The 288,358-nt window shown below is 29.2% G+C and overlaps 26 protein-coding genes, 1 long non-coding RNA gene, 1 other non-coding gene and 4 pseudogenes across 46 annotated transcripts; 18 read left to right on the forward strand and 14 right to left on the reverse strand.

Annotated features, from left to right (window-relative positions):
• Positions 1-2,479: 2,479 nt before the first annotated feature.
• Positions 2,480-5,262, forward strand: LOC145193585 (uncharacterized). The gene is made up of 2 exons (XM_090076921.1): positions 2,480-2,806; positions 3,129-5,262. The coding sequence occupies exons 1-2, from the start codon at positions 2,788-2,790 to the stop codon at positions 5,150-5,152; spliced, it is 2,043 nt and encodes a 680-aa protein (XP_089933047.1). The 5' UTR covers positions 2,480-2,787; the 3' UTR covers positions 5,153-5,262.
• A 2,377-nt stretch (positions 5,263-7,639) lies between these two features.
• Positions 7,640-11,292, reverse strand: LOC145187179 (uncharacterized). Its single transcript, XM_090076798.1, has 2 exons — positions 10,482-11,292; positions 7,640-10,399 (listed from the first exon to the last, which is right to left on the reverse strand). The coding sequence occupies exon 2, from the start codon at positions 9,033-9,035 to the stop codon at positions 8,436-8,438; it is 600 nt and encodes a 199-aa protein (XP_089932924.1). The 5' UTR covers positions 9,036-10,399; positions 10,482-11,292; the 3' UTR covers positions 7,640-8,435.
• A 2,294-nt stretch (positions 11,293-13,586) lies between these two features.
• Positions 13,587-16,703, forward strand: LOC149893337 (uncharacterized). The gene is made up of 2 exons (XM_090071359.1): positions 13,587-15,433; positions 15,533-16,703. The coding sequence occupies exons 1-2, from the start codon at positions 15,363-15,365 to the stop codon at positions 15,975-15,977; spliced, it is 516 nt and encodes a 171-aa protein (XP_089927485.1). The 5' UTR covers positions 13,587-15,362; the 3' UTR covers positions 15,978-16,703.
• A 3,233-nt stretch (positions 16,704-19,936) lies between these two features.
• LOC149893338 (uncharacterized) lies at positions 19,937-20,347 on the reverse strand. The gene has a single exon (XM_090097414.1). The coding sequence runs from the start codon at positions 20,345-20,347 to the stop codon at positions 19,937-19,939; it is 411 nt and encodes a 136-aa protein (XP_089953540.1).
• Positions 20,348-25,204: 4,857 nt separating this feature from the next.
• Positions 25,205-28,216, forward strand: LOC149893339 (uncharacterized). The gene is made up of 6 exons (XM_090098219.1): positions 25,205-25,944; positions 26,628-26,721; positions 27,092-27,194; positions 27,321-27,394; positions 27,680-27,758; positions 27,893-28,216. The coding sequence occupies exons 1-5, from the start codon at positions 25,735-25,737 to the stop codon at positions 27,727-27,729; spliced, it is 531 nt and encodes a 176-aa protein (XP_089954345.1). The 5' UTR covers positions 25,205-25,734; the 3' UTR covers positions 27,730-27,758; positions 27,893-28,216.
• A 1,579-nt stretch (positions 28,217-29,795) lies between these two features.
• Positions 29,796-54,999, reverse strand: LOC149893340 (uncharacterized). Of its 4 annotated transcripts, XR_016455761.1 has the most exons (7): positions 54,902-54,999; positions 54,690-54,796; positions 51,251-51,341; positions 50,986-51,088; positions 47,415-47,488; positions 30,399-30,599; positions 29,796-30,126 (listed from the first exon to the last, which is right to left on the reverse strand). XR_016455761.1 is itself a non-coding variant. In XM_090098202.1 (5 exons), the coding sequence occupies exons 1-5, from the start codon at positions 54,897-54,899 to the stop codon at positions 30,113-30,115; spliced, it is 492 nt and encodes a 163-aa protein (XP_089954328.1). In that variant the 5' UTR covers positions 54,900-54,995; the 3' UTR covers positions 29,796-30,112. The 4 variants fall into 4 exon arrangements, 2 of the variants coding, with proteins under 2 accessions (XP_089954328.1, XP_089954321.1); XR_016455759.1 differs by having other exon boundaries at positions 54,690-54,996; XM_090098202.1 differs by lacking the exon at positions 30,399-30,599 and having other exon boundaries at positions 54,690-54,995.
• On the reverse strand, positions 32,280-34,147 carry LOC149893341 (uncharacterized; annotated as a pseudogene).
• Positions 36,509-38,920, forward strand: LOC149893342 (uncharacterized). Its single transcript, XM_090077168.1, has 2 exons — positions 36,509-37,216; positions 37,289-38,920. Exons 1-2 carry the CDS (start codon positions 36,548-36,550, stop codon positions 37,361-37,363), a joined length of 744 nt encoding a protein of 247 aa, XP_089933294.1. The 5' UTR covers positions 36,509-36,547; the 3' UTR covers positions 37,364-38,920.
• A 2,607-nt stretch (positions 55,000-57,606) lies between the features above and the next one.
• Positions 57,607-70,775, reverse strand: LOC145187798 (BOS complex subunit ncln-like). The gene is made up of 18 exons (XM_090092428.1): positions 70,475-70,775; positions 69,450-69,640; positions 65,649-65,793; positions 65,067-65,161; positions 64,367-64,450; positions 64,194-64,267; positions 64,049-64,078; positions 62,180-62,268; positions 61,956-62,080; positions 61,809-61,820; positions 61,375-61,547; positions 60,915-60,996; positions 60,699-60,737; positions 60,171-60,278; positions 58,382-58,437; positions 58,237-58,290; positions 57,966-58,044; positions 57,607-57,737 (listed from the first exon to the last, which is right to left on the reverse strand). Exons 1-18 carry the CDS (start codon positions 70,647-70,649, stop codon positions 57,681-57,683), a joined length of 1,668 nt encoding a protein of 555 aa, XP_089948554.1. The 5' UTR covers positions 70,650-70,775; the 3' UTR covers positions 57,607-57,680.
• A 1,577-nt stretch (positions 70,776-72,352) lies between these two features.
• LOC149893343 (uncharacterized) lies at positions 72,353-73,182 on the reverse strand. The gene is made up of 2 exons (XM_090096678.1): positions 72,869-73,182; positions 72,353-72,710 (listed from the first exon to the last, which is right to left on the reverse strand). The coding sequence occupies exons 1-2, from the start codon at positions 73,049-73,051 to the stop codon at positions 72,378-72,380; spliced, it is 516 nt and encodes a 171-aa protein (XP_089952804.1). The 5' UTR covers positions 73,052-73,182; the 3' UTR covers positions 72,353-72,377.
• Positions 73,183-74,247: 1,065 nt separating this feature from the next.
• On the forward strand, positions 74,248-78,186 carry LOC145187806 (fibroblast growth factor receptor 1-A-like). Of its 2 annotated transcripts, XM_090092436.1 has the most exons (6): positions 74,248-74,989; positions 75,131-75,230; positions 75,741-75,954; positions 76,182-76,291; positions 76,390-76,707; positions 77,094-78,186. In XM_090092436.1, exons 1-6 carry the CDS (start codon positions 74,987-74,989, stop codon positions 77,531-77,533), a joined length of 1,185 nt encoding a protein of 394 aa, XP_089948562.1. In that variant the 5' UTR covers positions 74,248-74,986; the 3' UTR covers positions 77,534-78,186. The 2 variants fall into 2 exon arrangements, with proteins under 2 accessions (XP_089948562.1, XP_089948572.1); XM_090092446.1 differs by lacking the exons at positions 74,248-74,989; positions 75,131-75,230 and adding an exon at positions 75,507-75,646.
• A 559-nt stretch (positions 78,187-78,745) lies between these two features.
• On the forward strand, positions 78,746-83,170 carry LOC149893344 (retinal homeobox protein Rx2-like). Its single transcript, XM_090071132.1, has 4 exons — positions 78,746-79,043; positions 79,821-79,943; positions 80,165-80,412; positions 82,605-83,170. The coding sequence occupies exons 2-4, from the start codon at positions 79,916-79,918 to the stop codon at positions 82,950-82,952; spliced, it is 624 nt and encodes a 207-aa protein (XP_089927258.1). The 5' UTR covers positions 78,746-79,043; positions 79,821-79,915; the 3' UTR covers positions 82,953-83,170.
• Positions 83,171-85,099: 1,929 nt separating this feature from the next.
• On the forward strand, positions 85,100-88,800 carry LOC145188110 (uncharacterized). 2 transcript variants are annotated; one of them, XM_090071120.1, is made up of 3 exons: positions 85,100-85,299; positions 87,190-87,851; positions 88,266-88,800. In XM_090071120.1, exons 2-3 carry the CDS (start codon positions 87,621-87,623, stop codon positions 88,728-88,730), a joined length of 696 nt encoding a protein of 231 aa, XP_089927246.1. In that variant the 5' UTR covers positions 85,100-85,299; positions 87,190-87,620; the 3' UTR covers positions 88,731-88,800. The 2 variants fall into 2 exon arrangements, with proteins under 2 accessions (XP_089927246.1, XP_079920800.2); XM_080064674.2 differs by lacking the exon at positions 85,100-85,299 and adding an exon at positions 86,549-86,825.
• A 6,520-nt stretch (positions 88,801-95,320) lies between these two features.
• On the reverse strand, positions 95,321-101,515 carry LOC145187483 (ankyrin repeat and LEM domain-containing protein 1 homolog). Of its 2 annotated transcripts, none has more exons than XM_080063887.2 (8): positions 100,908-101,515; positions 99,787-100,736; positions 99,255-99,418; positions 98,151-99,065; positions 97,831-97,979; positions 97,547-97,748; positions 97,270-97,402; positions 95,321-96,041 (listed from the first exon to the last, which is right to left on the reverse strand). In XM_080063887.2, the coding sequence occupies exons 1-8, from the start codon at positions 100,970-100,972 to the stop codon at positions 95,875-95,877; spliced, it is 2,745 nt and encodes a 914-aa protein (XP_079920013.2). In that variant the 5' UTR covers positions 100,973-101,515; the 3' UTR covers positions 95,321-95,874. The 2 variants fall into 2 exon arrangements, with proteins under 2 accessions (XP_079920013.2, XP_089945553.1); XM_090089427.1 differs by having other exon boundaries at positions 99,736-100,736; positions 100,908-101,222.
• Positions 101,516-108,636: 7,121 nt separating this feature from the next.
• Positions 108,637-112,752, forward strand: LOC149893345 (uncharacterized). The gene is made up of 5 exons (XM_090067885.1): positions 108,637-108,883; positions 110,482-110,955; positions 111,122-111,366; positions 111,541-111,700; positions 112,398-112,752. The coding sequence occupies exons 1-5, from the start codon at positions 108,658-108,660 to the stop codon at positions 112,580-112,582; spliced, it is 1,290 nt and encodes a 429-aa protein (XP_089924011.1). The 5' UTR covers positions 108,637-108,657; the 3' UTR covers positions 112,583-112,752.
• A 5,758-nt stretch (positions 112,753-118,510) lies between these two features.
• Positions 118,511-134,905, forward strand: LOC145187332 (ubiquilin-1-like). Of its 2 annotated transcripts, none has more exons than XM_090085199.1 (14): positions 118,511-118,654; positions 118,757-118,881; positions 119,721-119,823; positions 122,134-122,183; positions 122,298-122,357; positions 122,492-122,552; positions 125,671-125,954; positions 128,611-128,852; positions 129,982-130,153; positions 130,677-130,727; positions 131,005-131,037; positions 132,418-132,533; positions 133,574-133,806; positions 134,237-134,905. In XM_090085199.1, the coding sequence occupies exons 2-14, from the start codon at positions 118,771-118,773 to the stop codon at positions 134,296-134,298; spliced, it is 1,578 nt and encodes a 525-aa protein (XP_089941325.1). In that variant the 5' UTR covers positions 118,511-118,654; positions 118,757-118,770; the 3' UTR covers positions 134,299-134,905. The 2 variants fall into 2 exon arrangements, with proteins under 2 accessions (XP_089941325.1, XP_089941330.1); XM_090085204.1 differs by having other exon boundaries at positions 118,544-118,653; positions 118,751-118,881.
• Positions 134,906-135,882: 977 nt separating this feature from the next.
• Positions 135,883-141,600, forward strand: LOC145187336 (voltage-gated hydrogen channel 1-like). Of its 3 annotated transcripts, none has more exons than XM_090085215.1 (9): positions 135,883-135,944; positions 136,817-137,014; positions 137,748-137,881; positions 138,087-138,163; positions 138,854-138,907; positions 138,980-139,032; positions 139,151-139,224; positions 141,194-141,309; positions 141,397-141,600. In XM_090085215.1, the coding sequence occupies exons 2-9, from the start codon at positions 136,908-136,910 to the stop codon at positions 141,481-141,483; spliced, it is 702 nt and encodes a 233-aa protein (XP_089941341.1). In that variant the 5' UTR covers positions 135,883-135,944; positions 136,817-136,907; the 3' UTR covers positions 141,484-141,600. The 3 variants fall into 3 exon arrangements, 2 of the variants coding, with proteins under 2 accessions (XP_089941341.1, XP_089941343.1); XM_090085217.1 differs by lacking the exon at positions 135,883-135,944 and adding an exon at positions 136,607-136,677; XR_016451808.1 differs by lacking the exon at positions 135,883-135,944 and adding an exon at positions 139,650-140,245 and having other exon boundaries at positions 136,788-137,014.
• A 6,385-nt stretch (positions 141,601-147,985) lies between these two features.
• Positions 147,986-163,139, forward strand: LOC145187329 (peptidyl-glycine alpha-amidating monooxygenase-like). 3 transcript variants are annotated; one of them, XM_090084019.1, is made up of 21 exons: positions 147,986-148,046; positions 150,488-150,539; positions 150,901-150,994; positions 151,288-151,378; positions 151,876-151,967; positions 154,760-154,837; positions 154,925-155,041; positions 155,130-155,216; positions 155,333-155,406; positions 155,626-155,682; positions 155,922-155,974; positions 156,576-156,691; positions 157,041-157,434; positions 157,846-157,956; positions 158,934-159,006; positions 159,089-159,231; positions 160,016-160,089; positions 160,204-160,371; positions 160,687-160,793; positions 162,327-162,435; positions 162,679-163,139. In XM_090084019.1, exons 8-21 carry the CDS (start codon positions 155,135-155,137, stop codon positions 163,035-163,037), a joined length of 1,920 nt encoding a protein of 639 aa, XP_089940145.1. In that variant the 5' UTR covers positions 147,986-148,046; positions 150,488-150,539; positions 150,901-150,994; positions 151,288-151,378; positions 151,876-151,967; positions 154,760-154,837; positions 154,925-155,041; positions 155,130-155,134; the 3' UTR covers positions 163,038-163,139. The 3 variants fall into 3 exon arrangements, with proteins under 3 accessions (XP_089940145.1, XP_089940139.1, XP_089940141.1); XM_090084015.1 differs by lacking the exon at positions 147,986-148,046 and adding an exon at positions 148,418-148,573; XM_090084013.1 differs by lacking the exons at positions 147,986-148,046; positions 150,901-150,994 and adding an exon at positions 148,288-148,573.
• Positions 163,140-169,712: 6,573 nt separating this feature from the next.
• LOC145188063 (small ribosomal subunit protein eS17-like) lies at positions 169,713-172,317 on the reverse strand. The gene is made up of 5 exons (XM_090074743.1): positions 172,209-172,317; positions 171,857-172,008; positions 170,879-170,984; positions 169,920-169,985; positions 169,713-169,810 (listed from the first exon to the last, which is right to left on the reverse strand). The coding sequence occupies exons 1-5, from the start codon at positions 172,209-172,211 to the stop codon at positions 169,739-169,741; spliced, it is 399 nt and encodes a 132-aa protein (XP_089930869.1). The 5' UTR covers positions 172,212-172,317; the 3' UTR covers positions 169,713-169,738.
• On the reverse strand, positions 170,068-170,148 carry LOC145188434 (small nucleolar RNA SNORD79). Its single transcript, XR_013847070.2, has one exon. It is a non-coding gene; the product is annotated as a small nucleolar RNA SNORD79 (small nucleolar RNA).
• Positions 172,318-176,746: 4,429 nt separating the features above from the next.
• Positions 176,747-179,264, reverse strand: LOC149893346 (uncharacterized; annotated as a pseudogene). Its single transcript, XR_016446116.1, has 3 exons — positions 178,202-179,264; positions 177,785-178,038; positions 176,747-177,696 (listed from the first exon to the last, which is right to left on the reverse strand). The product of XR_016446116.1 is annotated as an uncharacterized LOC149893346 (transcript).
• An 11,539-nt stretch (positions 179,265-190,803) lies between these two features.
• LOC149893347 (zinc finger MYM-type protein 1-like) lies at positions 190,804-191,656 on the forward strand. Its single transcript, XM_090097482.1, has 2 exons — positions 190,804-191,265; positions 191,333-191,656. Exons 1-2 carry the CDS (start codon positions 190,804-190,806, stop codon positions 191,654-191,656), a joined length of 786 nt encoding a protein of 261 aa, XP_089953608.1.
• Positions 191,657-191,778: 122 nt separating this feature from the next.
• LOC145187904 (zinc finger MYM-type protein 1-like) lies at positions 191,779-193,186 on the forward strand (annotated as a pseudogene).
• A 5,532-nt stretch (positions 193,187-198,718) lies between these two features.
• Positions 198,719-208,145, forward strand: LOC145187337 (repulsive guidance molecule A-like). Of its 2 annotated transcripts, none has more exons than XM_090092478.1 (3): positions 198,719-198,816; positions 206,150-206,922; positions 207,078-208,145. In XM_090092478.1, the coding sequence occupies exons 2-3, from the start codon at positions 206,272-206,274 to the stop codon at positions 207,774-207,776; spliced, it is 1,350 nt and encodes a 449-aa protein (XP_089948604.1). In that variant the 5' UTR covers positions 198,719-198,816; positions 206,150-206,271; the 3' UTR covers positions 207,777-208,145. The 2 variants fall into 2 exon arrangements, with proteins under 2 accessions (XP_089948604.1, XP_089948594.1); XM_090092468.1 differs by lacking the exon at positions 198,719-198,816 and adding an exon at positions 201,824-201,999.
• On the reverse strand, positions 200,025-205,289 carry LOC149893348 (uncharacterized). Of its 3 annotated transcripts, none has more exons than XR_016453972.1 (4): positions 205,032-205,289; positions 203,041-203,192; positions 201,423-201,992; positions 201,161-201,289 (listed from the first exon to the last, which is right to left on the reverse strand). It is a non-coding gene; the product is annotated as an uncharacterized LOC149893348 (long non-coding RNA). The 3 variants fall into 3 exon arrangements; XR_016453971.1 differs by having other exon boundaries at positions 201,174-201,289; positions 201,407-201,992; XR_016453970.1 differs by having other exon boundaries at positions 200,025-201,992.
• A 5,312-nt stretch (positions 208,146-213,457) lies between the features above and the next one.
• LOC145188183 (uncharacterized) lies at positions 213,458-217,690 on the forward strand. 2 transcript variants are annotated; one of them, XM_090088486.1, is made up of 5 exons: positions 213,458-213,623; positions 214,002-214,200; positions 214,625-214,708; positions 216,057-217,130; positions 217,318-217,690. In XM_090088486.1, the coding sequence occupies exons 4-5, from the start codon at positions 216,147-216,149 to the stop codon at positions 217,519-217,521; spliced, it is 1,188 nt and encodes a 395-aa protein (XP_089944612.1). In that variant the 5' UTR covers positions 213,458-213,623; positions 214,002-214,200; positions 214,625-214,708; positions 216,057-216,146; the 3' UTR covers positions 217,522-217,690. The 2 variants fall into 2 exon arrangements, with proteins under 2 accessions (XP_089944612.1, XP_089944620.1); XM_090088494.1 differs by lacking the exon at positions 214,625-214,708.
• A 1,009-nt stretch (positions 217,691-218,699) lies between these two features.
• LOC145187782 (uncharacterized) lies at positions 218,700-236,418 on the reverse strand. 2 transcript variants are annotated; one of them, XM_090088470.1, is made up of 7 exons: positions 235,897-236,418; positions 235,459-235,546; positions 233,681-233,795; positions 226,949-227,028; positions 225,965-226,825; positions 219,668-219,708; positions 218,700-219,389 (listed from the first exon to the last, which is right to left on the reverse strand). In XM_090088470.1, exons 1-5 carry the CDS (start codon positions 236,245-236,247, stop codon positions 225,966-225,968), a joined length of 1,494 nt encoding a protein of 497 aa, XP_089944596.1. In that variant the 5' UTR covers positions 236,248-236,418; the 3' UTR covers positions 218,700-219,389; positions 219,668-219,708; position 225,965. The 2 variants fall into 2 exon arrangements, with proteins under 2 accessions (XP_089944596.1, XP_089944604.1); XM_090088478.1 differs by having other exon boundaries at positions 218,700-219,570.
• Positions 228,760-229,836, forward strand: LOC149893349 (uncharacterized; annotated as a pseudogene).
• A 16,076-nt stretch (positions 236,419-252,494) lies between the features above and the next one.
• On the reverse strand, positions 252,495-264,409 carry LOC145187588 (uncharacterized). Of its 2 annotated transcripts, XM_090068590.1 has the most exons (5): positions 264,159-264,409; positions 261,919-262,209; positions 257,630-257,835; positions 253,886-253,989; positions 252,495-253,806 (listed from the first exon to the last, which is right to left on the reverse strand). In XM_090068590.1, exons 2-5 carry the CDS (start codon positions 262,196-262,198, stop codon positions 252,858-252,860), a joined length of 1,539 nt encoding a protein of 512 aa, XP_089924716.1. In that variant the 5' UTR covers positions 262,199-262,209; positions 264,159-264,409; the 3' UTR covers positions 252,495-252,857. The 2 variants fall into 2 exon arrangements, with proteins under 2 accessions (XP_089924716.1, XP_089924706.1); XM_090068580.1 differs by lacking the exon at positions 264,159-264,409 and having other exon boundaries at positions 261,919-262,304.
• A 9,671-nt stretch (positions 264,410-274,080) lies between these two features.
• On the reverse strand, positions 274,081-277,545 carry LOC145187774 (NADH dehydrogenase [ubiquinone] 1 alpha subcomplex subunit 13-like). The gene is made up of 3 exons (XM_090074967.1): positions 277,313-277,545; positions 276,137-276,208; positions 274,081-274,356 (listed from the first exon to the last, which is right to left on the reverse strand). The coding sequence occupies exons 1-3, from the start codon at positions 277,495-277,497 to the stop codon at positions 274,218-274,220; spliced, it is 396 nt and encodes a 131-aa protein (XP_089931093.1). The 5' UTR covers positions 277,498-277,545; the 3' UTR covers positions 274,081-274,217.
• Positions 277,546-280,265: 2,720 nt separating this feature from the next.
• On the forward strand, positions 280,266-286,006 carry LOC145187333 (homer protein homolog 2-like). Its single transcript, XM_090091390.1, has 9 exons — positions 280,266-280,468; positions 282,400-282,559; positions 282,758-282,889; positions 283,018-283,173; positions 283,747-283,847; positions 284,299-284,455; positions 284,675-284,812; positions 284,944-285,027; positions 285,287-286,006. The coding sequence occupies exons 1-9, from the start codon at positions 280,464-280,466 to the stop codon at positions 285,446-285,448; spliced, it is 1,095 nt and encodes a 364-aa protein (XP_089947516.1). The 5' UTR covers positions 280,266-280,463; the 3' UTR covers positions 285,449-286,006.
• Positions 286,007-286,062: 56 nt separating this feature from the next.
• On the forward strand, positions 286,063-288,002 carry LOC145187674 (uncharacterized). The gene has a single exon (XM_080064128.2). The coding sequence runs from the start codon at positions 286,292-286,294 to the stop codon at positions 287,888-287,890; it is 1,599 nt and encodes a 532-aa protein (XP_079920254.2). The 5' UTR covers positions 286,063-286,291; the 3' UTR covers positions 287,891-288,002.
• The last annotated feature ends 356 nt before the right edge of the window (positions 288,003-288,358 follow it).

A 288,358-nucleotide genomic window follows, 5' to 3' on the forward strand; every position in this document is an offset into this window, starting at 1 on the left:
TCGGGAGTTTGGGGACCATGAAGTTATATAGTTTAAGGGAAGGTAGAGGAGAGCGCAAAGGAGGTGATGTATGATTGTCAGTGATAAGCAGCAAAATATCCTATTGCTTATCACTGTTTTAAAGGCCTAAAAATAACATGTCAAACTCCTTGTCCTCCAGTTGTTGCAAACTACAATTCCCATTGTGTCTGGATATCCTACAGCTTTCAGAGCATCCTGGGACTTGTAGTTTTGTAACATCTATAAAATCCTTATGAAAATTATGAAACTGAAAGATTTTTTTTAAACCGGAGTCGGAGTCGGTACAATTTTTCCGACTCCGACTCCGACTCCAGCCAAAATGAGCTCCGACTCCGACTCCGACTCCACGACTCCGACTCCGACTCCACAGCCCTGATTTTCATAGCACAAAAAATTATGCAAGATAAACATAGTTTAACGACCTTTTTAGCGTAAAAACCATGCTACGAATGTATTGCTTTTGTAAGCTAAAAGATCATTAACTTATTATTCTCAAAATGGCGAATATTAGGGTTTTTAGTGTGATTTTTTAAAACTTTGACTTCGAATTGTGCACTTTCCGTTGATTTTCAGGTCCATGTTTTTATATTTTTCTGAATCAGCATAAAATTCTCTATCATAATCAATCATAAAAATAAAAAAAAAAGGTGTGTGTGTGTGTGTGTGTGTGTGTGGGGGGGGGAGAAAGTCGAGTAGCGCCCCTTATTTTATCATATTTATTATAAAAAACGAAAAAAAGAAAAGGTAACATGCAACAAATTATTGTAAGAATATGTTTTGTTAACCAAAAGATATATATTTATATTTGAAATTTACGTAAATATTTTTGCGAAAGAAATGTTATGATAAACAAAAAAAAAAAAACTGTTTCTTTATTTGAAACTTATATATTTATCAATATTTGAACTCAAGATGTAAAACTTCATTATAATCAGTTTTATAATTTTCACATAAGCGTTCGTTGATTCCGTCGACATCTTGAGAGTCCAAAACTTGCTTCAGAAAAATTGCCGTAAACGCTATTCAGCTATGTTTTAAAGCAGTGGTCCAGTTGTGGCTAGCCAGCTCTGGTGTGCCATCTGTGTAAGTATATTGGCCCGTTATTAGCTAACCAAGACTGGCATGCCGCAAGCGGACCACATGGCAGTTGCTATCTGGCAAACCAGCTCTGGTGAATCTTTCACGGTACAACAATGGCTCATATCGGCTCCGGCATGCCATTCATAGAACTTTAATGGCCCGTAAATGGATCGCCAGAACTGGCGTAGCCGGCACTGGCCCATAGGAGCGCTGCTACTTGGGATATATATATATATCCCAAGTAGTATATATACGTGTATATGTGTGTGTGTATATATATATATATATATATATATATATATATATATATATATATATATTAGGGCCCTGCGAATCGCTTCGATTCGATTCGATTCGCGAATCAAATGTCGCTTCGATTCGAGATTCGATTCGAAAAAAATGATTCGAGTTTTTCGAATCATTTTTTTATTTAAGTTACTTTATGTTTTCATACAAACGGCGTTAAAAAGTTTTCAAAATACAATATTTATGTTATCAGAAAATTCAGCGGTAGAGTAATTTTGGAACGTAAACATACTTTTCATTAAAATTAATTGTCAATTAGGGACTTAAACAGAGCGGAACGCAACTTAGTAACGCAAAAGTTAGGTTTTATTTTTTGCGTCGTTAATGTTTGACTTCGCTTTCACTAAAGTAATTTTAAATTCGATATTTTTTGTTTGTGCTACATCAAGCTATTTTCGCATCAAGCTATAAAATGACTTCTAAAAAATCGGCAGTTAAAGAATTCTTTGAAAAAAAAGGAGTATTCTGGCAATGCAAACAAGAAAATTGCAACAAAAAGTATTCTGTTCAGAAAACTGGAACTTTATCTCATCTATGGAACCATTTAAAACGTGACCATAAAAAACTACACGTAGAAGCAACAAAAAAGCGCACATCTGCTACTAAAAGAAAAAAGAATTCCGATAACACAATCGAGCAATCATCAAGTTCCTCGTTAAATTCGTATTTTATTCGACCTCCAATAGATACAGTTATTAAAAAAAACTACGACCGTGCAGTGCTTAGATTTGTAATTAAAGATGGAAAATCATTTGAGACAACTTCTGGATCTGGCTTTATTAATCTGTGCTCGGTGCTTACTCAAGGGTAATATCATCCACCACATCCGATCACTTTATCTCGAAATTTAGGTGACATGGTCGATGATTTATATATTAACCTCCAACAAAGTATAAAAAGCCAGTTAATCTCCAAACCTAGTGTGAGGAGGGAAAACTAAAATAAAAAACGACGATCGATAGAAAAACATACACAAGATGATTCACTAACTCTTCACATAAATAAGTGATAAAGCGTTAGAAGAAAAGTTAAATACAACTGTGGAAAAACGTAAATACGAAGACGCGTAAATGATAAAGCGATAATAAGAAAAGCTAAAAACAACGCACAGTGGAGTATTTATACGAAAAAGTTGATCAAAAGTCAATTTTCAAAATTTTGTCAAAATCTGTTTTTATTGGTGCATTGTTAAAGCTTAATAAAGGTTACATCCCTAAATGGTCATTTCGGTTACCCATCTCCCTCCCACCTTATTGGGGCAGCTTTAAAAATCGAGTAATTGTGGTAATGAATTCAATTGTTTTTCAACGTTCCTGTTGACGAGCATTATTACAAATCGTTTTTTGAGTTTGTGGTTAGTGACAAATTTTAAAAACCATAATGGATATTGAAAAAGAAGGTAAGCTCAATTTTTTGGTATATTTATTTTCTCTATTTTATATGTTACTGTCACATTTCTCATCAATTATATTTGATGTAAAAAATTTAACGTTTTTTTTATATACACGATATTAAAAAGTGTTTTTGAATATCAATTAAGCCTTATTAAGCTACGAGCTTGTGCTTCACGTAAACCTTAGATATTCTATTTACCATTTTAAAAAAAAAAAGTTGCGCATGTACGCGCCCTAAGATTTTTTTAACTTTTTTAGTCAATAAGGCAAATACATTTTTTTTGTGATTAAAACTTTTACTTAATTTAATTAATATTTTTATTGTAGAATCTCAAGCTATCACAATAAAGATGACTAGACAATCACTTTATGAAGTCTTGGAGCAAAGTTCCGAGGAAAAAATTGACGACAAATTCGTGTTTTTATTAGAACACCTTAAAAACATAACTAAATGCCCTGCAAATGAAGAAAGTGCACTAAAAACCATTTTTTCACCTTTTAAGTTCCAATTTAAACAAAAATGGGAAAACGCTAGCCGTATAAGAGAGCGTTTTTTAAAAAATAACAAACAATGGCTCAATACCACCATAGCTCTACCAACTTGGACGGTAGCAAAACCCGGCCGACCGTCAAAAAAATTTTATGAATCGAGTTTACCAACGAGAAGGCGAAAAACAAGGGTTTTAAGGGAACATATACCTTGTGAGCAGTTGATGTATGCTGCTCAAATGAGTCAACGTGCTGCAGGGAACAGTGACGCGTCTAACGTTATAAAGGAAATTTTATTTACACCAACAAAAGCCAAACAATATAGAAAAAGTGACACATCTACTGAAGATATCATTAAAAAGCACACACCATCAGAAGCGTTGTCAATTTTTGTGGAAGCTGATATGACTAAAAAACAATATGAAATTATTCATGCAGCCAACAAGAATATCTATCCATGTTATTCACTTATAAAAAAAGCCAAAGAGGAATGTTATCCACCAGAAGAATCGATAACAGTTACAGAAACTTGTTCAGAAATTAAATTACAAGATCTTCTGGATCACACGTCTAGGCGATTATGTTGTTATATGAATGAAATTATTGAAAATTTAAATGAAAAAGAAAGAAATAATTTAGAATTGATTTCGAAATGGGGTTCTGATGGCTCGCAACAACAAACGTTTAAACAAAAATTTCAAAACAGCGATGATAGCGACGCTAACATATTTCAAAGTTCTTTTGTGCCCCTACGGCTCATATGCCATATTGGTAACCAAAAGAAGGTGCTTTGGCAAAACCCAGCACCATCATCTACAAGGTATTGCCGACCAATAAGAATCCGTTTTATTCGGGAGAGCAAAGACGTAACGAATGATGAAATCGAATACATAGAGAACCAAATAAAAGGCTTGAGAAAAAGTGAAATAATAAACGCTTTTGGTGGTAATTTGCAAATAAAGCATGTATTTCTTTTTACTATGATTGATGGAAAAGTTTGCAATGCTGCTACAAATACGACATCAACAATGAGATGCTATATATGTGGGCAAACTTCAAAAGATTTTAATGACTTGAATAAAAAAACGACAGAAAGCCGTGAAACACTGAACTTTGGGCTATCAATACTGCACGCAAGAATCAGATTTTTTGAATCCTTGCTGCATATGTCGTATAAAATACCAATAAAAAAATGGCAAGCAAGAACAGAAGAAGATAAAAAAATAGTAGCGGAAACAAAACAAAAAATTCAAAATGCCTTTAAAGATGAATTAGGGCTGTTGGTTGATATTCCTAAGGCTGGATTTGGGAACAGTAATGATGGGAATACATCAAGAAGATTTTTCGCCGATCCCTTAACCACTTCCCGCATCACAGGGGTTGATATAAATCTTATAAAAAAATGTAATCTCATTTTGGAAGCAATTTCGAGTGGGCATCAAATTAATGTAAAAAAATTTGAAAATTTTGCAAATGAGACGGCTAAACTTTATGTTGATTTATATGAATGGCACCCAATGATGCCGACTATGCATAAAGTTTTAAGACATGGCACCACAATAATTGAACAGGCTATACTGCTTATTGGCCAGCTATCAGAAAAAGCAGCCGAAGCCAGAAACAAACATTTCCATCTTTATCGACAGAATTATGCGAGGAAGTCTTCGCGAGAAAACTGTAATAGAGATATTTTAAACAGACTTCTGCTAACTTCGGATCCTTTGCTAAGCAGTATGAGAAAAAGGCCCCAGACAAAAAGAAAACCGTTCTCCAGTGAGACAATAGGACTCTTGATGCCGGAAACATTAGAAGACTCACAAGCGATGACGATTGACGACATATCAGATATTGATTCTGATTGAAAATGATTGCATTGACATGTACAAAAATATTCTATTTTATTTTGGATTAAATATAGGGCTATAATAATAAATTTAGATTGTTAATTTCAAACTGTTTGGTTGTCAAATCATTAGCCCCTTGTAGCGGATTAACCATAGGATTTAATCCTTTAACGAAAAATAATTCATAACAACAGGTATAACCTAAGGATAAAGTTCAATGATTGAGAAACCCAGTATAGGTTTAGATGCATCTTTCAAGTGTGATTATCCTTTTTAGTATTATAAATTTAGTTATTTATCATTATGTTAAATAGTTGTAAAGTTATAGATATTTGTAAAGTATGTAAGATGTATAAAAATATGTATTTTTTGTTTTAATATATAAATTTTTTACATTTCATGTGTGACCAATTGTTTTAATACAATATAATGACCCTAAACTTCTTTTTACTACATATCACATCGATAATAAACATAAAATAATTTTGTTCAACTTTTCAAGTGAAATACTCCACTGTGCAACGATCGGAAAAGACACATACAAGATGACTCGTCCACTATTCACATAAATAAATGATAAAGCAAAAAGAATTAAGTTAAAAACAACAACTGAGAAATGACGTAAACGTGGAGATTCGTAAACGATAAAGCGACAATTAGAAAAGTTAAAAACAACGATCAGAAAAGACTAATACACGATGATTCACCGATCTATCACGTAAGTAGACGATAAAACGGAAAGAAGAAAAGTTAAAAACAACGGAGAAAAGACGTAAACACGAAGACTCATCAACCTGCCATATAAATAAATGAAAAGATATCGCAACAGGAAAACAAGCAAAAACTATAAAAGCTCAAAAAAGAAAGAATCTGACAGTTAAGTGGAGAGAGAGTTTTTGTTAGGAGAAGAATTGGAGAAGAATTAGAGTTTTTTGGAGAAGAGAAAAGAGTTTTTGAAGAAGAGATTCAAAAGAGAATTTTAAGAGAAAAGAGTTTTAAAGAGATTTAAAAGAAGATTTTTAAGAGAATTAAAGAGGATTTTAAAGAAGAGAAAGAATTTTGTGATAAGAAGAGTATTTTGAGGAATAAGCAGTTTAATAAGCAGTTGAATAAAAGAAGAAAAGAAGATTTTAATATTGATTGTTGGAGAATAACCAGAAGATTTAATTAAAGAAGAGATATTTGTAATAAAAGAAAATATAAAAGAAAGAGGAGTAATTGAAATAAACAGTATTGAACACTGCAAGAAGCGTAAGAGAATATTATTTGTATTATATAAAAGTTATAAGAGTAAGAGTGCTACCATTACACATTAATAGAACATTTGTTGAGTTTTATTACATTATAGAATATACTGAGGACGGCGATTATAAGTTTAGCCCTTTTAGATTAAACCTTGCCCATTCCTAACCAAACTATCCCTAAACCTCGCCCTTACCTAACCAAGTACTTCCCAGACCACTAACCTCGTTCCCAACCTCCATCTACCTAATCCAAGCATAACACTAAACCCAAACCTTCCCCTTCCCCTTTACTGCAAAAGAAAATAGAATAATAATAACATATAAGAAAAACGCCACCCTCACACTAGCTTCACTTTTGATCACTTTAAAGCCGACAATGGTGATAACTTTCTTGTTTCTACTTGCCACTTTATTTCATCCTCTTGGGTTTTAGAATTATGCTGTTTATCAGTTGTAAATCTGGAAGTAATAAATGCTTGACACAAAGCTACTTCCACTGAAGAAATTTTAAGAAACGTGCTGTCAAAATTTGACTTGACTTCAGATAATATTTTCCGAGCTACAACCGATACTACTCCCAGTATGCCATGCACACTTAAACTTCTTGGGCTTGATTGGCTAGGCTGTTGTGCTCATAAACTCCAACTTTGTGTGAAATCAGCTATACACAACCAACCAATTCTTGTTATATTAATTAGCAAGGCTCATAAAATAGTAGGATTTTTTCACTCATCATCAGTTGGACAGACAACTCTCAAAAAGTTTTCTCAGATTTCTCAAGGAAAACCTGAGTCAAAGCCTCCAATGGATGTGGAAACGCGCTTTAACAGCACTTCTAACTTATTGGAATGGGTTTAAAAAAATAATGATTCTATAGAGATTGCTCTAGTTGAGTGTTCACAAAAAAAAAACTGTATGAAAGTGCCACCGACTTGTCCAACTGAAACATAAGTGCAATTATTAACAACAGTCGCTCCTATAAAAAATGCAGTATCTGAAGCCACTACTATACTAAGTGCGGAAAAAAGCGTAAGCATTAGTTTAGTTTATCCGTGCATTACAACTTTGAAAAATTATCTTCGCTTGATGGATAAAAGAGGGATGGGTAAATTTGTTGACGATCTTATTACGCAGTTGGAAATGAGGTTTGATTTAAGTGAAGACGTTTTTCTTACCACTACTTTCTTAGACCCTCGATTTAAATCAGAAATGTTTACTTTGGCAGAGAACGATTAATTTGGGCTAGAAGTAACAAAAAGAGTTTGTTCAAATAACATTCAAATTTTGTAATATTTTGTATAGTATACATAAAAATAAATATAAAAAACTTAAATTTCTTTCAACTAGTGATTCGATTCGTGATTCGATTCGATTCGCGAATCAAGACCTGCTCCGATTCGAGATTCGATTCGAAACTAAAAACGCCGATTCGCAGGGCCCTAGAATACACCTTCTTTCACTTTCGCATAACTCAACTCTGGAAACTTGTTGCATAGGTACCGAAAAGCATCTGAGTTTTTGTCTAGTGCCTTTACGAGGTTTTTCATGAGCCCCAGCTTTATATGAAGTGGAGGCATAAGAACTTTTTAACGCTCAACCAATGGCACACGCAGGACGTTTTTACTACCTGGCTCCATTTTATCTCTAATGGGCCAATTCTTATTTATATAGTGGTGTTTCCTATCTCTGCTGTCCCACTCGCAGATAAAGCAGCAGTACTTGGTGTACCCTGTCTCCATTCCCATGAGAATAGTGATCACTTTTAAATCACCACACATATTCCAATTGTAATTGCGATAGCAAATTTTTTCAAGAAGTAGCGACATGGTTTCGTACGTCTCTTTTAGATGAGTAGAATAACCAACCGGTACTGATGCATACATGTTTCCATTGTGTAATAATAAAGCCTTCAAACTTGCCTTGGAGGAATTAATAAATAGACGCCATGCTTCAGTCTTATGTTCTACACCGAGGCTTGACATAAGACCTTGGATGTCAGTGCAGTAGCACATATTGTCACTCATTGCAAAGAACTGCACGAGTTCTTTGTGTCTATGTCAAAATTGTGAAGTTCTTGTACCTGGTGATAGCAAATTAAACTCTTTCAGACGTGAACCTAGCAGTTCAGCTTGACCTTTTGTTAGTGCCAGGTCCCATACAAGGTCGCAAAGATCATCATTATTAATCAAATGAATTTCATTATCATCAGGATTGTAGTCAGAGTCTGCCATGTTGCTGGAAGACGAGCTTTCTTCTTGTGTTGCATCATCGACTCTGTATTCTGTAGGTGATGTTGGTATTGGACAACTGACTGGATCATGTGAAATTGGTTTTGAAACCGAGGGAATATCTGGATACTTCACAGATGAACGAGTCTTGTATGAGAAACCTGTGACATTTGTCAAACAGAAATAACAGTCAGTGATGTGGTTGCTTGACTCACGCCATATCATAGGAACTCCAAATGCCAGATGGTTGTTATTTTTAGCCTTCCTTATCCAACCCCGTAAGTTGCATTCACATGTCAAACAAATGAACTGTGGTGCCCATGACTTGCCGCTGTCAACCTTTGAATCAAAGTATAGTTCATAAGCTTTTCTCAGAAATGGTGTAAATGTCTTTCGGTGGCTTTTGTCTGTGAGATAAAACACACACATAATAAAACAAGTCTGGTGAATTGATGCAGCCTCTAGACGCGATTGTTTTCACTGAAAAAAAATAGCAAATATTTAGGAATAGTATAACTCATAATAAACACACAACTCATTAATAAACATACAGTTACAAATTAAGTACACTAAATTAAACAAGCAATTCGTTCATTTACATCAGTTTATAAACATCTAATACACAGTAAATCAGTCACTATCACTAGACACTTGTCATTCATATACTTATTACATTTCCTCATAAGGGAGAATTCAATTCACATAAAAAGGAAAATATCAAAAATCATTAAATTAGCATTCGATAAAAAATAAATGAACTCAACAGGGTTCATTTCTGTAAAATGATATTAGTCTTCTTAAAAGACAGGTGAAACATTACCTTACTCGGTAGAAAACAAAACAAACTCGAAATAACAAATTTCGGTCTCGATTAAACCACTCAGGAGTTTTCACTTTTAATTACTATGTTTAAATCAAATACTTTATTCATTACTCCTTATCTATAAACTAAAATAGCACACACGGGATCTTTTTTAAGAAGCACAATATTCGAACATAACTTCACTCGATCACAACAAACAACGATGCCCTGCACATCATTTAGCGGACCTATTTTCAGAACAGAATATATCATTTTAAAATATCAAAAGAATATGTTTAGTGTTGCCATCTGTTATTAACTTAGTAAACTAAACTCTATTTTCTTATTCATTCGTAACAATAAGGGATTAAAAAAAGGTATGTTTATGTTAATATCTTAAAAACCTGACGTGATAGAGAAAAACGGTTTTCAGAAGAAAAATGAGAAAATGTAATCATCAAACAAGATATTTTTGGGTTGTTATTCAGTGTTATTATATTTATATTTACAATGTCTATTTTTGAATTTTTTTAATAAGGTGGTAAGTTAACAATAAAAAATAGTCAAAAATGGTTAATAATTAACTCAACAATGTGTATGAATTTTTCCCTAATTATATACTTTCTAGGAATATCAATTTAAAAGTTGAGAAGTTGCAATAAAAAAAATAAAAAAATTAGGTGCTCATTTATCATTTATAATAGAAAACTTTGTAAAGCTTAAAATAATGTCAAATATACAATTAACATACAAAACATATAAAACAGATCATGTAAGACACCCAAAGCATATTAATCTTTGTCAGATTCGTTAGAATTAGAGCGTTCAAATTGTGGAAATGATAATCGCGGTAAGGTTTCGATGTTAATGATTGGACGGTATGGTTCAAATTACCACAACTTTCTGTTGAACTGGCTTTCTAAATGGGCTAGATCTTTTGCTGTGATTGAAGGAGGATCCCCAAAGAGCTTTTATGCACTTTTTGCATCACCTGAGAAAAAGTTGATTAAGGCTAAAGTATAATGTTTGTTTGCATCAAATAAATAAAACAACTTCCAATAAAGTCCACTTACATCTAACAAGTGGGACTTGTCGGCCTCCATTTGTTTTAGCAAGCCTGACTGCTCCGTGTGGTGAGGCATCTTTTGATGAAACAACTGATGATGCAATCTGTTCTAAATCAACTGAATCCTCGGCTGCTAAATGTTTCAAATTTTGCGTAAAGCTGAACTGGTTGCAGCTATGAGGAAGACCTTTGCTAATTGATGTCAGACATTCTGAACATAACTTTTCTTTTTTTAAACTCTGAGAAAGATTGTGTTGCTCATGGATGGGATGTTTTTCTTTCAGTTTGATAAATATAAAACATCAAGGATTTCATCAATTCTAAAGGAAGGCCACTGGGGCTTTTCAGTGAACAGGCCACTGAAGCTCTTCATCATTCCTTCAATGCCCACTGGCAAAGGAAGCGGCCAAAAAACCATCCAGACTATGGAAACCGATTGGAAACCTACCTCATTGATTAGAACAGCAAGCACATTTGAATGATTCATTTCATGAAAATTTACCATTTTTCTGTGTCAGAATGTTAACCATTTAATGTATAAAAAATTTGCATTTTTGAATTGAAAATGAGCTTTTTGTGCTGTAAAAATGCAAAAACTTTTTATGCTGTCATTTCAGAATTTTGTGCTATAGAATAAAATTTCAAAGTCAATTTTTTTTCTCGGACGAAATTAGACCATTTCAGCTTTTACATTTTTTTGATCTGGATACTTGGTACTATCGAATTAAAATATAACCATTTAATACAAAAGTAATAAAATGGTTATATTTTAACTTTTTTTTCCCAGACAAATCATTATAATGCTCTATTTATACCAGCCTAAAATTAATCAAAGTCAGAGAGAATAAACAGACAGAGTTATTAATGCAATAAAATAAATAATTAGAAATAACAAAAAATATTTTACTTAATACTCTTCTACTATTATTGCTAAAATAAAAATAATATATGTATATATTGTGAGGGCGGTGGATTTTATTTATTTATTTTATATTTATTTATTTATTTTTATGTTAAAGATGAATAATGTGACGATGGTAATGCGCGGTTTGTCTTAACTTTAGTTTGGTTTGTCCAAAAAATGGTTGCAATCAGTTCCTAGACCCCGATACCTAAAACTGAGTCCGAACGCTATCTTATGAGGTTTAATAAGAAGTTTTTATTTGAGTTTTTATTTTATTTAATAAGAAGTTTTGGTTTGAGGAAGGTCTATTTCTAAGTTGATTTTAATTTTTTTTTTTTTTCCTAAGAGTGAAGCAAAATAATTTAGACGCGTGGTAGGAGCATCAGACTTTTTAATAACAATTTTTTTTTAACGCATATAAAGCAATAATAAAAGTATTTATAATGATAATATTGCCTTACTTAAAATGAAAACAAAAATAAAAATACTTAGGACTGGTTTTTCTTCTCTTACTTATTTTTCTTAATAATTATTCTCAATTATTTCTCATCAATATATATATTCTCTTGATATTAACTCATACAAATAACAATTCATTATAATTATAATAACGCAAATTGAAAGTTACTCAAATACATTTCCTTACCAAATCCTTCTCATAAGTTCCTCTTTAACTTGTTCATAAATTCTTTTCATTAAATTCTCTTTAAATCTTCAAAAATCCTTTTCTAATAAAATCCTCTTTTAAAATCTCTTAAAATTCTTTTCTCATAAAATCCTCTTTCAAAATCTCTTAAAATTCTCTTAAATTCGTTTTTCATATAATCTCTTAAAATCTCTTAAAACTTTTTATTTCTCTTTTAAAATCCTTTTTTTTTTTTAAATCTCTTATAACTCTTTCTTAATACATCTTAAAAAACTCTCTTTAAAACACTTCATCAAAATTTTCCCGAAAACATCTCTCTAAAGAGAGGCCTCAAGAAAATCTACTAAAATCTCTCTCAAAAAAAATATCCCCAAAAAAAAATTCTCCCAAAAAAATCTAAAAGATTTTCTCAACCGTTCCATTTCTTTCTGTCCGCAGGTGTTATTTTGAATTCTCGTCCAGACAATAGATTTCTTTTTCTTCAAGTTCGTTCAGTACTTTAGTTTCAACTGCTGAGTCATGGTATTCCTTAAAACAAGTTTTACTAGTTTTCTTTTTATTAGTCTTTATATCAGAATGGCTACAAAACTTTCTAGAACTTTACTAATTAAAATCATATCATTGTGTTTCAAGTCGTGTTTGCAAAAACAGTTTTAATCATAAATGGTGGGACTCATTCATTTTTCATGTCGCTCTTTTCTTCGTTTGAATGTTGCGTGTTTGAGTCGGGAAAAACTTAAAGATAATCTTTAAATTTTCCTCATCTTCCCTCCTCACAATATGTATGTATGTATGTATGTATGTATGTATGTATGTATGTATGTATGTATGTATGTATGTATGTATGTATGTATGTATGTATGTATGTATGTATGTATGTATGTATGTATGTATGTATGTATGTATGTATGTATGTATGTATGTATGTATGTATGTATGTATGTATGTATGTATGTATGTATGTATGTATGTATGTATGTATGTATGTATGTATGTATGTATGTATGTATGTATGTATGTATGTATGTATGTATGTATGTATGTATGTATGTATGTATGTATGTATGTATGTATGTATGTATGTATGTATGTATGTATGTATGTATGTATGTATGTATGTATGTATGTATGTATGTATGTATGTATGTATGTATGTATGTATGTATGTATGTATGTATGTATGTATGTATGTATGTATGTATGTATGTATGTATGTATGTATGTATGTATGTATGTATGTATGTATGTATGTATGTATGTATGTATGTATGTATGTATGTATGTATGTATGTATGTATGTGTGTGTGTATATATTAGGGCGTCCCAGCTGCTCCACAAAACTCAAAATTTGGTCGTGGATAGCTGTTCAAGTTTTTGGTAAGGCGTTTGGGCCTAAAAACAACGGCTATTAATTTTTTTCTGCAATCTGATCATATATGAGTTAGCACAAGCGACATAAAGTTTGATACTGTGTAAAATATACATTTTTCGTAATAATATCTTATGAATATTTATTTTATCTTTGTTTAGTATTATTACTTAACTAACTTTGATTATTTTTCAGATTACTAATGATTAGTATATAATATAAATGTGTCATAATGGAAACTATAAAAATGATATTAGGGACCACTCCTGGTATCAACGACAAGAAAATTAAGGGATATAAACTACCAACAAAGAAGCAAGTAATTCTTTGCCTGCTTGCAACCCTTAAAGATTTAGACTTTAATGATGCATTATCTCTTACAATTGATAATGTCCTGAAGCATTATTTGAAGTCAAATATCTCTCCAATAAGTGGAAGAAACAACATTGGCAAAATAATGAATGAAGAATACAATGAATTTATGAAGTTAATGAAATACAATTAAAATCGAAGACATTTGGATAACCAAGGAATCAAGATATTTATGTCAACATTAGATACTACCATGAAATTTTATAAGAAATCTGTTCTCCAAGATATGGAAGTTCAAAAACAACATAAAACAATAAAGGAAAAAGAATCCATCGATGCAGACATTGCTTTCATGCAAAGCATGATAACTGATAGGAAAGCATCTTATTCAGGAATTGTCAAAGCCCATTCAAAAGTTGTTGAGAAAATGCAGAAAAGAACCTATGATAAAGCTTTTCCCAAAAGAGACCATTCGATAATGTTCAAAGAAACTGATGAGTTTGAGTTAACCAGTAGTTCTTGTGATGAATCGGTTGGGGGGGGGGGGGACTGCTGGACCCAGCTCGGCCTTCTCTGAAGTTGAACGGCGACACAAAAGGTAAATTAAATCTGGTGAACACATATTTGTCCCACATGATATTGGACAAATATGTGTTCACCAGATGACAAAGACAATCAACAGAGAGGCTGGCAAGTACCGGAATTGGCGACAAAACCCCGTTTTTGGGTGGACTTCCACACAAAAGTCAAAATTTGGGCCAAATGTGGCCAAATTCGAAGCTTTCACCAACATCCCTTGCTCATTTTTTGTTGTATCTTATCAGGCTGAGCAAAAAATGCCCAAGGGCATTAAGGAATTCACTGATAAGTACCGAAATTTGCGACAAATGCACAGAAATGCTTAGAATTTGCTTGTAATGTCAATTCTGTGATTATTTCGTATGTATGAGGAATAATATTAGTTATACTAAGATGAATTCATTCGTACATTCGATGATATCTGTCTGCAGAGGAGATGTTTTAAAAATAAATCTAAGTTCCAGTTCAGTCCAACGATATCGAATATCAGTACTGCCCCATATTAGCCAACAAATAAAAGACAAATGGAATCCATCTCCAAAAATGGTGGTACATTGGGACGGAAAACTAATGGCTTCTCTAGACTACAAAGACTCCGATGATCGTCTACCTGTTTTAGTATCGGGAGTAAATGGAACTAAGCTTCTTGGTGTGCCAACCCTTCCAAGCTCAACCACAAAAACTGATCTGAAACATGGTAACGTTGTCTCTGTTGCAACAAAAAATCTGCTTGTAGATTAGAAATGCGACAAAAACATCATAGGTATGGTCTTCAACACAACCTCCTCGAATACAGTCTAGGCTTTAACACAGCAATTATTTATTAATTTTTGTGAAATGTTAATAATTTATCAAATTTCAAATCAACAAATCATTTTTGCACAAACTCTAGGATTACAAATACTGTGGAGGTTTTAGTAATGGACAATTGTAAGGCTATTAGGTTTAGTTTTATCAAAGAATTAGTTAATTCACTCTTTACATCACAAGACAGCATACTGCAGCACGTGTCTGCCTGCAGAAAGTACTAGACCGCCCCTTGTTGTGGTTTGCATGCCGCAGGCATGTAGGAGAAGTCATGCTTAGCGGCTGTTGTGATTCATTAAATATAGAGGCTTCATCTGGTCCAAACATTCAACTTTTTAAAAGGTAAGCCAAATGCTTTAACAACATCATTGAAAAAAAAGATTTTTAAATTGATTAAATTGACTTGCTTTAACTAGTGGTAATGATTATAAATTGTTGCAGATTCAAGAGCCACTACTTACAACTTCCACCAGTTAATAAAGCAAACTTTTACTATCCTGAACTTCCTAGAGCAACTGAAAAGGAACAAGAAAGCTTAACAAATTCCTTCCGTGAATTCCTAGCGTTAGATTTCACTCGAGGGGATTACCAAGAACTTATTGAACTCAGCCTGTTATTAGTTACAAAAGGATCCGAATCTCAGAAGTTTAGCATGAAGCACCTTGGAGCTTTGCACAAAGCAAGATGGATGGCAAAACTTCTGTACACTATGAAAATAGTATTATTGTCCGGAAAGATAATTGAGCAGTTTCCCAATTCAGAAGTTGCAACCAAAAATCAAATCAAGAAATTACAACGTTTCTGTATGTTTTCTGTAAGTGTCCACCTGCAATGGTGGATTAAATGCTCACTTGCAGCTGATGCCCCAGTCAACGATTTGATTTAAGTCAAGAAACTGAAACGGTTTGCATACCATGACTCTATAATTGCTGGCAAGGGAATAAAAGCTCTTAGCAGACATAGTTGGTATATGAATGAAGAGCTTGTTCCATTGGCTCTTTTCTCACAAATGGTATCTGACAAAGACAAAGAGAGTATGAGGCTCCGGCTCCTCCAATTTGAAAGTGCTGGAAGTACTACAGATCGAGTTGGAGCATCCTTCGGAAAGCCTAACCTTAAACCAATTTCAGAAGAGATTAAGTCACTGAGTGATTTGATTGTCCCTGGATTAATGAGGTTTTTCCATATTGTGAATGGTCCCTATGAGTTTTTTCAAACATCAGCCAATGAATAGACAAAACTGGACAACTTTCTTGAACTGAAGACAATTGTTCAAAGTCTTCAAGTAGTCAACGAAGCTGCTGAACGAGGAGTAAAGCTATGTCATGATTTCTTGGGTGTAACAATGGACGAAGAAAGGTTTCAAGATGTACTCCAAGTAGTTGAAAGTTCGCGAAAAAAAGTTCCAGTACAGCGGAAACTATCATCTTGTTCTCAAGAGAAGTCACAGTTCCTAGCACTGGATGATGATTGATGATTAAATACATAAATGGCATTTCGATTTTTATAATAAACAATGAACATTGTACACGATATTACATCATTCAATGGAAAATATAAAAAAAACGATATTAAAAATATAAAAAAAACGATAACATCATTCAATGGAAAATATTGCGTTTTTCATCCTTTAATTTTTATTTTAGTCTAAAATTTTTGAAAATCATAAAACGCCCTAACATATATATATATATATATATATATATATATATATATATATATATATATATATATATATATATATATATATATATATATATATATATATATATATATATATATATATATATATATATATATATATATATGTATGTACGTGTGTGTGTGTGCAGTGTTGGAAATTATTTAAAATACTAATATTTTAAATACGTAATTTAAATACTTTTAAAGTATTTTATTTTGTATTTTAAATACTTTTTCCACCAAGTATTTTTTGTTTGAATTTTAAACTTTTCAAGTGTTTTTTACAACACTGATAATAAAAATTTTGTGTGAAACAATCTCAAATTATACATGTTAACAGTCTGGTCAATAACCGGGTACCCGGGTATCCATTCCAGTTTCCAAACTAGAATTTGTTAACGTCCTTTTAAAATATTTTTATGACTGCTCGGATCCCCAAAGTTAAAGTAGTTTGACACCACTTTTTTGTCAAAATTTTTTGGAATCAATCATTCAATAGCAGTTATTAACTATCAAACTCGATACCTCCTTCCTTTCGATAACCGGGTACCCCGGTACTCACTTAAGTTATTATATATGAAAGCCGAGTTTATACACAATAATAAGACTGCTTGTTAAAGTATCTTTTTTTATTTAAACACATTGCCATAAAAAATAACAAAGAAGTTAATTATTTCACACACTCCTCACATGGCGTGGTTGAAACACAATGCTCATCACAAATAGAGAGCTCACATATCAAATATGATTTTCGAGTTTTTCGACGTTTTTTAAATTCGCAGGTGAGACAAACATGGCATACCCCAGTAATTTTTTTTCCTTCTGGTTGAATCGAGTTGTGTCTGGGGTTTAGAAGATTTAGATGCTGTTGGTTGCACATATGGATTTATTGCTCGACCAAAAAAACTTTCAATTGCCACTTTCGTAGCAAACTGCCTCATGATTTCTGGATTATGCGAACGTTTTTCAACAAACGGAATACACAGCTCTCTGCCCAGTTGCCGATAAAACAATCGTCGCTCATATGATTTTTTTGGAAGCACTTTGTTATTCTCATAATTAAGGATATATGCTGCAAGGCAGGTAACATCGAGAATATTGTAGAAAAATGCTAGAGGCCATCTTTGAGTTAATTTTTTAGTAGTGTATCCACCAAGCATTTCATCCATTGTATCAACACCAGCTTTTGACCAGTTGTAAATCTCAATCATTTCTGGTTTTTTCTTTGCATCATCACCAATCTTTGCTACCTGATGCATTGATAATTGCATAATCACTGCTTTGTTTTTTTTGGGCACATAGCTACACATGGTTACTTTTTCATGAAAGCCAAACACGGTGGATAGTTCTTCTCGTGTTTTCAATGCTGTCATTGCTGGTGGAATGCATGTCTTATTTTTCTTTAAAGCACCAACAATTGTTAGATCCCAGGATAGTAAAGATTTTGCCAATGGCAGAGTAGTGAAGTAATTATCCATTATAATGTTTCTACCGGATCCTTTGTATTGTACTACCAAGTCTTTTACAACTCTCTCACCAACATTTTTTTCACGACCGGCACTTGATTTTCCAGTGTAAATCTGACCTGTGAGGGGATACGAGTTTTCTGCATCACATATCCACCATACTTTAATTCCATACTTGGCTGGTTTTGATGGAATATATTGAGTGAACTTAGTTCGACCCCGATATGGGTAAAGTTGCTCGTCGATGGTCAGGTGCTCTGTTGGGTTACAATGTTTTGCTAATATACTATTAAGCATTGTCCAAATATCTCGTATTGGAGCAGCTTTATCAATCTCCATGCGTTGAGTACGAGTATTGGCATCATCAAACCGAATAAAACGAATGATGTTCCAAAAGAGATTGATGCCAATTGCTGCACGATACAATGGATATGAGTACGACTGCCACATATCCTTTGTATTGTCAGTATTTGAGTTGTTGGCACCAGAGATTATCAAAATAGCCAGGAATGCATAAAATTCCTGAAGTTCAAGATTTTGCCACACTAGTTGTTTTTTCAGTGGATTTTTTTCATTATATGTTGTATATGTTGAGTTTGCTTTTTTATTCGTATGACGTGTAATGATATCATTCGTATGACGTGTAATGATATATTATGCCATGCAACTTGATGTTCACTCAAAAAAAACTTCTCTTTTTTTCACAATAAAATTTTGAACATTATAGTTTTGTTCTTTTCATTACACAGTAGGTGGGTACCCGGATATCCGGTTATTGAACGAATGGTGAAAGTTTGGTTATTGACCGTACGGTTAATCATATCTAAAATTAAATATACTATATATATACAGCGGTGGCCAAAAATTAAAGACCACTCTTTTTTTTTTTCAAAATTTATTTTTAACCTTAGTATAATTTTATTTTGGAAAAAGGCATCAAAAAAAGAAAAACATTTTTAGAAAGAATTTTTATTGTATTTTATATTTATTATAAAAGAATTTATAATTTTTTTACAAAATAATGTTAAAAAATTAAAAAACTGACTAGTAAAAAATATATATGGGAAAAAAAATTGGAGAAAAATTTAAGACCAGTTTCAAAAATATTTCAAAAAGCAATAAAAAAATAATTTAGAAACGTGTTGTTCCTCCATTTGTTTTCGAGCACTCTTGTACTCGTTCTGGCATTGAATTCATTAAAGTTTTGATTACTTCATCATGCACATTTTTCAAATGATGAGAGATAGAAGATTTCAAATCTTCCAAATTGTAAAGTTGTTCTTTACCAAGCTTTTGATCAAGCCACGACCATAAATTCTCTATTGGATTCAAGTGTGGACTATTGGCAGGCCATGGAAGCACTTGAATTTTATTAGAATTGAACCAATCGCTAACAACATGCGCTTTATGACACGACGCATTATCTTGCTGGAAAATAAATCCATCTTGCAACTGCCATAAATCAATGCTAGGAATAAGCGAGTTTTCCAAAATTTCGATGTACCTTTCTTTGTTGAGTCTACCTTTGTTAATGCCTATTGAACCACTGCCTTGTTTTGTTCGTTTCAAAATGCATGATTCATCGAACCGTTCGCTTGGAAGTCTACGCAACATTACGCGACCTTTTCTGTTGTCTACCTCAACGTTCGTTTCATCACTAAAGACCACACGGCTCCACTGATCTGTTGACCGATTTTTATGTAGTTTGCACCACTCTTTCCTGGGAAATTTTTGTTTTTTTATTTAAGCGTGGTTTTTTTGCAGCAGCGCGCCATAAATAATTTAAATTGTGGAGGACCCTTCGCACAGTTCTAGGGCTTGCTTTCAGACCATTTGACAGTGTCCATATCGTAGACAAGTCTGTAGATGATGCTTGTCTGTTTTCTTTCATTAATCTCACTAACAAGCGAACATCACGGTCATTTGAAATTTTTGTGCGTCCAGTCCTAAGACGATCATTAATTGACCGGGTCTCTTTGTATAGTTGAATTATGTTAATAATGCAAGAGTGAGACCTTCCGAGCTTTTCTGCTATTTGTCTGATGCTATAGATTTCTTTTAATACAAGAGCCGCGTATCTGTCTTTTTCTTCGATCTTTACACGCATTTTTGCAATATTTTTATATCCTTATTGCAATTCAAAAAATAAATGTTTATTTGATATCGAAACTCAGGTTTCGACACTTTATTTTATAGCCAACGTAATAAGCAATTAAGACAGTTAAAAAAAATAATGGATTATTATTTTTAATAAGTGCAAATTAAAGATTTGAAAGTGGTCGTTAAATTTTGTCCAATTTATTTAAAGAAGATTTATAAGTACTCATCAGTTTTTTAATAAGTTAAACGCTATTTAATTAGAATTAGATTTAAAAAATTATACCACTTTAATCCGTATGTTTTAATTAACAAGATAATTAAAAAAAAAAAATTTAATATGTCAATTAGAATCTTCTTAATTTTAGTTTAAAGATTAAGAAACCAACTAAAAAATGAGTGGTCTTTAATTTTTGGCCACAGCTGTATTGCCAGGCAGGCAATATTTTGCTTTTGAGAACAAAATCAACCGTAACATTAGTTTATTCAAGATGGCGAATATTAGGGATTTGTCGTATAACTTTGTACTTTCAACTTCAGTTTAGATCACTTTCCATTGATTTTGAGACCCATGTTTTTATATGATTCTTAATCAGTATAAAGTTCTCTATCAGAATAAATCAAAAATTTAGGGGTAGGGGGCGGGGCGGTGGGATAAAGTCGAGTAGCGTCTGTATAATAATGACTTTTATCATGAGCGTTAGGGTCATATCAATTATGAAACTTTGTGTTCCTGATTATTTTTATGTGACTTATTAAATTTTTTAGATTCTAAGTTGTAGAAATTATTGTTTGCGTAATAAAAGCAGCAGCTGTTTCAGTAAAAAAAATTTTTTTTCAACATTTAAGATATAGGTGCTATTAAAGTAAAATATCCTTAAAAACTAAATGTCTATCAATTAAAAAACAACAAATAAAAGTTTAGTATAACTAGCCATCAAGAAATGTAGACTTTTGGATGACGAGAAAAAACGGGTACAAACTTTGATCTCGCGTACTTTCGTTGAGATGACTGATGGAGTGTTGATATCATTTTTTTTTATGTATTATGTATCTACAAATATAGTTCTAAAAATCAGTTCATAACATTGAAACTAAATTAATCTTTATAATTATTGATTATGATTTTTTTGAATTATTCTTTTATGAAAGTTTGTGATGTTTTTTATTCTTAATGTTCCTTTTTTTTTCTCCCTATTATGTATAACTGCTCTTATTAGATTGATCCTGTATTGTTATTGTAGAATTGTATATTTACTTTAACAGAAAAGAAAACTCCCAATTCAAGTAATTTCAGCGTGTTAGCAAATTAATACACGATAATTAAAGATCTTTGTAAGTTTGATTAATTTCATGGTACATCATTTTAACTGCTTTGTTTCAGTTTCATTTTCAACAGAAATGAGTTAATTTATCAATAACTTATGTTAATTTATGTTAATTTAATGAATAGTTTAATTTTTTTCAGGGCGTCTTTACAACGAAAGATTTAATGCTTGGTTATTAAATACATGACAACGTTTCATTCAAAGTTTGAAACTGTAAACCAGTTTTAAGAATAATTGTCTTTTCTCTCTTTTTTTTCTTTTTAAAAAAAAAAGTTTTTATTCACAGAAGTTCAAAATTAAAAAGTAAAAGCCAAAGATTATCTAACTATCAAAGATAAATCTGTATCAAACTTGGGATATGTTTTCGCGCGTAAAAACCTCCTAAAGCGCATCCAAAATAAAACCAAAAAGATTTTTTTCTTTGAACTTTTTGCCCTAAAAAAAAAAAAAAAAGGCCATAAACTGGAAAAAGATGTTATTTTATGTTTAAAATATTATTTTAAAGTTCTCAACCTGGACCAGTATGCATGTTGTCTGAGTTAAAAAAGCGAAGTTGCAATCTGTGGTTTTTAACTTAAACAACCCCAATCTGTGATTAGTCTTCGTGGTCCAGGCTGAGAGATCATCTTTATTCAAATTTGTTTTCCAACCGAGATGAAATCATCGAGATTCAGTTATCTACTTTAAAAAAAAAAAGTTTTTCTCTTTTGAAATAAAATTTTCCCGTAAATCTATACTCATTATATCTAATTTTATACTCATTATATTTAATTTTATAATTGATAAGAGTACCTGGAAGTGATCCTAATTAATTACATTTGAACTTTCTCAGTTTTTCTTCTGAAGTTTTGTTCAATCAGCGAAAAAATAAGAGAAAATTTACTATTAGGGTTAAAGGAGACTATTAAGTTATAATTTACCTCAGGCTCACTAAAAACCAAGAAATATTGCTCAAAAGTGGATCGGGTAAGCAAGACAAAAATTTTATATTGTGGCCTTTTTTTAAAATTAAAAATTTTTTAAAATAAAAACGGAAAATTTTCAAGAAAACGTTAAATGAGCCTTTTTTTATTAGAAAATTTTCTATTAAATGATAATTACACGTTTAAAATGTCTGAAGAATTAAAAATTATTTTTCTTTAGAACAAGAATTTGAACAATAATATTTAAACCCTTCTGGTATAGTTGATACTTTAACCCTTCTGGTATAGTTTAGAAAGGTAAAACAATCAATTCCGAATATTATTAAAGCTAACTATCGGATCTTATTAAAGCTAACTATCGGATCTTATTAAAGCTAACTATCGGATCTTATTAAAGCTATCTATCGGATCTTATTAAAGCTAACTATCGGATCTTATTAAAGCTAACTATCGAATATTATTAAAGCCAACTATCGGATCAATTGGTTAAAAAAAGGTTTGAGCTCAGACCAGGGCAAGAGAAGAAATCTTTCATCAAGACAATAGTCCTGCTTGCAAAAGCGTTTTAATAGTTGTTAAAATTAATCAATTAAAATATGAATTGCATGACCATCCACCGCATTCACCAGATTACATCGAGTAAAGACACCATTGCAGCTGTGGATGGGCTCAAGCGATTGCAAACAAACTGTCTTATAGCGATGGAATAGAATTATTGAAAAAACGCAGAACAAAGTGCATTTCATTTGAGGGAATTTTCATTATATTGGCAATTCTAAAAAATTATCGGGGACTGCTATAAGTGTGTGTCTTATTAAAAACTTCAATTGCACATTCCTAAATGATCCGGATCTAAAGATGACAAAACGATTTTCAGATTTAAAAAACACAAGAATGGTAAAGAATCAAAAATAACAGCTTTTTGATTTTAGTCACTTTAATTTTTTTTACCAGCTGTTTTTTGTGTTTGTCCGTTTGCTATTCATTTGTCCATTTCTTATGCGAAAGAATTTATCTATGCTAAAAATCTAATAAAAACTTCCTTACAAATCGCATTTTTATAAAAAGGCTTGTGTTTAAAGCGATTCTTAAATATACCAAAGTTGGTACAAACCTCCTCTTAAAGTTTTTTTTTTTCACATTGAACGGTACCTCCATAATACTATTACTAATAAAAATCTCGTTTAACTTTTTAAAAAAATACTGAAATAATATCTTAGCTTATTATACTCTAACTTTATAATGTTTTTTATGTTTTAAGACTTTGATAGTTTATTGTATGTATATATATATATATATATATATATATATATATATATATATATATATATATATATATATATATATATATATATATATATATATATATATATATATACAAAATATGTTGAAATTATGTTGATATTTCCAGTAAGAGTGCTCAATACAGAGTGGTATAAGTAGAGCGAATATACTATTATCTTTATTATTGTTGTTGTTATTATTATTATTATTATTATTATTACTATTATTATTATTATTATCATTATTATTATTATCATCATTATTATTATTATTATTATTATTATTATTATTATTATTATTATTATTATTATTATTATTATTATTATTATTATTATTATTACTATTATTACTATTATTACTATTACTATTATTATTATTATTATTGTTATTATGCATATATTATTATCATTATTATTATAATAACAATAACAACAATATTAATAATAATAATAACAATAACAACAATATTAATAATAATAATAATAACAATAACAACAATATTAATAATAATAATAATAATAATAATAACAATAATAATAATAATAATAATAATATTAATAATAATAATAATAATAATAATAATAATAATAATAATAATAATAATAATAGTAATAACAATAATAATAATAATGATAATAATAATAATAATAATAATAATAATAATAATAATAATAATAATAATAATAATAATAATAATAATAATAATAACAATAACAATAACAATAATAATAATAGTAATATGGTTTATATAACGATCATTAAATGTATAAACCGTAAAACAAAACATTAAAAAAATGCTCTGATGGCATTAAAGTTTTTTATTAAAAATCTATTTTCATGGCGGCACTTTGATGTTAGCTCGCTTCGTTTATTGACCAAGCTCAGTTTCGACGTGATGATATGAACTTTGCTGAGCATTTGGGGCCTTATTTTCTAGTAACTGAGTTTAAGTTTGTTCCTTACTTTCTTTTTAACATTTTGACTTAAAACTTTGTATTTGCATTGTTTATAATAAAGCCAGCGATTACCGACATGTTTAAGTTGTGCATAACCTATACAACAACTCGTTTTGCATAGGAAAATATAAAAAATACTTAATGCGCTTTGTTGTATAATTTCGTCACAAAATTTTATTCGACTTTAGTGCGTTTTAGACTTTATTCAACGGCTGAACAAAGGTTCTTATTATTTTCAAGTAAATAACCTAGCGTTTCAAGAATCTTGTAAAATGAATCGTTTACACCACTTGTATTCACTTTGTATGGTGGATTGGGGAGAGAATGCCAAGCTGTTTGAAAGTAGCTTACCACGATGTTTGCATATAAACAATGCTGACTGCTACTTAGTTTTTTATAAAAGCATCTTTAATTTCGCTTTGACCTTTTGTTTATTATTTTTCATGAAATGGCTATTTTACATATTTATAACTATGACAGCAAAAAAAAAAAAAATTAAAAAAAACTTGATTTTAAATCATGGTTTTAGTAAAAAAAAAAAAAAAGTGAAGAAACGCCTAATCTTTTAATTTGTGTATAAAATTACAGACCACAAAATCGCATGGTTTTCACTGACTTGCATAGAATTAGTTATCAGTCGAAAAAAATATAAAAACTTAAAGTTATATGAAATAGCTTAATAAATATATTTTTTCTTTTTTTTTCTTAACTTTAAAAGAATTTATTCACTCCTGTAAATAGAAAAAAGTTTGCTCGAAATATGTTTGTAGAGTAATACTATTTTATCCAACATAGATATAAAGAGAAACCAGCTTTCTTGATGCTGGTTTCATTCAAATTACGGTACTGGTTAATTTAAATACTTGTTAAAACAGTGCGTTATTTACCTTAAAGTTTACTTTCACTATGGGTTACGTATTTTACATTGTGCCTTCTCTTGTTCTGGGTGCCACAGTTTATTATGCTTGGTCGTTAACTCTGCAAAATGCTGATTTGACATTTAAATTGAGCGAATCTAACTTGGAAAAAGAGTATGTAACATCACAATTGAAACAACAAATTGATAAGTTCGCAGAAGAGATAAAAAATAAAGATCAATTTTTTAAAGAATTTGAGGTAATATTAATACAGTCCATTGATATAGGTATCTTCTCAGATTAATTCGTTTTTTACTAAACTTTACTGGTTATGATTACATCCTTGGCAAATACAAATTTCCATAAACAAATATTTATGTTTTTTAAGCTCTTGTATTGAATAACGTTGGTTTAATCGATTGAAAATATGTAATCCCTTTGATTTTTATGTATTATTTTTGTCTAAAATAAAAATAAACTAAAAACCTCTGATCCCAATAAGTTAGGTAAAAAGGAAAATTTAAAAAAAAATTATTTCAAGAATGTAATGATATAGATTGACAAAATGATAGATATATGAGTGTATGTTGTTAGATATAAGCTTCTTTAAAATTTATTTTAGGTGTTAATTAACTCAAGACATTCAATAACATAAAAGCTAAAGTTGCCTTCAATTTTACATTTTTCAATAATTTGTATAATGAAAAAATTCTCATGTATAATGAAAACTTTCTTAACTTAAGTTTGAAATAAATTCTAATAGACAATAATTTCCTTAATAAAAATCTAATTTTTGAAAAAAAAAAAAAATTAGCCATTTTTGCAACATTAATTAATCATAGTTGCAATCTTAGTAAATTGTAACTTAATTTTCTCCATATATTTTAAAAATTTCATTGCATTTTCGCAACTTCTTATTTTTTTTCTTCTTCTTAATTTTAGTCGCAGTTCAATAGATTATTAAGCAAGCAGATAGATGATCAGACAACACACAATACATATCAATATGTTTATAAAAGTCTTGAAATTCTTGCAAGTAATTTATTTATTTTTGTTCAAATTTTAAGAGCAAGATTGTTATCACTAAGAAAGTTTTTAAAGTTTTCAAAAACATATCAAGTTAAATCAGATCTTATATTTAAAGTCATACTTATAAAGCATTCATTTCTTCATTAATTTGCCAAAACTAAAAGTACTTTTTAAAAGCAAGCGAAATAGCAAAAAATGTTTGCAATAAGTGTTTTATAACATCAAAACAATCAGAAAGGAATAACCAATTTGAAAACAATCTAATTAGTCAATGCAGTACTGCTCCTAACATGTAGCATTCAGTATAGTAGTATTATTACACAACTTGGTTGATATCTTTTTGCCATCTTGAATTGTGGGTACTAACTTCATTATAGACCAATATAAAGCTGATCTTGAAAATTGTAACAAAGAAAAGGGAGACCTGAAGACAAAAAATGATAAAACAGAGGTTGACTTAAAAGCAGCGCAAACAGAAAAGTAAATCTGTTTTAGTTTCCTTTTCTCCGATCATTAAACATTTGCTGTCATCATTATTTTTGTATTTAATTTTTTATGTAAACATAAAATAGTAATTTCTTTTTGGATTTTTTGTTAAACTTTTAGTGTAGACCTTCGCAAAAAGTCTGAAGAAAGCACTGCTGCTTTAACATCGTTGAAAGCAAAGTTTGATGAACTTGGTATGTTTATTAAAAATATTTGCTAAGATTGAAATGTTTACAAGGGAGTAATGATTTAATTGAGCTGGAGTAAACTAGGGAACTTTTATCAAGAAAACACTTCCAAAGAAACCTTGACATCTCACTACAGCTGAAAAAATTTTGCTCAAAAAACTTCAATTAGGCAGTTTTTTGAGTGTTGTTTTATTACATTGTTTGAATATTTTTATGTAAAGTTATTACTATTGTTATTGTAACTATTGTTGTAATTATTGTTATTATGAAATTTTACATTTACGCTAACAGAACAGAAAATCATGGCTCAAAGTACACCAGCTCCAGTAGCAACTAAATAAATGGAATATGGAGACTACTAAAATTAGCTGTAAGTTCACTTGTTAGGGATCAGAAGTAGGAGGGAGAAGGCGTTTTGAATGTTTTTTAACTTTATATTTTTAATTTGATATATATTTTTAAATATGATATGTTGAAATTATAAAGTTATAATATTTTTTTTAGTCCTTAACAATGGAAAAAAGTTTGATGACACATATTTAACTCACTTTATGACGAGTAAAAGTTTTGAATTTCCAAAGTGTCTCATTAAAATGTCATGTTTTTTTTTATGTTATTTTTTTTCTACTGTTATCCTTTTGGTTATTATCCTTTTTTTTTATATCTGTTTTCCTTTTGATTACTATCTTCTTGTTAACTTACGTAAGAACTTACATAAATATATGTAAGATTTTGATATTTTTGGAATAGTAAATTTATGTATAACGGAGATATAATGCATAATAATAAAGGCTGTTTTACACATAAGAAGAATTCTCACAAAGAAAAGTCTTGTTTAACCAAGTGATTTTCTCACCTATTAAAACAACCTTTAATAGAAATAAAGTTGATAAAGATTGTATTATATCGACAACTTTTATTTGCTATTAAATGAAGCTTTACAAAATTTTCATCAACTTTTGTTAAAAGACTTGTTCACTATGTATTTTTTTTGTAAATAAATTTTTATAGTTTTTTTTAAATTTGGAAAAAAAAAACACTTTTTCTTCGCCAAAAACTAAAAAAATAAAATAAAACAACTCCAAAAATAAAATTCTGCAGTAAGGATTGTAACCGGAAAGCAGCAATCTCCGGGCTAAAGAGACCCATCAGAAAAAGTTAATCCTCTCGACGGGCTAGTGTATGTAAAAATACATGCATGCATGTATGCATGTATGCATGCATGCATGCATGCATGCATACATTCATACATACATACATACATACATACATACATACATACATACATACATACATACATACATACATACATACATAGATGCGTTCATGCGTGCACGCATTAAGATTTTCTGTTTAAAGTGCCTTAAATTAAAAACGAAAGAAGCTATTTATATTTTATAATATATTAATTTTCAAGAAATATTTTTCTTAAATCTTGTACCAGACATCTTTAAACATACAATAATGTATTGAAGTATCACACAACAGTAAAACGAATTAATAAATAATCTAAAATATAATTACTGCAAAAATCTGAAATATCGTTTTGAACACTTTTCAGAATGATTTCTTATGGAAACTTTTAAGGCAATTCTTTGTTCATCGCAGCCAAAATAAATTCTAATGACGAAAATCTTGTGATCGAACAACCCAGGGCATTAAATGTATTTAAATTTCAGACTTCGATCGTATTGGGTACAATTTGACTTACTGATTATGTCATCCTGCATTTACTGCTCCAGTTACTGCAACATCAAACTAACGCACCTCTTTCTTCCGCATTCATACATTATGATCACGTATTTTTCATATAGGCATAGCTGGGAACTTTTTGCGGCCCGGGTAGTAGGATTTGCAGTGCTTAACAATTCTCCAGTGTAGTGCGGATTTGCAGTGCACAATATTTCTACCAACAGGTGTAAAGTTTTCCTTTTTTATTTTCCATACCTCTTGATAAGTTCGTAACGTTCTTATGCTTTTCTGTTAAAAATTATTATTATTGTTGTTGTTGTTGTTGTTATCACTATGTCACATTACTATGTCCTGTAGCTATATTGCTGGCAGATAAGATGCATTTTATAAATGGCAACAATAACATTGCCAAAAAAAATTGCTAAAACTAATAAGCGGTTAACTATATGCAAGAGTCTATTTAAAAAAAAAAGCAATTACAAGTCGTTAACTAACAAGTTTTCAAAAAATGCACCAATACTATTATATAGCATACGAATGATGCAAGTTTCAATACTGCATCACTGCCAGTCAAAACTGATTGAAAATATACCAAGAAATACACATGAATGCTTACAGGTTATAACAATTAGTTAAGTAAATTTTCAACGTGCATAACTGAATTAAACAAATAAGAGTATTTGAAAACAGATACTGTGTGCTATAAGGCAAAATATATTTACAGGCTGGACAAACCACTATAATGTATACATTGCTTGAAAAACAGATCACATTCAGTAGTATTTTCAATAAATCATAACTTAGACCATGGCAAACAGTTTGTAAACTCTTAACTGATGCTAGATCAAAAAACATTGTTCACTGTTTAACATTTGTAACTGCATCATCAGGAACTTGTATTACATTATTGACTTCTGTTGCATTCTTCCCTATCGGTTTTCGGCACCCTTCCCCACGATCCCGTGAACTTCCAAACCACGTAGAAAGTTACTTCTCAAGCATCTCCTTGCTTGTGTCCTTAGTGGCAAAGTTTTATTTAGCAGCACCTAAATACATATAAAACAATTATGTTGATGCCGCAGTATACATGTTAAATTGTTATTATTATTATTATTATTATTATTATTATTATTATTATTATTATTATTATTATTATTATTATTATTATTATTATTATTATTATTATTATTATTATTATTATTATTACACCATTTAGCAAGTATTACTTTTCTGGGCTAAATTTGTGATCTAAATAAATAACTTAAGATTAATATGTTGCTGTTAAACGTGGGCATACAAATTTGAAGTGAATACTTACTAAACAAAATCTGAAATTTTGTTGGCCAATCAAGTTACACTGTCGCGCTTGCTTAGATGTCATTAAATAGGCCATGTTTTGCTTAATAAATTGTTTCAAGCTGCCTCCACCATTACTGACAAGAACTAGGAAAGACATTGTTACCTTCAAGTTCTACAATCGAACCAAGAATTGGCCAGAGAGAAATGTTTGAGCTGTTAGCTAAAGGAATTCCATCAAAATTTATGTGAATTGTAAGCTGTGTAATATCAGATGAAATTGAAGATTTATTTAGGAGCAAATATAACCAGTTTTTTAATCCTATATAAAATATTGACCACCAGCTACAGAAGCAATAATAATGTTTCGATCAGTTCTAAGAAGTGTTCTAACATCTTTAGGCAAACCTAAATTTGATTTTCGCAAATTCTAAAGCAAATTATTTATTGCACTATGAGATATGTTAAATGCAATCGTCAATTGCTTTAATTCATCTGATACACTTTCATTCACTTTTGTTACGCAATTGTTCATCACTGTCTAAATCATCATGCAAGCAAGCTTTCCATTCGATGTTATCATTAGATTCTTCAAAACTAATGATAGAGTTAGTAAAAGGTAAATTTATATTGTCATCCGATCAGCATTAATTTTCGGAAATTTTAGAAGACTCGGGTAACAAAGTTTTTTTGACAATTGGACATGATTTAGAAGAATTAAATACTAAAACATTATTCAACAACTAGGATTCATTGCATGATACTTCTTTCACAATTCTTGCTATTTCAGCAGCAATTTTTCTACGTTTTGTTCAGTCTGAACTCATAGTAAGGTTACTTATATCTTCGTAATTTTACAAAATATTTTTCTTTTATTTAACAAAATTAATTAATTAACAAACGATAAATAGATAATGATATAATAACAAATAATATAAAAAAAGTATATGGGTAATAAAATCTTATTAGGTAATAAATATTCCCCAATTACCAAAATAGTTTTATTATAAATTAAATGAAGATAGACTTTATAAATTATATGCGGTAAAAGTTATTAACAACGTATATGTTGCTTTCTCGCCGCGAACGCAATGTTTCAACCCCACATTTTCTCTTCTAATAAAAATCTCCCATCCATAAAAAAGTCGCCTTCAATTTACACTTTACAAATCAACTCAAATATGTCCATAAAAATACCGCTCAAAGTATGTTTATAGGATTTTAAGGAAACTGCGCAATGTCCACTCTTTGTAATTGCTTTCGCGCGTATTGTAATTACAGTATCTCAGACAACTCAAAACCTGTGTTTTCAACTTAATGTTTCAATCAATTTGCAAAAATCAACTTAAAATTATCTATAAATAGTTATTGCAAACATAACGAAAAGATAATGAAACTGCAATACCTAAAATACTGTTAGTAAAAAATTATCCTCAAAGAGATTTTACTATAATTAAACAGTAAAAAAAGTTGTTCTTGTCCGACAATCGTAATTTAAAAACGGATAACTTTAACGAAATATTTGAAAAATATATGCAAAAAAATATCTACCACTATTTGAAAAAGAAACAACTTTAAAGCGTAAAAGAAATGTAATATTAACAAAATATCGCAAAAAATTTCACACAATAAAATGGGAATTTCAAAATTCACGCACGAGGTAAATTTTATTACAGTCGATAGGTGGCGTTTACGCCCGGGAAAACCGTACGGTTCCCGTCTGACTCCCGGTGCCATAACCCGGATGATAACCATACCAGATCCCCGGTGCAATACCGTACGGGACCTTTCTGTATAGGCTAGCTGGGAATATTGAGCAAAACGAATTGATGAAGAGTGGAATGTTGTCACGTGGACAATATTTTTGTCAACGAAAGTGTGTGTAATGTTTACTCTCTAAATTATATTTTGAAAATTATCTCGAGATAATCGAGATATTTTAATCGAAATATTTAATACAGGTAACATATTACCAGTATTAAATATTTCGTTCATTTCGACTGTAAACAGATTGAAGATATTATTATCCCTCAAAAGTTAACCTAAAGAGCAGTGTTTTCAGCTTTTTAGGTTATTCGGTAGGTTATTTTTCCTTCACCAATTTAAATAAGAGCAGTTGATGTTCTTATTTAAATTGGTAAAAGTGCTGTTCTTATTCTAAAAGCCTCCAGAGTTTCTCTGTTCATAGATACTTAGCTTCTTTTTCCTCTGGATAATCATCCTTTTTTTTTTTTTTTTTTTTTTTTTTTTTTTTTTTTTGACGCTTATGAATAAACCATCAAAATAATTTTAAAAAGTTAGTTTTTTTTAAAAATAATCTACCTTACATTATAACTTATAAGGTGTATATAAATTATCAGAAATTAAAAAATTATGTTCAGTGTACAATAAGGTAATATAATACGGTCCTAGTGTAAGTGCACGAAAAATACGAGCTCCTACTAAAATAGTTTCTATTTATTTGTTTAATATTAATTACGATTTGTGACTTAGAAAAAATTTACTAAACCTAAATTTGGTGATGAGAAAACTGACGTTTTAATTGGAAAGTTAAAGATAGCGAATTTTTATAAAAATTGCTTTGTTGTTATTGAGGTTGTCTTGCAACGTTTCTTTAATTTCACGCTGCTTTTCATCGCATTGCTTCTTAGTAGGTATTTCTGTGCTTTTATGACGCAATAGCTCGTTATAAAACTTACGACGGACTAGAATAATAATGGTTACGATATGAAACCCATTCTGTTCTTGTAAAATTCCTGTTGACGTGTTGCTCCAACCTTGCGAAAACTGTTCATCAATAGTTTGTGTGAGATTTTTTCATATGAATTTTTTAAAACAAAATTTAACATTCCAGTGAGATACGTTGCTAAAAAGTAACTCAATGGTAATACATTGAAATAATGAAGAAGTTAAAACGACACAAACAACATTGAGTTCAGATTCTTTCATGTTTTTTATAAGAAATCTTTAAAATATTTATATAAACATACATATACATATACATATATTCATTCTAAATGTTCAGTGAATGTGGCAAGTCCATTTTTCCCATTTCTGTTAAACCGTTTACGTTTCTAATCGGAATACAGTGTCTGTGATAAACTATCAAGGTGCGGCATGGATTTAAGACTTTGTATCCCATAGCGTTTTGGAAATACCAAATCAAAACATTCTCAATTCCTGCTGAGTTAGGGCCAAACGTATCTAATTCTTCTAGTAGAAAACAAAAACGTCATGGGACCCGATATACTCAGAGCCGTTATGACAATTTGCAGAAAATGCAGCATCGCAGTTTTGTTCGTTCAGGATAGAATGGCGCGTTAAAGCATACAGCAGTCTTTTGGTTTTAACAAGTTGATAGTTAAACTTGTCCCATCCACCGCCAAGAGAAATATCCATGTGCATTAGTATTACTGTTTTCCTCTTCAAATACCTATGTATATATTCAAAGTTGGCTCTTTCTGTAGGATCTTGATGCGTGAAGTGTAAAACCAGTTTACTTGAATTCTTTAATGGAAGACTTAGTAGGTATTGTGCAACATCCGGATGATAAAACAAAACATGTACAGTAATTACTCTCTTGTTATTGAGCTTATTCTGCAACGTCTCTTCAACTTCACGCTGCCTTTCATCGTATTGCTTTTTAGTAGGCATTTTTGTGTATTTGTAACGCAAAAGCTTGTTATAAAACTTATGATTGATTAGAAAAATATTAGTTACGATATGAAACCCATTCTGCTCTTGTAAAAATCTCGATGATTTGTATCTCCAATCTTGTGAACACTGTGCATTATTAGCTTGTGAGAGATTTTTTCTTATGCAATATTTAAAACGAAATTCAACTTTCCAGTCGGATATTTTGTTAAAAAGTATCTCAGTAGTAATCCATATAAATAATGAAGAAGTAAAAATAACACAAACAACTTTGAGTTAAGTTTTTATGTTTTTCATGATAAATCTTTAAAATATTAATGTGTATATATATATATATATATATATATATATATATATATATATATATATATATATATATATATATATATATATATATATATATATATATATATATACATACAGTGCTTCCAGAAAGTATTAGCGCACTCATACTTTTTTTACCTAAATGAACTTCAAATGAGGGTAATTCAAAAACAATAAAAGGCTGATTGATAATTTTTTTTTTTAACTTATTCATAAAATAAAGCAGAATTACTAATTGTCAAATATATAAAAGATATTTCTTTATTATTATCTTGAATTTAATTAGAATACAATAAGAGTGAAAAAAACAATGTTAAAAAAGTGTGCAAAAGTATTAGCGCACTTACAATTTTTCAAAGATTCTGAGAAAGTTTAATATTTTATGTTACCACCTTTTTTTTTTAAGGCATGCCAAGACTCTACTCGGCATAGAATCTATAAGTTTTCTGATTAATTCTTGTGGCACGGTGTTCCACAATTCTTGGATTTGCGTTTTGAGCTGCACCAAGTTAGTGGGCTTGCTTTTTTGTAATTTGCAGTCCATCCAACTCCAAAGATTCTCAATAGGATTTAAATCAGGTGAGCGAGCGGGCCAAGGCATTAGATTCAACTGTTTTTTTTCCGTGTATTGCTTTATTGAGCGTGCTGTGTGGCAAGGAGCGTTATCTTGTTGAAATTGCCAGGTGGAGTCAACATGAAAACGTCCATTGATGGCTTTAAATAATCTTCTAATATCTCTTTATATCGATGTTGATTAAGGCGATCAGTTTAAAGATGCGCCAGTCCATTGCTAGATCCAGCAATACAGCCCCAAATGCCAAGTGAACCTCCTCCTCCTTGAACTCTTGACATGATAAAACAAGGATTATATTTTTCATTTTTGTATCTCCTAACGACAACCCTTTTCTTGCGATTAATAAGTTCAAAATTTGACTCGTCCGAGAAAATTACTTTTCTCCATTGCTCTACAGTACATGCAGCTCTCTCTTTGCACCATATTCTTCGCTTGAGACGGTTTTTGATACTTAATTGTATCTTCTTTGTTGCAAGGTATGAATTGAGATGTTTTTTCTTCATAAGCTTGCTAATTGTTGATTGGCTAACTTAATGTGCACCCAACGCTGTATTCAGGTCTGAGGCGATTTCGGCTATGCTCATGTTTGGGCTGCGTCTAGCGAGCATAATTGCTTTATTTTCGTCCTTTTCTGACATTTTTTTGGGACGACCAGAGCGACTTTTGTCTTTGACTGTTCTTCAACTTTTGTTCAGGCCAACAACTTGCCACTTTGTTTCAACTGATATGCTCCTTAAACCCATATTTTTGTTCTTGCAATTTTAAAGTTTTAACTAACTGTATTTCAAATGATATTTCCGCCACTTCAATTTATTCCTCTTATATTTTTTATTGACTATTATTAATCAGCAGGGAGCTTTTTACAAAAATTAACCAAAAAAGTTTTTCTCAAAGGAATTAAACGAGTGTGCTAATACATTTTAAATGAGTGCGCTAATACTTTTGCACGCTTAATTTCAGACATTTTTCCGAGTAGTCATTAAACTTCTAATTAACTCATAAAAAAAACAAGCAGGTTGACAATATTTAACATATAATTAAATTTAATTGCTTTTACCATTCATTTAAAAAAAAATTAATTCAAAATTAAAATTACTTTACAATTTATATTAATTTGAAGTTGTCCATAATAAAAAAATTACGAGTGCGCTAATACTTTCTGGAAGCACTGTATATATATATATATATATATATATATATATATATATATATATATATATATATATATATATATATATATATATATATATATATATATATATATATATTAGGGTAGGTCGATTTTACATTTTTTTCGAATATCAAATTGAGTAATGTTGCAGTTACTATAACTAGGTTATAACAACAACTCCACCAAATTTCAGGAATACTGCATTAAAAATGGCTTGCGGATTTGTATTTAAAGTTTTCAGTTATGCCTTAAATTTGTAAGTTTCTAAAATATTTCGTTTCAAAATATCTCGTTTTGAATATATAATGCAGCCAATAAAAATGTTTGTTAAGTTACAGCAGCCAATCAAATTTATTGCATCTGGCGGTTGTTTAATGTATAAACAGATAAATATAAAATACTAAACAAAAACTTCAACAAGAATTACAAATATTATCAACAATAAAAAATGCCGAAAATTATAGTTACACCTATAACACGAAAAACAAGTAGAAAAAGGTATGGTGGTGGTCCATGTAAATTATTAATGACGGAGCTAAGTACTTACAGACAGGTTATTCAATACTACTACTATCTTATTCATGTAAAGCCAACTGCAGATATCATAGGAGTTACTGAGCAAATTAAAGATAATTTAAAATCAATTTGGACTGCAGTGAATCCTTTTCTACCTCTAATAACTGACAAATCTATTGCTAGAAAGGTAAAGGATCTTCTCATTCTAGTGAAAAACATTAATCGCAAGCATGGTAGAGCAAGTACCAAACGAAATCTTGATGCAAATTTGGATAAGCTTTTTGATATTTCTGCTTGTTCTTGCTCATTGGATGTGCTACCCTGTAGTGATAGAAAAGTATCATGCAATGAAGCAAATTGCTCAGAAGAACATATTATATGTATTTGCCCTCAAAAGGCGAAAGTACCTCTTGAAGATAGAGTTTATCTTCGAGATCAGAGGCAGAAAACTAGTCCAAAAGGAGATTATCAACTTTCTTCAGTTGATAAAGTAGCTTTCAAAAGAATCAAGAGGATTGATAATGAGCCACAAAAACTCAAAGTTGATAAAGCAGAATCTCTCATACAACAATGTCATCTGAAGTATTCAACTGAAACTGAGGTAAACTTATTGCAACTTTATTGATATATATTTTAAGTACACGCAAACTTTGTATGCTGAAATTTTTTTCAGGAAAAAGCTGAATGGGAACCAATAAAGAAATTTCCTGGAGACTACAACTTAATTAAACTTCCCAGATTTACTTAGGTGCAGATCTTGCAAATGCTTTAATAAATGGCATTAAACATATTTTGAGAAAAGATGTTGATATCATTCACATCTTGATTAACAAGTGAAAATTAGATAGGGCTAAAGCACAAGTAAAGATAGTTAGCGAAGGTAAAGATTTAGAAAAAAAAAATTAGTTGATTTGCCTTGGTGTGGATAGAAAACTTGATTAGACCACTCGAACTTCTTGCATAATAAGCTAACCTGAATTGGAATTCCTTAAAAAATATATTGAACCTGAACATCACCCCACATTTGCTTATGAAGATGGAAAATCTGCTGGAACCTATTTGACTCATAGAACAATTCCTATAATTGGCGCAACTGGTTTAGTACTTGCAAAAGAGACGTTCAGTGTTCCACAAGAATTTAACAGTGTTGAAAATATTCAGGCAGTTCTTCTTGATAATACTGTCGCAAAGTGGTTTAGTAGTAAAACTTGAAGTGTTGTTAAAACGAAAACTGCACCTCATTTGGTGCGCGCTACATTAAAACTCCTTTAAGAGCTCTTTTTAAAAAACTAGATGGTGTAACAACTGGACCAGGAAGCTTTAGTGGCCTTCTTGACAAAAGATGTGCTGAAAATATTTAGGATTCACATCAAGTTTTGTTTGAACCTGTCACAAATCCTATAGTTAATGGGTATATTCCAAAAGAAGTACTAACAGACCTTAGTAGTGACAAAGACTTTTGTTTGAGTATTGCAAAGGAGTAGGGTCTGGTAATATTGCTGATAAATGGACTGCTTATAAGATTGGTCCAATTAACCATGCAAGGTGGTTAGCTATTCGCATTCTCTGTTTATATACTAGAGACAATCAACCAAACCAGTCTTTAAAAAAACTAAGCTGCACGACTCTCCTCGTCTTCTTTTTTCTGCTATTGTTCGACTAAATATTCTCCCATTTAATGATGTGATACATATTGTGAAGCAGAACATTAAAAATAATGCATTTTGCCTAAGACCTGAAAGCATTCTCTATGCCATGATTAAAGATGATGAAATCATGGTTTTCAATCAATACTGACTCTTAGACAAAGGTATCTTTTTAAATTATTTGATTGACTTAGTAACTAAATGAACTTGACCAGTTTTCAAAATAAATTGAAAAAAATTCCTGTAATAAATTTTAATGCCAATAACTGGTATGAGTTGATAGACCTCACTGCTCCAGACGTTACGGAACCTCCTACTACGCAACATTTTACAATTCAAGAAATTCAATACTTCATAGACAACTCTGTTAAGCCCAGATATTCCGGACTTCCCATCTCACTTTCTGAGTGTAGAGCGAACTGGTAAACTAGTATCGGAAGCATCTCATTACGTTTACGGGTTTGAGAACCGGCACAGCTGCAAAATTGCTTAGCAGAAAGATGCGCCAAGCATTTATTTCAAAAGGATATTATTCCAATTCATTTGATGATATTTTTGAATAAATTCAAAAAGTTACTGAATTAGATAAACAACTTTTTATAAATTTAGAATCATAAATTATAAAAAAGGTGTTTAGAAAACTTTTTAACATATTCTCACAATTGAAAATTTTAATTTCCGCTTATTGCGCTTTTTATGGCGTTTTTCGTAAAATCGCAATAATCTCTAAAATCAAATCCGCAAACCATTTTTCATCGAAAATCGCTGAAATTTTTTGAGGTACCTCATTTCAACTTCCTCCAACTACTGCAACATTACGCAAAAGGCCGGGGTAAAATTAAACTACCTTATATATATATATATATATATATATATATATATATAAGGTAGTTTAATATATATATATATATATATATATATATATATATATATATATATATATATATATATATAAGGTAGTTTAATATATATATATATATATATATATATATATATATATATATATATATATATATATATAAGGTAGTTTAATTTTACCCCGGCCTTATATATATATATATATATATATATATATATATATATATATATATATATATATATATATATATATATATAGTATATTTAATTTCAGATATGATTAACCGTACGGTCAATAACCAAACTTTCACCATTCGTTCAATAACCGGATACCCGGGTACCCACCTACTGTTTAGTGAAAAGAACAAAACTATAATGTTCAAAATTTATTGTGAAAAAGAGAAGTTTTTTTTTTTCTTAATTAGAAATTAATAATACTATAAGTAAATAATCGTATTGAGTAATGGATAATACAATGGATGATGGATGGATTTATGGAAATACGATGGATAAATTAGGTTTTCAACGGTAATGAGTAATTTCCTTGTTTTATTTTTGTATAAATTGTTTTGTACTTTTAATCAAAAGATAAAATAATAAACTAAAATATTTGATGGTGAAGAATCTGGCAATGGCCACGTGTTGGATAGTGACGATGATGATTTTTTATCAGAGAGTGAAGTAGCAGCTTCGGATTTTGATGATACTGGTAATTTACAATTCTATTTTCTATTATGCAACAATGATTTTGAAATATAATGTTTTATATATTGTGTATATTTTTGTAAGAAGTCGATGAGAATGCACTCGGCGAAGATGAAGAAAGTGAAATAGAAGATAATGATGACGAAGATGAAGAAAGTGAATTAGAAACGCCAGTTAGTGGGCCAACTATGATAACAAAAGATGGTACTAAGTGGACTGAGATATCAAAAAGTGAACATCAAGTTGCAAGGCATAATAATGTTCGACAGAGGTGTGGGCCTAAAAGAAATGCGAACATGTTGTCAATTCTAAACACATTCAAACTATTTTTTACTCCAGAAATGGCTGATATCATTACACGTCATACGAATAAAAAAGCAAACTAAACATATACAACATATAATGAAAAAAATCCAATGAGAAAACAACTTGTGTGGCAAAATCTTGAACTTCAGGAATTTTATGCATTCCTGGCTATTTTGATAAACTCTGGCGCCAACAACTCAAATACTGACAATACAAAGGATATGTGGCAGTCGTACTCATACCCATCGTATTGTGCAGCAATGGGCATCAATCTCTTTTGGAACATCATTCTTTTTATTTGGTTTGATGATGCCAATACTGGTACTCAACGCATGGAGATTGATAAAGCTGCTCCAATACGAGATATTTGGACAATGCTTAATAGTATATTAGCAAAACAATGTAACCCAACAGAGCACCTGACCATCGACGAGCAACTTTACCCATATCGGGGTCGAACTAAGTTCACTCAATATATTCCATCAAAGCCAGCCAAGTATGGAATTAAAGTATGGTGGATATGTGATGCAGAAAACTCGTATCCCCTCACAGGTCAGATTTACACTGGAAAATCAAGTGCCGGTCGTGAAAAAAATGTTGGTGAGAGAGTTGTAAAAGACTTGGTAGTACAATACAAAGGATCCGGTAGAAACATTATAATGGATAATTACTTCACTACTCTGCCATTGGCAAAATCTTTACTATCCTGAGATCTAACAATTGTTGGTGCTTTAAAGAAAAATAAGACATGCATTCCACCAGCAATGACAGCATTGAAAACACGAGAAGAACTATCCACCGTGTTTGGCTTTCATGAAAAAGTAACCATGTGTAGTTATGTGCCCAAAAAAAACAAAGCAGTGATTACGCTATCATCAATGCATCAGGTAGCAAATGTTGGTGATGATGCAAAAAAAAACCCAGAAGTTATTGAGATTTACAACTGGTCAAAAGCTGGTGCTGACACAATGGATAAAATGCTTGGTAGATATACTACTAAAAGATTAACTCAAAGATGGCCTCTAGCTTTTTTCTACAATATTCTCGATGTTACCTGCCTTGCAGCACATATCCTTTATTATGAGAATAACAAAGGGCTTCCAAAAAAATCATATGAGCAACGATTGTTTTCCTTCGGAGATCCGAGCAGTAATAAAAATATTATAATATATATAAAAGAATAAAGGGACGTTAACAAATTCTAGTTTGGAAACTGGAATGGATACCTGGGTACCCGGTCATTGACCAGACGGTTAACATATATAATTTCAGATTTTTTCACACAAATTTCTTATTATCAGTGTTGTAAAAAACACTTGAAAAGTTTAAAATTCAAACAAAAAATAAAAAAAGTATTTAAATTACGTATTTAAAATATTAGTATTTTAAATACTTTCCAACACTGCACACACACACGTACATACATATACAGTATTGGACAAAACATTTGCAACCAAGTAATGCTAATTTAGTTTCTTTATATAAAAGTGCTGCATTTTTTCAATTTAGAGAAATAACTATGTAACTGTTTAGAGACAAAGTTCTTCAAGTTTTATTCATCACAAAGTTCATTATTTGTACACGAAAATTAATAAATTAATCAAAAGTATTAAAAAAAGTTGATTTTCTTCTGGACAAAACAAGTGCAACTCGACAAAATGTTGACCAAGCTGTATTTCGCTATCAATGTAGCAAACAGGAGTCTTTTCTTCTGGTTTTTTAGTGAAATTAGCGGTTTCTTTGCAGGGCGTCGAGAAAATAATCCGGCTTCAACAGCACGTCGTCTGATTGTTTGGTCCGATACAGGCAGCTCTAATTGCTTTTGTATCTCGACTGATGATATCCAGGGATCCTTCTTGACGGATCTGATGATCATAGAATCCTCTCTGGAATTGGTGGAACGCGGTCTTCCACCTTTGTTATGTGCTGCCAACTTCCCCGTAGAACGATATTTGGAACATAGTCTTGATGCGGTCCATTTTTTCACGCGATGTTTATCACAAATACTTTTTTGTGACATTCCACTTACGTAATCGCCAATAATTTTCTTTCTTACTTCCAATCCAAGACTGTCGGGAGCCGTTTTTGCACTTGAAGTCATAAAAATATTTCTGGATGCAACTGGATGCTTCCAGATGCTTCTTCTGGAAACTTCTGGAAGCTTCTGCATGCTTCTGGAAACTTCTGGAAACTTCTGGAAACTTCTGGATACTTCCTTTAATTGTTAAAAAACTTCCAGGACGTTGACACGGACCAGACTTAAGAAAATGAAACAAACCAAAAAATTTGCACTTGTTTTATCCGCTGCAAAATGGCACTTGTCAACGAAATTCTGCCTGTGTGCTGTCACCTGTCAGCTGATTGCTCATGTCACGGCATGCTATGACTCCACACCCCTGAACTGTTTGCTGTGGTAGTATAGTTCGTTTCATTTTTAAGACATTTGAAATTAGGAACACTTTGTAGTATGTTGGTTGCAAATGTTTTGTCCGATACTGTATATATATATACATATATATACATATATATATACATATATATATATATATATATATATATATATATATATATATATATATATATATATATATATATATATATATATATATATATATATATATATATATATATATATATATATATATATATATATATATATAATTAGGGCGTCCCAGCCGCCCCAACTATTTGCAAAATTGCTGTTCAAAATTTTGCAACTGTGTTTCATCATATATACACCGGAAATATATGTGTTTTTATGATTTTCAAAAATTTTAGACTAAAATAAAAATTAAAGGATGAAAAACGCAATATTTTCCATTGAATGATGTTATCGTTTTTTTTATATTTTTAATATCGTTTTTTTTATATTTTCCATTGAATGATGTAATATCGTGTACAATGTTCATTGTTTATTATAAAAATCGAAATGCCATTTATGTATTTAATCATCAATCATCATCCAGTGCTAGGAACTGTGACTTCTCTTGAGAACAAGATGATAGTTTCCGCTGTACTGGAACTTTTTTTCGCGAACTTTCAACTACTTGGAGTACATCTTGAAACCTTTCTTCGTCCATTGTTACACCCAAGAAATCATGACATAGCTTTACTCCTCGTTCAGCAGCTTCGTTGACTACTTGAAGACTTTGAACAATTGTCTTCAGTTCAAGAAAGTTGTCCAGTTTTGTCCATTCATTGGCTGATGTTTGAAAAAACTCATAGGGACCATTCACAATATGGAAAAACCTCATTAATCCAGGGACAATCAAATCACTCAGTGACTTAATCTCTTCTGAAATTGGTTTAAGGTTAGGCTTTCCGAAGGATGCTCCAACTCGATCTGTAGAACTTCCAGCACTTTCAAATCGGAGGAGCCGGAGCCTCATACTCTCTTTGTCTTTGTCAGATACCATTTGTGAGAAAAGAGCCAATGGAACAAGCTCTTCATTCATATACCAACTATGTCTGCTAAGAGCTTTTATTTCCTTGCCAGCAATTATAGAGTCATGGTATGCAAGCTGTTTCAGTTTCTTGACTAAAATCAAATCGTTGAATGGGGCATCAGCTGCAAGTGAGCATTTAATCCACCATTGCAGGTGGACACTTACAGAAAACATACAGAAACGTTGTAATTTCTTGATTTGATTTTTGGTTGCAACTCCTGAATTGGGAAACTGCTCAATTATCTTTCCGGACAATAATACTATTTTCATAGTGTACTGAAGTTTTGCCATCCATCTTGCTTTGTGCAAAGCTCCAGTATTTCAAGGAAACAGTATTTCAAGGAAACGACGCACAGTGACTCAAAACAGCAAAAAAATGTTAATAAACCCCTCACAACTTTTCTATAAATTATGTGCCCTTTTTTAAATAATATTAAATTGCAATAATTTTTTATTTCAAAAGTATAAATAATTGTTTCATAAAATTTTTATTTTGTATTTTATAGTTAAAAGAAAAAAAAAAATTTGATATTATTTTCAAAGAAACTTGAAAAATATGAGATTTTTATTTAACTAAAAAAGAGGATTTTTAATTTAAATAAAAGTGTATATTTTTTTTAAAGATAATCTTTTGGCTCTATATATTTCAAATTTACTAAAAAGAAAAAAAAATGTCTGATTTTTTTGTTTAAATTTCAAGACTTTTCTAAAAAAAAGGTAGCAAGTAATTGTATTTTTTTGGCTTATATATCAACTAAAAAAATGTTCCTCCGAGTTCCAAAAATATATACATTTTTTCTAGTTAACTAACATTTCTACTTTTAAATTATAAAGGGATTACTGCGGTCTCCTGCGGTATTGGAAGTTATTAAAGAATTACAAATGTTGATAAACACTTAAAAACCTTGTTTTACCCCATATTTGAAAGTATTTATTATTTGATAAGTACAACATGTTTGAAAAAGTTTAACTGAACAACTTTAGTAGTTCCTGTAATATAAAGTTAACTTAGTAATATAGTGCTATTACAGGATGTAACAATGTGACAACTGTTAAAGCCAATTGTTTATGATCATTATATTTATCCTACCTTACACAATATTTTCGTGGAAAAATTGAAATGCTATCCTGAGAATATACATTTTTCTAAAATTTCTGCAAAGCGTACTCTTCAAAGCATGTTAGATCATACTGTGAGTAGAATAACTGAAATGATTGATATGCCTAATTGTGATCAAGGTAACGAAATATTTGGAGTTTTATATGGAAAGATTGGTTTTGATGGAGCATCAAGCCAAAGTATTTATTAACAGAAATATGAGACAAGCAACACAAGTATAGAACTTAAGAGTGAAGAAAATCTTTTACAGTTTTTGTGCTTTTATTGCTCAAAGTAGAAGATGGCGAGATTTGGAAAAATGGAAGTCCTTCAAGTTGTCACTTTTGTAGACCTCTTCATCTACAATATAAAAAAGAGATTCCAATTTTATCCAGAGAAGAAGAATCAGATCTAAAAAATCAAATAAATACCTTAAAGATGTTTTTCAAAGTTTTTGATTTTGCAAGAAAAAAGGTGACCTTTAATATCAGCTATAGAGTTGATCTTACAATGTTTGATAATAAAGTAGTTAATGCACTTACAGAGACAAAATCTACTCAATCCTGCAATGTTTGCAATGCTAAACCCAACGAAATGAACAATATGGGTTTTTTAAAAGAAAAACTGAGAATGAGTCAGCCTTGGGGCTTGGAATTTCAGCTTTGCATTGCTGGATAAAATACTTGGAACTTATTCTTTATTTGAGTTATAAAATTGAAATTTAAAAGTATAAGCCAAAAAAAATTAAGGAAAAATTATCTGTAGACTTAAAAAAAAAAGAGATTCAGGTACTCTTCAAAGAACGGTTAAGCTTACATGTTGACATGCCTAAACTGGTTCTGGAAATACCAATGGCGGCAATACTGCCAGAAGAGCATTTAAAAATAGTAAAGTTTTTTCTGAAATTACTAAAGTTGATTGTGATATAATTGAAAGATTGCATAATATTCTCATAACCATATCTTGTGGATATCCTATTAATATCAATGAATTAGATTTATACTGCACTGAAACAGCTAAATGTATGGTGATTTTGTGCGACTGGTATGTTATGCCTTCTACTGTACATAAACTGCTGCTGCATAGTTCTTCTATATCACATAAATTACCTTTGCCAATCGGGGTATATTCGGAAGATGCACTGGAGAGTTTAAATAAACAGATAAGAAATTCTAGACTTAAGCACACGGCAAAAATATCAAGGTTAAACACAATGATGAATCAGATGCACTACCTTCTAGTTAGATCAGATCCAAAAGTATCAAGCATATCTTTTAGAAAACATAAGAGCTATCAAGGAAAACCGTTACCAGATGTAATTATTAAATTAATTGTAATGTAAATAATAAAATAAATCTAATAAAATGCAGTTTTTTTTCTCTATGTATCAACATCCTTTAAACCATTTTTATAAAAATATCGAGTAGAGTTATATATCAAGACAATGTGTTTCTCTTGAAGATTTTAAAACTTGAAAAAAATGTTTTTTGTACGCGTATAGTCACCTTAAAAGCGCTTAAGCGCGCATTATACGCGTCGAAGCTGCGCGTAAAAAAAAGTTAATTAACAAATTTGAAATCTTTAACCCAAAAATTATTTTTTTGATATATAACATTATTTATTTACAATTTATGTCAAATTTTATTTAATTTTTACCGTTTTTTGATCGTTCTGAGTCACTGTGCAGCGGTTTTTAATTAGCAAGATCCTACGCAATAGGGCTATTACGTTTGTTTGTTGGTTTTTGAAGAGCTATGACATGTTGATAAATGAAGAAATAGAAAAATTATTTTGAAACATTCCTTTTTTTATGACAGACATAATGAAAATAAATTTTTACGGGGGGTTTAGCTTGAAGTAATAAAAAAAGTCTACAGTTTTAAATATATATACTTTGCTAATAAACAATTTTAATTGTCATTATTCATGATGGCGAATATTAGGAATTTGTCGTAAATTTTGTACTTTCGACTTCAATTTAGAGCACTTTCCATTGATTTTGAGACCCATGTTTTTATACGATTCTTAATCAGCATAAAGTTCTCTATCAGAATCAATCATAAAGTTAGGAGGGGGAGGCGGAAAAAGTCTAGTAGCGCCTATTATACTTATGATGCATAAGAATGCATCTTAAAAATGACAAATATCAGTTTACTTAATTATCAGAATGTTTTAAAATTTTATTCTATTGTTCAAAAAAACTTGACTAAACAGAGCACTTTTTGGAATGCAGAGAGAAACAAGAGCTGGGGTTTTAATAATGTTTACTTCACAAACATATTTTTAGGAGTGAGCCATGCAAACATATACACAACAGGTTTTTACTTAATTGTGTCACCCATTATTTTATTTGATTAATTTTTCTGATGAGGAGCAATCCTTTACCTAAAAGTAGGCAACATATTTTTAATTTGCCAAAAACTTGATGATCCCAATGATGATCAAAAATGATACCGATTATGTATTATTTCTATATTTTGAAGTTTCACAGTTTACCCTCACACTTTATATTGTATATTACATCCAGTGTAATCATATTCTTTTTCATAGTCTGTAATTTCAAATACTCATTTTGTATCAAAATTATTGTACTGTCAAGGTTTTCTAACACCACACAACAAAAAAATAGTGAAAAGAAAAATTTTGATTTGGGCTAACTTAAACAATAATCAATGTAAAATTTAAAAAAGCTAAATCAGTATGTCATTATTTAAAAGATGAATTAAATTATGTAATTACCAAGTTGAACAAATTTTTCTTTTAGTGATGCTAAAGCAGAGGAGCTTTCTGTTAAGTTTTTACGAAGTTCCTCACTAAAATAAAAAAACTTCAGTAAATCAACAATACTTTTAGAAACCTTCCCAAGTTACAAAAATAATTTTAACTTACTTTCTTCCATTTCATATTGTGAGACAACCTTCTCACAAAGTAGTATAAAAGAATCTTATTTTGTGTGTTTGTTGTAAGCATTTACTTTAAGGAGCAAAATGCATGGTTGCCTCCAGCCCAAGTTTTTAAGCAAAATTTTTTAGTATGCAAAATTTTATTTTAGCATAAATCCAAACTAAAAACTGGAGTTAAGTTATATCCTCTTTATGTTATGCCCAGTCTAATTCGTGCCTCGTGGTCCAGATTATGGCTTGAGAGGTACGAATTAAACCTCTTAATTTCAGTAGAACTCACCCTCTCGATATCAATAGTATTAAGTTATACAAGAGTTTACTTTTCAATATTTCATAGGAAACTTAAATTTTAAAACTCTAAAACGAGGAATTTTTTATTACTTTAACCATATAAACAGTTTAATTTTCACAAAATTATTATTATTATTATTATTATTATTATTATTATTATTATTATTATTATTATTATTATTATTATTATTATTATTATTATTATTATTATTATTATTATTATTATTATTATTATTATTATTATTATTATTATTATTATTATTATTATTATTATTATTATTATTATTATTATTATTATTATTATTATTAATGGTACTACTTGTTACAACATTAAAGATGCTGATTTTACTTTAAACCTTTACATTTTTACAATAAAGTTGCACAAAATAGTAAGGAAGTGAGAGGCAATGCGGAACATTTTGTAATTTTCTTTGCAGCAATAAAATTCACATATATGATAAAGGATGAATGAACAAAGCAGGTACTAAGCTATGAACAAGAAAAATTTTCGGATAAATCATGGTGGAGTATCTGGCCAAAAAAGGTCTGCTGGTCTTAGATTTGTAAACTTATTACTAAAAGATTATTACAAAACTGATAATGCAGTATTAGTAGTAGTGGCGGACTGAGAAATCTGGGGCCCCTAGGCTAGTAACATATTATGCAAAAGTTACCAATCTGACAGAAAAAAATAGTAGTATGTTGATGAGGCTTCACGCAGACAGGAGTCAGGGAGATCAACTAAATTGTGTAAGAAGGAGAACTTATCTTGAACACCTGAACACGCAATAAGACGCTTCTGCATAGCAGCCAAGATGCTGTCTATGATTTGTAGGAAAACGCTTATTCTAAAATTCTCCCTTGGTAACAAGCTAACTTCCTCTTTGTTGCCTTCATGAAAAGTGGTTTGAGTACTTCTAACACGCTTATGTGCACTTAGCTCATTGTATGCATTATTGCCAGTAAGTTCCTGACCTTTACGCTCAAATAACTCAAACTCTTTTCTTAAACTGCTCATGTAGTCAGTTAAGGTCCAAATCTGTGGCTTGTAGACGTATCCTTGAAGCGATCCATAATGGTTGACCAGAGTTCAGCCAAAATTATAAAATCAAGCTGGTTCAGCTTCTTAACTAAACCGTCTGCTTCGCGTCTTGTGTCTGTTATTTCACAGACATCGTCTCTAATATTCTCCAAAGCATTTTTTATTTCATGGTAAACCAATTACAAACCCTTCGCTGCCTCTGCTCTAACTGACCATCTGGCTTCACTAAGACTCTTCAAAACGGGTGTTGAGTCCAGGTTATTCTTAAGCACAGACCAGCGATGCGTTGAAGCATTTGCAGTTTGCTGCTTCATTTCCTGCTAAGTTCAATAAGTGTGCAAAGCACGGGTTATATTTAGCATATGAATTCCGTGCTTTTATTATTGCTTGAACACCATGGTAAGTTCCAGACATGTTACTAGTATTATCATATGATTGGCCCCGACCGTATGTAATATCGTTACCCACTTTTCCTAAAAATGCCAAAAGGCTTGTTGAGATCTCACTCGCAGTATGTCCACTCATGTCAAGAAACTTGAGGAAACGCTCAACGAGTACGCAGCTGTCTTCAGATAGATATCTAACAATTCAAGTTAATTGATCAACCTTGCATGCGTCTGGTGTGCTACCATAGATACTGAGTAGTACTTAGCACGCTTAATTCGGTGAACATAAGTGTCCATTAGTTGCTAGCCGAAAAACTTGATTACTTCAACAACACGTCCGAGCACCGATCTGAAGTATTGGCATTTCGCATTGAATTGTTTGACAATATTTTCATCAATACGAGCTGCAGCCAATTAAAGGTTTCTGGTGCTTAGAACGGCAGCTATGTGGGCTAAAGACTTTTCATGCGCACAGATAACGGCTAAGCCATTCTTCCAGTCATTGAACTCACCACAAAAAGCATTTTTCTGCGTTGAAAATAACTGCGTTGAAATTAACAAGCTTTGGCCCATTATCGTCATTGCCAAACTTACTTCCTGTTTCTTTGTCATCATCATTTTCTACATTTTGAACATTTTGAGAATGAGATGTTGCCTCGAGCACAGCACTTTGAGCAGAAGGATCATCAAGAGGCATTTGTTCTGTAACTGTTACTGAGCTTTTGCTTCCCAAACATCTCCGTGAGCATAACAAACATCTCCGTGAGCTTAACAAACATCTCCGTGAGCTTAACAAACATCTCCGTGAGCATAACAAACATCTCCGTGAGCTTAACAAACATCTCCGTGAGCTTAACAAACATCTCCGTGAGCTTAACAAACATCTCTGTGAGCTTAACAAACATCTCCGTGAGCTTAACAAACATCTCCGTGAGCTTAACAAACATCTCCGTGAGCATAACAAACATCTCCGTGAGCTTAACAAACATCTCCGTGAGCTTAACAAACATCTCCGTGAGCTTAACAAACATCTCTGTGAGCTTAACAAACATCTCCGTGAGCTTAACAAACATCTCCGTGAGCTTAACAAACATCTCCGTGAGCTTAACAGTTTTTGACATTACTTCTGTGTGCTTCTATTGCACGTTTTCTTTCACGACGTCTTAGAGCTATTGACTAATGATGATATGACATTTTAGCGACCTCACAAAAGATCGGTACAATACTGTATATCAAACTTTATTTACTTAGGAACAAGATAATGTTTCCATGATTATCGCATATGATCAAAGCCTGAATCTGACTAACAGATTATAGATGATAGACGCAGGGATTTGTCATGCGGCCGTGCACGGGCCCCCTAAAATCACGGGGCTATAGGCTGCAGCCTAGTTAGCCTAATGGACAGTCCGCCACTGATTAGCAGGAGGTCTTACCGGCATTGTTTAAACACCTGATGCTATTTAAACAAACCATTCAAAGACAAGCTGCAATAATTATTTCAGGAGAAGTTTTTACAAATTCGGTTGAATTACATAACAGTATACAGTAACTTCAAAATTTCTTAGCAATAATTAAAAAAAAAAAGAAATCTTATTTAAACATAAAATATGATATATGAATGTGAATTAAATATAACTGTAAAAATGAATTATATATAAACTTCATTTACAGACAAAACAACTTACTTATGTACTCGTACTGCTTTTAAGTCACTCTCTGTTTTTCTTTTCTTTTCATTTAGGTTATCTATCTGTTTGTAACAACTCTCTAATACAGATTTTTGCTGCTCTTAAAAAGCACATAAAAGAAATGTCATTTACATCACAATAACCAAGAGTAAGATCTATTCCATACGTGAAAAACATTTGAGTGCTAACATTAACAAGAGAGTCTGTTAGTGTTATTTTCACACATATTTAATTTAAAACAGAAAATGTAACAAAAATTTACTTAGAACATCCAAGTTTTTAAAGAAAAACTCAAAGGAGTCTTGCGGAGTTAGATCTGTTAGGACCTCAGTGAGTATTGCGTTAAACTGCAACTTTAAAAAAAAAAAAAAAAAACTTTAAGAAATTTATTTAAAAGTATTTTCACTTTCTATATTAATTTTAAATTAAAATGTTAACTTTGTTTATTTGGTTTTTCCGTTAACAACAAAATAATAGCAAGTAAAATTATAAGTTTATGTTTTCTAAAATAAATCGAGTTTTCTGAAGTTTATCAAATAGAATTCTTTTTGCGTTAAAATTCGCTAAGGTTTTTTTAAATTCGCTATGTTTTGACTAGACGATAATTCGTCCGACTTTTTTTTCCCGTGAACTTTGGGAAGTCAGACGAGAAAACTTTGGTTTTTGCGCTAATGCAATTTATCATCTACCGGAACAAATATGTTCCTGAGGATTTTCTTTGATCTTAATGAAATATCGTACAGTTTCGGGGGGTTAATTAAAGGTTGCACCAAAATTTAGTTAATTAAATTATCAGTGCTATTCTAAAGCAATATGACAAACGAAAAGTCAAAAAGCAAAGCAAAATGTTTGAACTCAATAAATTAAACTTGAATTTAATCTGACTGAACTTGGCCACTACTTACGAGTAAGAAAAGAAAGAGACGAAATAATAATTATTTTTATAAATCTGCAATCAGAAAAAACATTAATTTGAAATTACAAAAAACAGGTTTACAAAATATATTCGACGTATATTTAAATTTGGCAAAAAGGTTGATAATTGGTTGAAAATAGTTGATTTTTAATAATTGATTTTTAAAAAGTTTATTACCCCCGTCCTTAAACCTGCGAAACGTAATTACATTTCGCCATTATTAATTTTTTTAAATAACCAAAGTTTTCTCGTCTGACTTCCCAAAGTTCACGGGAAAAAAAAGTCAGACGAATTATCGTCTATGTTTTGACATATTTATAGTCATAAAATTTTTTTTTTTTTTGAAAAATGTATTAAACGGATTTAATCCAGCAGCAATTCTGCGCAATGTCTTCTAAAGGTTAAAACAAAATAATATAATGCATGTGAGATGTCGCAATTTTTACTCTAAAATTTTGTAACTTTGAAGGTCTAAAAGTGACTTTAAATAAGATTTAATTCAAATGACTGGTATAGAAGTTTGTACTTTGTTATTAGTGGAAAATAAAAACGCCTAAGCTTAAGGTGGTCCTATACCATTAAAAATGGAAAATTTCAAATTTTTTTTTTTTACATAATTTTGTGCAAAATTTATACTAGTTTAATTTTTTTTAATAATTTTAAATAAATTTAGAACACAAGTTGGTATATTTTTAATTTTAAACAAAGTGCTGAAATTGTTTTGCGTAGTTACGCCCCTAGCAACGTAATTTTTAAAATTAAAAAAGTTTCCTCTGATCTTTTTTACCTACTGCTAAATTGAATGTTTGAAAATGTTAACGCTGCATTTTTAAAGTATAGTTTGCCAACTTTCAAACTCATTTTTTGGCTATACTTTGCAAGAACAAAACTATATTAACCTTGTGCTTCATTTAATTTGTTTGAATTTAGTAAATTGGTACTGCAGTTAAAATTTTGTTATGGGTCGAAGAAAGTCAGGTTACAAACCTTTAAAAAGAGTATTTCATGGAAATCGATTTGTAGTTGCTCCACCAAAAACAATAAATAATTCAATTCCTACTTCAGAAATCATTATAAATGAAGCTCCATGTTCAGCAAGTGGTTTAAAATTGAAAAATAATAACGTGAAGGAAGCAGATTTGAATACATCTTATTTGCTAATAGACTTTAATATTTTGGCAGAAACAATATGTTTGTATTCAGTTTGCCCAGAATGTAATCAAATGGGATTATGTACTCAAAATTTAACAACAGAAAAGAAAGGATGGGCAAATAAACTGAGACTTTCTTGTACTTATTGTCAATGGAGTAAAAATATTTTTACCTCTAAAGAAATTATTTTACCAAATAAAAGTGGTCAAAAATGTTTTGACATTAACACTAGATGTGTTATGGCACTTCGAGAAATTGGCAAAGGTCTTGCATCAATTCAGACCTTTTCGCGTATACTAAGTTTAACAGATCCTATAAATCTCAAAGCTTATAACGAAATTAACAACAAAATGTTAGATTCATACATGACTGCTGCTAATGAAAGTATAACCAGTATATGAAAGTATAAACTTTTATGGACCTAAGTACCGATAGTTTATTGATTAAATGTTTGCATGGAATGACCCAGAATGTCAATGAATCACTTAATGCAATGATTTGGTCTCGATGCCCTAAAAATCAATATTGCAGTCAAAAAATAATTAAAATTGGTGTTTGTTCAGCAGTTATTCATTTTAATGATGGATTTAATGGGCTTCATAATGTATTTAAATTTTTAAACATTACTCCTGGAGCTTCATTTTGCATAAATGGTCCAAAACGAGATTTATGTAGAATAAAAAAAGCTAACAAGAAGTCAAGTAGTTCCTATAAAAAGCAAAGAAAAGTTTTAAGAGCTAAAAGAAAGGGTTTTATTGATGAACAGACAAACACAAATGACTATGAGTCTTATATAACTGGAGCATATTGAATTTTTTATGTGTGATGTTATTTTGATACTTGTTATTTTCTATTTATTTTCTTATTTTTGTTTTTCTCAGTTTTTGATTTTTGCCTATTTTTAGTCACCGTTTCCAGAATAAAATCTCCTAGGTTTTACAATTTGACCTAAAAATTTCCCAAGTTATTCATTTAAGTTTGATCTACAACCTGAACTAAAATGAAAGTTTTTTACTTTGTATTTTTTGAAATTTTGATATAAGAACTAACATAACTATAGTCACTTTTTGATATAAATGGTCTTTTATCTATAAAATATAAACTACTCAATAAATTTTATTGATTTTAGTTCAAATTGTTCTTCATAGTAATAAAAAACTTTTTGTAAAATTTTATTTAATAAGTAAATATGGTTTAAAAGTTATTAAGGAAACAGTAATTGGGGTATTTCGGGTCCCAACATGGTTTATTAACCCCGTAAAAAAACTTTTTCAAATTTTTTTGGTTTTTTTTTTTTTTTATACCTGGGCATCCTATTATATGCAGTAAAAAGTGTTTTAAGGTCAAACGTCAGCGACACAAGTTTGATGGTATAGGACCCCCTTAAATTGAACTGTAAAATTTAAAAATTAAAGAGAATTTGATATAATATATATTTAATATAAAATATATAGACATAGTATTGATAATCCTTAAAAAAAAGTTAACTAAAAAACATAGAAGTGTAAAATAAAAATTAAATGTGCATTAAGTGTGGTGGACACTTTGATTGATAGCTTGTTTCAAAGAACTTTAGTTATCATAAACTTAAATTATTTCTTTCTTTTTCTTGTATTACACGCTAGTAATATACCTTAACATTTTTTAAAAATTGTTGTTTTTCATTCAGCAGTTGAGATTGATTCTCCATTAGTTGTTTTAATTGATTTGATACATGGTTTGTTGCCAAAAGAGATTGATCTAATTTAACAACCAAAAAAGTGTTTTGCAAAAACTGTGGCCAAATGTATATTGCTGAGCTTCCAAAAATAAGAAGAGTAGGTATAACAAATAAAAAACCCATACTTTTTCATGTACTAAAATTTTCTTAAGAAAAAATTAAGCAACTGCTTTAATCGTCTATGGTGATTTTTTAAATACAAATCATATGATTTTTGCATTTGTTTTCCGTTGGTATTAATTTTTCATTGATGTTTAGAGCAGATTATCTTTGAATACTAATTAAAAGAATTAATAATCGTGTGTCATTTTTAAAAGTATCATGAAAATATTTGTAAGAATTCCTTACTAATACTAACAGTGGTGATAAAGGATATCAATATGTAAAGGCTGGAACAATATCTCAGTTATAATATCAATATCAGAGACTGAGAAATGAATTGCATAGTTATTTACGCTAAATTTTTAAAAGGGTAATTTTGATGGGACATTTACACTATCTTTTTCCCTTCCTAGCGACGGCCTGGTTGTAATACACATTATCGACTAAAGTTTATAGACGATAAAAAATTACACAAGTTCATTTTTTTTTTCGTAAAACAATTTTCTTAAAATTTTCAAACAATATTGCAAGTGTAAAAACAGATAATTTAAGTGAGGGAAAGTTCTTGTAAATATTTTGAATTTTAATAAAAGTAAAAAGATGATATAAAAAGTGGCCGAACGTACATAAACAAGTAGAAAATTTTAACTTTAGCTAGCGGTTACAAAAACTTTTTTTTAAAAAAAATCTTAACAAAACGTTTCTCAAAAATAATTTAATACTTCGTTGGATAATATTTCGAACTAATCATATGATGTCACCCACTTGGTTTAGAATCGACTAGGTTGATAAGTGCATTTTATGTCGATTTGTTCTAGAACGTAATCTCGGCTGAAACATCCCCACATCATTATTTTCTGATCTATGCTTCACAGTTGGCAATTGATTTTTTGCATTTAATTGTTGAACTGACGGCTATCGAACGTAGGTAACAACTTTAAGCTTCGATTATTTTGATTCGAATTCTAAATTCTAAATTGTCGAACAATTCGTTTAAGGTGGTGGTTCACTATTTTCACGAATTAAACTTAAGGAAATTAAGTTTACCGATTTAAGCCTTTTTTTTTTGATTCTTAAGAAAATTTAACTTCTAGTTTTTGATTATTTATAATCGAAACATTACCAGCTCTTACAACTAGGGTTAGGACTATTATCATTGTAATTGTAAAAATTAAATACAATTACACATTACAATACAATAATATTGTATTGTAATATTACAGAAACAATAAAAAAATTTTATTTTGGTATTGTATTGCTGTGATGAAAAACAATTATAATAAGTATTGTATTGTTTTTCTTTTTTTTTCTAACAATACAATAAAATTCGAGAATTATTGTATTGTTTTAATGAAAAAAAATTACAATAACTATTATATTGTTTTGATGAAAACAATTACAATAATTATTGTAGTGTATTACTTTACATTAAAGTAGAAAGGCTAACGTATTTTAACGTATTTATATTAATCTCTGACGAACTTACTGTTATTTTTGATATTTTTTATTTCTCAGGACGTATTTTATCATGAACCGCTGTCTTAGGTCTACCGAACCCCTTTCATTTGCAGAAAAAAGGTGATTTCCTTTTTTTTGATCCCTTTAACTTTGATTTTCCATATTTAAAATTGCCCAATTTACCATTCTGGCACCCCTTCCCCCTCCCATTATGTTTCAGTAAAATAGAATCAATCATTAAATATTAGTTGTACCCTATTTCAAGGGGAAAAGGGTATATAGTCGGCAACTGGACTATTAAAACATTTATTAAATTTTGACAATAAAATAATTTCTTTTATTACAATAACAATATATTGTTATTGTATTACAAAGACGAATTACAATACAATATTTATTATTATTGCAGTGGGTCATTACAATACACTTTTTTTTCAGATATTGTTATTGTTTTATAAAGATGAATTGCAATACAATATTTATTGTTATTGTATTACAGAACTACAATAGTTGTAAATCAAAAGTATCGTTATTGTTTCTAAGTTAAGTTAATACAATAACAATAATTATTGTTACTGTTATTGTTTTCATTACAATTACAATAGTCCTAACTCTACTTACAACTATCGCTAAAGGAATTATAATACAAATGCTACAAGCAATATGAATTCTGCAATTTAAAATTCGAAAGGCTGTAATCCCAACAGTCTGTTTGCTGATCACTGATTAAAACAGTTATTCAAAACCTTATCATTGAAGTGGTGAGTGAATTAATCTAAAAAGTTACTAAGCTGTCAGGAATGCAAGAAATTTTTTGGTGCAAAAATTTTTTTTTTAATTCCACAAAAAAACGTGTAGTTTCGATCCGAATAGAGGTTGCTAATTTTTGCCAATTCAACAAAAATAAAATTGAATAATGTTCGTCGAAACAAATAAAAGGAAAAAAACAGAAAAAAATAAAATACGAATTTTGTTACTTTTTATTCCAATTTAAAAAATTTTTGAGAAAAAAAAAAAAAATCAATTTGATTTTTTTTTTTTAATATTATTTTGAAGTCTCTTTTTTCTGCGAACGGCCGTTGAATTAAGACTACTGTTGAATCTTCTCATAAAGCATAAGTAACACTATGTTACTATATTACATGAAAATCAAGGTAATCCGGCCGTTAATTTTCCTCATAAAATGTAAAATTGGGATAAATTTATAATATGATTGGAACAAATTTTACGATTGGGTTTTTTAAAACAATTTTAAAAAAAACAACGGTAATAAAGTAAATTTCATAAAAAAATAAAAATGGCAGCAGCATACAAATAGCTGTATGTAAAATGTTGTTACACATACTAATTGTTCTTTTGTTTTTTCGTAGTAGGAAGAAGAGCTGTAAAAATTGTGAAGTTCTATAACGAAAATAAGCACTTGAAGTTTACTTCCCCCTACAAAGAACTTGATGATGGACATAAAAAAAAATAGGAAACTCATGCAATGCAATATGCTATAACTATGCAATAAGTTGTTAAAAGCAATTACGTCAATATGGAACGGTTTTTAAAATTTTTTATTTTAAACTTTATTAAAAAGTAAATATTGTAAGCTATGAAATCAATGATCGAAACTGAACCACTCACCTCTACGAAAATGTAGACAACGCATAGATAAAAAGTAATACCAATGGCGAGTATTAAGTCAAATAAAGCAGGTTTCACACTGTAATTGAATTTTATATATATATATTGCAAATAAAAAAAACAAAAAAGTAATTTAAATAACACTTTTTCATAAACTAAAGGTTTCAAACTGATTATATATTAATTAAAAAATGACGCAGAATAAAATTTATATCAATTCATTAAAACAATAAAAACAATAAACAGAACAAAAAAAAAAAAAATGAATTACTTGTAGACACTCATATTGGATTCAAAAACATCGTAAAAAACAAACTCAGGGTCTCTAAAAAAAACAAAAACAATGAATAACAACAATAGTGCACAACAAAGAAGCAAGAGGTTAATAAAAAAATTATATTTATTAAATGCATTACTTTTTATCTGCCTTGGTAACTATTTGCTTTACTTCACGTAAATACTGTGATAAAATCTAATGCAAAATAAAAAGTTATTAAAACTAGTTTGAGTATTAATATAATACTTAGCCAACATTAAAACTCAAGGATTTTCTTTTTAAGGCCAACTGTTGAAGATATTAACACAGAATGTTGTTTTAGTATTCATCTCAGTAAAAAATACTCTCAAAAACATAAATGTGAGCTACTTAGGTCGTTAGGAAAGTTCGTAGAACTTCATCTATAAAGATACAATGAGACAGGAAATAATTAAATATTTATATATCATTTTAAACTGTGTTTAATTATGAACATTTTAAGTACTTGTTAAAATATTTTGAATGTTTATTAAAAAAGTTATTTTAATTTTATTATATACGTTTAAAAGAAAAAATTTAAAAATGGAAAAATTTGAATATCGAGCATATATTAAAACCCATGCTCTACTTGGAGTTTCAGCACAAGACATAACCGATGAGTTGGTTTTAGTTTATGGTGACCAAGCTCCAAAATATAGTACAGTTGCCAAGTGGGCTACTTTATTTAAAGATGGTAGAGAGAGTCTCGAAGATGATCCTCGCTCAGGGCACCCTCAAACCACGTATACAGCTGAGAATATTGAATGTGTGCGAGCCATTATTGAAGAAAATCCGCATGCAACACATGATATAATTGAAGTCCTGACAATGATTAATCGTTTTACAATCAACGAAATCATTCACAACGCACTTAAAAAAAGAGAACTAATATTGTGTTGAATACCCCACAAGATCAGAATTGCAAGAATAGAGTTGAGGCATGTAAGGAAAATTTAGCTCTTTTCAGAAACGGCCCATGGAGACTATGTGATAATATTACAGGGGATGAGTCGTGGTTTTATTTGAGACAAGTTGGACACAAGTCAGCTAGTTGGGTCGGTGAAGGTGAAAGTCCAAGAACTATAGTAAGATGCAACAGGTTTCAGCCGAAAAACATGCTTTACATCTTCTTCAAAACAACAGGTGTTGTTCATTTGGGTTATGTTGAAAAGGGAGAAAACATTACTAGCGAATATTATATAAAGAATTTTTTGAATTCTCTTATATGCAAAATAAATAAGCAAAGACCTAAAACAGACACTCAAAATTTCAAATTTCTCCATGATAATGCTTGACCCCATGTGACTGAAACTGTCACAAATTGTCTAAACCAAACTGGAATTACAATAACTTGCCACCCACCATTCTCACCAGACTTTTGATTCTGATTATTGGCTATTCGACTTGATAAAAAAAAATCTTGATGACGATACTGACGTCGAAAGTAAAAATACTTGCATAACGAAGCTACTTCAAAGTATACCCAAAGAAGAGTATAAAAAAACGTTTGACCAATGGCTTGAAAGGATGCAACTTTGTATAAATAACGATGGACATTATTTTGAACATTTGATAAAATAAAATTAAGAAAAACTCTTCTTTTTTTTTTTTTTTAGGGGAGTTCTGTGAACTTTCCTAACCTAAGTATTATTTTATTAGGACTTAAAACATATCCAGGTGTAATGTCTTCTTTTAACAATTGTATTCTAAATAACTAATATCTTTAACTAAAAGCAACATTTTTATCTATCAGATTCTAGGGATAGTGTATGAATTGCACAAAACTATAAAACAAATATAAATATATATATATAAAAAAAAAAAAACAGATGTAAAACAAATATGCCAAGTAGCACGAAATGGACCAAAAAGAAACATTCTTTTAAAAAAAAAATCAGTTATTTCAATACCTCTTCCATGGCAGAAAGTAAACGGCTATCCTTATTTATTAATTGTTGAGAGCGAGATTGTGATGAGAGATGATTCATCCATGAATTAATGTGATCATTATCTAGAGCCTAAACAATAAAAAAACTCATTCATACAACTTGATTAGTTTTAAGTAATGACTTTCTTTTCATCCAGTTATGTATTATAGTAACTTATTTCTATTTTTCATTTTTATTTCATATTTACAACTATATATATTTACGCATAACTATTTATATACCAGATAATTAAATGTTAAATAATTATATTATAAAAATTCTAATAAGAGAAAGTTATAGTTATATATATAATTATATATTTAAAAAAATTATAAAACTTTTTTAGACTCAAAAAAGTAGAGGAGGAGAGGGTGAAACAGAGGAAGCCATCAACCTTCTTTTTAGTATAACAAAGAGAAATAATACTACTTTTATAAAAATTTAGCTGCTTGGAATTAGTATTAGAATATTTAAAATTTTCTCTGCAATAAGTAAAAAATGAATTCTTACCATATTTCCTGAAAAGATTTCCAACTTGTTAGAAAAAGACTAAAAAAAACCCATTAAAGTAAGAATCAGAAAATGCATTAAATGCTGATTACATATTTCCCTTAAAGAACAAAACTTATATTCCTTTAATTTTCAACAACATGCTTACTAAAAAACTACAGGCAAGCAAATTCCAAGTGAATTTTTAAAATAAATGTAATAGGATGATCAAAGTACCTTTCCTGATAAATTATAGATATGTCTTGCCAATCCTTCTGCAATAACTTTGATATTTCTTTCTAATGCCACACTGCTTATTCTGAAACCATAAAGAAGTAGTTAAAATATTGAGAAAATGATTTATGGAGACAATATCTCCTAAGCTTCAGTATTTTTGTTTATTTACAAAAGAAAATTCAACAATAAGCCAACTTAAGGCTTTAAAAACCATTTAGAAATGACTTTAATAGTAAGACATTAGCTTTGTGAAATAAAACTCATTGCTTCTTTAGATATTAAAAAAAATTAAAAATTTGAACAAAAAAAAAAAAAGAGATAAAATAAAAGTAAAATAAGAAGAAAAACTGTTTTCAGCTTATTAAGAAGTTGCTACGTCTTTTTTGAAGTATGGATTTATAAATAGTACAAAAATACAAATGCTTAAAAAAGTATTGCAAAGATTAAAAGTTGTGCTCACTTAGTATCTAAAATTGATCCTCTTTTATTTGGCTTATCAGAATGTGAAAATGTTCCAGCAGGCAAACGTCTCATTGAGAATCTTTCATGTTCCCAATCTAACATATCTTCAGCAAGATTAACTTTTTTGTGTACTATGTTGAAAGCAGAGTCAGAGTACAGCTCACTCATCACCTTAAATAAAAGGAAAGTAATTACATCTGGAACTATATTAATACACCAATTTAACAATACAAAAGAGAACTTTTGGCTGTTTTAAATAGCTTAAAACTATTAACCAAGTAAATAAATGAATACAATAATTTAACAAAAAATAAGATAACTTAAAAAAAAATTATTTAACATAAATTAACTTAAGTAATTACAATAATTCAACATAAATTAACTTAAATGAATACAACAATTAACATAAATTAACTTAAAAAGTAAATGTACCTTTTTAAATTCCTAAAAGAAAAAAAAGAAGAGGATTTAAACAAAGAAAATTAATTTTAAAATATTTAAACAAAAAAAATAGATCATCATATTTGTGGTAAAATTATATCTGTATTTTTGCATACGCAATGATTATCTCAACTTTACCTGAACTAAAAAATATGAAGGTGATCCTTCTTTTGGTGGTTTTGATACATGAAGATTCAAGTTAGTTCCTTGACCAATAGCATCAATGCACAACACATAATCTGCTTCAGCTAACAAACTAATTTCTATGAAAATAATTCCAATACACTATGAAATTACTGATAAAAATATCAATAAATCGTTACCATTCATACATTAGAAAGTGTAACACCCAACAAAATTACCAGATGATTCCACATTCTGTTCTATCCATTTCTTTGTTCCTTGGTAGTTAAATTTTCCACCACCAGCAAGGAGAAATAAAAGATTATATCTTGTAATAGTTAAGTCAAAACTTTAAAAGTATGAATCATAACAAAATCAGATAACTGATGAAAAAAAAATTTTAATGTATTACCTAAGTGCCTTGCAGTATTCTGCAGCATTAAAACCAAAAATGTTAACTTTTAATGGATGCATTTATAGCTGTAATTTTAACATACTTCCCAAGCTTTATAAGAATTTAAAATTTATACATTTCTTTAGATTAAATGTCAATTTACTCTAAGATGTCAATACAAACTTAGTTTTAACATTAGGATTTAAATTTTTCAGAGGAAATATTTGGAATTTGTTACAATAAGTATTTGAAAATTTTCTGCTTTATCTCAAAGAAGGGGCAAGACGCATTTCAATAAAATTAAAATATTCTAAAATTTTATTCAAAAAACAAAAGGTTCTCTTGTTGTTAAATGTTGTTCTGAATGTTTTGCAACCATTCCTTGGTATTAGTTCCCATTTTTAATGATATCAATGACAAATTAAATAGCTTTGGAAAATATCAGTCAACTATTAGCTACTCATTACTTGTTAAGAAAATATCTTGAATTATTGTTTAAAAATCTTTTTTTAATTATCACTCTGAAAACTTTGTTTATGTTCAGTTTATCTTTTGTCAAGATTATAATCATTAAATTTTGAACAAAGAGAGTTAATATAATTTTTTTTTTTTTTTTTTTTTTTTTTGTTATCTAAAATCTTGAATAAATTTGCTTTCAGAGTAATCATAAAAGTCATTTTTTTAAATTAGTTTGCCAAATTTTATTACTGATCTCTCTGTAAGTGTAAGTTAACATAAAAAAACCCATCAATTATAAGGACCAAAATAAAAGGACAAAAACAGATGGTTCAAAATTAGAACATTTTCAGAAAACTTGAGAGAAAAGCAAAATAAAAATTAATTAATAAAATTTTTTATGCTTTCTCTTTAATGCTCAACCAAAATAGAAGTAAACTTGCTGAGCTAGTTGGTCAACACCATACATCCTCGGAATTAAAAATTAGAAAAACAGGCACTAATTTGAAAATAACTTAATAACAAGTTTTATTTAATTTAGCATAATAAATTTTTTAACAACCAACCAGAATAAGCTGTTGGTATGAGAGCCATTTTATTTACAAAAATGACAGCCATTTTATTTATTCAATGAAGAGCAAAAAACATGAAAAATAATATTCTGATACTTATAAATTTAATATTTTTTTTTTTAATTTTTTTTTTTTTTTAATATTTCATGAATATACATTCTAACTATGTTCTTATATAACATTCTATTGAAAAGTTACTAAAAACAATTTTTTTTTTGCATTTTGGTTTGTGAATAAATTTACAAATTTGGTAATTTTCAAATTCAAAAAGTTTTTGATCATTATTTGATTTTGAAATAATTACGATGATATAATTTTAAAACATTCATCATATTACACCTTTTTTTTTATAATAAAAAAAAACACTCTTCCACTAAATAACCTTTTTTTTAGTTTTTGTGTATGTAAAGGGTAGAGTTGACTGATAAGGTCATTTTTTAATCTTGAATTTTTTATTTTTTGCCTCATGTATAGAGAGGGTTATTTGCTCCTTTTCTGAAAATTTCCTCAAACTGATTATATCTGAAGGTCATAGATTTTTGATAAAGTAAAAGTTCATAGAGATGATCACTTAGGGATCCTCAAAAAATTAAAAAAGTAATGAAAAAAAAGAAAAAAAAAAACAACCTATATAAGATTTACAATTACAAAAATAATAACAAAGAACCCTTCCGGTGAAAAGATACTTTGGTCTAGTGGATGCTTCACTATATAACCTACAAACAAAAAAAATTATTCTATCATACCACAACACTAGTAAACCCTCAAATTTGTTTAATTAATAAAAAATACTTAACTAGAAAGTTTATAAAAGAGTATTTAAAAACTCACAAATTAAAAACTCGTGCAAGTTCTAATAATGCAACAACACCAGAGGCTGTAGCATCTGCACCAAAGGAAAGTTTCTACAGAAAATTATTAGGATGCATTTTATACAATGTATACAAAAATTCTATTTTTTATTCAAGTAAATAAAAAAACACAAACAAAACAAAGATATTTACAGGTACAATACTGAAGGAGTCATAATGTGTTACTATTGCAACAGTGGGAAGCTGATCTTCTAAACCTTGGCCAGTTAATTTTCCCTAAAACATTTTGATGTACAATTTAAAATTGTTTGCTTATTTTTTCTTTTTTAATGAAATAAGATTTGATTTAAAAATACTTAGAACAACTAATAAAAAACATTTACAACATCTTCCTGCAGTCATCTTACCATAGAATAACAATTATTGTCAACAATGATTTGTAGCGTGGTGACTTGTCTGGTAAATCAAAAATTATTGTATACTATTTTTTAAGATGGGAGATTGTATTTTTACTATGGTTTACATGAAGGAAAAAAATTTATAACTCGAATATCTTAAGTTTTTGGTAAGCTGATTATACAAACTTTTATAAATAGGTTGAGTGTAAATCATTTTTTGTTGTTTCTAGGTTATATTTAGCAAAACATAACTTTGCATGAAAAAACAATAACATATGCCTTTTTGCTATTTTGATTTTTTTCAATGATGGTTTCTTAACGAAATGAGGGGATTAAATCTGCTGAAACTCTGGTTGCTTTTTTAAAATTCAACTCCAAAAATTAAAATGATACCCCTTAACATACTTTTAAAAAAAGACAGTTTTGTTCTTTCACTATTGATGGTGAAAAAATAATTCTAAATAAAACTCAAAAATCCATTTTGTAAAACTAACCTGCAAACTAATAATAGGAAAATCTGCCATGACCTGTGATTCACCAGCATCTGTCACAAAATGAAAACTGTTTGCTGATGCCACTGCTGTCATGGCTAATAACAGATAAAAGATTTTGTAATATAAAAAAAAATGCACAAATTTTACAGAAAAATTGATTTTGAATTTTATGGTAACTTTTAAATGTTGCAAAATCTGATTTCACAATGCTCTTGCATCTGTTTAAATTTTAGGTTTTCAATTTATTTGAAAACCAATGTGAAGACCCTGATTTATTTTCATTATACATAATTTTGCTTTACAGAAATTTTAGTTGTTCAGCAAATATGAAAATAAAAAACTCACTGCTGGTGAAAGTAATTAAAATATTTTAAACTTATGTTAGTTAAAACATCCTTCATATTAAATTAGTTTTCACAATATGAGCTATGATGCAAAATATTCCATGATTAAACATGTCTACTGATTACTCTTTTGATAATAGTCATGACTATTCTCGAAATGCTGAAAAAAAATTTATAAGAGATCATCAAAAAATGTGAAAGAAACTTTTTTTACAAAGTTGAGAAGAAATGAGGTAACCTTTTAGAGCAGAAGATGCAGCATCACCATTGACACTAGAAGTGATATCTTCAAATAAGTTTTTTAAAGCATCTGTTTCATGACTAAAGTATACTGGTATAGGAAGATCAATTTGCAAAAGATGAGTTTCCAAATTCTCTATATGCTAAACAGAGATAACAACAAATATTGAGTTTTTTTCTTCACATTTTTTAAAGTTATCTTGTAATATACAAACTATTTTATATGTAAATATATAAACTACTTTTTAAATTTTCAAAGTGAAATAAAAAAACAAAACAATGTTAGAAAAAAAGAAAGAGTTGAAGCAACATCGGTTTTATAACTTAAGGAAACCCAAAATTGACATTTGAAGAGTATTTTAAAAAATACCTCCAGTTTAAAGAATGATCCTTACCAAAGAAATGTTCTAATAGAAACTGATAAATACTAGACTTTTATTATGAGCCTTTTTTTTTTTTTTTTTTTTGTAAATTTTTTGTAAATTGTAATGAAAGTGTTTTTTAACATTACAAAAAGAATTTATGAATTTATTGACTTTAATGAGAAATTATGAATCTAGCAGAGATCAACTATAAGAGAAAAATGAAGAAAATGATAGAGCTTACTTAATTGAAGTAGGGGTATTTCAGGTTTTATCAATAAAATGATGAGATACATTAACAGTCCAATTTTAAATTCTTTTTTCTTTGTTTTAAACACTAGCGTTTCTACAGCTCAAGAAACTTTAGAGTAATTTGGTTGCTTGTTTATTTCTAGCACTTCCAACATAACATGAATAAAGAAAGTCAATAAATAGGCCAAAACTACAACTAATGATGCAACATCAATTTTAGCTCTTTATTTGAAAGGAATAGTTTGAATATGAATGCTGATCTAAAAATTGTTAAATAAGCTGATTTGTCAACTTTATATACTGTAGCCAACTTCAAAATCTAAGTAAGTACAAGAATTAGTACTGAATTATTTAGAATTTATGAAGACCCTGGTTTAATTTGATAACTTTTTTTCTTAATAAAAAATGAAAAATCAACTCAAGAAGTTTTGATATACACATAAGCCTTTGATATGCAAATGAAATTCTGTTATATATATTAGCTTTATGCAGATAACTGGGACACCAGTAAAGAATTGTTTGAATTACTAAAGTATCATTAGCTGTAGGTGGTCCTAAAATCAAATGAAGCTTCCATAATTATTCAAGAAAGCCTAAATTTGGAAAGTTGATTAGTTTACTGTGAAAAAAGAAAAATTATCAATTTTAAAATGGAGTTTCAATTTTTAAAAAAACCCGAAATGTTAACATTACTTAGGAGGAATCAAAAGTATCTGAAAAAATGTGAGATTTAAGTCATGTCTTTTTAAAGAAGAATCTTAGTAGGGAACATAAATATTAAAGTATTTAAAATAATTATTTTTTTCTTTCTTTTAATCTTTTTTGTATGACTGAAGTCACTTTGAAATCAGTTATGAGATTGTAAAGAATTCATGCTTTTAAAGATATTTTTTATATGCCAATGGACATTGAGTAACTATTAAAAGATATAAAAGATCATTTATCAGAAATATTTGGGAAACTTAGAAGTGAAGTAGCAGATACAAGACATTCTAAACCTACTCAAAAGGAAAAACCAAAATTAAGTGTCAGAGCTCAAAGCAATATCCTTATTCAATCAACCAAAAGATTGTCAAAATCAAATACAGAAATTACAGGGTAGTTCAAAAGTTTCTGACCATCATGCTGAAGATAACAGCATCTACATTGAATTAAAGAAGGCTGAAAACAGTATACTTAATAATATTTAGATGTAGGTAGAATATGGTCTGGTTGCTATATAAAAGTAATTCACTTTTCTTCATATTGGCAACATTTTCATAGCAACCAGTTCCTTATTATATGCAATTATTTTATCAGGCTCAACACTAGAGTTATAATAAGTATGTAATCAGTAATAATTTTTTGGTTAAGTATGATAGCCATAAAGGGAGTTAGGGATGTATCATGGTACTTAGTGGTACCTGCCTATTAATCCTATATGTGGTGTTATTGTAAAGATAAAAATGCGCTGAATGTTTTTAACTGAGTCAAAAACTTTGCTTACACCTAAAAGATGTGTTTATTTTTACTGTATTTTTTTATATCTTTAACAAACTAAAAGGATTTGTAATATTTTTTGTTCAAAATAGTTTGTTTTGAGCATTAAGATGTAAAATAATTGCTATCTGTTAAAAATATCAATCAATAAGTTACATTTTAAGAGCAAATGAGACATGATAGTTACTGCTGTATCCCACTTGCAAAGCCATTTTATATGAGCACATGTCATTTTCACTATTGAAAACCTGGTCTACCTTCATCCTGTATATCTGATTATAATACTGTGCCACCAATTTGTTGGCCTGCAAAAACCCTTTACACCATGTTGGTTGGAGGTGTAACTTGATATGGAAAGACTCCATTTCACATTATTGCAAGTGCAAAAACAAATAACGGGCAATATTATTGTGATGAAATCTTGCCAGTCCTAAAAGGTTGGCTTGCCTTTCCTTGGCAGCAGTTCATATGTCCCTAATAAGACACTGCACATCTTACAATGAGATGGCTAGAGGAGCATGATATTCTATTTCACAAGGATTGACTGAGATACTCTCCTAATCTTAATTTGAGATTGTATTTAATCAGACATGATCTCAAAACTGTCAGCAGTTGATTGATTTTCAGAATTGATTGAGTTTTATAACCATTGTCAACAGTTATCCTGCAAGGATATTATAACCATTGTCAACAGTTATCCTGCAAGGATTATAGATTGTCTCTCTGCAAATGACATACTGACTATGAAATCAACTGTTGTATCATTATGTTGCTATGTATGCCTTCTCACTTTAACTCATAGCGATGCTTCATGTGCGTAGTAATTGAGTAAATTGAATAAAATAGGGGGTAAGAAACTTTCAGACCACCTTGTGTTAAACAAAAACCAACAGATCAGATAAGAAATTTACATTTTTGTGACAGAGTTGTAACATCGTTGTCATGATGTCACAACTATGATGACAAAATACTTATCATTTTTAATTGAAAATAAAGCAAAAAATTAGGCTAACAGTTTAGGCTAAAGGGATAATAGAAGATAGAATGGGTCCAACTTTGCTTTTTGTTTTCATAAACAAAAGACAACTAACAAAAATATTTATTTTCATAGCACTAGATAAACTGAAGCCACATTTAAAAAGATCTAAAGATTAATGCATATATGTATAAAAAATACCTTTAATAATTTTGTTTCAAAAAAATTACTAATGCAAATTTTGCATTAATTATAAAAGTAGCCATTTTAATCAGTTAAAAAAATGGTCATGGATTTGTAGTTTAAACTGTGACATTGAAAATCTGAATTTGCACTTGTGCAAATGAACACTTTGAACTTGTGTTAGATGAGCACAACTAGTTTTTGATAAAGTCAAAACATATTTACAAAGTGTTAAGCGTGAGAGTTCACCATATACTGTAGTAATTCTTCAGTGACATACAGATGTTTGGTGGTGTTTAACTAAATAGTAACTTAAAATTGTATTTAAACTTTTAAAAACTCTTTATACACCACTCCAAAGACTATTAGACATACAGAGTAACATATAGAGTTTTCATAGCAATTTTTTATCATTTTGTAAAATATGAGGAGTATTCTGGAATTTGCTGTGTTTTCCAGAACCTGGGGTAATCTTGTATGCTTAGTAAGTATATACTTTATGTAAGTGTATAGCAAATTAATATACATCAAAATAAAGCTAAAAAACCTCCAATGTTACATCTGAAACTTTTTCTAAGCTAGATGGCAGTAAAATAAGCAGTGCACTGAGTCCATCAGTAATTGCTTTTTGCAACTGATCAATTTGAAGCTGAACTGCACGAACAACAGCACAACGCCGAATCAAATTTTCTGACATCAAAGATCGTGCTTCTAGATTGATGGATGCACTTCGAGAGCCTATAGGAGCAATATACAGTTAAGTAAAACTGAAATTGTATAAGTGCTACATTAAGATATTAATAGCAAAGTAAACAATAGTAAAATAAAATAAAAGTTATAAAACTTGATGCTTTCTTATATCAATATATAGACAGTGTGTAAAAAATGTGTCAGTGTGAAAATTTCTTTAAAGTAATTATCTTTCATTGCCACATTACCACATCAGGAATCACAAATTTTTTTCATGACAAAAAGCTTCATTTAAAACCTTAGGTTTAAAGTTCAACTATATATATATATATTTTATATATATATATATATATATATATATATATATATATATATATATATATATATACATATATATATATATATATATATATATATATATATATATATATATATATATATATATATATATATATATATAGTTGAACTTTATTTAAAACCTGTTTTATTTTAAAACCTTCATAATTAACTTTTATTTATTATCTTTACCTTTCTGCATAAATAAAACTGCAGCAATTTGTATAACTTTAATAAAATCATTTAAAATAATGTAAATTTCCTAAGCAACTTTTTAGCACAACTAACAAAGACAATTACATACAAAATTGTATATAGAATCACATATCACATAGCTATATTTCTCACAGTCCTCACAGACTAGGACAGTAATTTTTTTCACCTCTTTGTCCCAAATGTGCTTTTTTTGTCCATTTGGAAGTTGCATATCCACTAACTTATTCAAGATTATTTGGAAATGTAAATGGGCACAAAGCAACAGTTTATGTATTATTTATCAAAAATATATTTTCTTGAATGAAACTTTTAAATAAAGATATTCTCTACCGTATTTAGTCCCATATAAATCATACTGCTGCATTCTGTAGACAGGAAAATCGTTAGAGGCCCCTACTCCAGAAGTGGAAGCTGAAATTAATATGATTGGCACAATCATAAGAATGCAAACTGCAGTAGGCATATCTCGAAACAAAGCCATGATATTATCTGTATCTCCAACCATCTTAAATTACAAATTTTAATTTTGTAAGCCTATGTATTTTTACAAAATGAATAATAAGAAATCTTAATTATGATTTGTCCTTTTCGTATGGTACAGTTTGGCTTTTCGAGTCCGAAATAGCAGAGACAAAGAAAGCGCTATTTAAAAAAATTTGGGCGCAAAAAAAATGAATAGATGAAAGTTAAGGCACGTAAAATAGATTCAGTCTGTTCCTTTTAGAAATCCACATTGCTTTAAGAAAATATGCTTTTTTGAAGATCTCTATGCTTTTAGAAAATCAGATCCAATACATTTCAGATGGTCTTTAACCTTCGGATATTTGATCCTACTTTTTTACATCCGAGAAAGCTTTCCCAGGTGGTTGTCGAACAATCACTAACCTTAATAATTTTTTTTTTTAAAACATAAGGTAATAATTTCATTTAATTTTATCAATTTTGTAAAGAATTATTTGAAAATGAGGATATTGATATGATTTATCAGAAGAGAATTGAACGAAGAAATGAGTAAGATAAAAAACTTGAAATGTTCATAAAGGATAAAAATTTATTTGAAAATGATTTTGTCTCTGGTACTGATAAATATCATATGTATTAAATTAGATATGGATTTTCTCGTTTAGTTTAATTTAATTTTTGATCAAGGCAAATCATCTGACACATTAAATTTAATTAAAAACTATGCAGAAAAAAAAGATTTCCTTTTTAACCAAGTTTTTCTGATCCATATAACAATAAAAAGGTTTCTTAAAAGATATTAAAGTCTTTTGTAAATGAAACAGTTTACCATTTGAAACAGAAAAAGGTTATGTCAGTAATGGCTCAAACTTTTAGATTACTATTAACAAATATATAAGCAATTTTAGTTTTAGATTTATTTACATATTCTTTCAAGTTTTTTTGAAACGAAATATATGTTATAAACAGATAATTTAAAAATGAAATAGAATGAAAATATTGCATAAATAAAATATGCATAATGCCTAATAGTTGATAGCAACAAAGGAAATCAGTGCTATGAAACGTGAGTATCTTTCTAATGCAAATTTTTTTCACGGAGTGTGATGAAACATCAGATTTTTTATTGGTGTTTTATCAGGTTCCTTTTGGCGCCCTTGCTGATTTATATAGTTGAAGCATGTTGTCAAAATAATTAGTTAAAAAGGAATGGTTTCATATCAAATTGAAAATTTTGAAGGAAGAAAATTAGAAGAGTTTTAACCAAAACATTTCTTACGATTTAACGATGCAAAATTTACTTATAAAAATTTATATAAAAAATTTATACTTTATATAAAATATCTTTTGAATTTTGAAAGATTTTGTCAAAAATGATTTAAATCTATTTTCATGTAAATTTTATTGTTGATATTTTGTATTTTTATATTCATCTTCAAAAACGATTTATTTTTGGGTGATTCATTTTACATCAAACATGTAGTAGACCATCCCAATTTAACGAACCTGTTTCTTAATATTTTTATCGAACATATGATTTTCTGGTTATCTTACTGTTTTCTTCCGGACATCTTATTGTTTATTTTACCACTACCCTTTCATCACGTCTACTTTGTATCCGCTTAGCAGTCAAAACTTAAACAAAAGACCCTTTTACATATCATGAGTACGCTGACTATTTCTTGGCCTATTCCTCAGATAAGCGCGAATAGCGTTATTTAAAATGTAAAAGTAATAACACGCCTGTAGTCATATGAGTTTTTTAATCTTTTCATATTAAGTTTTGAGGATTTCCCAACAGATGGGTGCAATCTAAAAGACAATGGGCTTGATCTCCTGAACCAAAGTTGCTATGAGCAAATTTATCAACAGACGAATAATACACTTGTGCACCATGGTTACAATGTGCGAGGGTGCCTGATTTGATACCAATCCAGTTAACCAACTGAGAAGCAATATGAAATGCGCTCTTTAATCTTTCCCACACCGTTGCACTGTAAGTTTTCTTTGGATTTGTCAAATCCTCTTTCAGCTTACACAAGTTCATCATGTTTTTTTGGAAAGAGAGATCACATTGTTGCCTTGTCCAATTGTAAACTTTACCCTAAAAAAAAAGATGTTTTCCTAAAAATAAAAAACGTTTTCTTGAATGTGTAAAGTTTCTTTAGACGCATGTGCTAAAAATAGCGAATTATCCTGGTTATGTAAATAACTAATTAAGGAAATGCAATATTTAGAGAGCAAAATATTTCTAAAACTTACGCATTGGTAACATACGTCGTGGCGTTCGCAAGCTGGTAAAAAAATATCTTTGTAAGGAAAAGGTAAATTCAGTGGTATGCTACACCCGTTCGTCATTTTGGATAAGCACGGCTTAAAGTCCACTGCTTGAACATAAAAAATGAAAAATAGTGCGTTAAAGAAAGCACATAGAATGAGCATCATTCTTGCAGTGTTTAACTCTTTACTTGATCTCTTTTTTTTGTGTGTGAAATAAATTTTGAAGTATCTTCCGTTATCTTTCGTGCACCTGCATAATAAGCATTCAAAACAGCAATAGAGAAAGTGCACAATAACAAGTTTATAACAGTAAGCAATTACAAAAAATCAAAGAGTTTTTTGTTTTGCGCTCAAATATTGATAGCTGCAGCCAACTTTAATGATAGAAAGAACAAACGCTAATAGTTATGGGAGGAGCTTTTGATGGGTTTTATTTGCACACTTGTAGCATTTGAAAGAAGTTACTAAGTCTGCTTCCAAACATTTGTGTTTTTCCTAGTAAACACGAGTTCATGGAGGCGTATTCCAGAATTAAAACGGGCTTTCAGTTTTGTTATCCGAAAAATATAAGTGCAAAAAACAATGTAAAAAGTTAGTGGTAATATATTTAAAATAACGTTTTCTTTGTTAAAGACAAAGTTGGCATTATTGCTATCGCAATAAACAGGTGTAAGGATATAAGTCAGCTCCCCACTTTGTTTTTATTATGAAAACCAGGCCGCTTAACAGCGTTCGGGTGTTTTTTTAAAGTGTAATTACTTCAGGTAACTTTATTAACTCACAGTAAATCTCATGAATGTGATTCAATTATAGTAAGTTTAAAAATATCTTCCGTTTTTATAGGATCTTTAACTTAAATGGAAATTGATTGGTTAGTTGTCGCCTCTGGTTTTTTTTGTTTTTTTTTTAATTTGGCTAAATCTTATTAGAGAACCAGTCCCCAACATATGATTCTCTACTTTTTAAGTCTGCTTAGAAAGTAAACCTCGTTTATGAAATATTTTTTGAAATGGATTTTTTCAAAACTAAATGCTGCAAGTTTCTTCGTAAAATCTCAGTTTTAAAAAAACGACGCAAAACTTGAAAATTACGAAGCCATCTTTCATAACATAAATATAGTAATGAGTATCATCATCAAAAAGCCACTTTGCTACTGCCAACAAAAATAACCGCTAACGACAGCAGCAAACGATAAGTATGAAGAGAAACAGTAACGTTTGCGCAACTGCAACCCGTTTACAGCTTTTTAAAACAAAACGTTTGATTATCTGTCAATCAAAGTCATTTTCATTAAGATTTTTATTATTTAGGATTTATTTTTAAGCTTTCTACAGAAAATTAACAAAATTTATATCAGGTCTATTATAAAAAATCAAAGGAACAAAATCTATTTATCAAAATCTACATTTAATTTGTATTCCAAGTGGTTTTTTTTTCTATATAAGTAGAAATGCCAAAAGAAAAGAAGCCAAAAGAAGAATTTCGATTCCTGTTTTTTCCCCTGGTCTCTCACGCTTTATTAATATTCTTTCTTTTTTTTTTTTACCTTTTCGTTAATGTAAATAAAATCGATCATGGAAACCTTTTTTTTAGTTTATTTATAATTAGTTTTAAATTTTCGGTGAAGTTTAGCGCTTTTGATTATTAGAATGCAGTGGTCTGCGTTATGACTTACACTAAAGGTATTTCATACTTTTACCTGAAGAAAATGACAAACAACCGAAAAGCTACGCAAATCTTAATTAAAAGATGTCACATACAATTGATACACGAGCAGAGTTCTTGAAATGTTTGAAAAGAGATTTATTTCTGGTGTTGTTTGCATTCATCATCATGTCGCGCACGAACAAATTACGGACCAAAATTGAAGAGTTAAAAAGAGATGTTAGAATACATATTTGGCATGTTTCCACAACGCAGCTTGCTATAAGAATGAGCGTTTGTTTACAGCTGTCAGGGGTGTACTTTAAGTCGCCACTTTCCAGTAGCGTAATGTTTGCATAAATGTTTGCGTAAAGATTAGCGATTTTAACTTTTTTTTTTTCTAGAATCTCTAATACGAAATGAAATTATACGACGTAATACCGATCACTAAAAAAGATGGTAAGTCAGTTTTTTTTTTGACATATTCTTGAAGTAAGTCTCGTTTCTAAAGTTTTGTTAAAAGCAACTCACTGGTGATCCTCTCTCATCTTAGGCTTGGCAATCTTCTCATTCTCGATGATTTGTCTTTTTTTATTTCAGGAAAATACGCACTTACAACAACTCACTTATTTGACATTCTTATGTCTGGCATTATCAAGCGATAGTTTATCAACAAAAAAGAAAAGTTTGGGAAAATATGGTATGAGGGGGTATTTTAGCAACTTAGAAAAATTTCTATTTTGATATGCAATAGCTGTTTATTTAGTTTTTCAAATATTTCTTCATACCGAACGCGTAGAGAGGTCTAAAACGCGTAGAGAGGACTTAAACGCGTGAAGAGCTCTAAGGCGTTTCTTTGCTCACGCTTTATGTATCATAGTTTAATTGGACGTTGAAGATTGGTATTTAAAGCAAATAAAAAATATTTTTACAATTCACTGCAAAGTTATTTTTTGCAATTTAACTGTGGAGAATGCAGAAACAAAAATAAACTAAAAATGAAGACAATTTAACGCAGAAAAAATATAGACAGTATTTTTGAAGACTCTTAAAAAAAAGACGAGCAAAAAAAATTTGTGGCAAAAAAGTCGTTATGTGACTAAAAAAAAGTTGATCGTGAGGAACAATTTTTATTTAAACCACTTTCTGCTAAACTTTCTAACATTTCAAAACAATTACTATTATTGCTAAAGTTTTTCATATTATTTAGAAGATGAAAGCGGATTGGCTAATGAAATCAAAATTTTAAACCCATCGTTTCGCAAACCAATGTTCATGCAGTATTCAAACAACAAAGTCTACACCGTGGGTAAAGATCTCATTCTTCCGTGCATGGCCACAGGTGAAAAACCAATAGAATATACATGGAGGTTTAATGGAGATTCTGTTGAGAAAAAAAAAAGGACGAAGTTTGCTGAAGATAAGTGAGTTGATTTTTTAGTATTTATTGTAGTAACTCCTTGAACTAATTGGCTAGCTGAATACTATTGGCTAGTTATTTTTTTGAAATTGCGTCGGATTTTATTATAAATAACCAAATCTTGCCAAATTGAAAAAAGCGCTTTTTGACTTTATGTATTTGGTGACAACCACATTAAAAGTGTTGTGTCTGTAACCCGTTTATGGTTATAAATTTATCTGTTTGCTCTAGTTCCATGTTGAAGATTAAAAGGCTGCGTGACACCGATGCTGGCTTCTACACTTGCACTGCTAGCAATAGTTACGGGAACCTATCGTTCACTTATCATGTTAAACTGAAGAGTAAGTAAAAATTATGTTGAGAAAACTTGGAGAAAATTGTTTTTGCAAAATCTCATTATTACTTTGTTCAAAATTATGTAATAAGGTTGAATTTTTAGGCCTGAAATCAAAAGTGCCTTCATTTCCAGACTACGATATTATGGTTCGTAAGCAAAAAAATATCAGAGCAACAAAACAGTCAATAAAACTCCCATGCCAAGCTCATGCCGACGGCGGCGTTCATTATATATGGCTTAAAAACGGCGAACCTTTTAAACACGTGCCTATAAAACACCAAAACAGCATAATTCATGAAAATCTTGAAGTTGGTGATTTGATGATTGAGAGTTTAAAAGTAAGCGATGCTGGTTTGTACACATGCGTGGCAATTAATGAGCATGGGAATGTTTCGTTCACCTACGAATTGAGGATACTGTGTGAGTATAAGCAGTGATTGTTTCTATTTTATATGATTATAATTTTTTGCAACTATTGCTATTTCCAAATTACTCTTCAATATTTATTTCAACTTATCAAAACATTTTAATCTGAAAAATCTATTAACATAATGTAATATTTAGGTTTTTTTATGGTTTTTTTTTTAAATGTGAGCCTACTTAGAAATTCTAACCAAAAAATAAACTTGACCAAAAGGAATATGTTTTTATATCTCAATTTAAAAGATTGTTTTTAATGAATTTATTTATTTCTATAAATCTGAATAATATTTAATTAGTCATAGCAAATAATATTTCTTTAGTAAATTATTAATTTCTTTACTTGGAAAGAGAAATTTAAAATGAACGTATTTACTGTATCATAGGGAAACTGAGTGCTGGGCCACCAAAAGTTATCCCTTTCACAAGACCTCAATTTCAAACAGCTCAAACTGGCGAAAACGTAACATTTGATTGTTTAGAAATATTATCTGGAACAATACCAGATGTCCGGTGGTTTCATTTATTCAATCGGGACGATAGAACAAAGCTCCCTGTCATTCCAGAAGATTTTCGTTGGAATGACGTAAACCAAAAAGAGATGCCTTTTGATTCTAATTATGTTCCTGCTGATCATTATTCGGTTTTCAAGTTAAAGACCCCATACCACAAGCCCTTAAACATGTATGTTCATGATGACACGGATCCTTATGGTTTACGGCTGACTATTTCCAACGTAACAATCGCAGACACCGGGGTTTACACTTGCTTTGTTTCAAACTTCGAAGGAAGTGATTACTCTTTTTTTTTCTTGAAAGTCCAATGAGAACCAAAAATTTTGAACAGAAGTAAAGGGAACTTTTAAGAAACACGATACGATCCGAGAAATATGATACATATACATAAACGTTTAGTTTGATAAATTATAAAAGGTTTGATATAAATAGTTTAATAAACTATAAACACCGAATGTTAACTTTAATATATAGCCTTGTTGCTAATGTAAATAAAAATGTGAAGAAATGTAATTTAAGGTTTAATATATACTAAAGTAAAAATAGTAAAAATAACTGAAATGATAGAAAATAATTGATCTAAAAGAGCTGAAATCATAATAAACAAACATGTACATTATATTTATGCATAAAAATCAACATTACTTTTTAAAAAGGAGTGGTGATGGTATCGATTAGTTTACTGTTGCAAATCAGTTATTTTAATTGTTAAGTTTTTACTTTTTTTAAACTTGAAATTATCGACTTTTCCTATGGAACTGGGCGAGGATTTTTTACTTTGTGTATGTATTAACTAGACGTTTTAATAAATGAAAGCCCGCACTTAATGTAATAAAAATCGGCGCTGTTTTCAAATGATTGAAACTTCTTTCATATTGCTTTGAATATTGTCCTCACTATTTGTAACTCCTATATCAGCTTGTTCGTTCAATACATATGCAAATGACGACTGAGTTTTTTGCAATTAAGTATTTTTTTATTATCTTATAAACTCATAATAAAATAATCCAAAGGAAATCATAACGTTGTTTGATTTACGTTTGCTTCCGGTGTATTTGGTTCATTATCATTAGAAGCTATGCGAACTATTAGAATGCGTCACACTTTAAAGCAAGTGTGATTAAAGAAAAGAAGAAAGATAAAAGGTTTAAAATGGAGAAACAAGGGCGGGGAGAAGTGAAAGTAGAATCGTTGGAAAAAAAAAAAAAAAAAAAAATGTATTTAAATTAAGATGTTAGCTCCTCAAAAAGCAAATAAACAGTAGTTTAATTGAAACAGAGTATATATATATATATATATATATATATATATATATATATATATATATATATATATATATATATATATATATATATATATATATATATATATAGTTGTTAAAAGTGTTAGCTGTTGACTAATGTTTTTTTGAGATCTTTATTGCTGAATCATCCATTAAAACATCAAAATAGCAATAACTTCTTCAATTTTCTTTTTTTCTAAAATGTATATTTAAACAAACTTTTACACAAAAGATATAAAAGGGCAAACAAAGAAAAAGCGCGGTTTCGCAACCAACTGTTGAACTCATAGTAAATAGTCGGGCTAAAGCTGACTTAAAAGTGATAGATTCTTCAGAGCTTTTGTTCATCAGAAGCGATTTTTCGTAGCAAGACTGTGAAACGTTTTGGAAAACGCTATGCGAACCGAATAGACGATTATGCTTAGTTCAAAAACGAATAAAATGTTGCATCCGTTTCTGAAGTCGTTAAAGATCAAACTTGCAATCGATCAAGCTTGTTTAGGAACAAATCATTTTTTGACTTACTGCACTGTTTACAAGTAAGTGAACTTCAATATAATTTCTGACCCACTATTTATAGAAATTTATAGATAGAATAAGGATAGGTCGTTTTCGTAGAAAAAACTTTTATTTTCCTTACTTTTTGTTTTAATGTAATTAAATCATCATATTTTATAGATAATAAATTTATAAATTGTAATGATTTAATTAGATAACATTTATCTGGAAATAACAATAATCTTCTATATTACCTTTTATAATTGGATAACGATTGCACGGCTCATTAAATGTTTAACGAATTTAACATCGAGATATCATTTTTTTAAAATAAGTTTATTTTTAGTCACATAAATAAAAAGATGGTAAAATAAAAAAAAAAAAAAGAAATTTATCACGATTGATAGGTTTTGTCGTTCACAAAATCTCAATTGTATTTAAGAATTAGCCTGGAGTTATACTGACCATAAAAGCATCAAATAATTTTTAAAAAAATCTCACTTAATTATTACGGTATAAAGACCAAAAATTTAATAATTTATTAAAAAACATAAATTTTCCACGAGCCCCTTTTTTCTCTTGTCTTCATCCCCTCCTCCAGCCAAGCGCTTGAAGGCTATGAGTATGGCGCTGGATGAATAATGAAAGTATTGTAGCCTGGTAAAATAGTATCGTGTAATTTTTATTAATGCGTGTTCGTGTATTTCTATACAGAGACAACTTTAACTATATATCTGATGTGTAAGAGCACCTGTAGATGTATAAGAATACCAGTATTTTTAATTTGATATTTCATTCTTTCAACCATTCTGTTTAAGAATTATGTTAAAACTGCACTGATATTTCCATGCGAAGCTGATGTTAAAAAGTAGATTATCTAAAAAAGCAGTGTCGTTCTACATCAGGCATACAAATGAAGATGATCACCACATTTCCACCAGGTGTGTTACTTTGCTAAAAAACTGTTACGCTTTTTTTTTGTTTTCAATACTGTTTGTTTTTTTTTTGCGTTTTTTAGTCTTAAAAAGCTAAAAACTTAAAAAATTCTTTTAAAATTAAATGTGATAAAAACATTTGTTTTAAATCTAAGTGTAAAACGTAATAGCATTACATAAATTTGTTTTTTACATGAATAATTTTTTTTTCCCTCTTTGTTCTAAAGAAAACAAAGAAGGATCAGACTCAGCAAATGAAGAAGATGCCTACAACTCCAGCCGCTTTGAAAATCAAAATATTCAAGAAAGTGAAGACGAATCTGATGGAAGTTCGAAACAAAAGCGCCACAGAACAAGGTTTAATCCATCGCAATTAAATGAACTCGAAAGATATTTTAACAAAACCCATTACCCAGACATATTTGTGAGAGAAGAACTGGCATTGCGAATTGGCCTAACCGAGTCGCGTGTTCAGGTAATATTTTTACTTAATAAACAATAGGTCTTAATTTAACCCACTTTGATAACAAAAATATCTGTAAGCGTTTAAAAATTTTTGAAAAGCTAAAAATTTGTTAGTACTTCAGTACTTCACCAAATGTTTTTGATCTATCCATTTGAGTAAAACAATTAATTTACTGATGTTTGTCTTGATAAGACTTACTACGATGATGTTGTTATTCTAAAATTAGTGGGTATGATGGTTTTCGTATGTTTTTTTTAAATACAAATTAACACCAATTAATTCAAAAATCATATATTTAAAAAGTATATAATTTGTATGATTAATATTATTTTAATCAATGAACACAAATCCTTTTTATTTTTTTAACTAAAACTAAAAGCAGTTCTAAAAAAATGTTGAAGAAGATTTTTTTTTTTTCTGTTTTGCTGATTTTTTTTTGTTTTCAGCTAACCACCTAAATTTTAAAAACAAAATTTCTAATTAATATGATCCATTTTATTAACGTATCATAACAATAATAATAATAATAATAATAATAATAATAACAATAATAATAATAATAATAATAATAATAATAATAATAATAATAATAATAATAATAATAATAATAATAATAATAATAATAATAATAATAATAATAATAATAATAATAATAATAATAATAGTAATAATAATAATAATAATAATAATAATAATAATAATAACAATAATAATAATAATAACAATAATAATAATAATAATAACAATAATAATAATAATAACAAATATAATAATAATAATAAAAATAATAATAATAATAATAATAATAATAATAATAATAATAATAATAGTAATAATAACAATAATAATAATAATAATAATAACAATAATAATAATAGTAATAATAACAATAATAATAATAATAATAATAACAATAATAATAATAATAATAATAATAATAATAATAATAATAATAATTATAACAATAATAATAATAATAATAATAACAAATATAATAATAATAATAAAAATAATAATAATAATAATAATAATAATAGTAATAATAATAATAATATTAATAACAATAATAATAATAATAACAATAATAATAATAATAATAACAATAATAATAATAATAACAAATATAATAATAATAATAAAAATAATAATAATAATAATAATAATAATAATAATAATAATAATAATAATAATAATAATAATAATAATGATAATAATAATAATAATATCTGATCTCTTTGAAATATATATTTTTAAAGATAAAAAAAGAGCCCTGCTGATAGCAATTTTAAAAAGTAATAAGATCAGACATAATTTTATTTGATTTTTTTACACTATTAATAGATTGTGGTCAAGTAAAAAAAGTTACATAAAAAATACAATGAACTATTAATACTAACGGCAACAACACTGACAACGACGACATCAATAACACGACGACGACAGCAATAATAGTGAATAATTCCTTTTACATAAATTATTATCATCAAAATTTTTTTTAAACAATCGGAAAGTTCAAATAAAATCGGTATTCTTAAGTTTAAAGAGATAAGCTGAGATATTTTTTCTTTCTTCTTATCGTGAAGGTGATAGTGACGTCATTTTTTGATGGTCAACGGTTTTATTTTTAGCAATAGTAATAAAATATTTGATTCATTGATTGATCAGATTTTAAATGTTTTTATAAAATGTTTTGTTCATTTATAAAAATGAACAAAACTTTGAAGCAAGTTTTTCAAGTTAATTTCTGTTCTATAGGATTTTAAAAAGTTCAAAGCAACCTACACATGATTTTTGACCTTCCTAAAAAAAAAAATTAAATCAGAGTTTTTTAAACGAATAAACTTCTGATCAGCTTTTCTACCATTTAGAAAAATTGTCATTGCATACAATATGTTATTGATCCACAGGACACAAGTTTGAAACCCGCTTGGAATATTTCTTTAAAAAACTCAATTTTTTAAAAAAGCTTACTCTTATGACAATAAACACGCGTAACTCATAAGCATATATATATATATATATATATATATATATATATATATATATATGTATGTATGTATGTATGTATGTATGTATGTATGTATGTATGTATATACATATATATACATATATATACATATATATGGTCTGAACAAAAATGAATAAAATGATACAAATTGAAATTTTTTTTTTTTTTAAATAAAAAGTTAACTTTTATTTAGGTTTGGTTTCAAAATCGAAGAGCAAAATGGAAAAAACGCAAGAAGTCTTTCGGCTCTTTTCAGAACCACGATACGTTTCCGCCATACTATAGCCGCCCATCAACCCCGTACAATATTACATCTTTAGAGCAATCATGGTCTCCGGATCCTCACGAACCACAATTAAATCAACCGACATTTCAAGTTCCATATAGTCAATCTTATGCGACGAGTAAAAATACTTTCCCTTCAAATGTGTTAGCAAATGAGCTTAGCCACGAGAGTAGGTATGCAACGAGACAAGATCTTGATGACTGGTCAAACTTGCATCATGAACTCAACGAAACAGTAAAACAATTTTATATGTAGATAAGAAACGCTTTTAGTGATTCTTCAAATTGCACTGTGTTTTTCAACTCTAAGATTAAGTTGATAAGAAATTTGTTAACAAATTAATAAAAATAAAGTTCGACAAGAACATCTATTGATATATTATTAATATATTATTTAATATATGTAACATTTTTTTATATTTAAAAGTCTACTATTATTTAAGTAGAAAAAGTACCTTTAATAAAACACCTGTATATAAAGATAAATTTTGTTATGTAATAGTTAATTTTGCAAAGAAATATTTATTTGAATTCTTAAAACATTTTTTTGTCATAGTATTATATTTATAACACAAATTATTCATAAGTATTATTTTATACCATTAATTAAAACCTGACAAGAAAAAGTGAGTTTCTGGACCAATTGAGACACTTACAACCTAAGTGTTTAATTCATGAAACTCCCGTCAAGTTCCCTAGCCCTCACACTCCTCCCCCCCCCCCCTCCTCATTTAGTATTGCGATGAGAGGGTAAAAAGGTAAATGCTTAGCACATTAAAACAGGTTTGGGCATTTTTTATTTATTTTTTTCAATCTGCAGTAATTGTATTAATTTCAATTTACAATTGAAATTTATTTGCAGTAACTTTTTTCAATTATTGAAATTCCACAAGTATCAGCTAAATTATTACAAAATCACGTTTATACTTTTTGTCTTTCTGCGTACGATATTAAAACCATCTATTTTAAAATATACTCAATCTAATAATTAAGATCTTTGTAATAATTAAGATCTTTGTAATAATTAAGATAATTTATTCTTCAAAACTCTTGCTGATATTAAACCAGATAAAAGATGGAGTTTGAAGAAGGCGGTTATTTTGATTGAGTATTAAATTGTTGTAAGCGGTTAAAATAAAAAAGAAAAATTAATAAGCGTTGAGGTTGAGATGACAAGGAGATTTCGAAATCAACTATAAGTGTTTCTTCTTTCAAAAAAAATAATACAAAAGCTTTGTCTTTTTTTTTTATTGCTTTATTAATAGTAAAGAAGGATCAAAATTTTCGTTAAACACTGAACATAAACACTGACTTATGGTTCTTTTAGAAAGAAATAAACAGCTTTTGGACAGTCAAATAGAAGGTTTAAATCCTCCTTTTACAGCTAAGCTCCATCACTGTAGACTATCGCATTTTTTAGATTACTAAGGCAAAAAGGATTCCTTTTCTAGAACTTTTTTTTTACCGAGAGAACTTCACAATTTATAATTCTCGTCTCTGGAGTTAATTAGATGTTTAAAATTATTATTATTATTATTATTATTATTATTATTATTATTATTATTATTATTATTATTATTATTATTATTATTATTATTATTATTATTATTATTATTATTATTATTATTATTATTATTATTATTATTATTATTATTATTATTATTATTATTATTATTATTATTATTATTATTATTTTTACTTTTATTGTGAATCTCATCACTACTACCAACTATCATTATTTAACTATTGTTAAATAATGTTATCATTATTTTTGTCTTTACTTTTATAAATATTATTGCTATTTATTCGTTTGTTAATGAATTGATCAAATTCTTTGTTATTTCTTATGTTGCTATTACATATAAAAGTTGGCTGTTAATTTTTTTTTTGGCCCACAGGGTTGTTCGTAGGTGCAACATATTTTCAAGTTGAGAAAATTACAAAAATTAAAAAAAAAAAGTTAGAAGAGATTCAAACCAGCTCAAATTAAAAATCTTAAAAACTTTATCTGCTTGATTTCTTTTCAAACAAAAAAAACAAACAAAAAACAAACAAAAAACGAGCTTTTAGAAGCATATTTTTTTTATTCTCTTACAAATTATATTTTCAACAGTATAAAAAAATTTATATATTATTAATAAATAATTCCTTGTTATGGTTTAGGAAAAATTTTGAAGTAAAAATCCAATTTTGAAACAAATTTTTCAAAAACTGTATACTGGAGTCAAAACAGTTTTTAAAAAAGTTTGGTAAGCGCGTCGTTTAACTAAAAATGCATAACTATGTCATTGATGAGGCATGTGTCAGACCTGCTTATAATTTTTTCCTTCTGTGTCGCTTCCTAATTCTCTTAGCTCATTTGAAAATTTGTATCTTTAAATAGCGATTATCCATACCGTCTTGAGTAATCTATTCTTTGATGGCTTTTTTTCCATTTATCGGGCAAGAATAGAGAAGGGTTTTTTCTACTAGTTTAGCTGCTACTTTTTAAATGTAACGTTGAAGCATTTTCACCTTTAAGATTATAAATTTTTTGAAGATGACTTTTAAATAGCAGCTGCTAAAAAGGCTTGAGACACAAATTACGATTTTCTCTTTTTAAGGTACATTTGTTAATTATTTCATTCTGCATTTATGTATACTAACTCTTATGCAATTCTTTCTTTAAATAACGTTTTGGAAACTAGAGTTCTGTTTTAAGAGTTTAAAATTATTGTAAAAATTAAAAGATGCGGAAAAAAATCACACTAAGCTTAATAAAGTTCTCTCAAATCTTTTTTATAAAAAAGTAAATTCGAAGTAAAAGAGAAATTTTTTTATTAGTTTCTCAGGAATCAAGATTTGAAAATGAGATTCGATTTTAAAAACAAGTTTATTGAAGAAGATATCGAAATTTAAATTTAGGAGATAAAGTAACTCGTGCGAGATGCAGAGCTGAGCAGATGATTTTACTATTTACAACCTCCTCAAAATATTTGCACATTTCATTTGCTTCGGTATGAAATTACTCAAATCAAACGCTATTCAATATCATATTTTTTGAATGCAAATACACATTGTATATTCATGTTCGTCTTGTTTGCTCAGCACCAATTGATTAAGCAAGCAAACAGTTATTAATAGTTAACGAGACTAGTCCAAAATCTTCCTGTTTCATATAGTTACATACACGCTGCTATATGCTTGCAATAGAAAAACAGACAATGTATTCTCATAAATTAATTCTTTAAAAGTTCTAAAAATTAAGTTCAAATATTAATAAATAGTTAACTAGGCGCGTTTAGAACATTCTGTTGCTTGTAGCTACAAACGAAATGCAATAATGGCAGCATTCTTTGCAACTAATTTTTGAACTAAAAAGCACAACTCAGTATTTTTTTGGTGAAAACTTTTCATTTTTAAAGTACTGAAGTGGTAAAATAATTTTTTTCTAAATAAAAACTCTCTCCATTCTTTTACAGAGCTTATCAAATACTTATAAAGTTGTAATTGGCGTTCTCAAAGATAATCTCGGGTGTGGATTTTAAAACAACGTTCTCAATAAGAATAACGGCTAGATCTTCTTTAGATTTAACACACGAGCACGTTTTTTTTAGGATTAAATCAAATCGAAAAAAATTCGAAAAACTTGAGACTATTATTGTACAGTTTCAAAGAATTAAATATCATAAATAAAAAAAAGCATGAGAGATATTTATTTAAACAAAATCATAGTGTACTCACTTTTTTTTCGCTCTCTTTAAAAGACTTATAACATCGTGCTTAATTAAATAAATTATTCATAGTCCGGAAAAAAACGCGACTGTTATTTCTCATTGGCCTTACCTCACACTGTACATACGCGCATGCTATCTTTTGATTGGTTAATATAGAAAGCCATTTCATCTCTTCTGCCAAAGGTAACCTTTCCACCTCACAAATAAAAACAAACAGAAATCGTTTGTGGAATATTGTATTCATTGCTAATTCGTCTCTTGTAATCTAAATCACTGAACGATTTGATTTCGGGCAATGTCTGAACTTTTTTTGGCTTCGAATCATAACGATTTTTCCGGCAGCTATGTACCGAATTATTTTGAAGAAATGGTTTCGCCTTCATCGCTTCTGTCAGATTTTTTCAGAGAAATAGGTGCGTAGAGGGTTTCGAACATTTTGATCTCTTGGAGCACATTAAACTTTATTTAACTCAATGTGAATTTAATTATCTTAGAAAGAAAGGCGTTTTTTTTTTTTGGGGGGGGGGTGAGGGGGAATGGATTAAATTGATCACATTGTGCTGACTGCATACGGATTGTTCCAGCCAATCTTACTTAATATTTTAACTTCATCTAATTGCTTTTTACTTTAAAGTAGTTTAAGAAAGAAAAATTTTAGGAAAAAAACTTTTAAAAAACATTTTTGAAGTATTTTTATGAAAATAAAATTAAGACATGAAACATATACAAGAAAATTGTTAAATTTATGACGCTTTTTTTTCTTGTTTTCAAATTCAGATTCGAGTACAAACCAAATTAATATCCGAGGGCCACATCATACGGACATTTCTACCGTTGGTAAAGTAAATACAAAATTGAATAAGAGAAATTTTCAAAAAGACACCGAAGTTGGGAGTAAAATCAGTAATTGTAACCGCACGAACAGCAACGTTATCATCACCAACAACATTAACAACAGCAACAACAATAACAACAACAACAACAACAATACAAACACCATAAACAACAACAACAACTATAACGCCAGTAATTGTCACAATAACGTAAATAACAATAAAAACAGAAGCAAAAGTTACAACAAATCAAAAAATTGCATCTCAAATAGCGGGCATTCATCAAATGCAGATCAAATATTCGGACCTACTGTAGATAACATTGAAAACAAATTTATTTCTGAAGAGTCGAAAAATCTGGAAGGCGAAAATAGAATGAAAGCTAAAGAAGGCGATTGTAGCTACAACCAAACCTCATTTGCAGATATCGATGATGAAGAAAAAGAAGAAAACGATAACCATTCAAAACAAAAACGTCATCGAACCCGATTTACCCAAGCACAGCTGAATGAGTTAGAAAGATATTTTAATAAAACCCATTACCCTGATATATTTGTTCGAGAAGAGTTAGCAATGAGGATTGATCTTACTGAATCGCGTGTCCAGGTACATTAAAGATCATTTATTAGAAGAAATCGAGAAAAAAAATAAAATTACATATTTATTTATAAATATAATTTCAAAAAATACAGCTCAAAATGAAATTATTTTTTTACAACATTTAACTATAGATGCTTATCGGCTTCCAAAATATTGTTTTTTGCACCTTTTGCATATAGGCATCCAAAATATTTTTTTCACCTTTAGCATATTGGCAATAGCAATCCTCTTGGTAATTTTAAAATGAGTCTATAATCTTACTTAATCTTAGGATATCTGTTTATTTGGTTAAAAATACTTTTTTTAAAAAAATTTTTTTTTTTTTTTTTTTTTTTTTTTTTTTTTTTTTTCATTTTGGTTTTTGTTTCCAAACAAGATTTTAAAAGAGAAAAATTGAATTGTTAAAATTATTTTAAACAGGTCTGGTTTCAGAATCGTCGAGCGAAATGGAAAAAACGTAAGAAATCTGTAACTATGTTTGACAATTCTTCGACCGTTTTTTCTTCTTATTTGAGTCACTCCTTAGCTGAAAATAATCCTCACGAACAAGCGTATTATGATAGTGAACGACCCTGGTCATCTCAGAGTCCGCATTTTCAAATTGACTCCCCAGATGACCGCCAACACGTTCTTCACCAACAAGATATCAACGGATTCCCTTATAATCAGCTATCTCCAAATTACGGAACTGAAAGAAACATTTCAACTTATATGGTGCCACAATATTATGTGGGTCATAATTCGAGAAGCATGGACTTTAATCACCCAGAGCAATCAATTATTAATCTTGATTCTAACTTTACCAATTGCTTAGGCGTTGACGGATTGTGTCGAAAAGATGATGACCAAAAATACGTATATCTAGAGAGACAAAATATGTATTAAAGATTTTACTGTTCCTTTTTCATATTTATTTTTTGTAAATATTTATTTAAAAAACAAATTGTCTTAAAAATTTGTTATGAAATTTTTAAATATTTTAAAAGTTTCCTTTAAATCTTTTTAATTGTTATCATTATTTTAACTATTTTTTAATCAATTTTTATTATTTTTGATACAACTACTAAAATAAAAGTATCAAATTTCAATTTATTAGAACTTACAAGCGTCTTTTTTAAGAACCAATGAGTTGAATTATAGACTATCTATCGCGAATAGTAATAAGCTATCGCAAATAAAATCACATTTATTACAAAATATCTAAATAAATATGCATATATAAGCAAGTTAATTGCTTATATTTTACTAGTATTATAGATACAATACTTGTAAAAATCATAAACAGCATAAGCATGTTACTTAAGATGAAAGGCTCAACATAAGTGGAGAGTTGTTCATTGACTTATTAACAAACGTTACCGTCCCTAACTCAACTGCACATACTTTACAAGCGGGTGAAAATCGTATATAGTTTAGAGGTCAGAAAAGACGGAATTTGCACTATTTTCAGTTGGAGGACTCTTTTTATGGGAAAATGTAGCACGGCAGGAAATGGTGAATTTGAATTTAATAGCTAAAGAAAAACGAAATAAAAGAAATATGTGAATTTAAACACATGTTTTTTTTACGTAATAAAATTCCAGAACGATTTATATATATATATATATATATAGTGTGTGTGTGTGTGTGTGTGTGTGTGTGTGTGTGTGTGTGTGTGTGTGTGTGTGTGTGTGTGTGTGTGTGTGTGTGTGTGTGTCTACACACACACACACACACACACACACACACACACACAAATGGCTTTTTTTTTCTGGTTCTTTTTGTTTTCTTTTTGAATCAGAAATTGATCTCATGTTAAATTGGAAACTGGCGTTTTATTTTTAATTATGGGCATTCCATTTTACATTGTTCCTTTATATTTTATGAGATAGTCTTTTTTCAATGAGAAACTAAATTTGAATGAGATTGCTCTATTGCTTCCATTTTCTTATTAATTAACAAAATAAATATCGATTTTTTTGTTTTCAATCGAACTTTTAAATGCTTTTCTGCAAAAGCAAATTCTTTTTTTTTTCTTTAGTTTCAAAAATTATCTTAAATAAACAAACGTTCATAAAAGTTGTAATAGTTTTAGAATTACTTTTAGGTCAAAGCAGGAAAAAAAAACTTTTAACCTGGTTTACTTATTTATTCAAAACTAGTTTTATTTTAGCAAAGTTAGAAAATTCTCAAATTAATATCTAAAATTAAACTATATTTTTTAAAAACTTACTTAGGTACGATTAAAAGAACCGGTTTCCGAAGTCATAATACCTATTCATAAGTCGTACCTACGAATTCAATTAAGCAGCAATAATAATTATAATGTATTTTTTTAATCTGTTTACACGAATCATAAAGATTTAATTATTACAAACACAATTTCTTTTAATCTTTAGAAACGAAGTTATAAATTATATTTTTCTGTCAATTGATATGCAAGGTCTTCTTTTCTCAGTTGCAATAAACCCAAAAAAAACTTGATTCTTAATTTAGAACTTGTTCAACCAATTCCTCCATATTTTTCAGTAATTAGGCTTAGAACTTCTAGGCTCGACATTTTTATTTAATCCTTTAAAACGAAGTTGTAATGCAAGCTTAGGGATGTTTTTTTTTTCTTAAAATTCTCTGTGAGCTTTCGTTGAATCCAATGACACAATTGAGTGACATAATTACAGCCTGAAATAAGAATGAAAACAACGTCAGCTGAGAGTAGATAAAAACAAGAAAAATTTCCTTAAGTCGTATTGGTGCGATTACTGGTACAATTCTAGAAATCTCGTATGAGTACAACTCAGGACACGGCACAAGTTTTTAAGTAGAATTTTCAAAAAAGAATTAAAAATTTTCAAGTAAAAATAGCCCAACAATAAATAAGATTAATACAATTTCTTTCCGACCAACGGATGTGTAAATTATAAAATGGATGAATAAGTTGTAAAACGGATGTATAAATTGTAAAACGGATGTATAAATTATACTGAACTTATATTTAACAAGGAATATTGTTTTATAAATATTTAACTTGCATGACCAAAATATATGCAGAAATTATTTTAAAAAAAAATAATAATAAACTTATTTGCAGTGAAGATTTATAAAATGGTTGCTTAAAGACAGGCAACAATACTATAAAGAACTTTCTGATACTTGACGTTTATTGAGTTGCGATTGTTTGCGCAGATGCATCCGTAATTCCTTCAAAATTCAAGTTTTATAACCTTAGCACTGGGGCAACTTAAACAGCCTTACTTTATTTACATTTGTATTACTTTTTTTGTGGTTTCTACTCTATGGTTATAATTGTTTATGTCACTGATGCTGTTTTTCACATAACTTTTATATTTAATTACGTCATTCTGTTTTGAGAACGTTAATAGTACTTCTGGTTATTGATGCTTCTGAAGCTGCCATTTTATTCTCTCTTTTTAGTAGTTTGGCTTTTTTTTGTTGGCTTTAAATAAAATTTATGAAGAAAATAAAATTAATAAAGGAAATAATAGTAATGAAGAAAATAATGAAAAAAATGGATTTTTTTTTTATTAAGTGTTGGAATAAGTGGAAGATTTGTATATTTTGGTACACACTGTGCATTTCCTTGTAAGTCATGGTTTAAAAAATCAATTCTTTGCGTCCTAACAAATGAGGTCCTTTTGAAATTAATCTTTGTGCTACTCTCTAAAATAAAACTTATCAAAAACTGTTGTAAATGTTTTTTTATCACTACAAAGATTACTACTTGTGCATTCAAAAGCTATTTCTGGCCCATCATTGTGTTGAAATAATCAAGACTGAATTTAGTCTTGATATATCTTAAAACAAACAAGACAAAGTCGGAGAAGTCTTGAGATTACTCTTAAATTAAGTTTAAGTCGATTTGCCGTGTCTCGTTTTGCCTTTTTTGATCTCGGCACATTCTGTTTGGGCCGTTTCCTATTTTGCCGTCTAAAATTAATTGTTTTATTTAACTTCTCGTTTTGCCGTTGAATGTTTTACTGTAAAAATTTTACAAGTTTTAAAGTTAACTTTTTGCGTTTAACTTACGATCCATATAAACACAGAACATGTGTTATAATATATCAAGACATGCTGGTGAATAAAATACACCAAGACATGCTAGTGAAGATATTGCAGTTTTATATATATATATATATATATATATATATATATATATATATATATATATATATATATATACATATATATATATCAAATGTTAACTAGAAATCTGTAAAATATCAAACCTTAACTAGAACTAACTGCAAATCAAATGTTAACTAGAAAGTGAAAATTAAATTTTTTTTGATGCAATAATGAATGTTGCAACAAACACCAGTCCTAATTGTCAACCACTAACTGTCAAACATTAGTCTACCTATACTAAATATCAAATTTTAGTCCTAACTCTATACTACCAACTGATTTTTGCAGCCACTATTTTTAGCAGCAGCATGAAAGAAAGTGCTTGTCCTGAATGACGTCATTGAATAATCCTCAGTAGCCCTGGAAATTGAGATAAAATCCAAACGCTTGTACCTCGTCGCGTTGGTTTGACAAGGTTCTAACTGACATTTTTGCCAAAATTGACTTAATCATTTTATTAGACTATTTAAAATATGATTAACAAAATAAACCGAAATTTACAGCGATATAGCGCAAAACAAGCAAACTGCTAAAGTGCCAAAGTTCTATCTGTAATTTTATTTAACTAATATTTAGCTTGACAAGGTTCTAACTAACAATAACTTCATAATCTCTTGCTGGTTTTTATTAACTAACTATAATAATAGAGAATTTAATACCCAACAAAAATCATATAAAAAATAGGTCTGAAAATCAACAAAAAGTGTTCTAATTTGACACCGCTGTAGAATAAAATGCCATTAAAGCTATTATTTGAAAATTAAACAAAATCTTTTTTATAACGTTACTCAAATTGACACCTGTCACATTGCGAAAAAAAATACTGCTTTCGATTAGCATAGAAATAACTATTATAATTCAAAATAAAAGGGGATTTATGAGCTAAAACTATCTTTTTATTTTAAACTAATGATGTTTTTGCATTAAGAAATTTACAAACTTACCGCAGTCAATGTAAGTACAATTTGCCGCGCCATTCCCTTACGGTAAGTCGATCTAACTATATTTTCCAGTGCCTACCCCAAAAAGTAAGTCAATACTTCTTCATTTTTCTTTACTTATCTACAACGGTTAGTCGATATATGTGCACTTTGGAACGTTGATCTTACAAAGTAGCTTATTTAAACTTGTTAAATCAAAAATATCGGTAATATTAAAATTTAAACAACTTGTAATAAAACGTTTTTGTAGCAGTAATAAAAACCAGGCTGCGTAATTAAAAGAGAAACCACGAGGAAAACAATTGTAGCGAAGATGCAAACAAAAACTGATGACGCACTGAAAAACAAATTTTTTCAAAAAGGAATTACGCCAATAGATATTTTTTTCATGTAAAAAAGAAAAAGTCAGTGTTCGAAGAGCATTTTATCTAACTACACAGTCAATTTCACAAACTCAGCTAGGGATCACAAAAAATCTTTTCCAACAGTCGAGTCACATTGTCATGTAAGTACCAATAGAGAATACCTTGAGTAACACCTTAACATTTCAAAAATGTATAATCTTTACAAAGAGAAATGTATAAACGAAAATGTTGAGCCAGTAAAAAAATCTATGCACTTCCATATTTTCTCCACCGACTTCAATCTTGGTTTTCACATTCTCAAAAAGGATAGATGTGACCTTTGTGAGAAGTTTAAAGTTGCTGAAAACACTGATACTATGTCTGAAAAATTGAGAGAAGACTTTGAAAGACATCAAGTTTTTTTTTTTTAAAAAAAAAGGTATACGTGCTAAAGAAAAAAAAGATAAAAACGTTCCGGTTTTACTTTTTGACCTTCAAAATGTTATATTGACTCCGCATGCAAAAATGAGTTCCCTTTTTTATCTGAGAAAGCAAAGCGTGTATAGTTTGACAGCTTATTTTTAAACAACCGAAAAAGTATAATGTGTATTATGGACTGAATCAATGGTGGGAAGAAGCGGCAATGATCTTGCCAGTGCCTTTTGCAAAATATTTAGTCATGTGGCCGAGGAAAACGACTTAAGTGACTTAATTACTTGGTGTAACTCCTGCGTTCCTTAAAATCGGAATAGTATATTATCAAATGCTGTGTTACATTTTTAAAGAGACAATCCTAACATTAACTCAATCACTATCAAATATTCCCTTCAGGTCATTCATGCGTCCAGGAGGTGGATCATGCCCATAGCGAAATTGAAAAGCTCATGAGGAAAACTGATTTTTTTAGTCCAATTGGATTGATAAGGATGTTGAAACAAGTTAACAGAAAAAATCCTTGTCATATCATTCAAATGAAACCACATGACTTCAAGGATTATTCAGTAACAGCAAAGCTATTTAATTACAATTCAGTTCCTTTTTCTAACGTTGCTGTTCTAATATTTACTTAAATATCTCACATTATACATTTTAAATCTAGCTTTGATCGCAATGGACCTATGAACTGTGCGTATGTCAAGTTCAATGAAAAACCTAACAGAAAGAATGCAGCAACAAGTCCATCAACTTCCACTGTTTTGAATGTAAAACCAAAGATTCAAAATTGTACAAAGAAACTTGCAGACTTAAAAAAAAAAGATATTAAAGCTGCATTTCCGTTTATGCCTCTCGAGAACAGAGATTACTATTGAGTTGTTCTTCACCTATAAAAAAAAGATGAAAAACCTTTAAGGATTGTACTTATTGTAATGGCTTTAAAAAGTACCAAAAAATGTAGTACAAAAAAAAAAAAATAAATAAATAGAGTAAACAAAATGTTGTAACCTTGCTTTGTGACTGAAACAATAATCCAATTTATAAAAATTAGCTTTTTATTATATTATTGTTTCAGTTACAAAATTTAAAGTAACTGCTTCAGTCACAAAATTTCAAAATAACTAACATGTTTCTAACTACCGTTAAACAGCAGATAGAACCTTGTCATAATGAGAATATGATTATTTCACTATGACAAGGTTCTAACTGCATTTTGGAGGCATTTATTTTTCTATGAAGAGTGAAACAATTTTTAATAAAAAATAGTAATACTTATAGCAAATGCTTATGTTATCATGAGTAAAAAATATCATTGATGGATTTTAATAACTTTTGATGGTAGGAACAATTTTTAACATTGATTTACTCTAAACTACTCGCCGATCAGTTAGAACCTTGTCAAACCAACGCGACGACCTCGGTTTTTTATGCAAGGGTTATGGTGCGGCAAGTACTCCTAATCGATGAAACTATCTTAGTCGTTATTTAAAGAGCAACACTTATACTCAAACTATTCAAAATGCATAATTGACAAATTTCGAAAGATTTTGTGGGACTGGTATCACCATTAAAATAACCTTTGATAATAATAAGTTTAGAGTGTGAGGTGTTAAGTAAGAAAATACAAATGAAGTAATGAATCGATACGATTTTTTTTTTTTTTTTTAGTTGAATTACAATATTGAACAATGATAATTTTCCATAATTTTTCTTGTAAAATTCCTAATACCTTAACACAATATAAACATTGACATAAAAAGTTTTAATAAATAACGCTGTACATCTTTTACTTTCGAGAGGAAAAAGTCTCTATTTACAATTAAATAATGCATAAAATATTTCTTATTTAGTATTTACTATATTTATTAGTATACTACTTCTCATGAAATAAACAAATGGATTTCCAGATTTAAAGCTACACTATCCATCCCTACACTATCCATTCACCATCATTAAAAGGAAAAATATCAAAACCTTTTTATAAATAACTCAAAGCGCATCAGATGTAAATGAAAGCGTACAGATTAGATGGCAGATTTAAAAATCACAATTGAACGCAATCTGCTATTCGAAAAAAGTTTTATGATAATTAAAAAAAAAGATTTCAATATCATCCACCATCCAGTAATTATTGGTGCAAAAGCGCAGAAGAACTTTATGATTTGTAAAAAACATTTTAAAGGCTTATCAACTGGTCAAATCGCATTCTCGTATCTGCTTTTCACCTTCAATGAAATAAATTCTCATTGCTTTAACAATCAAATGGATACCAAGCAAGCGTCTTTTCTTAGCATTCCATGAGCTAGCTGGTCCATAGAACTCTCCTCGCTTTAGATTGGTTAGCCTTGATAATCCTAATTAAGTAATACAAAAAATAATTATGTATATAAATATATAAAAACATAGCATTCAATGCAAAACGAAGAAAGGAAAAATTACATGTTGTTAGGATGGGGTTTCCTTTGATGACAAGATTGTTTATAAGAAACTAACCAGTTCTTATGCCTATAGAACAGTAGAATGATGACAAGAGAATGGCTTAATCGAGATCAAAGAAGATTAGAGTGCCTAATAAAAGCTCAAAACAAAGACCAAATTTGAAGGATTCAATCGAAAATTCAAGAATCCAGTAAAATTTTCGTTGTTTTTTCAGCACACTTCATTATTACGTACTAATTAACAGATTTTTTCTTCAACCAAAGATTTTTTTTTGAATATATCAGAAGAAATCTCGTTAAAAAAATGATCAGTAAACTAAATTCATTCTCAGGCTTCATAATTAAGTTCACAAAAATGTTCATGGTGCTCTGAAAGCAATGCTAATCGCAGCAATAAAAAACTGCTTAAAATTTCTATATGACACTTACTGAAATTCAGCTAATGAATAAATTCAGCTTTAATTCCATGGAATTAAAAGTTCTATCTAAATGAATTACCCCGCTCATTGTGCCATTGTTTTCATATTTAGTTTTACTAATCACCATAATTTTGTATCATTTGTTTAACAAAAATATATGAAGCATTTGGAGACAGGAATTATGTAGCATGTTTTAGCTCTTAGGTGTGCTGATACCTAATATAGTTATATAGTATGAAGAATATGTATATGTATTTTATATTACATTGATCTCTGGCTCACAATTATAAGGTTCTATGTTAAATAAAAATTGCTTTGAGAAACTTGACATGTAAAATGATTTATAAATTATTTCTCTGTGCCTTCTAACAAATATTTAACATTAACAAAATTGTTCCTACATGAAGGACTTTGTTTTTTTCTATTTTTATTAATTTTTTTAAATATTGAGAAATAAAAATTAACATAGGACTTTTTTTTAAAATATTTCTTTAAAACGGAAGCAATTTAAGATAAAACTCCTTATATTTTTTAAAACATAAGCTGAAACAAACTGTATCTTAGGGATGCTTTTAGCGCCTAGTTGTTAAAAACAAACAGTTGTTAAATACAAACTGTCCTAAAAATGACACTGCTTGTTTTTAACAACTAGACACTAAAAGCATCCCTAAGAGGTTGCAACTTATCTAAGTTTTGTTAACTAAAAATCTATTATCAAAGTTTACCCATTGCATCTACCATACAGCCCTCCCTTGTGTAAGCTTCTACAGGAATGATACTATGGAAAACATGCACTGAAACAACTCCCATACCAGAGTTCCATATGTCACAGATCATACCTAGCTTGCTGTTAGTACACTGTGAAAAAAAAGAAAAAAAAGTTAAGTATAAATCAAAATCCCTGATTTGAAAATTTTATAAAGTTCATAAACCTTTTTATCAGAATTAAACTAAGAAAATGTAGGCCACAATAAATTGTTAAAAAGCAGACCTTTTACAAACCTTATTTTTATCAGTTTTAAAGTGTTTGGAAGCATCATACAAGTGTTCATACGGTCTAGATTTTTTAGCTTTGCCAATGTAGAAAATTGAAGCAACAAAAGTCCGAAGTTGTTCCAAAAAAGTCATGTTTTTGGCACGTTCAGGTAAATTTTTTGTTACTCGTGGGTCAAGCAACAAATAGTTAAATGAAGCTTTTTGAGTTCTAGAAAGGAATAAAAACTTTAAAATAAAGTTTTCTTTTGACAAGATAAAAAAAAAAAAAACTTATTTCAAATATTGTCTACCCTTCCCTCCAGGTATGTTTTTCTGGATTTGAAAATATATAGGCCATTTCTACTTCCAAATCACTGCTATCTTTTTCAGAGTATGAGCAGACACCAACCAGGATCTGTCGAAGTTCAGAAGTGTAATCAGCGAATCTTGTCTCTTTTAACTATATACAAAAAATCCCAGTTATACATACATACATACATACATACATACATACATACATACATACATACATACATACATGCATATATATATATATATATATATATATATATATATATATATATATATATATATATATATAAACTCCCAGCAGTAGATACTGTATACTTACTTTAGCATGTTGTAAATCAGGTTGCTTTTCCAACTTGGCAAGATATCTTTGGTATACTTTTTGTGTGTTAGGTGATATTGGGCCTGGATTTTCTCCAAGTCTAATGAGTCTTTGTCTTAGCTCATTACAGTTTAATGAGAGTATACTAGGAGGAACTACTACTGGATGTTCTTCTTCAGTAGCACTCAACAGACTAACATCTTTCCAATCGTAATCAATTGTAATTTCATCATAAACCTTACTAACCATACTAAGATCAACAGTTGGGGTTCCTCGAGCTGAAAGAACTTCATCATCTGTTTTTGATTCATAAAAATGTATAAGCTGAGAAACATTGGGAAACTGATTTAGACTATCATTACTATAGTCAACAGTTACATTTCTAAGTATATCTTCATCAAAATTAGAGCCTAGTGATGTGTCTGAGAGATTTTCAGATAACATATTAGAACCATTTTCCACTAAAACAGGGTTCTCCTCATCATAAGATGATGCATGATTTTTTTCATCATAAGATGATGTGTGATTTTTTTCATCCATACTACCTTGTTCACAATAAACAGCATCAGGTTTTTTAACTGAATTCTGAAGATGAAGATTATTTGTTAGAAATTTTAGTGAGTTCAAAGCTGCATCATTTTTATCACATACATCAGAAAGGTTTTCTTTCACATTATTCTCTAATTGTGATTTTTCATCAAAAAACTTCACACAGGACTCTTTTCGAATTTTTAACACTTCATTACGAATATCTATAAACTCTGCCTGACTTGCAGCATCTCGAAAACTAGTCAAATTATTGCCAACAAACTTTGTTTCCATTGAAAAATTGGTTTGCTGCTCTTTTTCTTCAAACATTTTTTCTGAAACATCTTTTGTTTTCTTTTGCAAAATCTCTGAAGGAGTACTTAAGGTCTAAAATAGATTCAATACTCAGCTTAAATATCTTAAGTTATTTAAAGCTACAATATTAAAGTATTTAAAAACATTTAGCATATAATTTAATTAGCATTTAACTTACAACTCTCCAAATATTAGGTAATACTTATAGTTGGTTTAAAAAAAAAAAAGCAATCAACAAGCTAAAAAGTAATACCATCTTACCTTTATTTTCTTTCTAAAAGTAATGGAAGAGTAGTTGGGTAATGGAGATAATGGTGAGCTTCTTAAACTCCAGAATGTTTCATCTGTTGAACTTTCTGAGGGAGCCTCTGTGGTGGGATGCTCAGAAATATCACCAACATAACCACTAGAATCCTGCTCATTACCTAAAACCACTCACCTTAATTTAAAAGCAATATATAACTTAAAAACTTATCCTTATTGAATTTTTAACTTTTAGGGTCTACAGCATTTTTAAGAAACATTTAAATGTCATAAGAACTTTTAACTAAACTTTTAAATAAGTTTTGATGCAAAAACAATTTATGACAGAATATGGGAATGGAATTAGCTAAATGTTAATGTTAATTTTAAAAGCACAAAACTATGATTTAAATATAAGTGCATCTGTGTGTCAACATGTACTTAAAGCAATAAGCTAATTATTATAAGCTGAACTGGTAAAGAGAATAATGTAACTAACTTTTTTTTATTTGACTAATTTAGTTTATTTGATTATTTGTACATGTCTTACTGGGGTTAAATTTTCCATCAAAAAAACATTGTGACTTCTTTTTGTTAGCTGATTCTTCAAGCAGAGTTGAGCTTATCTTCTGATTCCAAAATGTTTCATTACAAGATCGAAACATAGTCTCATTGGAAAGTGATTCTTCAAAAAAACTATTTTCAATAACAGCTCCAGGAGATGTTGAAAGATTCTGCTCAAATTCCTGTGCTGTTTCAATGCCAGAATAGGCTTTCAACTGTGGTGGGGTATCAATCTTATTATTTGTACACATTGATGTGCTTGCATTTGCTTTAAAAATATTTTTATTAACTGAGACACGAGGTGATGAAAAAGGTTTATCTATCTCTTTCTTATGCAAAGGAGTCTCTATCCTGGTATTTGTAATCTTTTTGTTATCAGCTGTAATTGAATTTTTTATTTTAGAGCTGTTTATTGAAGATCTTTTACAATTACAGGTATCAAATGATGACAGCATACTTGGATTATCATATAGTTTATCGATATTTTCTGAACCAGTAAAATTGCTGTTGTCCATTGATTTCTTTTTACCTTTGATACGATTTATACAAACCCGACTTTTTGTCTTAAAACATGCACTTTTTCTTTTCACATCTCCTCGAAACTCAGTTAATGCATCAATACATGCATACTTATTTTCATCTGCAACTTCTGCATAATCTAGAGCACTCATATCGCTATCATCTTTATCAGCAACATCTGCTCCATTGTCAAGTAAAACATTAATTGTGTCTACACGTCCCCACATTGCTGCAATATGAAGTGGAGATAACCCAGTTGAAGTTTTGGTGTTTGGGTCAGCACCATATTTTAACATTCGTGCAACTATTTCAGGACCAGAAGGTGATTCAAGAACAACTGCAGTATGGATAGGACATATTCCTTCTCTTGTTGGAGAACATGGATCAATTCCAATTTGCATAAGCTCCTCAACTTTACTAAATATTTGAAAAAAATACATCTTTTTGTTATTAACATAAAGTAAATCTGGGAAATTTCTTTTTTATATATTCTTTTAAACTACCTTTGTATTTGGAACATATATTTCAGATAAAAAAAAAAAATCATAGATATTACATTGAGATCTTTAACCTGTAAAGAGAACTCACCTTATATTTCTTGAAGCAGTTGCTAATATAAGTTCTTCAAGAAGTTCAACATCACTATCTTGCATTCTAGAATTACTGTAAGCTTTATCTTTCCATAAGGACTGTCAAGTTATTCCAGGAATTTTGCCATCATTTTTATAAGCACCACTTTCTTTTATATTAAAGTTAAATTACTCTCTCTTGGGTGTTATATTTCCAATATATAAGGAGCTGACTATATTGAATACGCTTCACCAACTAACAGTTTCTTTTGGTTACTTGTTGAGTTGAAATCATTTACAGCTGGTACTAACACTTTTCTTATTAATATCTTAAAAAAATTCAAATTTTCAATTTTTAAACCCAAAGCTTAATAGCAATAAAATTAAATCAATCTATAGATTTTTATTACATTTACAATTATAGTCAAATAGAACCCTTCTTGCTACATGCGTAAACATAAACAAACTTTATTCGAATTTCGCGGTATCATAATTTTTACCGGTGGTCCTATTTGACTTTTTGAATTATAATTTCTTTTAACCACTGCTTATTATATTTAGTTCTTTTCAAAATAGCTTCTAATTTATTGAAATAGCCGCAAATTTGGAAACTAATATTTCTCAACCAAGTCTTAAAGTAAAAGTCAAATGATCATATGTTTGTTCAATATTTTCAGAGTCAAACGATCAAGTCAAAACGTTGTTTGTTTAGCGATGCAAATAGTTCTAAATTTTTACGTAAGAATTTTTTTTTTTTTTTAACTTTTTGATATGTAAGGAAAAAAAAAGTTGATCACCCATGTTGAGGAAGTGAAAATTTAATTTTCTTAAAGGTTGAAGAGAAATGTACGAAATATTACAAGATAAATTTCTCGAAACTCAGCTTAGTTAACAATAGCGCAGGTTCCTAAGCGTTTGAGTATAGTATAAGCGTTTGAGTATAGTATAAGCGTTTGAGTATGCTTAACGTTAGATAAAAGATTAAAATTTAAAAAATAATCCCCAGCGAAGATTTTTACTCATATTAAGCTTTATTGTATTTAATTTTTGTCTTACTGAGCATTTACAAAGAGAAACTTTCGTCGACAAAATAATTTGCTAGACAGATATAACCTAAACAATGCGCGTAAGCCATGGGGGATAGGTGATCTATACCCCTCTTATTTCTAAATGTACATGTTAGGAGAAGGGAGGGGAAAAGGAAAGGAAAACAGGCGGTGAAAGAAGTTGTATATTGTTATATACCATAAAATATTCGATATTGTGTATAAGTCCAATAACTTTTCAATTTAATTATGATGAAATAACCGTAACTTATTTGACTAACGTATCAAAATAAATATTCTTGTTTATATCTTAAGACCTGCAAAAACGGTAGGGCACACTATTTTCTTTACACACATTCACAGTGGACTAAACGGTATACTACATCTATCAGGTAACGGTATATTATATCACCATATCATATTTATGTCAATAAAAAGCTTAATTACAGAATTGTTTGTAAGTATTTTTTAGCACTGTTTAAAAAATCTCTACAACCCAGTGGTGAATCTTGAAAACATTTTTGGGGGGAGGAGAATAAAATTTATCACCTAATATTTTGATATTTTAATGAACTTATGCTCTTCAAAAATTTTTCTTGGATTTAATACGTTAATACCTTTGTTTATATATAACATAATGTAAATTTTATAATAATATATTTAGATGTAAACTAATTTAAGTAAAATGATATGATTTTTGTTATTTTAGGAGCTCGATTGGCTATCCCACTCCTGTTCCAAAAGGAACAGAGTGTGGGGAGGACCCAATTTTCATTGAGAAGTTTTATTAGAATTCGAAGCTCTAATCGAATTTTCTGAAGTTAATAAACTTCAGAAAAATCGATTGATCTTACAAGACTAATGATAGAAGCTAATACAATATTCGTTATTATTCGTCATTAACTGAAAAAACGAACGCCTACGCTTGCCAGAATATACAAATAAAAGAAAAACAAAAAAACAAAAAAACAAAAAAAACAAAAAAACAAAAAAACAAAAAAAAGAAACTTATAATGAGTTTTAACATTAACCACAAGTAAGAAGATAAGGAAATGTTTATCTAATCGCACAAAGTAAGACAGCTTATTGGATTCGTTAAAAACTCAATTCTTTATTACGCGCAAACAAGAACATATACCACTATGGTGCATTCTTACCAGCTTAATCCTTAAACCTCTGTACATTAAACGATACCTGCTTAATAAGTACGAAAGATGTAATAAAATGAGACAAACATAAAATACGAAACTTACTTTCTGACAAGTTTTATTTTACCAAAATCTTTTATCGTTATTAGAAAATCTTTTTATCGTTCGTTATGAAATAACAAACGACGATACAAACAGCTAATCAAAACACAAACCGTATAAAGTTCTAAATATGATACAAACGTTTAATCAGAACACAAAATGTGTAAAGTTCTAAAGAATAAATGCCAACCAACTTTAAAATATACCCTAGTAGCAAGCAATATTGGCGCTATATTGCTCCGATATAGTTTAGATTGGCTAATAATGGCCAAGATTTGCAATATTGTGCCAATATTGGTAATATATTAGTTACATTGGCCAACTTAGGCAATATAAAGCCAATATTGGCTCGTTATTAAAAAACCGATATTGCAAAATGCGAATTCGCACATTTCAATACTTTAAAGTATTGAAATGTGCGAATTCGCATTACCCGACCTAATTAGGTCGGGTAAATAAAAAAAAGCAATTTAACTCAGTAATTGCTCAATGCTTTTACTCAGTAATTGGTCAGTTTTACGTGAACAAAAACTTTAGCAGTTAAGCACAAATTTTCATTCACGTAAAGTTAAGCAATTGACTCAGAAATTGCTCAGCTTAACGTGAATAAAAACTTAACCAAAATTGCTAAAATTATTATTTACGTAAAGCTGACCAATTACTGAGTAAAAGCAATAATTTTTTTTATTCACTTCGCCTTTTGAAGACATCACAATATTTCACATTTTTCTCAATTAGATTTATTTAAAAGAGTTTATTATTTTAATTTAGTGTTACAATTTTCTTAATGGCATGGGTTTATTAGCGACATGTATAAATAAACCTATGACATTGTAAAATTAAAATAATTCCTGCTAACGTTAGACCAACGTTTAGCGACAAGGCCTTGTCTCTAATTAACACTTGTTATTAGTAAAAAAGATTCGTATTTATTTTTTTAATAAATTGTATTTTAAGAGAAAAGCTATACAGATGTTTTTTAAAAACACCTATTTAGCTTTTCTTTTAAAGTTTTAACTAATATATATAGAATTAATTAGTAATTAGATAAATATTATAATATAATTTGTATTCATTTTACTAATTTATTACTGCTCTGTTCTTTGAGCACTCTAATTTTAGAACACACTAACATAATTTACACATAATATACAAATTATTTATATATGTTCATATATATATATATATATATATATATATATATATATATATATATATATATATATACACAGTAGCGTGCAAAAGTTTAGAAACACCTACTTTTTTTCAGTTTATAACGCATAACTTTTCACAAACTTTCTCAAATAACCTGAAATTTTTACCGAATGTGCTCTATATTATAACAATTCAAAACCCATTTCACAAAATTTTTAAAACTCACCGGTCAAATAATTTTTATTGTTTTTTTTTAAAAGGCTTCCGTGCAAAAGTTTAGAAACAGTATAATAACCCGCAATTATATCAGTTTTTTGTAACCAAAAGCATTACAAAAGGTCAAATTTTTCTGAAATTTATTGTTTGAATTAACTTCAGATATTTCAAAAGCAATTAAGTATAACTAACTGAGAAATTATTTGTGAAGTTTTATAATTCAATTAAGTAGTGATATTTTAAAAGCATGGGAAAGGCTAAGGAAGTTTCAGATGAAATAAAGAAACTAATTATAAAAGCTGTGGGGAAAAAAATGACTTACAAAAGGATTTCTGAACTTTACAATGTTTCTAAACCAGGAATATGTCACATTATGAAAAGGTTTCGTCAGCGCAAAACTATTGAAAGCAAGCCTCGCCCTGGAAGATCTAAAGTTACAACTGAAAAGGCTTATGGATTATTAGTAAGGTTTTGCAAGAATAATCCTCACATGACTGCTATCGAACTTAATTCAATTATGCATCAGTTTCATGTCACAAACTGAGGCGTTGATACAACTAAACATCGATTACGACAAAATAATCTGTATGATCTCCGTCCAGTTAAGAAACCTCTTATATCTGCGAGAAATTTAAGAACCAGAATAAAATTTGCGAGAGATCATCTCAGCTGGACAGTTAATGATTGGTCAAAAGTCCTTTTCTCCGATGAATCAAAGTTTATGCTATTCAGTAGTGACGGAATTAGATATGTCAGACGTTCAATAGGAGACAGATTCAATCCAAAATATCAGTTACCTACTGTTAAACATGGAGGAGGAAATGTTAAGGTTTGGGGGTGTTTTAGTCGTGACAACCTGGGTCCCATTCATCGCATAGAAGGTATTATGGACCAAAGAGCTTATTTAGACATAATGAAGAACATTATGCTGCCCCATGCAAAGGACAAAATGAATCGCAATTGGATCTTTTAACAAGATAATGACCCAAAGCATTGTGCCAGATCTGTTAAGGAATATTTTCAATCAAAAAATGTCAGTGTTCTTGAATGGCCTTCACAGAGCCCCAGATCTCAATCCCATTGAGCATCTTTGGGAGTACATTGACAGGCAATTAGTTAGTAGAAAACCAACCAACAAAGACAGTTTATTTGGTTTGATTAAAGAATGTTGGTATAATATTCCTCAGGATGTTCTTATTAATTTAGTTGATTCGATGCCTCGTCGCTGTTATGCTGTTTTAAAGGCAAATGGATATGCCACCAAATACTTACTTTTTTATTGAAACTATTTTATTAAAAAATTGTAAATTTTGAAAGTTTTAGTAAATATTTCAGCTTTATAGAAATAAGTAATAATCCAAATTAAACTGTTTCTAAACTTTTGCACGGAAGTCTTTTCAAAAAAACAATAAAAATTAATTGACTGGTGAGTTTTAAAAATTTTGTGAAATGGATTTTGAATAATTATAATATAGAGCACATTCGGTAAAAATTTCAGGTTATTTGAAAAAGTATATATATATATATATATATATATATATATATATATATATGTTTCTATTATTTTTGTTATTAGTTTATTTTTTATTTTTCCGGTTTGTAACTAGCTATGAATGCAAGTAACTCAAATCGCTGGTCAAAATATAAATCTGTTACAAGAGCTGTTAAACGACATTTTCAGGATATTGAAAATGCTATTAGTCTAGATAACCTGGCTACACGGGTTAATGTAACAAGTGAAACTACAACCAATAAAGTGATAGATGGTACTTTTAATGTGATTAACAATGAGAAATATAATACATGGGATAGTAAATATGATGAGATAAGTGTAAATGACATTACTAATAAAGAATTTGATTATTTTTCATCATTTTCTGATGATCAGCTACACATTGATAAAAATATAATATATTTTTCATCAGAATCTAGTGATGAAAATGAAGAAACAAAAAGAACACCATGCATTAAAGAATCACTTGTTCAATGGGCATTAAAGCACAATATTTGTCAAAACAGCTTAACCGATCTATTAAAAATTTTGTCTCCATATCATGCGTTACCTAAAGATGCTAGAACATTATTACAAACAAAACCATGTTCTGGCATTGGAGATATGAACGATATTTTTGGTAACAATGGCAATTACTTACATATAGGTATTAAAAACCAGCTTGAAATATTATTGGCAAGTTATCATCCAGCATCTTATACTTCTAAAATAGTTGAAATGCTTATAAACATTGATGGGTTGCCTTTATATAAAAGTTCTGCAAAGCAGTTCTGGCCAATTTTGTTCATTGCTAAAGTAGGACAAATGTTTTCCAAGCCGTTAGTAGTTTCTATCTTTGCTGGTACTAGCAAGCCAGCTTCTGCTGCTGAATTCTTTAAAAGATTTGTTGTTGAATTGTTAACAGTTAAAGAGAATGGCATTAATGTAAATGGATGTCAATTTTCTATAAATATTCATAGTTTTATTTGCGATGCACCAGCTCGTGCTTTTATAAAATGTACTAAAGGACATACAGCATATTACGGTTGTGAAAGATGTGTGCAAAAAGGAAAGTATGTGGAACATAAAATTGTCTTTCCAGAGTTAAATGCCAAGAAGCGCACAGATCAATCATTTGCTTCTCAGTTACAAAAGCAGCATCATAAACAAGACACAGAGTCACCCTTATTGCCACTTAATGTTGGATTAGTTTCTAATGTGCCCCTAGAATACATGCACTTGATATGTCTTGGTGCTATGCGAAGGTTGCTTATGCACTGGCTACGAGGTAATAGAAATATTAAAATAAGTGCTCAAATTGCAGAAAATATTTCCATTGATTTACAAACTTTAGCAAAACATGTTTGCCTTGAATTTGCACGTAAGCCAAGAAGTCTGAAACATATTGATCGATGGAAGGCAGTAGAGTTTAGACTTTTTCTTTGCTATTTAGGGCCATTAGTGTTGAGAGGACGTCTACAATCACGACTATATCACCACTTCATGTTACTACATGTGGCAGTGTCTATTTTGATAAGTTCTGAGTATTGTAGCACTTATATAGATTATGCTGAGAAACTTTTAAATAAATTTGTCCAAAAGTTACCTGAACTGTATGGTGAAAGTTCCGTAAATTATACATTGCATAGTCTTACACACATATGTGATGATGTAAGAAAATATGGACCATTAGATAACTTTAGTGCGTTTCCTTTTGAAAATGCCTTAGGAGGACTAAAAAAATTACTCAGGAATGGAAATTTGCCACTGCAACAAGTTTGCAGAAGATTATCTGAAGTAGGTACAACATCTTATACCTTTAATAAACCATGTAGTTATGAGCCTATAGTGTCTAAAGTGCACTTTAAAGGTCCTACTTTAGGAATGGATTGCGTTCAATATGAAAAACTTGTGTACTGTGGTTTTACACTAACTCTAGATGCCTGTAACAACTGTGTGCTCTTAGATTCTGGAAAATTATTTGTGGTTAAAAATGTTGTTAAATGTAGGAACAACAGAATTATTTTAATTGGTCATTATTTTAATACACACATGAACTTTTATTTATATCCTTGTCCGTCCAATACTTTTAATGTATTTAAGGTTTCACAGCTATCCTCAAAATTAGTTTTCATACAGTTAAATGCAATAAAAACAAAATGTATGGTTCTTCAGAAACAAGATTATTTTGTAGTTTATCCTCTACTTCATGGATCAGCCATTGATCACTAAGATTACTGTTAATTATCATTGCATAAAACAGCACACTGTACTGTTATTACTTATTGATGATTATAAATAGTATGAAAATTGTCTTAAGTTATAGTTATAAAATTGTCATCAGTTATTTTTGTAAATAATTACCCACTAGGGGATTCTTGTTTATGTGTATATATTGTAAAAAAATATGTACTAAAGAGGGTTCATAAAGTAAATATAGGCATTCTATTTTTATTTTTAATTTGTTTTTATTGGATTCACCTCCCCAAAACTGATGGAGCCACTACACATAAAGAGGCTATTCTTATTTATTATTTACTAATTTATAACTTAGTCAATTGTTTCCTTTACCACTTTTAAAATTTGTATGTTTTTATGTAATAGTTGAACATGCTGAAACTCAACTCTCAAAAGAAATATTCTATTGTGTCCTTTGAAGAAAATGAAAAAGGTTGCATGGAAGTTGTGCCAACTTGTTGGTTACTTAGTTCATACGAAGTTTGGTGGCCAAGTCACCTCAAGTCTATGTCACATGTTGGAAAACTCATATCTGACTGTGTGATGCCTAATGAAAGTCTATGGGAGAAACTGCCTGTTAGATTGCTGGGAAATTCTAGTAAGCATATGTAATGGTAATCAATAACATAACAACAATAACAAGATATTTATTTTTCTATAATCATTTTTTACAATAATATAAATTATTATTATTATTACAAAATCATAATAATTTATAGTAATAATAACAACAAAAAAAAAAATTTATATATAAAAATAGTTAATATTATATCATAATTATTATGATATAATATTAACTATTTTTATATATATAAAATATTTTTTATATATAAAAAAAAACAAAAAAAATGTATATATAAAAATAGTTAATATTGTATCATAATTATTATGATATAATATTAACTATTTTTATACATACGTTTTTCTTTTGTTTTTGTTTTTTTATTACTATAAATTATTTTTATTTTTCATATTACTAAATAATATGACCCACCATAGTTTAATGACCTCTAAAATTAAAGGGCGTTCAAACTTTATATAGTCATAATTTTCAAACACTTAAAGATTAGTGCATGAAATTTTAAATTTGTACATGAATTTTAATTTAGTTAATAATAGTTAAAAAGTATTTTGTAAACTTATTTCCCTCTCATGATTAGAGCAAGGGGCCAAAATATTATGGTTTATGCAGTGCAGCATCATGCCGAGGTAAAACTGGCTCAAATATATATAACAACATAGTTTTTTGAATTAGTACCTTCTAAAGGCTAGGTAAAGCACCTTAAAATGCTAGGTAGTTTAAAAGGCAATTTCGAGAAATATAGATTTATTCTGCGCATGCATCTTTTCAGTATTGTTTTTAGAGACGTGGAACAATGTTTCTGATAAAGCTCTGCAAACTTATTTTCAGAAGGGCTTGTATGACTATATTTAATATAGTATTGAATACAATATTATATTGTATTGAATATAATATTATATTGAAGGGAATAATATGACTAATAATAAGCATATAGACATATAACATACAAAACACACATAAACCAGTAAACATGAAAATAAAATTTATAATAAAAAAAAGGAAAAATAAACAAAAAAGGTAAAGATAATTATCATATCATTAGAAAGAAAATATAAAGTGTTTTCCAAATATTTTTATTACTTTTAAAAAACCTATTATATTGTATATAAAAAACCTATTATATGTTTTAGTTTATTTTAAGTTTTACATCCTTTTGTGGTTTGGATGGTTTTCCATAATGTCATTTAAATGACATTATGGAGAAGTTAAGTCCTGATGTTAATTTGGTATGCAGATCAGGTCTGCAAACTTTCATTGCAATACTACCACTAGGATGAATATCATCTAGGAGATTACTGTGAAATGCAGAGAAACAAATTTGCTCCATTTGTTTGTTTCCATTTTGTTTGTCAAGGTTTGTGCTTGTAGCTATAGAATTTATAGAGGTGTATAAAAACAATAAGGGCTCATAAGAACCCTACTGACTATACTCATGAGGTGAATATATTAAAAATAAATAAAAGCATGACAATGCTTTTAGCATGACATTAGCATGACAATGAAAAATATAAAATATAAGTGGTAGTACTGTATTAGATTAGTAATTTATTTAAGCAATTATTATCTATTTAAGCAGGTATTATTTACATATTTTTATATAACTTTTTTTGTAGATACATTATTAGGAGCAAATGAAAAAGCAGAACAGCTTCTTTATACTTCAAATATAGAAAGTGACGAAAGCAATGAATTTGATATTGCTCCTCTAAAAAAGCGACAAAGAAAATCTTCAAAAAATTTTAATGAGTTTCATGACTGTGAAAACATCAATATGTCGCCTTCATTTAAAGAAGCGATTCCCATGAGTAAAATCTTTCGAAAACCAAAGAATCTAAAATCAGGTAGTTCGAAAAGTTTTCAGACAAGCCAGGAAGAACGCAGCATTTCTTCGATTGCGGCAAGTGAAAACTACGAACCAACATTTATTGCAAACAGCTCTACTAATGCATGCATTAAGAAGTCAGATTCAATAATTAAAAATACATCTCCTCAATTGAACAATTTCGAAGAGCCTGAAAGTAGTGAAGACTACATCCCTCTCCCATTACCCATAAATACAATAGATGACCTTTGCAAGTCAGTTTTTGGTAATAATTTGTGTATTTTTTTTACTATTTTATTATAGTTTTATTGTATATTGTTTATATATATTTTTATGGCATAATGTTAAAAAAGCAATTAAGAAATCAATCAATATGAAATTAGAATTATAGTTACCATATTATATTCATGATATCAATTTTACATTTGCAGCTTTTCAAGGAAAGTGTCTGCGCTTGATTTCCAGCATGCAATATGAAATCAAGCAGGTTAACCAAAGATTGAACTCTATGGAGCAACGAATGATAACTATTGCGTTATCATCTTCAAGTACTACTAGATCATCAGCAGCTGGTCAAACAATGCCAATTATAAGATGGGAAATTCCTATTGAAACAAATGATGATTTGCTGGCCACAGAGCAGCTATTGTCTGATAAAGACAAAATGAATTCTCTTGTAAGTTATATATTCTCATATATTCACATATAATATACATTAACGTGAACACAGTTTGTAATCATACAACTAGTATTTGCTTTGAGGTCAGCTAAATTTATTGTGGAATATAATTTAGTAAAATTTAGTAAAATGTTTTATATAATAAATCTATTCGTGCATATTGGCTATTAGATTCTCAGATTGGTATTAGTCGGTGGGGAAGATTATAAAAAGATGACTTCGAATGTGATGGCTTCTTTATTGTCAAAAGAGGTTAGCCTGCAATACTCTATGCAAGGCCGAAAGAACAAAAAGTCTTTTATAAGCTTAGTGCTATATAAGTGTGTGATAGGTAAAATGTTGTGTTTATTAAATTAACCACCTATTTTTTTATTATTTTTATGGTACTTAAATTTAAAAAGTTATGATTGCATTTAAAGTTTTAATATCTACTATTTATTGTATAATAATTATTTATTGTATTATTGCATATTGTTTATTTTATATTATTTGTATGGGAAGGGAGGCAATTTTTACACTTTTCCAAAACTTCAGATTTTTGAGATTAATCACAAATCTCTGATTTATTTTGAAAATTTATCTTTACTGATCTAAAACTTGTTTCTAGAAATATAAATTGCAACTTTTAAACCTCTTTTTTAGTTGAAGAGAGAAAAAAAAAAGAGTAGCCTCTTCGACTGAAGCGGCCCCCTCGGCCTTGGGCAAGTGAAGAATAGAAAAATAATCTAATTAGCTAAAATCTAAATTTTGAAAAAGATTTGTAAAAACAATAGTTTGATCTAATTTATAATTTATTGTACTGTAGAATTTTTATCGAATTTTGTAATATTTAATAAATAGATTATAGATATAGTCATTAATCTCAGAGAATATTAAAGCTGAAGATTTGAGACATTATGTTTCTTTAGCTGTAAAGAGTAACTAAAGTTATTGTTTATATTTTAGTTAATTGAGATATTGAATAGCTAAAGAAAAATACTATATATAGTATGTTAAATAATAACCAATAAAATATTTTTGCCTTACAGCTGCTGTACAACAGAAATTTAATAAATGTACAGATAAAGAAATCAGAGATCGGATGAGCTGTTTTCTTGCACAAGCTGGAGATAGGAATGGAGGTCGAAAAAATCGTTTCTCAAAGGTGCCAACGATTAATCCAGATAGACAATGTATCGACAATGAACATATAGACATTGATTTTAATAATTGATTAATTGTGCTTGTGATTCTTGTTTTGTCTAATAATTGATATATATTTAAATGTTTATTTTTCTCGCTTGTCAATAATTAAAAGAACATTGTGAAATTGTAATAATAAAAAAAAGTGTTAATAAAGTGTCAACGTAATAATGCACCAATTGATGCATTATTATTCATGAATGTTTGCGCGAATGTTTTTACTACAAGCAACAACATTAGACCCATATATGGGTCTAATGTGCCAATATTGATCTAAATATACTTAGATCAATATTGGCGCATGTTTGAGAACACTAATAAATTAAGCTATTTAGGCAATATTGTACCAATATTTAGCCAATATTGGTACAATATTATAAATCAATATTGGCGCAATATCGCACAATGTAGCCCTTTTCAATATTGTGCCAATATTGTACTCAATAATGCGCCAATGTTGATGCCAATAATGGGCCAATATAGCTCCAATATTGCTTGCTACTAGGGTATCCTCAGAAAGATGTTTTTGATAAAATGTTTTTAGAAGGCTGGAATATTAAAGATAAAAAGGAAGCTTCTTCGCACTTTTCAATGTCCGTCGCATAACTTCACTATAGATTGCTTCTATATCTTTTATGTATCATTGAACTTCGCATTAAGCTTTATCTATGTCCATTGGATATAGATAAATTTTATATATAAATACCTTGTTTGACAAATACTTTACGTTAAAAAGAGAAAAATGTTTCATAAGGACAAATTTCCTTCATGTGTAACCACATTAATTTCCAATGTTAAAAATTCTTCTCACTAGTATGATTTAGAGATTCCTCGTAAACCTCGTAAGGTCTCCGGGAGTGGGTGGGTGGGTTGGGTAAAATATTCCCCGCATCGCAGTTTTTCGTGCATAACGTTTTATGCTTACGCATTGGATCAAATCCTTTTTATGAATTTTCCTTCATAAGTTTAATGTACAGAAAAAACATTGTTTAATTATTTAGTCGTATGTAAGCAAATTACTTAGTCATGTATGTAAGCGAATTAAGCATGAAAATTTAACATATCCAAGTTTCGGAATTGTTTGTCCTCTTAATGACAATATTCACATATGTAGTAAAAATTACATTATGTATGTTAAAAAGTTTCACTCTGCATCTTCAAAAAGAGTCATGGGACAAGCGATGCAAGATCACTCCATATTCTTGTTCGCGTTTTCGTCTGATTGGATGCAGGTGGGCTCAGTCCTGGTTGCACTCCGATTGCCAGCATAGCCTTAAAAACAGAAGATCGGTTTGGAATTGACGGGTTCGAGCAATCAGTGGTCAAATCCATTAATTAGCAACTTCTACCAGGAAAAGGCGGCGCTTATCAAGAGTCATAAACATTTGTGATCTTTCCATTGAGGGTTCTTGAGAGTCCAGACTACGAATACGCTGAGGCAAGCGACATATTAGTTAAGTTATATATCCATAGAAAACTGAAGAAAAGGAAAAAACAATTAACCTTCAGCAAACTGCGTTTTCTATTTTTTAAAGACAATTAATCAGTATTGATATAACCTTAGTAGGGCCCTGCGAATCGCTTCGATTCGATTCGCGAATCAAATGTCGCCTCGATTCGAGATTCGATTCGAAAAAAATGATTCGAGTTTTTCGAATCATTTTTTTATTTAAATTACTTTATGTTTTCATACAAACGGCGTTAAAAAGTTTTCAAAATATCAATATTTATGCTATCAGAAAATTCAGCGGTAGAGTAATTTTGGAACGTAAACATACTTTTCATTAAAATTAATTGTCGATTAGGGATTTAAACAGAGCGGAACGCAAATTAGTAACGCCAAAGTTAGGTTTTATTTTTTGCGTCGTTAATGTTTGACTTCGCTTTCACTAAAGTAATTTTAAATTCGATACTTTTTGTTTCTGCTACATCAAGCTATTTTCGCATCAAGCTATAAAATGACTTCTAAAAAATCGGCAGTTAAAGAATTCTTTGAAAAAAAATGAGTATTCTGGCAATGCAAACAAGAAAATTGCAACAAAAAGTATTCTGTTCAGAAAACTGGAACTTTATCTCATCTATGGAACCATTTAAAACGTGACCATAAAAAACTACACGTAGAAGCAACAAAAAAGCGCACATCTGCTACTAAAAGAAAAAAGAATTCCGATAACACAATCGAGCAATCATCAAGTTCCTTGTTAAATTCGTATTTTATTCGACCTCCAATAGATACAGTTATTAAAAAAAACTACGACCGTGCAGTGCTTAGATTTGTAATTGAAGATGGAAGATCATTTGAGACAACTTCTGGATCTGGCTTTATTAATCTGTGCTCGGTGCTTACTCAAGGGCAATATCATCCACCACACCCGACCACTTCATCTCGAAATTTAGGTGACATGGTCGATGATTTATACATTAGCTTCCAACAAAGTATAAAAAGGCAGTTTATCTCCAAACCTAGCATCACTTTTGATCACTTTAAAGCCGACAATGGCAATAACTTTCTTGTTTCTACTTGCCACTTTATTTCATCCTCTTGGGTTTTACAATCATGTTGTTTATCAGTTGTAAATCTGGAAGTAATAAATGCTTGTCACAAAGCTACTTCCACTGAAGAAATTTTAAGAAACGTGCTGTCAAAATTTGATTTGACTTCAGATAATATTTTCCAAGCTACAACCGATAATACTCCTAGTATGCCATGCACACTTAAACTCCTAGTATGCCATGCACACTTCTTGGGATTGATTGGTTAGGCTGTTGTGCTCATAAACTCCAACTTTGTGTGAAATCAGCTATACACAACCAACCAATTCTTGTTACATTAATTAGCAAGGCTCATAAAAGTAGTAGGATTTTTTCACTCGCCATCAGTTGGACAGGCAGCTCTCAAAAAGTATCAGATTTCTCAAGGAAAACCTGAGTCAAAGCCTCCAATGGATGTGGAAACGCGCTTTAACAGCACTTCTAACTTATTGGAATGGATTTAAAAAAATAATGATTCTATAGAGATTGCTCTAGTTGAGTGTTCACAAAAAAAAAACTGTATGAAAGTGCCACCGACTTGTCTAATTGAAACACAAGTGCAATTATTAAAAACAGTCACTCCTATTTTTAATGCAGTATCTTAAGCCAATACTATACTAAGTGCGGAAAAAAGCGTAAGTATTAGTTTAGTTTATTCGTGCATTACAACTTTGAAAAATTATCTTCGCTTGATATATAAAAGAGGGATGGGTAAATTTGTTGACGATCTTATTACCCAGTTGGAAATGTGGTTTGATTTAAGTGAAGACGTTTTTCTTACCGCTACTTTCTTAGACCCTCGATTTAAATCAGAAATGTTTACTTTGGCAGAGAAACAAATCGTAAAATCTTATCTAATGACATGAAAAAAAACACGATTTAAATATTACTATGATTACCGCTGAAATTCAACTCGAAGTAGCAAATTTGTCATCTGAAGCAAATGGAATTTTTGATAAAATATTTGAACATATCACTGAAAATCGTACTCTACCAGAGAAAAGAACTTTAGATCAGCAATTACATTTTGAAACTACTGCATACATCGAAGAGAAAACGTTGGGACGTTCAGATTGTTCTATTCTGTACTGGAAAAACAAACGTAATATTTTCCCTTTATTATCAAAAGTTGCAACTGATTTTCTTGCTGTTCAAGCCACAAATTCTTCGTCTGAAAGAGTTAACTCTGTGGGAGGAGGAGTGATCGACTGTAAACGCAATAGTCTTTCCGAGCAAAATGCGGAACGGTTAATTTGGGCTAGAAGTAACAAAAAGAGTTTGTTCAAATAACATTCATATTTTGTATAGTATACATAAAAATAAAGATAAAAAACTTGAATTTCTTTCAACTAGTGATTCGATTCGTGATTCGATTCGATTCGCGAATCAAGACCTGCTTCGATTCGAGATTCGATTCGAAACTAAAAATGCCGATTCGCAGGGCCCTAAACCATAGTTAATAAGTTGTATTCCATCGATAAATCAAAAAATTAACGTAATTTTAATTGCTTTAGTTAAATATGTGCTTCCATCAAATGATATGCAAGAGCCATTGCCGGGGTAATTTTTATAATCAAAAATGGTTATAAAAAATCGCGACCCGATAAAGATTGATTAAGGTTTCATCAAACAAATCTTCAAGAAAACGTTAAAAGCAAGTATTGATAATGGAAGATGAGAGAACGTCAAAACAGAAGATCTAGTGGATGAAGTTCCGTATGAAAATAAGATGAACAATCAGCATATTCTTTGTATAAAATAAGATTGAATAATAAATGAGTTTTTATTTTTTTGTAATTGAGGAAATAAGATACTTTGACTTTTTATATCATGTAAGATAACTAATCATTATTCTATATTATGTTATTTATTTGTTATTTATTTACTTGTTTACTATTAAGATGCTTTTAATGAAATCATTTGCTAAATATTCTAGAACAGAACCTCATTTTAAAACAAACACGTTTTATCACGTTATTGAAACGTTCATCTTTAAAATAAAAAAAGAATAAGATCTTACTATCTAATATACTTTTATTTAGATTTTTAATGTTTTTTAATTTAGATCTATTTATAAGAACATCCCGTTTAAGTTTCGACTCGTTCTTTTTCTTTTTGTATAACTTATATCTACTACAATAAGCAACTGTAATTGTGCCCCTCCGCTTTCGACATCCCTGTAAAAGGAACTAATCGACATCCCCGTAAAAGGAACTAATCGATAAGACATTATGCATTATTTTATTCCCAATGCTTTTTAACAAGCCAGCATTTGTGTATCCCTGTTTTAAACTACTAAGTCTTTAATGGTAGCAGATATTGTTTAAGGCTTCTAAATTAAAACGTTTAAAATTCCGTGCTGGATGTCTCTTAAGACATAAACTTTAAGATATAAATATTTAAAATGTTGTCATTTTGTCTGCATCTTCAGAATTAAAGTTTTCTAAATTCAAGGGTCATGATTTTAAAATGTAACTGGAAAAATTGAAACAAAACATTAATTGGTGCACACTCCTCTATAAGCTTTAAAAACTTATTCCACCACACGGTGGAGAGTATGTACCAAAAATTAACAAAACTAAGTTATGACTAAATTTTAAAATAAAATTATGCATCAAAATAGGGGTTTTTTAAATCAAGAAATTCAAATTCATTTTTAATTTCGAATTTCTTAACTTCAAAAAGCCCTATTTTATTGTATCAATATATGTAATACGTAATTATATATTTGACAAACATATAATTTTCTGGGAAAAGGGTTTGATAACTTTGTTATGTGCTAATCTCAAGGTCTATTTCCTCTCTCTTTCCCCTCTCCCTTTTCCAGATAGGTAGTATGATAATAATATTAATCGCTCGTTTCAGCTCAAATTATGAAAACGCATTTAAAAAAATTTTTGAAAAACTTTTATTCAAAGTACAAAATGCATAACTTAAAACAGAAAAATAATTCATTTGTTTTCTTACCAGAAAGTATTGTAGTTCGGAAAAAAAAAAAAAAAATAGAACTGAAAAATACTTCCGGAAAAAGATTTTTTTTTTTACTTACCATGCTTTGCTACAAATTTAATTCAAACAAGCTCCGCATTGGACAAGAATGTACGAAAATTGAGAAAAATGAAAGGATTTGATGACACATAAATTTAGGGGTATTTTTTTGGATCAAGGATTTAAAATTTAAAGTTAAAGATTAAGTATGTGCGTGTTAAAAAAATCAATAACGCGTGTGTATGCCCCACCTTAATTAGCTTGGGATCGGTTTAAAATTTTAATTCCTAAACCTCTAACAACCCTCTTTTGGTATATCACATCATGGTGTATGAGATGATATTCTGTATGATATATTTAGAATTCTTTTAAAACAATCTTGGTTTAAAATTAAATGTAACTTGGTTTTTTTCAACAGAATATTAGTTTTTAGAATATTGATTAAAGCACATCAAACAGTTAAAATCTTACTTTCGCTTATGCCCCTTTTTACTAAGTCCTGTTCCACTGTGCGCCGTCCTGTTGCTCAAATTCCATTAGAACTTGTATCGAGAAGGCTCTTCAGTGCAACGTGAAGCCGGAGGTAGACTATTACTAAATTGTGTTACTGATAGCATTCTCTAGGTGATTTTTGTGGCAATATTTTCCAAAAAAAAAATATTTTCATTATAACTGAACTGTATAGCTCAGTCTTTCAAGATGGCGGATAAAAGCGAACAAACGCCTGAGCAAACCTACTTAAAGATAAATATTAAAACAGCTACAGCTAAAGAAACTGTGGAAATTCCGGCTACTGCAACAATAAAGGAAGTTAGTAAAGTTTAAGCATTTATGTGTATTTATAGTTAAATATAAAGTATCATCAATAAATATGTATTGCATGCCTGTTATGTATAGTAAATCTCTTTTTATATATCTATATACATATGTAATATGCATATATACATATATGTCTCTCTCTCTCTCTCTCTCTCTCTCTCTCTCTCTCTCTCTCTATATATATATATATATATATATATATATATATATATATATATATATATATATATATATATATATATATATATATATATATATATATATATATATATATATATATATATATATATAAATCAATTGTATAATTTTGTTCTGTACTCAATACAGCACACACAAAATCATGCAGATGTACAATTGTTAAAAGATTTCTTTAAAATGAATTTATATCAGAAATGGAAAATACAAAACTAAATTTGCATTATTCAATTTCGTAAAATAAAAACAAACATTAATTTTTGGCATTATTATCATATTTTGGCATTAGACTTTGCAAAATTATATGTATGGTGTTAAAAATACTTGTAGTTTAGTTTATTAGAACACCTTAATTAGATTGAATGAAATTATCCATCCTTAAGAATTAGTTTGTCGTTATATTTAGCCATATTTGCAAATGGAATTGTTGCAATTGAAAAGTTTTACAACTATTTTGGTGTAATTATTTTTTTTAACTTTTATCTTTATAAACAAAGCATTTCATATCTTTTTGAAATTTGGTATCACTTTGGGGATAAAATCATAATGCATACAAGTGTTAAAAAAAAAAAAGCATTTTGCAATTAAAATTTTAGTTATGAAAACATGTTTTAAGTAAAGTTATATTTATTTAGTTGCGTGAAGCTGTCCATGTTAAGTTTAATTCGCCTGTTGAGCAGTTATGCCTAATATTTGCTGGGAGAATACTTAAAGATCAGGATACAGTTAAGTCCGAAGGTATATATTTAAAAATTTTAAAGTAAAGAAAAGTTTTTCCCTATAAGTACTAAACTGTCAGTTCACTATATATATATATATATATATATATATATATATATATATATATATATATATATATATATATATATATATATATATATATATATATATATATATATATATATATATATATATATATTCATATTTATCTTAAATTAATGTTTCTACATTGGTACTGCTTTTCATGAAAATTTTTTTTTATTTTATATTTGCTTTTTAATTTATGTTTAAAGCTTAAATTTTGAAAGGATCAAATGTTTATTGTGGTCAAATCTGAAAACCTCATAAAAAGTTGCCTGGCAGGCTAAAAAAAGAAAGTATTTTCTTTAAAATATTTTAAAGAAAATCTTTTGATTGGTTGAGATACAGAAAAGTTTCTTGATTCTTTTTCTTGGACTCTTTAACTGAATCTTTGATGAATTTAAACTATAAAATGAAACAAATGAGTGATCATCTTTGAAATTTTGAAATGGTTAATGAATGGATATGACAATATTTGTAATGAGCTTTTTCTGGTATTGAGAAAAAAATATTTTAGATAAATTTTAAATTACCATACACTTTGGGATACACATTTTATAGGCAATTCAAATACAAATATTTAAAAATTATACTGATTGAAAGATATATATTAAGAACATTATGTTGGAGAAAAAAAAGTAAAAAGAAATAAAAAAACAAAAAGAAAAAAAATATACAATCACTTTTGATAAAGGTCTAGACAAATTGCTCTTTCTATGTTCTACAACCTTACACAGAACCTGGCATTTTGTGTCACTCTTGGTAAGAATGTCATTAGGTATTATAACTGCTCTCTTAGCACTTTTGTTTATTACCTTGGTTGCTCAGTTTTCTTTTTCTTTTTTTTTTTTTGCAAGATTCTAATAGGAATGTTCATCTCATTTATTAATTGCAGCTATCAGGAGTTCTGCAGAAAACAAAAAAAATCAGTAATAAATGTTCTGAAGCAACGTTTTTTTGTGTACTTTTTTAAAGTCTTCAATCTGTTGGCAGCATCAACACTTATTAGAAAGGGTGAAAACTTTGTGTTATCATAGTGATTTTAACAAATGAGTAAATTCATGGTAATGCATCAATCTTATACTTGGTCAACTCAATTTAATGACAAAATATATTTTTAGGTAATAAATTCCCTTTTTCACCCATCTAGCTCTTAGGCAAGCACCAAGAACACAAAAATTCTGTACAATCATTAAAACTATGCTGTTTATCATTTAATGATTTGTTCTCTTTATGAGATATTGTAGCTATTATTACTTGCTGAATTTTTTTTCTTCCCAAAGTTAACAAATATCTGATGAGATCCACAATAAATAGCAAAAAAAAAAAAAAAAATGAGAATCCAAAAAAAGAATAACTTTTCCTTGCATATGTGAGTGCAATCATTATCCAGCTAGATAATAAGATTTTCAAAGGCATGAGTAGCTGGACCAATATTTTCCTCTGAAAATAGTTTTCTTGAACATGCTTTTCAGAAACATGAGAAGACCATAAATGTTCTCCATTTCTAACTACATATTTGTTAATATTTAAATCCTCTGAATCATCTGAATTAATTGCTCGTTGTTGAATCCTTCCTCTGATTTTTGCATCTGAGTTGGTATCACTAGAATAACTTAGTTCCTGTGGAAAAATTGAATTCATGTGACCTTTCGATTGCGTTTTCTATCTCTAAAATAAGTAATTACAAATGTTTCTATTTTATACCATTCAATAGTTTCTACATATGCATATGCATTATGATTTATATTTTAGTTATAAAAATGCATTAGAAAAGTTATCAAAAACGAAATTTTTCTATTTTAAACAGTTGCAGGGTTAATCATATAAGTTTTAGATTAAAATTAAGTACAAGTCAAAGTTTATGGTGTTTTGATTTGATGAATTAAACAATATTCAATATCCTGTGAGTCAAAGTTTTAAATTCTAACTGTTAAGCATGGTGAAAAAAATGTAATGGTTTTTAAAGAAAGGATCAATTTCTCTCTGTTTATTAGATAACTATACTAGAATAAACTGTTGAAGTCAACCTCCTAGTTTGGTATAGGTTGAGACTTACCTGTGTATAGAGTACCTATATACTGCAATTATAGGCTAAAGTTTGCACTGGAGACTGAAGCTCACTTGGAAATCATGCAGTTGTTCTGTAATGTGTGTAGAGACACAAACTACAGAGTAACTAATTATTTTCAAAGTTTTCAAAAAAATTTGTACTTAAGAAATTGTTTAAAAAAGGTTTATTCTTAGGTATTCAAGATGGTGTAACTATTCATCTGGTAATAAAATCTCAAAACAAGGTTGGTCAATAAATTGTTTACTATCTGATAAGATACATTCTGTTGTGATTTAGTATAGATATTTTTTCTTTTTTTTTAATTTACTTTAACTATAGTAAATTGGTTTCATATCAGGCACAAGACCAAGCTGCTAGTCACTCACCTCCTGTTGTACCAGCATCACCCAGACCTTCGGTACTTTTCTATTCATAATTGTTCAAAAAAATATATTTTTGTAATGGATTTACAGAGAAGTTTAAAATAAATATTAGATTTTTGAAATTTTGCATGTTCATATCTTTATTTAACAGTTTTTACTTTACTTTAAGCCTGCACTTCCAAGCATGATGAACTCATGGATGCCAGGTCTTGAAAGTGGGCTTGGTGGAAGTATATTTTTTTGATATTTCTTTTTATTAACATTAATGAGTTAGTGAAAGAATAAAGGGAAGTGAGGTTTGATGACTGGCAATTACCCAATATTACCCTTAAATGGATAGTCTGTAAAAAGTGATGCTATTTACTCATCCCCTCCCCTAGTATCTGTATTAAACACAATAATTTTATTTAATTCTTTCATATAAAACTGTAATGTGAAAAAAAAAAAAAAAAAAGAAAGTAAACAAGAGACACTAAAAAAATGACAGGTTGACAAGGATAGGTTACAGTTTAACAAATCTGATCAAAAACAGCAGTAACCATTAATGTAGAGTTTCATTTTAGGTGCATATGAAATACAAATATTTTGCTTAATGAAAGTGAATAGAAAAGTAGTCCTCTTTATCAATCCTATGTGTCATAACTCAAATGTAGCTGGTAGCCTTTTTCTCCCAAAAATAACAGATTTTCTATTGTATATTTTTGCAATAATTATAAATCAGTTTGATAAATTTATAATAAGTAATTTCAATTTAAAAAACCCATGCAGTTGTTTGCCCTTTATAAAAACACCAGTTGTAACCCTTCTTATTTCAAATCAATTAACAAATTATTATTTTTAATTGCAAATAACAATTGAAATTTCTTTCACAATTTTTTTATTTTCATTGGAATTATGTTTATTACAAAATGTATGTATGTATGTATGTATGTATGTATGTATGTATGTATGTATGTATGTATGTATGTATGTATGTATGTATGTATGCATAAGGGTGTCCCAAAACTAAAACCAAAAAAGTTCTCTATTGATACCCATTCTATGAGCCCTAAATGAGTCCTTCAGAAATGTCGTAGGGTTCTATAATACTGGATGTGATAGATGTAAAGTCTAAGTCTTACAGTTTCAATATGAATTTGACTCCTTCTCAATAGAAAGCACCAGTCTTACATTGTGGATTTTCATTCCATTTAAAAATAAGAAAACAATAAAATGTGTATATATTATCTACAATTGTTATTGCCACAATTTAAGCTTGTTAACTAACATTTATAAATCTGAGCATACAAATAAAAACTAATATTTGTATTATTATATCTCCTTCATGTTCTACATTAGCCCCCATCATTTTTGCAAAAGTTTTGATTTTTGAAGGTTGTTATTTGATTTCTGGTGCATTGTGATAAGTAGATAATAAGAATGTTTTGCTTCAACAGTTCATTTAAAGATGTTTGAGTAGTCATGAATAAGTCTTACAGTTCTTTTTGCAGGATTATTTAGTACACATAGTTTATAAACCTTGTCTTCATTCTTTTTTACAAACTAAATTTTTCCCAGTTCATAACTAACTTGACATCACTCAAGAAAGCTCTTTGTAAATCCAAGGCTCTCAATAACTGATTAACTAATTTCTCTCATGAATGATGCCAGATTAGAAGTATTTAAATCTTTCAATTGCTCTGGGACTTTTGACTTACCAATATCTCCTTGAGATTCAGAATTAAACAGCTTTTTAGCAACACTTTTTATCTTCAGGCAATAGTTTCTTGTTAGCTAAGAAGAAAATAACTATTCTCGGGTGATGGTACCAAAGATGTCATTTCATAATTTTAATTCAACATTAGGTCTTTTAATTTTTTAATGCTCCATTTCCCTGATTGTTTGTAAATGTCTGGAGCTACATATGCAAAAAGAGTTTTTAAAAGCGAAAATCTATAAAAAACACCAATAAATCCAGTCTTAAATGTTCTGTACAAACTAACTTTATCCCAGTTCTTACAACTAAATTGACTTGGTATCAAATTAGTTGTAAAAACTGGAAAAAATTTAGCTGGGTTTCTGACCTTTACCCTAAAAATCTTCTTCCTTTTTGATTTCGGAATCCTCATTTGACATTTCTTCCTCAATGCTGAATTCAACTTCTTCTGTCATGGAGTCATGTGACACTAAAATGTTATTAATTTTCTTTCATTTTCTCTGTCTCTCCAATTCTTTATCTCTCAATTTATCTAGCTTGTTCTTTCTTATATTTTCATCTAATACTCTCCTACTGTAGTCTCAATTAGCCCTTCTCTACTGTAGTCTCCATTAGCACTTCTGATCTTCATAGAACCTGCAAAAGATTTAAAACTGTTAAGACATGTATAAATTAAGTTATATTTGTCCTCTAAGATGATGACCAAACCAGGGAGAGCATTTAGTATAAACCTGTTAACATTTAACATAAACCTAACAACTTTATAACCCTGTAAACATTTAAAAGAAAATTAGATACCAAGCAAGTGTTTTCTGAACCTGTACAAACACCATTTTCACAAACAAGATCTTTGGATTTTGATTTCAACTTGCAACTAGCATTATTAAAACTGGGTTTGTACTTAACTTGTGAAAGATAAATTGATACTATCTTAAAGTATCAATACTAGATTGAAGCTGTCTTTGAGGTAAATTCCTTAGTGAGTACTTCAACAGGTAAATATACAGCAACTTTTCAGTAACTTTTAATGGTTTTTTCTTCTGTCCCATTATTTCCATTTTCTATTTGAAATTTAAAATAATCAGTTGGAAATTATATAGCAGTCTAGGGTGAATGACAGATTTAAAACAGCAGCAGTAACAGTGGGGCACTTGTCATCTTACTCCTCATTGCAACCAGCTTTTCACAAGATATATTAAACATATAAAAAGTAAGTCTTCAGGAAAAATCAATTTATAAAAAAGACAGATAGATAATAATGTAATATTTATCTCATATTAAAATATATTGTGCTGGTGCAGAGCAAATAGTGTTGTTTATAAGTGTAACTGTGTATACTGGAGATTAAGAAAGCTTTCTAACAGCTGTTATTATACACTGCTTTCTTTATGTAAATTACAAGTAAAAATCTGATGTTTTTTCGTTGTTGATGAGTCAGCTCCAAAAAAAAAGTCAGAAATTTCATCAATTACTTCTAGCCATGATAGAACCCTAAAAAAATTGGAGTTCATTTAGGTCCTGTAGAATGGTAATCAGTAGAGAGCACTTTGAAATTTAAAAAAAATGTGTGCATGTCAACTTTTTAGAATTACATTTTATAAAAAGAACGTTAATTTTTTATGTTATCCAGCTTAATCCTTTCATTCTTTAAGTTGACTTACAACAACAGATGACCCAGCAAATGTTAAACAACCCTGAAATGCTGCGACAAGTGCTTGACAACCCACTGGTTCAGAGCATAACTTCAAACCCTGATCTTTTGCGGTCTGTTATAATGACTAACCCAGAAATGCAAAACTTAATAGAACGTAATCCTGAAATATCTCATCTTTTAAATAATCCTGACATAATGAGACAGACAATGGAGATGATGCGGAATCCTTCAATGATGCAAGAGATGATGAGAAATCAAGATCGTGCTATGAGTAATTTAGAGGTAAGAAGAAAAAAGTGACAGCATATATTTTTTAAGTAAATTTAAAAAAAAAAAAAATTTAATATGCTAATTAGCTTATTAAGAGATTTCAATGTAAAACTGTTTTACTAATAGTATTTAGCTTAATTAACCACTATCAAAAAAAAGTTTTAAAAAAGTACCAATGAATTTTTAAAGATTTTAATGGGTTGTTTGATCTAAAGCGGGCCAAACTCTGCAAATCAATTATTCATTCAAATCTTAACTCAAAATTATTTTTTTTCATCTGTACTTTTTACACTTAGGGTATTAAGACTTTCTTAATAACAAATCAGTATACTTATGTCCGAACCAGTCTACCATATCCAAAAATAATTTTAAAAAAAAAAAACATTTTATCTGAGATATGAAGTAAAGAGTGGGAGTTCAGAACTCTGCAGCAAGTCAACTTACAAAAGATTTAAAAAAGTTATCTGCTGAAAGTGAGATATTTTAAGTTCTTGTTTTAGATTAACACTTTTTACCTGTTTCTGTTAGGTAAAAATTGGTAGTCTCATCACAGATGTATTAAAAAAATAGTTTTAACTTAAATTGTGTAATACTATTAATAGTAGATAAGGTGTTCAATTATAGTAATAGTTAAATTTATTATATAGTAATATTGTTTTTTATTGTAATATTAAAAATAGTTGAACTCCTTCCTGAGAAAACTACCCTAACAGGTTTAACATTAGCAAACTGTTTTGTGACATTTACAGCTGAGATTATATGCTGCACTGATGTGAAAAATATCCTGCTAATAAAATTCTACCTTACTTTATTTTAAACTGTATGAAAAATTTGTTTTATTGGATATTAAATATTTTTGTATTTTGTTTACAATTTGGTTGTGATTTCAAAAAAATCTTTTAGTTTTCCCATTAAATTAAAATCAGTTCTAAAAATTGTAAAAGACAGAAAAAATTATGCACAAATTTTTAATTATGCACAAAACTTTGATTATGAAAAAATTGTTAGATAATTGTAAAATTTATAGCTTTATCAAAGATACAATGATGCAATTATCAGTTAATCTTGCTTACACCCCTAATGTTGTTTATCAAAGAAATTTCTTAAAAAAAGATGCAACTTACAAAATTTTGTTTCCAAATTGTTAGTGAGTTTTAAAATTTACTGGGTTCCAAAAAATACATTTAGTATATGCATTGTGCAGCACCAAAACCGAGATTCCCCAATTGTTGTTATTTTTCACAAAAATGAATTTAAATTTCCTACATTTTCTTTTTGGTGGTGACTTTTTCAAGCAGTCTTGAATCAAAACAAAAAAAAAAAAAAAAATGTTAGGCTTAAACGTTAAGCTTCACGATGCAATTAGAAAAAAAAAAAAGAGTCCTGGATATGCTCAATGCCCAAGTGCCAATCCCAAATATTTGTGAGCCTGTAGTTGTATTCAGAGCCACTGTTTTCTGGGTCCAGAAGTCAGGGAGATTCACCAATAATCCAGGAAGTGGTGCACACATTTTAAAGTGCAACAGAAATTTCAAAAACAAAATCAAGAACCATATCAAGAACAATCCATTAAGAGCATCGGAAAGACAGCAAAGAAGTTCAAGGTTCATGAGAAAACAGTAAGAAGAACTCGAAAGTAGCTTGGGGCAGACAGCTATGTTCACAGGAAGGTCCAGCTCCTTTCAGAAGCCTCCAAACAGTTAAGACTAGCTTGTGAAAGAAGATACTCTTCTAGATGAAGAAGCAAAAATCCACAGTTCGAATTTTCTCAGATGAAAAACTTCGGATAAATGACAAGTCTAGAAATGGCCAAAATGACAGGTTTTTCCACATTAAATCATGAAAAAATATTTGTAATGCAGTACAGTTTAATAGAAGATTAAGTACATGGTAACTGAAATTGCAATTACATAAAGCTAATAATATAGTTTGTACAACTGTAAAATTACATCTAAATATTTTTATTATAAATTATATGTAAGTCAATATATTTAGATTTAAGTAAAAATCAAGCAGTGGAAATGCTGCTCAGTGGTGGTGAAGAGGATTTTCATTCAGTTATTTGGGTTGGGTGGGGGTCAAACCATCATCAAATGATCTAAAATTTTGTACACATTCATATTTTGCCAAAAGAAACAAGACAGGGGTTCATCCTGCAAAAAAAAAAAAAAATTTTTTTATGGAAATATTCTACTGGGGAATCAATATCACTATATTGCATGGTAGTAAGAATGTTACATAAACAAAGCTCATTGCAAATAGTGGTTCACTAATAAAAAACAATAACCTTAACAAGATAAAGTACGGGGGAAAAAAAAAAAAACCTTTAGAAATAAAATCACATAATAAAAATAGGATTTCACAAAAGGGACCACCAAAGCAAAAGTTTGAAAATTTATTAGGTTAATTTGAAAATTGTGACTGAACTTTCCAGTTTACTGATTAATTAGTTCCTAAAATTTGCAGTATTATAATATTATACATATTAGCAATATATTTATTAGTGTAATAATATGCTATGATTTGATATATTATATCAATATTGAGTTTTAGAATTTAATGTTATTATTTAATAGCTATTATTCATTAGAAATAAATTTCTTTTGTTTTATTGTTTTTTTTATTTTTTTTATTTTTTAAAAATTTTGTTAATGTTTATTCACTTTAGAGCATACCTGGTGGATTTAATGCCTTGCGTCGATTATATACTGATGTTCAAGAGCCAATGATGAATGCAGCAGATGAACAAATAAGAGGCCAATTTAGTCAAAATCCAGCATCAACTAGCACAAGTGATGTATCTAATCCTCAGCTTGGAACTGAAAATGTAGATCCGTTACCTGATCCTTGGAATCCAAATACTCGCTCTTCAAATCCTTTAAGAAATACAGCAGCTGCTAATCCTTTTAAGTAAGAATTTATCTTTTTATTTTGATTTATTAGTTTATTAGATATGCTCTAAATATGGTTTCAGCATAAAAAAAACATCAGGCTGATTCTCTACAAAACTACACTGGGTTTAGTAGAATGTGAAAAATATTTGCTTGAAATGAAATTTTAATTTCATTTTCTTCATTTTTGTACACCTTAAGAAGTTAATTTTTTTGGTTTTACGATTATAATTATGACTAAGATCTTCTATGATGTATTTAAGTAAACCTTATTTAAAAAAAACTATGATATTTTGAAATTGTAATTCTTATGGGTGTCTGGATAAGTGTATTTCTGGGTGCTACGGTGGATATGATGGAACTTTTCTTTTCTTTTGTTTGTTTTTTTTTTAAGTCAATAATTTTGAAGTATACAATGTAAATTTGTAATTTGTTATTCAGGTTTCCTTAAGTTTAAATATTCTAAATTTTTGTAACTTCAAGAATGCAACTCTGAAATGCTTTGGAAAGGAGTATCTGAATATATATATATAATTTATTTATAAAAGGTTTTTACACAGACGCCCTAAAACATGTTTGATACTTTGATCCTTTGTTACAGCACAGTTAGTAAATGATATAAAAGTTTTATAAAGTCACATTTTATAAAGTGTGATTTGATAAAAGTTAACGAAACTGTAAAGTGTGACTTGATAAAAGTTTAATATTTCCAACATTTAAGTAAAAAGATAAAATTTCAACAAAGTTATTACAAAAAAAAAATTATTTAATTCACAAATGCATGTCAATAATTTTCTTTTCCCATATTGAACAACTCTCAAAGTATTGAACAACTAAATATTTGATAAATATTGAACAACTCTCAAAGTATGTTTGGTGTACAAGTAGTAGGGTTTAAGTTTTGATGGCAATAATGCTTAAAACTACTAGTCTGTGAGATCACTTGCACTAACAACCAGTATAAATATAAGAATTGATAAAAGAAAATGCTGTGAATATTTTGCACAAAATATTACAAGTTTTTCTATTTTGCTAGCAAATGCTGGGTAACTGAGATTGTTTCATTATGTTTTGGATTGAGATAATTTTTGACTGATTGAGATAATTTTCAACACTTTTTTTTTTTTTTATTTGATGTTATCTTTTAGTTTATTCAGTGCTAATGCAGCTAATTCATCGTCAACTCCTGGATCTAATGCGAATATGTCAAGTCTCTTTTCACAAGCAGCGTCTAACCCTGATTCAACATCAAACACGTTTCAGTCTTTTACGCAACAATATGTAAACCAAATGATGAATAATCCTAATATTAGGTCAACAGTGAGTAATTTTTTTGATTTCTAAATCTCTTTACATTTTAAAAATCAATGCAAATATTTAACAGCTATACAGAATAGCTGTTAAATATTTGCATTGATTTTTATAAATACATACATTTACATAATTACACATAAATGCATACATACATGCATACATACATACATACATACATACATACATACATACATACATACATACATACATACATACATACATACATACATACATACATACATACATACATACATACATACATACATACATACATACATAAATACATACATACATACATACATACATACATACATACATACATACATACATACATACATACATACATACATACATACATACATACATACATACATACATACATACATACGTATGTATATGTGTGTGTGTCTGTGTGTGCATGTGTGTCTGTGTGTGTAAATTAGAAAATTATAATTAAAAAAGTTCTAGAATCCTTTAATCATAATAATTTTATAGCAGTTTTTAAAGTTTGCAATAAAATATTTTGCAGGTACAACAAATGTTCCCAATGTATGCAAATAACCCTGAGTTAGCTAGTCAAGTAAGTTATTATAAAAATGATGTGGTAAGTTTCTTATATTTAAGCAGAAATAAATACATATGTAAAACTTTCCACTTAAAAAATAATATTAGTTTGTGTATAATTCTCTTTTATAATCTATCTTATTTTTAAATATAAAGGTTTAACTTTTTGGTTCTTTATAGAAAGATTCATTTGCAAAACATTTTTTTGCTGTTTTAAAGTTTTTAGACTAAGCCCAGACAAATTTATTATTTATTGATAACAAATTTCTTAAACTTTTTTTATTTTAAACTAGATTTCACAGCAGCTTCCACAAATAATGGAAAGGGTAATATATTATTTAAATATATTATTATATTGTACTTATTGTACTGTAAAAAAAAAATTCATATATTAATGTTGATATTCATTATAACATATTTAATGCATACAGTTATTTTTTATGCTCTTTCTTCTATTCATTAATTTATTGTATTTTAATTATATTTAGAAAGTTTTTTATTGTTGGGAATAATAATTAACTATTATTGTATTATGAATATAATTGTTGGGAATAATAATTAACTATTATTGTATTATGAATATAATGAATACATTAGAATGAATTCCTCAATTATATTAAATTAAAAACTTGTTACATTAATCTAGTTATGTTAATATTTAATAAGAGCAATATAAAATTTTATTGTTATTGCATATAACACATACCTTCTCAGAATTAATCACTTTATGTAAAATATTAAATTGGCTGCATCACTAAACATAAAATTAATCACTTTATGTAAAATGTTAAATTGGCTGCATCACTAAACATAAAATTTTTTGTTTGATTCTGCATCTTTTTTGATTTTGCATCTTTTAACCTTTTAACTACTGCTAAATAAATTGTGCCGACTATTTCTGGCGCTTGAAAATAAAAATAATACCATGCCGGAATATTCCGGCAGCGTTACATAGACTTTCTTATGATATTGGATTTATAATGCGGCTTTATTTTAATACGTTTTCAAAAATGTCGTTCAATAAAAAAGTTTACTCTTTGCAAGAGGTAATAAATATCTATTAACTGTAAAAATTGTGTTCTGTTTTTAAATTGTAAAAAATTTAAGAAATAAAATATTTTAAGTTAGTTGTTATTATTTAGTTGAACTAGTTAAGTCCATATAACTATGTAACTTTATGATATTATTTTAATAAAAAAATACTAATTGTTTTTTCTTATTTTATTATATTTGCGACATCAACCTTTTTTTACATAAAAATAATAATCATGTAATTTTGCTAAAAAAAGAAAATTTTAAATACAGTATCTTTTTTAACTACGTAAACTGAACTGCCTATTTTAAAAAAGTTTTTGCATTAAAATTTCAGTTATTAATAATCGTTATTAAAATATTAAAACTTATAAATAAGAATTAGGGTTTACAACAATGCACCTTTCGTAAATAAAACATTTTACAGAATTTCTACAAAACTACACTAATTTTACGGAAGATTTAACCGGTAAACTTAATGGTATAAATAATTTTTTATTTTCGGCCGCTTTTGGTAGTTAAAGGGTTAATAATTATAATTTAATTATTAGAATTGTTAAAAAGAATTCTCAAACAGTTAATTCCTTTTGTGTATTCATTCTTCCAGAAGTAAATTACTAAGATTTCTGTAAGTATTGTGCAAAATATAAACTTAATGTTAAATTTTGCATCAGATGCAAGATCCTCAAGTGAGAACAGCATTTAGTAACCCCAGAGTTATTCAAGCTATTCAGCAAATACAAGCAGGAATTCAAGTTCTGCAAACAGAAGCTCCTCAACTTATATCTAAGTATGTCATTAATTATTTTTTATTGGTGTGTACTAATAGCGTAGATAAATGATGAGTTGATAGAGCTCTAGTGGATTATGGGATTTTCTTAAATTGTTAACTTTCCTTTTGGTAACAAAATTAAAAAATAAAGTACACAATAAATCTTTTTAGGTTGGTAACCTTTTTATTTATTGCAATTAACTGAAATTTAAAACAATTTTTTTCTACTATTCATATTTTTTTAAATATAGCTGTTATTTAAAACAACTATTTAGTTCATGGTTTTTTTTTTAAAAAAATGTGTATTTAGTATGTTATAATTTAAATTTTATTTGCTAACAAATAAAATGACTTTAATATTTAGTTTTTTATATGCTGTTGCTTTACTTAAAATGAATTGGGAGTATCTTAATTTTCAAGTGATTAAAATAACTTAAAAGAACTCAACTGTTTCAATTAGATAACCGATGTACATTAAAAAAAAGGCATACTCAGTACAATGACACAGTGACAACAAATATTCAGCAAGTGCTGAATATTTTGTACTTAGTATAGTCATAAGTATAGTCTAAGTGTAATCATTTTAAAACCCAAATTAGAAGTTGCTTTAGTGGTGTTTACTAGGTGATTCAAAGATTGCCTTTAGAGTCAAACTGTTTTCATTGAAAAACCCATTATAAAATACCAAACTATTGTAGCAGTTATAATGGCATCAATGTTACTTTGGAATCTTAGTAATTTGAGGAAGTCCTATTTCCACCTTAAAGAAGAATTTCTTTTTTTTTTTTTTTCTATCAACAAGTTCTTATTTGTCTGTATCAAATTTTTAAGTTAAGTATGACTTACTTCTAAAAAAAAAAGGTGGTTTTATTTTCTAAAACTAATGTCAGTAGAGTTTCATTGTTTTAAAAAGCAATCAATTAGATTATCTAGTCTTAGGTATTGTTTTAAAAAGAAAATTTTATTGCTTGAACCTCTCTCTGTTTCTGTTTTTAATACTGTATATCAAAAGTAATATTAAACAAAAATATTAAATTTTTTTTTTTATTTTTCTATAGTTTTAACTTTCCGTCAAATCTGAACATGCCTGGTGGTTCTTCAGCACCATCCAATCTAATGCAGTCATCTTCAGCTGCTAGCAACAATCCTTTAAATCAGTCATTTTATGATTTAATGACAAGTTTGGGTGGTGCATCAGGAGGTCCACAATTAACTCCAGAGCAACGTTACCAAACTCAATTAGACCAACTAGCCTCAATGGGATTTCTTGATAGAGCTGCGAACATTCAAGGTTTAACTTGTTACTATTTAATTTATTACTACTTATTTTGCTTATTTTTACTTATTTATGAAAATGATTAATTTTTATGAAATTTTTTTTCTCTAATATTTTTCTAAAAGCTTTTATAAATATTTTCTCTTCATATTATCAAAAAATGCCTAAACAAAAAAATGGTTTGCCTAACTAAAATTTATATTCTTTGTTTGTATTCACTAATCATTTTGTTGTTGTTTTTTTAATGCATTTTAAACAAAAAATGTTTCTGTGTGAAATGTGTTACAGTTTTTAATTTAGCATATAAGTTTCAAGAACAAAGAAATGTCATTTTGGCAATTTCCTATTAAAATAAAAATTTTTTTCTTTATAATAAAGATTTTTAGTTTGTTAAAAGCACAATTTTTTCATAACTGAAATTCTAAGGTCAATTTTTAATTTTTAGCTCTTACTAACACTGGAGGTGATGTGAATGCAGCAATTGAGAGATTAATTGGTGGTTCTTAATTTTGTGTTTAATAATTATAACATTCTTGTTTATTTGTTCTCGTAATTTTTTAGCTATCTGTTGAATTGAAAGAAGACTTATATATTGTTCAAGTCTTTAAGAATTGTAATGGTTTTTTCAAAAAAAAATTTATGATAAAAAATAAATATGAATAAAGTTATGTTCAATTTTTATTTTGGATTTTTTTGTTTTACCGCTAAAAAATGTTTGTTTTATGACTGAATAAAAAAAAGATTCAAATGCAGATGGGTTTTTTTTTTTCTTTCTTACTACATAAATACTCTTGCAAATCTTTCATCGTATCTCATTTTAAATTATCTTAAAAGATTTGCAGCCTTTTTTTTTCTTTTAAACTATTTTAAGTCCTTCTTTCAATGTTTTGCATTAATGTTATTATTATAGGGTTGATGTTCATTTTTAAATGTAAATTCATGCAATTATTATTTCAATGTTTTTTTTGTTTTTTTTTAATTTTGTTTTTTTTTTACCCATCCTTTTTGCTTTTGTTCAAGATCACTTGTAATATTTATATTTTCGGAACTGAATACTGAAGCCTTATTGTTAATTGTTATAACTGAAGAATATATAAAAATTGAACACTTCTGACACAATTGTTATTATTAAATTTCACAAAAAAAAAAAGAAGAAAAAAAAAAACAGTATGAGAATTGAGAATAAAATTTTTTTTGGTTCAAATCCATTTTTATATTGCATCATACTGTGCGTTAAAAGTTTGATAAAGATTTTTGAATGGCTCTAACAGCTCTTTCATAATACATTCAGTAAAAAATATAGTAGAAATCAATGGGGACTTTTAATTAAGCTTTTATAGAAAAATGTACCCACAAAAAAAAAAAAGTCATTTTATGCATTTCATAATTTATTTTTATATAGTGTTTAGTTATGCATTGTGTAATTGTGTTTTAGTGTTTTGTATAATAGTTTTTTTTAGTAACACATAAAATTTCAAAAGCTATAGTTTTAATAGAAATTTCTATTTATGTTTTGCAAAAAAGAATTACATTAGAATGAATTCCTCAATTATATTAAATTAAAAACTTGTTACATTAATCTAGTTATGTTAATATTTAATAAGAGCAATATAAAATTTTTTTTAAAATAGAACAAAATATATAATTTAATTATTAAGTTAAACTAAATTTATATCATGCTATGCAATATTATACCAAATATTGTATTGTAGTAAATTATTAAATAAATATTTTTAAAATATGAAGAAATAAAATATTTTATATAAAAGGTAATTTCAGATTAAATGATTAAACACAACAGCTGACGATGATGATGATCATCATCATCATCATGATTGTGATGATCACAAAATGATCAACATGTGATAAATCATGGGAAAAAAAAAGGTCCATATAAACTAAATTTTTTTTTTTTAAAAAAAGAAAAACACAAATGAGATTTTTGTTAAACATGTTTGTTTTTGCTGGTTTCTTTTACCATCTGTGATGTTCTTATTTTTTAGTGTTTTTATTCAAAATATTAAAAAAAATTTTTTTTTTGAGCATTGTTAAGAAAAAATGTCTTTGAAATAAATTTTATGAGGTCTTCAATTGTTTTAAGAAAGTGTCACACCTAGGAGTTTTTGTTATCAACTTCATGACAAATAAATGTGGTAAGATGTTTCCATATGTTCTGATTTTGAAAATTTTTCTTTACACCTATTTTACTATTATATTGTTTTTTGTTTTTTTTTTGCAATTTTATTTTTAAATAAAATGAAGTTTTATTTTTCTGATATCTTTTAATCTGGATTGTGATAAAGCAACCCAAATCCTTTTCCTAAACCTCACACTGAAACAATATTTAACAAGCATGTGTTTTTGGGTTATGTCACTCTTTTTACTGTTATTTTTTAAAAGTTTAAAAGAAAGCTAAATTTGTTATGGTTACAGATCTTCCTACTGGCCTTTTTTTTTACTTAATTTTTGCTTGTCTGTTTACTTGTTAAATATTTGATATAACAGTTTTTCTACTTTTTCTGTTTCTCATTTTTATTTCTTTTTGAATTTTTAAGGTTGATATTGAAATTATAAAATAATGGGAATTCAAAAGTATAACATGTAGCAAAGTGTATATATATATATATATATATATATATATATATATATATATATATATATATATATATATATATATATATATATATATATTTATATATATATATATATATATATATTTATATATATATATGTAAATATGTATATATATATATGTATGCATATGTATATATATTTATATGTGCATACATATAAAATAGTATATAAATACAGGAATTCATGTTACTATACCCTATTTTAGAGGAGAGTGTTTGTAGAATCATTTTTATTATCTACTTTTGAAACATAGTAAGTTTTACTTTAAAGAGTTTCTTAAAGTAATGCTTTCAAAAAAGGTAAAATTACTTTAAATGCTAATCTATTGTAATAATCTTAAGTTCTAAAACTTTTTATTTTTTTTTTTTAAACTTTTTATTTATATTTTTAGGTGGAGGATAAATTATTTAAGAAGAAACAGATTTTTTTAAAAAAACTGTTCATTGCTGAAAATAAAAAATTTGCTTTAATGAGGATTAAAGATGATGGATGATTCCAAAGTAAATCTCTCTGATGCAGAGGTGCTAGAGTACTCTGATGTTAATGCTGAAAGAAAAGAACTTCATAAGCAAGTTTGCAGTGATAGCAAGTAAGAAGTATTTTCAAGAAGTAAAATAATAATAATTTGAATAAGTATAAATAGTAATTTTTTTTAACTAAGCAATTATAAATAAATATATAAAGACATAATAGTTTTTTAAAATGGTATATAGGTCTTATCATTTCTCATCTTATTATTTTTTCTAAGTTGCACATGTATTTAACTAAAATGGATGGCCAATATTTAAATGTTCTATATCCCTAAAAATGCTCATCAATTTATTCTTCAATGAGGTTGTTATAAATTATGATTTTTTTAGGTTACTTTAGCAGTGTTCTTTTTAAAATTGGAATTTAGATTGGCAAATTTGAGATAACCTACTTATATGATTTTGAATTCTAGTGTCAAGAGATTTTTTGTGTTGAGAGTTATTATTTTGTTCTTAAGTTAAAAATTTAAAAAACTGCAACAATCAGTTTTTTTTTTTTACATTTGTTTTATCTATTAGTTAAAATAAAACTTTACTATATTCAAACTATGCACTAAATTCAAATTAAACTATATTTACATAGAAGTATCAGACAGTTAAACATGTTTTTCTTGACCTATACATGCTTTATAGTTTCTATTAGATTTTTTTACATGATCTCTAAACACTAAACAAGCTATGATAGAGTAAACTGATCAATTTTTAAAATGCTGATGTTAGAGTTTCAATAGGCCTTGTTTAATGTAAACCTTTTTATCAATTTTAGTTTTTGTGAGTATATTCTTTTTCTAGGGTAGTATGCTTTCGTCAGAGTTTAAAGCATGTAATCCATCATCATAATTTCCAGATCATTGTTTGTTTGTTGGTACTGTTGGATATTGCAATTGTTGTCACTGAAATAATGTTAGAATCAGTCAACAATAATGGTTTGCTGTTTATTTGTAAAAAGATTTGTAAAAAGCATTTTAAATTAACATTTCAACTTTTAGATTTTTTTATGAATTCCCTCCTGCAAAAAAAAGTTTTTTCCATTTGCTCAGCAGAAAATTAATTGCTCATAAAATAAATTTCATGAAGTGCTTTACATATATGAAATAGGTTTGCAGTAATGCCAAAATACTTTTTTTTTAGAAAATCACAAAGTTGAAAAAGCGGAAAAAATTTTAAAAAATATTAGTCTTTCAATATTGGCTCTGTTTATGGTTGAGGTAATCTACTTCCTGTTCTCTGCATGGAGTTTTATTTTTATCATTTAATTCAAACTATCTAGTATAGAGTAATCAAGTATAGAAGAATAGAGTAGTGTTAATCCATTTCATCATTTTCCTAGTTGTAGCTCAAGTTTGTAAATGAAAATTTTTGTAATTAGGCCAACATTTAATGCTAGTGCATAAATTTTGTGGACATCTGACTTAATTTTTTTTTTTTTTTTCGCTATGTTTGACAATTCTTTGGGTGTATTTGGGATTGAATCGGTCAGAATCACAAGGGCAGGCACTCACACTCGGCTCTTACTTATCAGTGAAAAAATGCTTTTGTCCAACCGCATGACGGTGTTATTGTTCTGGTGTTACCTCAAGTGATTATTTAGGCTTTTTCCACGTCTGTTAACTATTTACTTCGCGTTGTAAATTTTCTATTTTCGAAATTCTCATTAGGCACTGAACTAATTAATATTATGTATGTCTTTAAAATACCAGTTTACAGCTGCCAGATGCATAATAACCTTAAAATCCATGCAAATATTGACAGGAAATAGAATTATTGTTGCGTTACAAATACATGAAATTACTTCATATGTTTTCTGGAAAAAGATAGTACCAGTTTTTTGTAAACAACAATTCTGATGATGATGGTGATGATCATAATAATGCCAACTAGTTCTGCTTATTTTATAGTTGTTGGTTAAAATCTTTGCAATGGGGAAAGAGTTTTTCAAACATAAGTTTGAAGTAAGTATAAATGTTAGGGTGATATTAAATATAAAGTAAGCTATCCGCTAATTTCTATTTTATTATATTTAGATATTTGATGGATTGGTGATCACAATTTCTTTCTTTTTAGATATTTTTCTCAGGTAATAGTTTATAAAGTGTTAAAATACAGAATTTTTTGTTTTCGAATGTTATTTTATTTAATTTTTTAAAATTTTTTTATTTAACAAGGAAAAAATTTTTTCTTTGCTATTCATTCAGCTCCGGTGGGCTAAAGCATGGTGTTGAATTCTTAATTATACTTCGTCTTTGGAGAATCACACGAATTATAAGTGGTATTTCTTTTGTTACTTGACTTACGTGAGTGCATTGACATGTAGTATTTTTGCTTGTATGTGGAGTTAGTGTATGTAAAGCACATAGTTGCACTTAAAGAGCTTTTTTATATTAAAAATGTAGTTACACTTACAGTTTATCATCTAAATGATGGATGGATGGGTATACGTTAAGTTTGTGCAATTGTACTTGGAGAATGTTTTAACTTCTGCCTTGATGATTGTAGAATTTTAAAACAAGTGTGATGGGCTACTCACCATGTTAAAAATTACTTGTATTTAGAGATTGGGAGAAACATTACATTCGCTACTTTTATAATTTATGTGGTAGAAAACAGATTTATGTTTAATGGTTAATGTTTATACCCACATTTTTAAAAACTTGTTAACTTTATTAAAAACCCTTTTTCTTTCTTACAAACAAGCTAATGCGATGATGAAATGTGAAATTGCGTTTGGCAGATCTGGTTTGAAATACAAATGCACCAGAGAATTTACAGACGGGTGAAAGATTGTGAGTATGGCGAAAATGTTAAAGGTGAAAAACCTAGATTTTCGGCGTTTATCTGGGATTTAAGGACAATATCAAAGAAGATAATGTTGAGGTGGTGCCCAGTTAAGCCAGTTAAGCATAAACAAAATGCATCCAATTCATACTCTCCATCAGGAAATATTGGGACATAAGAAAATTATTTCAACGATTATCATGTCTTATTTTAATATATCCTCGTATTAATATTTATTTCAAAAACCATCATTTTGCAGTGATCTATGTGCGAGTGTTTGTTCCTCTGTGTTAGTGTGCGTGTTTCTATGTTAAGTCTCTATGCGTTTGTGTAAATAAAAAAAAATAATTGTGGAATTTGGTTTAATCACTTTGAATTGTTCCAGAACATAAAAACTCCTACTTAAAATAATAGCTTTCGAACTTAAGGTAAATAATTTGCTGCTATGGGCTGCTGACATGCAAGTGAACTTCTCACCTTTAGAATCTATACAGTTAAGAAATCTAAGTCTTAAGGTGAGCCCGACTTACTTTCTCCCTGTGCCCACATATTACAATTAGGATGGTCTTTTTTTATTGACGGTTTATGATGATATAACGTTTTTTGAATTTCAAATGTTTATACAAAATTTGTTTAACATTTTTTTTTTGCTAGCCTCTAGGTTTATGAAGACGTAATTTGTCTAAATATTTTCTCCAAATGTAAAACCTCTTTATGTTATATTTTTGAGTGTACTAACGAAAAGTCAATGGTAAATATTTCATCAACAACTTTACAAAATGTTCGCTCTATGGAATTTTTAAGAAGTTTTTACCTCTTCAAAATGCTTAAAAAAAAAAAAAATTATCCGTAATTATTTGTAAATACTTTCAGAAATGGTAATAGTTAAAATCGTTAAAATACTGTTAGGGTATTTATTGCAAATTATGTTCTATTTTATCTACTTTTTACATGAAACTAATGCTGTTTTTAATATTTTGATGAAATTAATTATTTGTTAATATTTTGATGAATTTAATGCTAACATTAATATTTACATGAATTTAATGCTAACATTAATATTTACATGAATTATATTCTATTAATTTTTAGATGAATTTAATGCTATTAACATTTAGTTTTATTTTATAATAAGTTACTGTCGTTTGTTAATACACTCCTCTCATTCTTCTATAAATACTAATAAGATAAAATTTTCGATATACTTTTTCCTTTTGGATTCTTCAAAAACTATTTTTATTTTATACTTTTTATAAGGATTTTTAACCACCTGATTACTTACTTTAAGAGTCCGTATTGAAATATCTATTGTCTATTCACTTTTCTGTTATACATTACATCACATCTATATTGAGGTCACTTCATATATCATTTATATAACTTAATGAGAAATGATGTACATTCAATGTAGAGTAACTTGTACTTTTTCTGAAATGATCCATTTGTACATTGCATTTTTATAGGAATAATATCATCGATAAAAAAAACCGCTGCGGAAAAAGAAAAAAAGTTATTTGCTGAAAAAGAAGATTTAGAAATCGAGAACCAGAAGCTTTTGTTGCAAGTAACCGCCCAAAAAGTAAAGATCTTTTTTTTTTCTTTAAAGGTTTTTTTTTTCCGTGCTGATGTTCCGTGCTGTTTAATAAAGTTGATTTATTTTGTGAAGGAAGAGATCGAACGCTTGCATGAACTTTTGAAACCAGCTGACATTCATGGCTGTAAAATAAAGAACGACGAAGCAGTCGCAGAATGAGATGATGATAATGATGAATTAGTTTTCTTATGAGTTTAAACTTTTTCTTTAAAAATCATGCGTAAGAATAGAACATACCATGTATATACAGGTAGAGCGTTAAGACAGATTTGTGTATTTCTTTTTTTTATTTGAGACATTAGTGAAAAAGTAAAATTTATATAAATAATATATTCTATATACAACTTTCTAACTTTCTATATGTAAACAGGCCTTTAGAAGCGATTACACAACTGGGATTGGGAGTAAATTATTGATTACCAAAGTTGTCAAATTTAAATATCTTTACGCCTTAAGGCGGAAAACACATTGCAACATTTTATTCAACTATTGCTTCCTATAAGCATATCCTCGAAACGGATTTTTAGTAAAAGTACCTAACAATAAGTAAATTATATATTTGGCACATAAGTTTAAGGCGACTCCCATGGGAAATTTCTCTGGATCATCAGAAATGTGACCAGATTTCTGCTGACACTCAGGTGATAAAAATTTTTTTAAAAGACAGCGATATCTCAGTTAAGATTTTTTCATCTTAAGATTTGAATATTACATCTTTTCTGTTTAAACTTTCTTTTCAATTAAAGTTTTTTTACTTGAAGTAAACTTTTTAGTCTTCTGCGATTTTTTTTTTACCAGTTTTTTTTTTCTACCACAGATTGTCATGTTTAAGATAAAAGGTGCATTGAAAACTCAATCTTTTTGATCTTTGTGTGGATGCTATAAAACCATCAAGTATTTCAATTGGTTTTTTTCTACCACAGATTGTCATGTTTAAGATAAAAGGTGCATTGAAAACTTAATCTGTTTGATCTTTGTGTGGATGCTATAAAGTCATCAAGTATTTCAAGTGATCGTCATGAACAGTTTATTTGGCCTTTAGCTGATAGCATTCGTTGCGAGCAAAACAAAAAAATTAGCGAGATTGACTAACTTATGTTGAGGTTTACTTGCATGGTCCCCATATTAAAAGATACGAGTTTTTTGTTTTTTTTTTGCGAAAAAGTAAAATGTGACGATTCGAACAATTACTACTTTCGTTCGAAAATAGTAAAACTAAAAAGTAAAACTAAGTATTTGGAATACATTCTTTTTGGAAGCAAATATCAAACGGTTAAGAAACGATTTAAACACGCTTTTAAAGAAACAACTTGTTGATAAAAGATTGCAGAAAAAAAGCATACAAGTTTTGATTCATATAAATTTCTTATTTAAAACTCGTTACAAAATAAACTTAACGGTTTTAATCAAGCAGCAATTCTGTGTAATGTCTTGAAAAGGTTGAAACAAAATAACAAGGTATAGGAGGTATTGCAATTTTTTTACTCAAAATTTTTGACAAGAAGAGTTTACAGAAAACCCATGTTTCCTATGTTTATGGCTGAGCTAAGGACAAACATTTGGAATAGAAAAACTGACAGGTCCGAATAAGGTTGACTGTAGGAGAAAGACTATCATAAAACATTTGTATGCAGAGTAGGAAAAAAATAAACTTTCATTTCTTTATCAAAATAGAAACAGTTGTCAAAAGTAGTGAAAAACTTCGAGAAAACCACCTGTACGGGGTAAAGGTACACACTCCCCACTCCTAATGTATAAATTTCATAATCTAAATACAATGCAGAAAAAAATTTGCACAAGAGCCTAAATGACAAAGTTTTGTAATTTACGGAAAATAAAAATTTTTTTACATGCATAGAATGAAGGTATATAAGCCCTAATGTCAGGAAAAACAAAGAAAATATTTCGTCTTTGCTAACCATACAAAAAAAATAAAGAAAAAAAAAAAGGAAAAATAGCCTAATGTACAGATTACAGCTGAAGGTTTATAAAAATGTACCTTGGTATTTTAGAGTGTAAGTACAACCCTCGTTTTTGCCCAAAGAAATTCATCCAAAAAAGCGAATCCATAAAATTAAAGAATTTCAATGAAAATGAATCTTTTTTTTCAACATTTAGCAAATAAATATATCTGAATTTGTTTTACTATTTTTTTCGGGAAAAGCTTGTTTTACTTCATTTGTTGTTTCAAAAATGTTAAAGTTTCAAAATTGACAACTTATGTTTTCCTGCAAGAAATAAAAGAAAGTTACAGTGATTTTGAAATTAAAAATTGGAAAATTTTTTCACTTATTAAACTATTGAACTTGGTAAAAAGTAACCTTAATAAGTGTTACAGTCTTTGAAGATGCCCGACCATGCAAGACAACATGATCAGAACCGGAAAGTTGTTCGTATGCTTTGTCTTAAAAGTCCATCCGTCAACTGATTGCCTTTCAAACTAATTGGATTTATCAAATCTATCAAACAAATTTGTATGTTTTCGATTTCAGAGACCCACAAACTTTTTGTTAGTCATGTCGACATCTTTAAGAAGAAAAGATGAAGAAAAAGACGCCGCACTTCCTAAATTATTTGATTTTAAGACTATTCGTGTAAAACCAGACACTTGTAACAAGACTGGAGCTGTTTGATCTGCCAGATTGGGCGCCTAAAGTACAATTAGAAAAACCCTCTATCAAACTCAAAAAAGAAAGATAAAACCCCAGATGTTCAACTTGTTTGATTCGTTTAAGAGGGGAGAGGTTTGCACACCCCAAACATTCCAAAACGGTTTAGAAAAATCTGGTAGCAACAGGTCCCAAACCACCTAAGCAGGTTGCATCAGATGTGATTGTCTTAAAAGAGATTTCTCCCACGAAACTATTCGTCTTTTAAAAGACCCATTAAAACCATCTTTTCCTCTTACTCTTGTTAACATTTTTATCTTTTCTTTTTTTAATAGCTCCATAGCCTAGTCAAGATATAGCATTCATAAGTCGTTTACTACGTTATGAATTTTAGGTCCCTGCTATGCAAACATGAAACGGTCGATTTTCATTTTTCAACGGTTGATGGTTGATTTCTTACAGATTTTTTAACTTAAATAAAAAGAAAACTTGTCAGTGCAAAAACAGTTGCCTCAAGTGATCAACTAGTTGTTGATTGTAAAAGCTTGGCTGATCTTCTCAATCAAATTTTTTATCGACAAACTATCTCACAATTTTTTCTCCAGTTAGGTATTAGTGAGGGTAAATGTTTTTTGAGGTTTTGTTGTGCTATTGTTGAGAGAGGCCCTCTAAGAGTTAAGTTTTTGACAACCGCTCCTCAAAAGAGATTCCTAACTCAGAGCCAATGACAAAAGTGTAACGTGCCAGCATCTTGTGGCAGTTTTAGAAGATCTTCCAAAGAACCATGAAAATGTTTTTGACATATTGGTCATTAAAATTTATTTAGTTCAAGCTATGATTGCATGTGTCATTCAAGCTATGATCGCATGTTACATGGAAATGGACCTTTTTTTTGGAAATGTTGCCCACGAATCAATTATCTCTGGCAATGAAAGCACTTTTGTTCTTGACATCATATCACCAATGGAGCTTCATCTTTTGCTTAGTGTTGTAAACCAGTTGTTTGAAACACTTCAAGTAATTTTCCCATTAGCAGGTAGATGGCCTGTTAAGACTTAACATTTAGCAAAGCCCATATCATTGAGGCCAATTTGAAAGAAATGGCTGCACAAAACTTTTAAACAATACTGACATATTTCAGCTATTTGTTTAAATGGTTAAACTTCTCAAGTCTTTGAAATCAATTACAATGAGGATATTTTAACTCAGTTGTTAAAGTTTGTTTTAGCACAGAGCTGGATAATAATTTTGCTGAAAAAATTTATCAATTCAGAAAGTCATTTTTGACAATGTCAAGTGGAAGTGTTACTCCATAAGTGCATACAGTGGTCCGCAAGAAATCTCCACGAAGTGTTTACAGTAAACAAAATGTTGATAACAAATGGTCTCCTAGCCATTTAGAATATGGCAAGAGTAGGCATCTTTATGAACATAATTGTGTATTTTGCGTAGAATTTATTCTTAAAAGTTTTTTATACAAATGCGCCATACTTTAAAAAAATGCGCGCCATACTTTAAAAAATTTAATTTGTTTTCTTTGTGCCATACTTTAAAATAGTAACTGTGTAAAACAACACAGTACTTGTATAAATTATATTTCTTATACCCACAAATTGAAATACTTGTCAGAAATATTTTTATAAATTGAAAATTCATAGCAAATCTAATATTAGTATTGGTTTTGGCCTATCATAAATATATTCAAAAATAAGAATTTAGAATCTTGAAATTATTCCTTTTTTTTGCAAATTTATTAATGTTTTTTAAATTTCTCATAATTATGTTGAGAATTAGTATTTATTGGTTTATATACTTGCATACTTTCGGCTGAAGGAAAACTTTAACAATAAAATATCATTTAGAGTCTTTCTTACACAATGTTTTGGTCTTTTTTTTTACAAAACACGTCTTTCTCTGGTATGCATATTTGAGAAAAAATTTTTTTATTTGTTTCTCTTGACATTTTGCCTTGTGTACCTTCATTTTATGCATTGAGAATTTTTTTTTTCTTCTGTAAAATGCACAACTTTGATATCCTGTCATTTAGGCCATTTGTGCAGCAAAAACATGAAAATGAATTGAAGGTTCCCACGTAATAACAATCAATTTTTTCCTGCGTAACTAGATTTTGAAGCTTATACCTTTGGACTTAGAGGAATGTGTACTTTCACCCACCACCACCCCATATAGGTGTTTTTCTCGGGTCTCTCCGATGAAATTTTCCTCTAAATTTTGACAACAGTGTGGGCTTAAGGAAGTGATTTTCCAAAATTCATAACGTGGAAAGTGACTGTTTCAAGTTCATACGCATCACATTTCCTTGTGTTTTATTATATATATATATTTTTTGTCTTATGACAAAATAAACGTTGATATTTTTGATCATCAGAAACTAAATGAAAAGTTTTACAAATTCAGTGGCACAGAGAAAAAAGGAAGATGAAAAATTACTGGAGATGTTGTGAAAAACATTTTGCGGGAAACAAAAGCAAAAAAAACTACTCTAAGCATCATAACTAAAAAGTTACTATCTTTCGGACGAAAGCTTTTCCAGCTAAAATTTTAATCACCAATGTAACAATTTACAACTGTAACTGCGACAATTTACAACTGTAACTATGACAATTTTTTTGTTTTGTTTTTGTTTTTTTATCAAGAAAAAACTTTTTAATTCATTTAACATCAGAAAAAGGTACAAAAAAAATACACCAATTAAAAAAACAATCAGAAATTCAAATCATATAAGGGGAGACCGGGGGGCTGTTGATACGTTTTTAAAACTTGATAAAAAAAGGTGAATAATCTCGAGGTTATTTTTCAATAGAGACATTTTTACAGATTATACGTGAGGTTGTCAAATTGTATACATTTTCTTATTCAGTATTCATTGGGATTTCATCATGGATTGATATACTCCGCAACAACACTTACAAATTTTACAATTGCATTACTAAAATCAGCGTTCTATGAAGATTGTTTTTCGTGCGCTTAGACTAATTCATGGTCAACATAATCTTCTGTTGGTTTGTGCGTACGTATAGGCGCATGTTGGAAAAACTGTGCAAATTAGATATCATGTTATATAATTAAGCAGAATACTCATAGAAGTTGAAGCTTTAGTGAAAGCATGGGTGTCAACATCTTTAGAAATGCCCTCCCCTCCATCTCTCTCTTTCCGAGGGAGTTTTTTTTCGATTTAAGATTAAATATTTCATTAATTGTAACATTTAAAATGATATAGTATCAACAGATAACGTTGCGTGCAATATTTTTAACAAAAAAAGAAAAAAAAAAGTTTTGGATAAAGATAATTCTTATTTTCATGAGTGAAATTAAATACAAAGAGTTTCTGCTAATCCAGAGAAGGATGCGAAACTCCCCTTGGGGAGCCTCTGCGTGTGAAAATATTGACACACTTCTCTCTTACCAACTTCCCCCTTCCTCTAAAAAGAGTTCTAGCTAAGGACTTATTTTTTATTTCAGATAATTTACACCTAAGAGAATTTTTTACTTTAAAATTATGAAAATTTTACCTTAAAATATTGGATATGTTGAAACAGAATAACAGAGCTCATAAAATAAAAACCGGAAAAATTGCCTAGAAAATTTGTTGGATTATCTCATATGCCGCATCAAGATTATCACTTTGTTAGTCTGTATTGTCGTTGGTCAATGGAGATTTTTTTTGCAGTCTTCGCTAAAGTGTCATAGCATAAAGTACACGTTGTAAATCGTTTTTTCTGCAAATGCAAGCGTAGCTTGCACATGGATTTGTGACGTAATTTTTTTACAGCTCAAGTCTAATTATTAGTTGGTAACTTGAACCAAAAATATATCAGCTGACATGTTATCAAGTTTAATCAACAACACATGTAAAAATCTATTTATATTTATTTTTATTTCCTACTCTTGAAGAATTTCTCGGCTATTTTATTCAAAATTTCGGTAGTTTTTATCTGGCAATATTTTCAAAACAAAAATATTAGAACTGGTCCCACTTCTTAAGTGAAAAATGTTGTAATAGAATAACTCGTCTCATATATCGTCATAGACATAAAGAAGTTAAGCAATTTGCATTTGGAGCCATACTTTCGTTTTGCACTTTGTCTTAAGGTTACATATTTGGTTACATATTTGTCTTTCGTTTCGCGCTTAGTCTTACATAATTTGAGTTAAAGCACTTTTCTTGACGCTAATTAGTTATCATAATTGTTCTGCCAATCGTAATTTACTTTCAAAAAAATTCAAATTATCTCCAATTAGGCAATTATACAATAGGCTTCAATCAACTTACGAAAAATATCGGCAATACTTTACGTGTTTTATAAGAATTTTCGTTTTATTTATTTTTTATATATTTTTAATTTTTATTTCGATTAAAAACATCGTTTCCGGAGCTATGAATTACTTAAACAATACTTTTTAAAGGAACGCTATATGTATTACTGTTATTTGTTTTGGTTATATTATTGAGCAGTATATGTAGTTATGATATAGGATATAATAAAAAATATATATGTAAATATACAAAAATGATTACACACATTAAGTTATTGGTGATTCTACTATTAAATCCATCCCCAATAATCTGCTACAATACAGTTTTAGAAGTAAAAATGCCTTCTGTTTCTCCAAAAAAGGTACATATTTGAGTGATATTAAAATATATTTATCACTAATAAATTTAAATTGTTTGGATAAATGTAAAAATAGAGTTAAAATAAAATGCAAAATGTCATTTTACATTTTATTTTAACTTTATTTTGCATATCAATAATGGTTAAGTATTGGTTCATTTGGAATGCATGAAAGTTGTATTAAAATTAAAGTGACTAGGTAAGTTAGAACGTAAAGTTTGATAAGTTACTTATCAGGTATAAGTGCAATTCATTATGCTACTCCTTGAGTTTTCATATCCCTACTTTAAATATTAAAAGCAAAAAAAAAAAAAAAGAGAAGTTAAAAAGGGAAAAAAAAAGGTTTTTATAATGTTTTATACAATTGGCCACAATGCAGGGTAAGTTTAATGTTTGGCCCAGATAAATTTTCAGAGCTAATGAAAATATTTTCATTGAGTTTTTTGAGACAAAGTCAGACAATGCCATGCCCTGGAATAAGTTTACTTGGGAATATATTCAAAACATATTTAAACTTTCATTTTCATGGTGGTAATCTGTGCTATTTACCTATCAATACATTCAAATGACTGCAAATTCCAAGGTAGGCTGAGATCATCTGTTGGTGCATTACATAATTCAGTGTAGTAAACCAAGATATGATAGATGATAATAGATAGATGGTAGTAGTTGAAAAGCAGGTCAGTCTGAAAGCTTTATTATTCCATAGAATCTTTGTGTTTCACCAATTAAATAACAAGTAGTAAATTCTTTTATCCAATAAGAAAATGTTGATAAAGAAGCTGCCACCATCACACTACCTGTTGTAACAAGATACTTTGTTGTAACAAGATACTTTAACTTCACTTCTCATCAATAATTTAATATGTTTGCCTGAATATTTGTTTGTACAATGTTCCACTTTTGCAAAAGTTGAATGTGATAAAGAATCAGAAATATAACTGTTGTTTGTTTTGATATGGTGAGTTTCTTCTTCTTACCTTGTGCTAACATTTTAAACTTTTTATAACTTTAATGGCACATTACAATTTGAAGAAATTTTTTTTTTCTGTTGGAAAAAAAATTCCTCAAATTGTAATTCCTCTGTACCTTAAATCAGGAATCAAATCATGACCACAGCACTTAAATTTTTTTCACAATATGAAGATTTTCCTCATAAGATCTTCAAGCCAGGTCATTTAAATATACAAGAACTGTTCATAGCAAAATTAAAAGGCTTATGTGCTTAAGGCATGGCTATCTAAAATTCAGGCCTATTATATGTGCCAACCATAAGAAAAACTGGAGACTGATCAGCTAAGAAAAGTTAATGGAAGGAACATATACTGAAATTAAAAAAAAACAATTACATTTCCTAAGACTGATCTGGTTATGGCTTTGAGATGTTGTGTTACTAACTGTTCTACTAATTATTTAATGGACAAAAAGAAAATTTGGTATTTAGATTACTAAATGATCAAGAAGTGCATAGAAAGTGCTCTTCCATAATCTGCAATTCCAAGAATTAACATTCCTGGTATTAAATGAGTTGTATAATGTGTTGTATGTTTGAAGAAGTGACCTTTAAATATTTTTCAATCCAAGTTTGAGAAAAGAAAACCTAAGCTCAAATGTAATATCTTAAAACTTTAGTTTTCCTCTGTATTTTTTTGTGTGGACTTTTTACAAACCAATATTAAGGTAGTGGTATGTTTGTGAAAATGTCAGTATTATTTATTTAAAGAACTACATCACCAAAATCAAACCCAAAATTGTTAGCAAGAAACCAAAACATATTATTTACATTTTTGTACTTTTAAAGGAAAAATTGCTTTTTTTTTTTTTTTTTGTTTTTTTTTTTTCCTAGAAAAACATATTTTAAACAAAATAGTTACTTGTACATGATGCATAAACACTTCGTTTTTTAACTGTTTTTAGGGAGAGTATCTTTGTACATCTGAACCTATTGATTTAGATAAAATATATGCTTGTAAGTTGGTTTACTTTTTTTAGTTCAACAAGTTTGTAAAAGAATTTTAATTTTTGGAAAATATTTAAACAAGTTTTGTTCAAAAATTGCTTTGTAGTTTTTCCAAAATGTCAAGAATTTTTAGTATTGAAAAAGAACAAAGTTCTGTTAAAATAGCAAACAGCAATAAGTATTTATGATGATAAAGTAAAAATTTAATATAATCAACCCCTGATACAAACAGGTATCTCAATACAGCAAATGTAGCAAACCAAATTTTTTGTTTCCCCTCAATTTTAGATAAAACAACTTTCTATATAAAAAAAAAAAGTTCAATAAAATAAACTCTCAATATAACAAGTCACTTTTCATTTTCTTTTAGGGTTTGTTATATCGAGATTCTATTGTAATATTTTGAGCGAACAAAAGATATTTACATTGTTAGTGCTAATTATCCAATGTCACTTGTCCTTTTTGTAAGTGTTAGATAATTACTGCAGCAAATATGAAAATAAACAGTATTTTGGTTGATTTACTTTTTATGAAATTATAATATGTTAGGAAGAAAAAAAAGTTATTCTACTTTTTATGATGAATTTTCATTTTTTGTAAGGTATGAGAAAAAAAGTTATAATTTTTTTGGCTGTAGCAATAATTAGAAGAATTAGAATTAGCACTTTTGCTTAGATCTTTTTTATTCCAGATACCTAAACACCTGAGTGTCAACTAGTTGATGCCACAATTACATAATGTGCTGTTTCATTTTTAGTAAATTTTGAAGCTATTGTGCAGAACAAAAGCATTGTTAACCACATTTTAGTTTATGGGTGTGAAGAGCCAAGGAAAAAGGAATATTATTGGTGAGAATTTAATGTGAACTAAAGTATTTTTCTTTAATATATGGCTACTAGAACTTATATAAATGGTTTTTTTTTACTGGATTTTCTGAAAGTGAATTTAAACTGGTAATTACCTTTGGTGTTATTTATTACCGTTACATCGAGGAAGTTTAAAGTTTTATTTTACATTACGGTTGTATACATGTATGTATATATGTATATGGATATGTATGAAAAAAAAAAAAAAAGACCAATTTTTTGTATGTTTTATGAGCTCACAGCTGATATCACAAAAGTCAATTTAGAATTTCAAATAAGGGATTTTGCAGGGATTTCAAACTGTGTCAGTGCAAAAATAGAAAATTTTATAAAATGTTTATTGTACTTCAAAATGTTTTCTATATGACAGATACATTTCTTATTATTTTTGAATAAAAGGTTGATTTAGCTACAAGTAGCCCTTTTTCCTTGTTGCATTTTAACTCCCTAGCTACCTTAAAAAGAACTTTATTTTTCAGGGAATGTGCAAAAACCAAGCCATGTGCTCAACAGAAAGAGTTGCTGCTTTATGTCTGGGATCAAAATGACTCATCATTTAAGCTTCCTAAAAGTAAATCTATTTGTAAAAAACACTAAAGTATGATCTTTGTTCTGTTTTTATTAAATATCAGTTTGGATTTAATTTTATAAAATATTACATTTACCAGTGTAGATGCAATATTCTACACAACTTATATCTCCTATTTTTAATTGAAAAGAACAAATTCATATTTTAATGATGTTAACTGATGACTAACTGATGTGTAAGTCAAAGCATATTTTTTCCACAGTTTTTTTTTGTCTGTAAGAAATGTCTTAAAAATGAAAACAGTAATTTTCCTTGAATTTGATGATTAAAAATAGAAACTTGTTGTGTAAGCTTTTTTACATATTGATTTACCACTTAATTCATCTTTAAGCCCCACTTAAATCATCTTTGTTTTACCTATCAAAGCCCCACTTAAATCATCTTTGGCTCAACCAAAAGGTTATTTATTTGGTTAAGAGATATTTGATTGTCATAAGATATCAAAAAGGTTTGCATCACAACTGCTGCTATCAACAGAAGTATTTTCATTTTGACCAATCACATCATCCTCTGTCCTATCAAGTGGATTATATACAAAACATTTTTTGAACAATTTTTTAAAAATTTTTTAACAAATCATCCTATGCTTCTTTTATCCAATGAGAAATTGTTGATAAAGAAGCTGCCACCATCACACTACCTGCTGTAAAACTTTTTTCTCTTGAAATAATTCAGGATGTCAATTTTTTTTATAGTTTGTCCTTAGATGGTTTGTTTAAGCAAACATCAATCAGTTGAAACAATACTTGTAAGATCTTCTGGTTATTAAGCTATCACTGGTTATCTGGTTATCACTATTATTTTAGTCTTCCAATTGTTATTTAACATTGTTTTTATGTCCAAAACCTTTCTTATCAATCGCTTTGTCTGTCCATCTTTTTATCATGTATGTAAAATACTACGCCACTGGAAAATATTTTTTTTAAGCCATGTTTTGTTTAAACATTACAACTAGTTTTAATTTTGTATTGCCAGTCAGCCAATCAAAGATCACATTTTGTGTCTCAAGTTTTCTCCCATACTTTAAATATTTACCAAGTTTTCTCTCATACTTTAGGTATTCACCAAGTTTTCTCCCATGCTTTAAGTATTTACCAAGTTTTCTTCCACTTTTTCTGATAATCTCTAGTTGTTGTTGCTTTTTTTTAAATTTTTAAAGTTTCATAGTTTTTGTATAAGTCCATGTCATTTACAGGTTGCATTCTATTACAACTGCTATTCTAGTTTGTTTTTTTTTTGTTTTTTGTTTTGTTTTTTTTTACTTAAAAGAAAACTTAATGTGTATGGTTGTAATTGAAACTTTCCAATTTGCATTTTTATATTTTAATTTTGATCCACTCAATATAGTAAGTTCAATTTTTTTTTCCAAAATATCTTTTTTTAATTGATTTTTAAATTTTAACTAGCGGTATTGGAAACACTTTAATTAGCGTTATGGAAACACTTTAATTAGCGTTATGGAAACACTTTAATTAGCGTTATAGAAACACTTCTTTATGGAAATTATTTTTTGATGCTAAACTGCAACTCCATTCAAAACATTTTTGAATGTGGGGAATTAATTAAAGTCACTTCAACCATTTTACCAGAAATACATCAATGTTCTTTTTTGTTTTACACAAAGTGAAAACCTGTGTAATTTTTTCCCTTTTTTGTTTTATTGAATTAATTTAAGTTAACCTTTAAAAAAAAAATCTAAAAATACAAGTTTAATTGATTGTACTGATCAAAAAGGTTTTTTTAATCACTTTTTGTTTTGTAAACTGTGAATCTTGAAATTTATTGTTAGATATTGATGGAGTTTTTATGGTAGGTAGTTGTTTGTTTTTTATTATTGCAGTAACCAAACTACAGAATGGGAAGACCAAATAAATCTTACAGAAGAAAAAAAACTTCATTGTTCAAAGAAATTTAAAGAAATTTATCTTAATATCAATGTAGATTTCCCAAGACAGCAGTTTGTAATATCACTAAACAAAGAGCAAAATGGTTTATTAATCAAAAGTAATATACATAAAAAACAAAAGAAAAGACAAGATCATCATAAATCACTCAAAAAATGATCCCCAAATTGCACAAAAAAAAAAAAAAAATCAATTGCACTTTTGTATCTGTGAAGCTTTTTTTTTGTGCCTATGTGCTTCAGGTTTTTTTGGAATACTATTTGCCAAAAAATTGTTTATTAAAAATTGCCATCTTTATTGGGCAATTAAGCAATTGGGGAAATAATCTCTGGAGTACCAAGTCGAAGTTTAGGTCTGATAGAATAAATGACTTTGAGCTCTATTTTACATTAAGTATGTGAACTTTATGCTAAGCTGTTTTAAATCAAAAAGACTACCTAACTAAGTACTAATGTAATTTAATTCATTATTTCAAAAAAAATTTTCCATTACTGTGATGTAATCTTTTCATTTTTATTGATGAAATTTCCATTAAGTATTTTTTGATAAAATAACACAATAAAAATAAAGGAAGCAATTAAAGTCTCAACACAAAGTACTAAGAACTCCTAACATAAAAGCTCCATCAATTTCTAACATTAAATTTCAAGGTTCATTTTTTTTTTTTCTAAATAGCTTAAACTCTCTTCTTATGTATCGTATGTATAGTAATTGAACCATTTGAAACTTTTTGCTTTGTTTACTTATAAAAAGTGAATTAATTTTTTTAAAACTGAATAAAGTAATACTTCAGAATGTTTTTACCTGTTGTAAATTTTTTAATTCATGCTGTTAACGTTTTATTTTATTTTCATAATCTTTACATTTTAGATGTCGGTTTTCAATTAGGCACAAGTAACAAGATCCAATACCTAGTTTTGCAGGTTCATTACACTGGCTTTGTGTCAGGTCATTACATTTCAATCTTTTGAATTAACTTAAACATATTTTAGAAGTTTTTGAAAATTTGAAGCATCTTTAGGTTTTTCTTTATAGATGGTACAAATGATGAATCAAGTGTTTTAGTATCTGTTACATCTAAACCTCAAAAATTTCTTGCTGGCAGTTTTGTTTTTAGTCCATGTGATTCTAACATACCTTTAAACTTAAAAGGTATATTTTTTGTATTGCATTTCAGACATTTTAAACAAATTTTTTGTATTAAACTGAAGCAGATATTGTCTCTGCTTAAATATTTTAGGTCATATGGAGAATGTGGATATAGAATGCGCATATCATGGTGACCCAATAATAGCATTTGCATACAGTGGTTATAACTTTAAAAGAGGTCCATCTTCTTTTCTTTCTTTTTTACCATATTGATCATATTTATGCTAATACTTAGTTTCTTTAAACCCACAATTTTAAATCTAAAACCCATAATGTAAAATGTAAAACATTTAGGCTCAACTTCTGCTTACAGATTCCGAGATAATCATAGATTTTTGATTGGTGAGCTAGATGTTCCCCAGTCGCAGGTAGTAAATTACTTTTGGCTTAATATTTTGTTATTGTTTTAGCTAAAAATGGTCCTAATAATAAAATTCAACTTTAATTTGCATCATTTTTTTGGGGCTGTTTTGGGATAATGTTAAATATACCCAGTTTATTGTAAATATAAGCGCATTTTGGTGCACTAGTTTGTTTACTGTTTATTTATTATTTATTTTTACCTTTCCCAAATTTTATTTCATTAGGCTTTTACAATAATTCCTAAAGGAAAGAGAGTTTTGGTTCATGAATCAGATATATTGGTTAGTAGTTATTTATTTTTATTTATAAGATATGTACTTAATTTCTAAACAATTTATAAGTTCAAAAAAAAAACAGCTTTGATAAAGTAACCATTACTAAATATCATGACAACAACTTCTGTCAACTTTACAAGACTATGACCATAAATACAATTATGAATGTAATCATAAATCCTTCACTCTGAATATGAGTGATGATAGCAGTGATGTTTTTATTGCATCTAGCACTTTCTTTGTAGACTGCTCGCTGCACGTTTATTGCACAAAACACTACTGACTTTTTAAAACCTGGGTATGTGTATAGTTTTAGATTTAAAAAAAAAAACCATTGCTCAAGTATTTTCTTACTCTTTTCTCTTTATTTGCTTATATAGTTATGCTTCATTAAGTAATTAAACTGTTGTTGATAACAGAAAAACCATATTTAGTTTTAAACACATTCAAATTTCCTAAAAAATGCATTAAATAAATTGTATATACAAAGTAAATGTAGTTGCATTAGAAAATCTGATTGGTAGAAGTTAAATGTTTAAGTATAATGGAAAATAAATGTATTACTGATTGTATTTACATATTCTGATAATATATCTTTATCTCCTAAAAATAAAAAGCAAAATTAAATAACATTAATATTTTTATATATAACAACTTTTAACCAAAAAAATTATATATAATTATGTTTTGTTTAAACTTAATTATATATAATTTTATAACTTCACCCACTGATACTTTTTGTTAATCTGTTTCATTTTTTCAGTGTTATTCTGTCACTATTTTATTATCATTGCTTAATAAAAGTGGTCTCCTATATTTGTTATACCTGTCTAACTTTTATTGTTTGAATATTTTTTTTGTTGAAGCAAATTTTTAAGGAAATTTTTTCTTTTCTGAAGAGAGCTCTGCAACAATCAGATTTGTAGTTTCTACTTTATGTATTATAAAGTAAACACTCCAAGAAGTTTGGTCATTGACCAATGTCACAGCATTAAATGGGATCAATTCTCAAAAGGTTTTTATTTATTGCATTTTTTTTTTAACTGTAAAAATGTTGTTGGTTTTGTTTTACTTTTACTTTTATACTTTAAATGGCGTGTAAACATAAGTAATCAAAAGAGCAGTCATTATAATATTGTTAAAAAAAAAAAGTAAAGTTGTCAAATCTTCGAAAAGATGTTTCAGAAAATGATAGCTGGGGAGTTTATTTATAACACAACTTAGTTAACTGTAAATATAGTTAGCATTGTGTTCCAATAAATCTCTCCTGCTGGATGAAATAGAAATATAAATCTATTTAGAAATTAATTATTAGTTTATTTACTGATTCATAGTCTGTAATTTTAACCATAATTCCTTTTCAGATAAAAATGCACTTGAAAATTCAGAAAAAAGATTGCTGAAAAGTCATTACAATCCCACAGGAGTAACTAGATCTATGCAATCTACTTTACTGCCCTCAACATTTTCATCCTCTTTATTCAAAATTATTACCAATGGTAGAAAAATGAACTCTTCTGGCATTGATGAGAAGTTTTCCATTCCTAAAAAAGAGAATGCATCTTTATCATCTGTTACAATGTTAAAGTTGGATGGTCTATCAATAAAAATTCAATCATTTCCATTTCCAATCTTTGTTAATAGCTGGAAACTTCAAGATAATGTTTTAAAATTAATTGGAAATGTTACTTCAGTTGATGTTAATAAAAATGGCAGTGTTTTTATTTTAAACAGTGCTGATCGTTCTATGGATATAGAGTGAGCCTTTTTTTTTTTTTTTTTTTTTTTTTTTTGTATACTGTTGCTTTTTTTTCAATTTTTTCCCTTTCTTGTGTTTCATATCAGGCTTTGTTAAACTTTTTTTGTTAATGTTTTATTTATTTGGTAAATTAAAGGTAAATGTAAGATTCTTTTAGTATTTACTACACCAATTATATAAATATATCTTGCAAGAGTCTTACAGCCTTTTATTTTAAGAAAATATTTAGTATTTAGCTTTCACTCTTTTACTTGGCACAGAAAAGTTTTGTTTTGTACCAAAGTCAAACAATGAAACCTACTGAAAAGTTTATAAGATTTTTTTTATTTATATTTATAATCTTTTATAAGATTTCATGAGATTTTTGCAGCTAAAATGTTTTAAGATTTTATATATTTTTTTGTTTTCAGTTCATTTGATGAAGAGAACTTTTATGCACAATCTTATGAAACAATCAAAGAAAACACAATCCTGTTTTTAAATCCAGATGGAAGTCTTAAAACAGCGTTTGGTAAAAACTTGTAAGTCCTTTTCATCTCAAGTTCTTTTTGAAATAAAACTTACATAAGAATGTTCATCATCAGCATAAATTAAAGTTGAAATGTCAAGTTAAATTTGATGCATGTTATCCTACTCTGCAAAGTTTATAGATGACATATCAGCATGAGTACTAACATAATTATTTGCATTTAAATAAAATGCGTCTGAATAGTTTAAAGAAAAGTCTTATTGATAAAAGTGGTAAATTTTCATATAAATAACAACAAAAAATACAAGTTAACGCCAAGAAGAGAAAAAAAAAAAGAAACATTTAGTTCATCAAAACCATTTAACTGCTGCTAATCAATGGTTTCCTATTTATTTTAAGTGTTATGTTTTAAATTTAAATTAAGCAAAAAGTTTACTTTGTAAAATGCTCAAACAATATTAGATCTTTGTATCAATTACACCTAAATAACATAAAGAAATAAACTGATTAAGCAACCAAATAATCTTCTTAAAATAATCTTCTAAACCTTTCTACTTGTTTACGCAACACTGTTCATGAAATGCAAGAAATGCATCTTTAGAAAATGGCTGAAAATTCAGTTATTATAGCTTTGACATGTTCATCAAATGCTCTGTTTTTGATCTTCATTCAGGTTTCAATTGATCTATCATTTTGATAGGAAAAAAAGAAAAATATTCTAAATATTGCAGAAATAATAAAAAAACAAGATTGCCCACCTCTGATGAACTTAAATTACAGAATTTTAATTTTTTACTAGCTACCATAGATTATTATAATTATAGTTATTTACAAATTTAGTAGTTTTATCCAAAAAAAGGTAACTTACCCCAAGAAGAGGGATGTCTTGTAAAACTTTTTTACAGCAAGAGAATGTATTTCCTCTGCAAGACATCTCTCTTTAACCAGAGTTATGTTTTTACATTTCTAAACTTACAGAATTATTTAAAACTTTTAGAAATAAATAAATGTATATTTTTCTTTTAATAGATTTATTTTACCAGTAAGGCTGAGAGTTGATCATCAAGATGATATTTGGGTTATTGACATTGCTCTCCATCAGGTGGTTTATTGTTTGCAGTAAATATTTTAATGTTAGGTGTGTTTTATTCCTGTTAGGATATGAAAGAAATTTTTTTTCTTAGATCCTAAAGTTTTCTTTGAGCAATTTATTGAAACCAAGTTTAGTGTTAGGTGAGCGGTTGACACCTGGTTATGATCAAATGCACTTTTGCCAACCTGCTGATTTAGTTGTTATGCTGTCTGGGTTTTTCTTTGTTGCTGACGGGTTAAACTTTTTTTATTTTTTCTGCATAAATAATCTTTTTTTAATATTTATAAATCTGTAATGTATATTTAAATCTGTAAGTTTAACAGCAAGGTAATTATAATATATTTGTTGCATAAATATATCATTATCATCTTCTTATTGAATTACTAATATAAAAATAAAAAAATTCTAAAAAAAAACTTTTGGAATTACAGGAGACCTGGGGGATTTTCAGAGAAAAGAAAAGTTTTTGATTTGTTTTTAACTATTTTTGATTTGCAAGAACAAAAAGACTTTTTTTTCTGATAATAATATTTAAATATATTACAAAATTGCTAACTATTTTGCAATAAGTAATAGTTTTATGAACAACTAAATCAATCTTTTCAAAAGATTTGTTGAAGCAAGTATACAATTAAAAGAAAAAAAAGTTAACCTAACCACTTTTTCAAAGTTGTGATAAAATTGACCACCAGAATGCTGCTAATTAAGGTTCTTGGTTGAAATGTAAACATAACATACCTATAAATAAGAAATATAGAGAACCTAATCCTCTTAGAGTAATGATGATGTTAACTATATATTATAATTTTACTATAATTTTAATATGTCATAATTATATTATAATTATGTTATAACTGTAATATAATTATATTATACTTATATTACAATTGTATCATAATTGTATTATAATTATGTAATTGTATCATAATTGTATTATAATTATGTAATTGTATCATAATTGTATTATAATTATGTAATGATGACTGAAGTTGAAAGTTTCTTTTTTCTATCTGTAAAGTTATTGTAACAACCGAATTATAAAGTTTGATGCTGATGGTAAATTTATGAAAGAATTTAGAAATTCCCAATCTGGTAGGCTTTTTTTTTAGATGAGTTTTTTTCTAAGTTTATTAGATAACCAAAAACCTATTATTGTCAATAGAGATTTTACAAAGTTGAAAAAGTAATTTAATTTCTTTACATAAGCTGAAACATACCCATTGGCACTTGCATTGGATAGCAATGACAAATACTTGTATGTTGGCTACCGATATTCAATTCTTGTGTTCAAAACAGATGGTTCATTCTTGAATGCTCTTATTAAAGAAGCTCCCCATCTAGAACTCCGTTCCATGGCATACAGTCATTTGCAGGGTAAGTAATTTGTGTTTAAGAAATTATTTTTGAAATTTCAAAAAATGTTTGAATGTTATTTTTAAGCTATTTAAAGTTAAAAAACTAAACCCTTTTATTGTTGTTGCGTGTGATGATTTTAATATTATATTGAAGTTGCACAATAACATTATTTTAAAGTGATTTTAAATTATTTAAGTTTTTAAGTTTATCATTTAAAGTTTCATATGACTGTATTCTTATTAGTAGCGACCACTGTTTGTATCTGTTATACCATATTTCTCCATTCAGCAGAAAATCTTTTTATTTCTGTTTATTTCTTTTCAATTTTCAAAGGTGGAGTCCTTTTTGTAATAAGTGGTCAATATGGAGAACCCATACAAGGCTTAACAATAAATACTAAAAGTGGCGAAGTTCTAAACATTTGGCTTGAAGATCAGAAGGTAATACCTACCTGGTACTTTATCATAATGTAAAACTTAAAACCACTTTAACAATAAAAATATAGCACAATTTCTTTTTCATGTCAATACTATGACGTTTGTTTTGCTTGTGCTTTGTGTATAAATAAAAAATAACATCTAATGATACTTTTAAAGAACATGTAATGATACTAATTAAGACAAGAATGTTGAAGAATAACAATAGCAACCACTCATAACAACAACTTTAGATTAGATAGTTGGAAAACTATACACTTTTTGCTTACATTAGTTGTTTTAACATTTAAAGAGCTACTTACTAACAAATATATTACGCCTTGTGTATCCCTTGTGAAACATTTTTATATCACCCTTCACCAAATAATATTAAGTAGAAAAAGGTTTCTAAAAAATATTCATGTTTCCACCAAAGTTTCTTTTATAAAATAATGAGTGAAAATTTATCATAAACATAAAGTTGGGAAAACTATAGCAGTTAAACTGAAATAATCCAATATCAATAATCAAACTATAATTTTTTAAAAGAAAACCTATTTTCATAACTAACCTAATATTACTATATGGGGTTGTTACGAGGGGTGTCCGGTAATTTTCTAGAAAAATAATGGAAAACAATTACTATTGGCATGAAACAATTTGTTTTTTTTTGTTTTTTCGTTGCATCTGCAGCTGCAATGACTTCTTCATTCGATGTAAAACTCTTTCTATCAAGGGATTTCTTCTGGTCTGGAAATAGGTAAATAGTCACTGGGAGCAAAATCTAGAAATTTCTTTGCACTCTCATTGGCTTCGATACATCTATCGAAGCCAATGAGAGTGCAACAATCGTCGATCCTCTAACAACATGGCCTTTTTGAATGGTTTCTGATGTGGTGACAGTTTTTGGACGTCCAGTGTGAATTATCAATCAATATCAATCAATCAATATATATATATATTTCGTGTTAAGGATGTTACAAAAAACACAGGTCATTGCAAATAGTAATTCACTAATAAAACGCAATGACCTAAATAATATAAAGAAAAGATAAGAGAAAAACATAAGAAATAAACTAGTCACATAGTAAAAATAGAACTTTACAAAAATTTATAAGTAACACTTATAAAACAGACTTTTAAAAGAATTAAAATTTAGGTCAAATGTGAATTATCCTCAAGGCCATTCATCACTGCACGATATTTGATTTTTTCCGAAAGCAAAAAAAAAAAAAAAAAAAAAATGGACACATCGACACCATCTGACTTGTAAACAAAGAGTGAATGGACACTGAAAAAAAAAAGTGGCGGACTTACCAACGCCTTTTAAGTACTTTTCTAGAAAATTACCGGATAGCTTACGTATGTAAAGTTTACGTCTCTGACTCGGTTAATGTCAAAAGTTTTTTTTATAACTTTTCATCTGTGATTTTAGTTTTTCATATGAAGTTTTTTAACTCTTTATTTTGCATTTAAGTTTTATCTGTTCTTTTCATCTATCACTTTTTTTAACAGATGACGTCATTAGAAACTGCATAAAATATTTTTCTTGAACAGAATTTCTTTGGTCCAACGCATATTTGCACGTCTTATAATCAAAGTAAATTGTATCTCTCAAACATTGGTGGACGAAAGATTTCACAGTACTACATCCAGAGTTTTAGTGGTAATGTTGCGTTTTGTATTAAATTGTACCTTAGCGTACAAAAGTTGGGAACAACGGTTTCTTTTCTTCTTCTTTTTTTATCTTTATCCGATTACACTGGAATTTTAAATTCTAATCAAGCATTTACGGTATTTTCTTTTATTACAGATGCTTTTATTACAGATACTAAAAGTATATTTATGTGTATATAAAAAATCTTGATTGCTTTTCGTTTTTAGTATGTAATATTTTTTCCTTTTTCAGAGGAAGTTCCTTTCGTAAACAATTCTACCCTGGAATCTTTAGAAGATGACTCAAAGTCAGAATTTTCAGATTCTGATGGTATCACTTTAATGCCAGTCATTGTCATAGTTTCTATATTAGCAACCCCGATAGTTCTTGTTGCAGTCCTTTCATTTATACAGTGTGTGCGCCTTCGAAGAAAAAGGTATTTCGCCCTTCGTGAGCGTGCAGCAAGTAAAATGCGGCGTTATGAGACAACTTTCTTCGATTGTTGTGCAACACCGACGTATCATTACTCTGCTGATCGGGTTTTTGATAAATTTCTCAACGATCATTCGGATGATGATGAAGATGAAAATCTCTTTACTAGAAAAGCATGAAGCTCAAAATGTAAATATATATAGGGCAGAGTGTAATAAAAACCTAAGATTAGTTTTAGGTGTGTTAACTAAAGTAAAATATATCGGCATTCAGCAAGATAACATATTTCTTTTGAATTAACATCTTGCGAGGAGAAAAGTCTTTAATGTGAAATAAAATTTAATCTGATATATTTTATAGGTTATTAGTTTCCGTTAACCCTTAAAGGACGTGAAAAAAAGTTACGTTAAGGACGACAGGGGTATTAAGCTACCCCAACGTCAAAAACTTTTTGCAAATATCTTAGGTATAGAAGATTGCTGTTTGCAACTATTTTTGGAAGAAGACTTAGGTGATTCTTTCCAAAATTCTCTTCTATGTGAAGCCCCATTTTTATAATTTGAATTTGACAAGAACAAAATTAAAGCGTTGTATGCTGCAATACCCAAAATATTAAAAAAAAAAATTGTGAGTGGCTATCGATTGCTCTTTTGACGACTCGAATAGTATCTGACAACCTGGTCTAATGTGTCAACACCACCTTATACATGTTGTAATCCAGTATGATTCTAATTTTGAATAACTATTTCGTTATTGTTATGAAAGGTTGATAAAAATGACAGTTTTAAACCGAAAAAACAAGAATTCACAACGGTATAAACATCTAAAAAGGACAACATCTCCTAAATGTAACTGCTCATCAGTGGTAAGATATGTAGATGGACTATAGTTGCTTCTACATTTAGTACTAAGCGTTTTCATTATATTTCGAAGAGGTGAAAATTTCTCATCAAAATCCCTCTCATTTCTAGTTTCTCTCTCATCAAATCGAATACATCGTCGCAAGTCAATAAATCAATCTCGTTTTATTGAGGCAGAAAAAATACGGATGCAGTCTGTAAAACTTCAAAGCTCTTTTATGGTTTGGGTTTCAGAATGAAACACTTCAGATTGTAGAATGAACCAATGAACTCATAAATTTCATTAATTGTTGTGTCGACCGATTGTTTTAGTCTAATTCTATAAACTTTAGATTTAGTGCAGTTACCAACAATTCGAATAATTATCAACTCATACCACAAGTTTGAGTTGCAAGCTGTGTTGGCCAGTAAGTTGTCGAATAATATTTTGGGCACGTAGCTAAGTAGCATTTATCACTGGAAATGCACTCCATATTTCCTCACCATTCTTTGAAATTATATCTTGACCTAAAATTTGATTGTCATAATCACTTTCAGTGCCATCAGAAATAATAGAACCTTCATCATCTAACTCATCACTTGAAGATATTTCATTTAAACCAAAAAGAATTATAAGCTTCAACTGCGGCGTTCTTTTTTTGTCAACTCATAATATTCTATAATCTCAACTCATAGTATATATAATCTAAAAAAATTGTATTTTTTATTTTTTTGGTTAAGTAAAAATTGTACAATAAATATAACAAATGTGATAAGTATTATCTTGTGTCAGTAATGTAATATTTTTAGATAATAAACATTCGTGACAAGCATAACCATTTATGACTAAATAAATAATGAATGCATGCTAAAGTTTACTCAGAAGCACCATATCAAATGAAAAAACAACTAAAAATAAAACAAATACTTTATTTCATGTCACTTATAGTTTACATATTACTATGCTAACTAAGAATGAAGAAACTTGGTTGAGGTAGAAAAAATACCTCAGACGCCATTAATGTAACAAAATTTTAAATTATCAAATGTTGTTAATTTTTAAGTAAAACAAAAGATTTTTTAATTTAAAACTTCATTACATGATACTAAAAGATGTTCTAATGTTGCAGATGAGATAGACACGATTTGTATCTGTGGCATGAAAAAGACACCTCTGGGGTAGAAAAAAACACCGCAGTCCTTTAAGGATTAATATAATCTAGAAAGAAAGAAATCATGTTTGCCCGTGAACGTAGGCCACACCATGCAGTATATGTGCTAATAGTATTTAAGAGGGCTCAACCTGTCAGACAGAAAAAGTAAACAAGGAAATTGTAATACAGATGAATCTCAGCAATTTTTAAGCAAAATCCAACTTTGCGAAAACATTACTACTGGAATTTACTTGGGTAAATTTTCCCGCCAACTGCAAAGATAAAGTTTTATAACTTTTTTTTATTAAGTAAAGATTTCTTTGAACAACTATCAAGATCGTCATCAACTTTATTCATATTTAATTTGTTTTTATTTCAATGATGCCTAGTAAGGGTCTGCGTCTCGGAATCGTTTTCTCGAAATGAACCGGGAAACGCGTAACTAGACGAGAAATTTCCCGGAAAAAAATAACGAGACAAAGGAAACAATTATCCCGGAATAAAGTTATAAATCGGGACATAATTTTTTTCTCGGAATTTAAAAACTGTGTCCCGGATAATAACGAAACGTTACGAGACAGATCAATTATATTAACTAAGGGTCTGCGTCTCGGAATCGTTTTCTTGAAATGAACCGGGAAAAGCGTAACGAGACGAGAAGTTTCCTGGAAAAAAATAACGAGATGCAGACCCTTAATATTAACTAGATATCTTACTCGCGCTTTCGCAGTGAAGAAAATTTTTTGCCAACCAAGTTTGTTTTGCTAGCCAGAAATGACGCACAGTGACTCAAAACAGCAAAGAAATGGCACTAAAACCCTCACAGTTTTTTGGTAAATATAGTGCTCTTTTTTAAATAATATTAAATTAGAATGATCATTTATTTAAAAAGTAAAAACAGTTTTTTAATAAAACTTATATTTTACATTTTATGGTTAAAAGAAGTTAAAAATTTTAATATTATTTTCAAAGAAATCTAAAAAATTAGAGATTTTTATTTAGTAAAAATGGAGAACTTTTAATTTAAGTTAAAGTCTATATTTACTTTGAAGATAATCTTGTAACTTTATATATTTTTTGAATTTGAGTTTTTTACTTGTATCTTGAATTTGAGTTTTTTACTTGTATGACTTGTTTCAACATATCAAATATAGTTTCAAGAAACATTTTTATCATCATATGCTACTTAGAAATTTGTTTAAATGTTTTAATTTGAATAATGATTTACTATTCAAGAGGTGCTAGATATTTTAAATAGCATTACTTAACAACTTCAATATTTCCTGTATAATATACAAGTAGTATTATTTATTTAAACATTATAGGGAACGTAGTGTGGTAATTGTCAAAGAAGTTATAACATAAAATGTTAAACAGTGTAAAGTGAAAAATGATACAGAGTACTTAAAAATGTTTCTGATATATATTAATGATATATATCAGAAACATTTTTAAGTACTCTGTATCATTTTTATATAAACAAAAAACAACAACAACAAAAAGGTTAGATCTTATCCCGAATATACGTGAATTAGGAGTGGATAAATTACCATTTTGGAAGGATTTACTTAAGGTGGCTCACCCCCATTAAGTCTAACTTTTTATTTATAAAGTTTCTAAACTTGTTTTTAATTTTTTATATAAGGAAATTGCATTAAAACTTTAACTTTTCAAAATAAAAATTAAATTTGCATTTTTTGATGCTGAGTCAGCATAATTTGTCTAAAATCTTACCTTATCTAAAACAATGATATCTTGAGTAAAATTTGCACTTATTACACCATATTTTGCCAAATTGTAGCTAAATAGTTGCTTTAGGGCTGGAACTAAAATTTTTTTCAAATGTTAAAAAAAACTAAAATGGCAGCAATAAATGTGCCGAAATCAATTAATAGCCTGTGTCAGTCTGAAAAACTACATTGAAACTAACTCATTTATACTTAAAATGTTACAATTCTAGTTCCAGCCCTCATAAATAAGTTAATACACATACTGTGAAAATTTGAAGAAATAAGCTTTAACCAAACTGAAGATATTAACGTTTTCGTAAGAAAAACATATTAAAATAAGAAAGTCTTAAAAAACACTATTAAAAAAACAAACAACAAAAACAAAAAGTTTTTTTTATAAAAAGTTACTAAAAACTGCCACTAGCATAAGAGTTCACATCATCCTTCTCTTTCTCAATGTCTAAATAACCTTCATTTATTGATCTTGTATGTTTTCTTCGTTTTTTATTAATATCAGTCAATTTTCTTGACATACTTGATTATCACTTTTTATCTTTTTTGTAAGCTCTTTTTTTCGAAATTAACACCTCCAGAAAACCCAAGCATTTTAAAAATGCAACTTAAAGAAGAAAATCCATCATTGTAATTTAAAATAGAAGAATAAACAGATATTCCAAGAATTTTCCTTGCAGTAAAAGTAGTTTTAGGGCATCACTTCCAAATGAAACTACTCAATGACTCTTTGCAGTTTTGTGTCATCCCATGTAAACACTTTCTTAGCGTTTCAGGGTTTGACAATTCTTGAAAAATAGGTTTAATTTCCTCCATAATTGTCACAGGTAAATTAATTTTTTTATCCATAGCTTGTTTTACCCATAACGTTATCTGATTGCCATTTGCACCAACTGTTTTTCACTTTTAAACAAAATTGATGACGAGTGACTTCATATGGAAAGTTTGTACAATGGTAAAGTACAGCTATTACAGAATTTCCTATACTCAGTAGGTTATTTTTATTTTGTCTTATAGCCATTTCAACAAAGTTCTGAATTGTGTCACTAGTTTTGAACTAGAAGCACTTCGATTTATAGATGGTGATGAATAAAATGTACTTTCAAAGTCACAGTTTGGACATTGTATTATAATTCCAATAGAAAATCCCATACCTATAGATTCATTATGAAAAATAGTTAGCTTGGTATTACACTCACTGCATGTAGAATACTGTTCAAATACTTTTTTAATAGTTCTAAAGTTACAAATAAAGAAAAAACTGTCAACTTTGGAATCACAATTTGTTGCAGCATTTAAGTCATGCTATTTATTAAGCTTTGATACACTTGTTGTTTCTAATTTTCTGCTACGACCATTTACCTCCTCTGCTCTCCATGTATACATATTTCCTTGATATTTTCACTTTAAATTTCTAATATTATTTCTTTTGTTTGCCATATCCAGATAGATAGTTTTCAGTTCAGTTACATTGTATTAATGCTACGGAGCATATTTTTAAGAAATATTATATTTTACAGAACAGTAGAAAAGTATAATAGATCTAAAATTGAAAAATACTTCAAAACTTAAAGTTGAAACCTTCCAGAAGTAATAAATAAATTTGTTGTTTATACCGTTGCTATGACGTTGCTAAGGAGTAGGAAACTGTATTAACCACAAAAATGGTATTTTTTGTTACTTTTTAAGCATATAATAGTAAAAATATATTATGGATTTTGTACTTCGATGCTTAAAATAACATAATTCCAAAAAAAAAAAAAATTTTTTTTTTGATTTTTAATGGGGGTGAGCCACCTTAACGAAATCAAATAAAACTGAAGAAATTAGCAAATAGAACATTAACTAATGCTACTTTAGATAGATTTATTTCAAAAGTGAAGAAAAAAACTAAAACAATGTGGTAGAAATTATGATTCTTTTATAGAAAAAGAAGACCAATGGCTTCAAGAAAATCTTATGACCAATAAAAGTAGCCATTTTGGTTCAGGAAAACCCCATAAACAATGGGTGGTCCTTAGAGAGCAAAGGAAAAGAGAAAAAATAAAAGAACTAGGTATTGAACATCATGCTCTCTTGTTAGTCTCTGCAAAAAGTACACTTTTTAAAAAAAGTCAAACGTTTTATAGATCAAAAAAGTTGAAGACACTTTGGATAAAATCTTTCCCTTAATTAGGTGAGTGTAAAACAAACTCTTGCATTAGAAGTGAATACTGACCTCGGCGGTAAACAATATTAAATGATCAGAAACTTAGCCCTTGGACATATATTTATCCACTTCTTACACGATATTTTAGTGGAAAAAGTTAAATACTATCCCAAAAATATTTTTTCCCCCCTGATTTCAGTTGCTACCATTAACTTTTATAAAGCTGTGTTTATGTAGATGGTATAACAATATCAATAATAGCAGCTGAAATAAATAATGGTAATTGTGTCAGAAATTCATTATTTAAATTTCACATTAAAGATTAACTAGTATATCTCGTTATGTCTCGTTAAAAAGATGTAAATTCCGGGAAATTGTAAAGCTCCTTTTTTGTCCGGGACATCTCGTCTCGGATTTCGATTGAAAATTGTCTCAATACTTGTCGCTAATCGGGACAAAGCTTTTAGGATCGTCTCGATTAAATAAGATAACGAGACGCAGACCCTTAATGCCTAGATTTGTCTTCAGAGAAATTAAGTGCTGAAAAATAAGTTGGCAAAAACTTTTTAAAAATGTTAAATATCCAGGTAATTTAAAACTTGCTTGACAACTCATGTAAATATATTACTACCCGCGCAGGAAAAACAGTACGAATTAAGGTCATAACCCAGACAACTCTACTTTTGTAGAATTAAAAATACCACACTACGGAACTTGAATAACCAATTCAAGAGTTGGTGGATTTCAGACGTACTGATCCCGTGCGGGATTGTGGATAACGGCAGTCTGAACTAAGTGTATTGCTTAGATTAACTAAGAGTTCGTTTAACTAAATGAGAATTTGTGATTGAAAAACCTATTAATAGCGTTAGTTTTTGGCCTTTTTATAGCTTAATTCTTTTTGATTATTTTCTGGCCTGCTCATAGCTAAACTTTTTTGGATAAGTAACAGTAAAGAAAAACAACGACATTTGAATTTTACATTTATCACTCAAACTATTTCTGGGCAGCACGGAGACCAGGAGTGATTGGTTGTGTGATTTGTAAATTGGGAATGTCTGCAAAATCCTAAAATAGATAAGTTTTAAACTTTGTTAATAATTACTGCTTTACTACAAAAACACTTTATCACTACTTTTTTTAATATTAAGTCAAATGATTATTCTAAAAAACTTACAAGGACTTTAAGCATTTCTTTTGTGTCTGGATCAACTTCAATAACTTCTTGCTCCAAAGCAGAAATCTAAACAAAGGAATTCTTGCACCATTGAAAAAATAAGATAAAAAAAAGAAAAACAAACTAATATTTAAATAAGATTAAATTATGTGGTGTCAGATAAAGCAGATTTTTCTCGTCACTATAATTCAGAGAGATTCCCAGCTTATAAACATCATCATACACCATTAAAAATACAAACCATGTATTAAAGAAATCTGGTGCATTGAAGTCATTTTAAATTGTCATTATCATAAACAAGCCTAGTAAGACTTAACAAAAGAAATGATTAGTTTAAATTAACAAAAAACCTTTTTGTTTTTATTAACTTTTTACAGCAAATTTTAATTTTTTACACTATTGACATTTTCTTTTAAAAGGACACAATCAGCTTAGTGTGATTGAGATTAAGTTTATTGAAAAAAAAAAAAAACAACAACTTGTATTTCAAGAAAAGGAATTCCACTATTTTTTTTTTAATAACCACATTCAAAATTTTAGAACTTATACAAACTAATATACAATATATTAAAAACCTATATTATTATTTAATAAGTCTTTATTGTTTAAAACAGAAATTTTAAATGCTTAAAAAATGTTAATTGAGCTTAATATACAAAAAAAAAAAAAAAAAAAAAAAAAAAAAAAAAAAAAATTTATCAACATATCAAAAAATTAAGTTAAGCTCAGTATACAAAAAAAAAAGGTAACTGAAAATCAGATAAAGCAAACTATTCTCGTCAATTTTATCAGAGAGATTCCCAGCTTTAAACATCATCATGAATTCAGTGTCATTTTATAAAATATTGTGAGAGAATAACTACTAAAAAGGCATTAGTACTAAATACTTATTTCTTTAGTAAAAATTCATGCTCTAAACCATAGAGAAACTTAGACATAGACCTTAAAAGAAAAATTACCTCAGGAACGTAGTTATCACGTCGTTCTCTTTCTTCTTCTTGAAGTTTAATTGAGATTCCACGAACAGGTCCAAGCTCAATACGTTTCATTAAATGAGTTATAAACCTGTAAATGTCAAATTAGTAAAAAAAATTCTTAAAATACCCATAATTCTTAAGTAAAATTTTACTTATACAACTAGTAAAACTTAAAACAACACTATCCAATTAGCAATTAATTATTAAACTTTCTACTTTTCAGGAAGTTGATAAATAAAATTGATCAAGAATCAAATGAACTGTTTTTAAAAAAATTTTTTTAAACATTCCATTCAAATAAATTATCAATAACACTAAAAAGTTCAAGAAAATGAGAAAAAAAATTATTACAGCAGCCTTATATATAAAATTTGAAAAAAACTTTAATTCACCTGATGTGAGTGAATGTGAAAACAATATTTTCATCAGTTATTAGTTTAATTTGGTAGGCACTTTGGTACATATTTTGTAAAAGTTATAATTTTCAAGAAGCTATCTTAAAAATGCTTTTTCATTATTTTAACTTTTAATATTTTTAAGATACTTTACAGATATAAAATTAAAATCATATTTCAAAGGATGAAAGGCCTGCATGAATGATATGCAAGCTGAAATTTAGAAGCTAAATGTAAAAAGACTAATTATAGATCATAGATATAACTATGATATTGCCTGTTGTGTTACATAGATTTATGACTTTTAAATCTATAAAATCATAAAGTATGTTTATTACTAATATAATGAAACTCTTGATTATTATTAAACAAGAACTTTCTTGTACTAGTACTGTTCAAAAGAAGTTTTAAGTGTGCAAATGTGATAAAAATGCATGAGTTGATTTTCTATTGATGATAATTGTGCAACATTTAAGAGAATACTAAGGTTAAATATATATACGAATTTTGATTTTAAACAGATCATGCATAAGAATAAGGATAATAAAAAAACAGCATTGCTTACCCAGCTATTTTGTTTCGTAATTTTTTACTTGGAATAATCGCTATTTCCTCACAAATTCTCTTGTTTGTATGAAAGTCATGAGTGAGCCGAGTATAGTACTTTTCAATAATAAATCTTGAAGCCTTTTTGACAGTTTTCGTGCGGACACGGCCCTAAAACATTTTAATAGCAAACTTTCAACTTTTATATTACAACCTAAACTTCCCAAATGCATCAGGGATTTAAAAAAACCAATACGTTTAACACTAAAGCTTCTTTAAGCAAACAAAACAATTATGTATCGGTAACGATCACAGTGATTCCATGAGATAGAGATGATAAGATATATGTAACGAATTTGCTTAGTACCCACCATTTTGCAGCGATTTAAAAGAAGAAGAACAGAACGACGCTTAATGTTACGGGACCGAAAATAATCTCTAAAAGATGCGCATTGGATCGCGCTTCTATGATAAAATAAAATAAATAGTACTACGCATCCACTTAGGGCAATCAGGAAGAAAAAATCGAAAAGCGGACTTTGCCAATCTTTCTTTTATGATTTTCTAGCAATAGTAAATATTTCAACCAAAAGAAATTCAAAATTTCATGTTTCAAGCATGTATAGTTTAGCATATATATAATTTTATAACTAGTTAGCAAAAAATTTAAAAAAATAAAATAAAATTGTGAAACAGGAAAAATTTTAAAATATTATAGAAATCTCAACTTTATTGATAATTAACTAATTCTCATATTTTTCTCCAGGCTAAATCTTCAATATGAACGTATACTAAACAGTACCAAAGAAAAATCGCTGCACCATAATGCGCCAGAATGCGCCATTTGGAATTAATGCATATTGAAAAATTTTGGTTCTTCTTTTTTAGTTTTCATTGAATTTCTGAGAGAGTTACTACTAAGAAACAAAATGCTGAGATGCTTTTTGCAACTTTCCAAACTTTATTCTGTTTTAATATCAGTTTGTGTTGATGTTAAAACAGAATAATGATTGGGTAGTTCTTTAACTATTGTAATTATGCAACTGTATATTTTGTTAAATCACTATTTCAATTTATAGAAATAATGTTTAAACAAAATTTTTTTTTAATTTCTTATTAAAAAGGAATAAACATAATAAAATACTTTTTAACTTCTTCAGTGCACCTTTTGCAAAAAAATATTTACTAGCTTTGTTATGAAGTTCAAAATATCCACAAGATTTGCTTTAATATCGTGGTTCTAACAATAATTGTTTTCAAGATCTTATCAGAGCTCAAACATTGAAACAAAGCTATGGGAAAAGATAAGATTATGCCCAAAGTATCATTAATTATTGAGCCTTGTGAGGAGAATAGGATGAATTTAATAAATCAAATCTTCACATCATTTGGAATTTGTTACAGCCAAGAGACAATTGAGCAATTGAGATCAGAATTTAATGAATACTTTTCCTTGGCAATGGCACCACCAGATACAAATTGTCTGGTGGAAAAAAATTGAAAGGTAGCTGCTACTTCTTTCAAATTTGGCAAGAGGAGCATTAACAAATTCAGCAACCTCTGCTCCTTCAGAAAAAGCATTTTCTACCTCTGGAAGAGTTGTCACTAAACAAAGACATAATCTAAACCCAGAAACAACAGAAAAGGTTTTGTATATCAGAAAAAGCTATTAAAAACTGAGAGGTTTTATTGTTGGTAAATGGTACTTAGCACTGCTTGATTCTAAGAGTTTAAGGTTGAGTTTCGAAAGACATGAGGATTGGTAGACAGGTTGGTTTTATTACAACAGCTTGAAGTGATCCTTCTAAAATTAAAATAAAAGATTGCAGCAAGTAGTAGTAGAAAAATGAAAAATAAAAAGTCTACCAGTGGACAATTGTAGTGAAATTTCATCTTTAACTAGAAACTTCAAAACAGTGGAGGTTATTTGCTCTGACATCTTTTTATTTTTGCCTGCTTCTGGGTACTTCTGGGTTATGCTCTTAGGAATTATTCAGCATGTATGCAGGCCGTTTTTGTGTAAGGGTTTTGTAATTGGGGGGAAATTTTAATAATTATGGTGGATTGCTTCCCGTCCATGCCAATCCTTGACTACGTCACTTTTCTGTTAGAGCACTTTTTGATCAAACATTTTTTATGGTAATATAACGTATTAGCGTTAATAATCCCTTCCTGCCGCAATGTAGCATTATACCGAAGCACGAACTCTTTTTGGAGGTGTAAAGCATTGTCGTCCGCCTCCCAAAGTATTTTTGCGGGCAGAAAGTCTTTGTCTCTACCTACAATAGCTTTCATCTCCCAATTGGTGGCTGCTTGAAGTTTTTTTTGGAGGCCAGCGCCAATCAAGAGGTGAAAGGCACTGGCGGTTACCGTTATAAGATATTTTGTATGCAAGAAGATTTAAAGCTTGACTTTAGTGGTTTCCACTTCCCAACAGGCGTTGACGACTAAATGTGAGACGGAAATCTTCTGTTCCTGTCGCCAGAAACATAAGAAGAAAGTTCAACGTTTGTTTTTACCAATGGTATATTATATATACTAGATATCTAACTTGCGGGATTTTGACGAAAAGTGAGGCTGCTTTTTTTATTTACAAATTGAATCCCCCATTTGTAATAGGAGCAAAAGCTATATCCGACGTGCGAAATAAAAGTTAAAAATGCATGTTTTTGCCCGAATTAGAAATGGCTTGCACGGCTTCACTTTTCGGATCGAAGTTAGACATCTAGTATATATAATGTATCATCGGTTTTTACATTATTAAGCAATTTAAAGATTAAATAGTGCAAAAATATATTTTTTAAAAAAAGTATATTTTTATGCGGGGAGTAAAAATCTGTTAATAACAGTAAATATTTGATACGATATTTTTACTGATGAATAAACATTTTTAATGGGATTTTTATCGTGGTAGTAAAAAAAACCTCATACTGCATCGCAAGTAAAGAAAAATCTCCATAGTATTTTATTTAACTAAAGCGATTCTGTTGCAAAAAATTAATTCTGTTTAGGAAAAAAAATATTCAATTTATGTAAAAGCTTTATTTGAGCTGGTGAGATTCAAAATGGTGTAAGTCAAAAAAAAAAAAGAAAATTTAGTTAATTAAAATTTTTTCATTTTTGAACTTACAGTTTGTCTTAACCTAAATAATGTGATGGATGAAAAGTTAAATAACTGATTAACAGTTTTATCTGTTAATGCTTCTTCCTCCTCGCTACTTTTATCATCATCCGAACTCACGTTTTCCGCGTCATAAGTACACGCTTTTTCTATTTGATAGTTTAAATCGTGCATTTCAAGCTGTTCGTCCTAAGATATATTTTCATTAGATTCGATATCACTTTCATTATAGTTATTGTAATAAATAAGACTATCATCGATATCTGATGTGCCATCAAATAAGTTCTATGACAAAAAAAAGTTGTTAAGAGAGGTTTTTTGGACAGAAGACATTTTATCGATATGGTGCAAATAAAACTACAACTATGCTGGCCAGTTTATATGCCCTTATTACATTTAGCGTGTACTTATAATGTCCCTAATTAGTTTTTAAATAATAAAAACATTTATACATAAAATCTTTAAAAAAACTAGTGATAAATTTGCCTTTCAAAAGAATCTCTTCTTCAGAAGTGAATGTTTGCCAGGGTATATGCGACTTCTCCTTACTATTATGTTAAGGCTATTTCTGAATTGGTTTAAGAATAAAAACCCGAGAACTCCCCCCCCTCCTCCGAAATAAACAAAACGAAAAAATCCCATGGTCGTTAGGGTACAGCGAGAATTTTTTTTTCTTCTAAAAGCTTAAGAAAAGGTGTATTCTTATGTAAAATCAAATTTTAAATAGGGTTTCCTTAAAAAAATCTTTGATCGGAAAAAGTTTTGATACCCAAATTTTCACTTTTAGAAATTGCAAAATTTAGTAAAATCTTATTTGTCACATTTGTCCTTTATTATGCTTTACATGTCCTTCTTTTTCATTGCGATGAAATATTAAATGCAAATAATGTTTCTAGACCAATTGCAAGCTTTTTTGATACTTGTTTCAAAGTCATTATCTTGCATGAATCCTACCAGCAATGCAGATTCTGGACATTTCAGGGGAGAGGGTCTTCAATTTTCAATGAGGTTTCAATGATTAACAAATTTGCTTATAACAGTTGTTTTTTTTGTTTCATTAGAAACAAAGGTGGTGCCAGTGATGCGGTTTCCCCAAAAAACAGGAGGTCTATCCCATCTTAATCAAATAATAATTTGATAACACTACTATAACACTATTAAAAAAACAATAAATAAAACAACATATCTTTCAAATCTATTGACATTGAAAATTTATTAAAATTTCTTTCTTTGTTTTAAAAACAGGTAGCAACTCTCTATGTTGAGCTCTAGCTCTAATATATCCATCTCTTGCATCTGGTCCAACTACTGACATGGATGCTACTGTCACTTGTTTTACAGCACGCTCGGTACTTTGAGTATGAATTTTAGCAGAAGGAGTTATTAGAGGTGTCAATCTTAGCAATACCAACTTATCTTTAGTGAGCGAACAAGTAAAAACCGGTTCTTGTACTACACCATTTTCCCATTTGACTAGCTCTTGAAGAGTAGTTGCTTCAAAGTTCAGTTTAGGTATTTTTCTTGGTCTGATTCGCATGTCTCCAAGGATATTATTACCCCTTTGTTCCAAAATTCGGTCAACTGCAAAGTTGCGGTCTTCTGCATTATTACTAGATAATGAAGAGATTAATAAACTTTCATGGTTCGCATACCAAGCGCCTAACTGGATGTAGGGAGTCACAATTTCTCTTACTATAACAGGTTGATTTCTAAGAATTCTCAATTGAGTCAGAATGTGATTGGAAGCATCTTCAAGTCTGTCTTTAACTTTAATGTCAAAAAAAAGTTTAAAGTAAAATTGTAAACAAAATAATACAAGTAACTCAAGATTTTTCAAATTCTGATCAGTTAAGTCATGTTTCCTTGTCCACATAAAGACTATTCTCATGCCAGTAGTGAGCCATCTGGCATGACTTAAGGGGCCACATTGAATTTCTCTAAGATTAGGTGGCAATACACTGATCTTAACTGCTTTACATAACTTGTAGGTTTGTTTTTGATCTGTTGACGTATTTTTTAGTATTGTTTCTGGAATGTCAACAAAGCTCTCTCCCTCTGGAAGAGCTTTAAATTGAGGATTGTACTCCATTTTATTAAAATCAGCAAGACAATTTCCCACAGGACCTACAAAGCCAGTACTACATGATGTTAGTCCATCAATTCCTTCTATTAGGTGACGCAAAAATAACTCATTTGAATGAAGCATGCATATGGCCCAGTGGCATTTGTGACCTAACATCTTTTCAAGATGTGTTATAGCACCACCTTTCCAGCCAGTGTTAATTGAAGTACTATCAGCTCCAAGTACTAAACATGATTCAGTAAGATTATATTGTTGCAGCAAATTATAAACACCTTCAGCAATCTTTTTAGCTGGCTTATCTGAATGAGTATGTGCATTTGGAGTAAAATGACCAAGATATCGACCACCAGGTTCTATAGTCACAGTAATGTGTTGCTCTTTGATAATAATAGGATGTAGTTGTCCATTTGAATCATTTATCATCGCTCTTGTTGAATCTTTTCTTCCATCAAAGTAAATGCCAATATTATCTGCTTTTGGAAGATTAAAATTGTCATTATTCTTTGCTACTACCACGATTTTTTTTCTTGCTCTCGTCAACTTAGAAGGATCACAAGCAAGGTAAGAGTATTCAGGGGTGAGAAATCCTGCTTCAACTAAATCTTGCAGATAACTTGTAGCAATTGCTGCAGTTGCGGCAGGTGAAATCCCAAACCTATAAAATAAAACTAGTTTATATTTATTTTTATTAATTCATTATCCGAACTTTTGCTGCTCAACAAAATAATAATCTATATGATTACCTTATACTAGCCATTGCTGTGTTTTTTATTGACATAGTGTTTTTTCTTGACTTCTTTTCTAAAAATCGTGTTACAAGGAAAGCATAGACACCTAATTTATCCTTTAGAAGCCTTTCAACCAACAATTTAATTTCATTGTCTTGTTTTAAAGTAAAGTTAACATTAACTGGATTATAGTTGTCATTGAGTGAAATATCAGGAGAAATACTTTTTTGATATTCTTCATATAATTCTATATCTTGTTTTTCTGTGACCTAAAACCAAACTTTTACAAATATTATTTTTGTTTTATGTGTGTGTGTGTGTGTGTGTGTGTGTGTGTGTGTGTGTGTGTGTGTGTGTGTGTGTGTGTGTGTGTGTGTATATAATTTGCTATATAAACAAAGAAAATATTTACTATTATGAAATTATATTTACCTCAAAGGATGCTTGATCATCTTGTAGCTTTTTCATTCTTTTCTCATAAGCTTTTTCGTCACTGATTTTTCTCTTATATTTTTTTCTAAGTTTCGTTGTCTCAATTTTATCAGCATGTCCCATTTGCATGTCAGACTTTTCACCTGTCTTATTTCTTTGACTGTATAACCACCTGAGCTCCATAGTTGGAATTTTTTTAGAAAAAATACAGGTGCAATTTATATGTGCTTTACTTTTACAATTTTGGGGGGAAGAACACCCAGACATATCATGTTCACACAGAAGAATCTTATGAGGACATGTTATGAGGTCCATTAGCTTATCTAACTTCAATATAAGTTCTTCTTTTACTTTTGCCTTAGTTCTTCCCCATGCAACGTTTTCTACTTTCTCCCAAAGGGTTTTAATTCTATAATAAAGTGATTTCTCACCAATAATAACTGGCTGTTGAAACTTAACATTTGCTTTTCTCCATTGAGCAAGAACAAATGGAATCAGATCGCTAGCAAGATCTTTGTTAGAATATTTATTATGGTGTAGATTGCATGTCATGCTTTTTTGTTCTTTTAGTAAAATCCCTTTTTGAATAACTGCTCTGTTTGTAGGCAGCTCACTAGGAATAAAATCTTTTCCAGGTCCAATAAAATCTGAAATTGCAGTGGTGGATGATCTAGTCTTAACTTTTGACATTTATGAATATCTCAATTAAATAACTAATAATGAATAAAATAGTAACAAACTTCGATCTTGTATAAAGCTTTTATACAGCGGAGAGCCAAGTAAAAATATCTTTTAAAATTAATTCGGCGCTGCGCTTATTAGGAGAGTTTATTACATAAAAACGGATTTTGTTTACTTTATAATAATTTAAATTTTTTTCATTTTAATAATCTGTAAATATGAAAATTTGGGTATCAAGACGTTTTCTTATCAAAAAGTGGTCCATAACAAACCTACCTTGAAATTTAATTTTACATAGGAATACACCTTTTCTTAAGCTTGAAATTTATTTTTTTCAAAAACATATAAATCTCACTGTACCCTAATGGTCGTTTACATAAAGCGAAACAGCGCTGTCATTATGCGCATGCTCCAGAAATAGAAATCGAAAGCGATGTAAACATGAAAAAAACTTATGATTAATCAAGAGTGGCAATCCTAACGTTTTCTCAAATAATTTTACAAATAGAAATCTTCTTAAAAAAATGTAAATTGGGATAGTTCCTATAATAAGCAAAGTATACATATGTCTTAAAAAAACCTTGAAATTTAATTGCGCGCGAATGTTAAGAACTCAAAAAGCAGCTGTCGATAAAGGTAAAAACTGAGAATTTTAAAGTCAAAATAAAATAAAATTTGATCGTCGAATTTCCTGATATTTTTTTAAATACTGAAGTTAATCTATATACAACATTACAAAGCAAGTTTGACTGAGCATTCAATTTTTTTTACTTTACGTTGATGGCTTACAAGTGATGAAAACATTGCACTGCTTTTGACTGGTTCTAAATTATGTACAAGTGCCACGACTCGGGGAGCTAGCGTTATTTATGAATTCGTATTCTCTAAATAGTTGCTGAAACCTGGTCTGGAGATGAAAATGTGGTTGAAAATACTCCTTTCACCTTTTACAAAGAAAAGAATGGAAAGTTTGAAATAAATCTAGCACCTTAGGGTTATGTAAAAGATCTATCAACACATATTCTCACACATTTTGATCCACTAGAAAGGTCTAAAGTTACCTAAGCAAAAAGTAAAATCTTTAGAAAAAAAAATTAGTTTAGCCAATGTAGCATATGTCAATTTGCAAATGATATATGCTATACTCTTATATTAAAGCAAGTTTTAACACTGCAAGTGTAGCTTACAGCATTAAAATAAGATTTATGTAATATGTACATCTTGAAAGTTGCCAAATTATTTATATTTTTGTTTTTATGCAGCTGTAATGGTTTTTTACATCATAAGTTCATTCCTGAAAAAAGATATTCAAGTTAAAATTTTAGGAGATTGTGTTAGAGGAAGTTTTAAGTTGAGCTACCAGATTATAAATACTTTAAATAGTAAAAAAAATACTACCATTTTCAAAATTTTTTAAGGCAAAGGACTACAGAGTCAACATCAAAGCAGCCATGACATAATATCAAGAACAAATAGAAGACCTGCAAAGAATGAAGTATATGTAAGAGAAACAAGTTATATAAATATATATATATATATATATATATATATATATATATATATATATATATATATATATATATATATATATATATGCATATATATATATATATATGTATTAATGTATATATGTAGTAGCCTTACTGATTTCAAAAAATACATATATGAAGTTTTTATATATCTAGGGATATCAACATTACAATATGTAGGTGATTTGAGTTTCTTTGTGCACTTTATTGTATTTTAGGAGCTTCAGGTGAGTTACTATAAAAGAAATTCAACGTTAAAAGGTGAATTTAGTTGAACAACTTATAGTTTTTTTTTTGACATGAAACTTAGTAAAGAAGAAAGAACAAAAATAGAAATGTTTCACTCTTGAAAGTCTTCAAGTTGATTATCAAAGATTTATGTTAAATGAGGATCTCAAGAAAGATTTCTCTCATTTAACTCAATTTTAACTAGAGATAATTGATTTGCTGTACAATGTCACTAAAAGTTGATTTAATTTTTTAAAATTATAACTCATACACATACATTTATATCTAGGTTTCTTTACCAACTCTGCACATTGTTATTTGGTTTTATCTTAAATATTTCAACATGTTTGTAGAAGAAGCCCATGAAATTGAATATTTTAATGGTATTAAAAGAAGAAGTATTAAAAAATGATATCAGCATCTGTTCTGAAAAAGATCATGATTTATATCAAAGCAAAAATAATTGTCAGACCTTTAAAGTTCTCTTTTTAATCTTGATGAACAAATACAGCTGGTGAATGTTGCAATGGAAATGGCTAATTAAATAATCCTGATAATGTGGAAAATATTAAGTCAATTTACTTCCCTCAACTTGATTTTCTAAAGAAATGGAAAAAGGAAATGGTAAGCTTTTTTTTTAAATGTGGCATTAACAACATGATAATTTTAAGTTCAGTTTTTTACAGAATTATTGTTCTGCTTTAAAGTGGTACTGGTCTATAAAAACTAAAACTGTTAATCCTTTAATTTTTAGTGTAATATTCGATTAAATACATGTACAATGAAAAAACTTTCAGCATAAATGAATAAAAAACTATTAATGTGCCCATAAACATGCAGAGTCAGCAATTAGTATGCAATTTTAACTGTATTTTTAAACAATAACTTCTTCTTAATTAGTCATAGTTTGAGTCTAAATTTTTGCAAAAAGGTTAATATCTCGATGATATATGGTAAAAAGATTGTGCATTTTAGAAAAACAAAATGATGAGAAGAATAAAATCATTGATGGTCTAGAAAATAAAATTGTTAAATTACAAAGTTTGGTAAATAGCTCAAATGAAGGTATTGTTAGTGCTGGTAATACATGGTCTAGTATTGTTACAAGTGTTAAACCTGAATCAACAGAGCATCTTAATTTGATAAACACGATTTCTCAAGAATCGTTTGACATATCCAGAAAGGAAAAAAATGTAATTATTTTTGGTATACCATTGTCATCTAAAACGAATATACATGACAAATATGAAGATGATAAAGTAGAATAAGTAAAATAATCAAAGATTTAAATTTAACTAGTATTCAAATCAACAGAATTATACGATTAAGATCTAAAGATTTAAGCCACCACCAGTAGTTGTTGAGTTTGATTGTCAAGAAACACATAATCTAATTTTAAAGAATGCAAGAAAACTAAAGGGAAGTATTGATTTTCAAAACATATTTATAAATCCAGATTTAACAGATGCACAGAGGATTTTGCTAAAGCAATTGAGGGATAAATCCAAAATTGAAAATAGTAGCAATAATAATCCAGATTTTTACTATGGTATTAGATCTAATAAAGTTTTTAAGTTAAAAAAGACTCAATAGCAATCAAAACATGCAAATATATTTTCCACCTTTAAAATAAATAGATTGTGTATTTACAATCCTTTATTGAAGTTAACCAATCCTTTTGATTTTTCATTTGAATGTGATAATCAAAGTATATTAAATCAGAATATTATAGAAGATAATGTTACAAATGTCAATTATGTTGAGCTCTCTAATATCCAATTACAAAAATATCACTATGATTCAATAAAATGTTGGTACACAAATGCAACTTTGCTTAACAATAAATGGTTTCTTATTTAAATCACGTATACAAAACGATGATCCAGATATTATTTTTGTAACAGAAACATGGTGGACACTACAGTTGTTAACATATTTGAAGGGCTATACATCATTTAGAAAAGATCGGTCTGTGGAAAAACGTGGTGGAGGTGTAGTAATATATGTTAAAAATCATCTGTCATGCTCTGAAGTCTCCATAACTGGTCTATTGAACCTTATCGAACAAATTTGGTGTGAACTAGTTATTGGTAAAGAAAAAATTTTTTTAGGATTCATTTATCGTCCTCCATATAACTTAATCGTATCAAATCAAATTAGTGAATCGAAATTAGCCTCAAGCTGTATAACCAAAATCTATTCAAGCATACTTGTGTGTGGTGATTTTAACTATCCAGAAATAGCATGGGATTACAATGGTATAGTATCAATATCAGGACCTGATCATTCAGATGCTCATATTTTTGCTGATATATTTTTAGACTTAGAACTGCATTAGTTTGTACTAAAACCAACATTTCAGCTTAGTGAAGGTTTTTTAACAAGTGTTCTAGATCTAATTATGTCTGAATCACTAATTAGAGTTTTCAATGTTAATTATAACAAGCCAATTAGCGCAAAAAATAAAAATTATTTAGTTTTAACATGGAACTTTTATTTAAATGATAAAAATCGATCAAATTTATCAAATGTTTGTTTGAATTATAAACGAGGCAATTATAAACAAATTGACAAATATTTTTCACAAACTGAATGGGAAAAAGTTTTCAATAAGCATGATATTGAAATATCATATAAAAGATTTTTAGATTGTTATACATCTGCATGTAATATATGTATACCAGTCATTAGCACAAGTCTATATAAACAAAATTTAAAATGGCTACCTAATGGAAGCTTAATAGAAATTCTAGTTGGAAGTTTGAAACACAAATGCAACAGTATAAGTTATTAAAAAAAGAAGTTGAAAAACAAATAAAGTTATCAAAGAGGAATTATGAAATACAATTAATAAAAAACTTTAGATAAGCCAAAACAATTCCACTTGTATGTTAAACATCAGCAATCAGTTCATGGTTATATTAGGAGACAAAATAATCAAGATGGTAGGTCATTAACTAACGGGTTTGATATTGTCAATCAATTAAATAATCAATTTAAATCAGTATTTTTACAAAAAGAAAACAATAAAATACCAAATTTTCCTATTCGAACAGATAAAGATTGTCCAATACCAACTTTTACTGCACCAAACGTATACCAACAATTATTAAAAATAGATCCCTACAAGAGTATTGGTGTAGATAATGTGCATGGATATGTATTAAAACAATGCGCATACAGTTTTTCAAAACCGTTAAGTATTCTATTTAACATACTGTTCAATAATTCTAAACTGCCTGATATTTGGAAAGCTTCAAATATAACCCCGTTATTTAAGAAGGGTAGTAGATTGATTGCAGAAAGTTATAGACCTGTATCTTTAACCTCTATTGTATGTAAGGTCATGTAATCCATTATAAAGGATTGCATAATTAACTTTTTAGATGGTGAAAAGTTAATGAATCAGAATCAACATGGTTTTTTAAAACATAAATCATGTGTCACCAATTTAGTGGAATTTATGGACTTGATAACATATTATTCATCCCGAAATTCATCTGTGGATATTATTTTTTTAGATTTCCCAAAGGCCTTCGACTCAGTACCACATCAGAGATTATTGTTAAAGTTATCAGCTTATGGTATAAAAGGCAAATTATTGAAGTAGATTGCAGATTTTGTATATTCACATAAGCAACGAGTTCTTATGGGTGATTTTATACCTATTTGGGTGATGTTTTTGAGCGGATCCCACAAGGTTCCGTGCTGGGGCCAATTTTATTTATCATTTTCATAAACGATTTGAATGAAATCATCTCAAATAATTCAAAATTTTATGCTGATGATTCAAAGATAATAGCTGAAGTAAATAATTTGACACAATGTTTATCATTACAAGGCAATATTAATAATGTTTTAAAGTGGTGTAAAGACTGGTTAATCAACTTAAATGTCAATAAATGTAAAGTTATGCGCATTGGCAAAAAGAACCTAATGTACAATTATAGTATAAATAAAGTAGATGTCACACAACTAATCTTAGAATTGTCGAATGAAGAAAGAGATTTAGGAATCATAATAAGATCGGATTTGAAATGGAAAAGGCAAGTGTTAAACATATGTAACAAAGCAAATGCTATAATTGGTCTAATAAAACGAACATTTAGCATAATAAACGTAGAAATGATCGGAATTTTGTATAAATCATATATACGACCACATTTAGAATATGCAAGTGTAATATGGTGTCCCTATCTGACAGGAGACATAGAAAGGCTGGAAAGAATTCAACGCAAAGTAACAAAAATCCCTTCAGAATTAAATAATTTATTGTATGAAGAACGCCTTAAATATTTGAATTTAACCAGTTTGTATATAAGACGACAGCATGAAGACTTAATCCAAATGTATAAAAGTGTTCATGGGTATGAGAAAATTCAATTGTCAAATTTTACGTTTCCAGTTAGTGATAAACCTGGGATTCATACACGTAGGCAAGGGTGTAAATTAAATATTGAACTAATAAAAAATTGTCCAGCAAGATTTAATTTTTATTACAAACAGAGCTGCAAAATTGTGGAATACCTTTAAAACCGAAGATACTAATGCAATATCATTAAACTCATTTAAGGCTACTTTATTGTCCAAATATGATTACAAACGTTTACATTTGCAATAGTATGATAGCCAGTGATGTTAACAATTAAATGCTTGTATGTTTATGTGTATAGCAATTTTTACAGTATGGTTATGTTTATAGTAATGGCTGTAATAAGCTAGTGATAGGTTCTGCAGGGATACATTATCTCTGCTTCAGCATTGATATATATCATTATATTATTATTATGTTGATAAAGGGATTTGATCAGAATCACCATCAAAGCATTTATAGATGCAAAATGGTAGCATTTTCAATAATGGTTTTTATTTTTATTGTAAAACCTGTGCTGCCAATATCATTATCTCAAGAACAGCAAACTGTAAAAACCTTATTTTGGTCAAACCCCTCTAAAATAACCTGATAACTAGTGTGAAAATATTTTAGATATAATCTCCAAGTAGTTAAAAAGATATCCTTGTTCAAAGTTGAAAAACTCAGAAAGCTAGAAAACAAAATAAAATCTCTCTGAAACATTCAAGACACATGTGAGTTATCATTACAAAAACATTTTCTTATGACTGACAATTTAGGCCATTTTTTTACTAAGAAATATATAAACAGTATAAATTTTTGAAATCTACAATAACTATATTATTCAAGTTTATAAAGCAAAAGAATTGAAAATTTTTGATATTTTATAGGCTAGTACCACTTTAACCATTTTACATGTTGTATCTGGATTATTAATGACCAATGTTTCCTCGTGGAAACTGCTATTTAATTAATCTTAATTTAAAAGCAGTTATAACACTTCAACAGACAAAACAATGTAATACTAGTTCAGCGACAAGCATACCATGGAAAAAGCTTTATTGGAAATCATGTGCATAAAATGCTTCAGGTTCCATTTCTTTTATAAATTATTTATTCCAAATCTGAAACATTATTAATAAAAATAATAACAAGTAATATAAATTCATGCAATATATCTTTTAAAGAGACATTTTTCTTTTTTAGAAAAACTCTATGCTAAAGTTATGTAATTCTATTTCAAAGCTTGTTTATGATGAAGGATTCTCTGGGACAAGTCTGCACAAGAAAGCAGTCGAAATCATTATAAAACATAAACTACACTTTCATAAATTTTCTGCATGTAATATTCTACTCAAAAAATACGATGACAACAGAAATATTAAATGAACTTAATAAGTTTTATTTGATTTTTTTCTTTTTCTTTCTGTTTATAATGAGTTTCTCAAAGCGCTTTAGAAATTTATTGTGTTTATTGTTATTGAGGTTGAAGAGTATACTGAAACTACAACAATGCCTAGCAAGATAATTTTGATGATTTATGATGATTTAACTTATAAAAGCTGGGATTAAAAGTACAACATGATTCATGTTGCTATCATGCTTTCTTTAGAAAAAAATATTCTTGAACTGATGCATTTTTATCGCACAACTTGGCCAAAGGCTTTAGTGCCTCGAAAGTTACACATGTTGGAATATCACGCTATTCCATTTTTGAAAAAATGGGACGCTGGCTTTGAATTGTAATGCGAAAAAGGTGGAGAATCAATTTATCTTGAGTTCAACAATTTAAAGCGTATTTATCAATCTATCCCTTGCCCAACAAAGCGGTTAAAAAGCATCCAAAAATTTTACCATCAGAAAACTAATCCTAAAGGTAGGGTGTTAATTCCAGAATTATGAAAAAGAAAGAAAAAACGAAAATTGTCATAGTTAAAAACACTTTTGGCAACAGCATTTTACATTTCTTAATAATTATTAAGAAATGTAAAATGTTGTTGCCATAATATTTCCTCTTTTCTTTTATTTGTCTCTACTAAAGGCAAATAAAATGTAGCTATAATGGTCAATAAGGTAATGCAGAAAAGTGCCTTTTTTGTCCATTAAAAAAATTGAATGCTAAGAACAGGCATAAGAAATAAATAGAAGAAGGTCTCCTCAAACATTTTCAAGAAATATGGTTAGATTTCCACTATTAAAAACCTAGAACGTAGGGTCCAAAAAATGTAAACAAATCACGTGTAGTTAACCAGCCATCTTTCTCAACAACAAATGTTAACGAACGTTTAGATGTTCCTTCTCTTGTTTTAAGTGTTTTAGTACACAACCAGGTTATCGTTAAACTAATTTAAATTAAAACAGCAACAAAAAAATTTATTTATATTGGAGAATATGCAATTACTTGGTTTCCAGAGAAAAATTATTTTCGTTGCTAAGGGCCGTAACCATTTTGAAAGCGTTATTTTCCGTAAACTTTGCGCATGCGTACAATAACAGCGCTACCAAACGACCGTGATCCCCCTATTAAAAAGTTACTTAAATCCCCCTATTAAAAAATACTTCTGATTACATTAAAAAACTGCCTCCTTCAAGCCCTAACCATCAGTTGTTGTAAGTACTATTTCGTGCATGTTCTCTTTAACGGTCAGTCGATATATGTACACTCCGCTACACTAATTCCAAAAAAATCAGTCGATCAAAGAAAAATTAAAAAGTAACAAATAAATTTGAAAATTTAAACATTAAAAACGGTATCAAGAAAAAAGCTGATACAATGATAAAATGCTACTAAAGCGTATCTGAGTATATAATGAAAAACTATTTAGGTATTTTTTCCGAGAGATTTTTTTCAGGAGGATATTTTTCTTGATACCGTCTGAATTCAATACGTTCCTTCAATAAAAATTGCCAAAAGATAACTGTTCCAGCCTAAGACTGTTAAAATGTTCCCATGTTCGCCCAGGAATTGAATTTTTTTTTTTAACCAGGCTCTAAGAATGGTTTTCGTAGTAAATACAATATTGTTCCGGCGCTAGGAATGGTTTTAATTGTTAATAAAATCAAAGACTGGAGTCGATTATTGATATTTTAAAGGTACACAGGGAAAAAATAGCTAAAATCATTCAGATCAGTTGTTGCCTCAAACTAAATTAACTATGCTTTAATGCAAGTTTTGTTTTACTGCATTTCATTCTCTCATACAATATCCTGTCAAAGAAAATGAAGACCAAAAGTAAATTTACTTACTTTTTAAAAATAGATTACTTTTACTGTAACTAAAAGTTATATTAATTGTAAACTTAAGTAATCTAAAGTAATTTTATATAATCTACTTTTAATAGTCATTTCATTTTACTTATAAAATAAAACATATCCACTTAGAAAAACTAATTTTATAAGTAAACTTTATTTACATTTGATAGTATATTACTTTTATATAATGTATTATAAAATGAATTTTTTTTACAATTAAGGTAATATGATTTTTTTTTAAAATAAATTCTTTTTAAATGCAAAAGTAAGTTACATTTTGAGGTAAAATTGTATTATGTCATGCAATTTTAAAAAAGTAATTAACTTTTAAATGTCAAAATAGATCATTTTTCCATGTGACTCAATTACCTTTGAAAGTAAATTCACTTATATTTATAAAATAAGATTTATTTCATAAAAGTAAATTATTTTTAAAAGTAAATTAAAATTTTTTTTTTTGAATGTTTACAAATGTGTTCGTAGTTTACTTTTTCATAAAGCTTACTTGAGTAAGTAACAAAAAAAAGAAAGTAAAAGTGCCATCTCCATAGTTTTCCGTTTTCAAATTTGTGTTTTTTGAAACTAATGTTAGATATTACAGGATCACTTCTGATCAAGAGGTATGGGTACTGGTTCATCATAACATTCTTTCTAGGTATCTTGGGCTGCATGGTTCAATTTTGCTTTGCGAATTTCTTTATTTAGAGCCTCTTGTGATTCCTCAGAGTAGAAACCAATTGGCAGTTCTAATTCCTCAGATATCTGCACCTCATGTTCCAAGAGCTTATGAACAGTTGGGGGAATCACATACCAAGAATACTTTTCTAGTATAAGAGCTGTAATTTCATTGCAATACTGACCAAACCTTTCAGAGTTCAACTCATAACCGGAGCATACTGATTATAGGATTGCTCTCAACCTAATAATTACATCTACTACTACTCCTGTTATATCAGCAAAGATTTCAGCATTTACATGCGATCTTCAGGGAGTTTTCCCATTCTTAGTGTTGCCAAACCTTGTTTGAGCAACTATAAGGCTTAGTTTCTCTCTAAACCTCTGTTGAATATTCTTCTTTTTACTTGTTACTGATGTTTTTTAAGCAGAAAGTCTGGCAAAGTATGTTTTAATGACCATCTTGTGTTCCAAATAAAAAATAATCTCAAAGTATCTGAGTCTCAGCAATGCAGAGTAGAACGCCCCAAAAATAAAGTCTTTTCATTGACTGATTTAAGTCTGATCCATACTGGATTATTTACTTCACTGTGATTAGCTCTATAAACATGATTTTGAGGATAGACTGTTAGTGAGAGCATTTACCACTTTACCATGAAACATTGTTAAATCAAGTTAGAATTTAAAATTGATGGTTATATTAGGTCTGCCCTTTTTAACCTCTAAGCTTACCTCAAACTCGTTCAGTCTTTCATTTCAGCTTTAAGATGTTCATCTTCATTTCTGATCAACTCTTCTGATATTTAAGATATAAGGGTTAACAGTAATGTTTACGAGAAGTTTCTTATTTCACCATACTGTTTCCTTCATCATGGTTAATTTAAGTGGAACAATAGCTGCCTGAAAAAGAATTTGCTCGTAGAAGATCCTCAAGTAAATTATCATGATCAATTCCTAACTATTGAATGATAGAAGCTAAATGTATTCTTCTTCATGATGAATGTAAGCAAAGAACTATTATTTGTTATTTTGTACGCAAGTTTTAATTTTTAACGTTTAATTTAGGTAGTAGGCTGTTAAATCATTCAAGTTTTAGTTTTTGAAGTTTGATAATTAGCATGATTTATTTGAACATTTGGGTTTGCCAGTTTTTTTGGATTCTGACCATAGGAGTAGAAAGCGCTGGGGCTCGGGGGCTCGAGCCCCATCCGAAAATTTTTTCGCTGGGGCTTTGCCCCTCCCGTGAAAATTCACCAAGCTTTCAAAAATATTTAAAAAATAAAAACCATTATATATACTTAAAGATTAACAAATATAACAATTTAAAAACGATTGTAATATTTTCGCAAATACCTATGGTGATTTTCAAAAGTTCAAGCTTTCAAAAGTTTATATTATTTTTCGAATTTCAGAAATTTCACGCTTCTGATGAGTCTCAAGGGAGTTTGAGATCGGTAGAAATGCAACAAAAAGCAAATTAAAGGAACTACTTAAACTAAAGATTTGTGTGAGTTAAACTTTGGCAGTGTTATTTGTATTAATTATTTAAAAGATTTGAATTAAAAATCATTTGAATTAAAAAAAAAAATAAGTTGTTGAAGAAATTTTTTTAATTGTTCAACAGTACATTGACTTTTAAGTAGGTTAATAGTTGTATAGTTTGTAATAAGTTGTACGACGTTGTAGAATGAAGAAGGTTTGTGAATACTTTTCAAAAAAAGAAAATTCAAATGGAAACAGTTGCATTATTTTCTGAATCTCAAAATGCTAATAACTTCGAAGATAACACTCATGAAAGTTTACCCAGTGGGCATGCATCGTCCGCGCGGCGTCCATAAGACGTCCAGACGTCCTTGGGTTGTCCATGGGACGTCTTGCGGACGATGCATGCCCACTGGGTATCATTTGTTCAGTCTGATGATGCAACTGATTCAACCGCTGTTGTTAAGTCGCCGTCTTTTACAAGACAGTCATCAAAAAAGGGAAGAAAATTTAAACAAAGCTGGAATGAAAAATATAAATGGGTTTTACATGACCCCGAGAAAGAAAAGGTTTTTTGTTCTATCTTCATCAAAGCTACCCAAATGAAAATGCCTTTACCTCGTAGTTCAAAAGAAAAAGATTTGTACGAAGCTTTTATTTTAAACGGATTTTCTAATTGGAAGAAAGCGTTACAAATTTTTGGTTCTCACGAGCGATCTGCACTCCATAGGGCGTCTGTTAGTATGATCACCTCAGCAACACTGGAATCGACCGTTATCCAACAGCTTAATTATCACCAAAATAAAGAAATGATGGATAATCATACGGCTTTATCAAAAATATTTACAACACTTCTTTATTCGGTAATTCCTCAATTTTGTTTAAGAATTTATTTACTAGATAACTAAATGTTTCTTCTTAATGTGTTAGGGAACGCAAGGCCTTGCCATTCGTGGAAAGGTTGAAAATAATTCAAACTTTCGCATGCTAATCAAACTACGAGCAGACGATTTTCTGGAACTAAAGAAATGGTTGAATCGTCCTGAAAAGCAAAAGTGGCTCTCGCCTGAAATTGAAAACGAAATCCTACAAGAGTTTGCTCATGCAACGCTTTGTAAGCTATGCAAAAGTATAAGGAAATCACAATTCTATAGTTTGATGGCCGATGAAACATCGAATATGTCCGCGAAAGAACAAGTTTCGATCTGCATTCGGCGTGTTAATGAAAATTTAAAATTGAGGAGCTTTTTGTAGGATTTTACCAAACCGGGAACATCAAGAGCGTAACTTTTTTAAACTGTTTGATGAACGTTTTGTGTCGATTTAGCCTGTTGATTCAAAATGTTTTGGGCCAATGTTTTGACGGATCATCTAAGATGTCTTGAAGTATCTATGGATTGCAGACTTTATTGAGGGGAAAAGAAGAGCGGGCAATTTAGGTGCACTGCCGCGCTCATAATCTCAACTTGGTAACACAAGATTCTGTTGAAAATCAAACAGAGATCAGGAATATTATGAATTTAGTGCAATTATTCATTGCATTTGCCCGTGGATCTCCAAAACGATTGGCATGTTTCAATAAATTTCGAAATGTAGAAGATGTAGAAAGCGGAACATCACTGCGGCCATTTTGCCCCACTCGAGGGATCCTTAGAAAACCATCCATTATATATATTAAGAGTAACTATTCCGCCATTATTAACTGGTTAGAGGATTTTGAAAATCATTCTGATAATTCAGCCAAAAATAAGTCAGAAGCAGCGGGTTATCTGGAATATTTTTGTAAGTTTGACACATTTTTCAAATTGGAAATTTTGCGCATGATCTTCATGATAGTCGAGGATGCTAATACAGCACTCCTAGGTAAATATTGTTTCATTTCATAGCGTTTTTTTTTTTTTTAATATTATTATTTTAAGCAAATTATAATGTTAAACGTTTATTGAAAATCATTTTAGGCATGCAGCTTAATTTTTGCAAAGCAAGAAATACCATTAACACACTTAAGGAGGTGTTAAAAGAAGTCCGGGGTGATACTCGCCTCAAAGTCTTATTGGATGCAGCCGTTGTAGCTGCAGAATGTAGTTTACTTGACAAACCAGAGATGCCACGGAAACGTAAAATTGCATCAAAATTTACTGGAAGTGGAGTTACTTTGATACGACTCCAGAGGACCACTACCGCCAGCTTTTCTATGCATCTCTGGATTGTGTTATAACGGAACTTGCAACCCGTTTCGAACCGACTGAGACCACTGAGCATTTAGCAAATGTAGAAATATTTCTCATTGATCAGTGCTTGGAAGTTGGATTCGTTGAGGCTTTTTACAAAGATGACTTTGAAGATTATAGAAGGCTACAGCTCCTTCGCGACATATTTTTGGATCATGCAAAATTCAAGAATATTCAACTAATTGATTTTGAATCAGTTTTGAATGAGCTTGTAGACCATGATGGTGTTCTTTTTCAATTAATTTCACTGATTCCCGAGTTTGGGAAGCTGGTAAAAATTTTAATATGTATGCCTGTCACCTCATGTACGTCCCAGCGCTATTTTTCTTGTCTTCGTAGGCTAAAGACTTATTTGCGTTCTACAATGTCTCAGGAGCGATTGAATCACCTCGCTATTTTAAATTGCCATCGCGATATTGCCTAAACTTATGATCTTGATCATTTGATCGATGAGTTTATAGTGCGTGCCTCCATACGCATGAACACATTTTACTCGAGAAAATTAATTACATTTTTTATGCCCATTGAAACAACTTTTTATTTCTTGTTATAGATTTTCAACTCCTTCAAAGCAGTTTATGCCCCATCCGGGGAAACTAAAACTCTACGCCTACGATTCTGACTCACTGTGAAGCATTTCGAAAATCTGGTTATGAGAAATATAGTTTTTTCTCATAACCAGATTTTTGAAACGCTTGTTTTTTAAGCAATAGTTTACGTAAATGTTTTAAGAAATGCTGTTAATTATGCAAATAAATTGCAGCAGAATAATTTAGAACAGAATAAACTGAATAGCTAAGCTCCATTTCCCAACGCCTTCCCAATTAAACACCTAACAACATCAAAATTGGTTTTGAATAATTTGTTTAGCTGTTAAAGATTTTAACAGTTAGACAATTTAACAATTTCAAACAGCTTGATGATTTCTGTAATTGGTATAAAATATTTAGAGAATTGCTATTGGCTTTATTTTTTATTCTTGATTCGTTACTATTTCAACAAGCAATTCATCAAATTTTTTTTTCAATTCAACAAAATTATTTCATCAAATTTTTTTCACTAAAGATGTAAGATGTACTCATTAGATGAATTGATTAACGTTTTACTTCACCACTGAGTTAAGCAGATTTTAGTAATAACATAAGTAAATGCTGCTTTCTTTCGATGGCTGATTAAGTAGTTTGGGTCGGAGAGGTGAATAAGGGCATCATGGATTGTATCATGATCTCAATTGTTTAAAACATATTTTAAAGATCCTGTATGGTGAGCATTCACTTATAAAATAATATAGTTATTTTTCATAAAAAATATACATTTTGAGATATTGATACTGGATGTTTGTTGTTTTTTTGTGCATATTTGTTTTGTGCATATATACGTTCAATAAAAGAATAATGCAAATTTTTTTAACCATGGTTTTTAAACAAGAAGCACAAGTATAAATTACATTAATTACGTTAATTGGCATCGGATAATGAGTGTTACGATGGTAAACTGTTTTATAACATTGGTCCTTGGTCTTGGTTGTAAAAAAAAAAATAGCTGTCTAATAATTATTTAAGGAAATTTAACTCTAGTTTTCATTGCTCATGGCATAAATTTTCAAGCTCATGACATAAATTTTCGCGTAGCTGATAAAATAATCAAAAAATCTTCAGGTCAAAAGCTATGATTAAAATGTGCTTTATCATAAGTTTTATCGCAAAGATTTATCGTATATTTTAATTTTGTCAGAAGAATAAACTACGCCAAAATAAAAAATGAATAAGTACGCAAAAAGCTTTTTTAGCTTAAGAAAACTTAATACAGACTAAAAGTTACTTTACCATTTAAAAAAACGAGATGTGCTTTTTTCTTTTAACTATTTTATAATTTCTTTTTTTTCTTGAATTATAATGAACAAATCTCGGAGGCTTTTTAGAGTTAAACATTCAAATGAACCCCGTTTTCCTCTTAAAAAACAGCGAGGTCATTCAATGGCCACTCTTAATAATTTCTTTCAAAGCGATTCTGTTGATAACAAACACTTGCAGCTTCAAATACTCCCACAAAATGAAATCTGAAACCATCAGATTAAGGGATTATGACGGCCAGCGAAAGTCTGCGTTTCTGGAATTTATTTTCTCCAAAAAATTTTCTTTAATAGCTACATGGTCTCTTGGACTGAGTAAGCAGCTGCCCCTATCGCTGCCACTACTTTTCAACAGTTGGATGTATAAAATTTCTTAATACGAGGCGATGTCTTTTGCCGATAATCGTGACGCTATTCCCATTATCATCCTCAAAGAAGTGAGAAACAAGCGCCCTTTCTCTATGAGGCTGTGACTTTAAGCGGGTTCAGCTCTCATTGATAAATAATTATGGGCTTTTCGATTCCTCCAAATCTGATGTAATAGAAAGCAGTATTAGTGAAAACGGGCTTTTTCCCGCATCAGTTTGTTAATAAAGTTGCAATCTTCTCTGGACATTTCTTGAATACGGATATAATCGTTTAGCCGTACTTTACTAATTGGACCTTGTACGGAAACATTTGAAGACCTCTTTGAATGTGTCTCAAAATACTGCAGGTGATTCCAAGTTTTTGAGAACGCCGTCAATTGGATACAAATGGATGTCCTTTGCTTTTTACAAATGTTCTCTCTATCCATTCAACCTTTATTGTAAACAAGCTGAGCATTATCTCCAGTCTGTTGAAGAAAAACCTAGGTTGTTTTTTAGATATCCTTCTTAGAAACGTCAGTTGGCATTTCCAGTACAGATCTTTGTTCTGCGTTTTAAAAATATTGAATTATCAGTTTACAGATTCATTTTCGATTTTAACTGATCTTATTAATGTATTTAATGCAAAAGCGTTGAATTTGTAAACAACAACAACTAAAATTGTTATCTATTTCAGACGAAAAAAGCTGGGCGGGACATCATCTGTATAAAAGGTTGGACAGGGCTTTATTAATGGCTTGAATTAATACGCTCGATTGTTAAATTCAGTTTTGTAACATCCCCTCGTTTTTGAAAATCAGCAATATGATTACCATAAATAGTTCTCCATAGACGGAAGAAAGGCAGGGTAGACCGCTTGATAATCATTGAGGAGGGATTTAATGAATTTCCAACAACAAATCCAAAATTAATTTTTCGCGTTAGATTAAAGAAAAAATAAAATGTTTCAAAAAGTAATAATAATAAAAATAATAAAGATCCTTTTTTTTTAGTTAAGTTTTTCGTTAAGCTTGTTTTCTATTGAATATTATATTTTATAATTATATTTTTAATATTATATTTTATAAATGGGTAAACATACGGATTCAGATATTATACTTTAACCGTTGCGTCATCACCTCTTAACGGAACATTGAAGCATCGCAGAAATATGCGTACAGTTGCTTTCATAAATCAAAGGTTTAAGGACTGGGGCAAAGGTTTGTGGACTGGGGCTGTGAAATTCAAAAATACAATCTTCCTTTTTACACTTTTTACTTTTTTTCTCAATTTTAAATCTGCCATCTGGTAAAATGCTCTGTAAATTTTTATCAAAACATATTACCTGATGGCAGATTTAAAAATGTTGATTTTTTGGATTATACATCAAGTGTTGACTTTTAATAGATATGAAACTAGTTAAAGATTGAAATAGGTTGACTTTCCTTTTACTGAAAGTTGGAGAAATTGGTCATAAAAATTGCAAGTGCCATAAAAAGTCATACAGCTTTCGTTTGAAGAGTACGATTTAATTTAAATGCATAATAAAAAAGAATATTAGCATAATTAACATAGTTAACATAATTAGCCCACTAAGTTGGTATGATGATGATTCTAAAAAATTATTATAATCAGAAAGGATGTAAATTGCTTAAACAAAGTTGTTGTTTTGAAAATCAATTAATACAACAATAATTATAATAAAAAAAAAATAAAAGAGCAGTTGAAGAACTTTTGCCAAAGAAAATGTCATATACTAGGACATCTTTTGTTGAAAATGTTTGATACTATGACGTCACTGTTAGAGGTGTGACGTGTTTTTTGTTATTTCAAGCAAACGGATTGCATTCACTTCACTTTTCATTATTTCGTGTCAAACAACTGAAATCCGGGAGTTTCTAAATCCATCTAAAAGTTTTCAAGTGTTTCATACATTTATAAAAATCCATCTAAAAGTTTTTAAGTGTTTCATATATTTCTAAAAAATAGCTAGAAATGAGCTCGTTGTTTCTGCTGATGATACAACGGGATGAGGAGTCATTTTAAGTGCCGCAAACCAAAACTTCTTTAAAACTAGAATCTTCTTCACTAAAAAAAATCTTAAATATATAAAAGTGTTTCCTATTTAACATCCGAAAATTCGAAAATCACTTTTTCTATTTTAAAGGCAATTATTTGCCGGAGATTCCTGTATATCCAGCACTAAAGTTGTTGATTCAAAAGTTAAGGTGTTTTTAAAATGCATAAAAAGAGTTTTTCTTTAATTTTTAAAATGACTTCTTTGCCTTATTTCACGAGATCAAATGATCCATTTGCATTATGTAATATCCTCTTTACATGAGGTACATTTATTTTTCATTTCCATTAATTCATTTTATCAAATAATTTAAAAGTATAGCACAACCACCACCTGATTTTAAGCTACGTAAATATCAATAGAGATTAACAAGCGCAACGCTTGTGATGCTTTATAATAGGACTTACATTTAACTAGATTAGATAATCTTAAAGTGATAAAATTACTATTTTGCTCCATTGACTTCACTTTTATAATCATGATTTTTACTGTTTAACTTAAACGAGCTCAACTTAAATGTTAAAAGGAAATATTAAGCTCACAATAAAAACAACTTATTTTAATCCAGAGTTAGTTTAATAGAGTGAGACTCTTCAAAATCTTGAAACCAGATCTCAAACACTTATAATTTTTCCCACTGAGAATTGTAAAAACATTGCAATATTTTTTTTTTTTTTTTTTTTTGAGCTACGTAACATTTATAGATTTAAGGTTTTACTAAAAAAAAACACGTTCTTCTCAGAAGTTCATGTTTTTTAAGTTTATGCTTTCATTTTTTAGTCTTTAATGGCAGATTAAAATGTTATAAAAATGGGAACTGTAAAATTGAGCCAAAATAGGCTAAAATCAAAAAATCACAGAAAGTATAAACTCCAACAGCGTCGGCGTAGCTAGTTCATATTCTTAAAAAATAGACGAAGAGAAATAAACTACCTAAAAAGTTATTTGAACCTTCTCATATACACCATTAAATAACGGATTGAATGAGTTTGAAAAATTTTCTTTGAAAATACCATTCATTTTAATTTACATAATGCTTATTTGGATTTATGTGTTGAGACAACAAAATTTTAATGAGACAAATTTTTGAATGACGATGATTTGTAGGCTTTTTTTGTTGTTGTTGTTTTAGTAAGTTTTGAAAACCAACGAAACCTATTTTTAACAATCTTTTGATAACTCTTTGCTTTTGTAATCACCAATGTTGCTGTGATAAAAAATATTTGGAAAATCAGTATGATTCTAACTGACACTAAATGAAATCTTTCTCAGAAGATCTTGGCTTGATGCGCAACATTTGTATTGGAATCCTCATTCAAAGTCAAGTGCTGTCTTTTTTTTCGTAAACAATTTTTCCAAAAGCAAAAAATGATCGTCAAATATTTTTCTTTCAGGAGAAAAAAAACATCAAATCCAAGTTTAATATACAAACTTTAAAACTAACTTTTTTCCTTTTTTTTTTTTTTAATAGCAAATTGTTCATTAATTTTTCTCTAGTACTTATCCCTTTAGATGTCATCCGAATGATTTAATTGAGAAAGTTGAGCTACAGAAAACTAATTTTTAAAATTTAACCCCCGCAACAGTTTTAACATAAATAACTATTTCAAGCAAGCGTTATGATTTTTATATTTTTCATCGCGGCTGTGAGATCTTTTTGAAATTCGCAATAGATGTTATTTTATCTATTATTTTTTAAATATCTATTATTTATAAAGTCATTATTAAAAAAAAATCTTTCTTTTTTTTCAAAATAAGAAAATTGAGATCTTTGAAATATTACAAAAAGAAGTTTGAAAAATTTCAAGAAATCGGTTTTAGAGAGAGTTCGTCAATTGCGAATAAAATTTTAAAGACTGATTTGTTTAAATTTTTTTTGTTTTGGAGAATTTTTTTTTTCTTGCGAGGTATGTGACTTTGTTATGTTTAGTATAGTATCACATTTAGAATATATATATCATAATAAAGAAAAAAACACTAAAACAGTAATCAATAATTTTCAGATTAAAACAAGTAGTTACAAAAAGTCAGCTTAAAATTTTGTAACAAGCTGTACTTACGTATACACTCGCACACGCGCGGTGTGCGTGTACTTTGAAGTTGAAAAAACATTTGTCAGAAACAAAGTCTAAGGAGTATGGAAACAGCATTAAAATTTTTGACGTTAAACTATTTTATTAACTGTTTAGCATTAACTTTCGCCCTTTATTTCGCATATTTTAGTTTGTTCAAATGGCTAAACAAATTAACAATTAAAAATTACACCGCCGTAACTTTAAACCATGTTTACGGATGCTTTTTTGCATACATCTTTCAGTCTTGTTAAAAATGTGTCGAGCAAAACTATTAAATATTTTGAAATTTGTTCGAAAATTTTTGATGAAAATTTTCATCAAAATATTAAACTTGTTTTGCTAATTCACATTTTAAAAAGTTATATTCTTACTCTTAGTTTAAATCTACGAACGACTTAAATTATAAGAAAATCTATAAGGAAAAGTAAAATCTATAAGTAAAAGAAAAAAAAAACCCTTTGCATTGAAGGAAAATAGGTATGTTTTAGAAACAATGCTTTTTAACTTGAAAAATGGGAAACTATTGTAATGTGGTTGTAGTTTAGTAACGGTTTCAATTTCTCTCTCTTTTTCAGGGATTTTTTCATTTTTTTACTATTTTCAATAACACGTCCCTGTTTTCAGGGATTTGTACTATTTTCAATAACACGTCCCTGTTTTCATTGAAAGAGTATTCATAGTATCTACAAATCAAATCCGCGGTTAACACCTGGGTTACTGTTTCTTTGGTTTCTTAGTTCTATGAGAATTGTTTATTTTATATCATTTCGTCACCTGGAATTCAATATTACAATGATTAAATGGCTAAACATCTTTTTAATAACTATTTTAAGGCTGATCTAGTATTGTTTATTAGCTCTCTTCAGGTGTTACGCAATACACTTCTAAAGCGCAATATAACAAGAAATCACTCATTCGGAAAAATATAACGAAAGAAAAAAATTAAATATTAAACGGTATCAATATGCAATGACAAAAAACTAGGTTTGAGTTTTAAATGAATTATGATATGTATCAATGCTCTTTCTTTTACAAATTCATTTTCGTTCTTTCTTTTAAAATTGATTGGGATGGATGAAAAATTTTTTTTTCGAAAGAAGATTCGATCGAAGATTTCGGCCGGCGCTTTTTTAAAGAATGTTACATCAAAGTTGCAGTAAATTTTTTCTATCTTTCTTTTTCATAAATTATTCTCTGTTTGGATTGCAAACATTAAAACTGCGAAAAAAACGTGCTGTTTTAAGTGCGTCACCTTTTAAAACGGCATGTCTCTATGTTTTTTCAAATTAGTTCTACAAAGCAATTTACGGCTTAACCTTCGTTAATTGAATTAATTACCTCATAATTGTTAAAATGGTTTTATCTTTTGTTATATCAACTTTTTTAAAATTCAATATGGTCCTCTTAGAATTTGAGAACACGGATAGCTTTTTAATTCTACACGCTTTCTATTAATTTGACAAAAAAAAAAAAAAAAAAAAAAAGCCATTAAAAAATCTTAGTGACTTTTAAAACATGAGTACGAATGCCAATTAAAATAAGAAGACGGGGGAAAAAAATGCTTAACAAGTTCTATTGGCTAAAAAAATACATTAAAAAATTTTATTTTCTTTAAAATTGTTAAATGCTCAAATAAATATATTTTTTTATTTTTTCGCCTTTTTTCATTCAAATTAAAATCTAAATAAATAAAAAGAGGATCATAATGAATTTCAATAATTGATAGTTTAATATCTATGGAGATATTTCATTCGTTTTCAAAGGAGAGTTATCCAGCTTTTATGTGCTTTTATTTTTAAAGGTCGTCCAAAATCAAGAGATAAAAACATTTTGATTAAAATAATGTAGGAAGTAAGGAGGTAGAACGAGAAAAAACGCAGAGATTATGTGTTATAGCTATCTGTGCCATTCAATTTCTCATCTAAACAACAAAATCGACAATTTTTTCGCAAAAGTTTGATGGAGTTATAACTCTTATTACAACATATAACATAATGACTTATTTAACAATACAAAATGCTTTTACCAATTTTAAGTCTTCACCCTAAGCTACAGTTACATTAAGCTATTTTAGCAACGAAAGCATAAATTATATTCTCTTTGTTAAAAAATTTATTAAGGAAATCCAATTGGGTTATCTTAGCGTTCGGATTTTCTTGCAAAAACACCACCTACATGCTGCTTCTTGTACGGCACTTTCCGCTTAATTTGGAGTGGTTTGATTTTCGGGAAAAAACTTAGAAAACGTATTTTACACAAACGACCATCAAGTTTACGCGAAAATTATATTTCAATCGGAATGAATCTTCATTTTTTATAGTATAAAAAGTAAACATTCAAAAAGTAAAAAATAGAAACTATGATAATCTCTTTTTTTTTAAAAAAAAAAATAAACTTTTAAAGCAGAGTAATAAGAGATTACATAAAATTTCTTATACTTAGTTGTTGCTCCCAAAAATAATGTAACGCCAAAAGATGTTTTAAATCATTTTACATTCACTTCAGATGCTTCCTTTATTGTTTTCCTGGCAACCAATTTACATCTCTTATATGGTATTTTCTTATTTTCTTAGAAACTAAACGAAGTTTTCCGCAATAATAGCCGCAAATGCTATATATGCGAAAATATTTATAATATTTAGATTTTATGTAACTATAATGCATTAATTATATAAGAAGTGGGATATATTTACTTCCATTGTTAATATTTTTCTTTTAAAGCAATCATTATCTCTCTTCCTGTACGCAATACAGAAGTAAACCCATCAAAAGAGTATATTCGACTAAATGTGAAATAAAATGCAATAAATTCCTGAATAACATATAAGACCATGTAACTCGACCACTTAACATATAAAACAAAAATTAAAACTTCTATTAGGCGTTTTTATTGATCATAGAAAGTTTCATAACAATAGATTTCCGATAGCTATACCGCATGTGTTTTAATGGATATTTCGCGTAAAGTTTTTCTTTGCCATAACGTTGATCCGCACGATGATGGAACACTTAAAGGTAATTAAAAATATGATATTTTGTGCATTGTTTATGTGCAGGGTTTATACGCAGGGTTATATATTATAAAATAGTGGATTAAAAGGTTGTGTGTGTGTGTGTGTTTTTTTTTTTTACTTCTTCTTCGTAATTAAAATTTAAAAGAAGATAAGAGTGAAATGCTGGGCAGTATTTCAAATGAAAAAAAAAAAAAAAAAAAAAAAAAAAAACTTAAAACCAATATACCAAGTTAATCATAAAGTTTTGTTTTGGGTGATTAATGTATTGAAGACCGTTGGTTATTCCCTCACAGTAGTTAATATTTAAGAAAATAATGCTTGAACCTCCTTAGATAGAATATAGAATGTATTACAAATGATATATCTATAATTCATAGACCTTCAGTTACATACATGAAGATTTCTAAATAAATAGTTTTGAAAAATGCTATCAGCTTTTAAATATCCTGAATCTGATTTAATGGTAGATTTTACTGAAGAGCTGCAAATTTTATCATCGAGTTTATATTTTTTTTTAAAAAAACTACTTATTTATACTAAAGCTTCTATTGATGAAACGCACGAACAACATTTTAACATTTAAATATTATGAACAATCTTCTTTAAGTTTTAGTTACTAAGTAAAAGTTTTATCAAAATAAAAAGAAATTCGCTCCAGGTTGGGACAAAAAAAATATAATTTTTGTAAGTTTGTAGATGGGATCTACATATTCCAACAGCCAATAACCTATCCCAAGCGGAAAAATATCTTGCTAAAAGTTTTACTAGAAGATTGATAAATGTGAAATGGAGAAGATAATTGCATATCTCTAAAATTATACCTCGATTAATGAATAACCTTCAAAAATACAACAAAATCAAATAAATAAAAACTCTGAGAAAGTTTTCGTTAACTTTAATAAATCGTAAAAATTACATTGAAATAAACTGATGGTATCGATAATCTCAAGTAATACTGATAGTAATTATTGATAATAGTTTTTATATAAAAAAATTTGAAGACTATAATCTTTATTTAAACAGAGAATAAGATGTTTCTTACGGGATATATCTATATCAGTCGTATATCTTAATAGATTCTTAAACCAATTTGCCATAATTACTTATTGAAGTTAACGTACTGCATAGGTAAGCCGTCGGAAAATAGTAACGTTGTCGCCGGATTTCGAGTTATAATAGCAAGTTCGCAAAACCCTAAAATAAAATATTTTTAAATTGCGGTCTTAGCGTTTTGAAAAAAAACATTTTGTGTTTTCGTGGAAGTAAGAAAACCATATCAGATGAAATCAAGCAACTACGTTTTAACTAACAAGAAAAAATTGACAACATCACTCGTTTGACCACTGAAGACGTATAAAATTAAATTAAGGAATATAAAACGTGCCATCTTTTGAACCTGGTTAAATTAATTTTTTCTTTTTTTATGAAGTCAAAATTTTTCCAAAGTAGAGTATATACTTTTAGTTTTTTTATGCGGTTGAGATAAAATGAAATAAAATTGATAATATAAAAGACTTATATGAATTAAACTTAAGGAATTAATTAGGTAACTACCATTTAAAACAAAAGAATGAGATAATTTCTACATTCAAAAATGCAATTACTTTGCCTCAATTAAGAGCTATCATAAAAAGTATGTTGGTAATGAATGTAAACGATTGCTTTATCTCTCTAAGAATTATCTACTCATCGTTAAGAAGAAAATGTCTATTTCCAAAAAATACCACGGAACCCCGAAAAAATGTTTACTAATTTTCATGCAAATATATTCTTATAAATGTGTCATTGTTTTTATTGTTATATAAAGAACCGCTATTAACTAAAATAGTCTTTCAAAAATGTCAGTTATTCAATGAAGACCCAGCGAGAAATGAATTTTTTTACATCCGGCTATTTTATTGACGGGAAAATGACTAACGAGCTCTTTATCACATTAAAACAAAACAGAGTCAAGTTCTAAAATACTATTAGTAATATATTCTGCTTCCGTTAAGAGCACTTTCGTTTTGTTGTTGCTAAAGAATATTATGTCGCCTAAGTTATAGAAGACTGTTAAAACCAACGGTCAACATAGTGTAGTGAACGACTGGTTAAGACCTTTAGTTTGCAAATTATCATGCAAGTGGTAGGTCGGCTACAAAACGGTCGGCTGTATTTGTGAAAACTTGCGACAATTTTTCTTTTCATAAGAAAATTACGTTAAAGAGTTTTTATTGCGTCCAACACCAACAAAACAAAACTTAAACTCGCACCTGCCTCAGATTAATCAGAAAAACGTTTTTTTTTTTGGACCTCAATCTATTTGAATGAAATTCTTATGACTTAAAATAAATACTGCCTTGTTATTAGATTGCTGATAAAATTCGTTGTCTTCTGGAATATGTGCTGTTTTTAGATCTCGAGGTAAAAAGCAACACTATCGATATATTCGCGTGTTATTGTGAAATTAAAAATTTTTTAAACTAAATTTTTTTATTGTTCAAACGTAACATTAGCAAACGATTGTAATTAGATATTTATCTGAGATGGGATTCTGTCAATTAGATTTTATAAAATGGCAATCTATTAAAAAAAGTCAACACACGTCATTTTATTTGATAAATTGCCAATAGTTTTGTAATTCAAATTGTAAGTTTATGCTCGGTTTAGCATTGGAAGAGATGGCTGGCGAAGTGGTATTGGTTTGTTTATTGTAATTGCATTTCTATATTGAGAATTTTAAGACAAGAAGATATCAGCTATTTGCAATTTTTTGGAAGATTATAAATTCAATATTAACCCTGAAAAACCACTAGATTATTTTTAGAATTATATCAGCAAAGTTGCTTTTTTATTTAGATATTTTTGAGTTTGTTGTTTTATCTACGCAAGATACTTAAGGATTATTGTTTAAAATTACCTTGGAATAAGATTTAATAAAAATCTCAAATTTCAAGAGTTTATTTTCCATTTACATAGATTAAACTGTTGGAGAGGTTTCTGGTTTTTATACGTAATAAAATCTTTGAAAAAAGGAACATATATATCGTTTACCTTACTGACACCTTTATAATCGGTAATATGCTGCTGTTTGTTGTAACGTAAAATTCACGATTTAAAATAATTTCAGTAAAAAAGTGAAAAACTCTTGAAGCAATTTCCATTCTCTAAATTTTATATCAAAATTTAGTTAAGTGACCACTTTTTATCAAAATTTGCAATCAAGGAGTACTTTTATAACCGTTCTCCAAACTACGTACATTATCTTTGTGATTCGAACAGGACGTCGAAAGATTTTATCGACATTTTATAGAAACTTTTTTTTTTTTTTTTTTTTTTGTTTTTTTGTTTTTTGTTTACAGCATACGGTGGCACATATTGCGAAATGAAAAGAAATAATTAAATATTTAGTTTTTCGTTTTCAATTCCTTAACAAATTTCTCTCTTCGATTAATACTAACGAAAAATAATTTTACACGCGAAGTAAACCTGAATGAGCATTTTTATTAAAAAATGAAAGAAAATTATCAGAATTACTTAAACTACGGATTAAATGACAAAATACTATAAAAGATTATCAGTTATAACAATATTTCGTCACTTCCCCAATGTTCTCCGTTGTTTTTCTGTTCTGAGTTTAAATTATCAAAGTACGTATTTTTAATAGATGCTATAATATAAATAAGTTTGTGCTGATATTTTCCATCTCGATGTCAAATTTATAATTGATTTATGACGAGAAAATTATAAACCAATATATAATTCAAAAGACTATCTCATGACGATATATCGCTTGTTTTTTTCTCAATGTTTATTATCGGAATTATGTTAGTTAACATTATACAAATGTATGATGTTAACTAACATGCATACTATGATGCATGCATGTATGTATGTATGTATGTATGTATGTATGTATGTATGTATGTATGTATGTATGTATGTATGTATGTATGTATGTATGTATGTATGTATGTATGTATGTATGTATGTATGTATGTATGTATGTATGTGTGTGTGTATGTATGTATGTTTGTATGTATGTTTGTATGTTTGTATGTATGTTTGTATGTATGTTTGTATATATGTTTGTATGTTTGCATGTACTTGCACTCACTGTGCGGTTGTGTATTAAAAGATTTGATTTTAAATGCATGTTTTATATTATTTAGCAAACTAAAAAGTAGAACACAAGAAAATATGCAGCTTGTATTGAAAATAAAATGGATAAACAGTAATGCAATACAGAAAGGGATTTTGTAATTATTACAATTTATAAGAAGCAGTGTTGACGATGATTGAATTTTCAATCTCATTACCATTATTATTATTGGTTATTTACTTAATATTAGTAGATGGTTCACGGAACTTTAATGATTTTCCATTGCATGAACCATTGCAGTCAGAAGATGAACACACTAATAACTTACCTGATAATGGACCTGATTGCTCAAGATGTGTGGATATGTTTAGACTTTCAGAAACAGAGTTTATATCATCAAAAGATATTAGAGTATTTTGCATAAGGTTACTTCAAATAAAGCGCTGCATACAAAAGCTTCAAAAAGAGCAATCTTTATGCCGAAGCAATTTTGCTGTATTAGTATTAAACACTGGAGTTACCTTCAAGCAAATAGAACATAATTGTTCAAAAATAAAAATCAATGTAAATGATAAAAAAAATATCTTCAAAGAACTTAGCGAGAAAAAAAAAAAGAATAATTCTGGTGAACGCTGTAAATATATACAAACTAATCCAAATTTAAATGAGTTCAAACATTGTGGTATGTTTGGAGATCCTCATATAAAGACATTTTCTGATCAACGACAGACTTGTGTAGTTGAGGGAACATGGTCATTACTTGATAACAATTTCCTTGCAGTCCAGGTAACAAATGAAATGGTTCAAGAAACAAAAAGTCTTAGTGCTACTGCCACAACTAAGGTAAACTTTTGTAAAAATAAAAAGTAGAATTTCTGCATTTCTTTATTCAGGATTTCATGAAATTGTATTTTGGAATTTTATCACATTGACTTTATTTATTTTAAAATTGTATTCTATTAAGTTACTTTTTACTACTTTGTGTTTTTTTCTTTTAGATCTCTATTGTTGTTAAAGAATCTTCTGACAAATGTGTTGATCAAAAGATATATGAAGCAACTTCTCATTTTTTACCCAGAATTTTTAAAGATGGCACTTACTTTTCTGGGGCAGATATCTGTCATACAACTCTTATTAAACCACACGAAAATGAAATAATAATAACTTTATGTCATATAAACACTACAATATTTATAAGACGTGTAGGAAGCTACTTAACGTTTAATATTAAAACTCCTTATGAGTTTGTTAATCAGTCCAGTGGACTCTGTGTAGTTGGATGCCCTGCTAGTGAAATGGTAGATTATAACACTTTTTTTTCAAGTACAGACAATGAATTAGTACCTCCAATATTAAAAAAACAAGCAATAAATATATGCAATATAGCTAATCTAACAGACTTTTATTATGATTCCTGTGTGTTTGACATTCTTTCTACTGGAAACAAACACTTTGCTGAAGCTGCCTCAATTTCATTACAAGATGCACGTAATCTTGATTCAAATATACGACTAAGAAGAGAAAATAGTGTATTGCTGAATGAACAGCTTACTCAAGATAATAGTTTTGATGAGGCTTATTTAAGTGAACATTATTTACCATCAAGACTTAAAAGTTCTTCCAGTACTAAACAATTAAATAGAGCTCATTTATTTTTTTTATCTGTGCTTGGCTTGTTTGTTATTTATTTGAGGTGATATTAATTTTCATTTTAAAGAAATATTTAATTATTTATTGTTAAATTCCATGTATTTTTGTTTGGTATTGCGCGCTTTGTATTGGCTTTTTTTAAGTTCTGTAACTATTTCTTTGACAGCTGATGTTAAGCATCACTTTTCCAGGTGATTTTTTTTATTTTTTGGTTTTACTTTTATTTCTTACTGTAACTTTTGTAGGCGTCGCACAAATTTCTTTATCATTTTTATAGTACATATTTGTAAATATTATTTTTATTACATGTTATGTATTTTTTCAGAAAAGGTATTTCTGTATATAAAGAATAAATGTGACATTGATTTGTGGTTCCACACATGCAACGTTCTATTAATAAAAGAATATTAAATAAATTCGTTTGCTTTTATTTATAAAGGTAAAAAGGTATCTTTTACTGATAGATATTTAAGACTTAGAAAAAGTTGAGGGTTGCACAGTTTCTTTCAAAGAAGTGTTATTTTACAAGCTAATTTCTTAAGATATCGGATTTTTAATCCTTTAATCTTGTTATCCGCTCCAACTCCAATAAACGATCTGTGATCATTTTGATGTTCTAAGTTTAGTCTTAGTTTTACTCAGCCTGTTATAGTGTACGTCAATGTCTCTATGATATTTCTGGATGTTAAATTGATAGATTATAAGACTAATTCATTTGAAGTCGTCTTTAATCCGATTTAGCATTATTATTTATTAGTCGCTCTGCATTAAATTTTCACACAAGTTAAATGACTTAAGACCAGTTTACTTTTGAGCTTAAAAAACCTTTGCGAAAAAGTTAGTGTTTTTGCTACAAGTCACAACCACTCATTTAAAGAATTACACCTAAAGCAAAATTAGACCAAAATAATTTGAAAAACACAAGGTTTGATATAAAGATAGCCGTAACGTGCTTCGAAAAACGTTATCCAATGCTAAACTGCAACATTTTTAAAAATCCAATATTTATTTTTAATTAGACTATAATCGTTTCCTTTGTTAAAAAAAGTGCGTTAAAGACGTGTTTTTCGCTTTGATACTCTTGTTTGTTTGCAAAAAGAAACTGTCAGTTTAAAATATTTATCTAACAAAATTTGCTCGGTATCCTAGTGAGGAACGCATATTGAAGATCCTGCAAACTCGAAGGATATCTCGAGGAAAACATTATTTTATTGATAATGACATCTGAAGCATTTCACCATAGTTAGCCGGGATTTTAAAATGAGAATAATATAAGTATATTTTTTAGGTTAATAAACTTCCTTCCCGTTCCTATATAATATTGTTCAGAGTTAAATATCTTTTCAAACAACGATGACAACATTTGATGCACAGCATTTTTCCTGTATTTTAAGAAATCTATTAATATACTTTTATTCTCTCCTATCTGAAATCTGATGTTTTTTTTTGTAAAAAAAGATTGGTATGTATACGTTTCCTGAATTGGGGAAGAAAGGAAACCACAGTTTTCAAGTACGAGTGTCAAGCATAGGAAACCAAATATTTCTCTTCGCGATATTGTCAATTTGTCAACATGTCATTGTTTTTTTGTTTTTTTTTTTAAATTCTCAGAGTAAATAAACAAAAAATTGAAAAGTCCATAATTTTCAATGATAGTTTTTTTGAACATTAAACTTTTTGCACGCTTTAAAAAAAATTTGCAATCTTGGTTTGTTATTGCTAGCTACGAAATGCATTAAGCAATCTTGGTTCTGAGACTGTATGCTGAGAATGTTTTATACAATTAGTCCAAATATTACCGTAGTGCACTGAGCATTTAGTAATATTAAAACTTAAAATGTTATATTTTAATGCATGCATTCTTATTCGTATTTTGAATACTTTGGCGCTGCATTTCCAAACACTAAAAAAAAAAAAAGATCAATTTTAAGTTTATGACATTTTTCCAGATTTAACATCAACTTTACTTGAAGAAATAAAACTTACTCTTATCATCATTACACATCGTTTCATAGAACGTAAATTATTTTAGCACTAGACAAGTAATCCAGCGCTTACGTATCCTTAAAACGAGCATGAATTAGAACTCAATGTTTTAAGTTTTAAGGATTGGCGTTTAAATGTTCCGAACGCAGATACTTAATTAAAATCTAAACATTTTTGATTTAGAAATTTGTATTTTATTCGTTATTATTCGGTGTTAATGGAAAATCAAAACGCCGATGCTTTGTTTAATGCCGCAAAAAGCCGCAAGGCACTGCTACTTACGCAAGCGTTTAACTTTATTGTTTCACGACTTTTAATCGCACTGTAAATTTGTTTAAAATTTGTAATTTAAAAATTGCGGCATTAGAAGTATCGAAAATCTTTTTTTAAAATCTCGTCTGGCAAATTATTACAATAGAAAGATTTTCCAACAACATATTCCGTTCAACATAAATATTTGCATAACAATAAGTATCTAAAATATGGTAAATACGCATCTAGACATATCATGAAATGATGCGCCAGATCGCATGTAGACATAATTAAACGGTGCGCCAGATCACAAGTAGACATAATTAAATGGTGCGCAAGATAGCTAAAAACTGTTTTGAATTTGTTGCCTTCAAAAGTCTAAACATATCAGTATATATATATATATATATATATATATATATATATATATATATATATATATATATATATATATATATATATGTATATATATATATATATATATATATATATATATATATATATATATCTTTATATATATATATATCTTTATATATATATATATATCTTTATATATATATATATATATCTTTATATATATATATATATATATCTTTATATATACATATATATATATCTTTTAGCTACGCAGTAAGCTAATTATATACGCAAGTGGTTTAAAAAACGATGGCAAATGAAAGTAGGGAGGTTTTTGATCCCCCTTCCCTTTCAAAAAATGTCCAATTTCATAAATAACAATATTTAAAAGTTTTGCGACTAGACAATAACGGGGTTTATGAAAGAATTGAGGTGTGTGAGGGTCGTGACGCAGGATTTGACGTAAACCTGGGTGTTATAGCAAAAACTAAAAGTACTAGTTTCTCATGCATGTATGCAATTAGTAAAGAAACAGTATAAGCCCAGCTATTTCTTCAGTTAAGATTTTGAAAACCTGGAATCTAAAGCAATTGCACTTTTTAGGATTAACTTTTTTTTTTGCTTTTAATTATAACTCTACAACAAGCAATCCGTCCATGGCAACAATTCCGTGACAACCAGCCAACGGCCCCCCTTTTTTTTGCAAAATATTTTTGAAATTGTTTGAAGTTAAAACAAATTGAAATAGACGGTTGCTTTTCGCATAAAATTAACCCTTTAGTTTAAAAAGTTGAACATTAGATTTTTGTTTTTGGGTACTCAGTGAGGCCACCCGGTACAGATTTGGAGTGATTTAAAGTAGTGTTGTTATCGACTTCAACTAAATCGACTAAAAGTCGACTAGCCGAAAATTGAGATTAGTCGACTTTGAAAAATCGCTTACTGTCTGTATCACCACTTCATTAATGTTTCCTTTTTCTCATTATAGTAACCAGTTGATGCTTCTTAAAACAAAATGTTAAATTATGTGTACTCAGTTAAGGATGCGAAAAAGTTTTATAAATCTTCCACCCCAAAAAAAGTTTAGCTGCCCCATCTACTGTTTTTTATCAATTAAATTTTTGTTAATTTTTTGCTTCAATTGTGGTTAAAAATGATGCAAAATGCCCCTCTGTTTTTTTTTATTTATTTTTTTACTTTGTGATTTTAGTTTTGTTTGTTTATTCGATTTTTAATTCATCTAATAGATAAGATGAATTACAAATGAACAAAGAAAATGCTCTTGATATAACAACAGCATGTGTTATCATAACAATATTGCATACCATCTAGTTTTTTTGTTTACTCTCTTAAAGTTCAGTTTGTTTCATAGCATCTAAAAAATAAATTGTCAAGCAACATTAAAGTATATGATTATAATAAAATTTTTTTATTCATATATTTCGACTAAATCGACTTTTAGTCGACTTAGTCGATTTTAAAAATGTATTAGTCGATTTCGGTCGACTAATACATTAATCGATATAATCGACAGTCGAAGAATTTCAAAGTCTTAACAACACAAGTTTGAAGTATATATATTTAACTTTTTAATTGCAAAAAAATTTTTTAAATTATTTTATTATAATCTACCAGCTGTAAAGTTGCAACCGTTGGAAACTTCAGCTAAAATACTTCTACTGTTCAACAGATATACAAAAGAAAACCATTTCAATTCTTTAGTATCTCGATGGTTCCTTCAATTGGCAGTGCAGAAGGTGAAATGATTTTCCTGTTAACCAAAAATGTCAATTACTTGCATGAAAACACCGTTCATTTAGAATGCATTTGTTCCATATTAATGACAACATCATTTACAACTTGTAACTTTCTCATGTGCTAAGTATTGAAGTGTCTAGCCACCTAATCCCCAATTGCCCTCCTCTCCTCTAGATCAGTTTCTGCATTATTTGACTATATTCAAATTACTTGTATACAAAAGTTGACGCAATAATCATTCTCTCTTGTTTTCGTGCTTTCAAGTTTGGTCAGGTTATAAACAAAACTTCACTTAAAAAGTGTATTTTTTTTGCCTTTAAGTATTTATAATTGACAAGATAAATAGTTGTCGAATTTATTATTTTAACATAATTTGTTTTTCCCCGATATTATTAATCGAATAATATTATTCGGATTATTTTTTGAAAGGACATTATTCGGGACTGTTAGAATCACGAAATATAAATACGTTTTTTAAAAAGATTCTTCTGTCATTAGAGCCTCTGTTTCATAATAAAACAAACCTTTCATAACTTTATGAAGTAAAAGGCTGGTCCTCTCATTATCCTCAGTTTGGAAAAATAACTCAGTGTTAATGATGTGACATTTTTTTAATCGGAAGTAGCGTTATGAAAACATTGTGTAGTTCCTCACGATCTGCGTTTATTTTATAAGAAAAGAGAAAGAACCATAAGATATTTTGTATAAATTTTTGTAATCACTTTTTTTTTTTAATACATTAAAACCTCAACATAATAGAACTAAATTCAATCTGTTAAATTCATATTTTAACAAATATTACAATCATGTTTGTTTAAAATACTTTTTCATTTTTATTGTAATCAAAGAGTTATGCATGGTTAGTTTTTGAGAAGCAATTGAACCATAAAAGAAACTTTCTCGATTCATTTCAAATTATGTAACTTAAAGTTTATCATATTCGACTGTGGATTATGTTTAAGTGTTTTAAGAATGTTAAAAAAACTTGACATGATAAGTTATAATATCTTTGGACAGGTTTATGAACTTGACAATTTATACTTGTAGGACCGAGCGCTTGTAGGGTCCTTTGATAAGAAAAGTATTCAATTAAAAAAGTTCTATTTTCCAGAGAAAATAAAACTTTTTTAATTGAATACTTTTCTTATCAAAGGACCTTTTTTTATCAAAGTTTTATTTTCCAGAGAAAAGCTCATCAAAAAAAAAGTTATACCAAAAATTCAAATTCTATTTAATAAGCTTGATTCGTTTTATTATAATATTTATGATTTACATTTACGATCTTTTAATTTTTTTATCATCTTTTAGTTTTACAAAGTAAATTGTTTCTTGAAAAGCTCAAACAACTTTTAGTCAACTTAGTTTTCTATACTTTAGATGAGCTTGAACGTGATTGATATTCTTTCTGTCATAAAAATAGTAAAACAGCATTACATCTATAGATCGCAGACAGATTGACGTGTGAGAAGCGCGGCAAGATTAAAAGTGCGCTGCATTTTTAAGCTGATGCGTTGCAAAATTTGCACAACAGGGAGATGAAAGTAAAAAATATTTTCAAACAATCTTTAAACTCAAGGTTCTAATCACTCATAAGCATGTTGTATAATAAAAAATCACACTTTCACACAATACATTATTAGATTATTGAATGAACATTATTATCACATTTAACATAATTATTATACTATTGTATTAATATATTATAAGACATTCAATTGGCACTTTTAATCATTGACCGGATTATGATTGTATTAAGTAAATCCTGAGAGATTTCTATTAAAACTTTACTTTACTTTGGAAGAGTCAATTTTTATAACTTAAAAATAAACATTTCGCAGTTTCTTAGTCAAACTGTTGGTAAATAAAAATAAAATCCTTGAGGAAAAAGATGCAGCTGAAATTTCATCATATTTTTATAGGGAAAAAAGTTGCGACTGAAGTTTCAATGGAAATAAACCTTTTAGCAACTATAAGCTGTGGAATGGAAATGAAAAGCAAACATTAGATGAATTTAATAAGGTATTTAAAAGTCAAAACAAAGCCTCTCCAGAATGGATTAAAAAATTGCAACATTGTAATAAACGGCTACAATAAGTTATTAAAAATTGCTGTTACAAGGTAAGTCTAAAAGTTTTCATAAAATAAGATTAAAATGAACTTTTAAACTCGTTTTTGTTAAACTTTATATTTTGTTAAAGTATATATTAAGTTATAAGAGCCTCTCTTAAAAATTTTTATAAGAGTTCCCTTAAGGAAGACCAAAAAAAGATAAAATTACACTGATATTTAAATCTCGTGATACAACAGAAGTAGGAAATTGTAAGCCCATATCAATACTTTTTAAACTTTTTGACCAAATAATGTGCAATAGACTATGTAAATATTTTTCAAACAACATTAATGTTGTTTGAAATAGCGAAAAAGTTGAGTGCGGTTCAGATGTTTTTTTTTTTTTTTTTTTTATTTTGTAATGTTTTGAATAATTAAATAATTATTTAATTATTCAAAACATCTGAACCGCACTCAACTTTTTCGCTATTAGTAAATGCAAAGCTACGCAGAAGAAATGGAGACGAGTTTTCAAATAACCATCTCATACAATGTGCTTTAACCCCAAATTTACTTTGTAAGTATCTTTTTGTAATCCATTTATATCTAAAGCCCATAGTGTGTGTATATCCGGAATAGATGTAAAGAACACTAGACCAATTGAGCTGAATTTTCGCGTGGTGATACCTGACTATCCTGAGAGAGATGACACATCTAACTCACACGTCATCGGGTTGGTTTCTTGCAGTAAGCTTGCCCAGAGTTAGATCTTTTTTAATTTTTTTCTAAGAAATTTTAAACTTTACAGAATTTTCTAGTTTCTTTGTTTTCTAGAACTTCTTAGAATTTACCAGAGGTTTTATTCAACTACTCTAAATTGTACCGGACAACCCGGGTACTTCTGGTAGTATTCTTGTAAACACAAAATATATCGTTACTGATTGATTGCAACTTTTCTGCTTTTTACGTATATGACCCTAAAGATGACCTTGTACTGACGGCCAAGGTGTGTACGCTCCAGGGTGAAACAGAGGCAGTTGCCACTGATTTTGACAGAACAATTCTCAACACAACATCGAGAAAAAAATTCCATTCTTTCATTATTTTTTTATTCTTTATTTTTTGTAAAAAGTAATTACTAAATAAAGTTCAACATGAAAATTTGAATTTAGAAATTATTTTAAGAGTTTTTCAATGTTGAATTCTTCCTCTGTTTGGGTTAATGAATTTTAATTAAAATCTTTCTTTTTACGACTGAATAATCGTTTACATAAAATGTATTTCATAGTAAAAAAGGTTATTTACCTTATTAAAATCATTTGATCGATCCATTATTTCATTCCTTTTCAAGAATGAAATAATCAGACTGACCTAGTCTAAGATTCCCAGGCTGACATCAGCAGCCTTGGAATCTTAAACTTGTTATTCTCTCCAATTTATCTCGCCTTTTGGCAGCAATCCATGAGCCTTTATTTTTTATTTTTCTTTATTTGTTATACCAATACGTATTCTGTAGAAACTTAAGCATTTAAAGCTGTTTATCTTTTTGCTTGAACAACTTTAACCGCAATACTTGTACTGTATATTAATCATTTTGCTAAAAACTATTTTTGCGGGATCCACTTTTATTTCTAGCCTGCCTTTTATTACACATTTCCGAAAAGATTGCAAGGTGTAGACATAGTAACGAATAAAACCTAATTGATATGAACCTCATTCTTTTCACATTTCTTGCACATGCGTGGAGGAATGTTGTAATTAAAACTCTCTAATGTTATTTGGTATTGAAATTGTCATTTATAAATAATTTCATGCAAAGTTAATTTATGGGATTAAAATGTTCTTAAATATACAAATGTGCGTGCAGTAATTTTTTTTACAATAAGCTTAAATACGTCTTTGCATGAGTACCGAAAAATTTTTAGAAACGGCTGAAAATTTGGTCGCCATTAATTCTCAAGCAATGCAAGGTTTTGGCCTTAACGTACGCGAAATCGTTATAAATCGTTGGCACTATGTTTCCGAAAACTTCATCAAGCCGTAAACCAAATAATAATTCTGAACGTCATTTTTACTGGTGTTGTGCCTCGAATAAAGCCGAAAATCTGAAATTCAGACGCTTATCTGAAGGAATCGATAGCTGTGCTCATGTGCAAGCTCTTGTGTTTAAAAAGGAAGAAAGAAAGCTTCTGTCTTTATTAGATAATTTTGAGAGAGAAAAACTGAAATATGAAAGTGAACAAAACAACAAGAACATTTATCTAAAATTCGTTAATCGACAAAAGAGAGTTAACAGTGATGCTATTTACAAATTTTCTCCAAACTCAAGTGTATTAACGTTAGAATCAGTTTCCCACTCGAGAGAGAAGCCTGAGCCACAGTTCAGTTTAGCTTTATATAGCTCCAGTATAGCGTCAAACAGAAACAAAACCCTTCCTTCGAACATCGATTCTAAACTCAAAAGACAAGTCGCAGTGAAAGAGGTTATACCTTTTTACTTGCAACGAGATTATCGCTATAAGAATTACTTTAACGCACAAAAAAATAAAAGCCCAGATTACACGAAGTATTGCAGCGAGTCTGATCTTTATAGCCGATCATCAAATTTGAATTGGTTATTTTTAGATAAGCAAAAAAATTCCTGGACTTCCGAAAACGATTCAAAAACACAAATATCAGTTTTCGATATAAGGAGGAGACGATCAACTTCAACTACGCCTACACTGAGCTCAAAATGTTCGATTGAGATAGGAAACACATCTTCGTCATCTTTTAAATCGCTTCAGTTTCCAACCAAGAACAGCAGTATTCCTTTAATTAGCACTCAATCAAATTTGACACCAATAGAACGTCACGAACTTCTTATGTATCGTAACGGAAGATCGGGAGAAGATAAAAAATTAGTTAAAGTTTTACATCAATCTCAAAATAAAAATGGAAGTTTTTCTAATGCAAACTCCGTGAAATTGAAAAACATTTTAATCAAAAACTTGCAGAAGGTAAGTTCATGTTAACCTTAAACAGAGCCATCGTTATATTCTAGACCAGAATAGAGACCAGATCAATTGAACATCACTGTTTTGCTCAATTAAAGCAAACTGATGTAACTCTTTGGCATTCGAACATTCGACGGCTCTTCAGAAATTCGAACAGTTTTTGAAATCTTATTTTTTGTATCTTGTTTAGGATTATTCTTCTTATGACAAGCTTGACGAGCTTTTGGAATCTTGCGACCAAGGTCAAGTGTATCCTGCATTTAAACCTGGATTTGAAGGAACGTTCGAAAACTTCCGCATGCTAAGAAAGTGCAAATATATCCGACTGTCGAAACTAAATTGGGACAGTTTGAAAGATGTAACCTTTGAACTTCTTACTAGAAAAATAGAATAAAACACCAAAATCCTAAACAAATTGAAAATGTTTTGCCGTCAAATACATTTTCCCATTAAAAACATTTTCATATACTAACGGAATTAATATATAAAAATAGGGCGCTTATATACAACGAATTCCTTTTTTTTACTATTATTATGAATGAAATGCATTATTTCAGGAGTCACGTATCTATTTTCGATCCATTTAAATATTGTTGACTGGTGATCTTCCACTTTATCTTCCAAATATTCAATACGTTCATCTTCATGAATGATGATATATGTATATGGCAAAACCAAATTCATGACACAACATTTTTTGTTACATAATTTTTTTTTTTTAAATTTGCGGAGGGGCGGCGGTTTATAACAATATAAAAATAGTAAAATAATTAAATAAAAAAGTATAAAATATTAAACAGCACTACATCGGCATATCTAAACTTTGCTGCCTACCCACCCTCCTACATTAGACTTAACACAGATGGTGTTATTTGGAACTAACAACTAATATACAGCTATGACTAAAAAAGTTACTAAATAATTGAAGATACAATAAGTGTATCCTAGTATATCCAAAAGAACATTTTGTTGTTGTTACAAAAACAAAGCCATACACTCTATTTGAGAACACTTTTAAACTGACTGCTGTTAATCTAAGTAGCATGTTCTTTAAATACTTAGTGCATTAAATCGGTGATGTGTAAAACTTGTTAAAAAATCTCAAACCTCTCACTCAAGCCAAGTATATTGGGTTTTTCAATTATATTAAGGCTAACAAAAAGAATTGATTTAAAATTGATTGATGACCAGAGGCAAGCGATATTTTTGAAGACCTTAGTAAACAAAAACTTAAGGCTCAAAGAACGGAAATCGACATTAAGAAGATTTAAATAATTAGCTAATAGTAAAAAAAGAATTTAAAAATGCTTCATTTTAAAAACTTATGAGCAGTACTCGAGTAAAAGTATCTTTATTCCAAACTGAAGCTAGTTGCTCGTTAACCTCAGTTGCTTAGGTCAACTTTAGCTTAAGCAACTGAGGTTAACGAGCAACTAGTTTAATTAACAGTATTCAAAGGTTGTAACAACTTTTAATTGTCGCATTAAAAATATGAAAAAAATCTTCATCGAAAATATTACTTTGTGTTTTTTGATTTTTCTGATTAAAAAAAAAAAAAAAAAATTATAACTCTTCATAAATCATAAACTCATTTTTTTTCAAAAATGTATCGTAACACTAAATTACAGAAATTAAGCAAAAAATAAGTTACAATTTATTACATCACCATTCACTAAAAACATCGTTTAAATGTTTGCTTATAAAACTTACAGGAATTAAATTTGGCTACGCACTAAAGTAAAACCCCCAAATGAAAAAAACACTTTGATTAAAAAATATTGGAAACATCCCTAAGGATTATTTTTATTGAATTTTTTATCTTGCTCTATATTCTCACGCTTTGCTGATTGTTAAAAATATTTCGACGTTTTATTTTTGAATTCATACGCATGGGATTTTGATTTAAGTGTTTATCTTAAAAAAAAAACTTTATATCACATTCTTTTTTCTTGATAAGAAATAATTAGAAAAAATCACAACTAGAGACAAGAATTTTTCCAGAATATTAAAATACAAAATAAATATTAAACAAGTTTTAGACTAGTTTTTCTAGAAAAAAGTTACAAATAATAAATAGGCCCTTAAAATTTACAATAATTACTAAAAAAGGAGAACAACTAGCCGTGTTAATATTACTTGTTGATCTTTGATCGGTCTAAATCATTTACAGGAACGGAACACAATGGATTATCCCATCAAAGTATTAAAAAAACATGTGTGAACACGCCTTTATAGATTCCAAAAGAATTTTTAACATAATTGCTAAATGAAGAAATTTACTCAAATATTATTAATAAACTTTAAGCTGCTTATATTTTACCGTTAATCTCAAATCAGTTAATTGTGCGTTGATTTCTTCATTACAATTTCTTCCCCTCTATGTTTTCAAATGGTTTATCTTTGTGCAGCTATTTTAGTTAATGTTAAAACAATAGGCTTAATCCTAGAACAACAAATTTTACCCAAATATAATGAATTTAAGAAACTAAAAATTTCTAAAAAGTAAATTTTTCTATTTAAAAATTCCAAATAGTACACACCTGATATAAACAAAGTAGAGGAGGTTGTAAAATACTCTATTCTAAAAAAAAAAAAAAAAGCTGACTTTTTGTAGGATATGAACTTTTGAATCCAAAAATTTGTATTGCTCTACGTAAAATTGAAAAAAAAAACCGAAAACCTTACTTTAAAAGCTTGAAAGTAATTCAACTTCAGACAAGGTTTAGGGTTAGCAAAAATCAGATCAAGAAAATGGATTTAAAATAATTGTTATTAGGGATTGCAATCCCGCATTGCGGGATCCCGCATTAATTTAGCGCATGCAAGATCCCGCAAAAACTACTGCGGGATCCGCGGGATTTTGAAACAATTGCTTTTAAACAAAAAAGGTCAATTCTTTTAAACAAAAGACAAAAAAGATATCAAATTAAAAGTGTTTATTGTATTTGTGAAACAAATCAATTTAAAAATTTATCTTCAGCTATTAAAATATTTTTCTTAGCTATAAATATAAAAAAATCATTCAAAAATAAGCAATTATTTAGCAAAACATTAGTCGAACTCGTTCAAATTTTTTTTTGTTTAATTAATGATTATGTTGAAATTTTCGCTAATGAGTATGTTCAAATTTTTGTTAATGAGTATGTTGAAAACGTGAAATTGAAAACGTGCGTGTATAATTGTAAAAAATATACTTTTAAAAACTACTTTTTAAAAAGTCTTTAAAAATTATTTACATCAAGATTTTAAAACAAAAGTACTAAGCATGTCGCAAATTAAAACTATATGGAATTATTTTAAAAAAAGTGATAATGAAGAAAATGCGAAGTGCATGTTATGTTCGGCTATTTTAAAAATTAATCAAAGATCAACTAAAGGGTTATTAATCCATTTAAAAACTAAACGTGGCACCGATTTAAAATCAAACGTTTTACAACAAGACAGAGCTTCAACTTCAAAACAGCATGAATCAGTTGAACTAGAGCCTAAAATATACATCGACTACGAAGACGAAGAAGTAATTCCATCGAAAAAAGTCAGAACAATTGACACGTTTTTCGTAAAGGAAATTTCTATGGAAAAAAATGGTATCGCGCATGGTTGCAAAAGATGGCTTTACATTTAATAGTTTTTGCACATCTTCAGATTTACGGTACTTGTTTTCAAAGAGTGGTTTCCGGCTCCCTACTTCACCTAATACTATAAGATTGATGGTAGTTAAATTCTCAGATTCTGTAAAAACCGATATAATGCAAAAACTCACATCACTAAAAAAGCAAAATCAAAAGTTTTAGATAACGTTTGACGAATGGGCATCACAAAATAGTCAGAGATACTTAAACTTAAATGTACATATAGAGGCGAAACACTTTAATCTTGGATTGATTCGAATCCATGGATCGTGTAATGCAGAATATTGCGTCAAGTTAGTTTCAGAAAGGCTAAATAGCTTCGATATTGACCTCCAAGAAGACATTATTGCCATGACCACTGATAGAGCAAGTGTGATGGTAAAAGTCGGTAAAATGATGTCTTGCTATCAACAGCTATGTTATGCTCATGGAATACAACTTGAAGTTATTGATATCTTATACAAGAAAAACAGCGAAGAAGTCGAAGAATCGTTTACTACGTATGAAAATTGTGAAGAAGAAGATGAATGTGGTAAAACTGAGGATGATGAAGTTATAAATAAAGAATATGGTTTGACAATGATTTTGGACCGAGCATCAGCTGAATTGGTTAGCAATTACAAAGATCTCATGAAAAAAGTGAGAAAGGTTGTAAAAATATTTAAAAACTCTCCTGTCAAAAAGGAAATATTTACAGAAAGATATCCTACAAGAACACGGGAAAAAGCTTCAGTTGATTCTTGATTGTAACACTAGGTGGGACAGTATGTTCGATATGTTAGAAAGATTTCATAGACTAAAAGTGTGTATTGAAAAAGCCTTAATTAATGTTGGGTCAGAAATTCGTTTCACCCAAGAAGAGTGGTCCCAAATCAATGACTTAATTATTTGCCTGGCACCAAAAACTTGGTCTCGAACTTTAATGCAGAAGAGAATCGAACCTTGTCACGGTGGAAACAACTTTTCAATTTATGCTAAATAAATTGCGAAAGCAATCATCACTTTTGAGCAAAGATTTAGCCGCGGCACTTCGTGAGAGGTTTACACAACGTCGTAATAAGAATTTAAATGGACTACTAGTTTACTTAAAAAATCCGACGAAGAAAATGAACTCGAAGAAAAAGAAGCTGTAGATTTTATTAACAATTCCCAAATACTTATTCCTACAATTCTATCGCTGAAAAAAGAATTGGAAAATCAAGCACAGAAAGACAAGAACAGCTGGACAGAAAATGTAAAGGAGAGACCAAATTTAGATTCTTTAGACTTTGATAAATTATTGAAGCCGGAAATGTCTGCCTATGAAAGTAATGGAGTAAGAGGCACGTTTCTAGATATAGCGCATAGTTACTTGATGACCATACCACCAATAAGCGTAGAGGCCGAGCAAGCTTTTTCAGCTGCTGGTTACATATGCAGTCCTTTGAGGAGTAGATTAAGTGATGATACTTTAAGTAGGGTCTGTTTCTTAAGAGCCCATTTCTTACAATCATTTTCTCAATTTGATATTTCAAAAAACAAATAAAGCTAATAGTTCTACGTAAAGCTAAAAGATGTTCTATGTACTTTGGCTTATCTTTTTGTTCATTAAATGTTAAAAATTATATTGATTTACAAATGAATTGCGTTTTTTGGCTTTATTTACCTTATCTTATCAATCTAATAAGTTGAGTATATTTTTTCTAAAATACTTGAAAGAAAAATACAATTGTCATTTTGCCTTTTATAATGTGCATAAGAAACCTACTAATCCCGCGCGGGATCCGCACAAAAATTAAAAAAATCCGCGCGGATCCCGCGGGATTGAAAAGTGTGCGGGATTGCAAGTCATAATTGTTATTATTGATACATCTTTTGAGCGCGTTAACGTCTTATTGAAGGGTAACACTCAAAGAAGTATCAATACCTATGAAATACTGTACTATTGTGAATGAGTCAGTGCGAATGATAATCCTAAAAAGAAATCTTAACCTAACTGATGTCATCATCATTCTAGCATTATCTGTTAGTAAAACAAGGTTTGCAAGAAGGCTTAACAACAAAAACCCATTTTAACTTAGATTTAATCACAAAAAGACTAACAATAAATTTGTTGGATTATTCAAGACACAAAGGTTTTCATAGATATTTAGTCCCTTCTGGAAGATAATGGTCTTTTTGCAAAACAGAAACTCATCTCAAATCTGGATCAAAAGCTATTAATATTATTAAAGTTATTCCAAATTTTTGTTAATGAACTTTTAACTGCATTTTTGAATTATTAAGAGTAGGACAAGAACTGTTAGATATTATCAAAAAGTATGTCAAAAATTTTAAATTTCAAGTGTGTGTGTGTGTATATATATATATATATATGTGTGTGTGTGTGTGTGTGTGTGTGTGTGTGTGTGTGTGTGTACACACACACACACACACACACACACACACACACACACACACACACACACACACACACACACACACACACACACACACACACACACACACACACACACACACACACACACACACACACACACACACACACACACACATATATATACATATATACACAAAATACAAATAAATGTAACAGTAGTTTAAAATGTTCACAATACCCTTTAGATGCTGCCTGAAAAGTTTAATAGAGAAAAAACTCAATTTAAATCTTGATTTTTATTTTTCTGTTTTGATTTAAATCAGACAAATAAAAATCACAATTTAAATTGAGTTTTTTGATTTTAATTATTTTTAATTATTATTTATTGATTAATCAAATTAAATTAAATTGCACTAGCTAAATATAACTACTGCATAAAATAATATTAGTAATAATAGTCAGATAATTTGTATGACTACTATATATTTTATAATGCATTATAAAATATATAGTAGTCATACAAATCATTAAATTTTTAAATTTATTGTAAGATTTTTATCCATATAAATAAAAATTTTTTCTCTTGTTTTAACTTATTGACCAATTACATTATCTTCTGTTTTTGTTACTATTTATATAATAAATATAAATATATTCCTTTTATATAAGAGTATATTCAAATTTTTTTAAATTAAAGTATTCATTTACAATTGCTTGTTATTTTTTAGTTGAAAATAAAAAAAATATAACTAGATATAAAAATGTCTGGTGCCGGTAGAAAAAGAGATGCAGTTTGGAAATGGTTTGAAGAAATATCTGCAAAGTTTGGGAAAAAGGGTAATAAAGCTAAATCCAAAAGCTGCGGTGTTCAAATGTAAGGTTTGGTTGCTCGAATGAGAAGCCACAAAAGTGCTGGTAAATGTAATTTTCATTTTAAAGATGTTCAAGATGACAAAAACATTATTATTTGTCAAGACACCTTAGTAAATATCAACCACACAACTGAAGAACCACAAACTAGTCAATGTTCTATTAAGAAAACTGAATTTAGTCAATCTGCTGTATATAAAACAAGTTTTTTGTGTTCAAATAAAAAGGCAGTGACAAGACCAAGCAGTGACAAGACAGTGACAACTAAATTGGATTCATACCTTATTAAAACCACTAAATCTGAAAAAAAAGCTATTGATGAGCAGATTGCAAGAATGATTTATGCTACTAACTTGCCTTTCAGAATGGTTGACCATCCAGAGTTTATCAAGATGATCCATTTTTTACGCCCAGGATATAACTCTCCTAATAGAATCAATATTGGTGGAAAACTACTAGATACTGTTCACAAGAACAGTTTAACTAGCTGTTTAGGTTTGCTACATGATCAGTCTGTAACTATGAGTATTGATGGGTGTAGCAATGTTCATAATGAACCAATAGTTTGTGCAACAGTAACAACAATGAATTCAGATATCTATCTTGCAGATAAAATTGATACCTCCAGCCATTCACATACTTCTGACTATTTGGTTGATGTTGCTGTTAATTCTATCAACAAATGCAAAAAACAATTTGGTTGTAAAGTTCGCAGTGCAGTAACTGATAACGAAGCAAATGTGTTGAAAAAGAGACAACATTTGGAAACTAGAGATGATGTTAATGTTATTACATACGGATGTTCAGCTCATATTCTCAATCTATTGGCCCAAGACTAGGCAATTCCAAACATTAAGGAGCAGATTGTTCAAGTTGTTAAATATTTTAGAAATAACCATTTTGCTGCTGCTACATACAAAGCAAAAGAGGGGCTACAACTTATAATGCCCCAAGATGTCAGTTGGAACACATTGGCTGATTGTCTTGAATCCTATCTAAAACACTGGCTGATTCTGTTAACAATTTGTGAAGAAAACAGAACAATAATTGATAAGAATATTACAAATACTGCAAACAACATTGGTGTAAAGCGAAGTGCAAAAGAACTGTTACAAATGCTTAAACCAATTGGCGTTGCATTAGACCTGATGCAGCAGGATAGTAGTACTATTGGTGACAGTGTAGTGATATGGAAAAATCTTCAGAGGGAATTAAGTCCTAAGCTTGGCCAAGATGCTAAGAAGAATTTATCCAAAAGAATACAACAGGCAATTACCCCAGCTCATTTTTTGGTGAATATTATTAATCCTAAATACAGAGGTAAAGAATTAACTGATAAAGAAATAGAGATTAGAATGGACTTTACGACTTCAAAGAATCCAGATTTTCTTCCACTTTTTTCCACGATTGTGTGAGTCAGGAATTACTAAAAGTTGCTGAACAGTTACTTACTGCTGTTGCTTCATCTGCTGGAGTTGAAAGAATATTTTCATCATTTGGTCTTGTGCATTCAAACATTATAAATAAACTCGGAATTGAGAAAGCAGGCAAATGGTTTTTTATTCAAACTATTTAATCAAAAAGCATTAGAATCAATGAATTTAATTGATTGAATTTTTGAAAATTTGTAAATAATTGACATTAAAAAAGATTTTTCAATGTTTTAAATTAGTTTAGTTATGATTTCATTATAGTTTTAAAAACTATGTGATTAAAAGTTTATTTCTCCAAAATGTAATTTAAATAAAAAAAATCCAATTTAAATAAAAAAAAAATCTGATTTAAATGAAAAATTTTTTTTTATTTAAATTAGATTTCTCCTTACTTTAATTGATTTTTTAAAAAAAAATTGTAATTTTTATCAACCCTGCTCTAATGGCATGTTCAGAACTAGTGTTCTTTGATGATTTCAAAAACAAGAACAACAGAGGTAGAGTAACAAAACATTTGAAATTCAAAATTAGTAAAAAACTTACATTAACTTGGAGGAGTTTCAACTTCATCTGCTTTATCTTCCGATGATTTTGGAGGAGTTTCAACTTCATCTAGTTTATCCTCAGATGAATTTGCAGGAGTTTCAACTTCATCTGCTTTATCCTCAGATGATTTTGGAGGAGTTTCAACTTCATCTAGTTTATCCTCAGATGAATTTGCAGGAGTTTCAACTTCATCTGCTTTATCCTCAGATAAATTTGCAGGAGTTTCAACTTCATCTGCTTTATCCTTAGATAAATTTTCTTTGTGATTATTGTTTTGGTCTTTTCCTTCATTTTCGTCTAATTCTTTTTTGCCATTTTCTTCATCTGAGGATTCTTCTAAATTCCTACCCAATGTTGCTTCATTATTTTTATTATTTGTTAGAACATGTGGCTGTTTACTAAAACCTGAATCATCTTTTCTTGGGCTTCTTGTAGACTGGGCCTCTTTACTTTCTGCTTCTGTTTGTTTTTTTTCTTTTTTAGCCTGTACATTTTTTGAAGTATTTGTTGATTTTAGTTCTGTGGAATTTGAAGTATTCTTTTTTAGGTATGAAACTTTTGAAGTAGAAACTTTTGAAGTAGAAACTTTTGGACCTGTTTTGTTTGATTTGTCTGCCATTTCCTCATCTTTTTTTTCTATATCTAATGCAATACTTTTTGTTATATATATTTCTGGACTGTCTGTGATTGGTGATTCAGTTGTCTGACTAATTTTATTGGTATTTATTTTTGGCATTTGTTTGTCTCTATTTTTCTCTTCAGAAGGTTTATCATTATTGAGATTGATCATTTTAACGTTACTACTCACTCTTTCTGATTTTATATTTATACCACGTTCTTGAGAGATTTCTGCTTGCTCTGAAAATTAAAATAAAAATCATGTTTTAAAATGAAAACAAGAAATTTTCTGATAAAAAAAAAGTTTCTTTAAAAACATTCATAAAAAAGATAAATCAAATTAATAATGGTTTTAACACTTACGATGCTTAAGTTCTTCAATATTATCATTTAGCGAAGTGATAATAGTGTTGCATTCTTTCAACTTCTGCCGAAAGATATTACTAGAAATAAATATGATTTATATATGTAATTTAGTACTAAAAGGGTCAAAGTACTTTTTTCTAAAAAATGAAATTGTGATGCCAAATCATTGAAAAAATATGAGATTTATTTGAACTAAAATTGTAATAACAGCCCTTCAAAAGATTATCATGTAAAAAAAAGAACAATGTGCTGTGTGCTTTTATACTGTTATCTTTTACAGAAAACTAGCTGAATTACCTGGTGCAGAGTGCTAGGTATTCCAGCTGATATATAGTAAAATGAGAGATTTTATGGAGGCCTGTTTAATGAAAAATATACATATCTCTTTTTATTTTGAAAATATACAAATTTTTTAAATTTTTCTTTTCTGTTATTCAAAAATTTGTGGTCCTACAGAACTAGGCCACTGACTTAAGGATGCCCATGGTCAGGAAAGGGATGTCTACATTGAATTCAGGGAGTGAAATTACCTCTATGTGGAAGATTTCAGCTAATTTAGACCAATCCCCACAGAGTTGCCACACTCCATATTCACCTCCTCCCTAGAGTCCAAAGAATGGTCAAAGGAGGCTGATACATGGTTCCAGCCATGAGCACCCTGAAAATGGAGTCTGGGGTAGTTGAAACCTGGTTTAAAACCTTCCTTGGATAAAAACAAATGGCAAAATTTGGTGTAGATTGGTCCACAGGTGTGTATTTGCATAAAGATCAAACAAATGGACTGAACAACAAACATTAATTTTTATAGTATAGAAGATATGGGTTGTAGATATTAGCACAAGATCACAGAAAAAAAAAATAGAAAAAAATCCTAATGACTTTTTTAAATAAGGGTTTTTAAAAGTCTTCCTACACAAAATGTTAGAGACCATAATCAGTTTCCTTTAGAAATTTTTCTTTATATTTCTGTGGAAATTATAAACCAGTGATATTTTTATTAACGTGAAGTAAAATTAGAAGTAAAAATAATTGATTTCGTTAATGTGAATAAAAATTTAAAATTAGGATATATCTGAAGAACGAAAACTGAAATAGAATTGAATATAAGCATCAAAAAATGAAAATAGGAATAGAATTATTTGAATATTAAAAAATAATTATTGAATATTAAAAAAATTTTGATACACTAATTAGTTTTTTTGACAATTAATTTACAAATTTTACATAATTGCTTTAAAATTGGCGCACATGTTTGTCCACAACGATGATTTGGAATGATTATAGAATGTATAAATGGACCACAAAACTGGTCACGTGCTTGTCATAACGTTAAGTATAAATTCAATGCGTTCAATCTTTTGTTGTAAAATAAAATAAACATCTAAAGATTCTTAAGAGTTGCAAATCAATCAATAATGAGTTTATCAAGGTTGTTGGCTGGTAGGAAGCGTGACAGTCCTGTATGAAAATTCTTCGTTTACGATGAAAAAACTGACAAATCCACGTGTCTAGTACAGGACATAAATAATGAGAGCAGGTGTGGCGCATCTCTTGCCGGAAAAAATTCCAGTAACTTAATAGCGCACATTCAGAGAATACATAAAGACACACACAAATGTTACACAGATGAAAAGAAAAAATGAAATGCAGAAAAAATATTTTTGAAACGTAAAATTGATGACATCAATTCTACATCTTCCCGATGTAGTGGAAGACAAAAACTCAGACAACAAGAGAGTGATTTGAACACCGAATCACCACGTGGGCAACAGAATCAAGTGAATATCAAGTGCGTCAGGATAGCGTGATTGAAATGATTGTTAATACCAGCTATCCAATGGTATTGCTAGATCAGCCGTCGTTTCGAAAGATGAAAAAAACGCTTAACATAAAATTTAAATTGCCAGCTAATAATTAACACAACTAAATTTTTAAATTATTGTTTTAAATTCATTCAATGCGAAACAATTTTTAAATGTTTACCTGTAATTATAGTATCATTAATGTACCACTATAGAAAGTAAAAACACAAACTGATGTGCCTTAAATTTTAACTGATTTAAATTTTATATTGCAGGGTCTGCAACACTGAACAAGCGGATAAACGAGCGTTTTCTTCTACAATCTGCACAACTGAAAGACTTGATGAATCGTACACGCAAAGTAACAATTTGTCTTGATGGTTGGATGAAAAAGGGTCTTACAGCATCGTTCCTTGGAATATCTGCTTGTTTCTATGATACCACCTTTGATAAAGCCCGACATGCTTTCCTAAATTTGATGGAACTCCAACATCCCCCACGGGTGAGATGCTTGCCGAATGTTTAAAGAAATGTCTTGACCAGTGGGGTATTAGAGAAAATCAAGTTATGTTGATTGTTTCAGACAACGGATCTAATATGGTTAAAGCCATCAGGCTCTTACATGAAGTGCATGCAGCTAAGAAATCAGACGAATCTGAGTCTTATGAGTTTGAATCTGACGAGTCTGAACATGAAACTGATGAGGAAGAGATCCAGTCTCAGTCAGTACAAACTGATTTATTTCTGCCAGATCATATTCCATATCGTCGAATGCCCTGTATGGCTCACACACTCCAGCTTCTCATAAAACCAGTTTATGAACATTATAGTGCAACCATCTTAGAAACGAGACAAGTTGTATCAAGAATTAGGAAATCAAGTGTGGCAATTGAGAAACTTATTGACAAGTGTGGGAAGTCTGTGATAACTGACTGCACCTCAAGATGGAACAGTACATATCAGATGATTGACCAGCTGTTGAAAATAAAGACATCGGTGAATGAAGTTCTTACAGAAATTGGTACATATTATTTTATTATTTATGTTATTAGTGCATATAAATTATTTTTGGAATTTTATTAAATCTACAAAATTGTGTCCTACATTATTTAAACTAAAAAAACGAAAATGGCAATAAATTGTAAGAAGTTAACTAGTCATTATCATTAAAAAACAAGACAGGGTGTATAGTCTTTAAATTAGGTTTACTAATAACACGGAAGTACTTTATCCTCCTCCGCCTGTTGCATGTTTGTTAGATCCAACCATTGCTGTCTTTATCCTCACACCGGAAATGGGCACCTTGCTCCATGCCGCAAAGATGTATATAATAAAAGTTTGTGGAGTAGAACAAGAATAACAAGCTGCTGCTGAGTCAAATAGATCTGAATGTGAATTTGCTGCCACAAAGCGCTTTAAGTTCTTGTCAAATAAAATTTTTACAAAAGAAGGAAAAATTTATAACCAAGACACTGTTGGAAGTCAGCTGTCAAGGTATTTGGTAGACATAAGCGGTGATGTAGCGCTGCCAAGTAAGGGCCTGCTCTTTTGGAAACAAAACAAAAGCAAGTATAGCAAGATTGCAATTTTGGCTGAAGATTTACTGTCCGCCCCAGCATCACAGGCATTTGTAGAAAGGATATTTTCACTTTGTGGAACTTTAACTGATGGTCGCCGCAATCAAATGAAAAAATCATCAGAGAAGAGAATTTTTATGAAACTGAACAAAAACTTGTAATTATAATTCAACCAGATATTTTCTTTCAATTTCGAAAAAAAAAATCTTATTATAACTCAATTGAATGATTGAATGACTATTTTATGACTATTTGTATGGTTATTTAGATGTTTATTACTAAGTTAAAAAATTGTTTAAATATTTTTCTTGAAATTTATGTATTACATTATTTCTTGAAATAATGATAGGGGAGACCGGGGATAGTTGTCAGCAAGGGTTAGTTGACGAATTGCGTTTATCTGCAGAGTCTTTTATCAAAAAGTATCAGAAATCTCAGGGAACTTTCCTAATTGACCATTTCATCTTGGGTCCTATGAATAAAACTACTATAAATATTCCAGTCACAACTGATTTACTATTATCAGTCAGGTTAGTTTAGTAGTTATTGTTTTTCAGGATCTTTAGGCAGCTTATTGAAAGGCTTTTGGGGTTTATTGAAAGGCTTTTGGGGTTTGTAGGCAACATTTTCACAGGGGGAAGCTGGAAAACAAAAATATCTTTATAAAATTTTTTTTTTTTTAAATTTTTATTTCTAACAATATTTAAAAAATTTATTTTTACAAAAAAAATATTTTTGAATTTATTTTTTACAAAAATATTTTTTTAGGGGATTTTGTTACCAGGAACAAAGGTGGGGTGTTGTTTTGGCTTCATATTCAAACTACTAACTGCTACTAGCTCATAGAAATATTAAATAATTTTTATACATTTTTACTCACTAATACGTTAATAATCTTTTTTATAGTTTGCGCCAACTTACCCCGGGGTGGGGCAAGCTTTTCTTTTTTTAAGGCCCCGGAAGGAGCCATAAGATCTTTTTTTTTTAAATGAATGCAACTAGTACAAGTTACCCAAATTCATAGATTTCAAGACTACACTTTAATTTTTTTTTAAAAAAAAATGTGCAGTTAGGACTACTAATTGCTGTAAAATTTGATAGAAGTAAAATATGAACTGATTTAGTAACTGAAATAAGAACTAAAATGATTAAAATCATAAGAACTGAATTGAAATTAATTTCATCAGAACTGATTCAAAAGAAGTAAAATTAAAATTAGAAATTAAATCAACGCTACATGAACAAAGTAAAAATGGAAATTGAAATTATATTTAGAACTTAAATATCACTGTTATAAACTTGAAGTTTCTAAACTTGTATTACTTCTGCACAAAATTCAACAATAATTAGAACCAAAGGGAATCAGCCAATGCAGCCAAGAGCTCATTTTTGCTGCCTGATTTTGTGCACTAGTCAGCTGTAAGTCACATCAATTTATACTAATTGTGACTCGCTTATTGACAAAACAAGTCTTGGGGATAACCACTATGAACCAAACAGTGAGACAATAACATACTGATTTACATGTCAAAAGAAAATGATTAAAAAAATATGGAATCAAATACAATCTGGGGCAGAGTTGGGAAAAATTCATCCCAACTGGGTTTTTGCTAAAACAAAGTCTCAAGCTTAGTACAAATTTTTAGTAACAAAGTTGGATTAATGTGTAGTTAATTAAAAGCTTTTTTCATTTTTACAGGTATATTGTCTTATCCAATAGGTTAGTTAATAAATTACATTGCATTTTTTCCAAATATATTAATTTGTAATAAAGATATTATTTTAAAATTTTAATTTTGATGCTACTTATTCTTGAATTTTTCATTCAATGAAGGTGTAATGGTAAACATCCATTTCTAATTTAAAGCAACAAATAATCAGAGGAGCTGGATTTGCAAGTTTGCAAGATTTTTCTTGTCAGCAAATATATCATTCAATATAGTAGAAAATCTTGAATTTACCGATTTGCTCAATTTGGTAAATTCAAGATTTTCAAAACATAGAGTTGGGTACGAGCCACCAAATAGAAAATATTCTTCTTCAGAATTCTTAGTAAAGATAAATGAAGAAGTAATCAATTCAATGAAAAACAATCATGCTGATATTTGTACTTTTACCTTAATTCAAGATGGTTTGCAGTGCAGTCAGTAATGATCATATAATTGTTCATAATATCCATAATGGATATTATGAGCAATTGTACTCAGCTTATTACAACTTAACTTTTATAGAAAAGTTTTTTAACTACCATTTTGTATGAGAATAACTTTTTAAAAGTAAATCTTTTTAATGTGAAGTCAATTTTTAATTTTTTATTTTTGTTGAAATATGAAAAAGTAGCTATAATTTGAAAAAAAAAAAAAAAGAAAAGAAAAAAAAAGAATCAATTATTCCTATTAATATGATAGTGTATATGATTTACTGTATAGCATCTATATAGTAATAATTCTTTAAGCATTGGTTTCAACAGATCCAAAATGAAAAAAAAGGAAATTTATTATTTATTCCACTAACATATATCCTACGATTGTTTGAGGTTTGGGGTCAATAATAATATTTAAAAAAGTATAAGAAGGTTAAGTGCTCTCTATTTAGTTAAACTGCCATTTTTAACTTTTAGCTTAAGTTAAAAAAAGATAGCAAAAATATTTAGCGATAGATATGCAAAAAAATAACATTTGTGTTCAATGTTATTTGCATAATGCATATGAACAACCAATATAAAGATATTCAGCTTTTAAAATTTTTCTTCAGAATTGTTTTTGTTAGTGCTCAATAACTTGGAACATAAAAACTAATGCTGGATTTTATCATATGAACCATATTACAATATATAGCCAAGCTTACAATTGATTCTATCAACACTAGCAGCCTGATTACACTGTTAAAAAATTCAATATTCTTAATTAACTTAATATTCAGGTGTAATAATGCATATTGCTTTATGTGATGCTATTTTTGTTAAACAGATAAGTTCAACAATTCTAAAAATGATAAACTAAATCAATATTTTAAAAAAATTTACACCAGTCAAGTCACTTGTAATTTTGATAGAGTAAGCCACATTTTTACAGACATTATCTATCCCCATTCGTCATATTTAAAAATCTATACAAATGATTTCTAGCAACAAATTATTAAAAATACTCCTTTTAATTAAATTCTTTCTTAACTTTATTTATGAAAAATACAGAATTATTATAGCAGTAATGCAGCATAAAGAATTTCTTTAATCTTAATGGATTACTCTGAGCCTTCGCAGCATAATTTTGATTTTAGAAATGTTGCTACAAACCTGGCTAAGCAAAAAATAACATGGACTAACAACAAAAATTAACAAAACAACTAACTTTTGTGTATCAAAGATTTTTAATTGATCTTCCAATCTTGTGGTTTTAGTTTTCATCTCACCTTGCAATTCAACTTTCTCTTTGTTAAAACGCTCTAATTCTGCATTAAAATGCTCTATAAGAAAATAAAGCAATTTTTTTTTTCATTAATCATATTTCTGATATTCTGAGTGATGGTAAGTTTAAGAAACAATTTTGTTTCATCGTTTCATATAATGATAAAAAAATAATAATTATAAAAAAATTAATAACTTCAATATGAATTAACCAATAAAATTTGAAAATAAAGAATAAAAAAATGACAGGTCAAATATTAAATAAAGAAGTGACAGGTCAATATTAAATAAAGAAACACACATAAAGAAAACCAATTTTAACAGTGAAGTGTATAAATAAAGGCTGGCATTAGTGTGTGATAGAAAAAAAGGGTCTATTCAAACAATGTTTTATCTAGCTATTCGAATATGCAATAATAATAATAAAGCCTTTAAAATAAAGGTCTTCCCATAACTTTCAAAACTCTTTTATATAGCATGGGTAAAATTGAAAGTTCGAAAAACAAATTTTAATATGAACTTATTTTTTTTCTATTGGTACAAAATTCTATTTTACAATTCTAATAACTAGTTGGTTATAATAAATTTATAGCTTCATTACAAATCACAGAAACTGAAAAAACTCAGATTGATATCTGAACTAATATTAGCATTAGAACGTTTTGCTTTATTAACTTAAAATAAGATAGAACATGTAAATAAGTTTACACTCTTTATCTAGTGAAATTTTTTGTTTGAAATTATTTAATTAAAAAAGAAACAAACAGCCTAATAGTATTATTTAGAAAAATTACAACCGTTTTTTGTTAGAAAAGCAGAAGATGGACAGGCAAATGACAAACAAGTGATAAAACACATACAATTCAGATCATGGTACACCTAGGTACCACACAAAACAATTTAAAACAATTTAAATTTTTGTAATAAAAATATACACAGATTAAATGGAGCATTTTACCATTGGGTACTTGTTATCAAAGTTGTTTTGTTTCAACACACTATCTTTATTTTTTTTTTTGAGGCATTCCCAGATTAACTGAAATAATTAGGTTTACAATACTCTATTTATAACACTATGTATAAATATCTTATTAGCATGAGAGTATCATTTAAGTAAAAAATAAAAACAATTATTTTCATATATTACTGGACCTCATAAAGTATTTTTTACTTTATCTCAAAAGGTTCTATTTATGTTTATGTATGTGTGTGTATATATATATATATATATATATATATATATATATATATATATATATATATATAACATAAATATGAAATCAATTGAATTGAGAAAGCTATTTACAAGCAGGTGTAATTATATACAAAAATGTGTAGAACATATTTAAAAAATATTTAATACAAATCAATTTACTATTACAAGGTCTGGATATAATAAGGGTGGGATTTCGTATTTGTTAAGGACAGAACTTCACATTTGTTATAAATGAGAAATAGTTAGAAATGATGGGAAAATGATGTGCAAAAAAATAATAATAACAAAATAAAGTTAAATTGTTTACCTCAACTTCCTAGACTGATAAATAATAACGGTTTGATCAGTTTTGATCATTTTAAACTGAAACTTTTATTTCATTGCTAAATCTGGTTTAAATAGTAAACTTTTGGTTCCTGATCTTTGTGAGATTAGAATGTTTATAACAAATTGAAAATCCTAGATTTAAATAAAAACTGAGATATTTAAGTTAACTAAAGTCTTACTCTTGATAAGCTGCATGTTATTAAAAACTGAATCAAGTGAATCAGATTTTAAAAATTCTTCTGAACTCATCATAGATTTGAACAGCAACTAAAGCAAATCAATTTTTTTATTACAACAAAAGTTTGAATATATTTCTTGAGAAATTACTCAGTATATCAACCTTTTTAAATTAACAAAGGTGAAAGAACTATTTAAAGAACTCAAAAAGTTTAAATTTATACATTTATTTAATTTCAAGTTATGAGATTAAAGATTTTAATTAAAGTATTAAAAAAATTATTTCTTTACATTTTTTTTTACAAAATATTTCTTTACATTTTTTTAATCTAAATAAAAATAAAACCTGGGAATCAAACATGCATTTTCTAGAAAGCATATGCATCAGCTAATTGGTCACAGAAATATTTAGAAAACCAGTAACAATCTATATAACGAACCTCAAAATTATTAAGAAATTGTTGTTTTGATTTCGTTTCTGAAGCCAGATTTTCATTCAACTGTACAGTTTGATCCTCCTTTTTAGATAAAGATAATTGCAAGTCCCTGTTTGACTTCATAAAAGCGCTCTCTTTGCTGTGGCACATTTTTAGTTTTGTATTCGTTTTTAAAAGATCACCGTTTGTTGCGGTTAGTGCAGCATTTACCATACTTAATTTCATTAGTACCTCAGTATTTTGAGAAGTCAAAGACCAAGAATAATAAATGGTTGCTCCAATTATGAAGTACAATAATGGAAGAAATATTGCAGAATTTCGCAACCGATTAGTTAAATCACAAAAAATAGCCATTGAAAAATAACATAAGGTTTATTAAAGAGATAAAGTTTGAACGATATTTTTCTCCTAACAGTAACTCCAAAGTGATGTAAATATATTATAAATTTAGATTTGACAAATCGTTACAACACAAATAACTATTTTAAGGCCTTAACAGACTAAGCGCAAAATAGTGAAACAGGCATTGAATATATATTCAAAAAGGCCTCTCAAACAGGATCCCGGGGGTGTAAGGAATATTTTAAATATAAAAATATGAAATTTTTTTTACTTAAAATGTGAGTAACAAAATAAATTTTCATTCAAATAAAATTTATAAATTTAGTTAAGGTATGTTAACTTGATAGGATTTATTTAAGTTCTGTTATCTTGAATATCTGTTTGCTAAAGATATTTTTACCCTCGGAATCTAGTTTGAAAAAATCTAGTTCTCAGCCTTTCTCAGCCTTAGGCGAATTAGACGCATTAACTATTTCTCTATATATACACCACCAATCGAAAAAGCCAACATAATTAAGTCTATTTGAAGAATAAAATCGATATAGCGCTATTTATTTGTTTATTTGTTTATCTTTCTTCGTTTTTAGCGCAGCATTATTGAGTGATTTGAAAGATTCAACTTGGAAATCAATGGCTTTTTTTTATTTATTATTTAATGAGGTTTGAATTTAAAATCAAAATTTTTACATACTTTTGAAGATTCTTACTTTAAGTTACTGGTTGTAACAAATTAAATTTAAGCCCCGTATAAACAACGAACTGGAAAATTTAGGACTTTGCATTATCTCAATGTGGGCAATTTATAATCAAAGTCTGTCAGTGCGATAAAACGGCCAGTTTAAACATCCTTTAGATTGTTGTCAATGAGCTTTCATAAACTGTTGCCATTAAGCATTTTCCAAACTCTTTTATTTCATGTTTTAAGTTTTGACTTTATGTATTTCGCAAGTATGTTTTTTTATTTATCCTGCGAAATTTTAGTAATTAAATTTTGAGACGGCTACTTTTCTAAGACTATAATGGAATATATTGCCCTTTATCTCAAGTGCTTAGAAGCTAAATTTCTCTTCGAGTATAGCAACCAAACTTGAAATTTGAAAGACTTGAAAGTCACTTGAAGGATAGAGGCCGCCAAATGTTCCTTTTTTCTTGAATGGTGAATAATTTTGACACAGGGAACTGACAAATAAGTTGTAAATTGTGTTTCAAAAACTCACACCTCGATCACGGAAAATAAAGAATTTACAAGTTTTTGGCATTAAATTTTAATTTTTCGGTAGATTAATGTAGATTAGCGAGTCTTAGACAATAAAATTCTAATTCTTTGAGTATATATGGATCTCGTTATTTCCAACTCCATATTAGAACTTAACTAGATTGCTTCCTCTGCAGCGTTTGTAGCCTTCAGTGCTCGTGAATGTGGAGGCTGAAAGCGTCCACACTGACGAGCCTGAAGCCCTATCCCTAAGACTTTTTAAGATCACTAAATAATAGGAGCATGTATTTTATTAGCCATTGACAAGTTATAAAAGTTAGAAATGGATTGAGCTTATTCTATTGAGATTTAGTAACAATTTTCACTATGCTGAAATAAAAAGTAAGGAAATTAATTAAAAGAGTAAATGTAAAAAGACAAACATTTATTTATAAAACTCATAAAATATTTTTAAAAATGTTTTTAAATAATTACTTTCCGCTTTTCGCGGAAATTAGTTAATTAAAAAATTTCTGTGCAAATCTTAATTTTACTTTGGGGAGTTTTACTAAATATCGTTGTTCCTTTCGTTTTTAATACGAAGTTCAAAGCAACTTTTAAAATTGTTACAAACGCTACCTTAAACCCAATTTTGTAAAATCGCACCTGTTTTATTTGAGAGTAAATGGATTTGATGCGAACGATTATTGAGATGATTTTATTAGCGCAATTCTCATTTGATTTAACATTATCTGATGTTTTTTGTAGTTGAGAATTACTGTTTAACTAAAGCTTGGTTTCCAATAGTTGTAGAAATGTCGTACCAAAAAATCGTGCAACGTTCGTTTGATTTGTTGTGCGGTAAATTGTTATGCAACGTAATGTTTCCATTAGATTGAATTAGCGCAAAAATCTTTCAAAAAAAACAGTGTAAACAAACAAAAAATGGCCGTCATAAAAAAAAAAAATCACTCTAAATTATCGACTTTTTGTTACACTTTTAATTTTAAGACGCCAAAAAATCGTAAAGAAAAGAAAGCATATGTTTTGGGTCAGAGAACTATTTAAAAAACTCGTTAAGCAAGGTGCGTTTAGTTCTTTGGTGCAAAAAATGATGCTATTTGATAGGGAATTTTTTTTTATCGATACTTAAGAATGTCTCCTGACAGACTGGAACACCTTTTGTCATTAATCGGATTTTCAAATTTGTCTTAATCTATTCAATGTGTTAAAATGAGGCGGTTGTACTACTGTGTAAAAGGGGAGTGGAGTTTGTAAATTTTATGATTCGCAGTCAGATGGGAAAAATATTGTCAAGTTCATGAAGAAAGTAATGACTCATTAGTGTCTTAGGGGAGGTTAAAATAATTCCTCACAATAGCGATATTTTGTAAACTTTATTGTTGTACGACAGTTATTGTGTGGTTTCCATTAAAAAAAATAAGCTGCGCGTTTTGCACAAAAAACAAAATACTGTTGCAGAAATAGATTTAAATAGTCCATCGCAAAGATTAACTATTACAATTCGATACCTCGCTACAGTAGAATCACAACAAACTCAGTCCTTTTATTTTCGAGTTGGGAGAGCTACAGTTTGTAATATAATCGAAGAAACTTGTTGTGCTAAATGGGAAGTTCTAAAAAAAATATTTCCAAGACCCCAAATGACATAAAAGAATGGCAAAACATCATTAAAGAGTTTAATTAGAATTGGAACTTTCCACAATGCATAGAAGCTATTAATGGAAAACATGTACGCATTGAGGCTCCTGCAAAATCAGGTTCTTCTTTTTACAACTACAAAGGATTTTACAGAATGTGTAGTTTTTCACATCAGTTGGTTTAACAAACTAATAAGCTAGAATGTAATATTTACATTTTTTATTCACATTAATAGGTTAAACAGAGAGACTCGATTGTTTCATCTTTATCTGAAAACTCTTATTTGAGAAGAAGTATTTGAACTTTAGTCGAAGCTTTGGAATAGTTGTTTAATCGCTTTAGCTGTGGAATTAATGGTTTCATAAATAACACTGCGCAACAAAAAAATTTTTTTTTTTTTGTATCTTTAACATTTTTATTCAAATTATACTAATTTTGGGCTGAGAAAAAAGAAATTGACAACGAAAAATTTTTATTAGCTCTAGTTTTTGAGATATAGAATAACGAAATCTGGCAAAATATCTGGTCTTTAAAATTTTAACTTTTTCGCTAACAAATTTAAGTTGATTCGCCCCATGAAAGCAAAGTGCACGGTTTTACATAAACTAAAATTTTGAAGACCAGATATTTTTCCGGATTTTTCATTTCGCGATCACTGAATTCAACCCTTGCCTTGAGAGAAAATTTTTGCTTTTATTTCTTAAACTAGAGCTAATATGTCATTTTTAATGTCATTTTCGAATTCAGCACATGGAAATACATAAGAAATAACTAATTTTGGTTCCAAAACAAAATTACTGTTGGGCAGTGTAATCTTCATCCTGCTCTTCTTCAGTCGGATTTTCAATATTGGAGTAAATCATTTCTAATGTTTTCACTAAAGTTTTGTCAAGTAAATCATCAGAATCTAATATTTTTCTTTTTCTTTAAGTTATCAGTATGAATTGTCAATTCACTTTACTCTACTTGCACACAAGAATTAACATATTCGTTTTTTTCAGTCACATCTTCAGATAAATGATTATTTAGCTCCTTGTTCAATGGATAATGAATATTTTCAACTTGCTCACAAACCACCTCAACGTTTTCCTCCAAATTCGTTGTTTCTAATCTATAATCATAAGGTGAACAAATATTCGATGTTGTTTTACGATGTTCTATAAAAGTATTTAGCCAATCGAGCTGAAGAAACTGAGGTGGAACTGAATTTCTTCCAGAACCTGATGGAATACTTGATTTCAGCCACCTTTCATAACTACTTCGAATGCTTTTATACTTTTCTTCCGCTTGATTAGCAGAGAAGTTTGACAGACAACCAATTTCTTCCCATGCATTTTTCTTTTTCCATTTCTCTTTAAATTCCTTATCAAACTTGTCATACAAAACTGAAAACTTTTGAACTTCGTTCATAAAACCTGCATTAGAGATTTTTTTCTAACACACAAGATGGAGCCGTCGCCATGCTTTGTAAATTATGGTGTTGTGAATAACATCTTCAAGATGCAATTTGCGTGTGTGTAGGTGTTAATGTATGTAGGTGCTAATGTGTGTAGCTATTAATGTATGTAGTTGTTAATGCATATATGGTCTTAATGTATTCAATGTGTTAAAATAAGGCGGTTGTACTACTGTGTAAAAGGGGAGTGGAGTTTGTAAATTTTATGATTCGCAGTCAGATGGGAAAAATATTGTCAAGTTCATGAAGAAAGTAATGGCTCATTAATGTCTTAGGGGAGGTTAAAATAATTCCTCACAATGGCGATATTTTGTAAACTTTATTGTTGTACGACAGTTATTGTGTGGTTTCCATTAAAAAAAAATAAGCTGCGCGTTTTGCACAAAAAACGAAATACTGTTGCAGAAATAGATTTTTTTCAAAACTCACAACCGCAGTTTTTTCAAAACTCACAACCGCAGTTGTACAACATAAAATTTGCTGTACAACCGACGTTAAGTTGTGCAACTTACACTAGAAAATGTTTCCATTATAAAACAAAGTTGTTGTGCAACTGTTGTACGACATTCCTACAACTAACTATTGGAAACCAAGCTTAAACATCCGGCATCGGTAAAATAATTGTTTCGTAGCTAATTTTTGCTGCGCTTGCGGTTAGAACTGAATTTTTTAAAGAAGCTAAAGTCAAATGAAAGTATTCTTATTGAAGGTTAGACCGGGGCGATTTCGCCAATTTTCATATGACAAGTAAAAGAGGATTTTTTTTTTACTTTTGTAAGAAATATCACCTGTAATAGTTATTGCTTTTATATTATCATGTACTGACTATTGATTGATCATAGTTGCTACTTAATTCTATTGGTTGTTGTAAAATACGATTGGTTCATTCTATTTTATTTTATTCTATTGGTTATTGTGATTTTTAAATATGATTTGCTGTTTAATGTTATCAATTGAAATTATCGTGTCATTTTTTCTCCTCGTGGCATTCTTATTTTTCATTGTGAAATTGATTGAAACGAAGTTTGACGATAACTGTTAAGGTTAGTTTTCATAAATCTGTTTTCATCATCTCATGGGCGTTTGCGGTGAAAATTTTAACTAGGTTTTTGTATAAGAACAATATTGCGGGGCGATTTTGCAAAAAAAAGCAAACGAAATAACCTCATAGCTAAAAAAAATTATGTACAATATTTGTGCATTTTGAACAACTTTTTTTTTGATAAAATCATCGTCATGTTGAGGGGATATTGGCATGGTAAGTTGATTCTTAATGACAAAGAATTAATATGTTTACCTCGACACAGCAGCCATCGTCTACAACCGCTGGACATAAGTTAATAATAAAAAAATGGTCATAGACTTTATCCAAACAACTTTCTGACGGATCATCAGTCTCTTTAGCTGGTGATCCATTCTATCGCGTTTTTAACAGTGTATGGGAAGAGATGGCTATGAAAAGATTACCTATTATAGATGTATTTACTTATTGTAGGCTGTACTCTCTCCGGAATACTGTAAAAAAGAACAAGAGTATAAAAAGGTGAAATAAAGATGATATTCAGCAAGGAGATGCAAATTTCCCGTTACTAAGAAAAGTCATCCCATCTCCGAAAAAGGTTTCAAACCCAACTCGCATAGATTTTTATTCCGCAAACATAACAAGCGCTGAAAACATTAAAAAGATGAAGGAAAAAGAGGAAAAAAAAAAAAAAGAAAGTAAAAAATACGAAGTTTTTGGACGTGCTTTCCAATCCAATTCCAGCAAGTGACTCGAAGAAGAGGAAAATTTCGTCCAATCCAATATCAGCCAGTGACTCAAAGAAGACACTCCTGAATTTTTTCTGACCTAACCCTAACTTTTTAACCCAGAGAAAACCTCTTGGATGGTGATAGTGTACACTTAGTATACTTCAAATATTTGAAATTGGACTATTGAATCCGCCGGAGAAAATTTCCTGTAAAAATTCAGTATTTAATTAAATATTGCTCAAACAGTGGTACATGATATTGGTTAAAAATTATGCATTTTATTCTTAATTTTACAACTAAAAGGACAAAATTAGTAATGAAATTATCATAACTTTACATCAACAGCACTGTTACATTGTCTTTACATATTTTTTTTATTTTATATTATTTTTAAATGTGTTTGCTGTTGTAGTCAACCAAGCAATTTCTCAAGCATTCTCCATATTGAGGATAATCAACAGAGCATTTGAACCGTTGCCTGTGTAGACTAAAGTCATGAAGAAAAGCCTCTGTTGCTTGTTTAATATGAATTCCAAATGAACAGTTTTTTCTGTAATTAAATTGAGTTACATGATAAAAGACGACGTGGACTTTTGGTGTGACTATAATATCTTCCAAATCAAGATACGAATCTTTAAACTTTAATATCTTGTCTTCATACAGAGGATCCAGACATTTTCTAAAACAAGCTTTGACCACGAGATTAAACTTTCTGAGCGTGTCAATAAACCTAATGATTTGAACAGCTGATGATTTCTCTGCAAACTGCTGCAAAACATCCACACTGTTCAAGAGTTTTTTACACCCAGCGGGCACACGACGTTGAAACAACGTTGAAAAAACGTTGATCAACGTTTATCAACGTTATTTAAACCTTGTTTCAACGTAGTGTGCCTACTGGGCAGTTAAGACTTACAAACTGTCCTTCATGATAGGCTTTTACTTGAGTATGAAGAGTCTTAAACCAATCTTCCACAAATGAAGAGCGATCTTTCATAGCCTTCAAAAGATAGTTTATAACACAAATGAACAAATGAAGCTCTATTGGTGGAATCACGCCAAGAACAAGATAACTCTCTACCAACTTGATAATGGGTGTATGAACCACATTATTGAACAATTTGACCCTCTTTGGTTGAGCTCCTGAATCAAGATAATTTTTATAAGCGCGTTGGGTAGAGCCCATTGTTATAAGAAATCCATAGTTTTTAAGTTGACTTGAATCAATTTTACACCAACAGCAAGGATGAGAGCTAGAATGTGATTGGATTGGATCTAAAATTTGTCCTGCCTTGTGATATGAAGTTGGTCACAAAGAATGTTGGCCAACTTCATATCACAAGGCAGGACAAATTTTAGATCATCAATACCATGACGAAAGATTGCTTTATGTCTCTGGAAGATCTTAACAAATGGCAACCAAAAGCTGACGCTTTACACCAGAGTCTTTGAAAATACTCTCAGTGAGGTATTGGGTTAAAAGGGGTAAATCTAAGGTGCTATTTTGCGTGTCAGATACTACACTCATGCTTACCTTGAGAAAACTTCCATCTCCTATTCCTAGCTTCACCATCTAATCACCTGACACAGCCCTAAAGTGGAGAATTTTTTTTTAGAAGACTGGTCAAGCTTGTGCAGTGGGCCACTGTTTTTTGTCATGGGAGATCTTTTTCATTGGGAAAAGAAGTATCGCTGACAGTGAAGTCGTTCGTAAGCTCTTTTCCAAGTGCCTGAAACTTGGAAACAAAGATTTTCTCCACAATCCTACATTTTGATAGATTGTTTAATGTTGATGCTAACTTCTTTATTCCCAAGTTAGGAAAACCAGTATTCATCTGCACTTGAATCGTATCTTTGGATGCTTTCAAAGAATATTTTGAAGAGTTGATCTTTATAGAGCTTGAAGAACCTGAAATGAACGGAAAAACCTCAAGCAATGAGGCTTACAAAATCAGACCTTAAGCTTTGTATAAGACTTTTAAGACTTGTCTACTAAGCTCCTGCATATCAAAATATAACAATAGCAATAATGATAACAAAAATAACATATTGAAAGTAATGATAGCAATAATAATATTTCAATGATAAAAATTGCTACCTAACAATAATAATCATGTATAATGAAATCATTATTATCGAAATAAATGAAAATGATTCATCTCTAATAAAATAAAACATTGGTTGATAATGATAAAACAATAATGATATGCAGGAGCTTATTTGCAAGATATGATTCTAGCTATTTACAAGAGTAAGCAATAGATCATTCTTTACGTATTTTTATTCATTTTATACTTTTCCATACTAAAATACCACATTCTAAAAAGCCAATATTGTCCTTGGTAAGTTTTTTTTAAAAAGTTTTGCCTATCTAAAGGTGTTTAAGTCAATAGCTGGAATGAATGGAAGTGGGTGACCACCATTAGTTTGTTGCAGTCTAACTGTGCCTCCTTAAAAAGCTGCAGCACAAAAAATGCAATCATTTCTGAAGAAACTTAGTTACCAGTTGCAATCTCAACCAGGCTTTTATGAAGGGTTTCATCAGTGCAATTGTGTGGAAGTCTTTTGTCAAGGATTGAGAAGCACTTTGAATATCTCTTCTGGTTCCTCCCTGGCTGTTTTGAAATGACTGGTACTGAAAAAGGATGCTTAAAGTTTACATTCATTTGGGCAATATTGCAGATGAGGTAAATACAGTTTGATGAACGAGTACATCTTGTTGGTTTGGTAGTGGAAAAATCAAAGAGCTATGGTAATTGAATCTTTTCTCCATTTTCACACCTTCGTATGGCTGTTCTATAGGCCTCACAAATACCACAAGGAATCTTTGAAACATAAAAATCAATGGATATTTGAAAATCAGCAATTACCTTTTCTTTACCATTTGTTGTAAACTTTCTAGAGGCTTTTTTCATTCACAGAAAACAAACATGTTTTCTATTTTGTTCATGGTTATTGGTTTATTAGGCATTTTAAATGAACTTGCTATAATGTATCATTTTTAAAGTTTAAAAGAAATATAAACAACATTGCAGTTAGATTAACTTGTTTGTTTACTACCAGCTGGCGTGATATTAGCTTTACTAGCCTACCATTCTGGGATTGTAAAGGATTTATTGCTAGAAAAAGTTATGTACATAAATATTAAGTTACCTTTTAAAAAATATGTCATTTAAAATTTGTTACATGGAAATAAGTTGTAAAATCTATGAAAATAAAGATAATTTAAGTTTCCTCTTATGACCAATAGATAATAATGGTGCATCAAGCACAAGAGTAGTTAATAAATTTAACAGTTATATATAAGCTCATATTTCAGTTCAAGAAGAATAAGAGATCAAAAATCTTGCTTTTAATATTGCCTTATTACGAAATAAGAGTGGCCCAAAAGAATATTTTGTCAAATTTTTTTAGAGCAATTTGTCTTATTGTGTTTCCTTTGATTTCAAAACTTCACAGAAAAAATTTCATAAATATATGACTTCATTTAGTACTGCCTCATCGACATCGACAATTTTAAATCATTTTGAATGAACTTTGAATATGAGTATGTATATATAAAGCACAAAGAAAATGCTAGAAGGTTCTGGAAAGTTTTAGAAAATTTTATACAGTTTTAGAAGGTTCTAGAAGGTTCTATAAAGTCTCTAGAATGTTCTAGAAGCTTCTGGAAAAACGTGGAAAACTTGAGAAGGTTTCATGAAATTCTAAAAAACTCTGGAAGTTTTGATTTTCATATAAATAGCCAGCTTCACCAGCTGCATTTTAATTTTGTTACAAAAATCAAGTTTTATAAGATCAAGTGTTGGAACTACTTATTGACAAGTACCGAGAGGTTGAGAAGAATGCTAAAAGAGGAAGAGAGGTTCAACTTATTGACAAGTACCGAGAGGTTGAGAAGAATGCTAAAAGAGGAAGAGAGGTTCAACTTATTGACAAGTACCGAGAGGTTGAAAAGAATGCTAAAAGAGGAAGAGAGGTTCAACTTGCAAAGGAAGCTGACTTTGTTAGCTTCCCATCATCCATCTTTGACATCGCGCACATCAATGCTTACACTATGATCAGAATTGAAGAAGACAGGCTTTTCTTGCATGACCAGCGAACTGAACGCAAAAAGGTGATGGGAACTGAAGTCAGAACATTGGCAAAAAAGGAACAGCGAGCTCAAAAATGGAAGAATAGGTTGCTTGAAAGACTTGCACAGGAAAAGAAAAAAGATGTCGCTGTAATCCATAATCATGCTGACCTCTCAGTACCAAGCAGCATTGATTGTTCAGAGAAGGAAGACGCCAACCAATTCTTTCCAGTGCTGATGAAATCGATATCAATTCCACCTAGACAACGTCGCTTGGAGTTATGGATGTTGTTTCGCCATTGATAGCCTCTGCTCTTGATCGCACTAAAATAAGTGATAGACAGGCAGTTCACATCCTTTCTGTGCCGACAGTCGGTGTTGGAAAAGCATTTATCCAAAAAAGCAGCTGATATCAAAGAAAGCTTCCAAGTTGATGGTTCACATGTAGTGGTTTTGATGAAAAATTAATTCCAGCAATAGATGGTAGTCCAGAGAAGGAAGACTATCGCTATTCTCGTCTCTGGATTTGGTAATGAGAAGTTTTTGGCTTTGCCAAAAGTTAAACAACGAACAGGGAAACTTGCTTCAGAGGCGGTTGCAAATATTTAAAGGATTGACGATTGACAGAAAAGATCTTTGCCATCTCGTTCAACATAACTGCGGGAAATACAGACCACATCAATGGAACATCTAGTATTCTTGAAAAGAAATTGAGTAAGAAGCTGCTTTTGTTAGCGTGAAGACATCATACAGCTATTCACGAAAGTTTAAACGATTGCAGAATTTTTATCAAGTATGTTTGGTTTTTGTTTAATAAAGAAAAACTGTAAAATGATACCGACTTAATTTTTTTTATTTATTAAAGAAAAAGTAATTAGCTTTAAATAAATATGAACATGTTATAAAAATTTTGATATTTAGTTAGAAAAAAGCTATTACAAAAAATCTTATAGGAAAAATAAGAAGTACAAAAGTTTAAACGAATTGCAACATTCGAACAAAAAATGAAAAAAAAAGCCAAATTAATATTTGAAGTGTCCTCCTTTGTTTTTATAGCAAAGATAAACTAGTTTATGCATTGATTCAACTAATTTCATGCGCATCACGTGAGGTACCTTCAGCCAGTACTCATTCAAAAGTTGCTTTAAATGCTGAGTTGATTGAATTTCATGGTATGTCAGTTGATTGTCGATCCAAGACCAAATATTTTCGATTGGGTTGAGATCTGGTGATCTAGGGCACCAGGGCATCACATTGAACTTTTTTTTCAAAAAATATTCTTTGATTGAGTGTGCTGTATGAGCTGAAGCCCCGTCTTTTTGAAAGATGAATTGCTTGCTTCTGCCATACAAGTGTCTGATTGATGGAACTAAACACGTTTCCAATGTGTTCTTGTAGGTGTATTGATTAATTCGGGCTTCATACAGCTCACAGAAGCCTATACCTTTGTGAGAAAAACATCCCCAGATGCCAACCGAACCTCCACCGCCTTGTCGACGATGTTGCAAAAACCTGTCTGAATATTTCTCAGTTGCAAATCTTTTGACATAGATTCTTCCCTTGCGATTTACAACTTGAAAGTTAGCTTCATCACTCCAAATAACTTTTGCCCACTGTTCTACAGACCAGTCCAGCCTTTCTTTGGACCATAATCGTCGTTTACGTTTATCAGTGATTGAAAGAATTCTGAATATACCATTTTTGTCACGGTTGCTGAGTTTGGATGGCCTCCCAGTACGCGGCATGTCGGAGACGTCCTTGGTAAGTTCCCAGGTTTTGATGGTTTTTCTAACGCAATATTCAGAAATGTTAAGTATTTTGCCTATTTGAACGTTTGTGTGATTCTTTGTCCGCGCCATACCAATAACTTGCCATTTGATGTCACAAGAAACTGATTTTCGACCCATTTGCACGCAATTGAAATTAATTTGAAATTCACAATATTTTAAGTTGATTTTTAATGAATTAAAAGCTGCCTGATGATGTTGTGATGAATTTTTTGATTGAAAAACTACTCAACTATTTGCTAATTAATTGATAAATTCGCTGCGAAAAAAAATTTCGCAGCGGATTTATCAATTAATTAGCAAATAATTGATCCTAAATAAAATCGTTTAAACTTTTGTGAAACCTCTTAATTTGTATCACCTACCTTTTAATGAAATTTCTGAGTAAACGGTAATGAGTCAAAACCAACTTTTTTTTGTTCTATTAACAAATAACCTATTTACCAAATTGGAAAAATAATTATTTTGATATCTATTTCCGTTAGATTTTAATTCAAGAAAAACCGAAGATTAGATTTGAAAATTCTGCAATCGTTTAAACTTTCGTGAATAGCTGTATACTTGAGTTTATATGTTCAGAAGTCTTCGAAAAGACATTCGGGATTATTACAACTGGAGCGGATGCGCTGCTATTCAAGCGCTTTAAGACGTTTTGGCCTAAAGGAAGACATGCAGAATTTAGTATACAACTCGAATCAGGGTGCGTATTCACCAAACTTTCGCAACTCTTGCGCAGTTCAACTAAGGTTACGGAAACCGTACGTTCATGTAACTATTTGGTATTCACCAATACTTTTCAGCATTTCCGTAAAGTTAGGGTTGCACATGAGTTGCGCTGAACTTACGCAAAAAATTTCGCAAAAAAAACAACTAGTTGATTTTTTTTTTTAATAAACCAAGTTTTCATAATTAAAAAAAACAAAACAACGACATGAACTATGACCGCAATATTTAATAAGACATGAACCTTTTTACAAAAAAATTGTGAAGAAAAACATGTATTTAATAATGATAATGTTAAATCGTTATAAGATGTTATATCATTATGATGCAGTTATTTTTTGTTAATATCTATGATTATTGCTAACCCTTATATATATATAATATATAATATATATATATATATATATATATATATATATATATATATATATATATATATATATATATATATATATATATATATATATATATATATATATATATATATATATATATATATATATATATATATATATATATATATATATTAGGGGTATGACTAAAAAAAAATTTAAGAATTTTTTATTCCCCATGTAACCATGAGTGGAGAAATTATATTTATAAACATAAAATATATTTTTTTTATGTAAATTGTCAAAAAAGATCACCCCTCAAGCTGAAAATAATTTTTCCTATCTTTTTAGTGAGTTATAAATTAGAAATATAATAGAGAACCCAATCTTACTCAATATACGACTGTGATCACAAACATCATAAATTCTACAGGTTTCTTTACGAGATAACTGAAACTTTTAATAACTGCAATTTTCGATTTGAACCCTGTTGGACCGCGCGGAAGTGCTTCAGCATTTTATAATTGGTTTTTTGTATATAACCGGAATTGTCTTCTTTAACTTTGTCAAACTGTTATCTTGTGTTTTGAACATTATGTCCAAAAATAGAGTTGCTTCAAACAAGAATAAGAAAGTTTGGGAATCAAATTTAGTAAGGTTTGAAAAAGCTAAAACTTCCAGAAAATGTACTACTGTTGTTAAAAGTATTAGTGAAATGAATAAGATGCTAACAGAACAGCGTATCATTGATCGATTTAAAAGTTTGTCATCAAATGTGAAAAGTAGAAAGGAGAGAATTGCAATTGTGGCTGAAGAAACTAAATTGCTATGGAGAAAGCTAAATATTCCTATTCAACAAGGGAAATCGGCAGCAGAAAGAAAAATAGAAAATGTATTGAAAAAACTTGACAAAGATAGTCGAAAACCCGGAACTCAAAATTTTACACGATTGTTTGACATAACCGATGAGAAAGGTGAATGGTTGTGTCAGGAAGATAAAGAATTTTATTGTCTTCAAAAGTCAACAAATGGAAGAGCTGGATATTGTACCACAATTAAAGATGCTGAAGGTATTCATCCAAGAAAATTAGTGTTGATAAAGAAACAAATGTCCATCAGTCAAGGACAAGATTTTGTTGAATCAGCTAGTAAAGGAGAACCTTCAGAAAGTGAAGAGCAGTGTTCCAGCAGTGATATTGAAGCTGAAGGTCCTTCATCATCATCTAAAAAACAAAAAACAAATTCAGCAGTAAATTTAGTGATTTCTGCTAAGATTAGTACCAAAAAAGCACATAAAGTCTGTAAAACTCTTTCAGAAAGTGGTATTTCTATTCATACTCCAACGCAAAGTGGTATCTACAAAGGTGTTATGAAACCTAAAAAATGAAAAGTGGTCTTTGCACTTTGATGGAAAACAAATAAAGAAAATGGAACATCAAGTAGTTGTTTTGAAAAATGAAAATAGAGAGGTTAGGCTTGCTGTTCTGGAAATGATGAATGGAAAAAGTGAAACAATATATAATGGGATAAAGCATGTGCTAGATGAGTATGAGCTGTGGCCAGCCATAAAAATGATTGTATCTGACACAACATCTACAAATACAGGATTAAGAAATGGTGTAGTTACACGGTTACAGAAACATTTTAAAACCATTGGACTAGAAAAGCCTGTTTTTATTGGATGCCAACACCATATTCTAGATACTCTTTTGAAACATGTCATGAATGATCTTTTTGAAGGATCGACAATGTCACCATATCTCCATTACCCTTTTGTGACAAGGTTGCAGCAAGATTACGAGAACTTGAAGCTATTGTTTAGTAATATTGGAAATCCTTTGACAAAAGTGAAGCGAACTCGCTGGAGAGATGACATGGATTTCCTGAATCACTTAATAGCATGTTATAGAAAGTTTAAAAGCACAGGTAACTTTCCAAAAGTTAATTTCAAATCACTTCCTGCTATAAGCAATGCAAGGTGGAATTCGAGAGCCATTTTTATTCTACTTGCTTACATTTTAGTACCAGAATACCAAGAATCAGAATCAGCTCAAGCAGCATGTGACTTCATCTGTGGTTCATGGGGTGATATATGGTTTGGGGGTCACTACTTCAATCCTGCAGACTTTGTTAATCTATTAGAAGCATGCAATGAGCATCCTAAAGCATTGAAATCATTGAAAAGGTTTTGGTCCACTGAGCCAACACCAATACCAACACAACGTTCAAATATATGTGCACAACGTGCTGTGAAAGTGATGCAAGACTTAATGCCATTATGCCATAGCATAGAAAAACTAAATATTAAATACTTATTGTCAAATACACAGTAGACAAATTTTAATTATACATGTTTATTGGTTTCTATAAAGTAGTGGAAGATGTGTTGCAAAACTACATTTTTTAAAAAAAATTTACAAATATTTTTTAATTGGGGGGTGAACTTTTTTGACATATAGGAAAAATGCTTGTTATTTTTCTGATTTTTGCACAAAATCTCCACTAAATTTAGTATGGGGATATAGGGTTGCAAAATTGTCATAGCCCTAATATATATATATATATATATATATATATATATATATATATATATATATATATATATATATATATATATATATATATATATATATATTTCATTTATATGTTAAGTTAAGATCTTGTTAATATCTCAATCTGACAAAAGAACTTCATATACATCATAACAATATAAGGCAACTGCGCAAGTTTCGTGAATACTACTTTTACAGTTTTGATCTTACGCCAAACTTACGAAAAAAATGTTCGGTGAATAAGCTCCCAGGAGTTAGAGAGACTTTAAGATTTTACTTTAAATTCATTTGGTTTTTTTTGTTAGATTTAACTTGAGAATTAAATCAAACTGACCAAACTTGAGTCGGTTCTTGACTTAAATTTGAGTATTAACACATTTTGTTTCTCGGCTGTATATTGTTCCCCAAAAATCCAATAAATAAATAAAAAAAACAATAAAGAAAAAATTTCTTTGCGTACATCAAACTTTCACTAAAAAGTTTTTGCTTTTAATTAAGTTTTAGTTTATTTATTTTATTTATCCAAAAAATCAGTTGAAGAAACGTAAATCCTTATGACTTAAAATTCTAAATATGGAATTCTTTTTAAAATCACAAAAATTTTGCTTTCTCAAGGGCTTTTCGATTAACTGAGCAAATTATTTTTAAAGAGCACTCAACTTTGTAAAAAATGAGATTAATGGGTCTTAAACACAGTTTATGATTGAAAGGAAAATTATAGAAAGTAAATTACGAAAGTTTTTAGTAAATTTTTTTGAGAAAGTGTATGATAATATTTATTACCATATGTACTCATTCGCAAAACATACCCACTCGTTCCCAGGACATATCTGGTAAACTCTAATCTAATTTGAATCAAAATTTTGTAAATCTTTAATTCAAAAAGTCTATCTCAATTATGGATTCTGTGTTGCAGTGGCTAAAATACTTTAAAAACACGTAAAAATGCTTTCAAAATTAACACGTAACATATTCTCACTTCATAGAAGCATTCTCACATGTAACATCATTCTTCACATCAAACTGCTAAAATTTCTCACTTCATAGAAGTAAAGGAAATTTGAAAATTTGCCCTCAATCTCGTAAAGCTATGTATTTGCAGTATAATCAAACGAACAGTAAAACGCAACCTCCGCCGTCTTCAGTTGCAATACTTTATTCGGTGAAATCAATAGCTGACTGTTGGAAGGAAAAGAAATAACTATATCGCCGATCTTTAATGTGTTGAGAGAATCTCTAATTGTGTGTTCATTGATCTTTGATGATAAACTTCCAGGTTCACTCGATTGAAAAGTTCTATTTGCTGGAAGATCAAGGTTTTCTCTCGGAAGATTAAGAGTTTCTACCTCGTTTGTACGATTCATTTTTTGTGCTGAACCGTGACTATTTTTATCAAATGAATTTTTTATTTGCAAAGTTTCTATATTTCTTGCATAATTATTTTTTGAAGATGTTAAAGATGTATACTTTTTTTGATAGAAGAAATCTTTTGGACGTTGGATGTCAAAACTTTTGCCTCGATTCTCTTTTACTCTTTTAATCTTTGAAAAACACGGTCTTCTTTTGAATTCATACCTTTTCTCCGAAAAAGAATTTGTCCGAATAGAAATAGATTTAAACACTTTAAAAGATTTCTCGTATGAAAATTGGTTTTTATCACCGTTCAGATGTATACAATTTGAGTCTTCTGAACAGTATCCATCGTGCAGTTCTTTAACAATGTCTTTTCCCATGGGAATATAATCTAAAGAGACCGAGCGTTGGAGCATCAATTTCTTTTGCTTTTTATATTTCAGCCTCTTACTCGTTACTGACACTTCAGGTTCTTTAATTTTTTCATCCTCGCAACCGACAACCGGCGGTATAACGTCGTAGCCATTTTTATTTTCGGTTATTTTGTCAACGAAAGGAATTTCTTCATCTGCAGCTGAATTACTGTTGTTATCAGAAGTTTTTATTGTCAAATCGCTGGGAAGATTTGTAAGCGAAAACCTTTTCTGAAGGTGAGCTAGAATTTCAGTTGTCAATGAGATATTACTAAAAAAAGGAAGAAAGTACAAAGTGTTATCAATTAGATTATCTAAACGTTCATAACTTTAAAAAAAAGTAAACTGACCTGTTTCTTCTTGAACTTTTCTCATTTGAATTATCATCACTAAAGGAATTGTTTCCTGAAGATCCGTTTCCTGTTGAACTTGTATCACTCTCGATAGGATTGTCCTAAAATTTTCATATACATAGTTGCATTGTATTTATTCAAAAGACATTTCAAGTTAATATTTATCATATACCGTAAAATCCGGTCTATGTGCTCACTCACTAACACTTTTTTCCAGCCGCGTATAAACGCACCTAAGAAGAAACTTAATAATTAGGTTGTTTTGACAAAACAAATACAAATGAAATTTAAAAAAGGTTTTTTTCACATTTTTTAGTCATACTTATTCAGTTTTCTTACAGCGACCAGTCAAAAGAGACAGAAGAAAGTGATTAGTCTTACATTCTAGTAAAGCGTGTGTAAAGATAGTGCACTTTTAATCTTTAAAAAATATGACCTGATCAAGACAAAGTTTTAGCTTCTTTTCCCGCTCGCGGATTCGCCCATTCTCATATTATCTCATGAGAAATAAGCCCAAGAATTATTTCACAAATTGTTTATAAGGATTAACAAGGATTTATAGGCCGGATTTTCGGTACTGATATCATTTTACGGTTTATGAAAAACATGTTCGCTATAAAAAAAAAAAAAAAACAACGTTTAATTCCGATGGCGACTGAACTCTTATCTTTTGCTTACTTTTTTGTAATGACTAAATATCATTTGGGTGCAAGAAAATCTGTTTGCATTTTTTAAAGTTTATTTAAGCTTCATTAAATAATTCTTTGATTGTTCTTTTAAAAAGTCTCCAAAGAGTTTTCTACTAATGCTTAAAGCGTCTTAACGCATAATTAATGTTCTTATTCGTCTTATTTTATAAGCTTGTTTGCAATTGTATTGTAAAAAAAAAACCCTAACACAAACAAAAACCCAAACACTAAACCCTGAACTCTAAACCCAAACCCTAACCCAAAACCAAACCCTAAACAAAATTTAAATATAATAATAAAAATTTTTTATAAACATAGATATTAAATTTTCTTAAACTTTTTAAAGATTTTATAAACATAGATTTCGTAAGGTTTATTTCCCTGTATACATTTTTATTTTAAGTAATTTTTCTTTGTAAACAGAAAACTTTCTGACGGATGCTTTAAAAAAGAAAGAGAAAATTGGGTTAAAGAACCCTCGGTGGAACGTCTTACCCTACAAGAAGAAGGGAAATAGTACACTGGTAACAAATAAAGCTAGTATTAAAACTGAACCGTGGTACTTACCCTTTTTCAGCAATCATCTATAATAAGTAGGTCACAGATAAAAACTTTAATAAAGCTATTAGTTACAATCCGAAAACTTTTTGTAAATTTTTTACAAAATTAACTTCAAAATCATTTTAAGCTAAAATAAACAAAACTTATATAACAATGTTAAAACTTTTCAATTGTAAAGTATTTCATTGCCACTATTTCTTCAATAAAAAGCTAAAAAATACTTCTACCCCAAATCCTCACTATTGTAGCGGGGTATCTCGCCCCAAGGAAGCATCTTGCTTCACCCTACCCTTTGTGTTTTAGCAAACAATATAGATCAACTGCTACATGTTTTTGGTAATTATTTACACTACCGTTCAAAAGTTTGGGGTCACCCAAAAAATTTTGTGTTTTCCATGAAAAGTCACACTTATTGACCACCATACGTTGTGAAATGAATAGAAAATAGTCATTGACAAGGTTAGAAAATAAAGACATTGACAAGGTTAGAAATAATGATTTGTATTTGAAATAGCATTGTTTTTACATCAAACTTTGCTTTCGTCAAAGAATCCTCCATTTGCAGCAATTACAGCATTCCACACCTTTGGCCTTTTAGCTGTTAATTTGTTGAGGTAAGCTGGAGAAATTGGACCCCACGCTTCTAGAAGCAGCTCCCAAAAGTTGGATTGGTTGGATGGGCACTTCTGACGTACCATACGGTCGAGCTGCTTCCACAACAGCTCAATGGAGTTCAGATCTAGTGACTGCGCTGGCCACTCCATTACCGATAGAATACTACATACAGCTGCCTGCTTCTGCTGTAGATAGTTCTTGCACAATTTGAAGGTGTGTTTAAGGTCATTGTCCTGTTGTAGGATGAAATTGGCTCCAATCAAGCGCTGTCCACTGGGTATGGCATAGTGTTGCAAAATGGAGTAATAGCCTTTCTTATTCAGAATACCTTTTACCCTGTACAAATCTCCCATCTTACCAGCACCAAAGCAACCCCCAGACTATCACATTACCTCCACCATGCTTAAGAGATGGCGTCAGGCATTTTTCCAGCATCTTTTCATTTGTTCTGCGTCTCACAAACGTTCTTCTTTGTGATCCAAACACCTCAAACTTGGATTCATCCGTCCACACCACTTTTTTCCAGTCTTCTTCTGCCCAATATCTGTGTTCTTTTGCCCACCTTAATCTTTTTCTTTTATTGGACAGTCTCAGATATGGATTTTTCTTTGCCGCAGCCGCCTCTTCACTGTAGATGTTGACACTGGTGTTTTGCGGATACTATTTAATGAAGATGCCAGTTGGGGACCTGTGAGGCGTCTGTTTCTCAAACTAGAGACTCTAATGTGTTTATCTTCTTGCTTAGTTGTGCAACGCGGCCTCCCATTTCATTTTCTACTCTGATTAGAGCCTGTTTGTGCTGTCCTCTGAAGGGAGTAGTACACACCGTAGTAGGAAATCTTCAATTTCTTAGCAATTTCTCGCATGGAATAGCCTTCATTTCAAAGAACTAGAATAGACTGTCGAGTTTCAGATGAAAGTTCTCTTTTTCTGGCCATTTTGAGCGTTTAATTGACCCCACAAATGTGATGCACCAGAAACTCAATCTGCTCAAAGGAAAGTCAGTTTTTTAGCTTTTATAATGAGCTAGACTGTCTCAGATGTGTGAACATGATTGCACAAGGGTTTTCTAATCATCAATTAGCCTTCTGAGCCAATGAGCAAACACATTGTACCATTAGAACACTGGAGTGATAGTTGCTGGAAATGGGCCTCAATACACCTATGTAGATATTGCACCAAAAACCAAACATTTGCAGCTAGAATAGTCATTTACCACATAAGCAATGTATAGAGTGTATTTGTTTAAATTTAGGACTCGTTTAAAGTTATCTTCATTGAAAAGTACAGTGCTTTTCCTTCAAAAATAAGGACATTTCAATGAGACCCCAAACTTTTGAACGGTAGTGTAGGTCAATAGTTTTATGAGTTTACTAATAAATTAGGTCAAATGCTACATATGTTAGGTAAGATTATTACTCTCACTTCGGTAGTATCATCAAAGCTAAATTACTTTGAACATGCTTAAATAAACCAGCTTATTCAATCATAAAAACAAACTTATGTTACTAACGTCTATTTCTTTTTTAAAGAATAATTTATTGAAAGTTTATTTTTATTTTATTCACCACCACAGCAAAATCTATAGGTAGTTCCCCTCCTCCCTCCCACGTACATATCCCCTAAGTTTTATTACTAAAACCTAAACTTCTTTATAGGCAAAATAAAACCTAAGTTTAATTTGCAGACCGGAATTTTAATAGAAGTTTAAGTAGTAAACTAGTGGGTTTACGTTGAAATAAGTAGACCTGGGGGGTTTAAGTTCAATGTGTTTAGAAAAAATGGTAGCTTTTAGAATATAGAAGCTTATAGATAATAGAAGAACAATTTTTTAATTTCATGAATTTAAATTTAATGTCAAACAATAAAATCTCACCCAATCAAATGAACCAAAACTCTGTCGACTTTTTCCCAAGTGTTCTGAAATCTTACTTATCCAATCATTTAAGATGGTTTCGGATTCTGCGCAAAGAAACAATCGTCTTTCTTTAATGTCCAAAGCGAAAACGTGTGGATAATTAATTGGCCAGTATGGGTGCTCTCGTTTATTTGGAACGTTTGTTTCGTATAACGGAAATATCTCTAGAAAATTAAGTATAGAATTAATAAAGCAAAGTAGTTTTTTAAGTTTCTAGTACTGTAAACCAATTTTTTTTATGACTCTTTTCACCATTAAATCCAGTCATTAATGACGTCAGTGGTAAATTTTCATATATAATTTCTGAACTTTTCTAGTATTTACTTTTTGCCGCAGTTTCTTTAATTGGCTTTTTTAGCTTTATTTTTACCAGTAAAGTTTTTACTTATATCACGTATTAAATTATTACACGTACACATGAAACATGATAATTAAAAATAAATGTCTTATTCGAAATGCTGTCCTTTCGCCTTCACAAAGGTTTTTTAACGAGACAGCCAAACGTTAAAATGGCGACATCTACGATATCCACTAGAAAATTGGCTGTTGCTTTCTCAACACATGCTTTAAACTCTCCGACTTTGGATGTCATCTACTATAAGCCATGTCTTAAACACTGGCCACAAAATGTAGTCTTGCAGATTTTAATCCGGGGGTTCGGAAGCCAATTTTAAACTCTAGTAAACTCTGGAGTGTGAGTGTCCAAACTGTGACAAACAGGACTTTGGCTGGTGAACTAAAGCAAAGAATTTTGCGATGCGTGATGCTTACTTGCCGAAGAATCATTGGTTAGCTCTGGTCTTCCTAATATCCCTGAAGACAAAATAAGAAATGTCCAAAGCAGTGCTTCTTCCATAAGCCACTAATCATTAGGTCTTATTTGATAAAGCGCGATATACATTTCGAGTTGAAATCTCCACAGACATAACTTTTTTGTTTAAGGAGAAGATTTTTAAGAATTGTGTTCACGTCTGTGATAATTGCTGAAGTTTGTACAGTTCGCGGGAAACCGCTTTTTTTTGCCGATGTTCAACAACTTAAGTATACTTGAAACAATTTATAGTGTGATACTTAAATAGGCGACTTACGCCCAAATAGTTTAAAATATTAAGAAACTCCAAGCGTCTATCTAACCCTATGTAAATAATATCACCCTATTCCTAGTTTATTGCTCAATGACCAACTGATTGTTCGGTAATTTCCACGTAGGAATGGGGGAATAACCCAACTAAAAGTTCCGGGGGGTTTCTTAAAATGTTTAAAATTTGTGATTCATCGAATTTACGAAGCATTATTTATCCCTAGACTAAGTATAGCAGGATGAGTCGGAAAAAAAATTTTTTTTTTGAGTCTGGAAACACTAATATATGCAGAAAGTTGCTCCATAATATCCTGATACTGAAAGGGTAAATTTTTACAAATCGGCAAATGTCTTCCAACTTCAAGACTCTTTGAAATAAACAACACCAAATTCGTAAAAGCTTCTAATTTAAAAACTTTTTTTATTCAAAGACAATCTTTAAAATTCATAATTCAAATTTATATAGTTATGTGCCAAATTAAATTTAATTTTGAAGTCAGAATGTCTTACAAATTAAAAGACAAAAATATAAAACAACAAGATGAAATGATTATTAAATAGTAAGTAGGGTAAAAGAGTTGTTTTTTGCGATAATATGTTTTTTTAGGGAATTCACTTTTTTATGAGAAATATAGTTTAGAGTACTTGAAGGTCTCACTCGCTCGTAACGCGTGAAAATGTAAATATGCATGAAAATATGCATGCAAAACCATTATAAACAAAAAATTTAACACTTGCCGTTCAATTAAAATTAAATTTATAATTAAATTTTTAAAGATTGAAAGTTTTCTTCACTAAAACGAAATTTGCGATGATTCAAGGTTCGCATTTTTCCCTACACTTTATGAGTACTTACTTATAAGATGACAATTAATATTAGAGAAAACAAGCTTATTATTATTATTATTTTATTTTATTTTTTTTTTGATTCCGAAATAGGATATTGGCAGGATTTTGATTCCTTAATAGGATATTTGATTCCTCAATAGAATATTTGTAGTTAAAGTAATAAACGGATTTAAAGTTTTGTAAACATTGATTCTGTTTTTTGCAGTAAAAAAATCTGTTTTTTTTGCGTCATTTTAACGCGAAATTTTAAAACTTTGCAAAGTTTTTTCAAAATTTTTAAAAGTTTTTTTGAAGACCTTTTTTTTATTAAAGTAATTTAAAATATTTACACTGTGATCATAGAATGAGTTAAGCTGCATCTAAAAAGTATGTCACACCAGAGCAAATGATTAGGTGACATTTAAAGAAGTAACAAATTATAGAAGATCTGAAGAAAAATGGTCCTGAAAATGTGTTAACTGAATTTGAAGAAGAATAGTTGATTAAATGGCTTAGTGTGTCAATATGTGATTTTTAAAGTGATCCTAGAACGAAGAATGATTTAATTAAGGCTGCTTCAGACGTACGAAAACTTTGTAACTTCTTCAATACTCCACCGTTTAAAAATGGACTTCCAACTGAATGTTGGGTAAAAGTATTCCTTAAAAAAATCCTGCGATAGTTCTTCATACCCTTGAATTTGTTAGCAGAGCAGCAACAATGGTTCCAGCCAGCAGAATCAAGAGATTTTTTGAAAATCTTTATATTTTTAGAAAAGAATGGTTTCTTTATGTCCTTGACATTCCAGATGCTATCAAAAATGTTGACGAGACAAATTTTGAATTCAACTCGAGCATGAAGAGAGTTCTTTCAAGGAAAGGTGCGAAAACAGTTTACAAAGTTAATTCATCCAGACCTAATGAAAACATCACTACCTATTTTGCTTTGGAGCTAATGGTTCAGTAATAAAAACCCAGGTCATTTTGAAAGAAAAGTATACTCGGTGGGAGATCTTGCTTATGCTTCAGGAACTATCAATGGTGATTTTCTATTCACTAAAACTGAATCTGGATGGTAAAACTAACGCTCTTTTAAAGGTTATACTCAGAGAATCGATAAGGAATTGAAAGATGTTGCTTGTTTTCATATTCTTTGACAATCATTAATGTTTATTAAACCATTAAAGATAGAAAAAGCGAAAACAAAATTAAAGTCATTTGAACCTGTTGGTAAAAAGAAACGTGGAAGACCAGCTAATTTTCAATGATATTTATTCTATTTTTTGTGTGAAATTTTGAATATTTAGAGAAACTAAATTAGAACTTCTTTCATTCAATAAAGGTCAATAAAAGCGATTTAACCTTAATGTTTCTTAAACTAATCGTATTTTAAGAACTTTATTATGATTGTAAGAACTTATAAGAATTTTATTATGATTAGTTTTTAAAATACCACAAAAGAAAAAGCTTTTTTTTTTACCACAGAAAACAGTTAGCTAACTTTCTTTTTTATTAAGACTGTTAAAGGTGTAGTTAAATAGGGTAGTATTGCGCAAAAAATTTTGTTTGCTGCACATTTTGGTGCAAGCTTCATTTAAAAAGTGCAAATGGTTCAAGAGCTTTCAGCACTGAAGCTTTCTTAGAACGGAAATACCGCAAAAAACAATTCTTTTAACCCTGGTTATTAAAAGCAGATTGTTTTTAAATGATTTTTTTTAAAGACAAACTATCAGTCAAAAAAAGAAAGAAAAAAAAAGGCAGATTAATATCCTTGAAATTTATTGGCGTGGGTTTGAATTCATAAAAATTTTATAACAAAACTAACGAAACCGATGATAGCAGCAAATATTTTTTTTTGTTTGTTTTGAAAAAAAAAAAAAAAAGCTTTTATGTTTTTATTTTTATTTCTTCGCTTAAACTTTTTATTTATTTTTTTAAAAATTTACTTTTTTGATCTAAGTGATGAAAGGTCACATTAAAAATCCGAAGATCTATTGAAAATACTTCTTTTTTTATTTTTTTCGTTTATGAATATGACAAAGCTTCATTGAAGTATAGTATGAATTACTTCCCGTCAAAAAGGTTTTTAAACATTGGAAAGGGCTTAGCTAGATGTTAAATCATGAAGTAATAATTATAAAATTAACATATTTCCATAATTCCATTACGTGTAATTTTTTATAAGTTGTAACTTGTATGAGTTTTTTGCATTCGAAGTTTTAAACGAAGAAAAATGCGTTTCCGCGCCACGAATTTACATTGTTAAAAAAACTCGTTGAGTTTTTAAATTGAAATAAAAAAAGGGAGTTAACGAAATAAACAAATTGCTTAAAACTTACGGATGGGTTTAACGTTTTTAAAACGATCAACCGCATTCCCCCAATAAGCAAGATACAAACTTGTCCTTGCAGTTTTTAGTTTGATGTTCCCTTTAGATGCTCGCAATTTGGTATCCAATCCATAATCACTTGCCCAGTTTTCTCTCAACTTTATAAGAGCAAAATATCGCTCATGCCAGGAGTTTTCTTGCGTGAGTTTCTGTCTTGGTGGTGATTTAATAAATCTATTTTCGATGATACTTGAGCCAATTTTTAAAATGTTAACTTTCCGGCCATTCATCGTCGAATTTACTATTTAAATAAAAAAAAAGCTAACAAATTACCAACAATTTTCATCGCTTGTATTATTTTAAACTTTGATACCTATCAAAAATGTGCTTGCATTTTGTTAAAAAATGATAAGAGATTTTAAAGTATGTTTTTAGAACAAAGGAAATCAAATAATCCGGATTGCTTGATAAAAAAATTCCTTTATCAGGCGATTTTGGAACTAAATGTGGACATTCCTACGCATCTATCCCACAGTATGAAATTTGAGGGTTTCTGTTCTGGTTCTGGATTAGTTCATGATGCGCACATATTTTTTAAAGTCTGAAAATTTCTTTAAAAAATTGTGTTTAAAAAAACTTCGAAAAATTGCTTTTGAATTTAACGCTTCTTAGGCAAAATGAACATTAAAAGTTGTTATTAGACATTAACTGTTAGAAGACATAACGCTGTATTATAATAGTATATATATATATATATATATATATATATATATATATATATATATATATATATATATATATATATATATATATACATATACATATATAGCATTATGTGGCTTTATCGTTGAGCAGAGGTGGGTAAAAATTTACAGTGGAGCGAGTGTTTTAATATTAGCAAAGCGCCTTAGCTTCCTTGAAATCCAAGACTCGATACATCAAAAGTTACAATTACCAGTTTACTAACTTAACAACAAGCCATACAAAAACTTTCCTGCTTTAACAGTTTATGATAAAGTTTTTCGGGGTGTGTGATCACAAATAATCAATTTAGAAACGTGGAGTGATGTCAAAAACAGTTTTTTACAATCAGACTTTACAAATAAGTATTTAGCATCATTCAATTGTTTTTATGATTTTTTTTTTTTTTTAAGATTTAGTTTTGCTAGATATTTGTTTGAAAAATCATGAAATAGGCACGGTTGATACAAAATGAAGCGTCATTTTTTAGATGGAACAATTTCTATCATACTTAATATGATTTTTAATTTACATTTTATCATATCCTATTTTATTTTGATGGTATTGGATTTGCCAAAAAGGTTTGCAAGAAACCTTATAAAACTACCAAGGGTACCATACCAAAAGAAAAATACGAAAAAAAAAAAAAAGTATTAATTTGACTATAAGAGATTTATGTAAATTAACACAAGTTTGCCAAAGAACAAAGATCAAGTATCCTAAAATAAGGAATGACTTGGAAATGTCTTGTGAAGATTGATAATTTTTTAGTAAAAAAACCTGAAGCCTTTCTCAAGGTACTAATATCAACAAACTAAATGATGTTAAATTTTATTACAAGTTGACTAAAATTCTGGGTCACTAAAAACTCCAGCTTCAAAATGTATATAATATTGAAGAAACTGATGTCAACCAACAAAGTGGTGAATCTGGAAATACAAGTGACTGGGTGCCAGACCACTTTCAGTAGTTATAGAATATTTTGCTAAACTTGCAAAACCAAATGAAAACATTCATTTGTTGAAAATAATGGATAATCATAGCTCATGTTAGTCTTCCCGTAATACTATTTTGCAGGGAAAACTGTTTTTATTTTATTCATTAACCCCACCCAAAAACGTTCAAACAGAAGGTGTCTTTGTTGACAGAGTTGTCTTTGGATCTTTTAAAATAAGGCTTAATGCTACAGCAGATATTTTGATGGTTAACATTAAGCCTAAAAGTTATCAACTACAACACCATCCAGGATAATAGGAGGATTTACGTGGGTAGGTGCATGCCTTTTTTAACTTTTTCCAGAAGCACAATTTTTTCTCGCTAAGATCTTAAATTCTAGCTAAGTATAAATTAGTTACTAATAACTTCCGAAAAGAATTGACAGCATTCTTTTAAAAGAATTTCTTTTAATTTTTTAAATCCAAATTAATTTTTTTTATTTTTCCTTTGTTCTTTTTACTACTCCCCAATACGAGGCTGGAAAAAGAGTAGTGTTAAACAATACAAATTTACCTGTGATTTATATATACCAAGGCAAATGTTGTTGCAAATATCTCCTTAGTCGTTGTGGATCGTAGTTAGTAATTTTGTGTTCACCTTTTCGTTGCGTATATTGTGTGGTTTTTCGTTTATAATGTTCTTTAACATGTAAAAAATGGACTTTTTCTACAAATTATTTTAACTTTAGAGAATTCAAATAATCCATACAAAGTGATAAGTAAAAAAATCTGAAATATTGATGATGTTAATTTTCAAATCAATTTTGTCACAGGAAATAAATACATTGCAAATTCTTAAATCGTGCGTTTTAATGGCCCCATAATCGACATCAGTATAAAAGCCTTTTTTGTTTTTAAGTTTAAAAAAACTTAGTGAGTGGGTTATTTGTTCTTTAAGAAAAGTTTTCTCATTCATAACTTCTTTTGTTAGGAAGAAATTCCAATTGCCGTCGTACCGACGACTGGTTATTAAGTTTTAATCTGATTATAACTTAAAAAATTATCTCTCAGCTTTTAACACAATAGTGACAGCTTACACAACTTATTAAATTACTATTTATCACTTAGTGAAAGGAAGATCGAAAGTAAATATTCGTAATCTGATGTGGGAGTATAGGCACAGAAAAATGGTGCAGAGACATCTAAAATATGCAGGTGTGTGCAGCACTATTAAGAGGATGAATAAGGATTGTGCTAACTTACTCTGGTTGTCCTCTAGAACCCAGGGATGGCTCTAAGGAAGGACATTTCCTTCTTTAAAATAGCTAGAGCCGCTCCTGCTACGGTTTTAGCCCTTCTTACAGCGAAAGCACTAGTGATACTGTGATAGTTCATTGTCTTTGCTATCTTACTTTCAATGCAAAGAAGAACCAAACCCTGTTACAGAAAAAAGGTAGTCTTCATTATTTCATAATTAATATAGAAATAACTTGTGGCATGATATGATTTGTTTATATTTCAAATCCGTACCACAAATTAACTATTTTATATGTAATCTACATAAAATGATAAATCCATACCTCTAGTCACTCTTTCATCGAAACTGATGCGGACTTGATCTTTTAACTTGTTATTGCTTCTCTCAGCTTCTGCAACTGTCACAGGCAACAGGTACATTAAAAACGAAGGGTGATCTTTCTCTGGATCACCCTTCGAAATTCACCCTGCAAAATGGTGGAGAGATGCGTTTTCGATAATTTTTTAAGAAACAATATTTGAGAAAGATGCATCACTCCCGCATATTGTTTGAACATGTTCTTTGAGCAACAATATCTCCTCTATCAAGACATTGTAAATATTCTCCAAATACCTTTTCCGAAAAAGTTTTGTATTGTTAACCACTTCAACCTCGGTCATTCTTTGATACATATAAAATAAGTAGAAGAGAGAATCGTTTTTTACTTATTTATTAATCTTTTTCTAGATTTAAACTGGCTGTGATAATAGTGGTGGTTTGATCAATTTTTTATTGGTTAAAATTGGTGATGATCAATTAGCCAATAAAAAAAATGTGTTAAATTTTACTTTACAGTCAGCGGGCAGCCATGTCTCATCAAGAAGGTCTTTTAGATATTTGTTTGTTTAGGAAATATCTTTCGATTCCAGAATTGTGTGCAACCAAGACACTCTAATTGTAAATTTGTTCCCCTGAGATTCATCTCTAGACTTCGGCGGCTATTTTTTACATTTTTTTCAATATTTACTAATGACATTATTTATTTTCTGATGACATCATTTTGTAGTTTAAATACTGTTTTATGTTTAAAAACAAATGAAGCAAATTTTCTTTTTGTATTCCTCCAATCCTTAATTTTTTGTTTTTATTTTGAAACCAAAATTAACGATTGATTTTAAAAGTAACAAACTATCATTTAACGCTTTTTGTAGTTGATATGCTTTAATGAAAAACAAAACTGAAACGTAAACATCTTTTTTCGTGAAAACTCGTAAAAATCTCCGACTTAAGTTTTAACCTTACAACACTTTTAATATTTTCTATAAATGTTAAAAAAGTAAAGAGCTTATATCTCGGTCGACCTGTTTTCAACTTGTTTTGTAACAATTCCAAAATAGTCTTTTTTATACACTTAGTTATCATTGTATTATGATTACATTTTGGTGCAAATAACTGAATTATTAATTAAATTCAGTGCTGATCGTCCCACTTTGGTCAGCTTTTTTGATGATCAAATTGGTTTTTATTTAACTCTTTAATAAAATGAAAAGAAAAATTGTTCCAAAAAACTTTTTAGTTTTAAAATTTAGTTGTACCAAAATCAATTCATGATTTTCAAAAGTTTGTTCTAAGGAGGCTTAATATTGTTCTTTTTACAAACTATATTCTTGCAAATAGAAAGCTACTTTAAAAGTGCTTGTTGTTGTAAGCAAACAAATGCGTTTTTTTAGGGCTTCAATATAGTTTCGACTGTGCTCTCAAACTTTTCTCAGTTGCCATAATTGAATAAGATCCGAATTGATGGATTCAAGATCGTGTTCAGTCCAAGCCAAAAGAATACAAAAAGCATAAAAGAAATTTAAATTTATTTAATGATCAGTTGATTTAGTTTATGAGTTTTTTACGATTCAACTGGTGAAATTGATGCTAAGTGTTCAATTATTAATATTGTAATTTATTTTTTATCAAATGTAAAAGTTATTTATCATATCGAACACTCTACCTTTCATTTCGATAATATTGCTCAGCTATGTATACCTTGACAGGAATTGCAACATTTAGATTTTATAGCTCTTAGAAATTTTATAGCTCCTGCACTAACATAAGTAGAGCTTGATGATTTCCAAAACCTCTAAGTACCTTAATGAATTTGGCAGTGGGAACATTAAGATTAAACTCCTTAAAAAAAATCTTAAAGTTACAGTTTTAAACAACTTATTGCAAGCATTGCATTCCAAAAAGGTTTCTTAACCTCAGGCTTTTCGACAGAGACAACGAGTTGTTTTGAATAAAAGCTTTCAAAGCTAAGGTGATTCTTGATTCATTTTGCGCTCAAATTTTTGAGATGACTAGACAGAACTTTTCCTTGCTTTGCAGTGGATGTTGATTTTACAGTTGGTATCAAGTTCTTTTGTCTTTCTAACACAGTACGGGAATGTGAACCTATTTGTCACCTTTGGCAGTTTTTTTTGAAGCGTCTTCAGTGCCTTAATAAACATGTTTTTCCGACACATATTCAACCATTTTTCCCATATTTGATTTGCGTCCACTTTCGTATATAAAACATTGAAATAGCTTTAGTATTCAGTTACAAATTTTATAGCCTATGTATAATAACTTTAGTTACCATAGTAATGTAACTAAGTTTTAACTAAAGGTACATTAAATACTTTAAATTACCTTCACAACATGGTAGCATAGTGAAATGCGGATTAGTACCGGCAAGCATTTTTCTACATTTTAAGCGTAGTATGGTAGGAAGATCTGGGTGATTAATATTTCCAGAAAATTGTTTTGATATGGTTTAAGTAGTCTTTTTTCTATTTTTTAGGTTTAAATAAGTTTCAGCATTGTTTATTGGCCTTAAATCCTTGCCTTTGCTGAAGCAGCAAATGCAAAACTTTTTAACAAAATTACCATTTTCTTTTGCACTACTTAGTGTTTTAAACGAATTCTTTAAACAAAAACCAGAGTTGTTATCTGTCCAATATGTCCAAGACAAATTTTCTGCCGACATAAAATATGTCCGAAATATTTTTCTGCCTACCAACTTTGACATAATTTTATGTCTAAAACATTTTCTGCCGACATAAAATATGTCCGAAATATTTTTCTGCCTACCAACTATGACATAATATTATGTCTAAAACATTTTCTGCCGACATAAAATATGTCCGAAATATTTTTCTGCCTACCAACTATGACATAATATTATGTCTAAAACATTTTCTGCCGACATAAAATATGTCCGAAATATTTTTCTGCGAACTTACTTTGACATAATTTTATGTCTGAGACATTTTCTGCCGACATAAAATATGTCAGAAACATTTTTCTGTCCACTTACTTTGACATAATTTTATGTCTAAAACATTTTCTTCCGACATAAAATATGTCCAAAATATTTTTCTGCCTACCAACTATGACATAATTTTATGTCTAAAACATTTTCTGCCGACATAAAATATTTCCGAAATATTTTTCTGCGAACTTACTTTGACATAATTTTATGTCTGAGACATTTTCTGTCGACATAAATTATGTCAGAAACATTTTTCTGTCCACATATTTTGACATAATTTCATGTCTGAGACATTTGCTGTTTCTTATTTTAGAAGAAAAAATCGTACAACTTTATTGCTCATTTCAGATTAATTTAACGAGTAAAACAAAAGTCTCGATTTCCCCTTATTAGAATGTAAAAACTTAGTCTCAAACTTAGTTTTTATTACTGAATGTGGTTTTTATTATATGGCGTCCTGTGCCGCACTAGAAATTATGTTAAGTAGAAAGAAAAGTAGAACTTGTAAAGGATCGAACCATTTACAGCATAAATTCTGGCCAAAATTTATCTTTTAATTTAACCGAACCGTCAGAATCGTTTTTTGAAGAGTAGTGATCTTAACCGAAAATTTATTCCAAATAAAACAAATATCAATGATAATGTTTGGTTGTTAAAATTTTTTTTTCTCTTACACGTTTTTTAAAGAGAAAATATCCCTTTTCAGATTGTAAATGATACAACTCAAACAAATTAAATGGCAATTAAATGCCTTAGAATCAAATATTTATGTGTCTGCTCTCCTCAATCAAACCACATGGCATTATAGGTTGCTAATATTTGGAAAATTGGCATTTTTTTTTTGTCCAATGGTACTTTATGGCCATTTACCTTTATTTTGGCATTTTGACACAGAAAAATTTAAGTTCTCGAAAAAGTATTTATTTTGGAAAAAAAGTTGAAATTAATTTTTGCCCCTCAAGAATTTTTAAGGATAATTAAAAACAACTTTTGACTTCCGATCCGAAGATTAACTAGTTGATTTCATTGATGAAATTTGTTCAAAATAAAGTGACGGAATCATTTTGAAACAGCCGCGATATGAAAAAGGGCATTATTATGGCATTTTACATTCGCGCTTCTGGCATTTCACATGTAAAAAATGTTGGCAACTCTGAATTTAATTGTCAATTAAAACGACTAAAATATGACGACTTGGAATGCTCGCTTCTACGTTTGAGACATTAAAACGATTTTCCCAGCCGCATTAAAAAACGATTATTAATCTAATTATTCATTTTTCGCGGTTTAAACGATTGTCCTGTGGTATAAATAGATCTTGGAATAACTATTTTCTTGTCACTGTTTTTGTTTTCCTTAAGATTTAAAGACAAATATGGAGAATAATTTATTGCACAAACAAGTGAAAAGTCAATTTGAAATTAGTAAAGAAGGAGGAAAGTGTAAAATGTGCAAAAAATTTTACAAAGGCAAGTTAAGTAACCTCAAAGATCACCTTCTTCGAAAACACAAAGAAAAAGCTGGCAAAATTGACTTAGTTGAAACTACTTCGGCTACAAGGAATCGAAATAACGATGAGATTCAATTAATTAAACGAATCAAGCTGGATGTTGATGTAAATCAATTAATTAGAGAAATGATTAAGTTAATGATGAACCGTAACTTGTCTTTCGCGTCAGCTGATGAAATCGGACAATTGTCTTTAGTGAAAAATGCACTCAAAGAATTCAAAATTGTTATAAATCGTCACAGCATGAAACGCTACATTCAACTTGCGTGTGAAAATATTTTTTCGCTCATAAGAGAAGAAACTGAAAATGTTCTTGTCTCGTTGATGTTTGATAGTGCGTCGCGATATGGAAGAAACGTGTTTGGAGTTAGCTGTAGATATGTGAAGGACGGGCAAATAGCTGACAGAACCTTTGGCATACTTACTCAAGAAAGTCGACAGTTTGGCGAAATTTTAGCTGCTCAGTTAGAAAATGTAATTGGAAAAATTGGAAAATGTGCTAATGATATCTACGCAACTTGCACAGATCAAGGAAAAAACATGACGAAGGCTTCAAAAATTCTTCAAAATGCACAAGTTCAAATGAAAGTGATCCTTGAAATTTATGGTGACGAATTTATAGATTTCGAAGACGAGGAAATTGATATTGGCGCTTTAGAGAATGAAGAAGGGAATTATAGTGAAGCCCAAACTGTTTGTGTTGAAAAATCAGTTGGATCGTTCTGTTCAGCCATGTTTTGTGGCGCACATGTGTGTCAGCTAGCTGCTAAGGACGTAACATCAATGTTTGAAGATGCATTAAATAACATCAGAAAAGTTGCTATCGAATCCAAGAAAGTAGCATATATTCAAACATTTAAAAATCTAAAAAAACCTCGTGTAGACATTGAACCACGCTGGGATTCCACGTTTTTGATGATAGAAGATTTCCATACCAACGCAGAAGCATATCAAAGGCTAAGACACGACCAATTAAAATTAAATGATGCTTCATGGAGTTTAATAGATGAATATTTCGATGCATTTTTACCAATACATTCGTCTATGATGGATTTTCAATCCGCAAAATTATCAATTAGTGAATTCTACGTTCGATGGATTCAAATGAAAATAGGAATTGAGGACGTTCCAGCAGGTGATTTGGGATTAAAAATGCTACTGACCAACGCAATCAATACACGAGAACAAGTTTTTTTTAAATGTGAAGCATTTATTGCTGCTTTAGTTATGGATCCTAGATTTTGCTTTACATCGGGTCATCAACTGTTTAATGCAGAAATGTTGAATAGAGGAATTATACAGCTAATCAAAGTTCATCAAAAACTTTGTACTCAACGAGAACAATCAAGTTTTTCATCAACAGAAGAATCCATACAATTAAATGCGTCATATTCCTCAAATACTTCTGAAGAGATGATTCCTATGAACTCAGAAGAAATTTATGCTGAAAAAGTACGCCGTTTTATTGAATATACTGGAGGAGGAACCAGACAAGATGTTGCTAATGCAGCTTTAGAGTCAGATCAAGATATTCGTCAATTAATTTTAAAATGGACTCTTAATGAACCGCGAGTGTCATTAGACGTTGAATTCAACATTCTTGCGTACTGGAAGAAAAACCAGAAAACAAAATGGAATCGGCTTTATGAAATCTCGCAAGTAGTTTACGGTGCAGCGTTCTCCAGCGTAAAAGTTGAACGTGATTTCTCTGGATTCGCTTTGGTTTATAGCCATCTACGTACTCGCATTTCAAATGATTTCTTAGACTCCATCATGGTGGTAAAAAATAATCTAGATTTGATTGATAAAATAAAACTTGTTTAAAAAACTAAACGTTTCACATTTTCTATTAGTCAATTTTTTATGGCGCCCCAGTGCAGGAATCGAGTTCTGAAAACCTTTTTAGAGTCGAAACAAAAAAAAAATTTTTTATAACGTAATAAAGTTCTTTTAGATTTTGTGTTAGCAAAGTACTTGACAAAATTCTAGCACAAAAAGTCAAAGTTAATTTTGAGAATAGATTAAACGGCCGTGATATAAAAATCTACAACTGAATTGCATTTGGGTCAAAAGACTCCACGATTCTGACGGTTCAATTAAATTAAAAGATAAACGTTGGCCAGATATTTTCTTACGGCTAAAATTGTATTCTAACCGCTGCTTTAAATTGTCGTTCGTCCTGTGGGGTTAATCTATTTTAACCTGAAACGCCGCGCTGGTGAAAAACTATATTTTTAATAAGGTTTGCTTCGACCATAAATTATTCGACCTATCATGGAACGGATATAAATATTCTGACAAAGAATTATTTTCTATTTTTATTATGTTGCAGACGATTAGATCGTAGAATTTATGCTGTAAATGGTTCGACCCTTTAAAAGTTCTACTTTCCTTTCTACTTAACATAATTTCTAGTGCGGCACAGGACGCCATATAATAAAAACCACATTCAATAATAAAAACTAAGTTTGAGACTAAGTTTTTACATTCTAACAAGGGGAAATCGAAACTTTTGTTTTACTCGTCAAATTAATCTGAAATGAGCAATAAAGTTGTACGATTTTTTCTTCTAAAATAAGAAACAGCAAATGTCTCAGACATAAAATTATGTTAAAATATGTGGATAGAAAATATTTCTGACATAATTTGTCGGGCGGAAAAGGTCTCAGACATAAAATTATGTCAAAGTAAGTGGACAGAAAAATGTTTCTGACATAATTTATGTCGGCAGAAAATGTCTCTGACATAAAATTATGTCAAAGTAAGTGGACAGAAAAATGTTTCTGACATAATTTATGTCGGCAGAAAATGTCTCTGACATAAAATTATGTCAAAGTAAGTGGACAGAAAAATGTCTCTGACATATTTTATGTCGGCAGAAAATGTTTTAGACATAAAATTATGTCATAGTTGGTAGGCAGAAAAATATTTTGGACATATTTTATGTCGGCAGAAAATGTTTTAGACATAAAATTATGTCAAAATAAGTGGACAGAAAAATGTTTCTGACATATTTTATGTCGGCAGAAAATGTCTCAGACATAAAATTATGTCAAAGTAAGTGGACAGAAAAATGTCTCTGACATATTTTATGTCGGCAGAAAATGTTTCAGACATAAAGTTATGTCAAAGTAAGTGGACAGAAAAATATTTCGGACATATTTTATGTCGGCAGAAAATGTTTCAGACATAAAGTTATGTCAAAGTAAGAGGACAGAAAAATAATTCTGACATATTTTATGTCGGCAGAAAATGTTTCAGACATAAAGTTATGTCAAAGTAAGTGGACAGAAAAATATTTCGGACATATTTTATGTCGGCAGAAAATGTTTCAGACATAAAGTTATGTCAAAGTAAGTGGACAGAAAAATATTTCGGACATATTTTATGTCGGCAGAAAATGTTTCAGACATAAAGTTATGTCAAAGTAAGAGGACAGAAAAATAATTCTGACATATTTTATGTCGGCAGAAAATGTTTCAGACATAAAGTTATGTCAAAGTAAGTGGACAGAAAAATATTTCGGACATATTTTATGTCGGCAGAAAATGTTTCAGACATAAAGTTATGTCAAAGTAAGAGGACAGAAAAATAATTCTGACATATTTTATGTCGGCAGAAAATGTTTCAGACATAAAGTTATGTCAAAGTAAGTGGACAGAAAAATATTTCGGACATATTTTATGTCGGCAGAAAATGTTTCAGACATAAAGTTATGTCAAAGTAAGAGGACAGAAAAATAATTCTGACATATTTTATGTCTATGTAAAATATGTCTAAAAATATGTCGACAGATCTGCCAGACATAATATGCCGTAACAACTCTGACAAAAACTATCAACTTCAAATAAAAATTACAAACAACTAAAAACGGTTAGCCGTTGCTAATCGTTAATACCGTAAATCCTCGAATAGGCACAATTTTGAGGAAGTTTATGTTAAAATGCACGATTCACAGTATTCTACAATTTAACTCTTGGTGGTATATATGCTTGTAGGTCAAAAGGAGGAGAGAAATACGAAAAGTAGACCGTTGTAATGAAAGCCAGCTTTTCTTGGTTTTTGTTTCAGTAAAAAAAGTAAAGAGCAGGTAATGAAAATTGTATATCTAAAAGAAAAATTAACGGACTTGTGATCAAACTTTTCTGAAATTCTAAACACCGAGGCGTGGGCATGATTTTGATCCTCTCTAAAGTATGGTAAATAACCTTTTTTCATTTTTTTTTTTGTAGCGTATTAAACTAAGTCAAAAGTCATCGACAGATTTCATTGTTTAGACAATCGCTTGTCTGGGTAAATTCTATGTTTAACTTTTATTCATAAAAGTATGACCTTTCCAAGAACATATAGTTTCCTTAAAAGATTAGTAGCCTATTACTCTTTCTACAGCAAGTGCTATTTGAATCAAACTTTTAAAGGACCATCATAGATAATAGATACATAAGCGGCATGTTTTTCATTTTATTTACAGATCTTCATCTGGTATATTCACTTCTATTTCCATCTTTTATCCAATCACTAAGATTTTTTTTACCCATTATTAAGACATGCTTAATTTTTTCTGTACAAAATTAAACATAGCAATTTACAATTTTATGAGCTCTTCTGGACGAGGCTTTACCCATCTATCTGTATGATAAACGCTTTTACCAGGTTCCCATCCTTCTACATCTTTCATTATAATTTTTTCTGCCTCATAATTTTCTTTCATACGCCGAAGTACACTGCAAACAAAGTTTAAAAACTGCAGTAAATAATTTTGCCAAACAAGAAACAGACTGACAAAACTTATTACAAAAGACCAAGCTAATGTTTAAACTAATTAGCCTTCTTTTATAAAATAGATAATAACTGGAACATATTTTACTTTTTGGGCAGGGACTAGTTCGGCTAAAAGGGTAAGCTGACGCACTGCACTTTGGAATTTTCCACCAGAAATTTCCAAAATTAAAAAAGGATCCTTCCCACTTCAACCAATTCATCTTCCTACTTAACTAATTCATCTTCCAGTATCAGGGCTATAAATGCATATTTGTATTTTGCGTTTTTCTCATTACTTGCGTTTTTGGGGGTCTGTAGGCCATTTTGTGAGCAAAATGTTTTTGGGGCTAGTTGACAACATTCACATTGGCCGTAAATTCACTAAATATTATTGCACACCTACAGACATGCAAAATTATATATATATATATATAAAACAGGACTATAACTCTTCAAAAACTGTTATAAACTGTTATAAAAAATGCTGTTGATGCAATTTTAATAGAAGGAAGGTACATTCGATTGACTTAAGAACAATAAAAGTTAAGGTCAAAAGTATTGCTTGATGAAAATTATCAATAGTTTTCATAAAAAATATGCAATTGAAATAGATACTTAATGTTGCTAAACTTGTCTTTTTTATATGATGAGCCAACTTACCCTAAAGGTATATACACACTTTTTTCTTTTTTGGAGGTCCTTTTAGGGTCACCAATTACTTTTTGGCTTGGCATTTGAACATGCTTGCCAAATTCATCTTCTTATGAACTTCAGTTTTATATTAAAAAAAAAAATCACCCAGAAATGCATAGAGCTTAAAACCTAAAACTATAGCCAACTAGCCCCAGTTCAACTAGCCCCTTATATCCAAAATAATGGGGAACTTTATCTAAATATCCTATTAACATAACTACTATCAATGGGAATTTTGGGAACTTTTGGTGGAGAATTCTAAAGTGCAGTGTGTCAGCTTACCCCTTAGCCAAACTAGCCCCAGTCTCCCCTACCCAAAAAATGTAAAATATGTTTCAGTTACTATCCACTGTATACAAGAATTGTATCTGAATATACTATTAACATAACTAATAAGGGTAGGTAGATGTAAAAACAATATATACATAAAAAATTTTCCACCATTTCAGTAGAATTTTTTTGAGGTTAATTACTTCTGAGGTTATTTACTTTTGGTTTTTACTTGTGAATAAGAAAAAGATTCATTTTTTTTATGGAAGTTAAAATATTTTAAAAAAAACATAGTAAAAATCTTGTAAAAAATTCGTTTTTTACAGCTCTCTTTTCATAAGACTGTCACCATGTGTTTTTTGCCCACCATTTTGTGTTATCGCACAGATTGTTGGGCCACACCCAGTAGATAAAGTTGTTATATGACAAAAATAAACAATGAAGAAAATCTGTGGTTACACCTTCATTCCCTGTCAAACTCATACTTCCACAAATTTTTATACCTTGCTATTAGTTTTATTTGAAAGAAATTTATTAAGAGCCTTTTTTTAATACCTCTATCAGTGTGCCTTCATCATCTCATTAATTATAACTGAAATTAAAATCTTTGTAAAAAAAAACCGTAGATTATATTGATATCACTTAAAAAGAGGCAATCCAATTAGAGAAATTGATAAAATACTCTCAGATCTCTTGCTGTTCCGATTTATTTTTGGTAAATATGTATTTTTGGTAGATATGCATTACATAAAAAAATTATTTCAAGAATACTTTAATCACCTTCTATCTTGCTCTGCAAGCAAGATTGGTATTATTGAAAGTCTGGCAATCACTTTCTCTTTACCCAGCTCTCTAATAAAAAAATGGTATAGGTAAATATTAGGCTTGTAAAAATGCAAGAAATAAAATTAACAAAATGAAAACTTTAAACCTTTATTTATTCAAAGCATATAGCTTGAAGAAATATAAATCCATCAACAACTATTTAAGTGTAGTTGTGCCAAAAAGAAAACTATTTTTCTATTTGCATAAAAATATTACTAAAAAAATTTATACTACAAAAAAAAATTTCAGAAAAAGTAATAAGAAATAAATTGAAATGCTTGCATCATATTATCGTATATTGTATTATCTTGCATTCTACAGATAATATACTAGTTTATTGTACACTGGCTATCATCTACAAAAATCTCATCATGTTACATAGCCATATACTCTATTTCATACCAAAGCATTAGTATTATCTATAAACATCACAATACTAATATACTATAACAATAGTTGGATGATTTCATAGCTCATTTCAATTTTTTTTTTTTTAACTCGTAAAACAACTTGAAACAATTTTAAACAATCAAATCAGGGTCAAATGTGGATGTTCTAAACTTTATAAAGTTCACACAATTCTTTTTTTGTTTTAAGCTTCACTACTTGTGATATGATAAGCTGTTTTTTAGTGGGAGTAATCTTGCAAATATCAAAGAGTTCCTTAAATTAAAATAGTTTTCTATGAAGTAGACATAAAATTAATCAAAGAAAGAATGAGCTGCAATGCTGAGCACACATAAAATTTAATAAGTCATTAGAATTATTAAGTACTTCATTTTTCCAAATGACTTAAAAAGTATTTGAAAAAGTTAAATATTTATTTAACATCAAATATTTTTCTGAAACATAGACAAAGAAATTTATCACGTTTAATGAAATTGATATTTTTTATTAATTGCTATTTGTATTTATTGTATATTATGTCCTATTGTATTAATGTCCCACTTTATGCCATTTAAAAGATACCATTAAGATAGTAAATCGGAGAATTTTAGATCAAATGATTGTTCATTTACAGTAATATCACAAATAAACGTTTTTCCTATAAAGATATTTCATCAAACCATTCATATAGCTATTTATGTAGCCAGCTATATCATTACCAATAGCTAGCTATGCAGTACCCACCGTCTTTTCTGGTTTCCTTTCACAACAAAATAAAATCCGAAAGCCATAACTCCTAAGCCAGTTGCCATCAAGGTAATACCTGTAATTCCCCGTTTTGGAAGATTTTGAACGAAGTTAATCTTGGGATAGCCTCCAGGAGGAGGCATATCTTGCTTATAAGATGCCACTTTAAAGTAGTCCGCCATTTTTTAAAAAATAGCAGCTTCTGCGGATATTATTAAAAATATTAAAGCATTGGGTTATCAAAGGGCGCTTTGGCGTTTGTAATACTGATTTTGCCTAATATCATTCACACAAAAAGTCGTTTTAGTTCTTGAAATCTTATAAATTGAAAACACTGATTCTAACTTATACGATTTATTTTCAAATATTGAAGAGATTTTGAAGGTTGCACAACCAATGTAAGATACAACTGACTGAAGCGAAGTATGAAAAGCAAACTTTCTTTCTGCAAATTTGTATGCAGATTACTTCCAAACAAACTTTTAACTTATCAATAATAGAATAAAAGTTCATTAACTATAATCTCGTCCGTGCAAAGATTACTTCATTTTCTCTATTCTTACCATCTCCTAGTTTGTATATCATCTTCCCGGAGTTTTCATGTTTTTACTGTTTAGGAATTGTTGAACAATTTCTCGACGTTTTGCTAATTCTAGGAGAGATTTTAACAGTCACAAGAGATAAGCCTAATTATTGTAAATTGATTGCAATCTGCCTTTTCCTGTGGATAGAGCTGAAGACTAATATGTTGTGGAAACCTTCCCATCACGCTTCGATGCCAATAAGAGAATTTCTTTTGATCCCTTTTAACTATTATTTTCAGCAAGATAAAGCACCTCCCTAAAGTTGTTGATTTTTTATGTTTTGCTTTTTCCAATTTTTGAATCAGAAAATTTTGTTATCAGTATTGAATGAAAATGGTACATGTTTTATCTTCATCATATGTTTAAGTTTTCTAACAAATTACTTAGGATTTTTTAAAGGACCACAACCCTTTTATTGATCAAGAAGATTTTTCTCGAGTTTAGATAACATGCGGTTAGTGTTTCAGGCTGCTCCGTGGAAAAATCGCATCATCAAGTTTGCATTCTCTCAATTAGTTCGAGGATAGTGTTTATGTTACGTAATTATAATTACGTAATTATAATTACGTAAGCATGATACGTAATTATTTTTTGTTTCGGATATAGTTCGTGTAATGATTTGTGTTTTTATGACGGTTCATCTCACGGTTCAAATAGTGATTCTTTTAAATTAACATTAAATTTTAACATTAAATTCGCGTACTAGTAATACAGGCGCGGATCTAAGGGGTGGCCATTGTGGCAATGGCCATATATTTTAAATTTAACGGCTGCCACATTAGTTTTGGGTTTTTTCGCTTAAGGAATATCCCTAAAAATTTAAATTTGTCTGCCGTAATTTACGAATTTTGGCTATAGAGATTCCTGCCATGGCTACAACAGTTCTTATAATACGTTACCGACGTTTTATTCAATTAATAAAATGCTGTGAAAAAGTATTAAAATATCAATCTTTTATCGAAATTTAAACCGTGAAAATAAAATTTGGCCACACAGTTAAAAATTCCTGGATCCGCGCCTGTAATAACTATATGTTACCCTCACTCGAAATAAATGCAGTCAAGTACAGGTATGCACAGCTAATGGCTGTGGTCTTAGTGGATGTAGTTTTCTCTCAACAACGTTTTTAATCCAACTAAAACTAATCTCTCTCAAGGTCCGTCGAGAGCGCAGAGGAGGTGCGTCCACCTTCAAAGTCAATACAATTTTAACAAGTACCAACATCGTTACGAAAAAATCGTATAGAATTATCAGTCTCTAATCTACTAGCAGTGTTTTTAGCCTGTCAGAATAGTTGTAATTCGCATTTACATTTCAAAGCCCATCACAACACGGTGCAGAGATTCCCTCCGTCAATGCTTTTGAAGCAGCTGTTCAACAAGCAAATAAACGCCGTTCAACGTCCCTCGGCTTTAACTCGGCACCCAATTTCCTTGCTTCGCTTGGAAATGGCTGGCTGAGTTTCATGCAATAATTCCGCCAACTCGTCTTGGGTTTGGCACGAGTCTTCGAGATTGAAATAACCTTTTCCCTTTCACCGCCGTGCTGGTCTTCGAGATTGAAATAACCGTTCTTAAAGTGCTGAAACCATTCACAACACGTTCTTTTACTGATAGCTATCTCACCATACTTATCCGAGACCATTCGATAAGCCTCAACCGCAGATCTCTTTGAATTGAACGCGTTTAGTAAAACTTCCTGCAAATGACGAGAATTTGGCTTGTAAACTGACATTTTAAAGTGATTAAAAATATATGAAGCGAGTACAAAATTACTTAAGTTTGGAAGTGGTGCTTTCGACCGATATGTAAAGTTGCCAAATGGCACTTTAGACCCGACAGTTCTATTCACCACGTATCTTTAACGCGGTCAATCGAAAAACAGCGGAAGCAAAATTATACACTTTATATTTTCAATTATTGTTTTAGTCAAATTTCTGCCTGACATATTTAAGTAATAAAATCCATACATATATACAGATAATCCTTACGTTTTAACATACAACTAAAATTTACAAGAATAAAACTTAACAGAATAAAAGATTGTTTAAGGAAATTTAATTTTTTGCTTAAAGTATAACTTCAAATAAAATTTAAAAAAATAGTCAAGTTTTTTTTAAAAAAAAATCGAATTAAATTAGTTTGTTACGTGTATTCTCGGCGCACTTTTAAAACATTTAGTTACTTTCGATTAAGTACATAAACTACCATTAACGAAAAAATCTTCCACTGAAGATATGTTTTAACTGAGCTATACTACACAATTTTGTCGAGGAAAGAGACCGGTTAGATCTCCTAAGAAAGTTAACTGTCCGGTGGATGGTAGAAAAGTACGGATGTTTTCGCACTCAAACTATTCTGTGAAATATTACATTTTCCACAAAGCGACATACAAATAGATTTATTGGCATCTTTAAAATTCTTAGGCTTAGTTTGACTAGGCTTTACTAACGTTAAACATATTTGTCAAATCGTTTTCACAATTTTATATATTCCTCATGCAAATTATGTAGTCGCCATTTTTGGTTTAGCCGTCACTTACCTTTAAATGGACTTAAGATTAAGATGAGGTATGTCAATATTTTTGTATTTATAATAATCAGTATCTAGAGTGGTATATTAGCCACAGTATATCTAGATATTGTTGCATACATGTTAAACGCAATAAAGAATAACACAACAAAAGCTATAAGACTGTATTTTTTTTCTCAATTTTTTCTTTTTTTCAATGTTTTCAAAAAAAGCTTACCAAACAAAACAAACCAATTTTACTTACAGTAATTAAGTAAAGGTAAAAAAAAATAGATAAAAATAAATATATACCTAGCAATTAGATATAATAAACATGCAGATGTTTTCTTGGATTATCACTTTAATGTTATGATAATTGCATCACTCTTTTTATCTTTTATTTTATTTTATTTTATTTTGAACCATGATCAACATTTAATTTAAAAAAACATCATTACATGAAATAATTTTATGTAACTACCACAGGTGTTTTTTTTTTAAGAGATTTTTGGGTAATTCCATGTAAAAGTGGGAAAACCATTAAACCCATCCCATCAGGTTTTCTTGAAATTTACACCATTGATAGATCCCATTAATATGAGGAAAATTGTAAAACTTTCATCTTCTCCACTCATCTAAAAGTATATGTAACAATATGTTTTAAGATTTGGGGTAAAATTATCCTAATTTTCTCACATTCTACATTGCTGATATTACCATTTCATTTTTAAATAGTTTAATAATTAGGATAAAAAATTTGTATTCAGCCATTTGTTAGTGTGTAGAACTCGAAAGTGGAGTCAGGTTAGCTTTTCAACAGAACTTAGTCTGATTTTGGCTTTGATTTTGAACCATTAAAGTTTAAGTACAGTTTTTTAGTAATACACTCCTGATGTTACTTAAGTTATCCAATTTTGATTTTTTTAGGACAGTTTATATAGGTATTGAAAAAAAGTGTTTTTCTGGTACTAAAAAAAAATTATTATTATTATAACTGTGTGCTTATGTTAAGTAAAATAAAATCCAAATTTGATTTTATGAACCATAATGGTAAAACCTGCATGCTAAGCTTTGCATGCAGGTTTAAAAAATGAATACTATAATTTTAAATTTTAGTATGCATAGCAGGTTAGACAGATTTCATCTGATTGTTGACATTGCCATGCACCAACAGTTGTTGAAAAAGAGAGTTGGTAACTGTACTTGTTTTTGTTAGCAGCACCCAACAATTGATATTTGGACTAGAGAAATGGTACTATTGGTTAGGATAACAAGGATGCATCAATTTAATTTATGTATTTTTGTATTCTGATTGACACAATCTACTCAAGACCAAATTTAAAAGTTTTCATGTTGTTTTTTTTTTTACATAGAACATAATTGGGTATAAAAACAATTTTGAATGATTCCTTTGCAATTACTTCAAGTTCTAAGTGAAAATTATCATGATATTTCTGATGGTAATTTTTCGTCCAAGGAACTGGTCTTTTTAGTTGAAGTTTTTTGTTTAATAAACCTCAAACATCATCATATTGGTCATTTTTAGCATTAGCAAAGTTTATATCTTTTTATGTGATCTTTTTAAAATAAAAACACCATATTCTGATACACTATAGGTCATTTAAGACTTGGTTTTGTTGCGACACTTTTCATTGTGTTAGCAATTCCATTGCTGTGAAGTAGCATACTGCGACTATTAGCAAAAAAATGGCAAACACCATGAACATAAAAGTTACTGAATGTATCAGTATTAAAGTAATTTTTTTTTAACAAAGTTTATTGTCTCTAGCATGACTTTATACATAAATTAAAAATTTACTACACACTCTTTCTTATGAAGGTAAGAACAAATGATACAAAAATGATCCACAAAACTTCCTTAATTTTAAGCTAATTTTCATATTTTAATTTGAGAAGTAATATGTAAAACAATTCATTTTTATAGTTTAGGTAGGTTTTTTTTTTTCCATTTCTTGCTACTTTTTTTTAGTGATGACACCCCATTATGTACACTTTTTGCTCGCACCTTTCAAATTGATCCCAATACTAAAAAGAAATGGATACCTTTATTTGATCAGTCTGTGAATGTCTCCTTTTACTATGATACCACCAAGTTTATCTACAAGATTCTCTCTGTTAACAATGGAGAAGTATGGTTATCAAAATTGTTAAACTATAACTTCATGATATTTTATTGATTTGTAAAGATCTTTTGTTTGGATATTTATATACATTTTGTGTGGTATGAAAAAATCAGTACTGATTAACATTGATAAAAAATGGTTGATTTAATTATTAAAATTTTGTAAAATTTGTTAGTTTAAAATTATTTATGAAATTGTTTCCAGGTTCTTATTAACAGCACAATAACATCAGGAATGAGTTTTACAAAAACCTCTCAAAAGTTCGGGCAATGGTCAGATGCAAAATTAAATACTATATATGGCCTTGGATTCAGTTCAGAAAATGATTTGATGAAGGTAAAAAACTTTTCGGAAAGGCATTCATTTTGTGGAGGTGTTTTAAATTCTTAAAATATTGCCCCTGTTGTGTTTTTTTATGTGTTTTTTTTTTCAATAATCAGTTTTTCCAAACTTTTATCTGATAGTTTTGTGACAAGTTCAATGAATACAAGGCTCATGTTTGCAATGGAACTTCTCCATCATACTCTAAAGTCAGTAATAATGACTCATTATCTACATCTACTTCTGTGAATCAAAATGGATCATCTGTCATCTCATCTGGTAGTACAGGAAGTAATGAGGTAATTGATTGTACCTTAATGAGAAAGAACTAAATATCTTATCCAAAAATTACCCTGGACATTATGCAAAACATTACATAAACAAAAAATATGAAATTCATTTGCAAGTGATTAAATCTATGAAATATATATATTTTTTCTATTATCTTACTTATTTATTGCAAAGCTATATTTATGCTGCTTCCCCATTTTAGTATTAGCAATATATGTAATTAAGTAAAATTAAGTAAGCAATAAACTTATGTGATTAATTCAAGGCAGATTTCTGTAATTGAAATGATTGTAATGTAACAACTTGAGAACTGTTGTTGTCATTTAAAGAAGTGAAACAAGCAAGAAAAATACTTTTGTGCTTTTCATACTTTTCATACTTAAACTCTTACTTATGATTCAAAAAATAGAGTGCTCATTTCAGTCATCAGAAAAATCAAGTCTTCTTTGTCTTATAACTACCCTAAAAAAAGAAGCAAAATGTTGTTACTTTGAAATGTGTACAATTTAATTTTAAAAGGATCTCCTTTAATTTAGTGTTAGTACTTTAATTAATCTTTAGCTTAATTTTTTCTTGTTTAGGATGGGAGGCGTTCACCACATAGTCGTCATTCATCTAATAGCTTTAATGAGTCAAATCTCAAGAATGAAAATGATAGATTAAAAAAGGCTTTGGCTCAAAGGTTTTAATAATTTTTTTAAACTAAAAATATCTTTTTTTATTCTTTATTGTTTTTTATTTTTTTAATTTAATTTTTTTTTTAACATGTTAACTGTGATTAAAGTGGCTCTGCATTGACTCTATTTTACACAGCATGACAGTAATTGTAAAATATTGTTTCAGCAATTGAGGTTTTCATTTTAAAATTTGTTTTTTAGTTCAGTTAGGAAAGGTTCAGCTGTCATAAAATCATATCATGTAATGATCCTTAATAGAACCTTTTTACTGCTGCTGGTGACTGATTTAGTTACATCTCTTAGATGATGAGAAAGGGTGCTCTTGAGTATTCTTAGTGTCACCAGCATTTGTTGTAATCTTGAATGAGTTCTCAATGATTTTAGTAACCAAGCTATAAAGTTTTTTAAATGTTTATCAAATAAATCTGTTTTATACAATGTATTTGCTTTTATTAGTTCTGTCAATGCAAAGAAATGGGAAGCTGAATTGCAAACACTAAAAAATAATAATGCACGGCTTACTGCTGCTTTACAAGAAAGCTCTATCAACATAGAGAAATGGAAAGAACAACTCCATAACTACAAGGAAGAAAATTCCAAACTTAGGAAGATGGTAAGAGCACATATTAATTAATGATATTCATTGATGGTTCATTTAAGTAATGTTACAGATTTGTCAATTAATTTGTTTGATTCATTTGATTTGATAGTTGTTATTTGATTTTTATTTAAAGAAAAGAAAACAGACTCGTTCATTATTTTTATTTATTTTTTTCATTTTCTATTATCTTTTAGAAAATTTTAACTTGTTGTTTATTTATGGTTATTGTAGGTTGCAACCTGTGTTGATTCAACTGAAGGGGATGGGTTTTTTTCATCAGCTTCTTATGGCATCTCTGCATCCAATAGTTATAATATGCTTCAACAATCTTTCAAAGAAGCTCAAGAGAAACTTAGAAAACAGGATGAAGTAAGTTTGTTGTGTAAAGTATTCACAAACAACCCACTGGAAAAATTGTCTTCACTAAAACTAGTTGATTAAGCAGTTAGATCTCAGCTCAATCAAAAAAGTGCACCAAAATAATTTTGCTAACATTTTAGGAGATTAAGCAATTTTCCAATCGAGAAAATGGTGAATCAAATTCTCAGCAAGAAAAAAACAATGAGCTGATTAAAAAGATAAAAGTAAGTGGTTAATTTTTTTTAATATCTATATTTGCTATCATTTCAATCTTTTTTTTTTTTTTTTTTTTTTTTTTTTTACTATTAATTACTATTAATTCAATCTTAAGAGAGCTATTAGTAATTTAAGTGATTTTCATTCAAGATTGAACATTCATGAGAAGATATTCTTTATTTTGAATTTTTAAGCTTATTAACTATGTTATTATCTTTTTAAGTCGTCTTATTATTTTTTTAAGCTAACTAGTATTATTTGTTATAGTCACTACAAGAAGAAAACAAGCTACTTTTGGAGCAGTCAGCTCATGCAAAGCTCAAGGAAAAGCAATTCCTACAACTCGCCAGTGTCAAAGAAGATATCAATAAAAAACTAAACGAGTTAAATTCTTTGCATCAGAAAATGACAATTTTGTTTAACTCATAATTCCTTTGTTGGAAGAGTGGAAAATTTGGTTTAAAATTTTAAGCGATACATAAATAGTTATTATCTTCATCAATGCAAATTTTTTGGCGCCTCATTCTTCTGTATGTGGTTGACTAAAGAACAACAACAAAAAAGAATTTTATGGGTTTTTATTTTAATTTATTGTTTTAATATGAAAGAAGGTGTTGTTATTCTTACAACTTATCCTTTCTTTTTTTTTTTAAATTATGGTTTATTGGAATATTTATTTTGCAGTAATAAAAAATGGAAATAGTTTCCACTAGTAAACAAAAAAAACCCATCTCTCTTCAACGGAGAAAAATAACTTATTTTTTGGAATGGCAATAGCTATATGCAAAGTTTTTGTCTGATTTTAAAAATTGTGTAATTATTAATAGAAAATTTCTTTGTATATATATTATACATGATGAGGTATATATTGTTTTTAGACATTTAACATTAAACGAGAAGTTGTTTTTAAACATTTAATTTATTTCATTATTTATATGTGGATTTTTTTAATTTTATTGACCGAAAAATATTCTTGGAGTAATGTCATCTTAGAGTTATTAAAAATCTGCTATTGCAAAAAAATTTCAAGACCTAGATAAGCATAATTTATTATAAAAAATCACTTAGTAATAAACAAATAGAATTAGCTTATTAACCAGCTTTACCTATTGCTGTGTGTATAAAAGAACTTTGCCTCCTAAAGTTCATTTTTATTCGGATTGTCTCGTTTGGGTTGTATTTACTCGGATTGTCTTGATTGTCTGTTTTGTTGATGCTGTTGTTTAAATGCTATAGGGAAAATACAATTAACTTTATTTAATATATTCTAAGATGAAAATTGCGGTTGAAGGTTGTGCACATGGTGAGCTGAACAAAATCTACGAAAGTATTGCCTACATTGAGACTCGAGAAGGTATTAAAGTAGATCTTCTTATTTGTTGCGGAGACTTTCAATCTGTACGCGACCAAAATGATATGCGAAGCATGGCAGTTCCGCAGAAATTCATGGAAATGAAAGATTTTCACGAATATTACTCAGGTAAGCGCAAAGCTCCTATATTGACATTGTTTATTGGGGGTAACCATGAAGCAGCACTATATCTGTGGGAATTACCTTATGGTGGATGGGTGGCTGAAAACATTTATTACATGGGTTATGCTGGCGTAGTTAGTTTTGCAGGTTATCGAATAGGGGGGATATCGGGTATTTACAAAGGTAGAGATTATTACAAAGGACACTTTGAAAAGCCGCCATTTAATGAAGATACTAAAAGATCATTTTATCACGTTCGCAGTGTGGATGTGGCCAAAATAAAACTTCTTGCTGACGACGAAAACCCAATTCATTTATTTCTGAGCCACGATTGGCCGAAGGGTATATATCACCATGGTAATTGTGAACAACTACTACGATTTAAACCATACTTTAAACAGGAAATCGATAATAATGAATTAGGCAGTGATGCCGCCGACGACGTTTTAAAGACGTTAAAACCGGCATATTGGTTTTCTGGGCATTTGCATGCTAAGTTTTCAGCATTGTTTGAACACGAGAATGGTCAAATTACTAAATTTCTAGCATTAGATAAGTGCTTGCCAAAACGCAATTTTTTACAAATTATTGATATCGGTCCTGCAAAAGAAGAGGCCACTCTAAAATATGATGCAACTTGGTTAGCAATTCTTCGAGCGACTAACGATGTCCAAACTTCACATAAAGATACTTTTCTTTGTGAATTCGATGAAAAATATAAACCAACGCAAGAAAAAATAAAAGAGATAATAACATCATTGAATGACTTACGAGTCATAGATTTTTCCCGGTCATCTAATGGTTTTAACCCGCAAACTACTACATTTAGTGAACGTTTTAAATTAAAAAATCCTTGTAGTGTATCAGCAGAGCCAATTTCTAATAATATTTATGGAAGTAGCCGCAGATCTTTCACCAATAGTTCTCTTTCATTACCTAAGCCTGTTTTTAAGCTTGACGACGATGTTAAACTGAAAAACCATACGAATGAACTATTAAATTCAAAAAGCCAAAATAGATTTCAGAAAACTTTTGAGCATCCTGACGAGTTTGCTGAAATAAGAAGACCTATGCCGCTATCTGATGAATCCTTGAGTGATGAATCATGCACTGACGATGCTTCTGAAGAAAACAATCAGATCGATACTTTTGAATTGAAAAAATCTCAAGTTTCGTCGCCTAAAGAAACTCCTTCTAAGGAGTTAAATAATCACTCTTTTTCATCTTTCATTGAAACTCCTGCGGAGGCTGGTGCCACGAAGAATTCGCCTTTTATTAACGTTCAAAGTTTAGATAAAGAAGACCTTACGAAAGAGGACTTAGATAACACACCTGTGGCAAAAAAAAAGTTTGTTTTAGTTAGACGAAACCAAGATATCTATACACCTAAAGAATGATTTTCAATCCATTCAATAGAATTTCCAAAGAATCGTTTGAAAAGAAATAAGAGAAATAAGAGATAAAAAATTGTAAAGAAGGAATTTTTTATAAAAAAAAAAAAAGTAAAAATAGAATTTGTTAAATTTAAAATATAAATCTATTAAAATTTTTAAATAAAAGTATGCTATATATATATTACATATTAATGTATATATATTATATATATAATGTACATATCATTAGCTAAGGGTTTAACACCTTAGTTCTGCAATTTTTGTTTGTGGTATTTTGCAAATAGATGACTGTATTCTACAAGGTTTAATCGTATTACAAAAATGCTTTGAACATTATCGCTGTTTGTCGTCTAAACTAATAACCTTTCCTTTATAGTGGGTAGAGAGTCAGAAATCTAAACAACCATTTCGTTTGCTAGTAACAATAAAGTATTTAGTGAAAAGGTTTTATATATATGCAGCTTGTGTAGT

This window comes from Hydra viridissima, unplaced genomic scaffold, assembly GCF_058129835.1.
Source record: "Hydra viridissima isolate aposymbiotic clone 2 unplaced genomic scaffold, HvirCarnegie_v1 scaffold_1, whole genome shotgun sequence".
In the NCBI taxonomy this organism is placed as follows: domain Eukaryota; kingdom Metazoa; phylum Cnidaria; class Hydrozoa; order Anthoathecata; family Hydridae; genus Hydra; species Hydra viridissima.

Bases quoted from the DNA above. Each gene is read 5' to 3' on its own strand.
- LOC145187179 (XM_090076798.1), bottom strand. From the start codon at position 9,035: ATGTGTGTGTTTTATCTCACAGACAAAAGCCACCGAAAGACATTTACA.
- LOC149893337 (XM_090071359.1), top strand. From the start codon at position 15,363: ATGCTTAGCGGCTGTTGTGATTCATTAAATATAGAGGCTTCATCTGGT. The intron at 15,434-15,532 runs GTAAGCCAAATG...AAATTGTTGCAG, and splicing joins AACATTCAACTTTTTAAAAG to ATTCAAGAGCCACTACTTAC.
- LOC149893338 (XM_090097414.1), bottom strand. From the start codon at position 20,347: ATGCGTGTAAAGATCGAAGAAAAAGACAGATACGCGGCTCTTGTATTA.
- LOC149893339 (XM_090098219.1), top strand. From the start codon at position 25,735: ATGGGTTACGTATTTTACATTGTGCCTTCTCTTGTTCTGGGTGCCACA. The intron at 27,195-27,320 runs GTAAATCTGTTT...TTAAACTTTTAG, and splicing joins AAAGCAGCGCAAACAGAAAA to TGTAGACCTTCGCAAAAAGT. The intron at 27,395-27,679 runs GTATGTTTATTA...TTACGCTAACAG, and splicing joins AGCAAAGTTTGATGAACTTG to AACAGAAAATCATGGCTCAA.
- LOC149893342 (XM_090077168.1), top strand. From the start codon at position 36,548: ATGCCGAAAATTATAGTTACACCTATAACACGAAAAACAAGTAGAAAA. The intron at 37,217-37,288 runs GTAAACTTATTG...AATTTTTTTCAG, and splicing joins AGTATTCAACTGAAACTGAG to GAAAAAGCTGAATGGGAACC.
- LOC149893340 (XM_090098195.1), bottom strand. From the start codon at position 54,899: ATGGGTTTTTTATTTGTTATACCTACTCTTCTTATTTTTGGAAGCTCA. The intron at 51,342-54,689 runs GTATATTACTAG...TTTTTTTTAAAG, and splicing joins AATTTTTAAAAAATGTTAAG to TTGCAGTTTAACGCAATACT. The intron at 51,089-51,250 runs GTAAATTTTTGT...GTGCTTTTTAAG, and splicing joins TAAAAACTTGGATGTTCTAA to AGCAGCAAAAATCTGTATTA.
- LOC145187798 (XM_090092428.1), bottom strand. From the start codon at position 70,649: ATGGTTGGAGATACAGATAATATCATGGCTTTGTTTCGAGATATGCCT. The intron at 60,997-61,374 runs GTGAGCACAACT...TTATGGTTTCAG, and splicing joins GGATCAATTTTAGATACTAA to AATAAGCAGTGTGGCATTAG. The intron at 58,438-60,170 runs GTATTGAAATAA...ATTTTGCATTAG, and splicing joins TACTTTCTGCCATGGAAGAG to ATTTTATCACAGTATTTACG.
- LOC149893343 (XM_090096678.1), bottom strand. From the start codon at position 73,051: ATGATGCTCATTCTATGTGCTTTCTTTAACGCACTATTTTTCATTTTT. The intron at 72,711-72,868 runs GTAAGTTTTAGA...CTTTTTTTTTAG, and splicing joins ACGACGTATGTTACCAATGC to GGTAAAGTTTACAATTGGAC.
- LOC145187806 (XM_090092436.1), top strand. The intron at 75,955-76,181 runs GTGAGTTGATTT...TGTTTGCTCTAG, and splicing joins ACGAAGTTTGCTGAAGATAA to TTCCATGTTGAAGATTAAAA. The intron at 76,708-77,093 runs GTGAGTATAAGC...ACTGTATCATAG, and splicing joins CTACGAATTGAGGATACTGT to GGAAACTGAGTGCTGGGCCA.
- LOC149893344 (XM_090071132.1), top strand. From the start codon at position 79,916: ATGAAGATGATCACCACATTTCCACCAG. The intron at 79,944-80,164 runs GTGTGTTACTTT...TTTGTTCTAAAG, and splicing joins GATCACCACATTTCCACCAG to AAAACAAAGAAGGATCAGAC. The intron at 80,413-82,604 runs GTAATATTTTTA...ACTTTTATTTAG, and splicing joins TAACCGAGTCGCGTGTTCAG to GTTTGGTTTCAAAATCGAAG.
- LOC145188110 (XM_080064674.2), top strand. From the start codon at position 86,708: ATGTCTGAACTTTTTTTGGCTTCGAATCATAACGATTTTTCCGGCAGC. The intron at 86,826-87,189 runs GTGCGTAGAGGG...TTTCAAATTCAG, and splicing joins AGATTTTTTCAGAGAAATAG to ATTCGAGTACAAACCAAATT. The intron at 87,852-88,265 runs GTACATTAAAGA...TATTTTAAACAG, and splicing joins TTACTGAATCGCGTGTCCAG to GTCTGGTTTCAGAATCGTCG.
- LOC145187483 (XM_080063887.2), bottom strand. From the start codon at position 100,972: ATGCAAGATAGTGATGTTGAACTTCTTGAAGAACTTATATTAGCAACT. The intron at 97,749-97,830 runs GTAGACAATATT...ATTCCTTTCTAG, and splicing joins AAACATACCTGGAGGGAAGG to AACTCAAAAAGCTTCATTTA. The intron at 97,403-97,546 runs GTTTGTAAAAGG...TTTTTTTCACAG, and splicing joins TTAAAACTGATAAAAATAAG to TGTACTAACAGCAAGCTAGG.
- LOC149893345 (XM_090067885.1), top strand. From the start codon at position 108,658: ATGCTGAAACTCAACTCTCAAAAGAAATATTCTATTGTGTCCTTTGAA. The intron at 110,956-111,121 runs GTAATAATTTGT...TTACATTTGCAG, and splicing joins CCTTTGCAAGTCAGTTTTTG to CTTTTCAAGGAAAGTGTCTG. The intron at 111,367-111,540 runs GTAAGTTATATA...ATTGGCTATTAG, and splicing joins AAGACAAAATGAATTCTCTT to ATTCTCAGATTGGTATTAGT.
- LOC145187332 (XM_090085199.1), top strand. From the start codon at position 118,771: ATGGCGGATAAAAGCGAACAAACGCCTGAGCAAACCTACTTAAAGATA. The intron at 118,882-119,720 runs GTTAGTAAAGTT...ATATTTATTTAG, and splicing joins CTACTGCAACAATAAAGGAA to TTGCGTGAAGCTGTCCATGT. The intron at 131,038-132,417 runs GTAATATATTAT...ATTTTGCATCAG, and splicing joins TTCCACAAATAATGGAAAGG to ATGCAAGATCCTCAAGTGAG.
- LOC145187336 (XM_090085215.1), top strand. From the start codon at position 136,908: ATGATGGATGATTCCAAAGTAAATCTCTCTGATGCAGAGGTGCTAGAG. The intron at 138,164-138,853 runs GTAATCTACTTC...CTTATTTTATAG, and splicing joins TGGCTCTGTTTATGGTTGAG to TTGTTGGTTAAAATCTTTGC. The intron at 139,033-139,150 runs GTAATAGTTTAT...CTATTCATTCAG, and splicing joins TTTTTAGATATTTTTCTCAG to CTCCGGTGGGCTAAAGCATG.
- LOC145187329 (XM_090084013.1), top strand. From the start codon at position 148,466: ATGATTACACACATTAAGTTATTGGTGATTCTACTATTAAATCCATCC. The intron at 151,379-151,875 runs GTGAGAATTTAA...TTTATTTTTCAG, and splicing joins AGGAAAAAGGAATATTATTG to GGAATGTGCAAAAACCAAGC. The intron at 155,217-155,332 runs GTCCATCTTCTT...TAAAACATTTAG, and splicing joins TGGTTATAACTTTAAAAGAG to GCTCAACTTCTGCTTACAGA.
- LOC145188063 (XM_090074743.1), bottom strand. The intron at 169,986-170,878 runs GTAATTTTTCTT...TCCTTTGTTTAG, and splicing joins GTGATAACTACGTTCCTGAG to ATTTCTGCTTTGGAGCAAGA. The intron at 169,811-169,919 runs GTAAGTTTTTTA...TATCTATTTTAG, and splicing joins AAGAAATGCTTAAAGTCCTT to GATTTTGCAGACATTCCCAA.
- LOC149893347 (XM_090097482.1), top strand. From the start codon at position 190,804: ATGCATGCCCACTGGGTATCATTTGTTCAGTCTGATGATGCAACTGAT. The intron at 191,266-191,332 runs GTAATTCCTCAA...TTAATGTGTTAG, and splicing joins TTACAACACTTCTTTATTCG to GGAACGCAAGGCCTTGCCAT.
- LOC145187337 (XM_090092478.1), top strand. From the start codon at position 206,272: ATGATTGAATTTTCAATCTCATTACCATTATTATTATTGGTTATTTAC. The intron at 206,923-207,077 runs GTAAACTTTTGT...TTTTTCTTTTAG, and splicing joins GTGCTACTGCCACAACTAAG to ATCTCTATTGTTGTTAAAGA.
- LOC145188183 (XM_090088486.1), top strand. From the start codon at position 216,147: ATGTTTCCGAAAACTTCATCAAGCCGTAAACCAAATAATAATTCTGAA. The intron at 217,131-217,317 runs GTAAGTTCATGT...TATCTTGTTTAG, and splicing joins TAATCAAAAACTTGCAGAAG to GATTATTCTTCTTATGACAA.
- LOC145187782 (XM_090088470.1), bottom strand. From the start codon at position 236,247: ATGGCTATTTTTTGTGATTTAACTAATCGGTTGCGAAATTCTGCAATA. The intron at 235,547-235,896 runs GTTCGTTATATA...GATTTGCTTTAG, and splicing joins AATTTCTTAATAATTTTGAG to TTGCTGTTCAAATCTATGAT. The intron at 226,826-226,948 runs GTAAGTGTTAAA...TTTAATTTTCAG, and splicing joins TATTGAAGAACTTAAGCATC to AGCAAGCAGAAATCTCTCAA.
- LOC145187588 (XM_090068590.1), bottom strand. From the start codon at position 262,198: ATGAATGGCCGGAAAGTTAACATTTTAAAAATTGGCTCAAGTATCATC. The intron at 257,836-261,918 runs GTAAGTTTTAAG...TTAATTTTCTAG, and splicing joins TAAAAACGTTAAACCCATCC to AGATATTTCCGTTATACGAA. The intron at 253,807-253,885 runs GTCAGTTTACTT...TCCTTTTTTTAG, and splicing joins AAAAGTTCAAGAAGAAACAG to TAATATCTCATTGACAACTG.
- LOC145187774 (XM_090074967.1), bottom strand. From the start codon at position 277,497: ATGGCGGACTACTTTAAAGTGGCATCTTATAAGCAAGATATGCCTCCT. The intron at 276,209-277,312 runs GTGGGTACTGCA...TTTTTTTATTAG, and splicing joins AAAGGAAACCAGAAAAGACG to AGAGCTGGGTAAAGAGAAAG. The intron at 274,357-276,136 runs GTGATTAAAGTA...CTTTGTTTGCAG, and splicing joins CTTGCAGAGCAAGATAGAAG to TGTACTTCGGCGTATGAAAG.
- LOC145187333 (XM_090091390.1), top strand. The intron at 282,560-282,757 runs GTATGGTTATCA...AATTGTTTCCAG, and splicing joins TCTCTGTTAACAATGGAGAA to GTTCTTATTAACAGCACAAT. The intron at 282,890-283,017 runs GTAAAAAACTTT...TTTATCTGATAG, and splicing joins CAGAAAATGATTTGATGAAG to TTTTGTGACAAGTTCAATGA.
- LOC145187674 (XM_080064128.2), top strand. From the start codon at position 286,292: ATGAAAATTGCGGTTGAAGGTTGTGCACATGGTGAGCTGAACAAAATC.